The sequence below is a fragment of the Equus przewalskii genome, chromosome 10 (assembly GCF_037783145.1).
Source record: "Equus przewalskii isolate Varuska chromosome 10, EquPr2, whole genome shotgun sequence".
NCBI lineage: Eukaryota > Metazoa > Chordata > Mammalia > Perissodactyla > Equidae > Equus > Equus przewalskii.
The window spans coordinates 14,017,363-14,287,458 of NC_091840.1; the positions used below are offsets into that span (position 1 = coordinate 14,017,363).

At 38.9% G+C, this 270,096-nt stretch overlaps 2 protein-coding genes and 3 long non-coding RNA genes across 38 annotated transcripts; 2 read left to right on the forward strand and 3 right to left on the reverse strand.

The window, feature by feature from the left end:
• Positions 1–10,326: 10,326 nt before the first annotated feature.
• HELZ (helicase with zinc finger) lies at positions 10,327–187,386 on the reverse strand. 34 transcript variants are annotated; one of them, XM_070560217.1, is made up of 35 exons: positions 187,245–187,301; positions 185,902–185,952; positions 184,880–184,956; positions 181,446–181,502; positions 154,300–154,527; positions 151,900–151,936; positions 141,553–141,677; positions 139,837–139,893; positions 135,295–135,346; positions 133,588–133,663; positions 131,340–131,538; positions 130,776–130,883; positions 129,483–129,780; positions 120,771–121,038; positions 112,900–113,233; positions 111,919–112,049; positions 104,983–105,162; positions 104,340–104,441; positions 98,551–98,729; positions 95,383–95,501; positions 93,579–93,724; positions 92,146–92,293; positions 78,009–78,192; positions 76,007–76,235; positions 69,515–69,719; positions 59,705–59,756; positions 58,764–58,954; positions 56,835–57,042; positions 51,062–51,141; positions 49,591–49,659; positions 46,540–47,110; positions 45,894–46,134; positions 44,037–44,553; positions 21,801–22,053; positions 10,327–18,057 (listed from the first exon to the last, which is right to left on the reverse strand). In XM_070560217.1, the coding sequence occupies exons 5-35, from the start codon at positions 154,507–154,509 to the stop codon at positions 17,723–17,725; spliced, it is 5,904 nt and encodes a 1,967-aa protein (XP_070416318.1). In that variant the 5' UTR covers positions 154,510–154,527; positions 181,446–181,502; positions 184,880–184,956; positions 185,902–185,952; positions 187,245–187,301; the 3' UTR covers positions 10,327–17,722. The 34 variants fall into 34 exon arrangements, with proteins under 34 accessions (XP_070416318.1, XP_070416310.1, XP_070416315.1 ...); XM_070560209.1 differs by having other exon boundaries at positions 104,340–104,444; XM_070560214.1 differs by lacking the exon at positions 184,880–184,956 and having other exon boundaries at positions 187,245–187,386.
• Positions 186,837–197,550, forward strand: LOC139073862 (uncharacterized). Its single transcript, XR_011522960.1, has 3 exons — positions 186,837–187,305; positions 188,035–188,129; positions 195,226–197,550. It is a non-coding gene; the product is annotated as an uncharacterized lncRNA (long non-coding RNA).
• Positions 197,551–197,885: 335 nt separating this feature from the next.
• Positions 197,886–201,206, forward strand: LOC103548582 (uncharacterized). Its single transcript, XR_011522961.1, has 3 exons — positions 197,886–198,040; positions 199,977–200,082; positions 200,802–201,206. It is a non-coding gene; the product is annotated as an uncharacterized lncRNA (long non-coding RNA).
• Positions 201,207–217,404: 16,198 nt separating this feature from the next.
• LOC103548581 (uncharacterized) lies at positions 217,405–219,676 on the reverse strand. The gene is made up of 3 exons (XR_544299.2): positions 219,508–219,676; positions 218,217–218,297; positions 217,405–217,620 (listed from the first exon to the last, which is right to left on the reverse strand). It is a non-coding gene; the product is annotated as an uncharacterized lncRNA (long non-coding RNA).
• An 18,982-nt stretch (positions 219,677–238,658) lies between these two features.
• On the reverse strand, positions 238,659–263,609 carry PSMD12 (proteasome 26S subunit, non-ATPase 12). The gene is made up of 11 exons (XM_008516406.2): positions 263,285–263,609; positions 256,390–256,449; positions 256,175–256,303; positions 252,154–252,261; positions 250,452–250,556; positions 246,792–246,941; positions 246,569–246,703; positions 245,585–245,697; positions 244,740–244,914; positions 242,334–242,411; positions 238,659–241,161 (listed from the first exon to the last, which is right to left on the reverse strand). The coding sequence occupies exons 1-11, from the start codon at positions 263,390–263,392 to the stop codon at positions 240,952–240,954; spliced, it is 1,371 nt and encodes a 456-aa protein (XP_008514628.1). The 5' UTR covers positions 263,393–263,609; the 3' UTR covers positions 238,659–240,951.
• Positions 263,610–270,096: the final 6,487 nt, after the last annotated feature.

The following is a 270,096-nucleotide window of genomic DNA, read 5'->3' on the forward strand; positions in this document are numbered from 1 at the left end:
CCTTGAGTTTTCCCAGGCAGGCAATTTAAAGGGAGCTGGGGTCATCCTAGGGATGAGCTCTTAGAACCTGTGTTGATTCAAATCTTTATAGGGCAAGGTCTTGTCCAGAAGAGAGCTCCAAGGAGCCTGGCTAGAGTCTGGTCAAGGAGAGAGTCCGTCAGAGCACAGCCACATCCGTGCTGGGGCTAATTTCGTGCTACAACAGCGGAGTTAAGTAAGTGCGACAGAGACCTCTGGCCTGCAAAGTCGGCAGTATTTGCTCTCCGGCCCTTCGTGGAAAGGATTTGCTGCCCCCCATTCTGGAATAACTGTAGACTCATCAGCCAGCTTGTAACCCCCCTGCTGTTCCCATCTGTGAAGGGACGGGGAAAGAGACTTCTTCATTCTGCTTAGAACAATTTAAAAGAAAGAGCATGAGTCTGGGGCATCTGGAGAGTGATCATGGGGGCTTGTAAAGATTCTTCAGTGTCTCAGGGATCCAGCCTGGGTTTGGAGGGGCAGCTGAGGAGCCTGGGGGACAGACAGACAGCACAGCACAGCCTGCCTTTGAGTCAGGGACAGAGCAAATGTCTGGCCCTTGGTTGTGATACCAAAAAGGTCACAGAGAGCAGGGTGACATAAAATGTGATGAAGTCACAGCGTGGGTGACACTGAGAAGGGCGATGGCAGGTGAGGCTCGGAGGAGGCTGCCCAGCTCAACGTGGTCCCACAGCCAACGACAGGACACTGTCCCAAAGCTTAGCACTCAGCTGGGGGGTTGGAGCCACGGTTTATGAGTAAGAAGGAAGACAGATGACCTCGCCCCCAAACTCCGTTTTGAAGGTCAGCATTACTGTTTTATTGTTGGCCCTTTTAACAGAATTAGACTGGTGTGCATTTGGTATTTCTACATGGATGCCTGTGTTTTCAGTACCAGAAAAACACTTCTGAATGGAATATCCATTTTTTAATTTTATCCTGAACATCCACAAATCCATGTGGCTTCCCAGAGTTTTAGCTCTTTGGAGAGAGACGTAAGGTGGAGCAGGATCCACCATGCAGACAAAGGGTTGGAGGGTGGCTGCCGGACGGCCACGGAGCATCAAGTCTGCTCCAGCTTCTGCTGTGAAGAAAAAGGCGACGCAACAAAGCAAAATAGAGGCTGATGCTGAAAAACAAATAAATCAACCAGACTAATGAGAGAAAACGCCTTTTTCTCCCTGGTCCATGGACTGATGCTTGCCAGGAAGGATGTCCAGAGTGGGCGGTTGGTCACTCTTGCTCAGGTTGGGTCTGGCTCAGGATTCAAGGCCTCCACTGGACCACATTGCAGAGTTCAACCAGGCCATGCTCTGCGGGCCCAACAGCAAAACAACAGCGCAATCTGCTCTAAAGCGTGTAGCTAGCATCAGAAACCCTTGGCTTCTTATTCCTTGCTTGGCCACGTGTGAATTTAACGATCGTCAAATCCCTGAGGTTCCGTAAGACTTTCACCTTCTCAGCCTCTCTTTGGCTAACACATAGGGCCTGCCCAAGGGGGTTGGTTCTTACTAACCCCTCTTTGAGACTGAAAATTTCGAGGGTCTCTGTTTACCTCTGTTCCTGGCTGCCCCAAGAAAGGGGGCTTTGAATCACATCCTCTGCAGTATTTCCCCTGCCAGTGACGTGTCCCATTTTGATCAAATATTTTATTTACAAATTCATTTTGAATTTATAGCCAGTACCCTTTCAGAAAAGATCTGAGGTGGAGACAAGGTATGAATAAAGCCGTGATGTGGAACAGGTCTGTTAAAGCGATGGCTGGGGTTCAGGCTGGGATGCAGCTGCCCAGGGTTCGTCAGTCCCTCATTTCACGGTGTCACCCCGTTGCAGCCACCAAGGCCAAAAATTAATCCCCACACAGGGCATTGATCCTGCAGCGGGAAGAAAGTTCGTGAAGGTAATTACAAGGAGTGACACTTTCTCTTTTTTGACTTTGCTCCTGACAAGCAGTTTTGGCCTGAATGTGAAAGGCCTGACCTCCTGGAAATTGTTGTTGATTTGGGCTTGGATTTGCCTCTCTCCTCGCCCGCAAAGTGGTCCTGCTAACCCCACGGAGAAATGGAGTGTGAGGGACTTGTCTGCAACCACAACCTGCGTGTAAGGCCTGGGCTCTGAGCTCGAGAAGCACCAAAAAAAGTTCCAAGTCACTGATTTAAATCACTGACACCCTCCCCACCCCCACCAGGCTGATGGATTGGAGGCAAATTTATGCTGCGTTTAAGGAGAGTCTAGAGCAACCAAGCATGTGTTTCAAAGGCCTAATGAGGTTAATAAAAACAGGGATAGAGTTTACCTGGAAACGTCCAGGAGGCAGGGAGGTGACAGTGTATAATCTCCTCCGTCTGATGGGGAGCAAAATGAGAAAAAGGAAACATAGCAGCCCAGGCCGGCCCAGCTTCAGCGAGGGGCAACCAGCGAGCCCACGACAAATGAGAGAGCAGACAAGGTGAGAGGGCTGCCAGTAGTTATTAAGAAGACATGATGGGTGTGACTGAAGCTGAGAGGCTCACATGCCAGCTCCCAAATTCTAGGTATCGACCTTTTAGTGGAGGCATTCCGGGAATGCCAAAGAACCATGGTTGTGTAGGTTTCACAGAAGTGAAAGTTACCCCTGAAGGAAGATGTGTGAAATCTGGTGGAAAAAAGTTTCCCCTCCTCCTAGGCTTCTTCAAATAGTGAGAGGATGTCTCAGGACTGGAAATGGCAACCCAGGAAGTGTGTTAGGACCTGGCTCCGTCCCTTAGCCGGAGGGGTCCTCCTCTGGCCTTGGAATAGCAAAGGCTCTGCTGACACCACTCCATCATCTCCTCCTCCATCATCTCCCTGTTCAGGGTCGGTTCCAACTCAGGCCTGCGATCCAGGAGAGCAGAGGCTGGCAGCTTATCTACTGCCGCACTGGAGGCCTGGCGCACAGTAGGCACCTTAAAGAAGGTAGAAAGGAGGGCAGATGGAAGGGAGAAAAAATTGCTTTGAGAAAGTGATGTCGGTTTGTGAGTGGGGTAAAGAATGAATGGGGTTGCCAATCAACAGGGAATTCCATTTGAATTGCTGAGGATACTGACCAAAGAATTTCTTATGCTAAGGTATACCCTTCAATTACCCTCATCTCTGAGGCCCCACTATGTGCCAGGCCTGGTGGTATAGCAGACAGAGTTCTAGACTAGGACAGCTGTGAATCTTCTCTGGGTCCCAGTGTCCTCAGCTGTGGACGTCAGACCAGCTCCTGTTAGACTAACTCGTCGTTACGGTCCCTCCAGTTCTCCTGTTCTCTGGGTCTATTAATACCAGGAGATCGCGATATGGTCCCACACCTCGGGAAACATGACTTACACATATTTAAAGTCACCATAAAATATACTGGAAATAGTAATAACAATGGCATTTAACCTGGGCTGAGCACTTGACGTATGTTAAGCCTCACAACACTCCTGCATGTTAACTATTATCATCCCATTTAACAGATGAAGAAACTGAGACTCAGCAAGGTGAGTACCTAAGCTGGGTCACCCCGCTAGTAAGTGGCAGAGCAAAGAATCAGAATCGTGCTCTTTTCTGCTTCCCAAAGCTGAGCTGTGAGCCATCTCGCTGTGTAATGTGAGTTCAGTTTTGCTGGGTCCCAGTTTCTGGAGAGACTAGGGGTTCCCAAAGGTCCCTCGTGAGCTGTGCAGATACTGGACCCCAATTTATTCCAACTGGAACAAAAACCAACATGGACTTACGTATATTACGTGCAACATTTGGGTATATTGAAGACCACAGAAGCTTTAATTTGTGCTGTAACTTTCTTCTAAAAAGACCTTAAAACCAAGTTTCTCCAGCCACTTCTCTGCATGCATTTCACTTTCTGTCTGTGTTCCAAGGATGAGGATTTTCGTTCTGCATTGGTCTTAATAAAATTCAGGCCTGTGCCTGTCTGCTCACATAAAACAGGACAAGCAAATATACTCCTGTTTATCTTTAGGAATCACAGTGCTTGCTCATATTGTCTAGTGAAAACAAAATAAAGAAAATAAATTCCTAATGGATTTAGATATCAGACTGTATCTGTCTGTCATAAATTCCAATTTCAAATGTTGTCTTCTTCAGAATATTCTAATTGTTCTGGCAAAGTGATTTTACAAGAAGCTGTATCTACTCAATAAATTTATAAAAGTAAAATATATATTTTATATATTATATATTTAGGTCTAAATATTTAGGTTCTAACATGAGACTTTGTTAGAAAAAAGGGATTCTGTGGCTTAAAGTTTTTGGAAACCACTGGCAATTATCTGATCGTTGCGGGACCTGTAAGATTCCTTCTAGTCACGTTCACTGGAGCAAATCATGCAATCAAAACTTGTAAAAGTCCAAGAAAGAGCGACCTGGTTAAAATAAATTTACATTCCTTATCTGACAGATGGCCAGGGAAGATTTTTGAGGAAGGAAGTGGATGATAAAGATAAACAAATAGAGATGCAGGTGAGAGATGTCCGGAGGGGCAGAGGTGACAGGTGGAGAGGGCAGCTAGAAGCATTAGGGCAGTAAGTGTCCCCTCTTCTAGATCCACCACCTTCCCTTTCATCTCCATCAACTGAAATAATTCTCCACACCTCGTGTCGCCACTGGTTTACTTCACGTTCGCTTCTCAAGCCACGCGGTCTGTCTCCCAACCCACCCGCACCCCTGAAACGTCTCTCCTGAAGGTCACCGTGACATTTCAATGGCCAGCGACACCCTACTAGACCTTTCTGTAGCATTTTGTACTTTTGACCTTTGCTTCCTTCTTAAAATTCTCCAGATTTTCCCTTTGCTCTTTTCCTTTTTCCAATGTGCATATTTCTACCACTTGCCCCTTAAACTTTGGTTTTCCAAGGTTTCTGTCTTCGGCCTTCTCATCTCAAGTCACAATTTCTAAGAAATTTCGCTCCTTTCCAATGCATCAGCTCGCTGTGACTATGATCCCGCCTCCGCCTCCAGCCCATCTCTCTTTGCAGGTGTCAGTTCTGGGGCATTGCATTGCTTTCCACAGGGACCAGCTCCCCAGATGTTCCAGATGCGTAAGTCCAAACCCAACCTCTGCCTTTTCTAACCCAAACCTACTCCTCCTTTTTTGTCCCCTCATTTTGATGGCGCCATATCTACCCATTCCCGCAAGCCACAAGTCGCCGCAGTTTCTCTGACTGACTCCCAGCTCGCTCACCGAGCCAGCTCACAGATTCTACCTCTGAGATGACTAGCAAATCCATACCCTCACCTTGTTCCCCTTGCCATCACCTGAGGCCAGGCTCTCTTACCTTCTGTTTGCCACTTGTACCCTGAGCACTGGCCACCCTAGAGAAGGCTGTTTTCCAAACATGCTAAGCCCATTCATGTTTCTCACACTAAGGACGCCCTTCACTTAAGCAACTCCGTGCTTACTGAGTATATTTGGTTCCTCTTGATGCTGGAACAAGTCACAGAAACTTAGTGGCTAAAAATAACACAAATTTATTCTTTAACAGTTTTGGCGATCAGAAGTCTGAAATGAGTCTTATGAGGCTAAAATCAAGGTGTCAGGAGGGACGGTTCCCTCTGGAGTCTTCAAGGGAGAATCCATGTCCTTGCTTTTCCAGCTTCTCGAGACTGCCCACTTCCCTTGGTGTGTGGATGCACCACTCCCATCTCTGCTGCTATCAGCACATCTCCTACTTCTCTGACTGCGGTCCTCCTGCCTCACTCTCATAAGGACCTGTGTGATCATACTGGGCCTATCCAAATGATGCACGATGATCTCGCATCTCAGCATCCTTAACTCCACCACATCGGCAAAGCCCTTTCTACTCTATAAAAACAGGTCCCGGGGTTAGAACATGGACAAGTGTTCACAGGTTCTGAGGAGCCGGAGGTGGACGTCTTTGGGGGACTGTTACTCTATCTACCCTACTGAGTATCAACATCATGTGCCAGGCCCTGTGCTAAACTAGGACGGAACGAGGAGTAAATTATGATGTTGGCCTTCAGGAACTTAGAGTTCAGTGGCAGATGATTTTAAAATAAAGTATAAAAGTGCTATGAGATTTGGACGAGTTCCTTGGCAGCACAGAGGGGCATGTGGCCTGCCTCTCCTACTTATTCCACAGGGCTCAGCTCAGACATCACGAAGTGACGTGTTCTCCAGCCTCTCGGTGCAAAAGTCCTGTTTCTCTCCATCTTGTCCCCTTGATGCTGTGTTCATACTCCCAGCACTTACCCCATTACGTACAGCTCCTTGCGCCTGCACACCATGCTGGATTATAGACTCTTCAAAGGGAAGGGCTGTGTTTTCTTCAGAATTTTCCTAGCAGCTAGAACCTTGCCCACCCCAGTCATTTTTCCAGACCCTCCACACAGTGTATAGTATGCAGCGCCCTCAGGACATGCCGGTACATTGAACAAGTGCACGAACTAGAATGCTGTCCGGGAAGGAAACGGGCAGAAAGGAGTGCATGCAAAGATGCTTCAAGGAAGAATCGGGAAGCGTGGTAAGAAGGCCTCTAGGTGCCAGAGAGGAGCTCAAAAGAGCTTATTCGCGGTCTGGTTCCCTGGCCTCAGGTGTCTGCAGCCAGAATGGCTTGTCCCCATGCTTGGCCTGAGTCAGAGAAATGAGACCGAGCCAGCTGTCTTCGCTACAGCAGGGCACACGCTACTGCATCTCTCTCGGATGAGGTGATTTTCCGAACTGGAGCACATCAGCTGACAGCGTTTAAGAACAGACATTTCCAGAAGTGCTTTGCCAGAAGGCTCAAAACCACCTTTAATTACACTAGATCACAAATTGTTTTCAAAACAGTTTATCTTCCACCCTGTTAGTGGAACCAGCCCAGGAGGAATTATTTGGGCTCTAGAAGGCCTATGGGGTCACCCTGAGGAGGAGATTTGATTCCTCACATAGAGCCCATTTGCTTAATCACCTTCCAGTAATTTCCTCGTACTGTTGTCCCAGGTTATGCAACTTGCTGTGAGCCTGGTCACAAAGCTGAGAGGACCGGATCCTCAAAACCTTCCCTTAGAAGAACCTCAGCCTGGAGGGCCCACTTCTGCTTAGCTTCGTAAACACACGTACACGTCCGGATTCCCAGCCGGCAGGTGGGTTTGCAGAGCAGGCACAAAGATAAGCCGCCCGCTCTTGTAACTTCAGGCCCTTCCCTTTCAGCTCCCTCGTATCTTTTGTACCTAAAGGACACAAAACCTTAAAGACTAATTAGAACATTTCCGAGTTTCCTCTGCAAGGCTCCGACACTTCAGGCGCTACGCTCACATCAAGGGTGCCTGTCGTCAGATGCCTCAGATTACAGTTTCATTCAATTAGTGAGCAAACAGCATTAAACCACATTCTCCTCTGGTTTCCTTTGCCGGGGAGCCCAGAGTGTGAGCCAAGTGGCCAGCCAGCCATGCTCCCTTCCTGAGTCCTTTGCTGGCTCATCCGATCTTCCAACCAGTGCCACTTTCTTCTCAGGGATTAGCAGCTCAGCTTCCCGAAACAATGGTTCAAATCAATTTGCAGAACATCAGTTTTAACGAGCTAAGAGTGGGATAATACCATAGATTTTGCAAGCTGCAGCTCCTATTCAATTTAATTACCTCCCTCTGTGGATTTAAAATCAACCAGAGCTTCAGACAAAGGGGGATTTCATCACTTCCCAGAAATCTTCATGGCAGGATATGCCTACAGAGCAGGATATGCTAAAGTAGGCTGCACCCATCAAAACTGACGTAACCATGGAGAAGCTGTCAAACGAAGGGTTCTAACAATGAGACCTGGTAAGACGCAAAATACCCCTGAATGCTGATGCTTTGTCACTGCTCGGAGAGTAGGCGGGAACAGCACTGCACAGGACAGCTCGTTCCTCCGTCACCCCAGGCCATCACTCCTGCCAAGTGTCTTCTGGCCACACTGCATTGGCAAAGGACGTCAGTGGAGAGGGGAGAGTGTCTTTAAGTTCCTCTCGCAATCAAACCCCGTGAGCCAGTTCAGCAGGCGTTCGAGGGCCCGCTCTGGAGAAGGCACAGGGCTGGTGCTATACCTTTAGAGGTCTGAGGACACGGTCTCTGCCCCCGCGAAGCTCACAGACTGCTAACTCTAATACAAAAACTGTGGGAACAGGAGAAGCCTTCATTGCAGGCGCAGAGAAAAAGGGAGCGAATTCTAACTGGGGAGGATGGGAGGTGGAATTTACCTAGAGTCTGGAATATTAAGTAGACTTCCCCAAAGCACACCTGGGGGTTGGGGTATGAGTGCTGAAGGGCAAGCTCCAAATGAAGTAGAGAGGGAAGAAAGTCAAGGGCTGTCCGGGGAAAGAATGGCGAGGGCTCTGATTGTCTGCTGCGTGCAGTGCTCGGGAACAAGACTTGGAGGGTGACTCCGAAGTCCAGCCAAGAAATTTAGGATGCGATGGGAAGCCACTGAGGGCTTCTCAGAGAAAGAGTGGTACGATCAGATCCGTTTCAGAAAAGTAACCGGCTGCAGTTGGTAGGATGGACTGGCACTGAGGCAGTGCAATCAAGATGGGGTTCTTCAAATCTTGAGAAAAGGATCCCCATCCATTAGGGAAGTGGTTCGTTAGGACAATACTATGTAAGTCAAGCAGCAGTATCCGTTTCAGACCAAGGGCTCTTTGGCTGCTTAAAACCAACCACCGGGGCTTTTGGATGTTCCAGTTTAACCAAGTTAGGAGCAAACAGTTCTCCATTCTAGCACTCCCTACACTAAGCCAACTTTCCATTTTCATGCTTGACCTGCACTCTGTAATGTTCCCACCTTGGAGTTTTGATGAAATTACATTTTCCCACTTTTTTTTTTTGAGGAAGATTAGCCCCGAGCTAACATCTGCTGCCAATCCTCCTCTTTTTGCTGAGAAGACTGGCCCTGAGCTAACATCCATGCCCATCTTCCTCTACTTTATAGGTGGGACGCCTGCCACAGCATGGCTTGTCAAGCGGTGCCATGTCCTTACCCGGGATCCAATCCGGCAACCCCCGGGCCGCTGAAGCGGAATGTGCAAACTTATCTGTTGTGCCACCGGGCTGGCCCCCCAACTAATTTTCACACTGGTGTCATTCTGAGGAAAATGCTTCAGAGGGCACCACTATGGCATAGGAATTAACACCTAAGAGTCTTATTCGCATTTTCCTTCTGACAGCGGGGCCTTGGGTTACTTCATCTAGAGGCAGATAACAGCTCAAGGCGTCCTCCAAATCCATATGATTTATATGTAGTGTTTTTCTTTCTAAAATCCAAAGATGATTTATGTTGTATCATATCAATTCAGTTCAAAGAAAGCAAGATACCTAGCTTAAAAATTGATTGACTGCAACAAGAATTAGAAATTGTCCTTATGAAAAGCTGCCTGTACTACTTTGTTTTTTTTTAAATATTGGCACCTGAGCTGACAACTGTTGCCATTTTTTTTTTCTGCTTTTTCTCTCTAAATCCCCCCAGTACATAGTTGTATATTTTAGTTGTAGGTCCTTCCAGTTGTGGCATGTGGGACGCCGCCTCAGCATGGCCTGATGAGCAGTGCCATGTCTGCACCAAGGATCCGAACCAGTGAAGCCGTGGGCCGCCCCAGCGGAGCACGCAAACTCAACCACTTGGCCACAGGGCCGGCCCCCATATCTGCTTCTATTTACAAACCGTAAGTACAGTATATTCAATTAGATTTATGTGCTACATTAATAGGATGTTAAAAACAAAATAGCCAGAGCACACAGGGCATCCTGTGACCTGCTAATGCTTCTCAAACTCGCACCACGGCAGCTGCACTTTCCCCATCAGACACAAGACCCTGACCAAGGGCAGTTCTGCACACAGCCAGCGTTTGCGGGGGAGGGGTGCTGAATGAATGCTTGTCCCACCTCATTGTGAAGGGGATTACTGTACCCTTATAACATATTGATATAAACTAGGTTTATGAGTTCTGAAATAAATTCTGGGTGGCACAAGTTACTTATTAAGAGCAACTGAGGATAATTTTCTTAAATCCCTAAGATCCATGTTAAATGGCAATGTGAAAAGCGCTGATTCTCTCACTGGCCATGGATGATCTTTAAACCTTTAAGTAACACTTTAAGCCTTTAGGGCTTCACTACTGCTGAAGTTCAGAAATTTAACTGAAGTTGCAAATTTCTGGAAACCAGAGTTACGATTTTACAAATTAACACCGAGTTCTGTTACTCCAGCTACTTTCACCAGTTAACATTATGAATAAGATCAAAGTGCTGTGCTTAACTTCTGTCAGACCTTTGATCTTAAAAGTAAAAGGAAGCAGAGAATTGTGGTTCACACATAATAAACAAATCTCCAAATTATTAAAAAGGCATTTTATTATAAATACATTTTAGTTGTAGCAGTAAAATACATTTTGTGTTACCATGAATCTTTTAAAACAAAAGAACTTCACTGAGACAATGATCACAATGTAGGAACTGTAGACCCCAAAATTGAAAACTTGTTCTAAAGAACCAAAGTGGCTAAAGTAATTCCAAAACTAAGTTAAAAAATAAAAGAAATTGACAAAAAAGCTAGAAAACAAAACCCTAGAGAGTGGCTTTGGGGTTATTTTATGGTAGGAAGTCATTTTTACTTTATGGATAAACTCTTCAGGTATCAGAACCTCTGAGGTGAGGTACCATTAACTGCAAAGAAAAAATAATTTTGTTATTTTTTTGCCATAAATTATGATTATGAGATGGCTGCACCACTGGTACTTTTAGGAGATGGAAAGTAGCCACCTCGGTTTGGATACAGCCTCCCTTGGGAAGGCTTGCCAAAATAAGACCCAGTAGGAATTTGCTAAGTAATTGATGATATGAAGTTAGCTGAACAAGTTTAGGTAAGTATTTTTGAAGCATTCAAAAAAACCTGTGTCACTAATAACAGGACCCTTTAATAAAATGCAAAACCCATTACCTTTATAATTTAGAGGAGAGGTATTTTAATCACAATATTTACCTAGAATACAACTACTACATATAACCAGTACCTTCGTGGGTTTCAAAGAATCAGGTCAGATGACTGGCACAGAAAGCGGATACAGTACAATGTCACATACGTGGATTCATAGGAAGCAGGCATGGTCTGGATATATGAAAATCCAAGACCCTTCCTCTGTATGGGAGGGGGGCTGAGAAACATTCTCAGGTGTAACTGACGCGTTGGGACTTCAACCTGGACAGAAGAGCCCGCTGACCGACCGAAAGATAGAACGAGGTCTTCACGTACAAGGCATCGTGCAAGGCAAAACGCACATGAAGCGAAGCCTCCTATGAGCGGGAAGTGGATACAGTAACCCGTGCTGAACAAATGGACAATCCCCACCAAGGTTATCAAGCTTTCAAGGAGGAAGTGCTGTTTGAAGAATTCCAGAGCTGTGCATTCTAGGATGCTTCTCATGTACTTCTACATCTAAGTCGTCCTATAATCTATTACCTTAAAAATATTTTTTCTCTTTCTAGTAGCTCAGTAAATTCAAAGCCAAACTAAAAACCAGAGGCAGAGCGCGGTCCCCCTCGAGCAGCAGTCCAGGGGGAATATGACGATGACGACAAGAACACACGTTTTAAAATATCCAAAGACCTGTCAGGTTTATTATATTATAGGCAGTCTCTCTCTTAAAAATAACTTGCTCATACATGTGCACCTATGGTTTATGAATAACTCATGCTGTGTAGGTGGCAGATTCCCCTAGACTGTTTTGCAAACACATATAGATTTTTTTTTAAAGGTAGCAAAGTAATCAGAGACAATTATCAATTTTCTGCCATATACAACTCTTCAGGCTCCCCTAACACCTGCTGGCAAGGCAGAGAATCCAAAATAACTTGCTTAACCTGAGAAACACATAATTTGAAAACCAAATCCTTTGCCCTCACCGCCCCGCCCCCCATCACCCCCCAAAACATAAAACCTATGAACGTCATCTTTGGGGATTATCTATTGTTTTCGATGCTCCACATCACTGCCCTCTTAGGACAGGGCCTCCTGTACTAGCGCCACGATAAATGCAAGGTGCATTCTCGTGACATTCTGATGGCTTCCTTCCACAATTCTCGTCTCCGTGGGTACAGATCATCAAGATCGACTCTGAGCACACCAAACAAACACACAGCTCACAGACCACAGCCTAGGCTGCAGTGTACACAGAACCAAACTCACCCTAGAAATGAAAGAGCTCTTGCGCCCTGGTGTGGAAAAGCAGCACAAACTTAGAGGGGTGGGCAATGGGAGGGGGCGGCAGCCACCCAAAGGGCTTGTCACTCCAGAGAGATCTTTGCCCATGAATGTCCCACTCATGGCAACAGAATTGTAAGAATGTTTCAAGAGATCAGTTTTTTACACTAAGTAAATATATGCCTAGTTGAAAAGACAGTCAGACTTTCTCTTGACCAGTGGCTCTCAAGTGGTTCCCAGCATTGGCATCGCCTGGGAACTTGTTGGAAAAATGCAAATGATCAGGCTCCAGCCTGGAATCAGAACCTCTGGGGGTGGAGATAATTCTGGTGCTGACTAAAGTCTGAGAACCACTGTCCCATTCTGCTCAAAATTCAGAGATCTTAAAAGAGGACAGATTTGTAAACAGATACTATTGTGTGACTTCTACTCTGTGTTGAAACCTATGTAATTTGCCACCCTTTCCCCTTTACTGCGCAAACATCAAAAAAAGAATGAAAACTTTTATTTAAAAAAAATCAAATATTTTTTAAAAAGTACTATCAGTTTCCCCTCCTATACATAGTTCTAAGGCAGGCAGTCACATGCTAGTATGCAAAATAAAATACAGAAGAGACCTCATATATGAGGTGCAGAAATAGCTAAAAAGACTCCCCAAGAACATAATGAAAATTCCATAATATTGTTTAATGAACTCATAGAATTATATAAAACCTACTATGCTTTATGCTTAATATTTGTATCAAAATAAAATCTCTCTGTTGAACAAATTGCAAATAAAGTCTGGTCTAATACTCTGATTACTGAAACTATAGGTATATGAATGTCTCTGGGTTTTCTTAACACTCCAGTTTTAGAAGCTTAGACCACTACTGTACAACTGGGTTCAGGATTTAACCACAGTTCACGTTACAAAGTCTAGATTCTTCTATTAGGTACCTCCCTTCAAAAAAATTTAGCAACTCCTGTGACTGTTTCCTTAAAGTTTATTCCAAAGTAGATATTTTCAATCATTTCAAAAATTTTAAATGTTACATTAAAAAGTTTTAATTTTTAATCTGTTTAATCTGACATTCTAGTTTAAAGTAATAACCATGCCATTTTCTGAATGTGTTTTGTAAGAATGTTAAATGTTAGTGAGACTCACTCCTTGTAACAATGGTCTTGAAATTGCTAATTAAACAGGTGTGAGAGCACTAAGTGTGAATTCAGCAGCTTTACAGTAAAATCTCAGCAAACAAACATCCAACCCCAAGTAGATGGAAAATGCGGGAAGCCTAAGATAATGAGCACTTTGAAGACTAACGTGCCACTCACTCTTTCATGATACCTTTATAATATAATTTGATGGACATCACTAAGTGATATTTGGAACAAGAAATCATAGTTAGAACATTCTCTATTATTTCTAATTGCCAAGTAGTTTGTGGATCAGATGGCAAAGAGGGGAGAAAAATCAGATGCATCAAAACATTTACTTCAAGATTTAGGAAGACACAGGGTGGTGGTAGAAACTGAGGGTTTCCATATACCAAGGAGATGGTTAGCAAGAAACAATGTCCGGTAAGTCATTAAAGACAAATTACTACCTTTGTGGAGCCAGAAGAAAAAAATGGATGGTAGCCTAAATAACATTTTAAGGCAGCATTTTGTATCTTTCAATATATTTAAAGTTTAAATCTTGTATTTTTATAGATTGTTTTTTCTGGTATTCCCTTTTAAAAAACAACTCCAATATGAAACAAAGCTATCTAAGTTTAACAGGTGTCTCTTTTAAAACGACTATTTCAGTAAATCTAATTTTCTTAACAACAGTTGAAAAGTAAAATTTATCTTGAAATTTTTTCACACCCTGGCTCTTAGGCAAGGTGGCTCTCTCTAGCCAAGGCAGCTAGAGATACATTCTTCTATGTTTACAGCATTGCTCTTGAGATGAATCTACACGGAAAATATTAAACAGGTGAAATCAACTACACTAGAGCAAGATAATACTATATATTAATTATCTCAAAGTTAAGAGATTCAGTTAGCTTTCTCAGCAATTTCAATACCTCCATAAGCAAGGAGACTATGGGTCTTGGAGATTGCTATGTTTTATTAGGTAAAGCTTATTCAGTGGGAATTCTCCTTATTTTACTTATTCTGCGAGTCTCTGAACTGAGAAGACCAATTGGTGTTTACATCGAACTTGAACTTATTCTAGAATTTCTGATGAAAAAAACCACACAAAGCAGTTTGTTATTTCATATATACAAAATGACTTGGCTAGAAGCATACCTGTCTGAGGAAAGGAAAATTAAGGTCATGTTAGTTTAAATGGTCAATAATTAACTACTGATTAATCAAAAACAAAGCTCTGCTGTAACGATTTGGCAAAGCAGATGCCCAAATGGCAACCAAAACCTCTTTTACAAACGCACTAGAAAATATCCATGTTACACTGACTGAGGCTCTTCAAATCTTAACAAAAATTCATTTTTAGATCAGGAAAAAAAATTTAGCATGACTACAAATTCTATCACCCAAAAGAATTTCTTTAAGGTAAAAAAAGAAAATCTCAATAGCACTGAAATTAAAAAGTGAAATGAATAAAAAATAGTTCTGGCAAGAAGAAGGAAACTTCAGAGTGATATACAGAACAAAGAAGTAGAAAGACATCATGAGTACAATTAACCTCACTAAGAAGAAATCTGTTCTGGAAGAAAAGTAAGTTGGTAATACTTGGTATTATCCAAGAGCTAACATCAAGTTTTCTTAAAAAAAAAAAAAAAAAAAAAGAGTTCCATCTGAATTCTAAGGTTGAACTTAGTATACAAAATAAGTTATCAGTCTGATATGTGGGTACTTACTAATACTACCCAAGTAATATCCAAACAGCATGAAAGGTACTCAGAAGCCACGCCTCATTTCAACAGAAACTTGTAATGATTCCTGCAGTAAGACTTGCTCAACACCATTACGAGACATTACGCATAAATAACAGATTTAAAGCCCGGTTGGAAAGATGGCATTAAGCAATGCTGAGAAAGAATAAGCTTGTTAGAATTTGAAATATGCATTCAAAGCAGAATCTAAGAGTATCAGACGGAAACAACATTCAAAGCCTTGTCTGGCTGTAGAAACAATGAGGAAACGAACACTCAGAAGCTTATAGCAGAGCAGTGGACTTAAGTCGCCGTTATTTTTAGTTTTTTAAAAATAACTGCTTAGAACAGGGATGCCTCATCAACTTAACAGCTTCTTTATCCAAAGCTTCCATCATCAATATTTATATAAGGTGGTGGGGGTGTGTACATGACCTCTTTAAATATAAATATAAATAATTTAAAAACTGATATATTTTAAAGGTTCAAGTATGGAAAATAGAAAACTAGGCAATTACTTCACGACAAGGGTTAACTGCAAGCCCTGGCGTGACAGCTCTGTCTTCATATTATCAGCATGCTTTTGAGCATGCACCTGGCTCGTGTTCTAGTCCTGTCTATTTTGGGGGAGGAGACTCATCAGTGATGAGAAAATTATTTTTCATAGACATCCTCACATCGGGGAGATCTAATTTTCATTTGGGCTATGTCTTGAGTTTTGTCACAGAGTTGGAAATACATAGCTATACGGCAAAAATTTTTCTTATAACTAAAGTATGTTGAGTAAAACTGGGCATAGCTAAATGCAGTGATCTGACATCATACAGAGAAAACGTGGTGCTGTAACTTGCTGGCTCCGTTTTCCAGCTGTGACTTATGCTAACCGTTAACATGTCTGCAGTCTAAGGGCGACATGTGCCACCTCACCCGGAGACCCGCAGCCTGGAACATGAAGCCACATACAAATGAACCGCCCTCTGCGCGGGGAGACAGAACTGAGCCAGAGGCACCCTTCATTCGTCCTGCGGCTTGATAACCTTTACCTAAAGGCACTCTGCTCCTACACTGTCCGAGGATGAGAGGGGGCTGCAGCTGGCCAACACCAACTAACTCCAGTCATATAAGAGATGTACGTAGTTTTTTTTACACTTGCCACTTTTCAACCCCGTTTTAAAAATGTACTGTGAATACAGGAGGGCCTCTTCAAAAGGAGGCCTCCACAAAACTATTGTTAAATGGACCATGAGGATCCACTGGTTCATCTGCAATGTTTCCCAACCTCATCTTATTAAAAGAAAAAGGTTATATTGTCGTTTCAAGAGAGCTCTGAAGTATAAAAGTAGTACTACTAGGCCAGGAAAACAGTAAGGACATGCATCGCTTCCAAAGCGTTACGAGACCACAAGTTTTAACAGGGTAAATGTTTTCCTTTGGATTGTACCAAAGTTCATTCAAAACAAGTTTTAGACCGTAGAATATAAGAGAGCTATTTAAATTTTATATTTTTGTACAAGTTCAGTGGGGTTATTTTAGAAGAATCGAAAGACATGAAAAACAAGGGTAGTTTTTTGCCCCAGATTTTGATGAATTTTGATACATCTTTGACAAACATTCGATTGCTTCTTTAATGATGTTCCTCAAACCAGTTAGCAAAATATTTGAATTGTCATGTGTAATGTCACATTTTTATGGAAACATCAAATAAGGTACCAAAATCTTTACTGGAGGGAAAAAAAACCTTAAAGCGGCACAATTCTTTATACCACTGGAGAGGGAGGGAAAGCCAGATTACAAACATTTACACATGCATAGTGAGAAAAAAAGGATTTTACCAAATTCACGCATTTTTAAAATAGTTATCAAGTCTACTAAGCACCAACAATCCTAAAAATTTTTCAGCTTCATGATTTGTTTAAAAAAAAAAACACACTATCAAATTAACATTAAAAACAAGCTTGAAGTATAGCTTGTCCAAAAAATAACTAAGTATGCCAATGTTTTTTCATGTTACAAAAAACAGTGGCATACGAAATACACCTGCAAAGAATGCCTTTAACTCTATCCTACAGTGGATGGAGATTACAACAGCACATCATACATAGTCTAAAACTATAAAAGTTTTAGAATGCAGCATCTTGTCACAAAAAAAAGCTGATAAAACTTAAAGTATTTAGAAGATGCTGCCCCTTTATTTTAAAAAATTTTAAAGGAATTTAAGCAAAAATAACATACATTTGTACATCAACTGGCCATTTCTGGTACAGAAACCCAGCATATGGTAATATTATTGAATAAATGTAAATGCTACTTACAATTTTTTTTCTTTTTAAATACATTTTTAGACAAACTTTTTTTTCTCTTTTTTTATAGTTGCACAATTAACCTCTTAGCTGCTAGCTTGATGCAAACATATGTAACAATACACAAATTTAAAAATAGTTTTTATTCTACATAAAAGCTGTCAAAATTCTGACTCACATCAAAAATGCAAAATAATGGAATATACTTTTAAAAAATTAGTTGCAAGTCTAGCAGCAAAGCAATTAAGTGAGAACATATGTAATATTAAAACAAAGGGAACTGTGCATCTATAGATGAAGTCCAACTATCTTAATTCTATTGATACAAACAGAAATTAAAACATTCTCCCTTGAGGGGAAAAAAGTGATTATTTAAAATAGGAGTAAAAGCCATTGCTGCCCGATGAGCTCCCCAGGCTGAGTTCCTGGAACAGAGACAGAGGGTCGCTACTCTTCTTGGCCTGCTCAGGCGGGGGCCTGGGCTTGGGAGGGGCCCGCAGAGCGCTGGCATAGGACATGGCGGGCTTGCTGCCCCCAGAGCTCTGCTGGCTGCTGCTGTGGGCCGACTCCGCGATCTGCTTGTTGGGCATGAGGGGGGGAAACTGGCCAAGATGCTGCAGCACGCTGTAGTTGAAGGAACTGGACACCTCGAGGTTTTCGGACTTCAGCTCATCCTCAGGAGGTCTGACAGTCTTCGGCGGAGCTAAAAGCAGAGAAGAGTAACACTGATTTAAGAGCAAGCCCGTGACACTCATGCATCTCATTAACTCAGCGTGTCACAACTGCTCTCATCTCCAGGAACTCAGTGACAGTACAGCCACGAGGACAGACAGCTTCCGCCACAGAACGCTGAAATCACAACACAACTAAGCAATCTTCTCTATCTTAGAAACACTCCAAAAAGAATTAAATATGTGAACTGGAATAGGTAACATATAAAAACTAAAGGTCAGGTCTGAAGGTTTGCTTCAAAATACTAATTTGTACAATTGTACACTTTGATATTTATTGTATTAACTGCTCATAGTTTGAAAATGGGAACAAAGAGGTTCTTTCTTAAATAAAAATGAGCTGCATATACATACTTCTGGTCAAAAAGCTTTTACTAATTGACCTAAGTAACAGTGGCATTGGATTCTATCTTAAAAATGCTACCTTTCCTTGTAATACATATTCTAAGTAAACATGGAATAATGTGGGGGCAAAACAGCTATAAAATTTACTTCACATTTCCTATAATCTGCCTGAATTTCCAGGTCCTTTAAAATTTGACTCTATTCTTCCTAATTTTATTGCCCAATAAACCAGAACTTATTTTCAAACATTGCTTTTGTTTTCAATCTTTTAAAAATTTAACTAACATTATATTAGATCATAGTCATAATACATATTCATTGAGGATAACTTGGAAATTACACAGAAGGCCAAAGAAGAAAATAACTCATTCTATTCTCAAATACCAGAGATAAGCCTTAACCTGTTGGTGTATTTCTTCCTAAGGACATCATATAATGTGATATTTTATAACTTCTGTAAGTTATTATTTCTCATTTTTAGAAATTTGGATTATAGCCAATTTTCCACTTTTATACACTATGGTGCTATTTGAGATACGTGTTTCTAAATGTTCATGACTATTGCCTCAGGATGAATGCCTAGAAGTAAAACGGCTGGGTCATATGGTACGCACACAGTGAATGCTTTTGATAACTACAGCCAAACTTCCCTGCGGGAAGATCCTGCCCATTTATACTCAACCAACAAGGTTTACCCATCTCCGTACTTGATCACAATACTGGTATTATTGCTCTTTTTAACCTCAGCCTATTTTATAAATGAACAGTTATCTTATAGTTCTGATTTGCATGTTTTTAATTGCTGTTGTTTATGGACATTTTTTCCTATGTTTATTACCTATTTGTAGATTGGGAGGTTAAGGTGAAAATATTTCACTTTTTAGACTTAGTGTTTCATTGACCCAATATACTAAATTCATAGTACTATTTTAAAACTTTAAAAATTCACAAAATTGCTCAAAATTACTTTAAAACAATATCTTTTTAGAATATTTATCACTTTTCTGTCTAAATGTCATCATTTTGTGAATGAAACAATTGCTTTTCAGAGCATTAGTTTAACAACCATTTCAATATAAAAGTGGCCTATACTGCCTGATATAATTCACAAAATAAACATTTTACTGGCTCTTTAAGAACTTACTATCTTTATTTACTTTACTAAGATTTATTATTTAATCATGTTCTCATTTTCATGGCAACATAATTAGAGTTTAAATGTTTTCAATTAAATAATACTTATAAAATAATATTTTAGAGGCAGTTTAACCTAATGTCTATACTCTTATCTAACCATGAATGTAAGATCTCTATTAATTTGATTGACCAGATACATTCCAGGTAAGACAAACTCTTCTTTAAAACTATGAATTTTACTAACCTGACAATGAATGATTTTTTCCAAAATACATATCTCTATCTAATCTTCAATTTTCATCCATGCATTGAAAGAAAATGCCTGATAAAGTCTGTCTTGTCACTAAGATAAGTGAAAAGAATCCAAACCCATCCATGTTGGAGAGGTGAGCCCACCCGCACCATGGACACCAATGCACGTAAGGCCCAGCAGTGCAGCTGGGTCGCCCCTCAGTCGCGCAGGACCCATTTTCATTCTCTCCTTACTCAGCAGCATTTACCAAGAGCTGGAGTGTGATCAGTGCCCAGGGACGGGAAACCCAGAGTTCAGAAAGGTCAAACACAGGGTCTCTGCTCTCAAGCTTACAACCGTGGAAAAAACATGGCCATACCAGACACAATGACCTCCTTTAAATTCCAAACCAATGCACTATAAACAGTTTTCTTCAACTCAAAAAGTAACTCAAACTCTGGAAAGAAGTTTCCCATGTGGTGATTATGTTCCTTCTGACTCACCACTGACAACTCCTATCTTCCTCTAAAAAGAAACAAACACATAAACACTGATAGACAATAAGTTGTCCTTCAGGATATCAGTTTGAATTTACTTAACTAAGTTTTCCTTTCAACTAAAGAATACTACAATTTGTCTCCTAGCAATGAAGAAATAATTTTATATTTGTGGAAAAGATACCATAAATGATATGCACTTTGGGCATTTGTTCAGGAACTTTCTCCCTTATCAGCTCAGGTCAGATTTTTATTGATTTTGACCAAAAGCTATCCTAAAATTTAGGTGGAAAAAAGGAGAAATGATGTTGTCTTTAAAATAAATTATAATAAGCAAAACAACTAAAAAGTAACAAATTTTGGTCACTGATTTGTAATTTAGATGTTTCTCAGGAAATTCAAGTATGATAATATGTCTATTTATGTCAGCCCTTTAAAATTAAAAAGCAACCCCAGGCAGCTTATATATAATACAACAGCTTATACATAATAGGAACAAATGAATGTTTAAAGATTAAAATGGCAAAGTTTCTTGCCAGGAAACAAAACCAAAATCTTATTAATGTTTTTTTCCCTACCATGTCCATTGTTCTAAAAATATGATTTGTATGGCACATACTCAAAAATGGATCAGTTACAGAAACAATGGATTCACATTCTAAAGATGAACAAAATTAATTTCAAGTACAAAGGTTGATGCTACCAGGGCAGAAATTCACCAAACATCACAGACTTATTCACAAACATCAACATCTACAGCCTACAAAGGGAAGGCTATAGATTAGAGAACTCAAATAGCATCATTCTTTACATGTAACATTTCTTTATGTTCAACATAAAAAAGGGAAAAAGGGAAAGAGAAAAGCGCATTCCGGTTCAAGGCTAAAGAGGAAGACTCTGGACTTCACCATACAAGTTTAGAGCTCTGTCCAGTCCAATGTCTTTCTATGCCTTTTTTTTCTCTTTAGCTTAGGATTTCTCAGTTCATTAGAATACAAGGAATAAACACAGGATTTCTAAATCTCAAAATGTTAGACTTTACTAATTTCTCTCATGACCAAACTATTGTATAGCAAACTGTAAACAACTTTATTGACAATAATCCTTGACAATTGATATTGACTAACCAACACCCACCCCCAATCCTGGAAAACAAACAAACAAACAAAAAATCAGAAAACAAATATTTCCCAAGCAAAGCTGATTCTATTTAGAAATACGTTTTAAGTTCCATTACTTGTCTCACTCATTCACAGGTCAAAATGATCAAAATTATTAGTTCCTAAATATGGATAGATCTACTTACCTTCCAGACAATAAATATGGAATCAATATAGTCCTAAATTAATATGTATGCCCGAGGCACACCTGTGATCTATGAGCATTAAATATTTTTCAAAGATAATAATGCAAATGGAGGACGCAGGAGAAGAAAAATTCCATAAATATCCAGGAGCTGAGTAGTTACAATTGCAGTTTTAGCAGCCCACCAACTCCGTCTTACCTATCAACTCTCTGGGCTGAGCTGTCCTGCTGGATCCATTGCACGGAATGTTCTGATAGGGGGCAGATGAGGTGGTGTTGACCCAGGACTCCGGGGATGAAAAGTTGAAAGAAGATTGGTTATTATGGTCCTGAAGCTCTTTACACTGAGCAAGACTGTCTTGAGGAGTGCTTACTTCTTCAGAACAAGGCTGGACTGAGCTAGATGAGATTCTTCTTTGGTACAAGGGCCGACCAGGTCCTCTGGGTTCATACTACACAAAGAAAAACAACAGCTCATAAATCAGTGAAACTTACACCCGCCGCCCTTACGTACACAGCAATCTCACTGTGCTAAGTAGAAATTCTCAAAATTCTCCTCCATGACTATGAAAACCCCCCAAAAAGCAGCCTGAGCTCTGGACATGGTGTCAGGAGAACTGGGTTCAACACTCAGTTCTGGCCACTGGTAGGTAGTCCTATGACAACACACATATAATTTCTGATTCTGTTTTCTTGTCTGTAAAATACGGAGCTGAACTACCTGTCTTCTGTTCTAAAATTTTATTGACATTTTAGGTAACATGAGACTAAGGATGAAGAAGTATATCTGAGCAAAATTAAAGGGGAAAATTATAGTCATGATCAATTGAATCACAGCCATCGTGACAGAGTCATCCATTGTAGACTTATCTCTTGGGTCTGATCCTTCACAACCTCCCGATTTCTTAGACTGGATAGCAAAAAATGAATCCTCTTGCCCAACATAAGTACTCCTGATTGGACTCACTACACGTCTTTTAGACAGTCTTCAATTGACAGAACATTCACTACTTTCTTCAAAAAATCCTTTTTATGTTTGAAACCCAATTAACTTATTCCTTATATGTTCTCCTCCCTAAATGGCACACCCTGAATTCCTTTAACCCTGCCGACAAGATCTATTTGCCAGCCATTTCAAGATTTTTTCTTGTTCCCTAAGTTCTCTTCAGTTTTCCCTGCCTGACTGCTGTGACCACTATCTGGCCTCAGTTCTAGTGGCATGGCAGTATGGAGTAGTAACAGTTAGGTGTGCAGCCTCGGTCTTCAGCCAGACTGTCTGGGTTAGACTTCAGGCTGCTTTTTACCAACAGCGTCACCCTGAGCCATTGACTTAACCTCTTGGGAACTTCGTCTGTAGATGAGGCTTCATTATCCATAGTACCCACCTCTTAGGATTGCTGTGAGAATTAAAAGAGTTCAGCACATATGGCATTTAGAACTGTTCCTGGCACATAGGAAGGGTTTGTTGTTATATAATTGTTTTAATGTAACATATAAAGATTCCATGTTAGATCTTAAATGACAGAATGGGATTTCTTTTTATTGCCCTCTTCCCCTCCAATAATAGCAGGTTCGCTATTCATATTCAGTTTGCGGTTATTACGATTTTGAGGAATCTTTCTTTTACCACTGTTGTTAGCAACAGTTGAAATCAGGAACTGGAGGTTAGACTAGAAAGAGAGAAAGATGAATTGGCACAGTAACAGCAGGATTTTTTTGGAATATAAGCACAAGCAGATACTATCAGGTCAAGTAAATGGGGGAAATTGTGGGTCTAAGCACCGTGAGGGTAAAGCACTGCGAGTATCACAAATGGAACCACTGGGACATAAACCAGAGAAGGGAATGGGTCTAGACAGGCTGCCCTTGTGCAGAAAGGAAAAAAGGGTGGGAGGGGAGCAATTCTCTCACTACTAACCGATGAGTGTCCAAGTCGTTTCTGCATTTCCAAAGTTTTAGCTGCTGGATGAGGAGGGTAAGAGATCATACTTCCATCTAGTTAATTCCTTTTCTCATACTTTTATTATTCTGTCTCTTAGTATCTAAATTCATTTTTAATTTTACTCTGCTTTAAAGGCAATTTTTTCCACTGCTCAAGATCATTCTGAATTTGATTCTGGTTTTCTAGAATATTAACCTTCCTAACTAATTTAGTGTCAACTGTGAATTTAATCAGCGCATTTGAAATTTCTTTGTCTAAGGTCATCAAATTACCATATTGAGTAGAATCAACCTTTCTAAACGGCTTTATGTTCTCCATGGCTAGGCAATCCCTGAAGGATTGACCACAACAGCTGGGGCAGTGTGTCTTTTTTTTATCAAGGTTTGTTAGGAAGACGATTAGCTCTTACAAGCAAAATGAAGTGGATCTTTTTATTGCCGTCCCGAGTGTTTAGCCCAGTCACAGTCTGTAGGGGATTACCTTCTAAAGTCTTTATGTATGAACACTAAAGTACAAAACTAATGTCTGCTATGGCCTCAGAAAGAACAGCTTATAATAAGCAAATCCCTTGGTGATACAGAACACTACATATACTCATGAATTTCAGGCACTAACTTTATAAGCCGTTTTTCATTAAATACTGAACATACATACACTGGCAGTATAAACAAACACCTTTTCGCAATGAACAGATACATGAACCACAAAGCTTAAATGAGGAAAACTAAAAATCAGAAAGCAATAGAAGACTGATATAAAAGGAGACAATATTCAATTAAACTTTTTAGAAAATGTTTATCATTTGTATCTTCTAAACTGAAATTCAAAAAAAAAAAAAAAACCAACCCCAGAGTTACATGCATAGCAGGACTTGTGGAAGTACTCTGTAACTTATTTCTAACAGCTGCAAGCAGCTACTGACAAGATGCATGTGTGATAAAATATGAAATGCAATTTCAAATCACATTATGAATATGATCGATCCTTTACGTTAGAAAAAGAATCAAAACCTGAAATTGTCTTAATGTTCTTAAAATTAGATAAATATGTTGAAGATTTGAAATATGTTGAATATATATAAAAAGATTATATATATAAGTACATCTATTTCATGATGAAGGTAAATGCATGAAAATATGATTTCCCATTTTGGAATCTGTCCTCAAAGGTAATTTGAGTATAGGCAGAGAAATCTTGATGACAACTAAATAAAATGGTTTATATATCAAATAAATTACATTTTAGCAGTTCTGTGGTTTTCAGCATACAGATTCTGTACAGGTTTTGCTAGATTTACACCTAAGTATTTCATTTCTCTTTGAGCTATTCTACTGGTATTAGCTTTCACATTTTGGTTTCCAATTCTACATTGCTAATAGAAGTGAGATTGATTTGTATGTGTTGAGCTTCTATCATAAAACCTTGCTAAATTCACATTAGCCATAGGATTTTTGTTGGTTTGTTTCCTGGGTAGATTCTTGGGGTTTTTCTACATTGGCAATCATGTCATCTGTGACTAGAGACAGTTTTGTTTCTTCCTTTCCAATCTCTATGTCTTTTCTTTCTTTTTCTCCGTAATCTGCACTGGCTAAGACTTCCAGAACAATGTTGAATACGAGTGCTGAGAGTGGACATCTTACCTTGTCCCTAATCCTGGAAAGAAGGCATTCAGTCTCCACCAGTATGATGGTAGCTATAGGAATTTTATAGGTGCCCTTTAACAGGTTGAAGAATTTCCCTTCTAGTTTGCCAAGAGTTTTTATGAGTGGATATTGTGTTTTGCCAAACGTGTGTGAGTTTTTGTTATCTATTGATACAATTACGTGACTTTTCTCTTTAGACTGTCAGTATGGTGGATTACACTGATTTATTTCAAATACTGAACCAGCTTTGCATTCTGGGAACAAGCCCCAACATGGTCATAGCATATTCTTTTTTATATATTGCTGAATTCAATTTGCTAATGTTTTGTTGAGGATATTTGCATTGATGTTCACAGACACCGGTCTGTAGTTTTTTCTTTTTACACTGTCTTTGTCTCGTTTTGGTTATCAGAGTAATGCTGGCTATATACAATAAGTTGAGAAGTGTTCCCTTCTCTTCCATTCTCTGGAAGAGATTGTGTAAATTGGTGGTATTTCTTTTACATGTTTGGAGGAATTCAGTAGTGAGTCATCTGGGTCTGAAGATTTCTTCTTTGAAAGGTTTTTAACTAGAAATTCAATCTAACAGTTATTAAGACTATTCACCTGCCATCTATTTCATCTTCAGTGAGTTTTTGTAGTTTGTGGTGTTCAAAGAAGTGGTCCATTTTATCTAAGCTGCTGAATTTATGTGCACAGAGCTGTTCACAGTATTCTCTTATTACTATCCTTTTAATGTCTACTGGGTCTGTAGTGATATCTCTTCTTTTGATCCTGACGCTGGCAGTTGTGTCTTCTGTCCTTTTCTTTGTCAATCTTGCTAAAGGTTTATCAATTTTATTGATCTTTCCAAAGAATGGGCATTGGGTTTCATTTTTCTTATTTTTCTGTTTTCATTTTTATTGAATTCTGCTCTCATCTTTATTATTTCTTTCCTTCTGCTTGATTTTAATTTATTTTGTTCTTCCTTTTCTAAGTTCTTAGGATAGAAGCTTAGAAGAAAGAAGACCTTTCTTCTTTTCTAAAATAAGCATTTAATGCTATAAAATTCCCTCTGGCATTGCTTTAGCTGCATCACACAAATTTGGGCATATTATATTCTCGTTCAGTTCAAAATATTTTCTAATTTCCCTGAGACTTCCTCTTTAATCTATGAACTATTTAGATATGTGCTCTTTAATTTCCAAGTTTTGGAGATTTTCTTGTTATCCTTCAGTTATGCATTTCTTATTCCATTATGGCCAGATAACATTGTTTTGTTGGTGAATGTTACATGTGCCCTTGGAAAGACTGTGTATTCTGCTGTTATTGGATGGAGTGTTCTATAAAGGTCAACTAAATTCAGTTGGTTAATGATGTTGTTCAATTTTTTCTATATCCTGGCTGATTTTCTGTCTACCAGATCTATGAAACACTGAGGAGGAGTGTTGAAGTCTTAAACTAGAATTGTGCATTTGTCTATTACCCTTTTAGTTTCTGCTTCATGTTTTTTGAAGCTCTGTTGTTAGATGTATGCACATTTAGAATGGTTATGTCCTTATAATGAATCAACCCTTTTATCAATATCTAATGTCCCTCTTTGTCCCTGGTAATTTTCTTTGCTCTGAAGTCTACTTTGTCTGATACTAACACAGCCACTCTGGCTTTCTCTTGATTAGTCTTTGCATGGTATATCTTTCTCCATCCTTTTGCTTTTAACTACCTATATCATTATATTCAAAATGTTTCTTGTGGGTAGCACATAGTTAGGACTATTTTTAAAACCCATTATGACATTCTGACAATCTCTGACTTTTAATTGGTATGTTTAGATCAGGTATATAATGTATCCTGATACGTCTGGATTTAAGTCAACTTTCCTATGATTTGTTTTCTGTTCATTTCCTCTATTTTATGTTCTTTTGAGTTACTTGAACATGTTTTAGCATCATTTTAATAGAATTCCATTTTAATTTTTCTACTGTGATTCTGACTGTATCTTTTTGTATAATTCTTTTAGTAGTTGTTCTAGAGATAATGGAAGACATACTTAACTTCCCACAGTCTACTTAGAATCTACATTTTACCACTTCAGTTGGGATGCAGGAACCTGACCACCATCTTGGGTCCTTCACCTTTCCTGCTTTACGCTATAGCTGTTTTATATAGTACATCTATATACATTGAAAAACAATCGGACGTTATTTATGTATTTTGCTTTCACTGTCCATTTTTATGGAATCCAAGGAGATTAGTTTACTATATTTATCCAGATATTTACTGAATTTGTTGTTCAACCTTCATTGCTGACAGGTCAAGTTTCCTTCTGGTATCACTTCCCCTCTGTCTGAAGAACTGCCTTTAACAATTCTTTCAGAAGAGGTCTGCTGGCTACAAATTCTCTTAGTTTTCCTTCATCAGAGAATGTCTTTATTTTACCCTCACTCCTGAACAATGGTCTTATGGCATATATATTTCTGGGTTAACTTCTTTTCTTTCAGCACTTTAAAAATATTTTTGTCATTTCCTTCTGGTCTCCATGGTTTCTGAGGAGAAATCTTCATTTGCATCATTGTTCTCTAATGAGATGTGTTGTTTTTCTCTGGCTGCTTTCAAGATTATTTTCTTTGTTTTTAGTTTTCAGCCATTTGATTATATGTCTAGGTGTAGATTTCTCTGGGTTTATTCTGCTTGGGGATTCATTCTGCTCTTTAAATCTGTAGGCTTAATGTCTTTCACCAAATTTGGGAAGTTTTCATCTGTTAGTTTGTCAAAGTTTCTTTTCAGCATCACATCTTTTCTCTTCTTCTCCTTGAACTCTGAGGAAATGAATACTCAGTGTTTTGTTTTTGTCCCACAGGTCTCTGAGGCTCTGCTCTTTTTTTCTTTCCCCTTCAAACTTTGTTCTCATTATTGTCCATACTGGATAAGTTTTATTGATCTTCAAGTTCACTGATTCTTTCCTCTGTTATCTCCATCCTGTTATTGAGTCCACTGAGTGAGCTTTAATTTTTGGTTGTTGCATTTTTCAGTTTTAAAATGTTCACTTGGTTCTTTTTTTATACCTTTTCTTTCTTTGTTAAGACTTTTTATTTTAACGTTTGCTTCAAGAACATTTGTGATTGTTCTTTGGAGCATTTTAATAATAAGCTGCTTTGAAGTGTTTTAAATCTGTGTCGTCTCATCATTGGCATCTTTTGATTGTCTTTTCCTGCATGAGTTGAGATTTCCATAATTTCTTATATGCTGAGTAATTTTGGACTGTATCTTGGACATTTTAAATATTAAGTTATGAGACTCTGGGTTTAAATCCTACAGAGAATGTTGATATTTGTTTTAGCAGGCAACTGATCTGGTAAGGTTTAAGCCAGAAGTTCTAACCTGCCTTCTGTAGGCTATGGTTCCAAAGTCTTTTCAATTTTCAAAGCCTCTGTGGTGCTGTGTGGATCTGTATTGAGTGTGTGCCACACTGGATTCAGTTTGTGACCTGGGCAGAGGTCTACCCATTAGCTCAGTTCTCAATGACTTTGATATGCTAATTAGGATCTGATCCACACATGCATAAGTCAGAGTTGAGCCCATGAATTTATAAACAATTCTATAGGGTCAGCTTCTTAAGCTCTTCCTCTCTGTGATCTTCCTGGTAATTTCTAGTTCCTTGGGACTCTCCTTTAGAGTCCTCTGACATGAAACTACCCACTCTACAAGTGTGCAGTGTGCAGGGCCAAGGGGCAGAAGGACAGAGAGAATAAAAGGCAACGAGGTTTGGCACCACCCTCCTGGCACCACAGCTCCACCAAACAGAGATGGTTCCTGTCCCTCAGGGTTTTGGCTCCTGCAGGTTTTTGTTGTGACCAACCCCACTGCAGTGGAATTTTCCATTCCATATTGCAATTAATCTTTAAGAAACTACCAATCACTGAGTTGGATGTAGTATCAGAGGAAAATATCTAAAATTATCTGAAAAAAGCTATTAAAATTCCCTTTTTCAAGTACATATCTATGTGACAGAATTTTCTTCATATACTTCAACCAAAATGACATATTGCAATAGATTTGCAACACTGTGAAAAAATGGTACTCTCTTTGCTAAATATTTTTGTTTGGGAAAATATAGTTATTTTCATAAAAAATGTTATTTATGTTAATAAGCAATGGAGTTATTACTATAATTTCTAAATGAAATAATAATTATTTTAAAATTCTCAGTTTTAAACATTGATAGCTTGTATAGAAAACTACTGATAGATTTTTGAATACTGCATACACGAAAGTTCTTTGAGAGCCTCTTGACATATGCATAAAGCTACTCACTGAATAGCCTTTTGTAATAGCAAAAGACTGGAATCAATCCATGTGTCCACGAGCTAAATAAACTATGGTACAGCTGTATAATGAAAGTCCTATGGAGCTGTAAAAGGAATGAGGAAGATTTCTACATACTGCTATGGATGAGCTCCAGTCTTTCAAGGTACACAACAATATGTGTAATAGCTACCTTTTATCTAAGAAGGGGAGGAATATGTACATATATATAAGTATTTGCTTATATTTTCAAAAAGAAATAATGGAAATACAAACTATAAATTAATAATAATGGTTATCTATAGGGGGAAGGGATAAGCTAGGGGTAGAGAACAGAAATGGAAATTTAACCTTTGTGAATATTGCTTGTTGTATAATTTGGACTTTGGGACCATGTACTAATAAATTTCTTAAAATCAAAATTAGATGTCAACAAAGCAATCCTTAAAAATTAAAAACAAATAGAAATCAACTCAAATGTTTATCAAATGGGTACTATAATCACACATATAAGAGTTATTTCAAATGCCTTTAAAATCCATTATTTTAACTAAATATATCTATGGGATATAGCCTTAGGGCTAAATGAACAACAAAGATAGTTTCAACTGCTTTTAAAGCTAACTTTAGTATTGTTATTATAAAACTATTATATATACATATATACACATATACACATATACAACTATCTATCTGTGTGTATGTATACACATATAGATAAAACAAATAATTAGTTCTGTTAGTCATTCATTAAGAACCATAATTTTTAGTGTAAAAGAAAATATGCAAATATTAAAAACCCTATAACCCTTCATTTGACTTGGAAATAACAGTATGAACTCATGATTTCTTTTTCTTTTTCAAGGAACAAAGTATTTCCCAGCTCTGCCCAGTGAAAAGGCAGAGACAACCAGAGGAAGTGAGCATCTTCAGCGCTGGCCTGTACTCTCCCAGCAGAGCTTTCTGAGAAATAACTGATTCCTGGTCAGGTGGAGAAAGTGTACAAGATGAGTCAGAGACACCTTGTCATGTCTGAAAGCAAGGAAGCTACCGAAGATTACTGTCAATACGTCAAAAGAACACAGACACCAACATGAAGGGGCTCCCACTGGCCAAAGACAGAACAATGTGTCAAAAAGTAGAATGACTACAATGAATTGGAAACTCAAATATATAATGATACCTAATTCATGATGATATTCAAAAAGAAAAAAAGGGAGAGGGAGCCTCAGTGGTCATCTTTTGGGCCCGCTAAGGCACCAATTCCTTACTTTAAAAATTGACTAATAAAGGGCAATAATTAATCATTTATCCTGCCTTTTCTAGGTGGACTATATTTTAGGTAATCAAACATTCAATGAGAAAAAGTTCTCTTTTACAGAAGAAAAGTAAATAAAGAAGAAATTGAAAAAATTTTAAAATTGTCGTTTTGCCATCTCTAGCGAAACAATGGATCTAAGCTACAATCATCAATAACTGCTAAAATATGAAAAGTTGTTGGGAACTTTTAAAATTGATGAATCAGATGATATCATCTGATTACTGATATAAAGGGATCAAATTAACATCACTCGAAGTAGGAAAATCAGATATTATGTGCATCTTTCCCTATATGCATATAAACATACACATTTACTTAAAATGAGATAATATATATAGCTTGGTAATTTCTCACTAAAATACCACAGATACCTTTCTACGTCATGAAAGCTCTTATGACATCATATTTAATAGCTGCATTTTATTATTTCTTCACTTATTTAAACTTGGAGTAGCAAATTATAACACCTACAGGGCCAGGTCTATAACCTAAATGTGTAAATCAGACCAGGAGTTAGACAATGTGGAGTTATGCTGTGATAAACTAGAGAATACATGCCTGGCACTCAAACCAGTCACATTTAATTCTCTAAAAACCACTGAACAAGCAAACAAAACAAGTCTGAACCATCAGTCTGTACTTTCTTCAATTAAACCATATCTCATTTCGGGGGCATTTAGGTTTTTATAATTTTTCCCATTTATACAAGTTTAGTGGTCTAAACATCACTAAATTCCATAGCTTTACATCTTGTTCAACTATGAATTCTTATACAATATAAAAGTTAAATATAAAGGTTATTGGCTCATTAACAATATTGATTTTTTGGAGATGCTTGTCTTTCTCAATCTAAAAATATCTATTTTAGGCCTGAATTTGTTTAGGCCTGGATTTGTGTGATCCAAGGAAAGGCAATATAACCTTGACCTAAATTAAAATGTCAAGGATATGCAAAGATTCTGGAGTAGAAACTAGATCTTACTCACTTGTGTATTCCTAGCACCTAATACAATACAGTTCCTAGGACATAAAAGTCTTCAATAAATATTTGACAAAAGAATTAAAATGTTGAATGCTGAATATAAATGCCAAATTTTCTACTCAATTTTCCCAAGATTTGAAAAAGAAATTCTTAAATCGTGGGCTCTACTAACTTACTTCAATTTAGCTCCCCACATATCATGTTATGTTTAAAGCTATGTGCGATACGTAGTTTTGTAGAGAAGTACAGTTACCTAGAAAGAAAGAAATTAGAAAGGAGGGAGGCGAGAAGTATCACTGTAAGATTAAAAACAATCAGTATGAGCAAGCCAAGCAATGTGTGATGGAGAAACTAGTTTGTAACAGTAATGTCTATGGGTTCATGTGATGTAAGTTATTCAAAACTACATTATAAATTATAAAACAATATTTTTTAAAAAGGTATGATTCCCAGTTAATGGTGGAGATTGGCTCAAGACTCCTCTAAAATAACAACAAAGGAATATAAAAGATCTACAACAATCAAGACCGGATGACTGGCCATCAATAAAAGGCACATTTCTGGAATGTATGAAGACTCGATGGATGAATGGTGTCTGTGGAAGAAGGATGGAGATATAGCTCCCAACCAAGAAAGAAATCAATTTGCCCCACAGAATTCCAGAGGCTCAGGACTCAGAAACACCAGCTACAATGCAAAGTGAAAGGAAGATGAAGGGATAAAATTGGGGGGATTAACTGAAAGTCTGTACAGGGAAGAGCTGGTCGCACTCTGCACTCCTCCCCAACAACCAGAAAGATTCAAAGCAGTAAAAAGTCCCCAGGGAAGGGCCCGCCAGGCAGTAAGTCCTGAGACATACAGAAAACTCTCAAGTTGCTTTTGAATGACACAGATAATCAAGAGTTACCAGACATTTAAGGGGAGTCTCCAGCATCAAAGATGGTCACAGGTAAAGAGACAGGAAAAAAGGGAGGCCCAGGGAAAAAAAGTAACAATGATGTTTTAAAAATATTTTAAAATACTGTTTTAGTTCTTACTAAAAATCTGAAACAAAACAATAAACCCTCAACTGGTTTTGTCAGAAGAAGGAATGCATTTATAAAAACAAAAGGATGTTATGAAAAAGGAAAAAGCTGAGAATAAAGAACTCTTGGAAATTAAACAATTGAGGGCTCAAATATAAAATATAGATAAAATCAAGGAAGGCTACCAGAAAGTAGGAAAAACTACAAATATATCAAAATATGAGAGGGAGAAAGATTAGGAGAATCCAGGAAGTCTAACATCTTATTAACAGAAACTTCAGAAAGTGAGAAACAGAGGAAAGAGCTGGGAGGAGATTACCGAAGAAATCATCTAAGGCAGTTCAAAGAGCTGAAGGGCAGGAGTCTGTCTCTCGAGCAACGCTGTCCCAAAGACCTTCCTGCGATGATGGAGACGTTTGCTATCTGCCCCCAGCCACACGCGGCTGTTGAGGAATCAAAATGGGGCTAGTGGGAATAAGGACAGATTATTTTATTTTATTTCATTTACTTTCAAATCACATCTAATCCACCAGGAATACCTGTAGGTTTTGAATTTATTTACTTGTTGCCATTTCCACTGCTACATCACAGTCCAAGCCACCATCAGCTCTTGCCTGGACAATTATAACACTCTCCACTATTTGTTTTATACTATTTTAAAGTAACTATTTTAAAAATAAAGTGCATTATCTTAACAGAATTTTTTAAACAACTGTAATGTCACATTAGGTTCATAAGATTCAATCATAATAATAGAGGCAAAAATTTATCTTTATTTCCAAAACTAGAGCACATTTATTTCTGGGTTTTACTATTGCTTTTCTTTAAAGAAAGGTATACTGAAATGAATGTGATTTGTAGCAAAGTGGATTAAAATCAATTTAGGTCTAAATAAAGAAAAATACCATTTGAAGCATCTCAGAGGCAAAGGCACTTACAATTTGTAAATAATTTCCCACTAAGCAACATTAATTTCCTAGATCCAAACAAATGGTGATAGTGGAGACACTGGAAGGAATGCCATATTACATCTCAGAGAGAAATGTCCCAGAGTCACTGCTGTGACATCCTGAGCTACCTCAAATCTATCTGGCTCTTATTTAATCTTCTTGAATACGAAACAGTCAAGTTATCCGTCACAGACCACAACACCTCTTACAACGAGAAAGTCAGTTTGGGCAGGAAGTAAAATACTATACGGAACTTTACCTTCAACTCATAACTATTTGTGTTTTCTCTGAAGAATCATAATTATCATAACTAAATTTTTCAGCTTTAAAAAACAAGATAATGCTGGGGAATTTTCGTTTTATTTTTAAGGAGCATTGAGAAATGAAGTACATTCCTCCTAGTTAATTTTCTGGTATTTGAGATCTCTAATCTTTTGAGCAAACAGTTAGCAGCTAGAATCAGATGGCTTTTAAGAATCAAGAATTCTAAAATGAACCATCTGCCGCTTTCTCCACCACCATCCCTCCCCACTTCAAAAAAGGAAAACTTTATACAACTGAAGATTTAATTCTTTGGTCCCAAGAACATAATTTGGCTTTCCCCCACATCTGCTTCATGTAACTGCAATCATTTCTTGTTTTCCAGGAGTCAACTTTACTCATGGCATAAAGATCTGAAGAACAGTGTGATGCTCCAGAAATAGCAGAGGACTGCAAGTCAGGAGCCTCAGCTCCACTTTAATTAGTAACCGTTTAAGGTGCAAGTCCTTTAACATCTTGGTGCCTCAGTTTCCTTTAAAAAGGAGGAGTTAGGGGGCTGGCCCAGTGGCGCAGTGGTTAAGTTTGCATGCTCTGCTTTGGCGCCCTGGGGTTTGTGGGTTCAGATCTCAGCTTCAGACCTGCACACTGCTCATCAAGCCATGCTGTGCTGGCCACTCATATACAAAATAGAGGAGGATTGGCACAGATGTTAGCCCAGGGCTAATCATCCTACTCAAGCAAAAAAAGAGAAAGATCAGCAACAGATGTTAGCTCAGGGCCAATCTTCCTCTCCAAAAAAAAAAAAAAAAGGAAGAAGTTACAATAGATGATCTTCAAGGCTCAACTAGTTGCAAAGTTCTAAGTTTTATTTTAAAGTCTCCAATAAATCAAAGTCTTTATCAATGAGAATGTATTTTAACTTTTTATTATTAAAATGTCCAAACATAATCAATCACTAACTTTGACAATCACCAACAATTTGATGTATCTGCTAAAATAATTCAACTGTTATGACACATACGAGCCTACTTAAGTTATTTAAATTCAAAGAACTATAGAGCATGCTAAGTGACTACAATAAAAAGCATTCTGGGTAATGAGTTTAAACTCTCAGATTTTTTTCCCACAGAGGGAGTACCCTGAAAGTACCCTGAAAGGTTACTATGAAAGGTTACCTATGAAGTACCCTGAAAGACAAGGGCTCCCAAATAAACATTTTAGGGAAAGATCCCTTGCCTGCAAAAGAAAAACATTTCTGACAGAGAAATGCCCTTTCTATTTCCACCTACTCTTCAGTCTTGTGGGTCCCTAGGCTGTTTAAATATATGAACTATATTTTTCTTCCCTTCTTTTCTTAGTTCTTGACCATTTTTTGTCTTCTGTTGCTTTTGCCCAGTTCCCAGTTTTTTCATGAAGAGACTATTCCTTCCACATACATCTCATGCCAATCAGAATGTTCCTCTACTTCTAGATGGCAACCCTAGCAATGACTGACACTTAGGTTTAATTTTAGAGTCCTTGGGTCTTAAGTAACTTCATTATTTATTGCTTAAAGGCCGATTCTACTCTGTCAGAGATTCTTACTTCTGGATTCAGTATCAACTCCCAATATGTTTATGTGTTTATAAATATTCATGTTAAACTGTGAAATCATTATGTTGCTAAACATATGATCATTATTTTCTAAGGCTACTGTTGATATCTCTTTCTAAATATCAAAATATAACGCTAAAATTTCAAGGAAGAAAGGAAAACTAAATGACTGAATTCATATATAAATTTCTGTTGTTAAAGATCGCTGTCAGTTTAAGTAAAAATTCATAATTTGCTTACCACTGGTTTATAAGGTGTGTCTATCTCTAATGTATGAGATTAGCAAGCTATTTCACATGTATAATGTATAAATAAATAACTGGGGGAAAGGCCAGCAACTTAATTAACTAGGGCTCTATTTATAATTGTACTATCAAAGCTAATCACTAAGGAAGAGCTAAATGCTCTAGTGGAAATTCCAAGTCTCATTAACTATGGTGCAAGAAACTTTAATTAAAATGGAACATCTCATTTAAATGATTAGCTTTGATAATTTAAACATGAATAGAGGTCTAATTTATTAATTTGTTGATCACTGTCTCTGTTATGTGCATTAGATGGTTTGATACCATCCATTAATCTCTCTGAGAAGACACTTCTGAGAAGACAGCGACATTATCACCTGGTTATATGACGTAAGTCACGAGCTTTCATCATCTAAAGTCAGAATAGGCAGAATATGTCAATCAGCTAAGAACATCACCTTCAACGACATTTGTACGATACTTTGCTCCACAGAAGGCAACTTGGCACACGAGCGGGGGTGGGGGGTAGATGATTAGATAACAGTATTGAAATCAAAACTATCAAGTAACTTCAAAACTAGAGTAGTTTGAAGGAAAAAATGAAAATGGATAGATGGGTCAACAGTGTTGTTGTTCAAAAGCCAACATATAAGAAATATTTCAAAGCAGAAACATCACAGACGCATACATGTCATCTCTAAGATGGTAAAGTAAATGTTGATTTACTGAAAGCTGATCAAAATGAGTGACTTACAAGCATTTCATTTTCATTGGAAGGCCATTACAATAATACCACCACTGCAACACAAAAACATGCAACTTCATAAACAAATTCCGAGACTTATAGTGACGTTTTAAAAAAGAATTTTCCACTTATTACTTAAGCATTTTTAATCAAACTATTTCATGGCAAGCACGTTTTAAATGGCAAAAGCTTTGCTCTGCACAGTGTCAGCATTGCTGATTCCACGTTAAATGAAAAGTTTTTGGCGTAGTAAAACTACACCCACTTAAGAAGGAGGAGGATTTGTCTCTCAAGATAAAATGCCTGCAAAGTACAATGGGAAAAAAGTTGCTTTCATAAGAAAAAACAAGGAAAAATTAACCTAAAAGCAAATTTAACCGGAAATGAAGTTGCTACAGAATTTTACAGAGGAACCTTCAGAAAACAAAGAAAGGAGGAAGAGAAGAAGGGAGAAAAGGAGGGAAGAAAAAAAAATCAAAATATTGAAGATTGTACCAGTTCCTAAATGACAGGTTTAAAATATTTGCAAAGATAAAATTCCCCCAATTTAAGCTATATATTTGATGTAATTCAAATAAAAACTCAAGAAAGGTATTTTTGGGGAGAGGGGAGGGAAAGAGTTCACAAAGGTATTCTAAACTTCTAGCAGAAAAACCAGAGAATAACCTTCATACTCTCCCCTTGCCTCCCCACACACACATACACAGAAACTGGAAGGACAAAAAAGTAATAGGGGAGACTACACTATCAAATGAGAATAATGCAAAACCTTGAAAATGAAAACAGTGTATAATTCTGGTACAGAAACATATGGATGGATGAGGAGAAAAACAAAGTCCAGAAACAGATCTCAGGATATACTGAAGTACTCTATCTTACTCAGAGGTTAGATTATAAAGTTATCACGCAAAGTGAAAAAGCTCATACAGATAAAAATTACACTTGAAAACTCCTGAATCATGCCAAAATTACTAGAAACTGAATCCTTGGAAGCTCAGAAGCCAAGAATTAACTTCCACTGTTCCTCTTTGCATTTCATCTCCCCCTACCCCCACTTCAGTTAGTTGAAATGCAAGTATGATACAGTGCTATTAGAAAGAATTTAGTATTTGATAAGAAAGCCACCATTCTATCTAGTGAGAATGCAATAACTTAATAAAGAGTATGAAGACAACTGCTAAATATCTGGAGAAAAATTAAACCATAACCCCAAGCTTAAACTGAAATTTGAAATCAAATTGGAGCAATTTATCAATCTATTTCCAATCAGGAATGGTCTGTAATGTGGCCCAGGTAAGGACGGCATCTTTGCTCTTTGTTCTCCTTATCTCATCACACCAGTAGAGAACTAGAAGTGGGACAGGGTGCCGGGACTACTGCCAGACACAGCGCCCCAGCCCCATCCAAGCAGCTGAGGGCCGGGAATTCTGCTGCATTTGAGGGAGGTAAGGAAAATCCGTAGTCAAGCCTTGAGCATCTAAATGAGATACTCTAAAAATTGTAAATGTTATAGAATCAAGGTCCCCTTGAGGGTGCCTCAACCTGGTGGAAGGAAAGGTTCAATGGGGTGATACAGCTGAGCACAACAATTAGGAAAAAATTGTTTCAAGTCTCCCCAACAAGTAATCCCCTTCCATTAATCAGTCACTCTTTCATATCTGTGAACGCTATGAAAAGCTAGATGTTACAGTAGCTATCTCTGTATAATGAAACTAGAAATAATTTCTCTAACTGCTACATTTTCCATGTACTTCATTTGTCAAAAGAAAGTCAAAAATATTATGAAAAAGAAAGAACTAAGGAAACACAATATGAAAACCATCTCTGTTCAAGTTAACTGTTAAGCTAACATCTAAACATTTTTATCCCACAAAAGATTAATCTACCAAGGTTTCTAACAATAAAATAATTCACAGTAGGGAGGGAAATAAGACATTTTTCTGTATTGTTAACGCTAAAGAAATTATTTTAAAAGGTCGGAAATAAACAGCAAGCACATAAACCATTCATTCTGAGATGATTCATGCAAAACCATTTTGTACAATATAATACACAAATGTTATCCTAATGCACTGAAAACATCAAAATGTGCAATGTGGTAAGAATAATATTTTCCTTGTCAAGGTATTTTTTCAGTTTTGCAAGTTACTCATCATTTGTGAATCTCATGCATCAAAATAAAGGTGACCAAATGTTTTTGCAAAAGTAATTTCACTCTAAGAACCCATTGACAATTGAAGGTACTTATTCACACACTCATACCTAAACAGTAATAGCAAATGTTAAGAACTCAAGGGTACAAAGAACTTAAATTTCAAAACTAAGGAACATTTAAATAGATCAATGATTAAGTACAGTATTCAGTATTATTTAGTAAAGTACAAAACTTTATAAACCCTTACAAAAATTTGGGCATGCTGTTTTCCCCCACATCTTACGAATTCATTTGGCAGATTAAATCAAAACATCACAAGTGTCATCAGTAAAAATGGTGGAATAAGGAACTCCAAAGTCCATCCCTCCATAAAAGCAATGAAAAAACTGTCACAATCAACTTTCTTGGAATTGGAGAAACTAAAGCTGGCAGCAACTAGGGGAGCACTTAATCAAGAAAAATCAGGGAATTTCAGTAAGAATAATGAGCTCTGGTATCTGAACCTACTCTAGTGCTATGCCCCTGCTCTCCAGCTCCGTTGGTAGGCTTGACAATAAGACTCTGCATTTCTGGCATCAGTACTAGAGGAAGCAGAATGGGCCTCATTCTCAAAGAATTCTGATTATTTGTTTTGACCTGTCTGATGGCAATCTGGAAGGCTGGGTCAAAAAAAAATTAAATAAAATAAAAATAAACACTTGCCTTGTCTTGTCTAATTCAGAATTCAACCAGTGCTAAAGGGGCCTTATTGAAAACATTTACGGCAAATGTTTGATACTGCTTGAGGCAATGGATATCAGCTGGACCAAACCAAAAGCTTTAGAGGAAAGGCCTAGGAGTGAGATGTTTCAGGGATGAGGGGATTTGACTAGCTCTGCCATATTCCTGGGAATCTAGAAGACCCATCCATGCTGTGCACATTCTCAGGAAAGATCTGAAAAGTTCTGAGCTCTGGCTGATATGGAGGCTCTGCAGAAGCAGAAGTTAAGGCTAAAGCAGAGATGTGAACTGTCTGGCTGAGTATGGAAGTGTGTTCAAACACAGGTGCCTCTGGAAAAACTGGATGATGTTTTTGGTTCTCAGCATTTAAGAAAATTTGTGCAATGACTAGTTGACTATTAAGCTAACGGATAAAGACTTCAGAGGCCACACATGACAAATATAGATTTAAAAATATTTGTTCAGAATTTAAAAATTAAAATTAAAAGTTTTGGAAAAAATTAGTTCAGAAAAGACACTAAACAAATAAATGACAACTAAATCAAAAGGCCAAAGGATGAGAAAAGACATTCCATGCAAACTGTAACCAAAAGAGAGCTGATGTGGCTAGACAATATCAGAGGAAACATTTGAAGACAAAAACTGTTATGAGAGAGAAAGGACATTATATAATGATAAAAAAAGCTCAATCCAGGGGCCGGCCCTATGGTGTGATCATTGACTTCAGCACGCTCCACTTTGGTGGCCCGAGTTCACAAGTTTGGATCCCAGGCACGGACCTACACCACTCATCAGCCATGCTGTGGCAGTGACCCACATATAAAGAAGAGAATGATTGGCACAGATGTTAGCTCAGGGCTAATCTTCCTCAGCAAAAAAAAAGAAAAAAAAGAAAAAAAGAGTCAATCCATCAAGAAGATATAACAATTATAAATATATGTAAACTTACTGACACAGCCCCAAAATACATGAAGCATAAACTGACAGAATTGAAAGGAGAAATAGGTAATTCAACAATAATAGCTTGAGACTTCAATATCCTACTTTCAATAAAGGATACAAAACCTAGACAAAAGCTCCAAAGGAAATCGAAAACTTGAACAACAATATAAACCAAATAGACCTAACATATCTATAGATCACTCCACCCAACAAGAGCAAAATATGCATTCTTCTCCAGTGCACCTGAAACATTCTCCAGGATAGACCGTATGTTAGGCCACAAAACAAGTCTCAATAAATTTAAAAGATTAAAATTATACAAAGTATGTTCTCCAACCACAATGGAATGAATAGGACTCAATAACAAAAGGAAATTTGGAAAACTCACCCTAGACATACTTGCTTTTCTCTAATTTTGCCAAAATGTACTCTAAACATTATAGTGGAGATTCTGGCTAGGGTGATTAGGCAAGAAAAAAAAAAATAAAAGGCATTCAGATTGGAAAGGAAGAACAAAACTGTATTTGCAGATGACATTGTCTCCTATATAAAAAATCCTAAGGTATCCACAAAAAATCTATTAGAGCTAATAAAGAGTTCAGCAAGTTTGCAGATATACAATCAATATATAATCAATTGTATCTCTAAACAATAATGAGTAATCCACAAATGAAATTAAGAAAACAATTCTCTTTACAAAACCACAAAAAAGAATAAAATACTTCAAAATAAATTTAACAAAAGAAGTCTAAGACTTACACTTAGAAAATTACAAAATATTGTTGAAAGAAATTTCAAAAGACCTAAAGAAATGGGAAGACATCCCATGTTCAGGCACCAGAAGACTTAATATTGTTAAGATGGCCATACTCCCCAAATTAAGCTGCAGATTTAAAGCAATCTCTTTTAAAATCCCAACTGGCTTTCTTTGCAGAAATTGACAAACAAATCCTAAATTTCATAGGGAAATTCAAGGGACCCAGAATAGCCAAAACAGTCTTGAAAAAGAAGAACAAAGTACAAAGACTCATACTTCCAAATACAAAACTCACTATGAAGCTAGAGTATACAAGACAGTGTGGTAGGGCATAAGGACATAGATCAATGAACAGAATTAAGAGTCCAGAAGTAAACCCATATGTATTGTCAATTGATTTTTGACAAGGTTGCCAAGACCATTTAATGGAGAAATAATAGTCTTTTCAACAAATAGTACTGAGAAAACTGGATAACCACATGCAAAATAATGAATTTGACAACCACCTCATATAATACACAAAAATTCAAAATGGATCAAAGAACTAAAGTAAGAACTAAAACTATAAGACTAGGAAAGGTAGATATAAATCTCCGTGACCTTGGATTAGGCAACAGTTTCTTAGATATAACACCAAAAGCACAGTAACCAAAGAAAAGACAGATAAATTGGACTTTATCCAAATTAAAAACTTTTGTGCATCAAAAGATACGATCAGAAGGTAAAAAGAACCCACAGAATAGGAGAAAATACTGGAAATCATATATATGATAATAATCTAGTGTCCAGAATAAATTTTAAAACTCTTATGGCTCCACAACAAAAAGATAACCATTTTTTAAAATGGGCAAAGGATTTGAAAGCACATTTCTCCAAAGAAGATATACAAACTAGCCAATAAGCTCATGAAAAGATGCTCAACATCATTAGTCATTAGGGAAATGCAAATCAAAACCACAATGAGCTACCACTTCACACCCACTATGATGGCTATAATTTTAAAAAAAGGAGAAATTAGAACCCTCGCATACTGCTTGTGGGAATGTAAAATGGTGCAAGGCACTGTGAAAAACAGTTTGACAGCTCCTCAAAAAGTTAAACAGAGTTACCATACAATGCAGGAATTCTAAGTGCATACCCAAGAGAACAGAAAATATACTTTCACACAATAAATTGCTCATGAATGTTCACGGCAGCATTATTCCTAATAGTGAACAAATGGAAACAACCTAAATGTCCATCAATTGATTAAAAGATAAACAAATTGGGGCACGTCCATACAGTGGAATATTATTCAGCCATAAAAAGGAATGAAGTGCCAGTACTGCTACAAAGTAGGTAAGCTGAGAAAATTGCATGCTAAATGAAAGAAGCCAGGAACAAAAGGCCACATGTATGATTCCATTTACATGAAATGTCTCCACAGAGACAGAAAGTAGATTCATAGTTGCTAGAAACTGGGGGTAGGGGGAGTAACTGCTTAATGGTTACAGGGTTTCTTTTAGGGTGATGAAAATGTTCTGGAATTAGGTAGCGGTGATTGCTGCACAATATTGTGAATACACTAAAATCCACTAAATCGTACACCTTAAAATAGCTAAAATGGTACATTTTTTGTTAAATGAATTTATCACAAATAAATAGGTAGGTAGATACATAAACTGTTGCTTAACTGAAAATTACATTACTGCTAAATTGTAAAGCCATTCCATCATAATTTGAAATAATGTCAGATATGCATCTAATCTTCGTGAAGTATGGTTCCAAATTTCTAGGTCTTCACAAGACATATTTATAGATATCAATTCATCTTATGCTTACAGTTTACATTAGGAACAAGACAGCAATTAAGTTGTTTTAATGATAGTTATTATGCAGGATGAGCCAACTAGTGAATTCTGGAACAATTTGAACAAATTACCTCCAAAACCCTACAAATAAGATACAGACTTTTCCCTAGGAAACTTAACTTTTTAATCACATCTATAGCAGAAAATTTGCAAAACACGTGAATTATTTCTAAAGCCTTAGAAACCGTTCCAGAACTGCCAAAATGAAACTAATGTCAAAAAAAATATCAAAATTGGAAACGTTTATCCTGTTTCAAGATGTCTCTGACTGATAACAACCAAACCAGCTCTACACATTCTTATCTTTCATCACTGCAAGCTCAATGGGAACAGCTAGGTGACATTTTTATAGTCTGCACCAAATGACGATGTTTTACAAGGTTTATAACTTGGAACTACTAGAGTTTCATATCAATGAAGGTCCAAAAAGATGCTCTTGGGAAATAACTAAGTATTTTAAGATAAAAATTCCGTTTACCTTAAAATGCTTAGTTTAGCAGAGTCAATTCTATGTCAAACACCTGCAAATTTCTGACATCTGGGGATCAGAGTATCACTGTGTACCAACTGCTCGGTCTAAGAAAGCAGCAGGACGAGCCACAGAAGAGAGAGCACAGCACTTGGAACTGGCAACCGGCTGAGAAAGCCAGAATCTCTGGAAAGCTCTAATTAACAAATTTGTAATCAACCAATGTAACTTAAAGTAAAGAGATGAATCACTAAAAACCATGTCCCCAGACTAGACAGGACTAAGCTGCTTGAATGAACAGCTTCCTCAAGTCAGGCAGATGTTAAATGTTCCAAAACAGCAGGAAAAGACTCAACAATAATGACCATTCTGCAAAGTCTAAAATACCATAATAAGAGGGTGGAAATTAAAATAAGTTCCAAGAAAAGATTCTCTTTAAAAGACTATTAAATCAATAAGGTCTGTCCACTATTATTATCAAATCAGTAAACACTGATATTTTTCACAATCAATTAATCCCAAAAGGAAAAAAGGAAAAGAAAGATATTTACCTCTTCTAAGCTAGGGAGCGAAGAAGACGATACTGTTCGAGATGACAATGGGTGAAATGGCTCTTGACCAACAGCATGTTGATGATTCTGCATTTGTACAAAAGGGCTTTGCGGTGGCCTGTGAGGCAATGGAGGTAGGCCGTAGGGAAAACCTGGCCCCATTAGGTGATTCTGTTGTAAGTTAGCAAAAGTCCATGCTCCATCAGGTGCCAGGTATTTCAAGGGAGGAGGGGCAAGGTGTTCAGATGGCAATGAGAAAGGTGAGCTGAACATCTGGGGCGGTAGGCGCTGAGGAAATGCTGGGTTGTTGGCTACTTCAACGTCTCTGCTGTTGTCATTAAAGTTAGAAAAGTGGCTACTGTGGTCTGTACTGGATGGGGGAGATGGGACTGCTGGTGGGCTCCTAGTTTGAATTTGTCTATATTGCAAAAGTCTTGATTGAGGTGGTGGCATTTCAGCTAGTTCCCGTGTTTCACTTTGATCACGATTAGACAGTTCTCTGATTAAATCTTGAAACCTACATAAAGATGATAAAATATGAGAAGAAAATAAAAGAAAAGCTCCATTACCTTAAGGAGAGCTTAGTCAACTACATGTGTAATTTTTACAAACAAAATCATAATACTTAATTTAGAACTAACATTAATCTCAAAAGTAAGCATTAACACTCAATAGATACCGAATTGAGGGGCTGGCCCCGTGGCCGAGTGGTTGGGTTCGCGCGCTCCACTGCAGGCGGCCCAGTGTTTCGTTGGTTCGAATCCTGGGCGCGGACATGGCACTGCTCATCAGACCACGCTGAGGCAGCGTCCCACATACCACAACTAGAAGAACCCACAACGAAGAATGTACAACTATGTACCGGGGGGCTTTGGGGAGAAAAAGGAAATAATAAAAAATCTTAAAAAAAAAAAAAAAAAAAAATAGATACCGAATTGAAAACATTAAATAGGCCCAAGTACCTGACTTCTTTTTTTTCCCTTTGTATTAAAAACAACTGTCCTTGTTTCCACATGCCTTTGATAACTGGCAGTTATAAAAGGTCACCGTGATGATGGACCTTATTCAGAAGGGATTAGGAAACACTTCACTGCATTCACATGACACTGGCCATAAAAACAAGTTTAGAGTCAGGACTAAATACTCATAAATATCTGTAACTAAAAGAAGGTAGAGGCCAGCCCTGTGGCTGAGTGGTTAAGTTTGCATGCTCCGCTGCGGTGGCCCAGGGTTTTGCTGGTTCGGATCCTGGGAGCGGAAGTGGCACCACTCATCAGGCCATGCTGAGGTGGCGTCCCACATGCCACAACTAGAAGGACCCACAACTAAAATATACTACTATGTACTGGGGAGATTTGGGAGAAAAAGCAGAAAAAAAGAGAAAAGATTGGAAACAGTTGTTAGCGCAGGTGCCAATCTTTAAAAAAAAAAAAAAAGTAGGATTCTGTGCTACCAGGAAAAAAAAAATCAATGACAAATTTATAATTTTTAACTTTTAACCACTAATTTACTTCTCTCCTTATTCATTCTTTGTATCACTCCCGACTGTGAAAAAAAACCACTACTGAGTATGATGGTACATTTCCCCTTTTGAAGAGTCCACAAAGCCAGGGGCCTTAATTTACAGTCCACAGCAGATTGTCCATGCCTAGACTTGCACAAGAGTTACGTCTAAATGGATTCTCTATATTTTAGAGTCATTCAATAGAAGCGTATAGCATGTTCCCAGAAAGCCAGCATCCAATTTCTTTGGGAGACTATTCCAACTTGAGGCTAAAAGGACAACATTCAATTCAACAAAGAAAATAGTGTGTGGGGGGTCATGTTTCAGAAGCCATTTTTAGTCTGCTGAAATACCTTGAGTCTGTGGTTTCTGCTTCATCTTCAGCACTGCTGGGGAGCTTCCAGTCTGCCCTCACTGGTGGCTGATGTAATCCAATGGGCGGCTGAGGAAGATGCTGGAGGTGAGGATGAGGATGGTGATGGTGTGGGTAGGGAATAGTGCCCTGACTGAGATAGGCATGATGCTCGTTCCACTGCTGTAACCGCACTTGCTGCTGCCGTAATGTTTCCAGAGCTACACTCCCATGCAGACGATCTACAAAAACATTTGTGAAAAGTTTAAGTTCTCATGCATTTGGGGTTTCAAGTCAATTTTTCAAGAGGTTTTACAAGCAGACTTTCTCCACAAAGACCAAGACATGGCTACAATTTGGGTTTTGGAGAAAGCAAATGTTTTCTAAATTTGCCAGTAACTAAAGTTATGGTAATGATGATGATGATTTTTCCTTACCTACATAATGATGTAACCTGGCATCGACTGGATACCTAATATTACATAGCATTTGGAACTAGATTCTGATTATTACACTATGTGATTGATTTTCATTGGCATTATTTAAAGAGATGAATCAATCCTGACCCAAATTAATATTGCATAGTACATCATTTTAAGTAAATAATCTCTGAATTTGTTGCACTTAGCAGTGACAGGAGAACTTACCTAAAGCCTCCCCTATAGGCAGTCCTGGGGGATTCTCATCAGTGAAGTTATTCAGATGTGAAGGAAGAACGGGGCCGGGCTGCGCAACGGCTCGTAGAGGACTGTGGCCTTCCTGCAGCATGGGAGGGGGCTGCTGCTCAGGCATCACAGCCTCTGCATGAGGGGACTGCGGTCGATGAGAAACTGCATTACTGAAAAAAGCGCTGCTGGGGCCCGCCTGATAGGCAGGAGAAAGTTGAGGAGGTGGCTGCTGAGTCAGCTGATTCAACGGATTCTGCTGCTGGACTACCTGATTTGGTTGGGGTGGCATTTGATTTGGATGTTCAGGCAAATTATTCTGCTGCTGATTTAACAAGGCGTGTTGCTGCGGAATTGGAAACGGTGGTCTTGGTAGCTGGGGAAGGGGATGAAAATGACGACTAGGGATTGCATACTGTGCATGGGGAGCAGGAAGAGGAAGATTTATATGTCTTGGGTTGAGATTATCTTTGCGATGAAATTTGGTATTGGGATAAACAACACCAGGACGTGATTCAGGACTTCTGTTCTGTAGATTCGATTCCAAATCAATCTAGAAAAAAATAAGAAGACTTTTTAAACTGTGGATGATCTGAGTCCCATGGCTCTCCACCTTTTCCCACCCCTGGCATATCTAAGGGATATGATACATTCTTAACAGTAATAGCAAGAGTGCTGGGTGCCCGATCAATCACTTTCTGACAACCAAATAAGGGAATAACTATTTTTTTAAATTAGAAAAGATGAAACAAGAAAAAACAGCATATTAAATTTGAGTCATAAAAAGAGATACTGCCATTTTATTAGCATATCTACTTTAATTCCTTTAAAAACATTATTTTTAATTTCACACTCTCTTCCTTGGAAAGATAATCATTTATTTCCTTCTGATATAAATCATTAAAATGTGTTCTTTCCTTCTGATTTTATGGTTTTTATACATCTCTTTCCTCAAACATATCTATATTAATTTTAAAAAACCCCAAAAACCTGTCTCAATTTAAACAACTTTGAAGTGAACAAATATAATAAGTACTGTATCATCTCTGTATAACCAGTTGGTGGTCAATTTTTGCCATTAGGTATTGACATTTATTCCTTCAACAAACGTTTATTGAGAGCCTACCAAGGGCTAGAGATTAAAAAAGCAATAAGAAGACCTAGTCTGTACCCTTAAGAGCCCACAGTAGGGACTGGCAAACTGTGGGCCCCAGGCCATTTCCAGCCCACTAGATTTTTGTAGATAAAGTCTTACTGGAACACAGCCACACTTGTTGGTTTACGTTTTGTCTATTGCTGCTTTCTCACTACAGTGGCAGAGCTGAGTGGCTGCAACAGAAACCATATGGCCCACAAAGCCTGAAGATTTCCTATCTGGCCTTTTGCAGAAAAAGTTTGCTAAGCTCTAGCTTAGACTCCAGTAGAGGACACCAACGTGTAAACGCAAAATGAGAGGCGCTGTAAGAGGATGTGGTGTGAGATTCTCGTGCCTGTGAAAATTAAAGGCGGCAGAGGCTATGGCATTCACAAAAAGAGCTGGAATTTTCCAGTGAGGGAAGGACATTCTAGGTAAAGGTAAGAGCTTATACAAAGATGGAGAGAGGAGAAAAAGTATGGCAAATTTGAGGAGCATGAGAAGTTTTGTGCACATAGAGGTATAACTTCACTTGTGTATATGTTAGTTTTCCCCTTCTTGACATCAGATGAAACTGCAAGAGCCCAATTATGCAAGACTCTGAATGATTCAATACTGAGTATAAACATGTTTTTAATTCTGTAAACTGTGGCAAGCTACTCAAGGCGTGTAAACTAGGGAGTGCCGTCATCCTTCCAAATGCAAGTTTGATCATAAGTGGTGACAATATGAAAAATGAAACATAAGGTTGAAAGAGGCCATTTTTCTTTTCCATTTCTGTCAAAACATTCAATGAGCTGCTTTGGTATTTCTATCTCCTTATTAGTTTCAAAGTTGAAATGGTCACTGAGGAGTGCAGACTACTTGCCACCAAAGGCTCTCAAGTTATACATGGAACTGATCACTCCCAAGAACAAAGAACAATAGCTTGTTCCTAAACTGAAGTTGGGGTACACTCGGCAATAGAGCTATTGCAACAAATGGTTGCAATACGCCAATCATGCCCCAAATGTATTCTCAACTCTAATCACTAGCTCAAATGGACTGCCATTAAATTTAGTCAATAAGGTCCTTAAGACTACTAAGTGTAAAAAGATTGTCTAGAAAATGAAATGAGGAAGATGACAACTCTGTCCCAGTCTTGCCAAGCAGCTGCAATGCCTGCTCTTCAAATATCTCAGAACCTGATTAAAGTTCTTTATAAATAAATTATTTCCCCCATAAGTCTTCGTCTTTTGAATGACTAAAGCTACACTCAGCTAGGGTATACTTTTTTCCAGAAGACACTGTTGATATGCACACTCTGATCACATTAGGGAGACCATGATTAGATGTCAAGGTCGTTTGTGGATAAACTGCTGTTTTAATTGCCTCCTTCATTTCTGACTCTGACATGGACAGGAAACCAGGCCAGTGTCATAGAAATTTAGATCAAGACTGTGCTACTCCATGATACTACAGTGGGCCAAGCAGAATAGAGGATGGTAAGGTCTGAAGGAGTTTGAGTCTACTATCATCGGAATTAGATTATCCTCTATGACTTTCCTCACAACACTGATGTAGAGTCAAGGAAAGCTAGAATTTTTTTTCGCCCAGGGCCCCAGGACAAAGCATCAGAGTGGGAAAGAAAATGAAACATGTCTATCAGGCTGCCTCGCCCCCTGACTGGGAAAGATCATAATAGAAGTTTAAAAACAAGGACCTGAGAGACACTTAGCCCTCTCAGCTTCAGTTGTTCTGATAGCACTTGAGTCTCCTGCAGCGGGTTTTGGCCTGTGCTGCCTCTACCTACAGCTGCTGCTGTTGTTGCTGCCCCATCGTGACGGGCCATTTGTTCTCCCGCTGCACCCCTTCCCAAACATACAGGACTTCTACTTTCACTGCAGCTCCCCTCTTACTCTATCAAGAAGTTCCTTGGGCTGCCTCATTTCACCGCAGCTTCTCCAGTGGGTACTCAGTCCTTCCAGCTGTAAAAAGTGTGAATCAGTGCTACTTATAGGACATAAGTAACTGAATATAGAGAACAGTTACTTAAAGCAAGGCTGAGGTTGCACATACAAATTTGGAAGTCATTATCATGGAGAGGGCATTTAAAATCACGGATTGGACTAGTTTAAAGTAAGAAACAATAGAATGCAAAGACAGCTACAGGACAATGACAGAACCCTGGGAAATCCCAACGTAGGGACTACAGACGGATAGGAAATGGGTGAACAGGAACTTATAAAAGAGACAGAAGGTCATGTTAAAGAGAGTTGTGAAAAGTAGAAATGTGTGACAGAAAAACAAGATGGCCAAGAAGAAAGAAGCAGAAGATAGTGCCAAACACCAAAGCAAAGTCAAGTGAGACTGCAACTAAAACGTGTGCATAGTATTTGGTCCCTTGGAGCTGACTAGTTTCAGTGAAATGTTGAGGTCTAATACTAGACTGTGTTGGTTAAGGGGTAAATAAGAGATGAGCTGGAAAGGAGAAATTAAGCAGTAGCTATAAAGGAGACAAAGGTCAAAGAAAGTGTCTTTTTAAAAAACAGTCAAGGGCTGGCCTGGCGGCATAGTGGTTAAGTTCACACACTCTGCTTTAGCCACCCAGGGTTCATGGGTTAAGATCCCAAGTATGGACCTACACACCACTCATCAAGCCACCCTGTGGTGGCGTCCCATATACAAAATAGAGGAAGACTGGCAAGGATGTTAGTTCAGAGACAATCTTCCTCACAAAAACAAAGACAAAAATAATACAGTCTATCAATCAATTTACTTATAGTCTGAGAAGGAAGAATTAATAGCTACAAAGAATCTAAAGATAAATGAGGAGAAGGGACAAAGTCTGTGAGGTGACCAGAAGAGGAGAGATTAATCTTAATGGGCAAAAGGAGATAGGTACATGTAAAAGACATGCAGGGGAGCCCCACAGGTTTTCCCTGAGGTTAGAAAACCTGAATTTCCCAGTGGCACTAATTCAACCAATGATTTGATTTCCCCTAACTGGTTCACAAACACAGAAGCAGAGAGAGTAGATGAATGAATAGATAAAGAGTTAAGGATTTATACAGTGCGTGTGTGATGAGAGAATAAGGTGAGGGAACTGAGGAAGTTAATTCTACCTTCTTCAATATAACAGCTCTTCCCATTCTAATTTTCAACGACACATCTACAGCTGTGTCTCATGTACTACTTTATCATGGAAAGTCTCTAAAGTCACATCTATTATTGAGGAACACAATTTGAGTATACTTTTCTGAAAAAGTCTACTGATAAGTGATATACACAAAAAGGTAAATACTTTTCTTTAAAAACATCAAGATTCCAAGATGATCAATCAGATTAACTTCATTGGAACAATGCATTCACTAAATATAAGCAGCATACCTGTTTTGATTCTGTAGGCTTTTTCTCTGGTGTTCGAATCTTACTAATTTCCGGTCCAGGATTATTTGTATCACTTTTACCTAAGAAAATATTTAAAAATTCTTATAAATTGTCTCCAGTGTATGTTACATTTCCAGTGACTAACCAATATTAGACAAAGAAGTAGAATATTTTAAACATTTTTCACCCATTACTATTGATTTATATTACTGCTGGGGTTTTGTTCCTAGAATTTTCAGAGTTGCAGTTTCTCTGTAAGAAAGAAAATTTATAAATAAAGCAAACCTCATTGACAGGGCAAAAGCTTAATAAGGGAACAATTCCAGACATCAAATAATTCCAAAGATAACTGCCCAATCTCCAGGAATTTACAGTCTCATTTTCTTTTCTTTTTTTTAAAGATTGACACCTGAGCTCAATGCTTTGGCCATTTACAAATGCACTTAAGCATAAACCCAAATAATGTGTCAATCCAATTAAGTAAAGCAATCTAAACTAAATAAAGATATTCTGAAGGAAACATATACTGTTTATAGTAATAGATATCAAACTAAATATAAGTGGATGATATTAGAGAAATCAAAATTAAGTTAAAAAATCACAATTATAATAGACTTAAATAATGCTATTTCATGCATGCGAAAGGCTTTTAATCTATAAGAATTAATTGCTGGATATTTTAAATTCCTTGAAAGAATCCTTGATTTGGGTTCTTGTTGGAAAACAGTTTTTGTTTTTTTTTTAAAGATTGGCATCTGAGCTAACACATCTTTTGCCAATCTTCTTTTTCTTCTTCTTCTTCTTCTCCCCAAAGTCCTCCAGTACCTAGTTGTAGATTCTAGTTGCAGGTCCCTTTGGTTGTGCTATGTGGGACGCTGCCTCAGCATGACTTGATGAACGGTGCCATGTCCACGCCCAGGATCTGAACTGGTGAAACCCTGGGCCACCAAAGTGGAGCATGCGAACTTAACCACTCAGCCATGGGGCTGGCCCTGGAAAACACTTTTTTAAGAATGCCACTAGAACTTCACAAAATGAATTATCATGTAAAAATAGCCTTACTACTAAACTTCAGGAAATGAAAACCACAATGTCCGAGATGAAAAACACACTGGATGGAATTAGCAGCAGATCAGACACTGCAGAACAAAAACTTAGTGAACTTGAAAGCACAGAAATAGAAACTACACAAAACGAACACAAAAAGAAAAAGGAATTAAAAAATAAAATGAAAAGAGCATCCCTGAACTGTGGGGAAACTTTAAGCAACCTTATATATGGGTAATATGAATTCCTGAAGAAGAGAGGAGGAGGAAGACAGAAAAAATATCTGAAGAAAAGAAGGTCAAAAATTTCCAAACTTGATGAAAACTGTAAACCCACAAATCTAAGAAGCTCATCAAAACTCAAAGACAAGAAGCATGAAGAAAGCTACACCAAGAATATCATAATCAAATTACTAAAACCAGTATAAAAAGAAACTTTAAAAAGCAGTCAGAGAAAAAAAAGACGTTATATACAGGAAAACAAAGACAAGGATGACATCAGACTTCTCACTGGAAACAATACAAGCAAGAAAACAGAAGAGCAACATCACTACAGTACTAAAGGATAAAAACTATCAACTAAGAATTCTATACTCTGCAAATCTATCTTTCAAAAATGAAGATGAAATAAAGACATTTTCAGACATACAAATGCTAAAAGAATCCATCACCAGCAGACTTCTAATATTCTACAAGGAATATTAAAAGAAGTCCTTCAGACAGAAGGAAAATTATATCAGATGGAAACAAGAATACGCAAAAAGAAAGAAAGAATACCAGAAATGCTAACTACATGGACAGATACAAAAGATTATTTTTCTTATTATTTAAAACTCTTAGAAAGACATTTGGCCATTTAAACAAAAATACTAACAATATTTTGGGGACATAACATATGTAAAAGTAAAATGCATGATAACAATATCATAAGGGCCAGAAGAGGAAAAATTGAAATATCATAAAGTTCTTTTACTGTACATCAAGTGGTAAAATATAAATTGGAAAGAGACTGCGATAAATTAAAGTGTATACTATAAACCTAAAGCAAATATCAAAACAATAAAGAGTTATAGCTAATGAGTCAACAGAGGAGATAAAACAGAATCATAAAAAATACCCAATTAACCCAAAAGAAGGCCAACTAAAAGGAAAAGGGGAACAAAACACAGATTAGACAAATTAGAAACAAATAGCAAGATGATAAAACCAAATCTAACTATATCAACAATCACATTAAGTATAAATGGTCTAAACACCCCAACTAAAAGGCACAGATAGTCACATTGGATTAAAAAAAGAATCAAGAGCCAACCATTTGCTATCTAAAAGAAGTGCACTTTAAATATAAAGACACAAATAGATTAAAAGTAAAAGGTCAAAAAAGATATACCATGCTAACACTAGACAAAAGAAAGCTGAAGTGGCTACATTGATATTATGCAAAGTAGATCTCAGAGCAAAGAATATTACCAGGGATAAAGAAGGTCATTTCATAATGATAAATTTGTTAATTAATCAAGAGCACATAATCCTAAATGTTTACACACCTAATCACAGAACTCTAAAATCCATCAAGCAAAACTTAAGGGAAAAATAGACGAGTACCAGTTATATTTGGAGAGTACAATATTTCTCTATCAATATGTATTTTTAAAAAGTAAATAGAAAATCAGCAAGGATATAGCAAACTTGAATAATGCTATGAACCAACTTGACCTGATTAACATTTATAGAGCACTCATTCTTCTCAAGTGTACAAGGAACGCTTACAAAGACAGACCATATCCTGAACCACAAAACAAATCTTAATAAATTCAAAAAGATTCAAGTCATACAAAATATGTTCTCTTACCACAACGGAATTAAAGTAGAAATCAGTAACAGAAACATTCTGATAAAATCTTCCATAATTGGAAACTAAAGCCCACCTTTCTAAATAATCCATGAATCTAATTTCAAGAGAAATTAGAAACTGTGCTGAACAGAATGAAATGAAAATGCAACATTAGAATTTGTGGGATGCACTTCTGAGGAGGAAAATTTTAACACTAAATACCTATATTAATGTAAGCTTTCACCTTAACAAAATATGTGCAAGAGTTGTACACTGAAAACTTAAAAAAAAAAAAAGCTATAAGAAGTTAAAGACCTTAAAAAAGAGAGAGACAGATATACCCTATTCATAAATCAGAAGACTCAGTAGATCAGTATTGTTAAGATGTCAATTCTTGCCAAATTGACCTATAGATTCAATACAATTCCAATCAAATTCCCAGCAGGTGTTTTTGCAGAAACTGGTTCTAAAATGTATATGGAAATGCAAAGGATCTGAAATAGACAATTTTGAAAGAGGCTAACAAAATTGGAATTATACTACCTTATTTCAAGACTTTTATAAAGTTATAGTAATCAAGACAGCATATTTGGCATAAACATAAACATCTGCATCAGAAGAACAAAATAGAAACTTCACGTATCTGGTCAACTGATTTTCAACAAAGGCACCAAGTTAGTTTAATGGAGGAAAGACAGTGTTTTCAACAAATGGTGCTGAAAAAACTGAACATATATTTTTATATAAACATAACATATATATGCAAAACTAAAACAAAACAATAAAAAAACTCTTACCTCACAACATATACAAAAACTAACTCAAAACAGACTTAGCGTAAGAGTTAAAATTATGAAACTTCTAGAAAAAAAAGAAGATTTTTGTGACCCTGGATTAGGCAAAAATTTTTAGACATTATCAATAACACAACTCATAGAAGAAAACAAGGGACAAGCTGGACTTCATCAAAAACAGAACTTCTGGGGCCGGCCCCATGGCATAGTGGTTGGAAGTCCAGCGTACCCTGCTTCAGCAGCCTAGGTTCATGGGTTCAGATCTCGGGCGCAGACCCACACCACTAGTCAAGACAGCTTGTGGCAGCAAACCCACATACAAAGTAGAGGAAGACTGGCACAAATTTTTGCTCAGTGATCTTCCTCAGGCAAAAAAAGAGGAAGACTGCAAACAGATGTTAGCTCACAGCGAATCTTCCTCACCGAAAAAAAAAACCAAACTTCAGATCTTTGAAAGATATTATTAAGGCAATGAAAAGTCAAGCCATTATCTTGGGAGAAAATATTTTCAAAGCATATATCTAATTAAAGATTTGCATCTTGAATGTATAAAGAATCTTATAACTTAAGACAAACCAACCAATAAAAAAGTGGGCAAAAGATATGAATAGATGCTTCATCAAAGATATATAGATGGCAAATAAGCCCAATGAAAAACTACTCAATGACATTGGTAACTAGGAACATGTAAATTAATCCTACAATGAAATACTATCAGGTTCTCAATAGCAAGGGTAAAATTTAACAGACTGATAATATCAAGTGCTGATGAGAAATGTACAGCAACTGGAAATCTCATACATTACTAATAGAAATGAAAAATGGTTCAGCCACTTTGGAAAATAGTATGACAGTTTCTTAATACAGTTAAAAATGTATTTACAATATGCTCAGCAATCTCTCTCCTGGGTATTTACCCAAGAGAAATGTAACATATGTTCATATACATGTTCAAAGCATCTTTATTCCTAAGAGCCAAAGACTACAAATAACTGAGGTGTCCATCAATGGATGGATAGATAAAAACACTGCAGTGCATCCATATACTGGAATACTAATCAACAGTAAAAAGGAACAACTGACACAGACAACATGAATGAATCTCAAAAGCATTAAGCTAAGTGAACGAAGCCAGACACAAAAAACAACATACTCTATGATTCCATTTATATGACATATTAGAGTAAAGACAAAAGTACAGGGATAAAAGTCAGATGAATGGCTGTCAAGGGCTGGGGACTGGAGGAGACTGACTGCAAAGAGGTATGAGGGAACTTTTTGAGGTGATGTAAATATCCTGTATCTTGATTTTGGTGGTGATTAACAACTCCGTATATTTGTCAAAACACATCAAGCTATACATTTTAAAGGGTGAATTTTACTGTATATAAATTATACCTCAATAAATCTGACTTTAAAAAATAGAGTGGGTTGGTGCTGGCTCTGTGGCTGAGTGGTTAAGTGCGCGCATTCCGTTTTGGCAATCCAGGATTCACCAGTTTGGATCCCTGGCACGACCTACACATCACTCTTCAAGCCATGCTGCAGCAGTATCCAACACAGAACTACAATGACATACAACCAGGATATACAACTATGTGCTGGGGCTTTGGGGAGGAAAAAAAAATAGGGTGGGTCATTTTTCCTTATTTATAATTCTAATAGACAAGAGACTTGATTTGCATTAAAAAATTACTTTAAATCAACTACCATCACAGTAGCATTAATGTTTACTATACCCCTAAAATATTTTGGGTCAAGGAAAATGTTTAATGAGAGAAGGTTTTCTGTCTCAATTTTAAACAACTACCATTTAAATAAAATTTAATATTTTTCAGGAAATTTGGTAATAACAATCCTAAGTGGTAGGTTACATGCAAATTTTGTATCTGTGTACATATTGTATCATCTGGAGAGAGGATCCATAGTTTCTACACCAGATTCTTTCTCAAAGAATCTGTCTCAAAGAATCAAAGACCTCTCAAAGAGGTCTGTAATGCATGAACAAGTTAACAATCATACTGTTAAAGGAACTTTATATATTGAGATAACTTGGCATATTATCAACTTAAGAACAGGAGAACAGCAAAGTAACTCACCATTTCGACTTTGCTCATGCTGATCCTTCTCCTGATGCTGGTTTTGTGGCTGCCCTATGCTGACAGGTGGGTGATGCCCAAGGCCATAAGGTATAGGAGACCCCCGTCCATGTGTCTGTAAGAGGTTCATATTGTAGGCCATTGCTGCCTGATGCGTAATGATTCGAGGATCAACCGCAAACCTACCCTGGTATCCTGTCCATGGTACCTAGGTTATTACAAGGAATAAAATAATGCGCTAAGTACATTCTGGAAGGCAAACCGCTGTTGATTAGGAAAAAGCAAACACGCAGAGACGTTAATTTTATTAAAATGAATAACGACAAATTCGATGCTAACAGTAACAATTGGTAGAACTGCTGCTATATCTTAACTGGCAAAAAAAGGAGCCCTGAATCTTTAGTGTATAAGGGAGAAGTGATCATTCTTCAGGTTGGGAAGAAACTGAGGACTTAAAATTGGTGATTATTCCTTGAGGCATTAAATCATTTTATAGTCTTGAATCATTTTCCCTCAACATGAATGTATACATGTCACAGATTACCATGAAAATTCTCTTTAAAGTCCTATCTACATAGTTACATAGTTTAATAGACTGGATAAGAGAACAGGAAAACAATTAAGAAAGAATTTAGTCTAAGGAGTCTCAACTCAAAAAATAGACATTCCAACTTTATATGATTAATCACATCTTTTAATGTTCATTTATTGTGGGCAAATGTCAAACACGCCATTAGTTTAATTAATGCTTTTGATTAATTCAACTCTTTCCCTTAAATCTCAGAAACAGAAAATTTCTTTAGGTGTGTCTAAATATATAATCTCTGTATATTAACATAAAAGGAATAAATACAATGACATCCGAGCTACTGCCCCTATTATTTTACTATAATATAACTGTCAAATGCAGACTCTCAGAAATTTTATATATTAAAAGCCTCTTTGACCTAGTAAAACAAAATATAAATCCCAAGGGACTTACTATTTAAAGCAGATGATGTATAATGTTGCCGGGCTGTCTGGGAAGAAATAACTGAGCTAAAATCAAAAGTCTGTGGGGAGTGGGCATGAATTACATATTTCTTACTGACAGTTATTCTCATTGGCTGCTGTGATTGTGAGCTATCATGTCCAACATGGCTGAAAAATGTTTGCAGCCAGGCATTTTTCCACTTTTGGGGTGTGCCCAGGAGTGCCAAAGATCCTTGGAAATGATTACCTCTACCTGAAATTACAGTACTTGCCTTAAATGAAAGAAATATTTTCTAGGCTAAAATTCCTGAATTTGGAAATATCGGTATATCGGCAAATTAACAAAATTACAGAAATATTAAAAAATCTTAAAGGAAATAAAAATGGGTTTTATACAAGATGGAAGCCCTTTAGAAATCTACATTCTTAGAAAAGATTTAATAATGTTTTTAAGTATCAGTAAGATTTCATAGGTGTGGAATTTCTCAGATAAATTTAGATACAAGGGAGCTAGACTAATCCAAGCCTCTTTGTCTTCTCCTCTAAACTGTATTTCTTAGGGAGGGTTAGTGAATTACACAAGAGTAAAAAAAGCAAAAGATAAAACAAAAACACCACTTTACAAAACAAGAAACCAATTTACTAGCTGTTAACTTTTAGCCCAATTTTCCCCAGTAAACATACGCTAAAAGAATACAAAGGCTTCTCAATCAAAACATCTAATTTACAAATCTCTCCGTAGCCATTGACAATCTAGTACGAAATTGTAAGCAAGCAATTCACATTTCTTCGGTCATTTCAGAATTTGAAGGTGAAAGATAAGAGTTGCTTTAAAAGAAGCCTATAGGCATTGAAAAGTTAAAAAAAAAAGTTTGCTAGAACACTATTTGGGATAGTCACTACTTTAGCAAGGGCTGCTATTTTATCCAATAGAAAGTATCTCAGACGTCCACTTACAGGTAAAGGCACCGACATAACTACATTCCCTCCGTAGACAGCAGGTACATAAAGAATACTCGTCCCAGTGTGAGGATCTATTCTCTGAACAGGGCTTGGAGATTTCCCCAAATTAGGGTGAGGTCCAAGAGGAGGTGGAGGAGTGTATGCTCTAATAGGATTGCCAATAAGTACGGAAGGATTGGGCTGAACTGAAAAATAAACAGAAAATGGATGCACTCAATAGCTGTACATATTCACCCAGACAAAAATAATTTAAATCATCCAACAGCAAAATATATTTCCCAAGTTTGCCATGAGCTATCTTATAATTAAAAGATTATCAGTGTGGAAGAGTAAAGGATATTTAAAAAACAATTTTTATAATCTTCCCTAAAATCACCTTGAGATATACAAAGTATTCTCTTTAATAAACTAGCACAATTTTAAATGTCTTCAAAAGAGCCAGAGATGGGTCCTTCAAGAGAGAACACCATGCGCACACATATACTCTCAGTAAACATTCTTCTAAGACTGGGAAAATATATACAATTCTTCAGAAGAAAGTTCTAACTTGTAATTGTTACATAGTCCCGTACAAAACGAAGGTTAAGCAATTGTTATTTTAAAAGCATAATTCTGCAACATTTTAAATTATTTAAACAAATTTTATCTTGAAATTTGTACGACCCAACATTTGTAGGATTTAAGTATGTTCCAAAAACTCATGTTGCATAGCACGCTTAAATGTTCTTCCTCGAACTTCTAGATATGTACTTTGGTACCTACAAAATCACCCTTTTTCAGAAATGACACATCAAAGCATTCACAAGATTAGATGTGTTGACTAAAAGAGTTAAGTGAGTTCCAAAGTGGGGGGTGTGAGTGTGTGTGTGTGTGTATCCCTCTCCCCATCCTCCTCTTTCTAATGATGAAATTTTAGGGCTAATTTTTCCACTTACCAATTCCATCATTCTGGAAATGATCATTCTGGGTATGATGGAGGTTTTTCCCCTTTGGAGAAAAAAAGAAATGCATAGTAATTTAAACATTTAATATTAAAGAACAATAACCATTTTCCTAATCCAACGCAAATTACATACATACAACAATTAAAATTTAAAGACTGTGAGGCTGTAATTAATAACCATTAGACTGTTTTGAGCCAACTTTCTTTCTAAACACTAGGCCTCAAGTTGATTTCTCAGCTTCAAATTAAGGATATTTAAAATTCTTTTTTTTAACGATTTTTTTAAATAAAAAGAAATATAGAAGCAATGGGACTGAAACCCAAATTCTATTCCTTTATAGCTTTTCTATAAACTAAATGACAAAATGTAAGTTGTTTTTCAAGGGAAAAATATCAGTCTTCAATTCTTGAGGATAAGAACCCCTAAAATAATAACATGAATATAAACATGGTTTGGGATTTTTGATATTTTGAGTGTAACTCATGGGACTTTAAAGTTCATATAATGATATACTAGTCACCACTAAAAATGATGACTTTTAGGCAGAAACAATATTTGAAAAGACAATGGTTCTGAATTTCTGGTCTTTAAAAAATATTTTTCTCTTTCCATTGGCTAAATGTAACACGCAAAGCCATTATACAAGTAGCACATTATACAACTTACCCTTAGACACACACAAATTTGTTATTTGTACATTACATCTGAAAACTAAAGGAGAGATAACGTCTAGCAGGAAGAAAAATTCAATCTTGACCAAAGCAAAAGTACAGCAATGCTTCGTTTATCTATCTAACTGTCAGCAACATTAAATATTCAGATCAGCACTAAACACTGAAGACTTATGGTCATCAGTTAGTTATGGGTGGGAAAGAGCAGCTAAGCACTAATTCTTAAAAAGTAAGGGGCCAGGCCGGTGGCACAGCAGTTAAGTGAGCACGTTCTGCTTCTCGGTGGCCTGGGTTCGCTGGTTCCGATCCCAGGTGCAGACATGGCACTGCTTGGCAAGCCATGCCGTGGTGGGCATCCCACATATAAACTGGAGGAAGATGGGCATGGATATTAGCTCAGGGCCAGTCTTCCTCAGCAAGAAGAGGAGGATTGGCAGTAGTTAGCTCAGGGCTAATCTTCCTCAAAAAAAAAAAAAAAGAATTGTAGTTGGTCTACTAACCCAAAGAGAATGTTCAGTGTATGGTACTAGCTATAAAAAACAAACTTCTGAGGAGTAGAGAAGTGATAAGGAAAGCAGACAGAAGAAAGCAGAAAAAGTGAAAAGGAGAAAATAGCAGACAGCAGAGATGGCAGGAGCAGGTGAGAAGATCAGAAGCATAACCAATTAGAAGTGACAACTAGAGCAGCCAGGGGCACATACACTGACAGAAGAAAGGAGAGCTAGTGACAGAGGCAGAAGATAAGATAGTTCCAAGAGGGTAACAAACCCTTTAGATTTCTGAGCCTCTAACAACCCATCAACCCGGGGCAATTGTGTAGCACACGAGAAAACAGTGATTTAGTCAGTGCAGTAGGCAGAACAGCCCCACAAAGATGTCCACGCCCTCATTCCTGAAACCCATTGATATGTCACATTATGAGACAAAAGAGACTGCAGCTATAATTAAAGTTATGAACTTAAAATAAGGAGATTATCCTAGATTATCTGGGTAGACCCAATCTAGTCATATGAGCCCTAAAAGCAGAGAAATGTCTCCAGTTGGAGTCAGAAAGATGTGGCAGAAGAGGAAGTAAGGGACGTGGCAGAAGGGGACATCATAGAGATTCCAAGGGTAAGAAGGATTAAACGCACTGTTGATGGCTTTGAGATGCAGGGGCCACATTCAAGCACTGGAGAGAAGCCTCCAGAAGCTAAGGATGGCTCCACTCCCAGCTGACAGCCAGCAAGGAAAGAGGAACTGCAGTTCCTCAAACAAGGACCTGCATTCTGCCAACAACCTGCATGACCTTAGATGGAGATTCTTTCCAGAGCCTCCAGAAAAGAGCCCAGTTGGCCAACACCCTGATCCTGGCCTTGTGAGACCTGGAGCCAAGAAACCAACCAAGACCACCTGGACATCTGACCCAAAGAAACGTGAGATAATAAATTTGTGTTGTTGTAAATCGCGAGGTTTGCGTTAATTTGTTATAGCAGCACTAGGAAACCAATACAAAGAGTAACCAGTCTAGGGCAATCCTATACTGTAAAGCTGGAAGCATGCCAGACAATATACACGAGCACTCTGGGTGCTGTGTGACAGACTAAATTAGAAAGCAACTCTGGAGGCCAGTGCCTGTGGCCTAGTGGTTAAGTTAAGTGTGCTCCACTTCGGCAGCCCGGGTTCTGTTCCTGGGCGTGGGCCTACACCACTTGTCTATCAGTGGCCATACCGTGACGGCAGCTCACACGCAAAACAGAGGAAGACTGGCAGCAGACGTTAACTCAGGGCTAATCTTTTTCAGAAAAAAAAAGGTAACTTTGGGCCGATCACATAAAACGATAGTGGTATATCGACAAGTATAATTCAGCACTCTGTACAATTTTATATAGGAAAAACTCCTCTAGGACATTTCAACTTAGCATGCAACTGTGAAGCAGTAAGTGTACTAGGTCTATACAAAACATGCAATGTTTGGTTGCTTCTAAACAAAATAATAATGTAGCAGTAAGCTAGAGCTGACTCTGTATAAACTTCATTCCACGGTGATAATGCCAAACTTTTACTAATAAATCTTCGAAAGTATGTGTACCTTTGGTAGAATGCTAGTTAATGCCAGGATTTTTATAAGCAAATGTAGCCAAATCATCTATTTTTGATGACTTTTTACTCAACCATTTATTCATTCAAATATTTACTTTTTCATTCACTCATTTTTGCATTGTTTTCCACTTACTCATTTTAAAAATGTTTATGAGGACCCACCATATGTCCACCCCTGACTGGGCACTGAGGTTACTGAGGTACACGAAACTGACACATTTTCTGATGTCTGGACAGTGAGACACAACATAAGCAGCTAGAGATAGACAGTGAAAAACAACTCACAAATGAAAATCTATAAAATAATGCAATAGTCTTTTCAGAGGATCAATTTGTCAATATTTTCTATCCACTGAATACTTCTTACAGGGTGTGCAAATGAATCTGTTTCATTTTAGCAAAGCTTCCAAATACTGCTCCCCACATGTGCCCAGGAGTTTAAGCAAAATGAAGACAAGCACATTGTTCTTCTATGTGCTAATTCTGCAGGCACCCATGGAACAGACACTTTACTGTAAATGAGGCCTAAAGAGAGTGAGGCAATGAAGTGTTAGCTAGGACTACCTGTTCCTCCATCCCCTAACATTCTGTACCCTCGTGAAACCTAATCACAAAACTGTTGTCTTCGTGAGGAGAATAAAGTTACTCGGTTGCTAAACAGCTAGGGTATGTCTTTTGCCAAACATAGCCCTGAGGAAGTAGATCCTGGATCATTTTTAACCACCATCCAGCCTTCTAATGACTTCATCTACATGAAATCCTATTGGGAGTTTAAATCTTGGTCTAACATTAACCATACTAATTTTTAATATTCCTTACCTACAGAACTGTGTTTAAAAGTGTGTTAAACATTAAACAGATCCAGGATGGCAGTGTGAGTAGTCTTCTTTGTCTCTCCCCCTTTGAATCTACAACTAATTGGACATTCATCGCTTAACAAAGGATATCCATATAGCATCTCAGACGCCTGAGAGACCCACGCTGCTATACATCAGAAGGCGGACGGACTTCCCTCCGGGAGGAGGTGGAGATAGGTGAAAACTCTCCAACCCTGACCCCCGAACAGCCTAGTACCTGCAAGCGGCTTTCTTCCAGCAGACGCCCCCAGAACATCGCCACACACCAAGAGCTGGAGGGAGCGCACACCAGAGGAGCAACAGTGGAAACAGGTGACCAGAGCCCTACCTAAGCCCCCTGCAATTACACCTAAGCCCAGAGGGAAGCTCCAGTGTTACACACCAGAGGCGGCAGGGAAAACCCCTACCCGCCATTAGCAGAGAGGCCCCGCCTAGCATCCACAATGCCAGGAGGCTCCCAGAGAGAATCCCCAACAGGGCAGCAGCCCGCCAGCTGCCGCCGCCGGTCTCACGGACTGCAGCTGTTGCCCAATCCGGGCTCGGGACTACCGGAGATCTCCTGGGAGAGGACTGCGGCTGGGTGGAGCTTCAGCGGCCGGCTCCACAGCCCGGGGGGAAACTCCAGAGTTCCATCCGGGTAGCAGGCAAAGTCTCTACCTGCCATTAGCGGAGAGGCCCCTCCCAGCATCCATAACGCCAGGAGGCTCCCGGAGAGAATCCCAAACGGGGCGGTGGCCTGCCAGCTGCCACCGCTGGCCCCACTGACTGCGGCTATCGCCCGGTCAGGGCACGGGGCTACTGAAGATCTCCTGGGAGAGGTCTGGGGCTGGGTGGAGTTCTGGCAGCCAGCGGCCGGCGGCATGGCCCAGGGGGAAACTCTGGGCTTCCGTCCTGGCAGCAGGCATAGCCTCTACCCGCAAATAGCGGAGATGCCCCGCCCAGCACCCACAGTGCCGGGAGGGTCCTGAAGAGGAGAATCCCAGGCAGGGCAGCAGCCAGCCAGCTGCCACTGAACTCAAGGTCTCCGGCTATCCCCCAGACAGGGCAAGGGGCTCCCCGAGATCCTGGGGGAGAGGACTGGGGCTGGGTAGAGTTCCAGTGACCCAGCTCCATGGCCCAGGGGGAAACTCTACAGTCTCACAGCAGCCTCAGCGAAAGCCTCTGCACAGCACTAGTAGAGAGCACCCACCCGGCAACCACAAGGCTGGAAGACCCTGGGACAAAAGTAGCATAGCTAGGTGAGCTAACCACAGACTGCAGAAGATGCCCATAGCTCTGCTGTGACCCATAGTGGACAAGTGAGATTTTGTGGGTGCCGACAGTGACAGAGCTGCAAATATAAGTGATCCTGCCCCTGGCCACTGGGAAAGCCCATAACACCGCTGCAGACCCTAAGGAGGGAGCACGTCTAGGTGGTCTGCAACAGTAGGCACCAGCAGTCTGAAGTCCCCTTGTGATGGCCCCCATAGCTGAAGAGGGAACCCACAGGACCACTGTGACTACGAGGAGGGGCCCAGGCCCAGTTAGCAACAGCTGAGAGGGTTCCTGGTTGGTGCAGTATAAACAGCTGTTCCCCTACCACACCAGTAGAAACAAGTGGAAGCAGTAACTAAACTCTATCTCTATGTGGAGGCACAAATCTACACCATCAAGCAATAGGAAAAAATATATTAAATCTCCAGAACAGAAGGAAAATGACAAATACACAGAAAACAATCCCAAAGACAATGAAATATATAACCTAAATGATGTTGACTTCAAAACAGCCATCATTAAAAAACTCAATGAGTTAAAAGAGAATTCAGATAGACAACTCAACGAGTTCAGGAGCTATGTCACAAAAGAGTTCGATACTATAAAGAAGAACCAAACAGAAATACTGGAAATGAAGAACACAATAGAGGAGATTAAGAAAAATCTAAATGCACTGAACAGTAGGGCCGATAATATGGAGGAAAGAATTAGCAATTTGGAAGATAGGAATACAGAAATGCTGCAGGCAGAGGAGGAGAGAGAACTAAGACTAAAAAGAAATGAAAAAACTCTCCAACAATTATCTGACGCAATCTACAGATTCAAGGCTATCCCAATCAGAATCCCAAGGACATTCTTTACAGAAATTGAACAAAGAATCCTAAAATTCATATTGGGCAACAAAAGACCGCAAATTGCTAAAGCAATCCTGAGTAAGAAAAACAAAGCCAGAGGCATCACAATCCCCAATTTCAAAACATACTACAAAGCTACAGGGATCAAAACAGCATGGTACTGGTACAAAAACAGGTGCACAGATCAGTGGAACAGAATTGAAAGCCCAGAGATAAAACCACACATCTATGGACAGCTAATCTTTGACAAAAGAGCTGAGGGCCTACAATGGAAAAAAGAAAGTCTCTTCAACAAATGGTGCTGGGAAAACTGAACAGCCACATGCAAAAGATTGAAAATTGACCATTCTTTTTCACCATTCACAAAAATAAACTCAAAATGGATCAAAGACCTAAAGATTAGGCCTGAAACAATAAGTCTTCTAGAAGAGAATATAGGCAGTACACTCTTTGACATCAGTTTCAAAAGAATCTTTTCGGACACTATAACGCCTCAGATGAGGGAAACAATAGAAAGAATAAACAAATGGGACTTCATCAGACTAAAGAGCTTCTTCAAGGCAAGGGAAAACAGGATTGAACAAAAAAAAGCCCACTAATTGGGAAAAAATATTTACAAGCTACTTATCCGACAAAGGGTTAACCTCCATAATACACAAAGCACTCACACAGCTTAACAACAAAAGAACAAACAACCCGATCAAAAAATGGGCAGAGGACATGAACAGACAGTTCTCCAAAGAAGATATAAGTATGGCCAATAGACACATGAAAAGATGTTCATCATCACTAATCATTAGGGAAATGCAAATCAAAACTACACTGAGATATAACCTTACACCCATCAGAATGGCTATGATTAACCAGACAGGAAATAATAAGTGTTGGAGAGGATGTGGAGAGAAGGGAACTGTTACACATTGCTGGTAGGAGTGCAAACTGGTGCAGCTACTATGTAAAACAGTATGGAGATTCCTCAAAAAATTAAGAGTAGACCTACCCTTTGATCCAGCTATTCCACTGCTGGGTATTTATCCAAATAAGTTGAAGACACAAGTGCATAAAGATACCTGCATCCCTATGTTCATCACAGCATTATTCACAATAGCCAAGACTTGGAAGCTTCCTAGGTGCCCATCAAGGGATGAGCGGATAAAGAAGATGTGGTATTTATACACAATGGAATACTATTCAGCCATAAGAAAGGATGAAATCTGGCCATTTGTGACAACGTGGATAGAACTTGAGAGTATTTTGCTAAGTGAAATAAGTCAGAGGGAGAAAATCAAATACTGTATGATCTCACTTATAAGTAGAAGATAAAAATAACAAACGAACACATAAGAGACAGAGATTGGTTTGGTGGTTACCAGAGAGGAAGGGGGAGGGAGGAGGGTGAAGGGGGTGACTAAGCACACGTGTGGTTAATGGATCGTAATTAGTCTTTGGGTGGTGAACATGATGTAGTCTACACACAAATGGAAATATAATGATGTATACCTGAAATTTATATAATCCTATAAACAATGTTACCACAAAACAAACAAACAAACAAACAAAAAAGTGTGTTAAACATTAAGAAAACCTGGGGGAAAACTGTATGGCTTAGTATCACATTTTCAGAAATATCAGCTTTTCTAGCAATGAAGTAAATTCCCCTTCATCAAAATATTCCAGGACATAAAATAAAATATCTGGGATTTGTTTCAAAATCCTCCAGTGTGTATATGGGGGGTGGGGGACTGTAGATGAAAAAGAGTAAGACTAAGTTGATAATTAATGAAGCTGGATGACAGGGAATTCATTATACTATTCTCTCTGCTTATGCATATGCTTAAAGTTTTCTACAATAGAAAGTTAAGTAAAAGAGGACTCGTACAAATTCAAACCTCAAAACAATTTAAGGGAAGTAAAAGAAAATAGTGGAGAGAGGAGGGAGATAAGGTGACAAAAACAACCTTTGGCTCCCTATACATCAGTTATTTAAAATTATTGATTATTACAAACGATATAAATAATCAATAATTTTAAATAACCAGCTATATAAATAACTTGGTGAACCACTATGTTACTGACATAGAAACATAAGAGATGATATTCATTAGATTAGTAAACAAGATTTTTTTTAAAAACTAAAAAAGAAAGAAAGATGGCTGCTTCGGCCTTTAATTGCACAATCTTCTCATTGAAAAAAAAAAGCCACACTACACTCTACCGGATGCATTATAACCACTATTCACTTATTAGATACTTACTCAGCACCCACTATGTACAATGAGGGGGGCTAAGAACTAGGGGTCATCAAAAGTATATAGAATAAGATTTTTGTCTTCAGGGAGTTTATGGTTTTGGAAAAGCAAGTGGATTCAACATATAATTTCTTTACCCTTAAGCAAAAACAAAAAGCAAATTGCAGGATCTTGCTTAGGGTCAGTACATATTTGGTAGCATGGCTTGAATCTAGCTGCATGTAGAGTACATTAATTGATGCTTACATTGCTCAGTTAAGAAAGTATGAAGAGTTTACTGTATTTAAGAATGTGCAAAGGATATAATGATTTTGCAACTTTTTAAATAAAAGAATAAAATTTAAAAGCTTCTAACTGGGTTCCCTACTTTTCACATATCCTAAGCTACCTGCTGTTCCCCATAAGCTTGTTCTCTTATACCTCTCGCCTTTTGTATAAGCCCTTTTTAAGCTTCTTCACTCATTCATCTAAAAAATGCTTCTAAGCAGTTATGATGAGCCAGATGTTGTTCTCGGCACAGAACTAGAACAGGCTAGAGCAGTAAATAACAGAGGCAAAAATCTCTGTCCTACTGGAGCTTACATTCTAATTTTTGAGATGTCTCCCCAGTCTCCCACTATCTCCATCCACTCAAGTGGACTTCTAGACAAGAGCTCCATAGTGGAAACTGCCTTGAATCCACCTCTTCCTCTCACCATCACCTCTCCAAGATTTGCCACAAAGTGACTTGGGGGCGAACTTGCTTATCTCTGCTTCTCTAGCACCTACCATAACAGCTGGCACATGGAAGAAACTTAACTGTTTGATAGATAAGTTCATTATTCATTTCTTAATAGTTTAAGCTTTAGAAATCTAGAAGACACATTTATGCAAAATGCTTAACCCTCTAGTAATCTCAAATCACTAAAGCATAATTGCACATTAGGTCCATTTTTATTAAACTAAGAATATACAATAGCATATTAACACAGAAAGAAGCTCTCTTTTCAGCTTATTATCTATTTAGCTAAAAGATTTTCAAGATATTAAACCATTAATTATTGCTTACACAATAGGTTTTACACTTTTAAAATGAAGCCCAAAACTGATATACTCTCTTAATTCATGTCAGTAAGTTTAATACCATGCTGATGACTATAAATACACCAACAAAACACCAGAACAAACACTAAACGTGCCATTCTCATAACTTTCTTTTCTAGATAGTTAAGCGCAAGCATTTTTTTCAGGCACTTTAGCATATAAACCAGCTGTCTCTGCCCAAAATAACGATGGTTCACAAGTAGCAATGGCCTTGACTCCCCCACCTCCACTCCCAATGACTGGACTACTACTCATACAACAAATACTGGTCAAAATCAACTAAAAGTAATCTTCAAGAAGTTCACCAAATTTCCTTACTCATCAACAAAGGATTAGAACAATTTTCTTTATACAAATATTATTATTATAATATTACTCCTTATAAAAAATACGCTATAAGGGCATGCTTTTAATAAGTGTGATACTCTTTTAAACTGCTTTGTTTTATTCACTTCTCGCTAAAACAAGTGTATCAGTAGAGAGGACTGGGAGGTTATATTATACAAAGGACACCAGAAGTAATCAGGTACTTGAAAACTTTTTAAGGATGACTATGACATTCAGCATGGCTAGACATCACACTGTATTTTCACTTACATGTCCAGACTAGACAAGCTCCTTGCAGAAACTGCTTGCCGCCAAATGTAACCTTCAATTCCAACACTTAAAGAAACTTGCAGCCCAATAAACCTTTGACACTTCTGTGCAGTTCTCTCCCTTTAACCTCTTCAATTTCATTAACAGGCTTTACCTTGGGGGGTGATTGCTGCAGCTTGTTGGTATTTCCTGAATGCTGCAGTCTTAGAGCCCGGGGGATAAATTCAGGTGCCAGTGGATTCAATACATATGTCTTCTTTAGTTCTAAAGCCTCTAGCTGAGCTTTGATCTGTTCAAACGTGATTCCATGTAGGCTATTATTTTCATGACACAGGGCAATAAATCGCTCCCAAAATTTCCTACAAAAAAGATTTAGAAGATCAGTTTACAATTTCAGTGGATGAGATCACAGAAATGAACATAAGCAACTAAAGATAATTTCAAATTTCCTCCCCCCAACCCAAATCCTTAGATCCAATATTCATCTGACTATGATTTGGGTACAATCTTTCCATCAGATTACAAGACTCCAGAAGTTTGATTCTGAAACTATAGTCGTGTCTAGTACTGCGGAACATACAAATTATGCTCTCAGTTAATTTTAGCTGATCAATGCAAGTAACATGGTCAATGCTCAACTATGGACACTAATTCAAAGCGATGGTTTTTGTTATCCACATAGCAAGTAAAGATTTCAAAACTGATAACTCATTTTACAGAAGATTTGTACTTCTGGGCATACTCATGTACAGTATACAATATCCACACATGCACATATATAAATTAAACTAATTTGAATTATGGGCTCAAAATAGCCTGGTGCTAGACGACTAAGAAAGCCGACTCAGGACATAAAGCTGAGCCACAAAGTAGATAATCCTTATGAGGATTCTTAAAAAATAACTAGCTACTCCTATATTTTTCTCTTACTTAACAAATGCTTGTCACAAGCACAACTTTTAACATTGACTAAGTTAAAAGAGTTAAATTAATTATGAAAAATACAGGAAGTTGGAATGTTAATTTTAACGTTGATTATTCATCTCCTAATCAAATTAATAAATACTAAAGGAGAAAACTACTTTCATAACTTGTTGCAGTGGTATACTGTTATTTCTAAAGTTCTGAAAATTGATCTCCAAATATTAAAAATATTAAATACATATTACAAAAGACAACATATAAAAAGTTTTAAATTTTTAAATGACTGTTATAAACATGCATACCTATCTTTAACAGAGGTTCAAATAATGTTTTATTATGCTATAAAAGATATGTAAAATGATTTCTTCCCAAGTTGGTATCCTTGTGTCCAGGTGGACAGCAGATAATCAAGATGGCTTTAAGAAGCATAAATGAAAAGGTTTTAATATAAAGTACATGAATGGGAAATGAGTTATTAATATATTCATAAAACTTTGCAGAGTTTAATTTCAAACTATATTTCTCTTACATAGGCCTTCTACCATCTTTCCTAATTTTTTAAAGATGAGTTTAAGAAATGGATTCAGAAAAAATTTCAGGCCTATTTGTCAACAAGAGGAAAAGTAAAAAATGATACAAAATATTAAATATGCATTTCTGACAGATGTAAAGGCTAACAGGACAGTCACTCAGTTACAGAAAGTATGTGTTGCTAAGAAATGCACACTAAAAGTTGCCCTTTATTTTTACTCTTAAGAACCCTTTTGAAGGAATTGAGTTCTTTTCTCATAGTCTGACAGGTAAAGGAGGATTATTTTTTTAAAAACTGGTTTTTAAAAAATTTATTTTATTTTTTTATTTTTTGAGGAAGATTAGCCCTGAGCTAACATTTGCCACCAATCCTCCTCTTTTTGCTGAGGAAGACTGGCCCAGAGCTAACATCCGTGCCCATCTTCCTCTACTTTATAAGTGGGACACCTGCCACAGCATGGCTTGCCAAGAAGTGCATAAGTCCGCACCCGGGATCCGAACCAGTGAACCCCACCCAGGCCGCCAAAGCGGAGCATGCCAACTTAACTGCTGCGCCATAGGGCCGGCCCCTGGATTATCTTTAATATAGCACTCAGGATCTAAAATCCACAAACTTTCCCACCCTTTTGATTAAAAAAAAAAGCTGCAATATTCAACTGTATTCTACATGCTGTATCAAAAGGAAGTTTCTTTTGGTCTAACTGATAAGGTATCAGTTTCAGAGAGTGGTATTTCATATTTGCATTGAACTTCAAGAAAGGGCAAAACAAGGAGAGAATGGATTGGCCTTTACTCTAGATTAGTTTTTAATATCAATTTCTTATAACATATTTTCATTTCCAGCTTACACAGCCAAAATGTTAGCACTTGCTCTATTTTCAATCTCTTTTTTAAACTCCACACACCTGATCCAACACTGTCCTCAGTGATCTCAACAGCACTGAACAGGAGTTAAAGTAACATGGAGTTCAGCAGGACCTTCAAACAACTTCCCATTTCACAAGAAGCTAGTAGCTCAGTGACAGTCTTTGTCTGTAAGATCCCAGGGATCTCAAAGAAACAGCCTTTGAGCTAAAGGACACCATTTCAGAAGTAACACTAAAACACTTAACATAAATTAATCAAATTAAACTAGTTCCAAAAGTAACCTGAAATTTCCATTTTAAATCTCACTTGTCTCGATTGCCCCACGGATAGAGCAAAATGGTCAAGCGCATGGATTCCAGACTACACAGCCTGGTTTCAGTCGTGGCTCTGTCACTCAGCAGTGGCGTAATTTCAGGCAAATTACTTAAAGTCCCTTTGTACCTCAGTGTCCTCACATGTAAAATAGGGCAGCAACAGTCTTATTATCACACCTTATTACTGAAAAGAGTTTTATTTCTCAGTTTTAAACTTCCAGAGAAATGTACTTTTTCTTCAAAAATTCTTAGTTTTAAAGTTAAAAACTTCCCTTTTTTCTCTCTTTGTGAAGGCTTTCAAAGACCATTCAGACTGCCCTTGAACTCCCCAACACTTCAATGAAATACTATGCACGGCACTAGAAGGCATTTCTGAACACGTAACTGGAAGATCCTTGAGAACCCGAGCACACTCAGAAGGAAGACAAGAATTCACCACTGTGGTTCTGTAAAGGCTTCGCCCACTCTCAGCCCTCTCCCTAGAATGGTAACATATTATTATGTCAACAATTTGTTTAGTAATGTTGGTTAGTGAACTCAAGTGTGTCTCTACATTGTAACCTTACTTTTAATCACTGCATGAACACAAACTGTGCTTTTGTTTTTATGCTAACCTTGCTTCTAGGATCACTGATAAATCACTGAAAAATCACTTGGGGTCCTTAGGTCATAGAGAGAGAGTGTGAGTGTATACATACACATATACACACATCTATACACATATGTGAAACATGTTTCTCTCTCACTGAGTAAATGGAATTTGCTAATGAGGAAATTCACTCAAAGGAAGACCTTCTCCAAACACAATGGCTTGGAGAAATGCATCACTCCCCTCTATGCCTCTCCCCACCCAGTGCAGATTTTCATCACTTCCTGGGAAAGGTATGGGAACCAACCCAATGAGAAGAGCTCGGATCTGGAAGTCAACCTGATATCTGCTGGACTGAACCACTTAACGGCTGTGTGACCTCGGGCAGTAACTTAAACTCTCTGAGTCAGGCTGCCCATTCAAAATACAAACAAAACACCCACATTGCAGGGTTGTTGGGATGACTGAACTAGACAAAGTGTGCAAAGCCCTTGACCAAGCACCTGGCACAGAGAAAGCTGTTGATAAACAGCAGCTACTATATTAATATTTGTTGGTTTAGTAAGCGGGGGGGGGGGGAGAAGTTCACTACATTCATTTCAAGTTAATGAAAATTTCTATTTAAAAATACTTTACAGCAAAAAACATATAACTGGTTTCCCTCTAAACAGTTACAGTATACACAGTAATTATTCCTTGAAACTTTGATCAATATTTGGAAATATCATCTTACTTTTTAGTAAATATTGAATGAGGGGGGAAGTCCTGATTAACTTAAACTACAAAGAATTCATTCTTCCATTATCATAGTACCTAAGATTCACATTGTGTCCTCCAGGTTTACTTGTATTGTGAGATTAAATTAATTTCTAATAAAACTAGAAAAATTAAAGCATAAATATCCATATGCCTCAACTACCAGCTCTTAGGTCGCAGCCATGACTAAACTAGCCCACATAACAGAGAACATTCCTGTTTAGTTACAGATCACAGGATTTTTCTCTCCCTACACAATATATTCACCTCTCTGAAAATATTTTGCTCAGCTTATAAACTAATTTGCAGTCCTTGACACATCCCAGCTGCGTAGCAAGAAATAAGCAACCAGTAGACCTGACTTCCAGTTAAAAATTAGCCCTGGATAATTCTGACAGCATGACTTTAGGAAGAATTATTCACCTATTTGCTCTGAGACAGTAATGATTTATGTCAGAGAAGGGGTGAAAAATGCTGATCTCATGCAATTCACAGTATAATATGACTCTATAGAAAGGTGTAATGGTTTAAAAAAAATAGTCATGTTGGTAAATGCTTGAAATTATTTATAAGGAGAATTCAAAATGAATGTGGCTCAAGACTATTGTATACCTATTTACTCCCCCAACAGTTTCTGGTTGTTTTTAATACATGTCCTATTTTATACATGTGTTTTAATGTATTAAATTCTAATCAAACTGTATGCATTTTCACATTTATCAAATGACAAATATAAACAAAAATGGTAAAACATCACAGCAATATTCGAACCAAATACACTTTCAATGAATAATAAAGTAACTAAAGTCAAATTCTCAGAAGAGAAGCCAAATTAATATACTTAATTTTATTCATTTGTATCTTGGAATTAATATATTCACTTCCCTAATTTTTTGTCATTAGTGGCTAAAAATGAATGGAACTCTATTTTAAAAATATGAAATAAAGATATTTTACAACAGAATTGTTTAGCTAGACATGAATAAGTCACAGACCATTCAAATTCTGGGGTTTTCTTTAAATAAAAGGTTATTTTTCATAATGTAATCATAAATTAAAACTCTACTTGATTCCTTTGTTAATGGCTTTCCCCATAAAGGATATTAACTTCTTTTGAAGTCTTAAACTCTACTACATGCAGCTTATTCTTAGAGATCCCAAATCATCTTCCTTCCCATAGAATACTTTTTTTACTGCTAAAACAGGAAAATAGACAATATAATGCTGCCACATCTATATTGCAACAGAAAACCTGGTTTAAAGAAGGCCACTCCTGGGGCCAGCCCAGTGGCATAGTGGTTAATTCGTGCACTCGGCTTCAGCAGCCCAGGGTTTGCAGATTCAGATCCTGGGTGCAGACCTAGCAGCACTCATCAGGCCACGCTGTGCTGGTATCCCACATAAAACAGACGAAGATTGGCACAGATGTTAGCTCGGGGCCAATCTTCCTCACAAAAAAAACAAGGAGGAGGAGGAGGAGGAGGAGGAAGGAGGCCACTCTTAACCGCTTTGTCTACGTTAAGTCTAACATCCAAAAGAAATTAAAACCTAAGGCATATTTGAGACTGTCTACATCTCTTTCTACTATTCTAAACTCACTTTGACAGGTACTAGAATATTCATAAAATTTTAGGTAATCCCTAGTGTATTTCTTTTTCATAAAAGGATATTATAAATTTTTGTTAATTTTTTTTGTTAATGCTAACATAGTTTTTCAATACTGCAAAGGCCAAGTCTTATATTACTGCCTTCATAGTTAAAAATACTATTAACTGGTATAAATCAGAATTATATAAAGAGAAATTTTTTATGTTGATATTTTAACATTTTAGTAGAAATAGTTCCTTATCATTACAATCTAAGGAATATTAACAATACTATCCAACGACAAGTAACAACCACATCCAATCCCCCTCATTTTAAGATCCTCTGGATTAACAAGACACAAAGAATTATTTACATTGAGAAGCCTTGAGAGAAAATGAGCAGAGAAAGAAATTCATCAAAAATGAGCTAAAACAATAGTGAAGGAAAAAAGCGAAACATCAATGTAAAATTTAGTCTCCATCAAGGATCCGTACACATGCAAAGCCCCCTCCAGGATCCCTGCACTAGCTGTTCCCTCTTCCTGGAGTACTTTTTCCCCAGGTGTCGGCCTGCCTCACTCCCTCACCTCCAAAGTCAGCTTCTCAGCGAGGCCTACTCTGACCACATTACGTCCAACCACAAACCAGCCCCCCCCATCACTCCTAATTCCCCTTAATGTTCATTTCTTTTTCATTGAACTTACCACATAACATACTACACAGTACTTTTATTTTGTTGATTCTCAGTCTTCCTCTCCTCCCCAATAAACTGTGAGCCCCACAAAGGCAGAGACTGCTGTCTATTTTGTTCACTGATGTATCCTCAGTGGCTAGAAGAGTGCTTAGAACATTGTGGGCACTCAGGAAATATCTGTTGAATGATGACTGAATGAATGAATATACAATTATGTATAGGCTGAATAGACACAAAGCAACATATTTTTACGTTTCCACTGGATATCAGGGAAGAGTACACCTGATTTTAATCAGCCAAGAGGTCATGTAAATAAACGTATACACAGGGATGCAAATTACTCTATATTTTCCCCTCAATGTCTCAATCAGTAACACATAATTACCTGCATCTTCCAATAGAGCACAGAGCAATGGGATCACCCACCACAGCAACCAGAGATTGTGCTCTTGTGATGGCAGTATTGAGAAGTTTGTAGTTAGATAAAAAACCATAATCTAAGTCCTCTGTGGAATCTTCCAGCAGTTGCTCTTTCTTTTTAATTGGTGTCTGTTTATGTTTACAAGTATGCCTTGTACGTACTGTGCTAAGAAACAAAACTCTGAATTGCTTTCCTATAAAAAATAAAAGACGATTATTATTCTGAACCACTGATATAATAAAAGCATTTCATTTTTTTAAATGTTATTGCTAAATAACAGATGTTGGTGAGGATGTGCTGAAATTGGAACTCTTGTGCACTGCAGGTGGGAATATAAAATGGTATGTAAAACACTATGGAAAATAGTATGGCTGTTCCTCAAAAAATTCAGCATAGAATTAACACATGATGCAGCAATTCCACTTTTGGGTAAGAAACTTCCCAATTTCCCCAAAGAAATGAAAGCAAGAACTCAAACAGATATTTGTACACTCAAAAGAGCATTATTCACAATGGCCAAAAGGTAGAAGCATCCCAAGGGTCCATCAACAGATGAACAGATAAACAAAACGTGGTATATACATACAATGGAGTGTTATACAGTCTTAAAAAAGGAAAGAAATTCTGACACATGCTACAACATGGACGAACCTTGAAGACATTATGCTAAGTGAAACAAGTCAGTCAAAAAAGGACAAATACTGTATGACTGAAGTTATATGAGGTCCCTAAAATAGAATGGTGGTTGCCATGGGCTGTGGGGAGAGAAGAGGTGGAATGCAAACTTAGTGTTTGATGGGTACAGAGTTTCAGTTTTATAAGATGAAAAGAGCTCTGGAGACAGACAGTGGTGATGGTTACACAACAATGTAAACGCACATAAAGACACTGAACTGTGGAATTTTATGTGTTTGTAAACTAAAACGGTAAATTTTATTAAAATTTTTAAAAAATATTACTGCTGGAACCAACCTTAGTAATTATCTATTCCAACGTCCCACTCAATACAAGGCCACTTCCTGGAAACAGGGTCATCTAGCTTCTCACCGAACAAGGCAGACACGGCTGACCTTACAGAGCCTAGTTTGCGCATTTTTTTAAATGCTCTTTCTTATAGTAACACATCTACTCCCTCATTCTATGACAAGTCTCCAAATATGTGAATACAGTTTTAATGTCAATATTTAGTCGTCTGTTCTCTAGGCCAAACAACCCCAGTTCTCTCAACCATTCCTGGCTCCCATGTGGCAGTTTCCAGACTGCCAACTATCCTAGGTCTCCTCTGGGGCTTTTTAGTTTACTAATATTCCAACATACACACCCAAATACTGCATGACCTGAACCACCCATTGGCTGGCGGAGCTATTTTTGTCCCATGATCTAGAGATTGTATTACTCTTACTGTTGTTTATGACTATGAAACCTAAGACTGTAGTGGGCGTTTTTTTAGCACTCATATCATTCTGTTGCTTCATATATTTAAAAGCACAAATTTTATAGCAACTAATTACATGAAGACAATTTAAAAGACTCGATAACTATTCACTTAAGAAAATCTATACATAAAATACAAGCTATCCCTTTAAAAATGCATTTAAACAAAATTTGCTTGACAGGTACAAGTTTTTAAAAATCCCTATGAAAAAATTAGTCCTCGGATACAGTATAACAACAGTAGGAGCTCTATCTACTGTGACTGTAACTATAGCATACAGATAGTGTGTATGGCATTTACACAATTACGGTCACTGAGAAGTCCATTTGTTCATACTTCTTTTATTTGGATATAAAAATTTAATAAACATGTAAATGAGCCTAACCTTTAATTGCCTAATTTGGCATTAAAAAATTTCATATGAAATGAATACATAATTAATTGTCCAGAAAAGAGATCTTGAGAATTAAAAATCAAATGAGCACATGCTTAAAACATCTGAACAACTTATTCATTTCAATTAATACTCACCTTGAACGTTCAGCACCCTTTCTACATTAACATCAGATAATCTCTTTTTTCGAAGTTCAGCACGTATCCTAAACACTTGATCAGCATACGGAGTCACCACACCAATACTGCCATCATCTAACTTCCCCCACGCTACTGGCCACTTCCTTCTTAACTCTTCCACACGTTCTACCACTTCAAATACCTTTAATCAAACACAGATACATATTAAAGTTATACATTGTTTGGAGAAAAGAATATGGTAACTGAAAAAGATGTATAAAGGATTCTATTTCAGCAAATGTCATTTAAAAATTACCTCTAAATAGGAATAACGCTTTGCTAATATGAACACAGTGAGAAAAAATTATTTACATTTCAAACAGTAAAATTCTACAATAACACACACAGTGAAAACTTGAAATTCAGAGACAATGTAACTGGCCATTGGCTCTGACCCTTCACCCAGCCACCATTCTTAAAGGGGACAGGTTCAGTGAAGTTCAGGTGTGGGGAGAAGGACAGGGCTGGGGCCATGAAACTGGTAGCCCCACCTAGGGAACAGAGACACAAGTCCCCACATTCCCAGCATTTCTCAGTTCACTCTCTCAGGATCAGGTCAATGAAACTAACCAATCAACTAGAAGATTCCTAGAGTCAGTGCCACCATTAAGCTTCAGCAGTACAAGGTCTAGCACTCCTCCCTGCCCCTACTCAGATAACCAAGCAGAGCAGCCAACAGCTGGTATTGAACCATAGCTGCAACTAGGACAAATGTGAATCAGAGAAACAGACTTTCAGAACTCACTGCCTTCTAGTTGTACAAGTTTGCCCAAGCCATTTCATCAACCTTGGAATAAAGTAACACCATATTTTACCCAACTGAATTTTTTGGACCACACTTACTGGATTATAGTAGGGCTTTTAGTGTAGTTCGATCTATTTTAATTCAATCAATTGATCAAATAGTTTCAACACTTGGCATAGTGGAGGATACGATGATTAATAAAACAGGTTCCTTGCCTGCTAAGAGATTACTGTATATTTAGAAAACAGATTCCTAATAAGAAATCGTTTTATATATATATATATATATATATATATATTATATACAAGACAAGCTCAATAGAGGGTCAGGAAAGAATCAAGGGGCATAGAAAGGAAGGAGAAATTTTTTTTAAATTCTTCAAATACATTATTTATTTATTTACCACTTATTAATAATATCTACTTAAATTTACATTAAATATACTTAATAAAATTTGCCAGTGTTTATTCCTTTAAAGCATTTGAGGATTATTGGCTAGGATGCAGTTCCCACTTACAGATACAAATTCAATAAATGATAGAGGTATAGACTACAGTCACCCTATTGTTATAATAATATAATAGGAAGTGCACCAAATATATAGACTGTTCAAGGATTCTGAAGAGCCAACTGGACTGAAAACATGGTGCTCTCACTATAAGGAACAAGCAAGGTGGGTGGGAGTCTACTGCAAGAAGGAATAAGAAAAAAGCTGTCTTTATCCATTTAGTTCGTTACGGGGTAGATGAAAGTTGGGGAGACACTTCTGCTGCCTACCCCACACACACAGACCTCCTACCACTAAGCAACACCTAACCATTTTTCCACTTCATCCCTCCGTTTACACCCTTGTATTCTAGGCAGCATAAAACTGTAGTCAAAATACACAGACTTGGAATGGTGGTATAAGGAGCTTGGGGAAACCTCTCTCCCAGACAGACATCTATTAAGCTGGTCAAAATTAGCAAACAGTCCCTCAAAGTCTCTGGAGATTGATCAATGAGCTTACAAGAAACTGAGAAGTATTTCTTCAATAAAATCTTCAGAAACTCAATAAGAAGAGTGAGAGGCTAGGGCAATTAATCTAGAGACAGCACCCATCACCCCACAGCTCTGTCTTATGGGACTATTTTAGCAACTGAGAGGCAGTTCCCATACCCCCAGCTCCAGGGGTGAAAGAGCTATTCCAGGTGGTTGTGGCAGCTGGTGAACATCAGAGATCCCATTTTCCACAGCAACATGCTGCAGAAGGCCTACACTGAGCAGTTAGCAGCAGCTGGGTGGTGCCTGTTCCCCTACGCTCATCTCCTGCTACATAGGGAGGATCTGAGTGGGTCAGTGGGTAAAGAGCATAGTCTCCTTTTCCCACACAGAAGGTATTACAGGAGAGCTGATCCAGTGGGATTGGCAGCTGACAATCGCCATGTTCCCCAGCTTCCCAGCAGAGTCAGCAGACAACGAATATCAGCAGATCCCACCCTCCCCAGCTCTGAACTGCAAAAGATCCACACTGGGTGGTGTAGCAGCTGGATGGCAGCATAGATTCTACACATATATATGACACACACAGAGCTCTTGCTCCATAGGGGTGAGGCGGGTGGGACAGCTGGTGAAGAGCCAGTTCCACATCCTCCCACAGCAACTGCTCCGTAATTTCTGTCCCAAGAGGGTCAGAGTAAGCTCTACAAACTGGCAACACCCTGCCTGTGCTAAGGGGCCCAACTTCATTTGGATCATACCATAGACCAGTTTATGCTTCAGGGAGAGGAAAAGTAAAGTAACTGAAATGAAAAATTCACTATAGGATCTCAAAAGCAGATTTGAGCTGGGGCTGGCCCCATGGCCCAGTGGTTAAGTTCAGTGCATTCCACTTCAGTGGCCCAGGTTCGGTTCCCGGGCATGGACATACAGCACTCATTGGTGGTCATGCTGCGGCAGCAACCCACATACAAAACAGAGGAAGACTGGCACAGATGTTAGCTCAAGGTGAATCCTCCTCAAGCAAAAGGGGGAAGATTGGCAACAGATGTTAGCTCAGGGCAAATCTTCCTCAGCAAAAAAAAGGAGATTTGAGCTGGCAGAAGAACAAATAAGCAAACATGAAGATAGAGATCATGCACCCTAAAGAACAGAGGAAAAAAAAAGAACAGTCTCAAAGAAATGTGAAACTTAAGCTCACCAACATACATATAATGGGAGAACCTGAAGAAGAGACAGGAGCAGAAAAAAATTCAAAGAAACAAAGGCTAAAAATTTTCCAAATTTGATCAAAAACATTAATCTACACACAGCAAGCTCAGTAAGCTCAGTGAACTTCAAGTAAAATAAATGCAAGGAGATTCACACCCAGACACATCAGAGTCAATATGCTGGAAGTCAAAGACAAAAATAAAATCTTGAAAACAGCAAGATAAAAACTCGTCACTTACAAAGGTCCTCCAGTAAGATTAGCAGATAACTTCTCGTCAGAAACAATGAAGGCAACAAAGCAGTAAGAAAGCATATTTCAACATGCTGAAAGAAGTACCTCAACCAAAAATCTAATGACCAGCAAAACTACCTTTCAAAACTGAACGCAAAATAAAGACATTCCCAGATAAATGAAAACTGAAAGAATTCCTTACTAGCAGACCTGTCCTAAAGTACCTACTAAAGGAAGCTCTTCAGGCTGAAAGCAAGTGACACCACATAGTAATTCAAATCCACACAAAGCACATTACTAAAGGTAATTATGTGATTAATTATAAAAGACAGTATAACAGCATATTTCTTCTCTTTTCCCCTCAACTGATTTAAAGAGCAATTGTATGAAACAACACGGAGTATATAACTATTGTTAGGCTACAACATACAGATGTAATATGTTTGACAATAGCAGCACAAAGGAAACTGACACCAGATGGTAACTCGAATCCACAGAAAGAAGTGAAGAGGATCAGAAATCGTAAATAAGATGGTTAATATAGCAAACTCTATAAATATGTAGTTGCCTGCCCTTTCTTCTCTCAGAATCCTTAAAGGGCATAAAATTACATATAGTAATAATTATAGCAATGTACTGTTGAGTTGTTATACATATAGGTATAACATGAGTGACAATAATAGCACACGGAGAGAGGGAACAGAGATATGCAGGAGTAAAGTTTCTATATTTCATTGGAATTAAGTCAGTATAAATCTGATGTAGATTCTCATAAGATAAGATAGATACTTCAGGGGCTGGCCCCGTGGCAGAGTGGTTAAGTTCGTGCGCTCTGCTTTGGTGGCCCAGTGTTTGGCTAGTTCGAATCCTGAGCGCGGACATGGCACCACTCATCAAGTTATGCTGAGGTGGCATCCCACAGGCCACAAGTGGAAGGACTCACAACTAAAAATACACAACTATGTACCAGGGGGTTTGGGGAGAAAAAAGAAAAATAAAATCTTAAAAAAAAAAAAAGATACATACTATAAGCCCTAGAGAAACCACTAAGAAAACAACTGAAAAATATACAGTTGATAAACAATTAAAGAAATTGAAATGTGACACTAGAAAAGACGCACTGAAGGCAAACAGAGGCAGTAAAGGAGAAACAAAGGTTCAAAAAACACCAGAGAGGAGCCAGCCCCATGGCCGACTGCTTAAAGTTCCACACACTCCACTTCGGCGGCCCAGGTTCAGATCCTGGGCGCAGACTGGTTCTACTCGTCGGCCATGCTGTGGAGGTAACCCATGTACAAAACGGATGAGGACTAGCAATGGATGCTAGCTCAGGGCAAATCTTCCTCACCAAAAAAGAAAACAAAACACACAAGAATCAAAAAGCAAAGGGCAGAGGGAAATGCAACCATATCAATAATAACATTAAATGTGAATGAACTAAACAATCCAATCAAAAGGCAGTTATTTTCAGACTAGATTTAAAATTAAAAAACATAACAAACAGGATGTAACGATCTAGTCTACTATATAACTATATAGGAGATAGTTTACATTCAAAGATACAAATAGAACGAAAGTAAAAGGACAGAAAAAGATACACCCTGCAGATAGCAACCATAAGTTAGCTGGAGTGGCTATACTAACACCAGACAAATCCACTTAAAATCAAAAAGATGTTACCAGAGATAAACAAGGACATTTTACAATGATAAAAAGGTCAATCCCCTAGGAAGACCTAACAATACAAACATACAGGAAACTAACTAGACAGTCCCATTATATATGAGACAAAAACCATGTTCTCCTCTATGCCATAGGCTCCATCGAGCCTGGCGGACTCATTTTCCATGTCCGTACAACTCTGTCTACCTCTCACTTATCTTATTTTCTTATGATCATTTGTTTCCCTAGCTCCTCCCCTCAGACTGAATTTCTTAAGGTTAAGAATCATGTCTTGGTGCTTAGTATTTAAATTCTGCTTTTTTTCCCCAACTTGGCATTATATTGAGACCACTTCATTACTGTGGGATACGAATTCAGTCAGAATCAAGGAAAAAAAGGATGATCTGCGATCACTCTCTTTCATTCTACCATTTCAAGTATGTGAAAGAAGACTCAAGTCAGGTGATACACAAACACATGATATAAAATTTTTAAAATGTGAGGAAGATCCAAGATGGCGCCGTGAGTAGTCCTCTTTGCTTCTCCCCCTTCGAGTCTACAATTATTTGGACACTTATCGCTTGACAAAGGATATCCAGACAGCATCTCAGGACGTCTGAGATACCCACGCAACTATGCATCGGAAGGCGGACAGACTTTCCTCCGGGAGGATGTGGAAATAGGTGAAAACTCTCCGACCCCGACCGAGCAGCCTAGTACCCGCAAGTGGCTTTCTTCCAACGGACACCCCCAGAGGATCTACACACATCTAGGGCAGGAGCGAGCACACAACAGAGGAGCGACGGTGGAAACAGGTGACCAGAACCCTACCTAAACCCCCCGCAATTACTCCTAAACGCAGAGGGAAACTTTGGAGTTGCACACCTGAGCCCGCGGGGAGAGTCTCCCCCCGCCATTGGTGGGGAGACCCCGCCTGGTGTTCGCGGTGCCCGGAGGGTCCCAGAGAGAGTTGCTGAGGGTACGGAGGTCTCCCAGCTGCCGTTGCCCGCCCCGTGGAAGTAGTGATTGCCGGAGATCTCGGAGAGGACCGGGGCTGGGGGAAGTTTCAAAGGCCGGCTCTGCAACCCGGAGGGGAAGCTCCGGAGTTCTGCCCGGGCAGCAGACAAAACTCTCTGTCTGCCATTAGCAGAGGGGCCACGCCCAGCATTCACGGCTCCGGGAGAGGCCCGGAGAGAATCCCAGAGGGCGGGGTGACCCCCAGCTGCCATTGCCCGCCCCGTGGGACTAGGGATTGCTGGAGATCTCAGAGAGGACTGGGGCTGGGGGACGTTTCAAAGGCTGGCTCTGCAACCCGGAGGGGACATTACAGAATTCTGCCCGGGCAGCAGACAAAACTCTCTGTCTGCCATTAGCGAAGGGGCCACGCCTAGCACTCAACTCCGGGAAAGCCCCGGAGAGAATCCCACAGGGCGGGGCGACCCCCAGCTGCCGTTGCCCACCCCGTGGGACTACGGATTGCCGGAGATCTCGGAGAGGACTGGGGCTGGGGGAAGTTTCAAAGGCCGGCTCTGCGACCTGGAGGGGAAGCTCCGGAGTTCCGCCCGGGCAGCAGACAAAACTCTCCATCTGCCATTAGAAGAGGGGCCACGCCCAGCATTCAGGGCTCCCGGGAGAGGCCCGGAGAGAAGCCCAGAGGGCGGGGCGACCCCCAGCTGCCGTTGCCCGCCCCGCGGGACTAGGGATTGCCGGAGATCTCGGAGAGGACTGGGGCTGGAGAGAGTTCCAGAGACCCAGCTTAGTAGCCTAGGGGGAAACCCTACAGGCTCACAGCAGCCTTAGGGAAAGCCTCTGCACAGCACCAGTAGAAGGCACCCAGCCACCAGCCACAAGGCTGGAAGACCCCAGGGCAAAAGCAGCATAGCTAGGTGAACTAACCACAGACTGTAGAAGATGCCAACAGCTCTCCTGCGACCCATAGAGGACAAGTGAGATTTGGTGGGTGCCGACAGCAACGGAGCGACAAATATAAGTGATCCCACCCCTGGCCACTGGAAAAGCCCATAACACCGTTGCAGACCCCAAGGAAGGAGGACATCTAGGTGGGCTGCAACAGTAGGCACCAGCAGCCTGAAGCCCCCTGTGACGGCCCCCACGGCAGAGGAGGGAATCCAAAGGGCCACTGTGGCTACGAGGAGGGGCCCAGGCCCAGTTAGCAAATGCGGACAGGGTTCCTGGTTGGTGCAGTATAAACAGCTGCTCCCCCACAGCAGCAGCTGAAACAAGTGAAAGGAGCAACTAAACTCTATCTCCATGAGGAGGCACAAATCAACAACATCAAGCAATATGAAAAAATACATTAAATCTCCAGAACAGAAAGAAAGTAACAAATACACAGAAAACAATCCCAAAGAAAATGAGATATATAACCTAAATGATGATGACTTCAAAACAGCCATCATTAAAATTCTCAATGAGTTAAGAGAGAATTCTGACCGACAACTCAACGAGTTCAGGAGCTATGTCACAAAAGAGTTTGATACGATAAAGAAGAACCAAACAGAAATATTGGAAATGAAGAAAACAATAGAGGAGATTAAGAAAAATCTAGATGCTCTGAACAGTAGGGCTGACAATATGGAGGAAAGAATTAGCAATTTGGAAGATGGCAATATAGAATTGCTGCAGGCAGAGGAGGAGAGAGAAGCAAGACTAAAAAGAAATGAAGAAACTCTCCGAGAATTATCAGACACAATTAGGAGATGCAACGTAAGGATTATAGGTATACCAGAGGGAGAAGAGAAGGAGAAAGGGGCAGAAAGCCTATTCAAAGAAATAATGGCTGAGAACTTCCCAAATCTGGTGAGAGAGATGGATCTTCAGGTGACAGAAGCCAATAGATCTCCAAACTTTATCAATGCAAGAAGACCAACTCCACGGCATATAGTAGTGAAGCTAGCAAAAGTCAACGAAAAGGAGAAAATACTAAGGGCAGCCAGGCAAAAGAAACTAACCTACAAAGGAACCCCCATCAGGCTATCAGCAGATTTCTCAGCAGAAACTTTACAGGCTAGAAGAGAGTGGAATGATATATTCAAAAATCTGAAGGACAAAAATCTACAGCCGAGAATTCTCTACCCAGCGAAAATATCCTTCAAATACGATGGAGAAATAAAAACTTTCCCAGATAAACAAAAATTAAGGGAGTTCATTGCCACAAAACCTCCTCTTCAGGAAATCCTCAGGAAAACCCTCATTCCTGAAAAATCCAAAAAAGGAAAGTGGCTACAAAACCAAGAGCAGAGGAGATAAGTAGAACGACAACAACAGAGAGTAGCAGCTCTACATCAGAACAGATTAAACCACGGGACGAGAAACAAAGGAAATTGAAGAAAACCGGAAAACAAGACACAAAATGGTAGTGGTAGGCCCCCACATCTCAATAATCACTCTAAATGTAAATGGATTGAACGCCCCAATCAAAAGACACAGAGTGGCAGGATGGATCAAAGAACAAGATCCAACAATATGCTGCCTCCAGGAAACACACCTCAGCTCCAAAGACAAACACAGACTCAGAGTGAAGGGATGGAGAACAATACTCCAAGCTAATAATGAACAAAAGAAAGCAGGTGTCACTATACTAATATCAGACAAGGTAGATTTCAAAACAAAACAGATAAAGAAAGATAAAGAGGGACAATATATAATGATAAAAGGGACTCTCCACCAAGAAGACATAACACTTATAAATATATACGCACCCAACACAGGAGCACCAAAATTTGTAAAGCAACTCCTAATAGAACTAAAAGAAGACATCAACAACAATACAATAATAGTAGGGGACCTCAACACACCATTAACACCAATGGACAGAACATCCAGACAGAAAATCAACAAGGAAATAATAGAATTAAATGAAAAATTAGACCAGATGGATTTAATAGATATATATAGAACACTTCATCCAAAAACAGCAGGTTACACATTCTTCTCAAGTGCACATGGAACATTCTCAAGGATTGACCATATTTTGGGAAACAAAGCAAGCATCAACAAATACAAGAGAGTTGAAATAATATCAAGCATCTTTTCTGATCATAATGCTATTAAACTAGAAATCAACTACAAGAAAAAAGCAGAGAAAGGTGCAAAAATGTGGAGACTAAACAACACGCTTCTCAACAAACAATGGATCATTGAAGAAATTAAAGAAGAAATCAAATTTTATCTGGAGACTAATGAAAATGAGAACACGACATACCAAATCATTTGGGATGCAGCAAAAGCAGTCCTAAGAGGGAAATTCATCGCAATACAGGCTCACCTCACTAAACAAGAAAAAGCTCACATAAGCAACCTCAAACGACACCTAACAGAACTAGAAAAAGAAGAACAAACAAAGCCCAGAGTCAGTAGAAGGAGGGAAATAATAAAAATAAGAGCAGAAATAAACGATATTGAAACAAAAAAGACAATAGAAAGGATCAATGAAACAAAGAGTTGGTTCTTCGAAAGAATTAACAAAATTGACAAACCCCTAGCCAGACTCACCAAGAAAAGAAGAGAGAAATCGCAAATTAATAAAATCAGGAATGACAGAGGAGAAATCACAACAGATACCAATGAAATACAAGAGATCATAAGAGAATACTATGAAAAACTATATGCCAACAAATTGAACAACCTGGAAGAAATGGACAAATTCCTAGACTCCTACAATCTCCCCAAACTGAATCAGGAAGAAATGGAGAATCTGAATAGGCCAATCACAAGTAAGGAAATAGAAACGGTAATCAAAAACCTCCCCAAAAATAAGAGTCCAGGACCAGACGGCTTCTCTGGAGAATTCTACCAAACATTCAAAGAAGACTTAATACCTATTCTCCTCACTAACACATTCTATGAAGCCAACATCACCCTGATCCCCAAACCTGACAAGGACAACACAAAGAAGAACTACAGGCCGATATCACTGATGAACATAGATGCAAAAATCCTCAACAAAATTTTGGCAAACCGAATACAGCAATACATCAAAAAGATTATACACCATGATCAAGTGGGATTTATACCAGGGACACAGGGATGGTTCAACATCCGCAAGTCAATCAACGTGATACACTACATCAACAAAATGAAAAACAAAAATCACATGATCATCTCAATAGATGCAGAGAAAGCATTCGACAAGATCCAACACCCCTTTATGATAAAAACCCTCAGTAAAATGGGTATAGAAGGAAAGTCCCTCAACATAATAAAGGCCATATATGATAGACCCACAGCCAACATCATACTCAATGGACAAAAACTGAAAGCCATCCCTCTGAGGACAGGAACAAGACAAGGGTGCCCACTTTCACCACTCCTATTCAACATAGTACTGGAGGTGCTGGCCAGAGCAATTCAGCAGGAAAAAGAAATAAAAGGAATCCAAATAGGTAACGAAGAAGTAAAACTCTCGCTGTTTGCAGACGACACGATCTTATATATAGAAAACCCCAAAGAATCCATAGAAAAACTATTAGAAATAATCAACAACTACAGCAAAGTAGCAGGGTATAAAATTAACGTACATAAATCAGTAGCATTTCTATACACTAACAATGAACTAACAGAAAAAGAACTCAAGAACTCAATCCCATTCACAATCGCAACGAAAAGAATAAAATACCTTGGGATAAACTTAACCAAGGAAGTGAAGGATCTATACAATGAAAACTACAAGACTTTCTTGAAAGAAATTGACGACGACATAAAGAGATGGAAAGACATTCCTTGCACATGGATTGGAAGAATAAACATAGTTAAAATGTCCATACTACCTAAAGCAATATACAGATTCAATGCTATCCCAATCAGAATCCCAAGAACATTCTTCACAGAAATTGAACAAACAATCCTAAAATTCATATGGGGCAACAAAAGACCGCGAATTGCTAAAGCAATCCTGAGCAAAAACAAAGCCGGCGGAATCACAATCCCCGATTTCAAAACATACTACAAAGCTACAGTGATCAAAACAGCATGGTACTGGTACAAAAACAGGTGCACAGATCAATGGAACAGAATTGAAAGCCCAGAGATAAAACCACACATCTATGGACAGCTAATCTTCGACAAAGGAGCAGAAGGCCTACAATGGAGAAAAGAAAGTCTCTTCAACAAATGGTGCTGGGAAAACTGGACAGCCACATGCAAAAGATTGAAAATTGACCATTCTTTTTCACCACACACCAAAATAAACTCAAAATGGATCAAAGACCTAAAGATTAGGCCTGAGACAATAAGTCTTTTGGAAGAGAATATAGGCAGTACACTCTTTGACATCAGTTTCAAAAGAATCTTTTCGGACACTGTAACTCCTCAGTTGAGGGAAACAATAGAAAGAATAAACAAATGGGACTTCATCAGACTAAAGAGCTTCTTCAAGGCAAGGGAAAACAGGATTGAAACAAAAAAACAGCTCACTAATTGGGAAAAAATATTTACAAGCCACTTATCTGACAAAGGGTTAATCTCCATAATATACAAAGAACTCACACTGATTAGCAACAAAAAAACAAACAACCCGATCAAAAAATGGGCAGAGGACATGAACAGACATTTCTCAAAAGAAGATATGAATATGGCCAATAGACACATGAAAAAATGTTCATCATCGCTAATCACCAGGGAAATGCAAATCAAAACTACACTAAGATATCACCTTACACCCGTTAGATTGGCAAAAACATCCAAAACCAAGAGTGACAAATGTTGGAGAGGATGTGGAGAAAAAGGAACCCTCATACACTGTTGGTGGGAATGCAAACTGGTACAGCCACTATGGAAAACAGTATGGAGATTTCTCAAAAAGTTAAAAATAGAAATACCCTATGACCCAGCCATCCCATTACTGGGTATCTATCCTAAGAACCTGATATCAGAAATCTCAAGAGTCCGTTGCACCCCTATGTTCATCGCAGCATTATTTACAATAGCCAAGACGTGGAACCAGCCTACATGCCCAGAAACTGATGATTGGATAAAGAAGATGTGGTATATATACACAATGGAATACTACTCAGCCATAAAAAAAGACAAAATTGGCCCATTCACAACAACGTGGATGGACCTCGAGGGTATTATGTTAAGCAAAATAAGCCAGTCAGAGAAAGACGAACTCTATATGACTCCACTCATAGGTGGAAGTTAGTATATTGACAAGGAGATCTGATCGGTGGTTACCAGGGAAAAGGGGGGGTGGGGGGAGGGCACAGAGGGGGAGATGGTGTACCCACAACATGACTAACAAAAATGTACAACTGAAATCTCACAAGGTTGTAATCTATCATAACATTAATAAAAAGAAAAAAATTTTTTAAATGTTCCCTCAACAAAGGACAATTATACACAGCAAAAATGCTATGAGCATGCAGCTCCAGGTTCTTTAATTTAACTTTTAATTTCATCCTCTGTTTGAAGTTCCTTGTGACTGTAACTCTGTGTGAGACTATATTATTTTCATAATAATGTAATCTAAACCATTCTTAAATCTCACAATGTCCTCCCTAAATTTTAGTCAGAACCTTTATAAAAGAAGAAATCTCACTTCCCCCTTTGATGTAACTGGTGCCACTTGCTCTGCTTGCTTTAGAACACAAAACAGCTCTGTGTTTCACTTTCAAATGACATACCCTCAAGAAAATCCCAAGACTTCTAAAAACATTTTACTGTCCAAACATGCCCACACTGGTATTCAAAACTTGGAAAATCCTGCCTACAAACCCAAGAGCTCTACTCCCAGCCCAGAGGACATCCATACCCCTGGATCAGCCGCAGTGAACCATGGATCAGTGTTTGACCCTTGCAGAAAGAGCCCCTGGGGCAATGTGTCTCTCAATTTTGACCGCAGTAACTCATGGGGCTGAAAAAAGTAAATGAACAACCATGCTCTGGGGGTGAAGTTCAAAGTGGCCTGAAATTCCTCTAGAGTTACATGTTTAATATTTAAAGGTCATAAAAATTTTATCTTTGTGGGTTTCTTTAATATGAAAAATATTTTTCCCAAAAAATAATTTTGAGTAAAACTGACAATCCAGGAAGGTGCACCCTATTTATCCTATAGCTTGTAGGTTTCCTAGAACATACGTCACGTCACTACGAAGGAATTAAGTAGCCCAAGGTAAGAAGCTGAGCCTCTGGCAAACATCAACCCTGCTCAGGATCAAAGTGAGGGCTCAGCTCTGACCCCTGGTGTCACAGCAGGACCACCAAGCCTTCTGGAGTTCAGGCTCGCCCTCCCTGTCAGCACTCTAGTCTCTACCATGGCTGGTTTCCTCGTCTCCAAGCCAGATGTTTCCAATCTGAGTGCACAAGTAATAAAGGAGACCCTAGAATTATTTATCAATATTTCAACCATTTAAAGAAAAATTTACCTTTTCCTAAAATTAAATGCAGACGAACTAAAATGCCAAGTTTCTTTAGATTTTCTAGGATTTTATCAAATGGGTACTGGTGATTTTCTTGTACTGACTTCTAACTACAGCCCTCTGGTCAATTTTTAAAAGGAAAGATGAATTACTGTTACATAATAAAAGCCATTTCTTTGTAAATAAATGAGTACGGCATGGGACTGAAGGGAAGGAAGAGAGATGAAGATCACAGATCAAGAACCAGTCCCCTAATGAGCAGCCCTCTGGGTTTCCTGAGGACCAGAAAGAACTCCACTCCACTGTGATGGCCAGAACCTAAGCCCAAGATCTCTGGCCTGCTGGTCCCTAAAGACTTCATCAGGATTTTGTCTGCTGCCTGAGTTGACCCCTCATACTACCCACACTCTCTCTGAACTTAAAAAGTCAGAAACTGTACAACCACCATACAAGTTGTAGCACATAATGGCTTAGTAACATCATCATCTGGGTCTATGTGATCTCTCTGGAGCACAGGAGTCTGCAATTCAAGTCTTACTCGTTTAAAATGATATTCATTTGAGTATGCACTATAAAATGTAATCATAGTCCATTTTAGACGGCTAACAACAATAATCTATATGAAAATAATACTGAGCTATCTTTTAAATGAAATCATGTATTTTGTATTTTATCATAAGATAAAATATAAATCAGTTTTTGTTTCCCATGGGAGATTCATCTTAACAAATCAATGTTATACAAGAAAGAATAAATTCTACATACTATTTTCATGTAAACGAGGCCAACACACAATAAAATGTCAACCCAAAATTTTAAATAAATGCTCAACAAGATCAGCCTACATGACTGCAAAAATGTTAACAATTTGCAAAAGAACTAAGATACCTCTGCATTATTATAAAAAGCTGTGCTATTTTTCTCTTGTACATCTTCCCCTCGTGCTGTAAAGAAAGTTAATGGGTAGAAATCTTTGTGTGCTGGTTGCTTTCCACTGGCCATCAGTTTGCCCTCATAGAAGAGCTCAGAGGTGTAACTGCAGAAAAAGACCAAAATAAGTAATTAAAGAGTAATCTATCATCAAAAATATTTTGATCTATAAGGAAAAAAATTATCAGTCAATTCTAATAGTGTTGCTTAATGTCCATGACTAATTTTAATCCAAACATCTAATGCCTAAAGGGCCAAGATTTTCTTCAAAGGTAACCACAGCAATAAAAACAGAGTAGGCTCTTGGTATACCATTGCTAAATGGATTGATTTTGTTAAGGTATGAAGCCAGAATATACAAAGAAAAGGAAGAAACCATGATAGGTCAATATTAGATGAGAATCTTGGTCTACAAGGAAATGTGCTAGCTAGTATATTTTCTTGGTTAACACATATTTTGATCTATGTGGATCACATACTTATATATGCAAATACAAAGATATATAGACATTGAAACAATACACACAATAGAAGGACATTCAAGTCTTCAACTGTAAAGTGGACATTCTTTACTGATGAAGATGCTATCTAGTACTTGATTCATCATTGACTGCAGCAAATGACTAGCAATAAGAAAACAGAAATCACATTTTGACATATTGATAAAAAGCCATAGATAAATCTAAATTTATTTTTATATCTATCCTATTGCTTTCACAGAAACCTAAAAATGGTTTTCACATGACCAACATAATCAATATTACTAAATTATACTAAACTTGAAGAAAACTTTTTGGTGGGGGCAGTGACTGGAAAGGAGCACAGGGGGCTTTCCAGAGTGCTGCTCATGCTCTGTTTCTCGGTCTGCATGCCAGTTCCATGGGTGTGTTTGCTTTGTGACTGTTCATTGAGCTGTCACTTATGATATTTTTACTTTTATAGATGCATACTATATTTAATGGAAACTTTAAAAAACTTTACTACTAAGTTTCATGTTTTTCCTTCTTTCCTCCCTCTCTTCCTTTCTTTTAAAACAGATTGCTTGCAGAACAGAGCCAGACACATATAAGCAAACCATTATGTGGTTTGTTAATATATTTGCTTATTACACCATGTAGTTTTACATATATATTATATATTTAGTCACTGGAAAATATGTCATAGCTAGTAGAACCTAAAGTTTTAGTTCCCAGAATTGCCCTATTTGTGAAAAATTACAGCTCTGACTTTTGAAGTGTTCTTTTACAGACATAAAATTAAACATGATTTACAACACTAGGGACACCATATAAGTCCGTTGGGAGCAATCTGTCCCTAGTAACAGTGCCGTGCTGAGTTCCCTCCCCCCAGACCACAGGCAGTGTGACACAGAGAGGGCAGTTCATGCCTACTTGATGATAGCTTCATGGGAGCGGTAGTTCTCACAGAGGAGGATCCTACATGGAAACTCGGCAGGGTAATGCTCATAAAGTCGATCAAGTAATGAAACGTGAAGGTTTCTCTCCCTGGCAAACTCGCTGTAAACAAAAGGACTGAGCTGTAACAGACAAACATACAGAGAAAATTTAACTAAAAATATACAAATTGTATTTTTTTAACCTACTTATAAAAAAATCCACTATGTTGAAACTTCTGATTGTACTAAACCTTGACAAGCTGAATGCTGGAACAAGCAGAATCAAAAACATTTTCTATGAACAATTCTACTACTTATAAAGATCCAGGCTAAAATTTCAAAGTTTTCATTTCAGTATACCAACACTAACCTACAGTTTCTACACAGAGGTTAGTAAAGGACTCCTCCAACATGATAGCTACTACTTCAGAAACCCATTGCACCACTGAGGAGCCAATCAGTTATTTCCAAAATTTATCAATTATTTAAAATGATGAGCCAGTAGGATATAGTCTATGACTAAAAAATTTACTTTTTTATTTTTATTTATTTTTTCTTTTTTTGGTGAGGAAGACTGGCCCTGAGCTAACATCTGTTGCCAATCCTCTCCTTTTTGCTTGAGGAAGACTGTTGCTGAGCCAATATCTCTGAAAATCTTTCTCCATCCTGTATGTGGGACGCCGCTAAAGCATGGCGTGATAAGCGGTGTGTAGGTCCACGCCTAGGATCCAAACCCACAAACCCTGGGCCACCAAAGCAAAATGTGTGAACCCAACCACCATGCCACCGGGCCAGACACAAGATTTATTTTTAATAATTAGCAAAATAATCCCTTTATTTCATAAAATATAAGGAGCCATTCTGATTATAAGTTGATTGCAAAAGAACAAAATTAAACTCTTTTTGGAAATGAAACAAAAACAGAATTTATTCTTCTACATTCAACTCTTTCCTGGATATCGTGACAACTACAGTACTACAGGTTCAATCTTAATCAACTGTGGCAGAAGAGAAAGAACCTCAAATTGCAACTTTCTAAAATAGATATTTTAATAGAAAAACTGTATTTCTCTTTCATATGTAGGTATTCAAATACATAAAATCAGACATGTTGAGATTTTTGACTGTTAGTTTTAATTAAGCACTTTATTTCCTATGACAGTGAAAAACTAACTCTCTTCAGGAAAACAAACATTGGGGACAGGAATTGGGGAACTGTAGGAAGGATAACAAATTTATTTTATAAAGAAAAGTAAGAATCAGGGCTGGCCTAATGGTTAAGTTCAGCGCACTCCACTTTGGCGGCCCGGGTTTGGTTCCCAGGTGGGGATCTACATTGCTCATCAGCAGCCATGCTGTGGTGATAACCCACATACAAAACAGAGGAAGACTGGCATAGATGTTAGCTCAGGACAAATCTTCCTCAAGCAAAAAGAGGAAGATTGGCAATGGATGTTAGTTCAGGCCAAATCTTCTTCAGTACAAAAAAAAGAAAAGTAAGAATCAAATATTCATACTATAGAGAACTGAACTTCAAAATTAACAAAACGAAAATTATAACACTGATAGACTCATTGATTCTACTCTCCATCCAAAGAAAAAAAAAGTGGCGGGATAGTAATTTTCCTTCAGAAACACCAATATTTTTCACTATTAGTACAGAAATACTTAAAGTACTTAAACTGTAATACATGGGGTTTTTTTTTTAAGATTTCATAGGATGTTTCAGAAAATAGAATATTAAACATCAAGACAGAATTAAAAGTTCCTTTCAATATGATGACTCAGAGGGCACTTACCTGCATGTGGTCACCAGCCAAGACAATCCGAGTGCTTTTAGTTGCTAATGCTAGAGGCATAATGGTTTCACACTCCATGGCCTGGGCAGCTTCATCCAATAAAATGTGTGTAAAAAACCCTGCAAAGTACAGTGGAAACACAGTCATGCATATTACAGCAGCAATAAAGCTAAGAGTAGACGTTTTCTTTTCAAAGAGTTAGTGTGCTAATTAAGAGTTGTGAATATTTGTAATGCCAATCCTCAAATGAGAAAATTGTCAATTTAAATCATTATTTAAAAAATAGAAGTTAACTTGTCAGTGGCCATGCTGCAGCAGCAAACCACATACAAAATAGAGGAAGACGGGCACAGATGTTAGCTCAGGGTGAATCTTCCTCAGCAAAAAATAAATTAAATAAATAAAAAATAGAGGTTAAAAGGAATAACTATTTTACTCAATAATCAATATATAAATGACATCTGGTACTAAGGGCCCGAAGATTAACAGTTGGATCAGCATATATAAAAAAGATTTTAAAAGTACAAGATAGTGGCTTTTCACCAAAAAAAAGGGCTGGCAACTAAACATTGGGTAGGCCAAAAGTCCTTTCATTATTTATTTGGTGAAACACCAAAAATAAAACAATGGCAGTTTATAAGTATCTTTAGCCTAAACATGCATATTAGACATTAAAATTTTTTTAAATCATACCCAACATCTGATATAAAGGAGAAAGTTATAATCCAGCTTTGACTGAAAACAAAGGTTATCTCTTAGCAAATTCACTAATTTGAATATTTACGTTTATTATGTGTGGGGGGTGTGTGTGTGTGGTGGGGTGTGTACAGACAGACAATTTTTTAATCTAAGATCCCACGCTGGCTGAAAAAAAATCACCAGTCTGCAAAAAAAGTGATAACAAATGTCAAAAATGTACATTATCAAATGTCCCCAGATGCAAACACCTACAGTAGGAGGCAGCCAACGTCTTGGTTGCTGCTGCCACTCACACTGGGGCACAGGAATTTGTGTACAGAAGGGAGGAAAAAGTTCCTCTGCCCCTAAAAGGTGGGACAGAGGCAAACCTCTTCTTGCTATCTCAATGTGGAGCAGGAAAAAGCTGCCCCCTACTGCCAGCTCACCATGGACGGAAGAAGTGGGCCCTCTTGTTACCAGCATAGCAAAGAACACAAAGTCCTTTCTCAACAGAGAGACAAGTTATAAAACTCTCTGGATTAATCAGCTTCCTGCGAGTTGGCCCAATTTCTAAATAGGACCAAACTTCTAATTCCTATGAATATCAACAAGTTCCACACAATCTGTTTTTACAGATTTTACTTTCTAATGCTACTTGTTTTTAGGTTGGGAACTTTCTAAATCTTACTGACTTGCACTAATAACCATCATCATCATCACTATCCATTCAAACAAATGGCTACGGTTGACAGTATAAGTATCAGTAACTGTTACCTGTTTACCAACAGTGGTCCAAGCATAATATAGACACATGCATTTTTCTCTCTGTTGGAGAGAATTTGTGCTTTTTGTCCTATAAGACTAATTAAGGAAGATGACTATATAAACACAGAATCAAATTGGAAAAAACTGAGACTACTGAAAAACTATTACTTTCATTAGATAACATTCTAATTAAATAGAGCTAGGCTTGAATCAGGAACTGGATAAGTTGTAAAATTGTTATAGTTATTGCTTACTAGTAAAGGGAACCTGAATTAACCGAACTGATTTAGCCTGAGCCCTGGTTTTCTTATCTGCAAACTAACCCTCCAAAGGGCTGATAGGAGAATTAAACGAAATAAAGTATAAAAAACACCCAGAACAAAATAGACAGTTGACTTCCAACAAGTATTCTTCTACACTCTTGCTCTTCAAAGCCATTCTTTACTCTTTCTCACAAAACCACACTGTTTAGAATGTTTGGGTATTTAATCTGTGTGGCACATAGGCAGAGTATAATCATAAAGTAATGAGACTGACTGTTAAATAAACATACCAAAATTTACATTTCAAATAAGTGTTGTTCCATTCAAAGAAGTCAGTTGGGAGGAAATATAACTCATTCCAATGATGCAGCCACTGTTCAAAACATTTTTGAAATTCTGCTTTTGTAACTGCCCTCACCAGCCAGCTATGAGCTGCACGCACAAGAAAATAAGTCTCATTACATGAGAGGCATATCTCTCTTTTTTTCTCCCCCTAATGGTATTGCTGAGTTTGGTCGCCTACCTTATTTACCAGACATGCCTCTGAAAGATTTTGAAGCTTTTCTAAAATTAAATCTACCCTCAAAAAAGAAAGTTTGGCCACCATTCATTCATTTTAAGACAGAGGTTTATCAAGGGCCTCCAGGTGTCTATAATCTGGGCCAGGTGCCAGAAATGCGTGGTGAAGAGAACAGTCTCTATCTTCCAGGGACTCAAAAGAATCTGTCACTGGCTCAGAAAGCAATTCCAAAAGGAGAAAGCAAAAAAGTTTTGAGCAATGTCAACAAGCATAATATGGCAGTAATAAATGAATATTCTTCCAAAGAAACTACCTTAAAGTGTTACCACTTTTTGATGGTTAAGTTCTGCCATATTTATCAGAACTTCTTGTCAACTTCTATCTGTATTTCATATAATATTGGTTTCATTTTACATAGTACCTCTACTTAAATGTAATAATCTTAATACTATGTTATTAAAAAAACCTATCATAATTGTTGTCTCTGAACTATATAACACAAAAGTATTTTAAAACAAAAACTTGAGAAAACTGTAAAAAACAAGTGTCCAAATTTGCATTTTTCATAGGCTCAACAGTAAGTAATTAGCATCTGATCAATTACAGAACAAACAGAATAGCAGTCAGTAAAATGTCTAAACTAGGCATTGACAGATTGTTTTCTATAAAGGGCCAAACAGTACATATTTTAGGATTTGTTGGCGATACAATCTCTGTTGCAGCTACTTAACTCAGCTGCTGTGGCACGGAAGCATCCACAGATAATAAACAGGTACGTAAGTGGGCATGGCTGTCTTCATTCAACAAAACTGTACTTACAAAAACAGAGACAGTAAGTCAGATTTGGCCCCCAGGCTGTGTAGCTTGTCAAGCCCTGGTCTAATTGAATGGAGAAACCCTACACATACAGAGACACCCAATCTGTGTCTTGAATCAGCATACCAGGTTCAAGGTCCAACTGACAGAGGTACTGGGAAGTATTCAATGTAACAACAACCACTCGATGTTTAAGAATATCTTCTTTCTGTGGCATCTGAAAGGTGGAATGTGCGCTTGAGATCAAACAGTACTGATGCACAACTGGGTGGACAGTCTTTACCCAGCGATTTCTGAAATATACCCTAGAAAAAGAAGACAATATTTCCTATTTATATTTATTAACATCTTACCAGTTATCTGATTATCAAAATACTGACATTATTATTTTAAGACTACAATATCTGGAAATTAACAAACAAATCTGATAACTGTTAACTCTTCTGGATTTAGAATTTAACACAAAACTGTGACTTCCCCCGACCAAAAGAAGATTCAAGCAGAAAGCACATGTTCTACCATAAAATAAATATCTAATTATTTTTAAGTATTCAGATTAATCTTACAACAGAATTACATACAAACAGTTTCATAAGCATTACAGTTTTTTAAGTTCCAAACATTCCCATTTGGGAATTTTCTTTTCTAGAATATTCTTACAAAAATATACTTAACTCATATTTAATTTTCTATGCTAATAAAAAAATAGTGAATTGTATACTTACAACATAAATTTAAAAGTTACTTGCATTTCACTTATAACTATATTTAAATAGACCTCTATCTAAAGTTCTGGAAATTTAAAAATAAATTTAAATTTTGGACAATCAGAAAATCTTAAGAAAGAGCATTCTTCCACCAGCTGCAAAAGTAAAATACTAATAGGCCTCATACAATAGATTACTAAGATGGTACAGAAACAACTCATCTATCCATCCACCCACCCACCCACCATCTCTAATGGACCCACCTAACAAAGATCTATTGGGTGTCTACTATGATCCAGCACAGAGGCAAATCACATGGCTTGCAAGCTTTCATAAAGGCTTTAGATTTACTCTGATTTTAATGGAAAGCTATTAGAGTTCTGACCGGGCAGTCACATGACTGACTTAAGTTGTTAAAGGGCCCCTCTGTTTCTCTGCACAGGATACACAGTTTAGGGGGAAGAGGGTTTGGACAGTGGTGTGCTGGTAAATGCTGAACAACTAGCTTTTGGGGGGCGGGGGTGGCTGATTTGTAGTATGTGCTGATGTCTGTGGTATAAAACCTACCACTGCCATGGCCAATTTCAAGCTACCAACATGATGTCACTGAACATGAACTTGGGAAGACATTCACATGATTGGCTCTCACAAACCAGTACAAGCCGGCTCCAACACATCACTGACTAGGACAGAGGCAGGTAACAGAAGCAGCGAGACCAGTAAGGAGGTTGTGGTAAGGGTCTGGACAAGGAAAGATGATAGCTTGGACTAGGGTGGTTAACAGCAGAGATGTGAAAATGGTCAGATTCACTATAATTTTGAGAGTAATCCTAACCGGATTTACTGATGAACTAGATAGGTGTGGAGTTTAAGAGAAAAGATGATTCCACGCCTTTCAAACGGAATGAACGGCAGTGGTTGGTGTTTACAAAGGTGGTGAAAGGAAGGAACAGATTTGGGGTAGGAACTGAGAAATTCAGTTTTGGACATATTCAGTAGGAGATGTGCAGTAAGCAGGGGGATATATAAGTTTGGAGTTCAGGAGGATGCCTGGGACAAGAAATATACAATTGGGATAACACTTAAGCTTTGAGACCACATGAGATCACCTGGAAACTAAGTGGAGATAAAAAAGAAAATGGTTGGAAGAATGATCAATGGACCACTCCGAAGTTTAAAGCCTGGGAAAAGGAGACGGATACAGTAAAGGAGACTGGGAAGCAACAGTCAACAAAATATGAACTCAGGAGAGTGTGGTGGGGGGTGCAATCAAGGGACATAAACTGCCTTGTCACTACATTGTTTGGACATTCTCCAGGCCTATCAAGTTACTTGACTCATAAGCAGCAACAATTCTATGGTGGCTCCCTCCTTGAAACACTCTCTTCCCTCAGCTTCCATGACTCAACCTTTCCCTGACTCAACCTTTCCCTGATTTCCTTTCACCTCTCAAAGTTAGGGTTCCTCAAGGCTTAATCTTCAGCTCTCTCCTCTTTTCAAGCTCTGTTCTCTCGCCTGACAATCTCATCCAGGCTCATGGCTTCAATTACCCCACTACCCTAATGACTCATATGTTTTTCTCTCCCCAGCCAAGACCTCACCTCTGAGCTCCAGGATACATAACCAACTGTTTATTTGACATCTGTCTCCTCCAGAATGTTTCAAAGGCAGCTCAAATGTAATATAGACAAAAACTAATCTCATGATCTTCTAAAATGTGTTCTAGCCCTCCAGGAAACACTTAAAATGGTTATTGTCTTTTTTTAAGCAAAGAAAAAAAACATATTTAATAAATGTCCCTAAATATAAACTATAACAGAGGAAACTAAAGAAATGCATCTTTAAAACATCACTATGATAGGAAGGACAATAAACTTGGTGAAAGTAACCAATATCACTTCTCAAAGATGTAAAAATCTTAAACAACACATTTTAATTCAGCAAAGCAGAATTTACTTTTAAATATATGGAAAATCTCATCTTACAAACTATCTGAAACAAAACATTTCCAAATTATGATTCCACTAATATTAACTAAAGTATGTGTATTTAAGCATATAAATTACTAGAAATTAAACTTTAAAATGTTAGCCATGTTTATCTCTGGCTGGTGAGATTATAGAAAATTCTTATTTTCTTCTTTGTGCTTCTCTATATTCTCCAGATTTTCTTAAATGAACATTTCACTGTAAAATTGAAAAAATGGTTTTTCAAATTACTCATCAAATCTAACTTTGAGCACTGCTTCTTCCTCAAAGAAAAAATAGAAATTGAGGTTCTAAGTCTCACTGCTGACTTTTTTGTAGTTACCTAGTTGAAGCTAGTTAAATACAGTCTGATCATTAGACCTATTTCCTTAAAAGTATAATATTCTAGTGCTGACTTCAAAAAGATTTCAATATTTTCTCCGTATTTTCATTCTGTGCAACATTTAAGGTAGACATTGTCTATAAAATTACTTAAAACACACCCAACAATATTTTTCAAAATTGGAAAATTGATACTGACAAGCGACACTTTCAAGCTCATTGTATAAACTGTATGTGACACCAACTAATTTACGCATTTCTAGAAACAAACCATTCATATATCCCACACAAATTATGATGACACTTAAAATAGGACTTTATCTGGTAGTATACCATTTTAATTCACTGAAATTTTATTCATGTATTGAATTCACATGCAATAAACACCCCCTCAAAATGTTATTACTTAAGATACTACAGAATCAGAAAGATCTGATCCCAGAAGAAAATTTGTTTCTTTAAAGGCCTATATAAAACAATAAATACCTTCTCTTTGCCCAGAAAGCAGTAAAGGCACACTTTCTCCATAGATAACCTCTATCTGCTAAGAGATAACTTTGCCAGAGGCAGAAACTGATCTTCAGAACTATACACAGAAAGAAACTATTTTCTTCCCTACTCCATTTTAAAATCTTCTGATTCTAATGGAGTAAAAGGTAAAAACTAAAACTAAATATAATCTAAAATGGTTTCTCAAACCTCCATCTCCAAATATTTTAAGATCAACTCCTGGCAACTAATTGAATTTTAAACATTTTAACCACAAGTGTGCATACTTACTGTAATAACTATTTAATGTTTAGTGACTATTTTCACACTTCATCACATTTACCAGGGCCCACTCTAAACTATACTGTGAAGAAGTAAAAGTCTTCATCACTCTTACTCCACAGAGACATCACATCTTCATGGTCATATATGGACACTTAGTGCCCTCTTGTGTTCTTTCCCCTGCATCCTGGGACAATCCAGATAAAACTGATCTCCCCAGAGTATTCAGCCATTCTAATTTGCTCTATTCTATTTCCCATACCTCTCATGTTTGTTGTCCTTTAGGAAAATTATAAATTCATCTGAGCTAATGCAATAATAAATGGTGCTAATAAATCCTGGCATATCAATGCATTAATCCTCCTAGAAAACATATTCGCAAGTTAACACTTTTCCCAAAGAGAAAAACTGTGGTGAAAATGCAGGGCCACATAAAGAAAATATTTGGGGAAGTCAAAGCTTTTCTTATTTTATTCCATTTACTAAGTGAAATAACATGAAATTTGTATTTAAACATATTTAAATATTTTTCCATCTTTGACTGAACCACTCTTGAGACTGGCAGAGAGGTGAGATTTTCTGCTAGAGGGCAAATTTTTATATCTGGGACACTACAACTACAGAGATAACTTCTTATTCCACATATTTAGATGTACTATATGTTGGGTTATAACCCCCAAAACAAAATTTTACATGGGAAAAGCTAAACATAATGCTAGCCAAATTATGGGTTTTAATGTTTATCAGCAATGGCTTTACTGCCCCAAATGTCAAATGACCTATGCTAGTCTGACCAGGATTTGAGGGGCCTTTACTCCACTGTTTCCAAGTCACGTACACCGTGAGGACTGAGACTGACACGGTTCCTACACAACACTCAGCCACATGAACACAAACACTCATACACACGCTCTACCAACAACAAAAGCAAACACAACAAACATCTCCATGAAAGTAAGAATACTCAAAAGCAAAAATGCTACTAGCCTCTCAATTTGCACTACTGAGCTAAAAAAGATTAGAATCTGAAGCAAACCAGTTATAGATGAATTTATCCATTGGTAAACACGTTTTTCATTTATAGTGATTGCATACATGTCATATTTTCTTATTAAACACAACTGGATGCTACTTAAAATAATTATTTCTGTTCTAATTTGCCTTCCAGAGTGAAAACAAAGTATGGCATAAAAACCTGTGTCAACAGGTCATGCCACTTTTTTCTCTTTTGTCCTTTTTAATGCAATTGTAAAATCACTCAAATGGCTTGGGTTATGGTTATTAAACAATTAAACAGAATAATCTCATTTTTCCATGCCTAGGCTTAACCAGAAATAAAAAGTTAGCGAACTGTGATTCAAAACTGTGGTTAGAAATTAATTTGTAAATAATAATTGTATTTGAACAACATAGGGTATGGCATATTAGTTGTAAAATGGCAAAACTAAACACTAATTCATATAACAATGAAAGCAAATGGTATAACCATTTAATGATTCTTTATTGTTTTCTGAAGAAAAGGATTTTATTCCCCCACAATCCTGTATTTAAATACATTTCATATATACTCAGAGGATCTTTCGATATCAATCTAAAATTTTCTTTAACACTGTTTCTTAAATGATAGCAAAAAGTTGTAAATACCAGTCAATTACATTTTGTTGCAGAAATCACTTGACTATTTCCTGCTTCTCTAATGTGTAACTTCTATGAAATCACCTGCATGATCACAGTCAAATTTTACTTCCATAAAGAACTATCTCTGCATGACTATTCTGCCATGCAAAATATGCTAGAATTTGAATTGTTTGATTTAACAATATTTATATTATTTCATCATAGTAGCTTTTAGGGGTACACATCAAAATCGACTCAGGTTGTAACAACATTTTTACATACAAAACTTAAAAAAGGATGTCTTTCTTTTTACTTAATGTTTAAGAAATGAATGGTCAAACATTTTAAAATTTTTCCTTAATTTAAATGGTTTCTTCAAAAGGTATAACCTCCAAAAGCCAATGCACAGTTAAAGATTTTGGTTTTCTCAAAGTTACTAAAATCTTTACAGACACCTTTTCTTAAGAATAATAAAGTATGATACAGATACATAATAAGCCTTAAAAAATACCTGAGAGGTCTTGCCTGGGGATTGCCTGCTTCTACATATGGATGTAAATAATCCTTTATGTAGAGATCAGCAGCACTATTAGAATGGGTGCAAATGAGAATCCTGCTGAAATAAATGGTGCAAATAAAAAGAATGATAAAACACAAAACTATTCAAGCAATATAATACCAAAAAAAAGCAGTGGCCATCTTAATATTACACATTTTCCTCAACCTACTCAGTAACCTCTAACATATTATTCAATGATGCTTTTAGAAAATCATATTACTATTTAAGCTGTAAAGGAAATAACTTCCCCAAAATTATTTTTAAATCTAACATAGAAAATAATTTTTAAAAACCCAACTCTTGGCTCTAACATATACCACAATTCCTTAGCTGACCTGGAGTTTTGGTGGCTAGTTAAAAGCTATCATTCTCTACATTGCCAATTTTTAAAAACACTGTTTTAACAGAATCCAAATTTCAGTGCTTTGGGGTTTGAGTGTGGGTCTTTTTCTTTCTTTTCTAATTTTGTTTTTTAATCAAATTAATTTTAATTTTCTGGACAAAAATGGTCTTGCTAGCCCTCATTTTGTATTCACAATAAGGACAGAGGTTGTGCCCTACCAATGAGATCAGAGCGCACACATCACCATCTCACCTGGTCTCCTGTTGCTGGAGTATGTGCTTGACGGCCTGAGCTAGAGTGAATGTTTTGCCCGTCCCATAGGGTCCGATGATGAGAACAGGAGGCAGCTGTATTGAAAGTGGCGTTGTAATGGCCAGAACAGCCTCTTTCTGTTTTGCATTTAGCCGAGGATCCAACTGTTCATCCCACTGTCTATAGAAAATAAAAATTTAAGTTATTTCAAACACATGCATCTTATTAATAAACAGAACATGACACAGTATCCTGAATTTCACTGAACCATTAAAACTACTGAAATAGCATAGCATCTATAAAAACAAATGCTTATTCTAAAACCACTCTTCAGAAAATTACCCAACAGAGTTGGTGTAGAGTGTTTTTCTGTTGATCTAAAGTCACTTTAGTTATCTTGTCCTATTCCAACTGCAAAAAGATTTTGATAAATAACCTAAAGACATCACACACTTCTAGTATAGTTGCTGCCAAGCCTATAAATAGTAATGGCAATGTCTCAAAAATGTAATTTCCCTCGGTTACATAAAAGCATTAGAAAAGTTTTTTCTGGTAATAATGAAGTAGCAGTTTCTTTGCATAGCAAATAAATGCAAAAGGGAAACAAACTGATTTTCAAATTCTAATCCACTGAAAGATCTCTTAGTAAAGTTTAAAACAAAGGAAAAAGAAAAAACCTGTATGTCCCTGGTTAAGAAATATCAAACTTTTACAAAGTTCTTAATTCAGAATAGCAGGTTATTTTTAAAGGCCAAACGATATGAAGCGTTTTCTGATATTTTCACATACACAAATAATATACATGTGTCCTATCTGTTAGGGTAGAGAACACCTGTCACGGCAGCACAAATGGCTGCTGTAAGGAGATCTTACTAGCCTCCCTTCTATGACTTGGCTATGTTTCCAAGATTTAAATGGATGGCAGATGCTGAAAAGGATCAAACCAAATGGAGAATCAACAGCATTCTTTCTTACAACTACAATTAAAACACTAAATATCACAACAACTATGTTAAAAATGATAGGGATGTGAACCAAAATAAGACGGGAGTGTAAAGAGACTCAGAAAATTTGCAAAGTGCCTAGAAAATAATCCTGAACTAGGACACAGTTTACACGGTAAAATCCCCACTCTGGGAGGCTACACTCGACTTAAAGCAGAAGCCAGTTATTTATGGAAACCTTCTTACTACTTTCAGTTTTAAAAAATTACAACTAATGCTATATTATGATAATTTCAAACAAACAAAATTCTCCCAAAAAATGTAAAACCTTAGAACACAAACTTTGGCCATACAAACATGCCATTACTTCTTTTCCTGAAAGCCATTCAGTAAAGCTCAAGTATTTTACTCCAAAGAGTCCCTCAGTATTAATCAGCATATTTACTCACAATTCTGCCAGCACTTCGCCAATGTTCCATCTTCTATAAATGAGGAAATTGCTTTCAGTGATGTAAGTCCAGATCTATTATATGTGGCCAACACTGTGGAATGGTTACCCCAAAAGCATCCACAGCACCCTTCTCTGCCTTCCTCTATTTTTGAGCCTAGACAGCTGTAATACTCCATTTCTCAGCCTCCTCAGCTGGAGATACAATTCTAGTCAATGAGATGCAGGAAGAAGTCCCTCAGAAGGGCTTCTATATCCAATAAAACAAAAACAAACCCTCCCTAGAAGAAAGCCCTTCTTGCTCCTTGACCTTTGTCCTTCGTCTGGCTGGAATGAGCTTGTAGTAAATAAAGCTGCAACAGCTATCTTATAATCATGAGACAACAGGCCATCAAGAAGAAAACCAATATGGGGCTGGCCCCATGGCCGACTGGTTAAGTTCACACGCTCCACTCCAGCAGCCCAGGGTTCCACCGGTTCGGATCCTGGGTACGGACCTAACACCACTCATCAAGCCATGCTGAGATGGCGTCCCACGTAGCACAGCCAGAAGGACCTACAACTAGAATATATAACTATGTACTGAGGGGCGTTAGGGAGAAGAGGGGATTAAAAAACAAAAAAAGGGGGAGGCCAGCCTGGTGGCGCAGCGGTTAAGTTCACATGTTCCACTGTGGCGCCCCAGGGTTCACCGGTTCAGATCCCGGGTGCAGACCTACACACCGCTTGTCAAGCCATGCTGTGGGAGGCGTCCCACATATGGGCACGGATGTTAGCTCAGGGCCAGTCTTCCTCCACAAAAAAGAGGAGGATTGGTGGCAGACATTAGCTCAGGGCTAATCTTCCTAAAAAAAAAAAAAGTAAAAGAAAACAGAAAACCAATATGCTCTACAAAGCAGAGAGGATAGGGAGATGTTGGTACTTGACGGCACTGCTGAGCCCCTGCACCAGCCCTGGACCACCTACTTCTGGGTTACCTCTACTTATTTAAGCCACAGCAAACTGTTATTTGCATCTATACCTGACCACTATGATTCTACGCTACCTGACCCCAACGATTCCTTTATCTGTACATGGAGATAATGATACTTGCATTAAATGGTTATTCTAAAATCAAATGAGATAATGCATGCAAGCTGTTTACAAAAATAATTGAGCACTAAGTGCTCAATTAATGTTGGGTTCTAGACTATTTTCTGAGGGTTTCAGAAAAATGGGCTATTACTTGATCAGTACACATTTTCAAAAAACAAAAAAAATGTTTTAAAAACACCCTCTAATCTTTCAAATTTGGAGACTTTAATGAACTTATGAATGAGACAGATATTAGATTATATATATAAGTATAAATCTAAGAGATTAATGACAGATTTACATGCATAATTCTAAAATATGTCAATATCTCTATTTTATTTACATAGCCCATTTTACTTATCATTTGTTTCAGTATAAATAAATGCTTCAGAGCAGATCAGAAACTTATCCGTCTCGGTCATCTCTACAGTTCCTGGTCACGAATAACGAACATTTATAGAAAGCCAACGAGTAAAAACGAATTGTCTTTATTTATTGTACCACCTGCTTAACAAAGGGAAGAATATTTACAATATACATGCTGATAAGACTCATCTCTGATTTTCACAATTTAAAACAATATAGGGGCCAGCCCCATAGCCGAGTGGTTAAGTTCTTGCGCTCTGCTTCGGCAGCCCAGGGTTTGGCCAGTTCGAATCCTGGGCGCAGACATGGCACGGCTCATCAAGCCATGCTGAGGCAGCATCCCACATGCCACAACTAGAAGGATCCACAACTAAAAATACACAATTATGTACCAGGGGTCTTTGGGAGAAAAAGGAAAAATTTAAAAATCATTAAAAAAATTAAAAAAAATAAAAAATAAATAAAGTCTCCTCAAGTTTACTCTGAATAAGTTATTTTATTCCCTGAACCAAATTAATTGAAAGTTCTTTTTTTCCCATGGTCTGATGCATTATTATAATTAATTTATAAGCTACATACTCAAGAATAATTTTTCAACTGCATTTATCTATCTATATTCCACCTTAGTCCAGAAAGGATTTTAAATGGCTAACAGTTTCTCACTATGTTCGTAGACCCAGGTACATTTTAATTACTGTTTAAATTATAGTGCTAAGAAATCTCCTCCTGTTTCAAAGTTTTCTGCTACTTGACATTTTCTTAGTTACTTTTGCAGTTAACACTTGCAATCAGTAGTATCTGAATATACTGTCATATATAATATAATTTTCTGAAGTGAGCATATCAAGTAAATGCCTAAAAGTTTACTGGTATGGCCTCATATTTGAAACCCTAATTTTCTTCTTTAAACTTGAAATTCTTACTAATTTAAATGTCATATATTAATAATGTGCAAGGCCCTGTTGGAGAGTCAAAGATAAACAAGACAAGGTGATTTACTTTAAAAAGCTGAGGGTCTAATGAGAATAGTAGAAATGTATAGAACTGACAAAAATTAATCTGAAAGACATTATGCTTGAAAGCACAAAACTGACAGAACCTGGCACATAGGCATCAATAAATATTTGTTGAAATAATGAAATGGAAGGGTTAGGTTCATCTGCTTGAAGCAGAGAGTACTCGAGCTAGACTAAATCTTAAAGGACAGGTAGATCTTCAATAGATCAATACTGGGCAAAGATTATCTCGGGGTTGAGAAAATCACAGATACGAAGACAGGGCTGAGGGAGCGGGAAATGTGGAGTTTAATGGGTATAAAGTTTCAGTTTTGCAAGATGAAAAAGTTCTGGAGATTAACTGCACAACAATGTGAACACATTTCACACTACTAAACTGTACACTTAAAAATGTTTAAGACAGTAAGTTTCACATTATGTAAATTTTACCACAATTTTAAGAATTTTTTAGAAGACAAGGAAGCAAATAAGTGTAGAGCAAATGAAGCAAACTTCAAGGTAATTCAATATGACTAGAGCATGGGGATTTAGAGAATATCAGCAGTACACTCTTTGACATCAGCTTCAAAAGAATCTTTTCAGACACCATAACCCCTCACATGAGGGAAACAACAGAAAGAATAAACAAATGGGACTTCATCAGACTAAAGAGCTTCTTCAAGGCAAGGGAAACCAGGATTGAAACAAAAAAACAACCCACTAATTGGGAAAAAATATTTACAAGCTACTTATCCGATAAAGGGTTAATCTCCATAATACACAAAGAACTCACACAGCTTAACAACAAAAAAACAAACAACCCGATCAAAAAATGGGCAGAGGACATGAACAGACACTTCTCCAAAGAAGATATAAGTATGGCCAATAGACACAGGAAAAGATGCTCATCATCACTAATCATCCGGGAAATGCAAATCAAAACTACACTAAGATATCACCTTACACCTGTTAGAATGGCAAAAATATCCAAAACCAAGAGTGACAAATGTTGGAGAGGCTGTGGAGAAAAAGGAACCCTCATACAGGGTTGGTGGGAATGCAAACTGGTGCAGCCACTATGGAAACACTATGGAGATTCCTCAAAAAGTTAAGAATAGAAATACCTTATGACCCAGCCATCCTAAGAACCTGAAATCAGCAATTCCAAAAGTCCCATGCACCCCTATGTTCATCCCAGCATTATTCACAACAGCCAAGTCATGGAACCAACCTAAGTGCCCAGCAACTGATGATTGGATAAAGAAGATATGGTATATATATAACAATGGAATACTACTCAGCCATAAAAGAGGACAAAGTCGTCCCATTCACAACAACATGGATAGACCTTGAGGGTATTATGTTGAGTGAAATAAGCCAGACAGAGAAAGACGAACTCTGTATGACTCCACTCATATGTGGTAGTTAACCTATGGACAAAGAGAACTGATCGGTGGTTGCCAGGGGAAAGGGGGCTGGGGGGAGGGCACTAGGGGTGAAGTGGTGTACCTACAACATGGCTAATATTTCACAAGGTTGTTAACTATCATAACCTTAACAAAAAAAAAAAAGACAAGGAAGCAAATAAGTGTAGAGCAAATGAAGCAAACTTCAAGGTAATTCAATATAACTAGACCATGGGGATTTAGAGGGAGAAAGGGGGTGTCGAGTTGAAAAAAGTCAAAGAAACATAAAAAGGTACTATTGGAAAGCACTGTAAATGAGACCAGGTAATAAACAGTTTTGTGTTACGCTGCTCAGACTCTATCTGCATATCAGTGAGAAGCATTCTGAGATTTGTAAGCAGTGAAGTGAAAGGATTATTTTAGCAAATTAACTCTGGAACAACTATGTGGGATGGACCACAGAACAGAGACACAGACAGCAGGATGGAAGACCAACTAGAGGGCTACTGAAATAGTCCAGCTCTAAATTAAGCATTGGCAGTAAGAATGGAAAAAAAGGGAAAGATGCAGAGAAGCTGGATCAAAAGGAACTGAGAAGATGTCACTGGATGTCTACAATTAGTAGATCACTGATTACTTTCAGGAGACCAAAGAGGAAAACAGAGATTACAGGATGAGTAAATAAGAATACTGGAAATATGCAGACTATTTCTACGCAAGAATTTTGGCAGTAAAAAGAAGAATGGGGAAAGGCTAGTAAAGGTAAGCAAGCACGCGAAAATTTATTTGGTTTTTGTGTTGTAAGGCATATTTTGCTTTGTTCCGTTTTTAGAACCAGAAGAAATGGAATTTGAGGGGAAGAGATATATGCCACTTCTAGGCCTGGCATAAAAATTTCCCACATGATCCTCTGTATTCACTCTTCCCCTGTCTGCCAGCTGGATGTCAATATCCAGGGTGACCTTGGAAACCACTTACTGAAGATACCAGAGCAGTGATGGAACAGGGCCACCCTACCATGATTGGATTGACACAAGTGATAAACAAATAAACTGTTATGTAGAGCTGTGAGATTTAAAAAAAAAAAAAAAAAAAGGTGGAGTAAGCTGAGCACCGGCAGGCACCAAGAGGATAAAACCCAGTGAAAAGGATGAAAAGAAAGATGCAGTCATAGAGCTATCACTGCTGTTAGTCTGGAAACAAAATAGAAGTATCATATTTAATTCAATGTAAAGATGCGCCAAACAGAATTTAAGTAGAAAAATATTTACACAACCATTAACTTAAAAACAGTTTCTGAAGTAGTATCTTCTATGATACTTTCTCCATTTTCCTAAATTACAAAAATGTCTTCTATATTCAAAAATTATTTTAAATTAACTATTTGAACCACTTTAGAAAGGCCCTAATTTTCCTATTCAACTTACACTCAGAAATATTTCTAAATTGCTTGGCATCCTATCAAATTAAGGCTGTTGAGAAAAGCAACTGTACTCATGTAGACTGAGGAAAAGCAAAGAAAATACATGATGAACCTCAAATGTTTCATTCAAAGGGTTCTTTTACTCTCCTTTCCCAACTAATAACATGCCTCCTCAAGAATACAGGCAAACATGCTAATAAAAGTACGCTTGAGTTATCTGATACAGATATTCAATTTAACATTAACATAACGTCCTTTAATGAGATATCTCCCTTCTTACCTATTGGGACTCCAAGGTATAGTTGGAGTCATAGTGATGTCTGGAAATAAAACCCCATTGTCCTTGATCCTGTCTAGCGCATAATGCATTTCACAGAGGGGTAATCGATTTAACTGAAACTGAAGTTCAACCTAAAACATAAAATAAAAAATTTTTTTAAAAAGCATTAAAGCAAACATCGATGCTTACAGCTCGCTAGAAAACTCGGTAGAGATAACCTTTTAAGGAGGCCACGTTTAGAGATTCTTTTAAAGTGTAATCGTATTCTAATAATAATTATTATGGCTAATATTTGCTTTGTTTATTACTATCAGGCACTGTAATATGCACTTTACATAGGTTATTTCGTTTAATAGTACCAATGTTGTATATACTATTATTAACTTTGTCTTACCTCTAAAGAAACTAAACCACTCACAAATTACTTAATCTCTAAATCAAGGTTATCTGATTCCACCATTGCTATGAAGCACAGATTTGATAAAATCAACAGAACACCTGTGAAATATCATCTCTCAAGTGCTAAAAACCAGGCCTATGACACTGTATCAATTTACTATGAATGAATAATATTCACCAAATTTTATGTTAAAAAAAAAAAAGACTAGCTTCCCAGTTAAATATGGCAGACTGAACACACAGTTCACCTAAAAATCCATAAAGATAAACAGAATAGGAGCAAACACAACTTCAGATGAGAACTGTCCCAGGATATAGCTTAGTTTCTTTTAAGCTGTTCTTCCTTTGCTTATTTATAACTCTAATCAGAAAGCTCAACCCTGTATAAAACTAGAACATTTTAGATGTTACTTAAAGAGAATCAATTTTCTCTGAGAATTACCAGAGGTCCAATTCTCCACCCAGGAGTACAACACTTCAAAGTCAGCTGCACTTCTGGTATGGCAGAAAAGGAAAACCAAACCAGAAGAAGAGTGTCGGCTGACAAGTAGACTACAGACAACCCTAGTTAAGTTGACCCACCTGTGTGTCATAATCAGGTCGAAGATTAAGTTCTTCACAGCATTCCCTGGATATCCTTAAAAATATATATTCTTTTGTTTTTTCTTCAATAGTAGCTTCATAAACCTTCTCTTTGGTTCCCTGGGTCTGTACTAACTTCTCTTTAGGGACTGGTAATAAATAAACAGCATTGACTTTGGTCATCACCAGCCGTCCAGCCAAAGTATCTTCAGAAAGTGTTTTAGTAAGCTTAAAGCGACCAAAAAGTTGTCCATTCTGAGCATACTTTGCACCTCCAGAAACTCCAGTGAGCATGAAGCTTGCTAGAATCTGCAATTGCACTTTAAGGTTGAACCTAAATCAGAAGTAGAAAACAAATTTGAATATTTTACATCAAAAACACAAAATCTAGAAGAGTAAAACAAATCAAATACAAACATACAAAAAGTTAAAATTTCACTGTCAATTTCACTCCATTGAGCTATAAAGTATATACTATCTTTCTGCCTTTAATCCAAGCTGGAAACTACAAAACTTTTTTAGGTGAATAAACTCTCATGCAAGTTACATAAAGATGCATACCTAGTTGTGTTGAAGAATGCACATATTTTTAAAAGACTGAGCACTTAAACTGAAGCGAAGTATGATGTTTTTAATAAAATGAAATATTATGTGTTAATTAATATGAAAATATGTTTGAACATATCACTGGGACAATCAAGACTTTAAAATCACTTAAAACCAGAAGGAAATGCACTGCATTTAAACTACAATAGACTTTTATTAAACTGACGCTTTCCAAGTAAGATCTTACCAAAAGATTCTAACCATAAAATATCTCTTTCAATACTGTTAATGAACAACATTCAGAACAAATTTCTTCATGGCTCCATCGACAGATCTCATGCAGGAGTTATGGAAAGAGACATCAAAGGCTATCTTACTAGACGATGGTTGGTGCAATCACTCACACTTCCATGTGTACAGTGAGCATGAGAGAGAAATGTGTGTGAAAGCAGCACAGAGAACCAAGATTAATTTATACAGTCAAGAAACATGAAGTGAAAGAAAAATTTAAACTAACTGACAGCTCTTCTCCTTTGCTATTCTGAAATGGTGCTATATGAGAGAAGACAAAAGAGTAAGAATGGGAACATTTTCTACTTTTTCTTAAAAGGTTTACAAAATTTGAATGAAAAAATTAAGTTGTTTTAAAATCTATATATCCATTTGTGGAAAAGGCTATTTTTTAATGGTACTACTGAACTGTTTTCTTTTCAGATCTTCTTTTGTATACATGATGTCAAGAATGTCTGATAAATTCTTTAGGAAAAAGAAAAAAAACTTATTTTAAAATATTATAAATTTCTTTAATGGAAACATTTGTATTGCTTACCATATTAGGAAACCAAATCTAAATAAATACTATATTAAAATTTTAAATGTCCATTTATATACTTTAAATACCGAAAATTATAAGGATAGAGGAAGATTTTTAACAGAAATAAGAAAATATTTAAGGAAAATACATCTGAATGGCTATTTATGGATGTAATGTCATAAGAGTTTACAAGCTCTATTAGTAATTCAAAAGTATATTTACAATAGATCACTTGAGGATCCAAAAAGATGTGTAAATACATACGAAAGTTAATATTTAATAATGTGACTTTATATGAGGATCAAATGAACTCTAGCAGTATTTGCCATATATGTGTGTGTATATGTATATATATGTGATACATGTGTGTATATATATATATATATACATGGAATTATTAAAAATCACATTTTATTTCTCTCATTCTCTATGCACATTTCACTAGATCCAAACTGCAAAAGTAGGATGATAATTCAAAGAAATACAGATTGTATGTCATCTAGTTATGTTTGACTCTTTAAAGACTAAAATGTGCACTATGGATTCTTAAAAGTAAGTCTTAAATGAAAATGAAACAAAAGTATACTACACTCCCCAGTTTACATATAGTCTATGTTCACCTGCTTTTTCTTTTTTAAACAAAATATGTTTTTAAAAAAGAACGGGAACCCTTAGGTTATTCATGATTTTCCAAATGAAGTTAAATTTTCACCTTCCTTTTACTATGCATATAGGTGAGATTCGGGGTCATTAAAAACTTTCTGAGAAAAGAGATTTCTAATAGTGCGCTCTTCATTCACAAATGACCTCTTTGTTAGTAAATTTGACATACAGTTTTCTGATCTTTTTTTCTTTTTTACTTTGCAACCACTTTCCACTTGCTTTAAACTCCCTCTTCCACTGACTTCTGTACAATCATACTCCTAGTTTTCTTCCTACCTTTCTAGCTGCTCCTCCATCTTCCATCTAAGCACCACCCATCTTCTAGAAGTCCACCCTGCCCTCGGCTTACTCTGTATGTTCTCCTTGGGTAAGGTCACCCTCTCCTACATCTCTCAGCTCAGGGCTGTAAACCCAACTGCCAAATAGACACCTTGGCTTATACGCTCTTCAAATTCAGTACAAGCACAACAGAATCACCATCTGAACTCCCCACACAGCACCCAAAGCAATACTCCAGTGTACTATACAACTTAGGTAATGGTACTATCATCCAGCTAGGTGTCTAAGCCAGAAATTAAATTATCCTTGATCTCGTCTCTCTCAGCAACCTTCATTGCCCCATCATACAATCACCAAACCCCATGAGCTTTTCTTCCTCCTGATTCAACTGTATCTCAACATTTTTAACTTGGATTACTATTCCAAACTCCCAACATGACTTCTGGCTTCAAATCTATTCTCCAAATCACCACCAGAGGATCTATGTAAAACGTAACTCTGATGACAAGCAGCTTCCTAAGCTCTGACAGTAAGGTTTAAATAGCTTTCTCTCTCACCATCTCACCACAACACACACGCACCCTGAATTACAACCGTGATAACCAACTTGCAGCTTCCTCCAAAACTCTATGCTCTTATTCTCATACCCTGTTTCTTCTAACTAAATACCTTTGTCCTATTTCTTCACCTGACTATTTTACCCATTTTTCTTTTTTTTTAAGATTTATTTTTTTATTTTTCCTTCTCCCCAAAGCCCCCCAGTACATAGTTGTATATTTTAATTGTGAGTCCTTCTAGTTGTGGCATGTGAGATGCCTGATGAGCAGTGCCATGTCCATGCCTAGGATCAAAACCGGCGAAACCCTGGGCCACCAAAGCAGAGTGAGTGAACTTAACCACTCAGCCATGGGGCCAGCCCCTTTTACCCATTTTTCAAAATTCAGCTTAAATACCATCTGGTCCCCAAAGCAGACTTGATTCCCTCCTTGACTTGACTATCCTCCTCCCTACTAATGTGGGGTAGGTGCCTCTCCTGTGGGGCCCTGGACATCCTAATCACACAGTCTCATAGCCCTATATTTATAGGTCTGTCTCCCCTACTGGATTACAAACTTTTGGGGAACAAGGAAACATATCTTGTTTGCCTTAGAATCAGCAGTGACTAGGCTAGAACTTAACACTGTGAATACACAAATTTTGTTCACTGAATTAAAAATTAATTTTACATTTTTGTAATAATCTGATTTTTTTCAGGTACCTTATTCCCATTTCAATATTTTATATTACTCCCTAACAAATTCTTGAAATTCTATAATATTTTCTCAATAAGTTGAGCAATATATTAAAGTTTTACTGTTATATCTATTTTAGAACCTGCCATCTGAAAACACTTGATCACAATTTAGCAGCATGAAAAATTAATCTCACAGTTTTAAAGCAATAAGAGAATCCTCTTGTGACATTTAGTTGCGCCTTGCAACAAAACTCTTGGTAAAAGCACTAGAAAATAAAAGTACTAAGAAATACAGCTTTTCCCACAGCAGATTCACCACATGTTCAAGATGCAGACATTACAGACCTTCTACAGAAGTTCCAGCTACTACTATTTAATTTTCCTAAAAGATTAACAGGCTAAAACTAAAATGACATTAGTAAGCTTTCTTAGGTATTTAAAATAATATGCATGGGCCAGCCCCGGTGGCCTGATGGTTAAGTTCAGCATGCTCTGCTTCGGCAACCTGGGTTCGGTTCCCAGGTGTGCTCTGTTAGCAGTCATGCTATGCTGGTGGCCCACATACTAAAAAGAAAATAGAGGGAAGACTGACATGGATGTTAGCTCAGGGCAAATCTCCCTCAGCAAAAAAAATAAAAATAAAATAATGCACATTTTTGAGATTTAATAACTCAAATATGTAAAATACAAAATATATACTACAACTAACAAAGATATTTCTTAATAAAAAGAAAAACCATCTTTCAATTGTTGCATGCCACATTTTGAAATCAACCTTAAAGCTTATAAAATTCCTACTCTTTTGGGAAATGGCAGAATAGTAGCCAACCAAATTTTCAACCAATTTAAAACCACACTTCTAGCTAAAAGAAATACAGCTCTATCAATCTTAGCAACAAGTTATATCTCTTGAGTGTAACTTTAAAACATTTCAAAGTTATATAGTGAATTTCACTTCATGCAATTTCTAACTAAATGAGCAACAAAAATCAACCAAGATACTAAGCCAATACCTGGACTTATTGAGCAGAGCAACAGAACCGAGGTATAACCAAGAGAGGCCTCACTCATCTCATTGATGAAGTGAGCCTCCACACACTGGGCCTGTCATGCCAGGTGTTCATGTTGAGAAGCCACCACAACCCGATTCGGCACGCCACTACACAGTTTAATGGACATAATAGCTTCAGTCAAAGTCAATTTCTTTTGAAGATGTGTATCTTAGAATCAAATAGATTTCACTTCAAGACAGAATCATTACTGAATGCATATCAACATGTAGCTGAGTACAAGAAGTTTAAAAGAAAAATCTTGAAAGAACTCAGAAGCATAGTCTAAAACTTAAATGAAATGCAATATTCTCCTTACCACCTCCACACATCTCAAACTAAAACTTAACATAAAAAGAAATCTTAATTTCTAGACTGCTTTAAAAAATCATCTCTTCATTTTAAAAAAAAGATAAACTTGATTACTAAATCCAGCCTCAAGCCAAAATATATTTTGTCTAATCCTGAAAGGCTTCATTCAACCTATTTTCAAGGAAGGAATGCTGAGGTGACCATGTAAAAATACAGCCTAATCCTTACAATTAAAACGTAAGAAACCAGTGTGGATTCCCTTGAAACTACTTTAACATTAATTAATTACTATTTGAATAGTCTGCCTAAATTGTCAATGTTCACAAATGACCAACACATTCTCTGGACCTTGGGAAATAGCCTATCAATGATGTGGTAGGTCTGACTACGATGTCTCAAAGAGGCACATTTCAGTGCATACAGAATACATTATTACTGTCAATACACATCCAAGTCATTTAGAGGGATGAGTCCATTTACCCACACCGTTGTCTTCTGGCTTTAAACGGGTCTCAAGCCACAACGAAACATTCTTCACCATTCTAATGGTAACTAGGGTTTGCTTTGATGACTGGTACTGACTGAACAGACAAACAAAATGACCCAATCAGACAAACCAGAGTACGGCCCAAGGACCAAATCCAACCTTCAGGCCTGTTTCTGTATAGCCCTTGACTAAGAGTGGTTTCTACAAAAATAAAAAAACAAAACAAAGAAAATACACAACAAAGAGCCTATGGAGTCCACAAAACCTCAAATATTTACTTGCTGGCTCTTTACAGAAGTTTGCTGATCCTTACCCTAGAGGACAGTCTAGGAGCTGCATACAAACCTCCCCCAAATCCATTTTTTAAAACATATCTGTTACGTTATTTTTGTGCTTAAGGAATTAACAATCAAATGTGAACTAAATTCAAAGCAACAATAAAATGTATTATAAATATTACGGTTAAAGAGTAAAGGAGAAAACAGAAAATAAACTGCTTTTTAAGCAATGTATGAAACTTTGTCAAAGACGTTTGAAAATCCTTACGATTTATGTCCATTATTTGTCCCTTGTCTACCCGCTTACAGATACCCTCTGAAAAAACTATCTAATAAATAATAGGATTTGCTTCTTTAAGTATGTGCACCAGTTCTATATTGTTCTTCACCAAATTTTACAAGCCTGGCAAATTCAGAAGTATAATTTACCAGCCTTCACATCCAGGGTTACCTTTGGGCGAGAGAATCACTGGAAATTTTCCAGAATACTCTGACACAGTAACTATCTGCTGTCATCTTAGACACATGGCAATAAATTCTCATTTCTATCTTTAAGATCCTTCAAAACTCTTGTGCAGTTGGCACATATAACACATCAAAAGTGATCCCACAGATTGATATTCAATTAGTAAATATACCTATTTGAGTCAATAACTATGATCTAATTTTAATTTAAAAAATAGAGAAAGCTCAGATGTTCCTATGAAAAGACTATACACTATTTTACCACTGTCTTACCATAATCTTTCTTTTCATATCTAAGGGCAATTTGATACCATGATCATCAAGTATTGCAACTGATAATGTGTTAGTTTCCTTTCTATTTCTTTGTTTGCTTTTTCTTACTATAATAGTAATAATAAGTAGTCATTGTAGGACATTTTGAAAATAGAGAAAACTATTGGAACATAAAAATCACCTGTAATTCCAATCAAAACTTTGTTTTAACTCTGATATTTTTATATACAAATACATACATCTGTGCATATATACATATACACAAAACTAGAATTGCAGTGGATAAGGTTTCATAACGAGCATATTTCCCGTTAATATTATATCATGACCATCTGCACTGTATTAAAAATTCTTGCATAGTGGTCTTTCCTAAGGGAAAGGAATCTATGATAATGTAAATAATATATATGAATACTAATAATGTGAACAACATAAATGACACAAGCCATTGTCCTAGTTATTTAATAACTGGCCATTTCATTAGAACTGTCTATAGACACACTTAAAAAGTCTTTTTAAGAAACCATCAATGGGCCAGGATTTAAAGTCTCAGAGTAATGAAAAATGAATTATACAGTGACTTTGTAAATTTTACATATATTTAATTAGAAATTAGATACTTCCCAAAAGTTAGATGATATTTAATCTATAAATAGAGTAACACAAGGTGTTTCTAAGTTTTCACTTTTTCTTTAGTAACATCCCTTAATGAGTATTCAGTGTCTACTAATAATACTGATGATATGGTACCAATAAGGCAGCCTGGAAAAGAAAAATCTGTCAGTTAGGCTGTATTTAAAGGGAAAACTGCCTATAAAAATGTTTTCATGTCTCATAACTGTGGTTCAATTTTTAAGGCTTGCTCCTATTTTATCTAAAAAGTAGAATTTTACTACCAAATACAACAACTATTTCATTAACATTTCCTTCACTCGAACTTTCATTTCTAAGATCACTTTTCCTATAACGACTCAAATAAACATTTGGTCTTAACCTATGGCACATGGAAAAAATGTAAAATATGTTAAAGCTTTTTATAAACTGCTATAAAGGTATTTTATTATTATCAAATAGTTTTCCTAAATATTTAAATAGTTTCATTCTTAAAATTACTTTTCAAAATATGTGGCCTTTTTCAGTTTTTGTACCTTTTCACAGTAAATATTCATTGAATGCTTGCTCTGACTAACATTAACAGAAACCTTCTGAAGAGCAGGAACCACATGTTACACTCCCAGCACGTGGCAGCCTCGTGGAAATGAAGTAGGTACTGAACACCAGGGTCGCCAAGATAAGTGAGACACAGTTCTTGCCTTAAGAAGCTCATATACAGCTACTGAATTTAACAGCTATTGAATAACACTCATTTTACTACCTGTCTGTATTTAGGCACACCTCCATTTTAAAAATGAAAAATACCACCCCAAGAGGAGATTAAAAAAAGAAGAAAAGTATTTCTAAAGTAACTTACTTGCTGACTTCTTTATACTGGGCTATCTCCTCAATATAAAGAAGGTCATGCAACCGCGACTGATAGTTGGTCTTGGTCAATGATTTGTCTAAAACGGACTGAGTAAACAGCTGGTCAGCAGAGAGAGGAATTTGGTATCTGATAAGAAGGCTCTTCTCCAAATCAGTAGTTTCATTAGGTTCAAAATCTATAATAGTCTTAGAAGAAGCATCCCAGCGCTTAGCTGTGGTTACTAGCTGTTGTTTTGCGTGCATCAGGTATTCAAGATCTAAATGGGAAGAAAAAACACATTTATAAAGGAACACAACATTAAAATTTTCAATAATACATTATACATTTTGGTAAGAGAATTTTACCTGCTAGAGCAAAAATTCTTAAAAACAAAACAATCCAAGAACCTATTTGACAGACTATTTTTCCCAAATCAGAAATATTTTTTAGTCTAGCTCAACAAAATAACATAAATAGGAATCCATGTAAAAAACATCTTATTTTTACATCAGCCTAGGACATAATAGCAACACTTATTAACATTTTAAAAATACAGATTAACATTTAGAACTTAACTCTTCACTCAAGAGAAATCTGATCTGCAAGGAGATGTGATAAATTCCTCATAAGACAAAATCTACCAGGTTATAATCATTTTTCTCTTCCTACTAGCAATACCCGCCCCATTACAGAAAGAGAAGATCAGAAACTGTGAAAGGTTAAATCTTTTCTTGTACAGTAAAGCACAGTGAAACCCTCTGAAAGTCAACTTAAGACAAACAAAAATTTTTTCAAAAATATTCATGTAAAACACTGCTAATTCCACATTAAAATGGAATACGATGTACCAAACGTCATTTGTACAGAAAAATTTCTATATGCCATTGTACAGAAAAATCCAGTTTAGCCTCAGTTAAATTATACTGTAAGTAGGACACAATATCAAAATGAATGACTGTTCAAGTTCTGACATCTCTGAAAAAAATGTAGTATGATGCCAGCACAGGGTGAAATACATCGAACATAATCTGAGCACTAGTAGGCTCACTCTATCTGCAGTGCATGTTACTTTTCTATTGGGTCTAAGACACATACACCTACAAATATGAAACTTAACCAAAAGGAAAAGAAGTTGTTTAACCGACTCATTAGGCCAAAGATCCAGTGTTAATACAACATAATTGGAAAGATGGTTTCACAACACAAGCTAAAATTTTAGGAAGAAATAATAAAAAATTTAAAGAAAGACCAGTTAATCTCCAAAGTACAAGACAGATGATTCTGTATTATCTTTGAAATGAGAGTCTAATGCATAATTGCCATGTCTTGCTTAGTGAGAGATTTTGCTATATTTAAATGTTACATACAAATTATAAACATATATGTATAGTTACCCACCAAGACAAACTTCTTGATAGTAGAAAATAGCTTATTCTAATATCTTAATAAAGGTTAAAACATAAAGGCCCTAATTTAAATGTAAAAACGTACAGAAATAAAGTCCCTAATTTCTAACCCTTGCTCCTTGAAAACGCATTTTTACACGCCTGTTTTATTATTTCTCAAATGGCAACACAAATGTAACTATAATCATCATGATATAAAGATGGTCTGCTTATTAAAAATTTGCATTTTTAAAATACTCTGGATAAGACAATGATGGTCTGTTTTTGCAATGGCCTCACAAGCAGAAGTTTCATAAAGTAAACTACATTTTCTTTCTAAATCACTCTAAAAATTGAGTCCTGCCTACTCATCATTAGATCATGCCTACAAAAAATATTTAAATTATACAAATTCCAACATTCCCAAAACAGACTGTACCATCCTAAAAGATCAGACACTAATTATTATCAAAACACCAAGGAGGCACATAATTATCTTCCTTAATTCAAAAGTCAAAAAGAGAAATAGCAATGGTACAGTGACAAACCAAATAACCAGCTCTTTAAAAACAATAAATAAATATATAAACTCTACATAATAATGAAGAATCTACTAATGTTATAAAATGATGTCTAACTACTCTTTGGGGATGGGAGAATTATATTTCATAATTTTATTTTAAATAAGAAATTGATTCAGACTATGCCTAGATCAATATTATGTTTACATTCTTTAAAAACTCACTAGTTGGGGACGGCCTGGTGGCATAGCAAGTTAAGTTCACACGCTCCACTTCGGTGGCCTGGGGTTCCTGGGTTTGGATCCCAGGCGTGGACCTACACACCACTCACCAAACCATGCTGAGGCAGCATGCCACACACAAAAAATAGAGGAAGATTGGCACAGGTGTTAGCTCAGGGCCAATATTCCTCTCTCACACACAAAACATCACTAGTTATTCCTAACTGATGTTTAAGTAACTGGGATAATAACAAGCCTAAAACTATAGTTTTTCCTTGAAAATGCTTTTTCTATCACCTATTTAATATGCAAAGCAAATTATACAGAAAGTCTTTCTACTCTGGGCTAGAAGTATTCAGGCTTTTTGCATGAGAAGTTGCATGAGAAATAGTATTTGTTTTTCTCATTTCATCTATGTAGTACCATGATTCCCATCCTAATTTTATTAAATTCTCAAAATTAGTGTCTTCAGCAGGTAGCACAATAATTTCAAAACAATTCCAAAACAATGTTAAATTGTACTCCATTTATTTTTGTAAATGACCATAAACACAGTACAGGGGAGGAGAGATCTAGGGGAGCAGAAAGAAGAACTTTGAAAAAACTCCGTTATGTGCCAGCATCAAAGTTTACAAACTACTGATCTCAGTCATTACATTAGATGTCAAAAATGAACTGTGGCCAGTGACAACTAAGGATATTTTTTGCAAAAACCACTTCTCTTTCTCTACTTCATCTGACTGAACTTAAGACAAACTTCTGCCTCCAATCCTCTCACTTGTGAGAAGAAGCTTATTAAACCCGTTTGATTACCCACCTAACGTACAGTGCTTAAAGGTCATCAGGTTTTGAGAGTTCCTCTTTAAATAGAGGAGGGAGACAAGGTTCCCCCACAGGGACACTGGACTTTACTACTGGGGCTCATTTCACCCCCACCTGCAGCGCATGCATACCTGCTAACATCTAAACCAGACATACGTACTACTCAGGGTAGCCTGAGCCACTTCATCCTTGGTAAGCACTTTTCTTCAACCTAGATTCGGCTAAAATGAAAAACACTATGGAAAGATGAAAAGTGAACCAGTTAGGATCAATCCTCATAAAATCATGTAGGAAGAGTTTAATACTGACTTGTTAACCAATTCTTACAATAATAAATCTCAAAGCAAACCTGACATAAATTATGAACCTATGGAATTTGTTACCCTGAGACGAGGTAGGCAGAAGCTATAAATATATTCCAGAGAAATTCATAAGAGAAATTTAAAGATAATTAGAATACATCCAATTTTTTGAAGATAACATAAAGGAAGAGCTGCTACTGCCAAAAATAGAATTCAAGGTCGGAGTAACTGCTCTGACACAAGACACCCTTCCCAACTTCCCTTGCCCTTCTGATCACTGAGAACAGCAGTGCTCTCCTTTCAGCCACATAGTTACTACTCTAATAGAGCATCCAAAGGGTTAGTTTGTTTTGTCTTGAAGTATGTAGCACAGCAGACTTGAAAATTATTCTTAACAGGACCTGAGGAGTGGGTAAGAAGAAAGTAAGGAGAAAAAAAACCCCAATGTTCTATGTACCCAGAACAAGGGCAGACACAGAAGAGGTACGCAATAAATTACATGTTAAACATGGAATTTATTAAAAACACCTATATTTAGGCCTTAAAGAGAATGAGATGAAGTGATTCCTAATTCCAAAATCAGATGCCACACTGTTCCCTAGGAAACAAATCTTGACTGCCCAAATTAATAATAAAATAAACTCCAAAAGTAATCCCAAACTACCATTTCAGCGCTCCATTTCGACATCGTTCCTGTCACCAAAACTGCTACAGAGAAGCAAGATGAACATCTCTTAGCTTATCCCTGTTGTCTGTCCCTATTCTTCATCTCTTAACAAGGCTAATAAAAAGTTAAAACAGTACAGGCATACCTCATACTTTTTATATTCTTCTCAGTTGCACTTATCTTTTATTGACAAATATACTATTTTTAAAATCTATTTTTCTATTACTTTTCTATCACATAACATAAAATGTTATATATTTAATATATAGGACATGTCCTTAATTTATCAATGAGTTTGGCAACTGGAGATCAGTTTTAAGCCATACTAAATGTTAATGTTAATGTTAACATATACTGCTAGAGTATACAAAGTAGAGAAAAGATGTTTTCAAATTTAAATATAAGAACTAATTTTCAACATGCAGCTTCCAGATACTCAAAGGAGAATTCCAAACCAACTTGGCCAAGCAAAAGTTTTCCATTACTCAAAGTTGTGGTATAAAGTATATAATGCAGTCTATTTTCTAAGCAAAGGGAAACCTCACTACCTTTCCTGAGAGGCTTATCTTCAATTAAAACAAAAAATGATTAGTACATATAGTGTCTTTCTCTGAACTTCAATCTCACCAACAAGGGAAAAACACTGAAAAAAGCAAAGTTAAAATTATACACATTTCCTAAACAGTTTGCAAGATTGCCATATAACGATTAGAGAAAAAGAAATTCATTCACAGCTCACAAATAGAAAAGGTTTGGATGCGTTAGAGATCATGACAATAAGGTCAAAAAACCCCACACGACTGAGGGGGTTTTTTTCTCAGTTCAAACTTAAATTAAAGAAAGGAGGATTTTTAGTTCAATACTGAACAATGAATTAGAAAAAGAAATGTCTACTATGTAACTTGATTTTACATTTCAAGGAGTAATGCACTAATGTAACTAAGTTCCATGATCAAATCAGTTTGACAGACACTGAGCCTTTAATTACTGAGGTGCACTGTGTGAGTTTCTAAGAGGAAAATAAAGCATTCACCATTTCCAAACGTTATTTGTACATGGAACTCTTTACCTATTATTATTATTAATAACACCTATTCATTTCAGTGGAACAGTTTTGGAAACAGTGAGCTAATAGATGGTTCAGCATGGTCCAAATTTATAACTTTACTGAAGAGAAATATGTTTCTAGCATTAATTGAAGGACAAAAACTTGCTTGAACAATGAACAGCCAATCAAGTGGAAGAAGTGATAAATATAAAGATATTTCCTATTCAAATTCTAGTTTCACACCATCACTACATTTCTTTGTGTGCAGAAACCAAATTATATTATGATATAATTTATAATATTACCAAAACTGTATGGAAACATGATAAAGCCTAGACCTAATTCAACTCCCCAATTCCCAACGGCATTTGGCCAACTTGTACTTGGAATGACACTTTTCTCCCAATTCTAGGCCACGGAAGCTCAAATAATGAATTTGCTGAGGCTGGAGGTGAAATTAGCCAATTTAACAAAGATTTTAAAAATTAAATTGTTAAAAACTTAACAATTTAGATGTTACCAATTTAACAAAGAAGTTCTCTAGCTCTCCACGTCTCTGAACGTTATCCACACAAGTATTCCAGGAAAAGATACAAATAGGAGACAGATATTTTACATTTTTATTGTTTCAGAATGTTTTACAAAATTGTGATTTCACATAAACAAATCTTTTGCCCTCAATTTTTTTGCTGACAAGCACTCTGCTGTAATAATCAAAAACTAACTAACACTAACATGGAAGCAGGAAGCAAATACTATACTGTTTATATCCTGCTTTCATTTCTCCAAAATTCTTTTGGGACTCTGTACATAGTCACACTGAAATAAATATAGTCACACAAGAAAAATCTTAAGAACTTAACAAAAACATCAAGATATTCAATGACAATGATTTTAAGAGTAGGGAAAATATCAAAGAGAGAACTAAAAATTAACAAAACAGATCAGCTAATTTACATTGCAAAAAAAAGTCAACCAAATAACATGTAGCCTGTCTAATCCTAGATTTAACTTTTCCTTTTTATGATGTTCAAAATTTCATACCAGAAAACACATTTTGTACATTTTATACTGTTCTCTTGTAATATTTATTTTTCCTCTGCCCTTGAAAAAAAAATTTCACTATGTGAAATTGTTTTAATGTTTCCACATTAGTTCAAGAAAATGCTTGTTTTCTTTCAATTATTTTCCATAACATAACTACTTAGAAGTAAAACCTGTATAAAGGAAAATAGGCAAAGATATCAAACCATAAAGAGATCACTAAAAAAAAAAGAGTATTATAAAAAAAGAGGGAAGGTATAATATTGGTTCCAAATGAGAGGAAATCCTGGTCTGTATTAATTTTCTCTATAATATCTGAATGAAATATAAAATTGATTATATTTAAAACTGATATATTAGAAACATCAGAAATGAGACTATTTATTTCCTCCAGTTACCATTCTCAAAACATCAGTTATCTTGGACAACTTCTCTTCCACCCCCTCTACTGCATTCTCTTGCCAAGATCTGTAGGTGCTGTGGCCTTAATGACTCAGTTCTTTATCTCTGCTTTTTAGTCCCTCTGTTAGGCCCCTAAGGATCTCAGTTCTCCTTTAAAAAAAACAAAAAAAGTTCTTCTCTCTTCCTACTTTCTTCATTCTGTTTGTAAGCCAGAAGTTATCCTAATCATGACTAATGATAAAAAATAGTAGCTACTATTTACCTAAATGCCTACTATGAGCCAGGTATTGTACAAGGCTTATTTCTAGTTCTCATGATAATCCTCTAAGACAGAAATTACTAGGCCCATTTTACAGATGTTTCCACACAAAGCTCAGAGATGTTAAATACTCTGCCCAGTGTCACACAGGCACATAATTAGAAAATCAGGACTCAAATCCAATCCTATTTGACTCTGAAGTCTGTCCACTGCTCTTTTTTCCAAGTAGAAAAATAGCACATATCTGAGGCGAAAGTACCCTCAATTTCTCAAGCCCATGAGGGTGCCCTGAAATCATCTTCATCAACCTTCCCTCATTATCATCTGTTTAGTAGTAGCATTTTCTCCTACTTTTTATTGCAGACATTTAATATTTTACATTATTAATTTAAAAGATTTTTATTAACCAGTATAGATTCTTGACAACACTTACAAACTATTTCTATGGGAAATGAGTCATGAGTTACACACCACCAACCTAAAAAGCAAACTTTTAAAATACAACCCACAGGTAAGCCAAGAACATCTTTTCAGACTTCTCTTTGAGAGCAGGGGAAGCATGTCGGTCTTTCTTTATGATTCAAATCTCCTTATGATTTAAAAAGAGTGCTTCCTAGTAAGTATCAAGTTCAAGCCTCTAAGAGCAACTTACTAGTAGGGTAGGCAAACCATGGCAGGCAAGACGAACACAGCCCGCTCTTGTTTTTGAAAATAAAGTTTTATTGGAACACAGTCAGGCCCATTCCTTTACAGATTATCCATGGCTGCTTTCTCACTACAATGCAGAGCTGAGTAATTGCAACAGTGACCATCTGCCCTGCACCATCTAAAATATTTACTACCTGGCTCTTTACAGAAGAAATCTGCCAACTAAGTCCTTTACTAGTAAATATAAACTAAATATTTTTATTTTGTCAACTACCATATCCATTTAGCCACAGGAATTAACATATTTTGATTCCAAAGAGTACTAAGAAGATGACAAAAACAGAATACAACAGAATAAAAACAGGTAAAAGAGATAAAAGTGAAAAATAAGGGTAAAATGAAGTCTGAGTAATATCAGCACATATACAAGAAGGTAAAGCCTAACTGTTCAATTTAGGCACAAATGTTGCTTTAACCTTACTAGTAGCTAAAGTAAAAAAGGAGACAGAACCAGTTCCACCTGGTTCACTGCCTACAAAAAATAAAATCCTAGCATTTGTTCATGAAAAAAACAGCTTCCAGGTTCTCATAAATAGGACCCTGGTACATAGTGAAAAACATCTTCCACAAAATGGTTAGCCACAGTCAATGCAATAGCAAGTTTCATACAGCTCTGCTACATGAAGTGTGTGTTAAATAAAATAAAGCACCTATAAATCTGACCAAGAGCCAAAGAAATGTAGTCTAACGTGCCCTTTCTTTGTCCTGCTGGATCTTGGCATAAAATTTAGGTATAGGCAGTAATATGACAACATACAAAGTAATTCATCATCTTCTGTAGATGCTTACACGTTGAAACCAGGGATCTCTTCCCAAGAATACAGAACAGATCCTACTAAAGGCACCTTGGTCTCCTTCGCACTAGTGAATGTACAAAACCAACTTATGAAAGTGTGTATTTAGGACTTTCATTCAGAGACAAGGTACTAATGTCAGCAAAGTTAACTGGACAGTCAGGCAGACACAGACTGACACTGTAGGTGCATTCACAATTACCATTAAAATGATACTCTACGCAAACTGATATTGAAAGCTTTTACTGTGCTAAAATCATCTTACTTTAAAAATGAAGTTGATAGAACAAAACAGACCTGATCATCTACTCATACAACTTTGGAGAACCTCAAAGCAAGCTTTGACTGATGACTGTATAAAGAGAACAGGGCATAACATGAACCGTTCTAATCCCATTACACAGTAAATGAGTCAATTAACTTGGGATTTTTTCCTTATTCTTCCCCCTCTATCCATGAAACATTTAGGGGGCCAATACATTTCTTTTAACATTGCTATTACAGTGTCTTTTAATACATTGTAGCAGGGGAAAAAAGTCTAATATTACCTTCTGTAGAAGCTGCATCAATCATTACTCTTTGCATGAGTACTGGTTCCAATCCAAAGTCGAAAACTATGGTTTGGCGAAAAGTTCCAAATATTTCTGTGTTAAATGCTATCCCGACTTTATACACGTAATGATCTAATCCATTTTGGGCCATCTTTCCTCCTATCCATTCTTGACAGTTTTCTGGGACTTCTTGTGATACCTGGGTAGTACTATCTCCGGCAGATATGGCAATGATACTAAAATGAGGACGATGAGCATCATAAAGCAATGCTACACGATACAGCATTCTTGCAGGCTACAAGGAAGTTAAAATAGTTCATTGAGTACAATGGGGTGAAAAATCCAATTGTAAGTGGGCTCTTCAATGAAAATATTTCCATAAAGGATTTTTACTTTCCCATGCTTAAGATACTATGTTAAAAACACAAATTGTGCTCATAAGCCATTTAAGAAAAAAAAAATCAGCTGTTAAAATGATATACTTATGATGCCCCAATAAAGCTGAAATTTTCAAAAATGATATCTTTATGCTACATCACTAGCTTCCCTGCTCTTTCCATGCTCATCTTTCATTGTGGCAAAAGCTATCACCCTATATCACCACCAACCTCCAACTTTCCATACCTTTGGCCTAAAAAGTTTTATCTAGCCTCAAATAGGAAGTCTTCATAGGAGGGTAGTTACCTCTGAAGGCACTGGATTGGGTTCAAGGCCAACGCTAAATGTTCCCACATTTTTCATCCCAAGATGCAGATGGTACAGTGGAAGAAACACCACCAAAAAGTACACAAAACTTGTCCAAATTTTTGACTTTGCTTCACTCTTAAACTTTGAACATGATAATTCAAGATGGGAAGCACTGCAGAAAATGTCTCATATTAAAAACCCATTATTACAGAATTTGTGATTTCATAAGATCAAACACAAAAATAAGGTGTCATAGTGTAAATATCTTAGAACCACCAAATTAAATAATTCAAGTTTTAAATGGTTAATTATAAGCCATGAACCCCATCCTGTGTTCCAAGTTTGGAGGACAATATGTTGAAGACCTCTTTACCAAATAAATAAAATAAGCAAGCATCTAAACGTCTGCAAAGACTTATCTCAAAGTCTAAAAAAAGCCGTACCTTTAGTGATCAAAATACAGAAATACTCTTTAGCACAATATAGAACATATATAAAATGTACTTAGATTAAAACATTTTCAGCGCTCTTTTAACATGAGATTTAAAGGTCTAAAAAAGCTTTAAGAAACTTTACATTCTTTAATTAGCACAAAATTCGTACCTTACACGTGAGAGCAAAAGTCCACGTCTGGTGAGATTTTTTGGTGTTGACAGTAACCGACAGATCAGGATTATGCTCTACCTTAATTCCTTCTATACATTCACTAAGCTGAAAACAGAGAGCAGTTAATGTTACATTTTTATTCCTAAAAGCACAAAAACTTTTGGCATGGCAAATAAATGTCAACAGTAAAGATGTTGATGGAACTGTTTACAAAGCAAGGTATTTCATACATTAATTTTCAGTTATTTTTATAAGAACAAAATATAATATAGCTAAAACAAGAGACAGAAGAAAATTAACAACCCAAAAAATGGCAGTAAAAACTCCCTGAATAAAGATAAATTAATGTAATACCTGCAAGTCTCCAAACAAACAGCTTAGTTCTGCTTTTATTTTAGCAAATGGGTCTACTTTTGCTACTAAAAATACTTTATCAAGAATCAAGGTTTTCATATAGAGGATAAGGAAATAAACCAAAACATAGCACAAAATAAAGTCAAGACTGAAACAAGGTCATTGTTTAAAACAAACAAACAAAAAAATGCAGTTTATTTTCCTCACCACTTTCTCAGGAGATAATGAATTCATCCACTTTTCTATCAAGGTTTCCATGTAACTGCCTGAGAGCTGTTTATTCTCATTTTGCTGTTTCAATTTTATCAACCGTGAAGCATATCTTTTCTGCCATTCTGCTAGTTCTTCCTGGGAATGTGCTGAAGTACACTGGGCACCATACCTACAGATTCCTTGCTCTAAAAATCTAAGTAGAATAGGAAAGACTGTTTTATCATATACTTTGTTGGACCACTTAAAAGATAAACTTCCAGCATTTGCCCTCCAACTCTTCAACAACAAAAACAAAACTTCATCTCCTGAAAAGCCATATTTTTCACACTGTCTTGCACAGAAGAGGAAGAAGAGGTTTAGAGAACATTTACAACAGTTAAAACAGCGCCTCCCCATATTCACTCACCTCTGTCTCTGGAATACCGGGATGCTGAAGCCGAACATCATCATAACCTGTCCCCCTCCCCCAAGCAAAAGCCAGCATTGAAAAGGTAGCTTCCTTCGTAATACAACAACTCCACTAGAAAATTCTTCTAAAGCAACACTGACATCAAGTGGATTAGTTCATCAAACACAGGTATGCCCTACTTCCCACAATGAAAGGACCTAAAGAAAATTTTCCACATACTGGGAATTTCATTCTGAAAAAATTTAACATACTATTAAATTATCATTTTAGGGCTTTTACTTTCCAACTTCAAATGTAATGCCTTTATTCTTTTCTGCCTTACTATTTCCTGTATTTCACTGAAAATATTGGACTATATTAATTTGCTTGAAGTTTTAAATAAATTAAGAATAAAAGTTTTATGTTAGAATCACAATTCAATAATTAGATTAAATTCTTCAATGGGTAAATTCATAAATGTTCATTTTAAAGGATAAAGAGTTAATGATTTCTCAATGTTTATGACTCATAAAATTCAGTTGACAATTCAGTGGTCAAAAACAGATAAAAACGCAAAACTTTGACCATTAATTTTTTTAAGTTTTAAATACCCAGCAAAATTATGGGTCCAGCTATTATTTAACAATTCAAAAATTAAAAAATTAATATAAGATCTTTTGAGAGAATAAACAAAAATTAAACCATAAGCGGCAAAACAGAGGCAAGAGAGATATTATACCATAAGTTATCTAGAAAAATATGGATAGTAAGAAATGCAAAAGGAATGACAGCACAATGTAAATTATCAAATGGTTCACCTTATTTGAAAAGATGAGAGTATTTAAAGCTTTTTTGATGATACAAAGCACCTGAACTTAAATTACACTATTTATTAAGATCTCTTATGCTTCATAAGACTCATTGAAAAACCATGCATTTGTTTCTCTTAAGTATGTCTTAATGAGTCAAATATTTGTTTTTCTATTGCTTTCAGTTATTTCCCTAAAAATGGAAGGTCTGATGTTCTCATCCGGACTATAAACTTCCTCACATTTCCTCTGCATGGGACTGTATTCTGCCTCTCCTATAGCACAAGGCCCCCAGGATTTTCAATATTTACTAATTAGTTTCTTTATTTCTACTACAAAATCAAATCTGATGTCTTCACTATTCCAGCTTCAAAACTATGTACCAAATTTCCTTCATTATCAAAACCAATCTAGAGTAATGAGACTTTATATCTAAAATCCCACTAGTTACTAGTTCTTATAAAAAGAACTGAAGAGTTCACCTTTCTAAATGTGACTTTAGTAATTCTTTCCACTTTACTATATAATTAGTACATTTTGAAAGGTTAGCCCTTCAAATATAAATTACTCATAAATTCTATATATGGATTATATGACGATAATAGATTTTGGTTTTTACAAAAGTTATTAAAATAATTTAACACTTCTTCATCTATTTTATGCTCTATTTCAATTTATATAAAGTAATTTCAATTTCGATCACCATAGCTTAGATAAATTTCACATAAACAAGAGATCAGCAATTAAATTCAGTCATAGTAATACAGCTATTATAAAAGACTGAAACAAAGTCTTAACATCTCCATCTAGATTACTGTTGTAATTAAAAGGAAGCTCATAAATATGGTTTTGACTTTTATTATTTAATGATAATGACCATTATGGCATCTGTTTCAAATGGAAAATAAACTATTTTACTCAGTCATTATACTTCTTCCTTCACATATTATCTTCTTTAAATTTGAATTACTACTTTTCCAAAAGTGAAGGAAATTATCCTTTGAATAAAGACATGTCATTGGTTTAAAAAAAAAATTCACGTTACCTTTTACACAAAGTATATTCCTCGCTGCTTGTGATTCCCCTAGGTGGTGGGCGGAAATGCCAACCATTACAAGATCCTAGAGAGTAATCAGGATATAGTCTTATCATTTGAGGCTTGCTAATAATTCTAAAATTTTAATGTGTAAAAATACTACAAACCCTCCACACACATCATCCCAGATGATGTAGAAAGGATATGACATATTTGCCTCTACCAAAAAAGTAATCTACCAATCAAATGAGTTAAATCAATTAACCACAAGAAACTTAGAAATCACTGAAGAAGCAGTTGCCCAGTAGCTAAATCAAGTCGATGACCCTGACTCTATCCTAGCAAGTGGTGGACACATTTCCAGTGCAGTCTCTTTGCTAACAACTAAAGGAGGGATGTTGGCATGCTTGCCATTTCCTAAGTATGGGATGTGTCTCTATTAGGAATTATTTCAGGAATGACAAAATTACTGTATCCTGGAAGAAAAGTTTGTACAAGAAATTCCAGTACTATATCCTCAGTGAGAAGCAGCTCCACATCACCACTCACGTTCTGCACAATTTGTCTGAGACAAATCACTGTATAAAGTCATCCTTTTGTACAATTAAAATAAAGCACAAAAAGTTGAATTCTGAGGTAGGAGCTAAAAAATAACATTTGTTTACTTCTAAATACAATGATCTTTGATTCACTTAGCTAAAAGTTTCCAAATAAACCAAGGAAAATAAAGCTTAGGAGAGAAAAAGCTAGACCTATAGAGGCTGAGCAGTGACAAGTTTTCAAGGACCTTAACAGCCATTTTTCTATTTCCTCACAAGTCACTGTGCCCACCCCCCAAAATAAAGATATTCAGCCAGGTTAAGTTAAAAGCTGTGCGACTGAGAAAATTACTGAACTTTAATAAATATCAGTTTCATCACCTATGGAAAAGAGGGAGAAGGGCTCTAAGTCAGCACAGGCTTTTGTGAAAGCCACTACCCAGTACACAGCATTTAGCAAGCATTCAAAGAATGCTGTATTTCTTCCCTTTCCTCTGGCAAGAAAAAAGGAGATCATGGATTTCAACTGTGTAAGGAACAACCCAGCTTACAGATCAGAACTTCCAAAAAGCAATCATTGTACTAGCCTGCAATAGAGGGGAGAAAAGCACTCCCTCCGCAGATCACTAAGAATGAGTTTTAAATTTAGAACTGCACGGAGGCAAGAGGATGAAGTAGATGACCTCCGGAGTCACCTCCTACCTCCTTACTCCATTATTCTATGAAACGAGGCCAATGAAAAACTTGCTTTCATCCACACTTACTTCTTAACATTAAATTTTTTTTTTTTCTTAAAGACTGGCACCTGAGCTAACAACTGTTGCCAAGCTTCTTTTTTTTTGCTTCCTGCTTTTTTCTCCCCAAATCCCCCCAGTACATAGTTGTATATATTTTAGTCGTGGGTCCTTCTAGCTGTGGCATGTGGGACGCCGCCTCAACATGGCCTAATGAGCGGTGCCATGTCCGCACCCAGGATCCGAACCCTGGGCCGCCGAAGCAGAACACGCGGACTTAACCACTCGGCCACAGGGCCGGCCCCTTAACATTAAATTTTTATATTGTCTCCTACACCTCCACTTACATACACTGTAACTCAGAAAACCTCCTCCCAATAATTAACAAAAAAGCAATGCCCAGATTCACAGCTACCAAAAGTTATACAGAGTTTGGTACTTACCCCCTTCTAAGTCTTCCACATGATATCCAGAGAGGACATTACTAGTTGCTGTCTGCAATTTTTCAAATGAAAGACATTTTTGTAATAAGAAGTAACCAGTTGATGTTGAATTAAACTTGGACATTTTCAACATTTTTCTAAAACAGTGGAATTTGAATACTTAGAAATTTTTAATAAAAACTCATGTTGCAAACCATTTTTTTTTTGCTCTTTGCCCTATGTTAAACTTTACATTTAAATATGGAAAAGAAATCCTTGTGTGGCCCACATTAAGGAAACTGACAGAGATTCCCTACATAAAAATTACCTGGTAGCAAAAGAAGAGAAGTCTAAATCTTCAGTCCTGAACCCCACAGAGTATCACCTTCCATCCATTTACTCATTTCACCCTTCTCTTCCTAACACCTAGAGAATGACCAGCTAGTGAGGTGCCTTTTCTCCTGCGGCAAGTGCAGCACGACCACTTCAGGACCTGAGAGAACGTCCTGCCGAGTTCCCCTCACTCCAGCATGAGCCCTTCTCGGATAATGGAGCCCACAGCTGGGGATCCACTCACTCTGACATCCTGGTTTGCTTGACTCCCTCGGTGCAGAAGAAACCCCAATCTGCCCCTTTGGCTCTAACTTTACTCTAAGCTCCACACTCCCAATCTCAACCGAGTGTCAGCCATGGCATTTTTCTTAACTATTCTATAGCACTTTACATGCTGGATCGTCAGCTATGAACAGATCCATTATCAACAGCCTACAACTGCCCTTCTGCATTCCTGCACCTCACAGCGGATCTGGCACATAATAGGTGCTCAGTAAATGTTGGATGGCTAGGTGAACGGATGGATGATCATCCAAGCACTTCAAATACAATATGGCCAAAAGAAAATTCATCAACTTTACCGCAAATCTTATCCTCCTTCAGTGCGCCTTATCTCAAGTTCATGGATTCATCATCCCCAAGAAGCCACACTGAAATTCTGAAAACCATCTTGAATTCTCCCTTTTCTATCCTGCTCTGAGTATTCTGCAAATATTGCCCAACTAGGTCTAGAATGTCTCTCTTATCTGTCTCATACTCTCTACTCCCACTGCCACTATCCTAGGGAAGGCCCCTGAACCAAATGACTGCCAATCTTAACCTGTACCAAGTCACCTCTGGATGTTTACCTAGCTGCCCCCAACCTTTAACCTCAGTTCCCACACTCCTGCCTCCGTGGCTTCCCCACAGAGTGTTAATCTCCCTTTCTGCTTGCACTTCCATTACAGCACTTACTGACCACAGGCTGCCCTGTGGGTACATTAGCTACGTGCATCTCAGACTAGCCCACCAGATTGTTTTTCATGGGTATCTCAGCTTTCCAAAACCCACAAAACTTGAACACCCCAGGTGCTCAGTAAATGCTGAAATGAATCAGAAGGAAGAAAGGTTATCCCAAGACGAAATTTGGAATGTCTTGTACCATAAAAGAATGTCATAAATGCTAACTGGGTATAACTGACACATAATATCATTGTAATTTCTATATGGTTGATTAAACTGGACTTTTTAGGTTAGGCTGGAACTAAATCACTATAACACTGTTTCTGCAGGAAAATGACTTCTGATTCTCAAACTACTTACAACTAAGTTTTTAAAGACAAACCATGTTTTTTATAAAATGAAGACTGAATATAAGAATACATAAGCTAACAAATCAAGAGTAAATGTTCACATTACAAGGATTCTATGTTCACAAAAAAGATACATTAAAAGATCTCTTTAAATTCTATAAGGCAAAGTCTAAATGCCATAGTTCCACACTAGCCCTCAAAATATGATTCCATCTACACAGAATTTATAAATATAAAAGCTAAAAATTCACTTTAAGTATAAATGTAAAACATCTCCTCTAAAAAATTTATCAAAATAAATTTACCAAACATGCAAGAAAAAATAGGAATAAAATGTTTGGGTCATGAAATGAAGCCTAAAGCATTTATAATTGTCGGAAGACAAAAACACATGTTGTGTTTCACAAGTCAGCATCTGCTATGATCTGCAAATGGGCAGAGGATGCCTGTGCTGACACTGCAGTTCTCAGTCTAGTGGGGTCTGGCAAACAGCACATCCTCATCAGAAGAGCTGGTAAAAATGAGAAGCTCTGCCTAGGCTGAGTATTTGGCGACTGTGGCTTTTAGGTTCCAAGGCATTGTTTTTGGTTTGTTTTTTTTTTTTAAAGATTTTATTTTTTCCTTTTTCTCCCCAAAGCCCCCCCGGTACATAGTTGTATATTCTTCGTTGTGCGTCCTTCTAGTTGTGGCATGTGGGACGCCACCCCAGCATGGCCTGATGAGCAGTGCCATGTGTGTGCCCAGGATTCGAACCAATGAAACACTGGGCCGCCTGCAGTGGAGCGCGCGAACTTAACCACTCGGCCACGGGGCCAGCCCCTGCTTTTGGTTTTTTTTTAAACACCCTTTTTATATGCTCAGACCCCAAAGACAGAAGGGCAATACCAATTATCTTATGATCTTCAGTCCTTACTGACACCTTCAGGGAAAGCAGCCAAATTTCATATTGCTAGAATTCCTATAAATTTACCATCAAATCTATTAATTTGATATTTTAAATTTTACTAAAGAATATGTATTGTTTTCGTTTTCACTAGTCAGGCTTTAGTTCCACATCTTTATCCTCAACTACTAGCATTTACAAGTTAAATACCAACTCAGCCTAATCTTTAAATTTGTTGTTTTTAAATACGTCATGTACAATAATAAATAAGGGTAGCATTGTTAGCTTTTTCTAGATGCATTTTTTTTAATAGTATCGGTTCACTAACCAAAAACAATAACACTTTGGTTACATAGAAATTATAAATGAGACTTAAGTCACTTCTTTCAAAAGTACAATCACAAAATAAGAGTCAAGTGATATGTGTACCCTTACATGTAACAGGATTAAAAATATTAAAAATAAAATTTTACATATATTTGTGTGATTATTCAATATATAGCTGATAATTCAATTAAGGCGATAAAACAGAATAAAGCCAAAAATCTTAATAAAATGAAAAGTCATATTACATTCTCATTTTTAAAGTCTAAAGAATTTATAATTTTCTTCTTTTACTCCTTAGAAATTAAAAAGACTACATATATACAAAAAAGGAAATGGCTTTGAGATTAGAGCTACCTGATTCTAGGTTAATTCACAAGAAGATAACATAGACATAAAACAAAGAAAATGACATTTTTTGTAAAGGCCTATATAATTGTAGCAAAACAAAAAGCATCTTTATCCAGCTTATGTAATTCATGATGACTGTTTTCTTTGCTTAATTGTTTGTTGGTATGAACTGTGATTAGATTTGGAATGGGAAAGTAATCTATAAGAGGTCAAGGTTTACACCTGGGGTCTCTGTTCACCCTCTCCACCTGTCTGGCGAGCACCCCCTCTCACTCTCCATGGGATCTATACACTCTCCATGAGGTCTTATGCTTGTAGTTGTTTAATTAATTTATGTGTTGTCTATCTCTTCCCTGAGACTTTAACCATCAAGGACCATGGGTGCCTTGGTCAGTGCTGTATCCCCAGCACCAAGCCTAGTACCTAGCACGTAGCAGGTGTCAATTCTTAAATAAACAAGCCAATCAATCAATCACTTTACATGGGCTTCCATTTACAACAAAAGCTGACAAAAATGGCTATTTTTTTTTTGATGGATTCACCCTGAGCTAACACCTGTTGCCAGTCTTCCTCTTTTTTTTCCCCCCCAAAGCCCCAGTACATGGTTGTATATCCTAGTTGTAAGTCCTTCTAGTTCTTCTATATGGGCCGCTACCACCACATGGCAACTGACAGATGGGTGGCGTGGTTCCGAGACCGGGAAGCCAACCCAGGCTGCCAAAGCAGTGAGTACCAAACTTTAAGCACTAGACCATCAGTGCTGGCCCCAAAATGACTATTTTTAAAACGAGTTATCTAAATAAAAATACTTGTATAGTATGCCTGTATGAGGAATAGAAATCTGAGACTTACAAAGCTATGGGTCTCATACATGCCATTGCTGTCCCTGGCCTTCCATGTGTCATTCACGTGCTTCACCAGAGCACATTTCTGTTCACCATTTACCCTGATACACATTATTTCCATCTCCTAAACCCACTCCCTAAAAATAGTCCTTAAATCACAGACTTTTTTTATTTGCTTAAAAAAACACAAAAGGCTTGAAAAGCATCTCATTTTTAATGACAGTATCTTCTAACAACCAGATGTAGTTAAAAACTAAAATTTCCCAACTATCTTTCCATTTGTTGGCCAGAGACAGCTAAGAAGAATTAGGGACAGAACAGAAGACATGGGATGCAGACGAGACACGAGAAGAAGCTAAGTTCCTAGGATGGGACACGCTGGGTTACAGCAGAACGTTGGAAGGTTCCACTCCCCGACCTTTACAGCCTTGCGTGGCTGGCCAATGCCCACTGATTTTCCACAGCTTAATACAGAACACTTACTAGCCAGATTGAGTTAAACTCTTTCCAAAGAGATCCACTGAAATAGTCTTACCTCTGTTTCTGTGAGAAGTGTTTTTAGTCTTGTCAAATCTTTTGTTACCATCCCATTCTGAAAGTGTGAATGAAAAAGGGAAAAATGGATTAGTATATTCGCTCTTTACTATGGGGACTTAAGTCAATTTCTCAGCTGTTTCTAAGCTTTATCTGTCAAAAAAAAAAAAAATGCTATCCTCATCTCCCATCCTCACTACCATTAATGGTGATAAAAAAGCTAACCATCCACAAGGAAAGTTAAAACAGTTAACAGAACAAAACACGCAGTGTGCCCTAAAACACTGTATTCACGTTGCATAAGAGTTTGAAATCAATTCAATAAAATATTCACAAAGGGTATCACTGAAGAGCAAGACAGGATAAGTGAAGAGAAAAATAAACTTTTTTCCCCTAAAACTAAAGGGCCTATATTTGTAAAACGGTTAACTCAATCAGTTACCCATGACTCAGATTTACATAAAATGATAATACCACCTTAAAGATGGCTCAATTAATAAAACTGTTAAAGGAAAATATGCAAACTATTCACTCTTCTGAAATTCAAATTTCACTTGAGATTTAAAAGTAAATTACTCTTCCTAGTTTAAAAACCCAACAGGTAAAATTGTGTAATATGCTTAACTTATAGAGAAAAGTTCCTTAAGGATAGAATTATCTTAATAATAAAGAAAAAATAATATTCTTTATCATCTATTTAGAACTAAACAGCTCTAGAATTTTGCTATATTAATACCCTTTAGATTTTATATTCATTGGTGAATTTGGTGAAATCAAAAAACATTGTTAAACCAATTAAACAATTCACTACACAGTAATTCCTTAGAAAAACTAAATTACCCTCTGAGATGGGTCACTACATTACACTCAGCAATATACCAAGTACTTTCCTAATTTCTTTTTTTTAACCATAAATATTTATTTGCAATGAAAACACAACTTTGCTCAGATTTTCAAAATGGCTATGAACTCAGAAGAACAAATAAGGTATAGGGAATGCATGCTGTAGAGCAAGTATACATATATTTTCTTGCTTTGACTATTTTTCATCATGATTCCTGAAAAAGGTCAGCAAATTTTGTAACAATTACCAACAGTAAAAAAACGTTATAATACCTCTTTTCTTCCAATTTGTATAGATCGCCAACTCTAAGTTCCAAAAAGTAGTCTTTTAATTATCTCAACCAAAAAGAAACACAAAAAATTCTAGAAAATTAAATGCTACATTAAAAAATTTATCCCAAAGTCTGAATAGAATTAGATAGTTCCTCCATCAGAGTGGTCATGAATATTAATTTACACACATACCATCTTCAGAAATAAAAGTAATTATTACTTAGTTTAGATAAACTTAAATATTTTATAAAATAAATGGTTGAATTTAAGAATCCTGTAAGATCATATGCCCAAAGGAGTATTTTAAAACCTGAAAATATTTCGGCTTTGTTAAATTATCTTTAAAGAAAATCATCTAATTATCCTACACTTTCAAAGCTTTAAAAAGTACCTGCAATTCTTATATCTATTATCACACTACAAGAATCCAATGACTAAACATCAGTTTGTTCAAGAGAAATGAGTATCTCAAGATACTCGTGAACTTTGAAAGGAGGAGGTCAGAGGAAAAATGCACACTAATTTTTCTTCTCACAATATGCCTAAGGAATGAATGAATGAATCTGTTTTCGGACATTCAAAATCAGAGCTAACAACGTACCAGGGACTCCCCTGTCAGTGACTTGGCAAGAATGTTGGATACGGTCTGGAGCTTTCCTTTCAGCTGCATGCAGCAAAGCACTGCCTGAAAGGCACCATCTCCCTTCGCCAGTCCTTCTCCCAGCACTGTCATGAAAGAGCAGCCATCATTAACCATGTGACATGCAACACACATTTTTCTTGATTATAATATTAGCACATATCACAAGCATGACTTCTATGCTAAAAGAATAACTTCAAATACTAGAGGAAAGCAGTGACCTTTCAGTTCTGTCTAACACACACATAAAGACAAGAAAAAACACAGGGCAATCCACACAGCTAACCCACTGCAGCCGAGAGCAGGCTGGATCACACCACAACCACAAGAAAAAGAAGTCATCTCAAAGCTCTCCAGTACAAAATACTGCTCAACCTATGATTTCGGAGTAAATGAGGGCTTTTAAACTGCAGAGATAATCGGTGAGTAAAGTTCTCACATTTTTGACAGTGACACAAGAGACCCAGTGCCATTAAAATGTATAAGAATAGAAACCGCAAATCTCAACACTTGATATTCCTAAACAATTAAGAATTAACCTTTATCAAAACCAGCAAGATTAACCAAGAACTTAACTGTCAAGTGGCCATAGAAAATGCTACTCAAATTATTTGCAAGTGTTTACAGATTTAATTTAATTCAATCACAGGGAGCACAGATTTCTAACAATACAAAATATAATCATTTTTATGCCATGTCATTTGAGATGATTTCTCACAGCAACTGCTAATGGTTCAACTAGTAAAACAAGCTGTATCCTTCTCTTTACTGTTATGTCCAAAATTCTACTTTTAGTTTATACACACTTTAGCTTCCTTTGTAAGAAAATAATTTGGTGAAAGAAAATATTTTGGAAATTGCACTTTTTTCTAATTATTCCCAAGGAAATGTTCTGCTTAACTATAACATACTACATATGTAAAGTCCATTGGATCTATTGTTCATAATTAATTAATTTTGCTTGTACTGAATATATCCTTTTGTTATAATGTTCAATTTTATTACACAAATTACACTATAAAAACTAATAAACTTCTACATGAGAGTTCACCATAAGCTCACCTCTCAAACAGTTTTCACTTATTCACATTCTCTTCCAATTTTTATGAATATTTACAAAATTGTTACATGATTGTAACTGATGTAAATATAACAGTTTGTATTCTGCTTTATTTCCCCTCAGCACATTCAATATTTTCCACGTTATTCCAGCGTTTATATTTATCATATCATTGCCTACATAATGTTCCATCAAGTAGACATATCAATTTATTTAACTATTCCCTTGCTCCAGAACAATTCCAATTTTTAACGACCAAAAGTACCACTGCAATAAACATCTTTATGTATATTCCCTTTATTGAATCAGATTACTTAACTGAAAGTTGCAATCACTCTATATTTAAAAAGGTTTTATTCAATTACTTTTAGTTCGGGCCAATCTGTTGTCTCACCCCATCCATGTTACGTATCATTCATTACTCAACTGTCACTGGATAATTCCAGTAACTAAATAACTCCAATAGAGCATTGTTAAGAATGTCTTGAGCATCTTATAAAATTCCACAGTAAGCCCACATCTCCTTTGGATCTTACTATTCCTAAAACTATTCAAATACGACCTTTGGCAAGTCACTTTATCTGTCTGGCCCTCAGTGTGATCATCTGCAAAATAGAGACGTAAAAATATGTTGTAAGGATCAAATGATATAATGCAGAGGAAAAGCTCTGAAAAAAACGACAGTCCTACTAATGTCTGGACTACTTACATTCACTAATCCTCCTGCCTCCCCTGTAAAAGGCTACCTAATGAGGTGGCAGTAAAGATTAATCATGATAATTATATAAAGTATCTAGCACACTCTCCTCATAAGAGTTCCCTAGATGTTACCTTCCCCTTATAAAAATTATAAAGCAATACTGACAACTGCAAAGGAAATATCCCAGTTCATTTTCAGTAACTGGGATATTAAGAAACTAGTTATCAGGAAATACAGAATGTTTTGGGGAAATGAAAAAAATCTAAGAATATTTCAACCTCAGGTGATTATATCATGTTTAAAGAGTATTAAACTACATCATATTTTACAAATGCTTTTCAAAGATCTTTGGTTTTATATAAGGTATCTGGTGAATTTTACTTTGTAAAAGTTCTTCCATTATATTGATGTTTGAATGTCAAACATATTTATCAAAATGTTTCCCTCTCCTCTCTCTTTTTTAGACAAAAAAGCAGTACTGATGTACTTTCTTCCAACTGTTGCCTTTAAATACAATTCAGTTTATCTCTTAGAGGATTCCTATGAAGAACTATGACAAAGAAACAGTCAACAATTAGAGATAAAAAGGTCTCACGGGGCAACCTGGTGGCATAGTGGTTAAGTTCAGGCACTCCATTTCAGTGGCCTGGGGTTCGTGAGTTCGAATCCTGGGCACAGACCTAGCACCCCTTGTCAAGCTATGCTGTGGTGGCATCCCACATAAAATAAAGGAAGACTGGCACAGATGTTAGCTCAGTGACAATCTTCCCCACATACACACACATAAAAGTCTCCTACTATTGTATCATATAACAAAATTAAACAGCAATGCTGCCAATCTGGTCCCTTATTATATTTAACATCCTGAAAAAGCTTGAAAGAAAACAAAGTATGGCCTAGTGTATTACTAAACTCGCCTCAACTATAATAATTAAACTTGCCAAAAGAGATCACATTAAAAATATAATCTAATCTTGTGCATTTGTAGAAAAGTTACAATTCCTTGCAAGTAAATCTTCCCACCAACGATCTGCAAAATTATACTGTGGGCACATAACTGTTCCCAAACGGAACTGCTCCTTCCCGTCCACTGCGAGTCACAAAGGAGGAAATCTGAACACCTTAGCTTAAGTTGCTGTATTCAAGTCTCTAGCCCTTCCCATTCTTAAGTTTTTGTAATATTTTCTAATACTTGAAATACTTGGAATGTTTTGGACCAGAAACTGAACAATATTAAAGGAGTTTCAACCAAATAGTCAACCATTTCAACTAAACAGCCTCAGCTAGGGTTTGATAGCCTCTTGCTATCAAAAGGAGAGGATCAACAATTAAAATGTAATTCCCCTTGCTCGTAAAGAATTATCTGCAATGAGAAAGGTAATTTAAAGCAAGCTGAAAGTATAGTAAATGTTGAGTATTATTCTATATTTTTTCAGCAATATGATCATATTAGGTTATTTCTTTTATCAATTCCTTAGTTATTCCCAAAATCTTTTATTGAAGATCTTAGACTAATCAAGGTATTCTTCCAAAATTTTCAAAAGAAATCTTTTAGTGACCATAAAAACTAAATCTTTTAGTCATTAATAAAGTGAAATTATTCACTGCTTGGATATAATTATACTCGCAGAACCAATACTTCAGGAACTGAATCAAAAATAAAAATAGATTCCTTTTATAAATATATAAAATAAATTCCCTTCCTAAATAATAGCCATTTAATTCTTGGCAATAAACTTATTTGCCAAATAGTATATACTTTGGGGAGAGAGGGTCTATAAGCAGACTCTGAACAGTGGAAGGCCTAACTCAAGTTACTAATCAGAAGTTAAAATGTCCATTTGTTACCAGCAACAAAAAGTCTAACATAAACCAGAGTAAGAACACTGTGGTAAAACACTCCAGTGTCCATTTTGCTAAAGTGGAGTTTTTTCCCACCATTCTTCTCCTCTGCCTCAACCCTTTTCCTTTGCTCTCTTTCCTTCCAATCGTAATAAATGCACACTTTCGGCCATGTGGGCTGCAGCTTTTGTGACATCTTAGGCCCTTCCTACCAAAGTCTTTTGTAGATAAAATGTTTCCTTTACAAAATGCTTTTGGAAAATGAAAAGCCCTAACAGTATTCAATGTTAGGGATCACCTAGACCTCTTCTGAATATTTCATCTCCAGCTTTAAACACTGCAATATACTTTTTTTTTTTATCACTACTACCTTGCTCCTTTCAATATTTGGTCTAAATCTGGTCACAAAAGTCTTAGTGATCTCCCTTACAGCCTCCCTGGGTATGCACTGAGCTTTTAAGTTACGATCTTACTGTTTATTTCTGGAAGTGCTCTTTCCTTCAACTGAAATTCATTGTAAAGACTCTCGGACTCCTTCCTTCTGGATATTTTCACACTACAAGAACACAGGTCATTTCTCCAGATTTACTTTCAGTATTCCAGTTTAAATTTTACAGCTGACTCATTAAATGTTCCTCAACTTCCTCATTACTATAAAAATATAAAATAATTATACACAGTAAAAAGCTGACAACACAATTAAGCATAAAAACAAAACTGAAACCTGGTTCCCAGGTCATCGTAAAAGGTTTTTATTTCATCTACATGCTTGAATACTTTTTACTTAAAAAGTTAAAATATTTGCAAAAGTAGCCTGTCCTACACCGTGTATGCATTAGAGAAAGAGAGAGAGAAAATTTGCTGTATTAAGTGCCTTCAACTTCCTCTTTATAAAGAATCCTAATTTCCAAGAGGCATTTGCTATATAGTAGCTACAGTAAAGTTACTCTCTGTTAACTGTTCAATAACTGGATTAAGAGGCTTTTTTATAAAAGCAATCAATCTAACTGTACTTTTTAATCTTAAAAATCTTCCCCCACCACCATTTCAATTTCGAAGTCAACCTCTTGCCATGTCCGTTGTAGTCCTAATAGTGGAAAAAGCAAAATTTTTCCCAGATCCTCTAAGGCACTCCTTTACTTCATTGTTTCCATGGTTAATTTGCCTACTTTTTTTTTTTTTTTTAATAATTTGCTTACTGAGAAAAACTGATATTTTGCCTCTGACTATTCTCTTTGCCCTATGGGAGAGAGTTGTATTTTTAGATGTTCACAATAATCTTAATTTTGAGTCTCCCTTTGGTACAGTATTTACTGAGATTTTGTAGAGTACCATTCATTTTAAATTCTTTTAAAATTCTCCTTTTGTGTATAATTTCAGTTAATAAAAAATTAATGCTAACAAATATTTATGCCATGAGTGAAAAAAAACATGAAATACATTTTAAGATGTCACACCTGACTACAGTTGATACCTTGCAGAAATTAGAAAATGCCTAGAACAGACAGTCACACAACTATGCTGAGGCTCTTGCACTTGACTTCACATAAGTTCAAAGACTATTGCTTACTTAAACTTCTATTCATACAAAAAAAAGAGTACGATATTTAGAGAATAACAGTCCTCAAACTTAACTCATATCTTATATTAAATATACACTCACTTCCCTGACTTTATTCTCTTCCGAAATTAGTATTCTATAATTTAACTTTTTATTCCTATCGATTTAAATGTAAGAACTTTATTTAAAACTGTTAATAGGAATTATGGGGAAAGGAATAGTGAAACTCAATACCCCATTCCATAAAGCCTCGGAGAACAAACTGTGGTACAGCCATAGCATGGAATACTACTCAACCACAAAAAGGAATGAAACATTGATACACAAAACTTGGATGGATCTCAGAGGCATGAGGGTGAGGGGAAAAAAGCCATCTTAAAAAGTCACATTGAGCATGATTCCACTATGTAGCATTTTCAAAATGAGAGAATTATGGAGAAGGAGAACAGATGAGTGGTTGTCAGGGATTAGGAATGGGGGGTGGGAGGGTGGTGAGAGTGACCATAAAGGGTTGTGTAAGTGAGGTACTCATGGTGATGGAATAATTCTGCATCAGCTATGTTGGTGGTCACACGAATCTACACATGATACAATGACACAGAATTATGCATTCCTGGTTTTTATATTGTACTATGGTTATGTAAGATGTAACCAGTGGGGTAAACATACATGGGACCTCTTAGTACTCTCTTTGTAATTTCCTGTGAATCTATAATTATTTCAAAACAAAAACGTTTTTAAAATTCCTGTTGGAAAAATAAGGCTTGTATACATGAAATTAAAAAAAAGTTACTGTAACTGGATCTAAAGAACAATGAATTCATACATATTATTGGAATGCATCCCTATTTTAAAAGTCTGGCGAATAGAAAACACTGGATGGACTAGGGGCTTGAAGACCCAAATTCTTGTCCCCATCCCACCAAGGATTAAGTGATCCTGAGCCTCAGTTTTTTCATTTCTATAATACAAAACACCCTTTGCCTTTTTGTTCCAAGTTTATTGTGCCAAAAAAGAATATCATCTGCAAAATCCTAAAGAATACACAGTCAGCGGTATAGGATAAAGAAAAGGCGTACAGCCTTCCAGATCAGAAAGACCTCACTTCAAAACCACGGTTCACTCTGGATTGGCCCTGTGCTCTTAAGCAAGTTACTTAATCTCACAAGGCCTGTTTCCTCACCTGCAAAACTAGAATGATATTACAATGTGATTAAATAAAATAACACATTTCAGCGGGTCTGACCCAGAGATAATTCTGAGCATATATATTCCTACCTGTTAACCAAATATTTTTCAAAAAAAATTTTTTAATTACTATAAAATCTACTTAACCAAAACTTTTCTGAAAAGAAGGGTGGGTAAAGATGTCACATTTTCCCCCAGGGAAAGTGTACAAGGTTCAATCAATCACATATCAATTCACCTTTTTTAATACCATCAGCCTCTATTCAACAGGGGAAGCCAGTTACTCAATCATTTACTTCACAGGGCAAGTTCTCATTACAATAAACGTCAACGGATGCCCCAAACTCCTTTGTTTGTAATGATGATTTCTTAAATTAATGACACTCTCAATAGGGTTTAAAAGTCTTGCAGCCTTATGAAAAACAGTCATTGATTTTATGCCAACTGAGTTAGACCTACACATTACATGTAATACAATACTCTTTTAGTTGATAAGATTTTCTTTTGATTTCACTTTCTCCATTTACCTCATTCCATTTTGTTACTGTAAAAAAAGTAGGTTTCCTATAGAATGAATATTTCAAAGGCAGAAAAAAAATCATTATTTAATGAAAGTTTTCCTGTTATGCCAAATACAACTTATTTCCAGATAATGAAAACAGACTTGACCCCCTCACTTATCCAGTGGTCACCAGCTTGGCAACCTTTACTATCCAAAACTCAACACTAAACTCAAAACTAAAATCCATGAACTTCAAGCCTATGAAATTTATTTTCAAGATGTCCTTGAGTCCTTACTCAGAGTCTATTTACTCTTACTGAAGTACAATTCCAACTTTAAAATTTTATGACTCTGATTAGTTCCTGCTTTGAATAAATCAGCCATAAAAAACATTTTGGAGACAACCAGGTAAATCTGATTATGGACAGAGTTTTAGATAATATTAGAGAATTACTGTCAATTTTATTAGGTTAATAATAATATTGTGGTTATGTAGTTATGGTCTATTTTTAGATGCATACTGAAGTATTTAGGGATAAATATGGTATCTGTAATTATTTTTAAATATTTCAGAAAAAATAAATGAAGTAAATATGGTAAAATGTTATAATCTAAGTTTTAAGAATATGAATGTTTATTTTACTATTTCTTCTACTTTCCTGTATGTTTTAAATATTTCACAATAAAACTTTTTAATGGTTTTTAATTCCATGACAAAGATTGCCTGATTTCCTAACCCTGCCTGAGTGAAATCAGAAAGTCAGACGCAGCAAGTGGAGAAGAGGGGTAGGGCAGTAGCAATGAGGCATGTTTAGAGCTGCAAGGAATGCAAACTGATAGTCTGACAGTGAGGGAACAGACATCAAGACAATGCTGTACATAAAATGCAAACATAAAGTCTGGGGCCATCAAGATAGGAGCTATTTCACGGCTCTCCGGCACTACAAAGCAGCATAACAATTAACAGAGATGGAGAGTCTCGTCTTGCCTTTTATTACTAATTGACTGCTTACCCATGGTATTTTATCTTACATAAAAATAATGTTACCAAAAGTTGAAAAGAAAATAAATTACACAAAACAGCACAACTCTACAACTAAGAATATATATGTATAAACAGAGCCAATATTCCCAAATGTCTATTTCAAATGAACAACTTTATACACACTGATTTTGCACTTAAACAAGCATTTTTCATGTCCTTACTTATCACATGAATCGTAACAAGGAATGCACAGAATTTAATTAATGAACTCCTCCCTTACCGGAAGCTAACCGATCTTTTACTTTTACACACAGCACTGCAATGAGTACCATTTCGCAAATAATTTTTTCCTTCTTGTGGATTATTTATTTGGGATAGTATCACAGAAATGAGATTAGTGGGTCAAAGGGTATAAACATATTACCAAACTGAATTCCACTTCACACTCCACCAACACCACAAGAGTACACTCATTTCATTACAACTTTATCCCAGACATTGGTTAACCCTTTTTCCCCAACATCATAGAGGTATAAGTGGCATACAAAAAACTGCATATAATTAATGTACACAATTTAGTGAGTTTGGACATATGTATACATTCATGTTACTATCATCTCAATCCAAGTAATAAACATACCCATCACCTCCAAAAGTTTCCTGGCTAAACTTTTATTTTGGTAATTCAGTAGTTCTAAAACAGTATTTAACTTTAATATGCTAAATAAAAGAACAGAAAAATGCAACATTTTTCCATATGCTCCTTCACCAACAGCATTTACTCTTCTGTGACTTTTCACAAGTCATTTAACCCTCTGGGACTTTGCACATCTCCAAAATAAGAAGACTGTATCAACCTCACTAGTACTCAAAGAAGTAAAAATTAAAGAAAGAAGGGCCATTTCTTATACATGAGACTGGCAAATGTCAAGACTGATAGGTCCCATATAAACCAACGTGACCTCAATTAAAAAAAAAGACCAAGAGGTTCCAGTGTTAATGAGATTACAGGGAACGGGCATTCTCACATGTGACTGGTGGGTGTATTTAAAACTAATCTGACTGTTCACTAAAATTATAAGTATATATTTTAACCCAGACATCCAACTTTTAAATCTATCCTTCAGAAACAAAGGCAACAGTAAGAATGAATATATGTTTATTACAGGATGGACTATAATGACAAACTAAAAAACGAGAACCACCTGAATGCCCATCAATATGGGAATGGCTGAATAAAGGCACATCTATACCATGGAACATTAAGCAGGAATTGGAGCTGGCGTGTTAACTTAGTACAGATCCATGATCTATTGGTATGTAAGAAAGAAAGCTGCTTTGTAATGATCACATAATTATTTTCTAACTTTTAAAGGAAAAACCCTATCTATGTATTATAAGCATTTGTGTTTATCACTATAGAGAAAGGTACAGAAGATACAGCAAACTAGTAACAATGATTGAGTAAAAAGGAGAAATGATTCTCTTTTATTCCTCTACATTATTTGACTTTTTATTATTTGGCTTGCTGGTAATTTTTAAATGTCCACAGATACTAAGGATTTTGTTAAAGGAAGATTGTACTAGATACATCTCAAATTCCATTAACTCCCAAAGCGTACAATTCTATGAAGCGAGGTTCACAAAGAGGTCATTGGATCCTTAATGAATGGTTAAATTATGTCCAATATGCCACAGGAGTTATGTGAGATCGTTTTGCAAGGTTTACAACAAAAATAGTTAATACTTTTAAAAGTTTTGACACAAAGGAATAAACAGAAAAAATTAACTTATGTTAAACACCTCAGCCCCTCTCCCCAACTCTGGATAAATGAAACATTATATTATCCAAATCACTGAGCTGTGCAAAAAATCCCACCAAGAGTGTGTGAGAACGTACAGGGAGCCCTTCTCCCACTCACTCCTAGATTCACTCTAGTGAACTGGCAGCAATCACGAAGAAAAGGATTTCTATTCTTTGAATATCCAAAGAGCAAGAATCTTATTAACCAACTTCCGGCCCAAAAGAAAACAGGAAGAAGCACTAAAGAGCATTGTAGTCAGTATCTTCTCTCTAAGGGAAATCTTCTAATGAAGGAGAAAAAAACATTTTAGGAGGAATAGGCCCAGCCTTTCCATTTATCCAAGCTTAACGTTTTAATCAATATGTGTAACAGTTCTTAAAATTTGGCTCTTATCAACTGAAAATACTCACACAAACTATAAAAGGACACTATCAATGTTCCCAAGGGAGTGAAAGGAATGTCAACACTGGTGACTAGAAACAACATTCACATGTACACCCATCGCAGCAGAAACTCGTCATCCAAATTGGTCACTAGTCACCACAGTAAAGTGAGGGGTTTTAAGTATTATAATCACTTCTGAAATTAGCATATGAAAAAAATCAAATCTTAAACATTGCTCAATTAAATAATTCAAAAGGGAAAAGGGATATTTTTAAACATACCATGCCTACAATCTTCATCAGCTTGCCCATAGTTTTTCTGCAAAATAAAAGATACAAGATGAAATTAAGTAGTTCAAGGGCTGCTTAAAATAGAGGTTTTATCAAAAAGCAGCTCAGCTTTGTTTCAAAGTTTAATCATTTTAATATTCACAGCGCAAAGCTAACTCATGTGCTCTGAGGATTACATGGTACTCTACAAATAAACACCATAATATACTTCCCTAGTCCATTTACTCACACTCTTGCTTCTCACCGTCTCTAACCCCAAATCACCAGAACCTCCTCCCTATCCTCATTCTCAGCTAATGACCGTACTCAGAAAACTGAAGCCATGAGAAGAGAATTTCCATAGAGTGTCACCACCAGGTCCACCCACTTCCCAGCGCATTCTCTGCCTTCCACCTGTCACCAGGTGAACCATCCACACTCCTTTCTAAAGTGCATCTTACCACTTGTGCAGATCTGCTCTGTGGCCTACTCAAGAACATTACTCCAGCAAGCCTCCTCTACTGCTCCTACATCATGAAAATTTTGCTTCCTATTGGTTCAGTCCTATAAACAGACATGCTTTTATCTCTCCCATCTTAAAAAATCCCTCTCTTGACTTCACTTCTCCCACCAGCTACCATGTCCATTTTTTTGTGTCTCTTTGGGTCAGAACTCCTCAAGAATTGTGTGTATTCGTGTAATTCGATTCCTTCCAATTCTTTCTTAAACTCTCTTTAATCAGACGTTCACCCAACGCTCCATGGAAGATGTTTTCATGGAGGTCTCTCCAGTGACTCCCACTGTATCCAGTTAGACACACAGTCTATATTTACATGTACCCATTCAGATACCTTCTCACAGCTTAGTCAATCCTCACTTCTCCAGTCACAGCAGTTGACATTGCTGAACACTCCCTCATTGAGATACACCTTCTTCACCTGGCTACTAGGACACCTTGCTCTCAATTTTCCTTTACCTCACAGGTTGCTCTTCGGGTTGCTTTGCCTCTTCTCCCCAACCTCTTAATACCATAGCACCACAAGACTACTGGAGATAGAAAGCATCTATCTTCTCTTCTTCTCTATGTACACTCTTCTTCTCTATGTACACTCATTCCCTTGGTGATTTGACCCAGGCTCAAGAATTTATATATCATCTAGAGGCTACCGGTTCTTAAATTACTATCTTTAGCCCAGATCTCTCTCCCAAACTCCATTCTTGCATATCTGACTGTTTACTTAACATCTCTAGCTGGATATCTAAATGACGTGTTAAACTCAATAAGCCCAAAACTGAACTCCCATCTTCCCCACAAAAACCTGCTCCCCACCTACAGTCTTTTCATCCCACTTGAAGGAAACTCCATTTTCCAAATGCTCAGACGAGAAAATGTCAAAATAATCTAGGACTGCTCTCTATTTCTCATTTCTTGCATTTAACACATTAGGAAAATTTACTGGTTCTGCCTTCAAATTATAACCAGAACCAAACCACTTCTCACTATCGCCACTGCTACCATTTTGTCTGATCTACTGTCATCTCTGGCCTGGATTATTCCAATAACCTCCAAACTAGTCTCCCTGCATCTCCTCTTACCCCTTCACAGTCTATTCTCAACACAAAAGCCAAGAATTCCTTTAAATCACATCACACCACTCCTCTGCTCAAAACCTCACAACAGCTCCCCAGTTCAAACAGAATAAAAACCAGTCCTTACAGCAACCTGATGGGCCCCACAGGATCTACCCCTCTTACCCTCTCCCCCTTATGCACTTTACTCCAGCACTCTGACTTCCTAACTGCTTCTGGAATGTGGCAGGCATTCTTCTGCCTGAGGGTCTTTGTTCCCTCTACCTCTAACGCTCTTCCTCCAGGTTTGACATGGCTCACTCACCTCCTTGATATCACTCTATCAATGAGACCTATCTTGAGCACCTGATTTAAAAATGCAAACTCACCCCTAACCCTAATACCCCCAATCTCCCTTGCCTTATTCTACTTCTTTCATGCATATTGCTACCTTCTAATAATCGAAAGTGTTTATTTATTTATAGTGTCTATTGTTTACTGTCTGTTCCCCTACTAGAAAAAGTACCATGAAGAAATGATCTTTGTTTCTTTTTTGCCAACGTATACCAAGTACCTACAACGTAGTATACACACAGTATGCACTCAATAAATATTTGCCAAATGAGTGAAGAATCTAAAACGCTATATACAGTAGTACGATTTTTAAGGCTTAAAAACACAGTTGCTTGCCAACAAAGATGTTAGCGATGATGAGCCTCTTCACTCATCTCTTCAGGCCAGAATTAGGTGATTTGTAAAGGGAATGACCAGCAGTGGTCCCCACTCAATGGAAGAGGTCACTTTACATGGTTCAGCATTGGCTTATTGATATTGTTGACTCACCAGTTGCAAAAATGAGGCAATTCTATAAAGAAGACTCTCAATTTTGATGCTTTCTATCTCCAGTGGACATGGCCCTGTGAAGTCGGCCATGGAGTACTGGCCAAGAGAAAGGAGGGCCTCTGTGCAGTGCTTGAGGGCCATTTCATAGTCCTGCCTCTTAAGTGATTCACATGCTTGTTCACATGACTTCTCAGCTCTTCTGTCTTCCATGACTCAGGGACAAAAATCCTAAAGAGAAGGAAAAAGAACAAGTAAAACAAGGTTTCAAAACTTATTAATCATAAAGTCTAACCTCATTCCTATCTCAGCTGGCTTAATTATCTATCTGAATGGTTACTCTCAACCAGCCTTTTGATCAAGGTCGCAGCTGAGCAGCAGCTATGATGCTACCAAATCTATACTTCTCTTTTATATTTTACCAAGTCTTTACTAAGATCTAAGCAAAATGTCAACAATAAGTCAGGATTATACGAACAATACATCAAATTTATAGTTGAAACAAATTTATAAATGAAACATGACTTTGACTGCAAAGTACAACAAACCATGAAGGCTTCTTTTTTTTTTTAACGAGAAGGTGCAGAAATGATTCACATCCAAACCTCCCAATTTCAGTCAAATTCTGTGACTATGTTTGCAGAGGATCAAAATCCATACCATACCGGATTTTTGCCACCAATATAAAAAACTGACAAAAATGCAAGTTTGAACTGCCTATTAATTCAATTCAGCAAATACTTCCTGAGGCCAGGCCCTGTGCTAGCAGCACTGAATTCAAAGATGGAGCATGTCACCAGTGCTTTCAAGAAACTCAGCTTCTAGCAAGAGAGGCAAAGCACAAGTGAACAATTACAAGAAAGACTTATTCCATCTGCCGAAAGGCATGAGCTGGCCTTGAAAGGTGAACAGAAGTTCAGCACACAGAGATGACAGGGGGAGCACACGCAAGCTTTTCAGAGAGAAGAGTTCAAGAGAAATCACCAAGAGGAGACAGTATACAACTTAAACTCCAGGTGTGTCAGAGGAGGAGGAGGAGCTATGAATGACCTCAAATGCCACAAGAAGTGAGCTCTTTATTCCATAAGCAATGGAGTACAATGGAAAGTTTTTAAATAAAGAAGGAATGTATCATATGTAAGTCCTGTGAAGAACTGGTGAGAAGCAGGCGTTGCCATTAATAAGAGACCACTATAATACTCCAAGCAAGAGACATTGAGAATTTAAGAGTGGCCTCTCCCTAGTTATATCACTTCTGTAGCAGGGAACAGAAAACCTGGGCAGAGAAGACCTAAACTGCTTTGACCTGCCAATCACAATCCTGCTTCAGAGGATCAGGCTTGCTGCCCTCCAGCTCCGTCAGGCCTGGAGGTGGCTTTTCTCGCCTGCTCTCACCTTACTCACTCCTGTTCTTCCCTACCTTCCACCTCACCAATTGGCCCCAAGGTACTTATTTGTCCTTCCCGTCTCTCTCCAGCCTACACATATACTCTGTGCCTGGCCTCTCCAGCTTTGATAATGACAACCTGGCTCCACCCTCTCCTAGCTGTTCTGTAGCCATCTGCTGCCTATATACCACAGTGAAAGATAAGGGGAGAAAGTTGTTGATGGGCAGCCAAAAGACAGCAGTGAGTAAAGCACAATGATGGACATCAGAAGAAGTCCAGGTCCCTTCAACTTTTGAGATTCTTGGTCTATCCAAAAATGTACAAGTATCTAAGGAATGGGATGAGGAAGAGTTCAAAAAGGACTTCAATATTTGTTAGCATTTGTTAAATATGGGTGGTATATATATGGGGTACAGTATAATATGCTCTACTTTTCTCAGTTTGAAATTTTTAATTAAAAAATACCAAAACAGGGGGGGCTGGCCCCGTGGCCGAGTGGTTAAGTTCGCACGCTCTGCTTCAGTGGCCCAGGGTTTCGCTGGTTCGGATCCTGGGCACGGACATGGCACCGCTCATCAGGCCATGCTGAGGCAGCGTCCCACATGCCGCAACTAGAAGGACCCACAACTAAAAGTATACAACTATGTACCTGGGGGCTTCGGGGAGAAAAAGGAAAAATAAAATCTTAAAAAAAAACAATCTTTAAAAAAAAAAAAAATACCAAAACAGGGGCCAGCCCAGTGGCACAGTAGTTAAGTGCGAATGTTCTGCTTCGCCGGCCCGGGGTTCACCGGTTCAGATCCCAGGTGCGGACATGGCACCGCTTGGCAAGCCATGCTGTGGCAGGCGTCCCAGATATAAAGTAGAGGAAGATGGGCATGGATGTGAGCTCAGGGCCAGTCTTCCTCAGCAAAAAGAGGAGGATTGGCAGATGTTAGCTCAGGGCTAATCTTCCTCAGGAAAAAAAAAAAACCCAGCTTTTAAAATTACAGGATATTTTAAATGTTTACACTTAACAAATTAACGCTTTTAATACAAAAAATGAAATCTAACTGCTATTCACAAGATAATCCAACAAATATTTAAAGTACTGTATCCTCATTCTTTATGTGGCCTCCCTTTAAATTTCCTCAGCTTTCCTTCAGTGAGCTATAATTCCCAGATTGGCTTAAGGGAACTTAAATATTTAAGTTATAGTTGTTATTTATGCCCCTTATACAAACATGCATTAATCTGGGTGAAATTAATTATCAAAAAAATTCAAAAATAATGATTTCTATATTTCTACAGTGACTTTGTCCATTAGACATAAGAATGGCAATACAAGTTAACCACTAACTAATTATATAGACCAGAGTTGATGCTACTGACATTTTGGTCTGAATAACTCTTAGTTGTAGGGGGCTGTCCTGTGCATTATAAGATGTTTAGGCGCAACCCTGGCCTCTACCCACTAGAAACCAGCAGCACATCCCCTGACTTGTAACAACTAAAAATGTCTCCAGAGAGGCAGAGCAAAATGGCAGGGTGAGCTGACCTGGGACTCTCTCCCCTCCAAAGTACAACAAAGGACTGAAAAAAAAACCCTGAATTTCAGCTAATGAACCTAATGCCAGGACTCAGAGACCTACAGTATCAAAAGACAGATGACGGAGCCCCTGCTGCCCGCCTCGGAGGAGCTGGAACGGGGTAGGAGAGAACGTGGCTCCCTCCCCTAGAAACCAGGATTGCCGCGCGGGTCCGGGAAGGAGCGGGGGTGGGGCTGCGCGACCAGGGGATGTCTAGGACTCCCGCTGCTGGTACAGTGGAAACCCGCTGACGGGGAAAAGCTTCCGTGCACAGGGACCCCATAAACCCAGGGCCCCGGGAGACCAGAGAACAGAACTGATCTGAATCCAGATCAGTGCATTAGAGAAACCGCTCCCACCCCGGCAAACCGTGCTGGGCGCCGCCATCTTGCCCAAAGGTGGACAGCTCAGAACGCACGGTGCTCAACCCCCATCTAGTGGCAACAGGCTGTAACTGCAACCGAATTCTACCACCATGCAAAAAAACCGCTCCTCTACCATCCAGCAATTTATAAAAGACCCAGACCAGAAGGAAAACAATAAAAACACAGAATTAAGTCCTGAGGACTTGGAAATAGGTAAACTAACTGAAAATGAGTTCAGAGCAGCTATAATCAAAAAACTCAATGAGGTAGAGAGAAAGATAGAGAAACAAGCCGAGTTCTGGAGTTACTTCACAAAAGAGATTGAAATTATAAAGAAGAATCAAACAGAATTACTAGAGATGGAAAACACAATGGACCAGATAAAACAGAACACGGATTCCCTGAATGCCCGGGTAGACTCCACAGAAGAGCAAATTAGCATAATTGAAGATAGACAGGCTGAATGGCTCTAGACAGAGGAAGAAAGAGAACTAAAGATTAAAAGGAATGAGGAAAGTATTAGAGAGATAGCAGATTCAATGAGGAGAAAGAATTTAAGGATCACGGGAATTCCCGAGAACGTGGAAAAGGAAAATGGAGCAGAAAGTGTGCTTAGTGAAATTATAGAAGAGAACTTCCCAAATCTAGGGATTGAGGGAGAAATGTGTGTAGAGGAAGCTTTCAGACCTCCTAGATTTGTCAATGTAAAAAGACCTACTGCAAGGCATATAGTAGTACAAATGGCAAAAATGAATGACAAAGAAAGAATACTCAGGGCTGCAAGACAAAAGAGAATAACCTACAAAGGAGCTCCTATCAGACTTTCAGCAGATTTCTCTGCAGAAACCTTACAAGCTAGGAGAGAATGGAGTGACATATTCAAAAGCTTTAAAAGGTAAAAATCCTCAGCCAAGAATACTCTATCCAGCAAGAATATCCTTCAGATATGAGGGAGAAATTAAATCTTTTCCAGGCAAACAAAAGTTAAGGGAATTTGTAACCAAAAGTCCTTCACTACAAGAAATCCTCAAGAAGGCTCTCATACCTGAAAAAAGAAAAAAGGGAGAAAGGGGTCACAAACCACAGAGTAGGGAGACAGATAAATAGAACCAGAATAGGATAGCAAATATTCAACCATAGCATTAGGATAAAGGGGAGGAAACTACCAAAGCAAAGACGATTTTATCACTCTAACTACAAACTCATAACACAAGTTGGAATAAGAAATGAAAATAATAATTTAGGAGGGGAAGAGCAAAGGGACTAAATTAGTCTAGGCCAAGTACGTAAGAGACCACCAGAGAATAGACTATATTATACACGAGATTCTAAATACAAACGTCAGAGTAGTCACTAAACTAAAAAACAGAACAGAGCCACAAAACATAAATAAGGAAAAATCTAAGAAACCCAGCATATGAAATTGCAGTATCAAATGGGTAGGATAAAGCACACGGGAGGAGAAAAGCAGGAGAGCCAGATAATGAGCAACAGATTGACAGCTTTAAGTCCACATGCATCAATAATCACTCTCAATGTAAATGGACTGAACTCTCCAATAAAAAGACACAGAGTGGCAAAATGGATTAAAGAACAAGATCCAACAATTTGCTGCCTCCAGGAAACACACCTCAGCTCCAAGGACAAACACAGGCTCAGAGTGAAGGGGTGGAGGACAATACTTCAAGCTAATAGCAAGGAAAAAAAAGCAGGTGTTGCAATTCTTATATCAGACAAAGTGGATTTCAAAATAAGACAGGTGAAGAGAGACACACAGGGACAATATATAACGATCAAAGGGACACTTCATCAAGAAGAAATAACGCTTATAAATATCTATGCACCCAACACAGGAGCACCAAGGTTCATAAAGCAACTATTAACAGACCTAAAGGAAGATGTTAAAAACAACACAATAACAGTAGGGGACCTCAACACCCCACTCACATCAACGGACAGATCATCCAGACAGAAAATCAACAAAGAAATAGTGGAGCTAAACGAAAAACTAAAAGAATTGGACTTAATAGACGTATATAGATCACTTCTTCCTAAAAAGGCAGAATACACATTCTTCTCAAGTGCACATGGAACATTCTCAAGGATAGACCATATGTTGGGAAACAAGGCAAGCCTCTACAAATTTAAAAAAATTGAAATAATAACAAGCATCTTCTCTGATCATAATGCTGTAAAGCTTGAAATTAATTACAAGAAAAAAGCTGAGAAAGGCACAAAGATGTGGAGACTAAACAATACACTACTGAACAAGCAATGGATCATTGAAGAAATTAAAGAAGAAATCAAAGAATACGTGGAAACAAATGAAAATGATAACATGCCATACCAACTCATATGGGATACAGCAAAAGCTGTATTAAGAGTACAATTCATCGCAATACAGGCACATCTTAACAAACAAGAAAAATCCGAAAGAAGCAATCATAAACTACACCTAACTGAACTAGAGAAAGAAGAACAAATAAAGCCCAAAGTCAGCAGAAGGAGAGAAATAATAAAAATCAGAGCAGAAATAAACACTATTGAAACGAAAAAGGTGGTAGAAAGGATCAATGAAACAAAGAGCTGGTTCTTTGAGAAGATAAATACAATTGACAAACCCCTGGCCAGACTTACAAAGAAAAAAAGGGAGAAAGCTCAAATAAACAACATCAGAAATGAAAGAGGAGAAATAACAACAGACTCTGCAGAAATACAACAGATTATAAGAGAATACTACGAAAAACTCTATGCTAACAGAATGGATAACCTAGAGGAAATGGATAAATTCTTGGACTCCTACAATCTCCCAAAGCTCACTCAAGAAGAAGCAGACAATTTGAACAGACCAATCACAAGGAAAGAGATTGAAACAGCAATCAAAAACATCCCAAAGAATAAAACCCCAGGACCAGATGGCTTCCCTGGGGAATTCTACCAAACTTTCAGAGAGGTTTAATACCTATCCTTCTCAAGCTATTCCAAAAAATTAGGGAGGATGGAACACTTCCTAACACATTCTATGAGGCCAACATCACGCTGATACCAAAGCCTAACAAGGACACCACGAAAAAAGAGAACTACAGGCCAATATCACTGATGAACATAGATGCAAAAATTCTAAACAAAACTTTGGCCACCAGAATTCAGCAATTCATCAGAAGGATCATACATCATGATCAAGTGGGATTCATACCAGGGACACAGGGATGGTTCAACATCTGCAAATCAATCAACGTGATACACCACATCAAGAAACTGAGGAATAAAAACCACATGATCATCTCAATAGATGCAGAGAAAGCATTCGACAAGATCCAACAGCCATTTATGATAAAAACTCTGAACAAAATGGGCATAGAAGGGAACTACCTCAACATAATAAAGGTCATATATGACAAACCCATAGCCAACATCATACTCAATGGGCAAAAACTGAACGCCATCCCTCCTGAGAACAGGAACGAGACAAGGATGCCCTCTATCACCACTCTTATTTAACATAGTACTGGAGGTCCTGGCCAGAGCAATCAGGCAAGAAAAAGGAATAAAAGGAATCCAAATAGGGAGGGAAGAAGTGAAACTCTCGCTGTTTGCAGACGACATGATCTTATATATAGAAAACCCCAAAGAATCCATTGGAAAACTCTTAGAAGTAATCAACAACTACAGCAAAGTTGCAGGGTATAAAATCAATTTGCATAAATCAGTAGCATTTGTATATTCTAATAACGAACTAACAGAAAAAGAACTCAAGAACACAATACTATTCACAATCGCAACATAAAGAATAAAATACCTCGCGGTAAATTTAACCAAGGAAGTGAAGGACCTATATAATGAAAATTACAAGGCCTTTCTGAGAGAATTGGATGACGACATAAGGAGATGGAAAGACATTCCATGTACATGGATTGGAAGAATAAACATAGTTAAAATGTATGTTCTACCTAAAGCAATCTACAGATTCAGTGCTATCCCAATCAGAATCCCAAGGACATTCTTTACAGAATTAGAACAAAGAATCCTAAAATTCATATGGGGCAACAAAAGACCCCGAATTGCTAAAGCAATCCAGAGAAAAGAACAAAGCTGGAGGCATCACAATCCCTGACTTCAAAACTTACTACAAAGCTACAGTAAGCAAAACAGCATGGTACAAAAACAGGTGCACAGATCAATGGAACAGAATTGAAAGCCCAGAAATAAAACCACACATCTATGGACAGCTTATCTTTGACAAAGGAGCTGAGGGCATACAATGCAGAAAAGAAAATCTTTTCAACAAATGGTGCTGGGAAAACTGGAAAGCCATATGTAAAAGAATGAAAATTGACCATTCTTTTTCACCATTCACCAAAATAAACTCAAAATGGATCAAAGACCTAAAGGTGAGACCTGAAACCATAAGGCTTCTAGAAGAAAACGTAGGCAGTACACTCTTTGACATGAGTATTAAAAGGACCTTTTCCGACACCATGTCTTCTCAGGGAAGGGAAACAACAGAAAGAATAAACAAATGGGACTTCATCAGACTAAAGAGCTTCTTCAAGGCAAATGAAAACAGGATTGAAACAAAAAAACAACCCACTAACTGGGAAAAAATATTTGCCAGTCATATATCTGACAAAGGCTTAATATCCATAATATATAAAGAACTCTCACAACTCAACAACAAAAAATCAAACAACCCAATCAAAAAATGGGCTGGAGACATGAACACACATTTCTCCAAAGAAGATATACGGATGGCCAATAGGCACATGAAAAGATGCTCATCATCGCTGATCATCAAGGAAATGCAAATCAAAACTACACTAAGATATCACCTTACACCCATTAGAATGACAAAAATATCTAAATCTAATAGTAACAAATGTTGGAGAGGTTGTGGAGAGAATGGAACCCTCATACACTGCTGGTGGGAATGCAAACTGGTGCAGCCACTATGGAAAACAGTATGGCGATTTCTCAAAAAGTTAAAAATAGAACTACCATACGATCCAGCCATTCCACTACGGGGTATCTATCCAAAGAGCTTGAAGTCAGCAATTCCAAAAGTCCTATGCACCCCAATGTTCATTGCAGCATTATTTACAATAGCCAAGACACGGAAGCAACCTAAGTGCCCATCAACAGATGAATGGATAAAGAAGTTGTGGTATATATATACAATGGAATACTACTCAGCTGCAAAAGAGAACAAAATCATCCCATTTGCAACAACATGGATGGACCTTGAGGGAATTATGTTAAGTGAAATATGCCAGTTAGAGACGGATAATCTCTGTATGACTCCACTCATATGAGGAATTTAAAAATGTGGACAAAGAGAACAGATTACTGGCTACCAGGGGAAAGGTGGGGTGGGGGGTGGGCACAAAGGGTGAAGTGGTGCACCTACAACACGAACGACAAACATTAATGTACAACTGAAATCACACAAGATTGTAACCTATCATTAACTCAATAAAAAAATAAAAAATTAAAAATAAATTTAAAAATTAAAAAAATAAAAATGTCTCCAGACATTAGCAAATATCCCCTGTGGGGTAAGACTGCTCCTGGTTGAGAACCACTGATAGAGACAAGCATACAGTGTTTGCTTGCCAGAGCACAGCCAACAGTAGATGGATAAACTCATGGATACCAAAAGCCCTAGAATTAGCAAATTGTTCCTATAAAACTCCCAGCTCACATCTATAAAATATTACAAAAAGAAGCAAAAAGAAAAGAAAAACTCGTAACGTACAAGCTAAAATATTTCCCAGGGAGAGAATGCACCATAGTGATCCAGAGCACAGGCTCGGAGCCAGAGGACTTGCACTCAAAACTCACCAGCTCTGGCACTCACATGGCCTGGGGCAAGTGACTTAACCTGAGTATCCCAACTCGCTCACCTCTAAAAGGGCAAGAGGACAACTAATTCCTACCCCCTATGGTTACTGTAAGGATTAAGTGAAAGAGTATGCGTAAAGCACTTAAAAGAAAGCTTGGCACACGGTAAGTGTTTGAAAGTGTTAGCTATTATTATGTCCCTAAAATGTCAAATTTTCCATTTTTATAAAGTGGAAATTGCTTTACTGGTTTCAACATACAATACTGTATTTAGAGAAAATAAAATATCACTCTATGTAACTACTCTACCTGCTTGACAGAGGAATTATTTTCACCATCTCAGTAAACTGATAATGATTATGTAAGAATAGCCATTGGAGAAATAATGCATTTGTATGTCACTGATAAAGACAAGCTAACCTCTAAAACTGACTACACAGGGAGATCACAAAGACCAGTGTCAATGTCAGTCACCAAAAATGTTTGCTAGGGAGATCTCAACAACATTAATATATAAGTAAAGATTAAGGGCAGAACTATCAACTTCAGGAGCTTTGGGGGGAAATGATTGAATTTAGAGAGTTAACAGCTCTGATACATTGGGCTCAGGTGCCTACCTCAGAAGTGGATGTGAAGGTTTCTACCAAAATTACCTTTGTTAATCAGATCCTGATAATTAGTTTCTAACTAAGACCTACCTGAACCTCATTAGAGGGGTACTTTGCTGTAGTGTGGATCTCAGTACAAGGCAGGTCCCTGTTCAACTGTTTTCTTTGGGTTTTCAGAAAACAGCGTGACCTTGCTATACATATTCCTGCTGAAGATAAAGTGGTTTCTCAAACATAAAACAAAAACTGCCAAAGTCAAAGTGAGACAATGTTTCAGGCCATGCTAAAATGGACTGTAGAAAAAACAGCAAGAAATCTAAAACAACTTCTCCTCTAAGAGGCCAGTTCCCAGATACACCTCACCGGGCAGCTGCCACTATTGTCTGGATACACAGATACATCTATAGCTATGATCCTGCTGCCTGGCCAGAAGAGCCTGATCCAAGGGTAGACACTGACCAAGCTGAGTCTCTAAGAGCCTCTCCCACAGGACAGAAAGGCCCAGGGAATGGAAGTCACTGGAGCTGAGTCACATGACTAACACCAGCGTAGCAAGAAGCACCACATCTGCCCATGGTGAGGTCCACCCTTATCTGCCTTGATTCTTTCTCTTCTCGTTAAAAATTATCCAAATTTCACCAAAAGAATATAAAACACTGTAACTTTCTGCAAACTCCCACCCCTGTGGGGAACATGGACTTGGAGAATGTAATTTTATAGGCAAAAAACTTGGAATCAGAAACCAAGATTCTAATCCAAATCCATCAACTCCAGTGATCTGTTGCTGACCTATAAAAAGAAACTAATATCTCATAGGTTGTTTGGCCACTGGGTGTCTATTCCTTTTCCTGGTAATAAAGGCCCAGTTTCCTTTTGAGAATTCACCTCACCCACACCTTCAGTCCGCGTGCTTCCTGAAGAGCCGACCCCACCAGGGATCCAAAGGTGTCATGTGACCAGAACTGGCCAATCCAGTCGCAGAGCCTCAAACACACTGATTGGTTCAGGGTAAGACATGCGACCTCTTAAGAGCCAATGAGACATCACTGGACATCATGAGACTTTTGCTGAGGCTTCTGGGAAAAAGACAGGGACTCGTTCCTGCTGAATCCAAAATCTGAGGGCTATGGGGGTTGAATATGCTGCAGCCATTTTTCTAATATGTAGTGCCTACAACTGAAGTCTATACAAGAAAAGGCAGAGTTGATTCACAGGGAGAAACTGAGTCCTGATGACATCACTTGAGCCCCCGAATCCAGAGCCTGCCTAGACTTTGCAGTTAGGTGAGTCAAGAATTTCTTTCTAGCTTAAGCTAGTTTAGCTATATTCAAGGCAGTTGCAGCTAATTTAGATATAGATGCAGACATATCTGATTAGTACCTCACAAGATGTGAAAAGCCAAATGAGCTGATGATTGTCTTATAAAACAGTGTATATACACATGATTATTGATAACATTGGTTGCAGTTACTGATTACTAATAACAATAAGTATAAAGAGAAATGGCATGTGAGAGAAATGGCTTAGTGTAATATTTGGTTATTATGCCTCTTGAAAATATAATTCTAAAACCATGGTTTAAACAACTTTATCATAAAGCTACTTCAGCAATAATAACAAGAACTATTTATTGAATGCTTACTGTGTGCCAGATAATGAATCCTCATAATGATCTCATAAGATGGATATTATTATTATCATTATCATTTACAGATAAGGAAATGGAAGCACAGAAGTGAAGTTACTTATGCACAGTTAGACTGTAAATAACAGAGGCAGGATTCAAATCCAGTCAGTCTGATGCAGCTCATGGTTTTAGCCATGACACTGATCCTGAACCCAGAAACAATCCCAGTTCTAATGCTGTACCAGTGGAGTAGAAACTCAAACTCAGGCACTACCAAAATCATCTAATGTGAATGTAAAATATTACCATTTTAACTCTGGAACAGTCCTTTTTTTGTTTTGGCAGGGGAAGATTGGCCCTAAGCTAACATCTGTTGCCAGTCTCCCTCCTTTTTTTCCCTTCTTTCCCAGCCCCACCTCCCCCCACCCAAAGCCCCAGTACATAGTTGTGTATAGTTGGAAGTTCTTCTGGTTCTTCTATGTGAGCCAGTGCCACAGCATGGCTACTGACAGACGAGTCATGGGGTTCCAAGCCTGGGAATCAAACCTGCACCACCAAAGCAGAGTGCATAACCACTAGGCCATCAGGGCTGGCTCTGGAACAGTCTTAAAGACTAATTTCCTACAAAGTCCTGCATTATAAAAGTATACATGTTAACCACATTAGCGATTATCATGAAACAAAAGTGTGAAAAACCTCACAAACCTAAGCCAGTCATCTCCTTTGGTTAAACAAAAGTCCAATGTCCTAAGACTAAGGAGTATATTAATTAGCACCACCTTTTTATAAAATAACATTTGTACCTTCCACAAAAGTCAACTTTATGAGAACATTCCTATCACTAAGTTACCTTTCATCACTTTTTTGAACATAACTTTTTTAAAATCTATCCATGTTAGTACAATCCAAAAACAGAAAAAAATTTGATAAATTGGACTTTATTAAAATTAAATGTTTTTGCTCTTTGAAAGATACTGTTAAAAGAATGAAAAAGCAACCTAAAGGCTGAGAGAAAACTATCTGCAAATCAAATATCTGAAAAAAAGATTTGTATCTGAATATATAAAGATATCTCAAAACTCAACAATAAGACAACAATCCAATTAAAAGCTGGGCAAAAGATTTCAATAGACACTCCACAAAGAGAACATAATGATGGTTATAAAGTAGAGGAAGATGGGCATGGATGTTAGCTCAGGGCCAGTCTTCCTCGGCAAAAAAGAGGAGGATTGGCGGCAGATGTTAGCTCAGGGCTAACCTTTCTCAAAAAAAACAAAAGAATATAATGATGGCAAATAAGCACATGAAAAGATGTTCAATGGCATTAGTCACCAGAGAAATACAAATTAAAGCCATCATTAGATACTATTACACTATCACATGGTTAAACTTAAAATATTGGTAATATCAGTGATGTGGAGTAACTGGAACTCTCATATAATACTAGTAGGAATGTAAAATGGTACAGCCACTCCGGAAAAAGGATTGACAGTTTCTCATAAAGTTAAAAATATACTCATAATATGAACCAGCAGTTCCCTCTCCCCGCAGACAGCTACCCCAGAGAAATGAAAACTTATGGTCACACAAAACTCTGTACACAAATGTTTACAGCAGCTCTATTCATAACTGCTAAAAACTGGAAATAACTGAAATGTCCTTTAACAAGTGACAATGGAAAACTACTCAGCAATAAAAATGAATAAACTTTCAATACACGCAATAACTTAGATGAATTTCAAAGACAGAGTAAAAGAAGCCAGTTTCAAAAGTTTACAGACTGTAAGATTCCATTTGTGTGATATTCTCAAAAAGACAAACTATAGGGATGGAGAAAAGGTCGATGGTTGCAGGGGTTACGAAATAGGAAGGGGTACTACGAAAGGACAGCAGAAGGGCATTTTCTGGGGTGATGATACTGTTCTGTCATGATACTGTATCCTGATTGTGGTGACGGCTGCACAAACTATTCATGTGTTAAATTAATAGAACTATATACCAAAAGAAAAAAGTCAGTTTTACTATGTGATCATTTTAATAAGTTGTTTAAATTATTGTTAAAATATGAACCTCAATGTCACAATGCACATGGTTTTTAAAAACTGAAAATAGATACAGAAGGGTAAATTTGTTAATAAATGAAACACCTACACATTTCCCTTCCCCTGCACGTAGGTTTTAGAAGCAAGAATGGAGCCTCAGAAAGAATGTCTCAAATAGGACAATCACTGAGTTCACTAGGCACAAAATGTGGGATACTTCTGAAGAATTCCATAGTAGCTAAATAACTGATCCAAGACCAAAAGTAAAGATTGGAAGAAAAATGAAATCAACAGTGTACCACAGAGGTAGTAGGCACACTGGCCTGGACTAAAACACTTTCAGCAAGAAATGCTAAGAACGGAGGTGATTCATAAGCATCGTTATCTTCCCACTGTAGACTTCTTTCTGTAACAGTGTGAGAATAACCACCAGGCCACCACGAAATCGAGTCATGAAATGTATTCTCATTTTTAAAAAATCAGTTATCTTCCTTAAATTAACTTCTCTTCTTAATGTAGTCATAGTCCTCCTTTATTTCAAAAGGCCTAAATATTGATTAGAGACAGACTTCAAAGAACAAAAATAAACTGTGATCAAATAGCAGGAGCCAATAGTAGTAACTAAAATTTCTTCAAACTAAACAGAAGATGATTTCTGTACCTCTGTCTTATAAAATTTGTCTTCATTAGAAAAAAAAAATTATCTACCTCATAATTAACTTGGGTAGAATGAATCAGATTGCATTTCTAGAGGTTTCAGAAGACTGATGAGTGGAGCTAAACATTACTGCTATCTACTTTCACAGAAATTACTCACGTCCATAATCGGTTCTTGATTAGATCCAAAATTATCTCTAATTATTAAACTATATAAACCATAAAACCACATGAAAACCTTAAAGACAAATAAAATACCTAAGTTTCTTTACATAACTAACAAAAATTTAAACAGAAAAAGAACTGACAGAAAAAAATCGGAAACAATATTTTTTTTTAAGATTGGCACCTGAGCTACCATCTGTTGCCAATCTTTTTTTTTCTCCTCTTCTCCCCAAAGCCCCCCAGTACATAGTTGTATATTCCAGTTGTAGGTCCTTCCAGCTGTGCTATGTGGGATGCCACCTCAGCATGGCCTGATGAGCGGTGCCGTGTCCGCACCCAGGATCCAAACGGGTGAAACCCTGGGCCGCCAAAGCGGAGTATGCAAACGTTATTAACCACTTGGCCACGGGGCTGGCCCCAAGACTTACATTTTTTAAAAAGTCAGTAATTTACCTTTAATATGCCTCATACATGATTATTTTCCCTGTGGAAACCCAATTATTATCCTGAAAACAAGACTATACTAAAAAGTAAATGGATTGTGACAAAAGAAAGAAAAGCCAGATTGACACATTATTCAAATAACCCATATGGCCTAGCCCGGTGGAGTAAGGAAAGCCTATCAGAACACGCCCCCTTCTCCCCACTGGGCAGCACGGCTGAGGTGAGACACTGCAGCTAGTAAAAGTGTGTCATGCTTCCTCAGGGAGGAAAAAAGTTAAGAACCGTTATTCTGGAGATAGCACAGTGGTTCTGAAATGCCTGTAAAATAAGGTCCCAGCTCATTACTAGATACCCAGACCACCCACAGTCTAGCTACAACCTAACTTTCCCACCAGTCCCCATACAGGCCCCAAAGACAGTCGGCCTCTGAGTCTCTGACAATGCCCCTCTCTCAGCCTGAATGTCCTTTCCCTCCTCTCTCTGGACCTAAATCCTACCCAGCTTTGAATGAACACTTCAAGGCCTACTTCCCTATGACACTCTCCCAACCAGCATTACTTCCTGTAGGATGATTTGGCTTCTTAATCATTTATTATCTTGGATTAAATATATCATGCAAGATGCCTTATCTGCCCAACACAATTATCTTATAAATAGGAGTCATATTTTATATCATTTATATCCCCATGACAACCTTTCAATTCACTAAAACCATTCAATAAATATTTTAATTGAATTTCCCAAAGAGATGACCTAACATAACTGAAATGCCAAGCATTCCAAAAACTATCCTGTACCAAATTCAGTTCTCATTAGAATGTGAATTCATAAAGAAGAATGTCACGTTATCTTTAAATATATCTGCTTTTATCCAAAATTGGAATCTGTGATGGTTCTAGAGGAGGTACAGACAAAATATTCTACAAAGTAAAAAAGTTTTATTTATTGTACTATGCTTAATATTCAGTCCCACTTGCATTTTTCTCTAAAACGCTTATAAAATCACTAAATATGCAAGAAGCATTAGAAGAGAGAATAAGCCTACTGAGAAGAAAACTACAAACTAAGATCATCAATCATATTCTGCTTTGAATAATCTCGTTCATAAAGACGTAAATTCTCCTAAATTCCAGAATGAATGGAATTCAATATAGCAAAGTAAGATGTTTTAAATACATTTTTAAAAAATCCTAGTGTACTTTCTACTATCTGTTTATTTACTAAAATGATAAAAACAAGAAAAATTAAATTTTAAAAAAAGTTATATCAACAGCTAAAATTGAGAATTTTTTTTTCCATCTACTACTTTGATTTTTCCTGACCCATTTTTCAGAACTGTCAGCAATTCTGGAGATAGCCTTCTTAGTTTTCAATAATGCTAAATTATTTCTTGAAGAGTTTGAGCCTACTCCCAAATCATTTAACATGCTTACTAATCAATAATGACATGAAGAAACAAAAAACCCATATTTACGAAGCAAGCAAATTATATTAAAAGACTGACATCTAGAAAAGGTTGCTGTTTGCCAAGAAAATGTTATTATAAAACATTTTCTATTCTTTGTATTTCTTCATTTTCCCTTCCAGATTATCTGTGGAGACTTGAAAACACATCATAATCCAAAACAGTTGAGCTTTTAAAATAAAACATAAATCAATCTAAAAGAGCCAACTGCATAGTTAAAACAAAAGGGTTGTACCACCACTACTACCATCATCATCCTCTTAAAGTCCGTCTTCAATTTACCAACAGTCTATGTTCTAAAACTACATTTTCAAATCAGCTGTTTAAAACTCAGAACATGGAAGAACAAAAGACCCCAAACAGCCAAAGCAATCCTGAGAAAAGTGAATCAAGCTGAAGGCATCACAATCCCCAGCTTCAAGATATACTACAATGGTATAGTAATCAAAACAATATGGTACTGGGGGCGGCCAAGCCGCCAGGTGGTTAAATTCGCGAGCTCTGCTTTGGTGGCCCGGGGTTTCGCCAGTTCAGATCCTGGGTGTGGACCTAGCACCACTCATCAAGCCATGCTGAGGCGGCATCCCACATGCCACAACTAGAAGGACCCACAGATAAAATATACAACTATATACTGGGGGGCTTTGGGGAGGAGAAGCAAAAATAAAAAATAATAAAATAAAATCTTTAGGGGCCAGCTCTGTGGCCAAGTGGTTAAGTTCGCACGCTCCGCTTTGGCGGCCCGGGTTTTTGCTGGTTCAGATCCTGGGCGCAGACATGGTACCACTCATTAGGCCAAGCTGAGGCAGCATCCCACATGCCACAGCTAGAAGGACCCACAACTAAAACATACAACTATGTACTGGGGGGATTTGGGGAGAAAAAGCAGAAAAAATAAATAAATAAATCCTTCTTTAAAAAAAAAGATCACTGATCACAGATCACTATAACAAATATAATAATAATGAAAAAGTTTGAAATATTCTGAGAATTACCAAAATGTGACACAGAGACATGAAGTGAGCAGATCCTGTTGGAAAAATGGTGCCCAGAGACTTGCTCGATGCAGGGTTGCCACAAACCTTTAATTGGTAAAAAATGCAGTATCTGCGAAGCACAATAAAATCAGATATGCCTGTAAACATATTTATTTTAAAAAACTAGATAAATTAGAAATTAATGAGCCCAAGATCAGTATAAACTACTCAGCTGATTAAAAATACTATATTCAATATCAGTTTGAAGGAAACCTAAGTATTACTCCTGAATGTTAGCTATAATTTCTTATGTGAAATAAGTCACTCCTTTTTGATTATTTTTTTTCATTTGGAAAAGATAAGTAGTACATAAAATTAGAATATATTTTATATTTAAGAGAAAATTATAATTTCTGGATTAGTTTGGGTTTTGAATTACTTTTTTAAGTTAAATTAAACTATTAGTTTAATTTATACAGTGGTCCCCCACTCTTATCTGTGGTGGATATGTTCCAAGACCCCCAGTGGATGCCTGAAATCACAGACAGTACTGAACTCTTTATATTATTGTTTTTTCCTATACATACATACCTATGATGAAGTTTAATTTATAAATTAGGCACAGTAAGAGATTAACAATAATAACAAAAAAAGTTGGCTTTGGGACCATTATTAAGTAAAGTAAGAGTTACTTGAACACAAGCACTGTGATTCTGCGACAGTCATCTGATAACCCAGACGGGAACTAAGTGACTAATGGGCGGGTAGTGTATACAACGTGCATCCACTGGACAAAGGGATGATTCACGTCCCGGTGGGAAGGAGCGGGAAGGTTTGAGATTTCATCATCCTACTTAGAATGGTGTGCAATTTAAAACTTATGAATTGTTTATTTCTGGAATTTCCATTTAATATTGTCAAACCATGGTTGACAGTGGGTAACTGAAACCGCAGAAAGCAAAACTGCAGATAAGGGGGACTGTATTATGAAAATCTTTAGACCTGTAGCAAAGTTGAAAGAATAGTATGATCAACACCCAGGTGTTAGCATCTTGCCATAATTTGCCTCCTTTCTGTCTAAATAGATAGAGTTTTTTTTCTGAGCCAAGTGAAAGTAAGTGGTAGACATCTTGGATGGCACTTCATCCATACTTCAACATTTATCTCCTAAGAATGACAACATTTTTCTTCATGAGCATAATATCATTATCACACCTAAGAAAATAATTCAATAATACTAATGGTTATATTATCAAATATCAAGTCCATTTATAAATTTCCCCATTTGTCTGCAAAATGTGTTTTATTTCTTTATGTTATTATATTTCTTTAGTTTCTTTTAATCTAGAATAGTTACCCCCTCCACTCTTTGTTTTTCATGACAATGAAGCATATTGCTTGTTGAAAAATTAGAAAATGCAGATGAATAAAAACCACATCTGTAGTCTACCACTCAGGGATATACACTGTTAATTTTTTAATGGACTTTTAATTTTGGAATAATTTTAGGTTTAGAGAAAGTTGTAAATGTAGGTCAGAGTTCCCATATACTCGTCACCCAGTTTCCCCTGTTGTTAATATCTTACATTTCTGTGGTACATTTGTCAAATTTAAGAAACCATCATTGGAATATTAGTATTAAGTAATTTCCAGGTTTTATTTGGATTTCCCGTTTTTCCACTAAAGCCCTTTTTCTCTTCAAAGATCTGTTTACGATCCACATTGAATCTAGTTGTCATGTCCTCTGGGCTATGACAGTGTTTTAGAATTTGCTTGTTTTTATGACAATTTTGAAGAGTCCTGGTCCCTCAGTTTGAGTTTGTCTGATCTCAGTGCTTTAGCACAGTAAGAGTTTATTTCTTGATTATATCACAGCTTGCTGGGGGTGGGATGGGGAGGCTCTCCTATAGGCAGAAACTCAGAGATACGAGCTCCTTCCTTTTAGTGTCTTCAGCGTTCTCTAGGGCCTCTTCAGAGCCCTTCCTTAGACCTGTGCATGCATCTACCATTGATGAGCGGAGAGCACGGAAGATGAGGGGAGGGGGAACATTTCAGGAGCCAGTTCAGAAGTTGTATGCTTCTCTTCTGCCACATTTCATTGGCCAAATTAGTCACATGCTTCCACAAGATGTGAGGGCACCTGGGAAATGTAGCAAATGCTGACACAGAAGCTGCAGCAAGTTATCCAGAAGATCAAGGTAAGGTATTTAATGAAGGTGGCCACACTAAACAAGAGATTTTCAGTGTAGATGAAACAGTCTTATATTGGAAGAAGATGCCATCTAGGACTTTCATAGCTAGAAAGGAGAAGTCAATGCCTGGCTTCCAAGCTTCAAAGGAGCGACTGACTCTTGTTTTAGGGACTAATGCAGCTGGTAACTTTAAGTTGAAGCCAATGCTCATTTACCATTCTGAAAATCCCAGGGCCCTTAAAAATTATGCTAAATCTACTCTGCCTGTGCTCTATAAATGGAACAAGAAAGCCTGGATGACAGCACATCTGTTTACAACATGGTTTACTGAATATTTCAAGCCCACTGTTGAGACCTACTGCTCAGAAAAAAAGATTCCTTTCAAAATACGACTGCTCATTGACAATGCACTTGGTCACCCAAGAGCTCGGATGGAGACGCACAACAAGATTAATGTTGTTTTCATGCCTGCTAACACGATATCCATTATGAAGCCCATGGATCAAGGAGTCATTTCAACTTTCAAGTCTTCTTATTGAAGACATGCATCTTCTAAGGCTGTCGCTGCGACAGACAGCGGTTCCTCCGATGGGTCTGAGCCAAGTAAACTGAAAACCTTCTGGAAAGGATTCACCATTCCAGATGCCATTAAGAACATTCATGGGAAGAGGTCAAAAGATCAACATAAACAGGAGTCGGGAAGAAGCTGATTCCAACCCTTATGGATAACTGTGAGGGGTTCAAGACACTTCAGTGGAGGAAGTAACCACAGATGTGGTAGAAATAGCAAGAGAACCAGAATTAGAAGTGGAGTCTGAAGAGGTGACGGAACTGTCGCAATCTCATGATAAAACTTTAACAGATGCAGGGTTGCTTCTGATGGATGAGCAAAGAAAGTGGTTTCTTGAGATGGAATCTACTCCTGATGAAGATGCTGTGAAGACTGTGGAAATGCCAACAAAGGATTCAGAGTATTACATAAACTTAGCTGATAACTGATAAAGCAGCAGCAGGGTTTGAGAGGATTGACTCAGCTTTTGAAGGAAGTTCTCCCATGGGTAAAATGCCATCAAACAGCATCACGTGCTACAGAGAAATCGCTCTGGAAAGGAAGAGGTAACCAATGCAGCAAACTTCATTGTTGTCTTATTTCAAGAGACAGCCACAGCCACCCCAACCTTCAGCAACCACCACCCTCATCAAACAGCAACCATCAACACCAAGACAAGACCCTACACCAGCAAAAAGATTACCATTTGCTAAAGGCTCAGATGATGGTTAGCATTTTTTAGCAATAAAGTATTTTTTAATTAAGGTATATACATTGTTTTTTTTCAGACATAATGCTATTGCACACTTAAGAGACTACAGTATAGTGTAAACATAACTTTTATATGCACTAGGAAACAAAATAATTCATGTGACCCACTTTACTGCGATATTCACTTTGTTGTGGCAGTCTGGAACTGAACCTGCAATATCTCCCAGGTATGCCTGTGTTCGAATACAATTATCTTATCCCTTAAAGAAGCTGGAAAGAAGACTAAATAACCCAGAAGACACAGTTGGAGGTTGTAAAGCAGTGTGAGAAATAGGGTCACTGGCAGAATAGAAGAGCAGATCTCTCCATAAAGCTGTATTTCATGTACTTTAGCGCAGGCCTAGCTCATCCTGAGCCTAAGATCCAGCATAGATACATCTGCCCAAAATACCTTTCACCAGTTGAGAAAGAAGTCAAAATGCTAAAGCATAGGAGAACACTCTTTGCTATCTACTGCTAATTGAATTAGAAATCTTTAATATCATTTCTAGTCCTGAAATTCTATTATTCTACATAAAACGCCTTTAAAATGAGTATATGTTATTACTTCACACCCATTAGGATAGCTACTATCAAAAATCAGAAAATAAGTGTTGGCAAGGGTGTGGAGAAAATGGCTCCCTTGTGTATCGCTGGTGGGACATAAAATGGTGCTACTGCTGTAGAAAACAGTATGGTGATTCCTAAAAAAAATTAAACAGAATTACCATATGATCCAACAATTCCAATTCTGGGTATTTCCCAAAAGAACTGAATGCGGGGACTCAAACATATTTGTACACCTACATTCATAGCAACATTATTCACAATAGCCAAAAGATGGAAGCAACCCAAGTGTCTATCAACAGATGAATGGATTAAAAAGAATGTAGTATTTACATACAATGGCACATTATTTAGCCTTAAAAAGGAGGAAATTCTGACACACGTTATGACACAGATAAACCTTGAAGACATTATGTTAAATAAGCCAGACACAAAAGGACAAACACTGTGTGACTGCACTTACACGAAGGTACCTAGAGGAGTCAAATTCATGAAGACAGCAAGTCAAATGGTGACTGCCGGCGCTTGAGGGAGTGGGGAATGGAAAGTCAGTGTTCAATGGGTACAGAGTTTCAGTTTGGGAAGATGAAAACGCTCTGGAGATGGCTGGCAGTGACAGTTTCACAACATGAATGACACTGAACTGTAAATGCCAAATTTACATTTCCATAAAATGGAAATTTTTATGTTATATATGTTTCACCAAAATTTTAATAAAATAACAAGTTTACAAGCCATCATACCCTAATTATAAGCAGTAAGGCCCATGTCCTAATCCAGATGCAAACTTAAGGAATGCTCATTGCCCATTTCCCAATATGCCCTGCCATGAAGGAGGACCGAGAGCTGGCAGAGCAGAGCCAGAGCCAGAGCCAGAGGTGGGAAACTGGTCCTGAAATTAGTCCCACTAAACAAACTTAGAAAAGCCAAGGCACAGGGTAAGGTCCAAAATGGCCGGCAAAGGCAGGCTAGGGAAGAGAAAGCAAAGGCAGAAGGAAGGGAATCCTCAGGACATGGGCAGTAGATGAGACTGGAAAAGGATAGCGCAGCTGTGAGAAAAAGAAAGAACAAAGAGTAGGAGAGGTCAGAGAAGGAAATTCTCCCAAGATAAGGAAAGAGGGGAGTAGGGAAAAGGAAAAGCAGAATTATAAGCAAGAAGGAGATTCATTCAATAAGAGATCCTGCCCAAGTGCCAGCAGAAAAATAACTTCCTTCCACTGAGGAGGCCATTTGTATCTAAAGAAACCAAGAAGTTGGTGAAGCCTACAGAAAGTTAAGAGCAAAAGTAGTTTTCTGTTAAGTAATACTAATATGCCTCCATCCACAGAGAACTACTGCCATTTTTGTCATTTGTTTTTGGTGTTTTTTTTATGAGAACATTTATTTGTTTAGAAATCATTTTAACCTGGGCCTGACTTTTTTACTTGTATCAAACACTAGTATGCCAGGAACAAGTTAAAGATGTTCTATGGCACTGGGGTTAGGAGTATAGGCTTGAAGTCACATCTGCCTGAATTTGAATCCTGGTATTTCTGACCTGAGACAATCTGCATAAAAATTTGCCTTGATCTCCAAATCTGCAAAATGGAGATAACAACACTATCTACCTCACAGGACTGTTGCAAGAATGAATAGAATGAAATAGATTAAATGTGAATGCACTTAGAACGGTGCCTGGCTCACACTAATCACTATAAAAGTAGTAGCTTACTATTATCCTCCTTATCTAAAACATGAGCTCCACAGAGCTGCGATCTTGTCTGTTTTGTTCAGTATTGAAGACCCAGGTTACTGAATAATATAGACTTCATGCCAGCAACACAGAAGCCCAAAGGAACAGCACTACCTTTCTGTTATTACTGACAACTAAAATCTGCATAATACTTTAGCTGCAAAGTTTAGAGTTCATAGAAGGTTTTTACATACCTCATCTCAAGTGATTCTGTGAAGCTGATATTATCATCTCCATGTCATGGACAAACACAAACTCAGAAGACTTAAGGGATTTGCCCAAAAACACACAGTCTGAGGCAGCACAAGAATTCTGAAGTTAATCCCACTTCTGTTCACTCTAGACCCCACCCAGAAAGCACGGAACATACCCTAAACTGTTCAATTCTCCTTACCTGCAAATACACAAAGTTTAAGGCCACCAAAATACTTTATCCCATTTGTTTCAATATAATTGATGGGAAGAGAGGAAACAGATGAAACAACATTAACAGTAACTGTTGAAGTTGGACAATGGGTACAGTGGGATTGATTATACTCTCCTTTCCACTTCTGTATACCTGAAAGTTTCCATAATAAAAATTTTAATTAAAAAACAAAGTCCTCACTCCCAACATAAACTCTGCCATGGCCAACTTTCTATTGAGCACACCTGGGTATGAGGAAAACACCACAGCTGAGAACCTTCAGCACTTCTCAGTTTGAGGCAGGAAAGAGAGTGCTAGACTGGGATTCAGGAAGCTTCAGTCTTTGCTTTAACTAATTGTGAGACCTCACTGATTCTTCTAACTCCTCTGGGCGCCAAACTTCCTCATCTGTTCCTTCTAGGATTAAAATTCTGATTTCAGCTTTCTACTAGCTCCTTAAACTCAAGAGACAAAACCAAATTCCTCTTTTCTCTATTCTAAACCCCTAAGACATGTTCTTCCTCCAGACTGCCCTATTCCTCATGTCCCATTCCGCCAGCCACCCAACCATAAAAACCTCAACAACATCTCTGACTTGAGACATAAAACTGACTGTTCCCTTCCCTTCCTACGTAATCAGTCACCACATCTCTCTGTTCAGCCTCCAAAATATCTCTTGAATCCATCACTTCCTTTCATTCCCAAGGCCAAGGATTCAATTCAGGCCCTCACCATCCCTCACGTGGACTATTACCAAGAATCCAACTGAAATCCCTGCCTCTAGTTTTTCGTCACTGCCAATCCCTCATACACATTCTTAGTCTACATTTAAGACCAAAAAACCCAGTCCTGACCTCCTGGCAATGGAACATAGCCTTCCACTATGTTCCTTTATGTATCCCAGGGTCCAACAATTTGGATATGCAGTTTCCTGACACCCACCTCATTTCCAACACGACCCCTTAGTCTTTGTTCAAGCTATCCTTCCCTCCAAAATGCTCTCTTCTTTCCATTGCTTCTCATCTTCACGTTGGTGCAATTTCAATGCCACCTCTTCAGTTGAAGTCTTCCTTGATATCCCCAAGGGGTCAGTTACTGCTTCCTCTACTTAACACCTAAGCACCTTGTCCAATCCCCTTTTACAGCGCCTATCAAATTCCTATCCATCCTTTTATTTTCTAGTGCCCCTATTCTACCTACTAGATGCTTCGCTCCTTGTCAGTAGGAATGATGTTTTATTTACCTTTGTACCCCTCAGAACAGAGCTTCCCAAAGAGTGTGCCACAGCACAGTGGTATGCCATGAATGAGTTAAAGATGTTCTAGACAGCGATCCCCTCCAAGCATCCACAAAGGGACTTCTGCAGCCAGAATCCCCAACTGGTCAAACCTCAAGCAGTTGCAAGCAGCCTCCTCCTTCAACCAGGTAGGCACCATCATGATAACTTAAAAAGCACTCAGACACAGCAGATGGTACACAGTGTTTGCCAATAAATATTTGCTGAATTGAGTACTGGAATAATCCACCCCTTCCCCTTCAACCTCTGTCCCCAAGATCAACTAACACCCAGATTAGACTCTCTTTGAACAGTTTTACTGAATGGATTCTAATTATCTTTTTAATAGTCACCTGTTTATTAGCCAGTTATACTTCCCTTACCTTCCAAAGCCCACATCAATAGTTTATTGCATAAAATAGTAAAGGATATGAACAAACGATTCACCATGAAGAGATTCAAAGAGTAAAATTCAACATTGTAGAAAAAGAAATCCAAGTGCCACTTGACATTATTAAATGAGCAAAAACTTTTAAGGAAAAATGTATTTCTATCCAGTTATGCTGAAACAGGTACATCCACATATCTGTTAGTAATACGAACTGGTATAACATTCTCGAAAAACAGTATGGCAATATGTATCAAAAGCCATAAAAACATTCGTACCATTTAACACTCAGAAATTTATCCTAGAGATATAATCAGAAAAAAAGTCTATAATATCTACAATAATGAAAGTTAAAGTATTAACCAAAAACCAGCCAACAACATAAACACCTAACAAAAAGATTTATGTAAACTATGGAAGTATGACTTGATGAAATATTTTCCAGCCTTTCAAAATATAATCATATAAATTAAAATTGTGACACCTATAACATGGAAATGTTTCATGATCTAATAAGCAGAAAAAAATTCAAATTATATGCATCATAATTAAAAATGAGTAAAATATATATATTTTTTGAAATGGAATGCCAAAAAGAAAATCAACTATTTTAGGGTAAAAACCCAAATATGTAACAACTTATTTAATATCAATTCTTAAATGACTTTATAATTTAAGAAAGTTCCACCACACTGAGGAAACAGAGGGGTTCCAGGATACATGTTTGATATAGTCTCAAGAAGAGGTCCACCCCTCCCTTCTACTGCTCACTTTGGCCTTAACTAAGAACTCTCATGCACTCCTTGTTACAATGACTTATGAGAACCCCGGAGCCCAGCTTTCCAAACACCAACAAACCACATCAACTGGTCTTCTGATCACCCCCATGAACCTGCAGAGGATGAATCCTGCAAAACAAGCATATGCTCAAGAAACAAAGAACCCCTTCAACCATGTACTACTTTAGCAATCAGCAAGCAGCCAAGTCCAAGTTCAATTACAAACCCTAAAGGTACATAGTCTTGTCACATTAAAGTCTCTGGGATTCTCAAGGCCAACTTACTGACTCAGTGGTGGGCTGTATCAAAGCTAAAAAGCAGCATGGACTCAGGACACATCAAAGAACTAGAGGCAGGGAGACCCGGGTACAGTTAAAAGGGATGTTTTTCAAAAAGTTACTTTAACTACAAAGAACAGAAAACTCCAGGTTAAAACAGATGGGTAAAAAGTAGGTGGCAGTGTCTTGTAAATCTTACCCAGCCAGAGTCCAAAAGGCAGGATGGCAAGTCATTTCATTAACAGCTAAAACTTTCTGGAGCTGGTGATTTCTAACAAAAGACTAGTATTGGAAATATATCAAAAAATAATTTTAGCACCAATGCCCCACAAGGACAATGTTAAAACAGTCTTCTAATTGTTTTTCTGTACTACCACCATTTTCTAAGTTTAATACTGAAAGACCAAGACATTATAATGGACCAAGAAGATTAATCACTGTGAAATGATAAATACTCAAGATTAAACTGTCTCTCTTAGCAGGGCATTTCAGCAAAAGACAAATAATTTGAAGGATTAATACAACCATTGTACTGAGGGAGTACAACCATTAGGAAAAAAGTTGAACCTTTTGTTGCTATTGATATGTTCTCAGTATCCAGAACCTCAAAGATGCAGATATACCCAGCCATTCATGACAATACAGACATAGCAGATAACAGCAAAAACAAACACTTCAATATGAAACCAAGTTCCTCAGAGCACAGGGTCAACATACTCAAGCATGTTGACACGAGAACTGAAGGACCTCTCCAGTTCCAGTCACATGCAGATGGTTGAGCCCCTGTGCAGTTACTCATTCAGAGCAGAAGTGGAAGATTAACCTACCCTCACTTCTCTTCAAACAAACTCTGACAAAGCGCAGGCAGTCTCTTCAGAGTATGTTCATCATCATAAAGTCTGTTCTGGAAGTAGCCAATTCAGTCAGCACCCGCATCTTCAAGTTACCACTGTTTCACTACTGCCCTCATCAGCCCACCTCATCCTTTCTGGCCAGAAAGACTCTCATCTAGATTAAGGCCCTCTCGTCTCCTTCTCAGGCATTACCAAGTTGTTTTCTAAATAAGGCTCTCCTACACCTTACTCACCTGCAGTTCACTGCACTGGGTATCACCCAAATAGCCCATCAGAGCTCTTTATAATTTCTGAAAGAGAGAGAAGGAAGCTTTTAAATACATAGTAGAAAATGCCATTGCTGATATATCAGTTCTGAAGCATTTGGACCCAGTATTCACAGCACATGGTCTTTTGGTCCACAGCAGTTCAACAAAATGCAGCATAACCAGCCAGGACCAAGAGTCCTGAGATAAGAGTCCAGAGATAAAAGCTTGGTTTAATGTTGCTACTACTGAGCAGTGTGACCTTGAGTAAGTCACTTGACTTCTCCACGCCTAAATTTCCTCATCTGGAAAATAAGACACTTAGACTAGACAGAAGTAGCAGAGAACCCTACAATGGAAAGAGCACAGGCTTTCCAAGACAGAATGCCAGCACCACTACTTACTAGTCTTGTGACGTTATGTTAGTCCACATTTAGCCTAAATTTCCTCCTTTGCAAAACAGAAATAACAATAACCATCTCAGAGTTGTTACGAGAAATAAAGGAGAGATAATGAGTTATAAAAAGCCTATTGTAAATATACTGTGCAGCTGATCATAAAATTCCACAGATGGTAATTATTATCATTACCCCCTGCGCTAAAGTTATATGAATTCAATTCACAAATATTTATTTCCTTAAAAGATCAACAAATCAAAACTTTACCAACCTGACAATGGAATTAACTCTTTGAGTGTTTCACTAACAGTTCAATTACAGTTATCTTAAATTGACGGTAGTTTAAGACTATCAGTATTACTGAATATCACAGTGCATAAGAACAGACTAGTCCCTGTGTAACATCTAAACTGGTTCCACGGCCATGCGTTCCCTGACCTCTCTGCTTTCACTATCGCCGCTAGATCTCAGCAAAAGAGGGCTCCCAAAAGCCAAATTACACTGTTTGCTCTGGTCAGCTCAGGGGAGCACAACTAAAGACAGAGGAAGGAGAACAGAGGCTTTTTTTCTTTTTTAATCTTTTTTACTTTATACACTTAAGTACTGCTCAAATTTGTTTACCATAGCACACATCAGTTTTGCATAAAAATAAATACTTTTTTAACTATATTAGTTACACAAATTGCCTACTGAAAGGAAGCTTGCCTTACAGGAATATTTTCACCACAAGGAGCATTTCCACAAAAAAAAGCAAAAAGGCAAATTCAGATGTGCCGAGAACACCTAAAATACAGCACAGAAATAACAAAAATCACAAGCATTCACACTTTAGAATGGTTCAGTCAAAAAATATGCCATGAGCTCTTTAAGAACCTAATGATGGAGGCCGGCCCGGTGTTTAAGTTCACATCTTCCACTTTGCCAGCCTACAGTTCACCGGTTCAGATCCCGGGTGAGGATATGGCACTGCTTGGCAAGCCATGCTGTGGTAGGCGTCCCAGATATAAAGTAGAGGAAGATGGGCATGGCTGTTAGCTCAGGGCCAGTCTTCTCAGCAAAAAGAGGAGGATTGGCAGCAGATGTTAGCTCAGGGCTAATCTTCCTCAAAAAAAAAAAAAACCTAATGATGAATCAGGGGCTTTTCGGTTCAAAAGCAAGAAGAATATACAAACTCTGGTTTTACCAACCACTTCCTGCTCTTAGAGAAACTGACCCAGTACAATTTACACGAGTAATCAAGTTGGTATGACTATTTGATAGTATGTTGAAAAACTTTCAATTTGTTTTAGACAATCAATAGCTTAAAAAAAGTATTACATATATATAAATTAAAAGTCTTCATTAAGGGGCCAGCCCCATGGCCGAGTGGTTAAGTTCGCGCACTCCACTTCAGTGGCCCACGGCTTTGCCGGTTCAGATCCTAGGTGCAGACATGGTACCGCTCATCAGGCCATGCTGAGACGGCATCCCACATGCCACAACTAGAAGGACACACAACTAAAATATACAACTATGTACTGGGGGTAGTCAAGGAGGAAAAAAGCAGGAAAAAAAAAGAAGATTGGCAACAGTTGTTAGCCCAGGTGCCAATCTTTAAAAAAAAAATTTTTTTAAGAAGTCTTCACATTACATCTACAATATTATTTTTAAAAGAGTAATATTAACTCTATTAAATTCAGGATTATTCAAAAGTATTATCCAGGCACCCATGAAGTGACAGACCACTACCTTTTACGCTGCTTTAGCCAATGCTACAGAAATAACCCTGACTACACCCATCAATTTAAATGAACTGTAAGCTGGTATGGCCACAGTCTCCACAGTATCACAGTTCTCTCCTAGAAAAGATTTCAAGATATTACTTAGAAATCAAATGATGTTTGCATGTGCACGTATGTAAGCTTATGAAAATAAACAACCATAATAATTTGCTTCTAATTTTTTAAGTAGCCCCTCCCCCTCTCTTGTTTATCAATAAATTGAATAAACTTGACCCAAAATCTATGCATTTGAAACAACAGGCAAAGGACCTTATTTCTTGTCCTGGGCTTGTATTTGGATCTTAAATATAGTCTGACAGACAGTTATAGACTAATTTGCATTTAATATTAATACCAAGCCTACTTCTTAAACAGAAAACAAAAATGCATATATAAGATCTGGTCTGCTTATTTGTAGGTCGCTCTGCAATATTCTTAGCCTTTCGTAAATATGCTGTATATTTTTAAACTACACAAGGCCTTTTGCAAGCAGGAATGATTTCTCCTGCTGTTTTGGCACCACTCCCCTCTCCGGTAAAACAATGGACAGTCCATAAATGTATACAGATTTTAAAACAACGTAGGTTGAATATTTATGGTATTAGAAAATGAAACTTCTTGCTAACAACTGCAAAAATCAAGTTTACCAGCTGATAGAGAGGTACTGACTCCCAAAAACTACAGCCTTACCTAAAAATAGTGTCCTAGCTTCCCAGCCAAAAGGACAGACTAAAAAAGCTACGTCTTTATTCAGCTCAAAGACATAGACTCCTACTTCACCACAACCTTCAATACTATGGTATTTCCCAATTTAGAATACTTTGTGTAACAGCTTGTTTGGTGGCCAACCACTAACTTCACTTTCAAGTGAATACTAACACTTCACATGGTCTAATGTGTGAAAATTGTGGAAAATGTCCTGACACAATTCAGGCCAAACAACACTAGCCACACAAGATTACCTATTTCTAAATATTCAATTTTAGACTACAAACAAACATCTCCATAGGCCAAAAAGCAGATCATTGCTTGCTTTCCACAGAGTAATCTGTAAATTTAAAAAACAACAACAATAACAACAAAAAACAAGATAAAAGGTTCAGATTGGGAAGTCTAAGGCATGAATATGCCTCCATCTGTAAACTGAAAACAAATAAATTTAAAAGTCCACATGTGCTCTGCCAAGAATAAAAATAAAAATCTATGTAATATATACAAGTACTGCTGAGTTTGAAACACAAGCAAATGTGGTGTGTGCACTTACAAAAGGATCTTGGTTTATGTCCACCTTCCTTTCCCAGGTTTTTTTTTAAGGGCAAAATGTCAATTTTATGCCTCAATCTGAAAAAAATAAAGCACAGCTTATTCTTCTTAAACAGATGTTGTGATAGATATGAAAAGTTTGTGGGAGGATTTCAAAATCCAAAGCCTACCCAGATGTGTTAAAGAAAAACAAAAAAACAATCCACCATAATAACTTACATTTTCTCAATAAACCGTAGTAAAATATTTTTAAAGTTGGAAAATTGCTTGTAAATAATGTAAAATTAGCAAAGTTCTCTCCTTCTCGCCAGTACAGAATATTAACTGTTCACTAACACTGTATCAATAATGTCCTTTAAATCCAAAGCATTATAAATTAGAATAGAGCGACACTTTGAACTCACACACCACGTGACCAGAGAATAAGGACAAACCAATCTTATCCCTAATAAGCTAAACAAAACTCAACACTACCATTTTTATTTCAAAATAACTATGAGAGAGAGAAACACTACTCTATTTTTCAGAAAATGAAAGCAGGAATGGCTGACTCACCTAAAACAATTATTTCCAATGGAAAGGGTGTACTTTACAAGAGTCCCACAAACTGTGGACACACAGAATCCACATACGCAATCACTAACACTCAATGTAGAGTAAGTGATGGACACGAAAACACAGATAAAGTTAAGACATCCAATTAAAGTTACACAAGGAAATTTAAATAGGCAAACTATAATTACCCCTGGTGAAGATACTGATCAAGGATAGCTGCAAATAACATTTGGCTCTGCATAAGCTCCACTACCGCTGAGTATGTTGCAGCCAATGAAAAGTTGGGTACATCTGACACATTTTTCCTTTCTAAATCTAGCCCTGCCTATACACCCATTTGACTAAGAGAGATATTTGGAAAATAAAGATGGCCCCATCAAACTACTTAGTTTCAGCCTCACCCTTATGAATTAATTAAAATAAAGAAGGAAAAAAGGTAAATCATTTTTAACTGCAGTCTCAACTTACACATCTCACCAGCACTGTAGTTCTTTAGTGATCAATTACTTCATCCAATTCCTGAGGCAAATAGAAAAGTAAAATGTGTCTACACAACCCAGTAATAGACATGATCAGCAGCAAACATTTTATCAGCCAGAAGTGTAGGGGCATCTAAATTTCAAGTGGAAAAAGTTACCAAAATGGTACAGTATGAAGCTTTGTAAATGAGTGTGTTTGTTTTACTTTAAAATAAAAACACTTCCTTTCTGTGTGACAAAAGAATAGATTGTAAAATCTTCTTAAAATACAAAATACAAAAAAGTCCTCTCTTTAGCAGTGACTGACCTTAGTTTCAAAAAAGAAAGGAAGAAATGAAGGAGAAGAAATCTCATTAATATGAGTTTAAGAGAGGGCAAAATTAAGAACTAGGCAGGACAACTTCTCCCCTCCCCCCCCCGCCCAGAAATCCACTGTCTCTGGAGTTATACAAATTATATTAATGACCTGCCTGAAAAGTCTGAGTATTGAGGGAGAAGGAACAATTATTTTGAGTTTCAAACAAAACCTGAGGATCCTAAACCAAAACGAATCCCAAAACCCTGGCTTTCAGCCCTGCCTAAGGGATTCTCAGCAAAGGGGAGGGTGCAGAAGGCTCAAATAATCTGGGGGGAGAGCAATCAAAGTTCCCTAGATAAAAATACAGTCCCTTAGCCCCAGAAAAGGAGTCTTAAAGGAATCTCCAGGAAAGGAGAGTCTGTTTTTATTTTTGTTGATGTGCTTATGGGCCAATGAGCATTTCCGAGGAGGGGGCGGAGAAAGGGGGAAAGAAAGTGAAGCTGAGGCAACAGCCCCAGGCGGGGGAGGGAGGGGGCGCACCCTGACCCACTTTTCCCGACGCCCACCCTCCGGCCCCCGCCCCCCGGGTGAAGTCCGAGCGCCCAGGGGGCCATCGGGCCGGGCGTGGGAGGCCCGCCCGCTCCCCACCCCCAGCCGCGACCCGGAGGAGGGGAGCGTGCAAGGAGGCTCGTCTCCCCCGCCCGGAGCACCCGCGGCGGGAGGAACCTCCCGCAGGCTCGCGGCTCGGGTCCGCAAGGCCCCCTCCACGCCCGGGGCCGAGGGCGCCGCGGCCCCCAGCGGAGGGGAAGGGGACTGAGGAGGGGAAGAAGCTGTAAACAGCCCCAGCGTCCGGGCCTCGCCTCGAAGAGCCCCGCTTCCCGGGCCCCGCCGCGGGCCGCCCGGGCTCCTACCCCGCCCCAGGCCGCCTCTCCCGGGGCCCCGGGGACCGGAGGGGAGTCCAGTCCCCTCCCTGGAGGGCTCCGGCAGGTCGCGGAGCGGTCCCAGCAGCGGAGAAGGGGGAAGTCAGGACTTACCTGTCATTACTTTCTACGCCATCTTGGATCCACTTGTCAACGTCCCCACAAAGCATTATGGGTAAGAAAGAGCCTTTAAAGTGACTCCCCCCCTTGGCCCCCGACTCCCGCCTCCCGCCGCCGGCGCCGCCCCTCCGGCCGCACCTCCCGCCTGAAAGTTGACCCGGTGGCGGGCTGGCCCAGGCGCCCGCAGCCCGGCCCCCTCCCCTCCTGCGGGCTGCTGGCATTTAAAACTCACCCCCATTTTTTAAATGTGGCTTTGGGTTTTCCCCTTGCTCCTGCCCTGGCCTCCCTTCCCCCCATCTCTCGCCTCCACGCCTGTTCCCTTTGCCCCGCCGCCCTCCTGCCCTGGCAGACACCGCACGTCTGCATTTAATCAGCCCGAGGTTTGCCTGCTGCTGGCGGCAAAAAGCTGCTCATTGATTTATTTATGCGCATTTATGCGTCTGTTACTGCTCTAGATCCTTGGTGCACGGCGGCGGGCTCCTGCAGCCGGCTTCCCGCCCCCGGGCAGCCGGGGGTCGCCCTCAGGGCCCAGGAGTCCGGCGGCCCCGCAAACCAGCCGGCGCTCTGACTCCCGCATCCGCGGACCTGCTTCGGTCCTGACAAACCACTGCGGGGCCGTTGGGCTCTGGGCTCTGGGTGACACTGTGTCCCCGAACCAACCAGCGTCGAAGCGCGCTTGAGGGGGTAGAGAGGAAGTAATAAGCTAAATGCAACTTTTACCCGTGTTTACTCGCCCTCCCGTTGTCTCCTCCCTCGGCCGGTAACGTGATCTGCGACCCTCTAGGTGGGAACCCCTCCCCTAGGAATGTGGCTTTGGGCTCTGCCGAATCCTCCCCTTTCCAGTCCCGGCTGCGTGCGCACTGTGACTTCCTGAGGCAGGTAACTTGGGGGGCGCGTGCTTCGGGCTCCCGCCCGGACGTGCTTCCCGCGTCCCCACGTCAGGGCTCGGGGGAGGGTCCCCGGGAGGGTCGGGGGCTGGAAGGGGAGTGCACCCGCCCTGGTCTACCTGCCGGGTCCCAGCGGGGCGGCGAGGGGAAGACGGCGGGCGCCACTCCCGCCAGGGGTTGTGGGGGGACGTCCGGAGTCGCCCGGCTGTCACGGGGTAGTCGCCCAGCTAGAAGTAGGGGGCGCCGAGACGCCACCCGGGGACCCGAGCGAGCGACCCTGCAGCCATCGGCCGCCGCTCGGGCTGGCGGGCTCTTTGCAGGGGAGCCGAGCTCTCCCCGACTTTCGCCGCCGGCGTTCGGTGGCGCGGAGCTAGCCGAGCACTCGCCCGCGCCCTCGCGCAGTGGTCCCCTTGCCCCCAGGAGTCCCTTGGTGAGTTCCCCCGCTCTCTCACTTCCCAGTACCTCTGCTGTCTGCTTTGCAGACTTTGCAGGCCTGCTGTGGATGCTTCCGCCCCCCCCCCCCCCCCCGCCCCAGCAAGTTTTTACAAGGATGTGTCCAAGGGAAAATCCTCCAGGACATCAGTGCTTGCGAAACTGCATTCAGTACAAAATGCTGTTCAGTGGCTCTAAAATTCGAAGAATGCACGGGCATTAAACCCTCCCTTCGGTGCACGGGGAGGGCCTGGTGTCTCCCCAACGGTTTTGGGCTCCTCCAGACCCGACGTGAAGCCTCTCTCGAGGAACCTGGACGGTTGCTGACACGAGCCCTGCCCCAGGGGAGCTAAAAACTCCACCGGGCAATTGTCCCGGCCTGATGCGGAGAGTGAGGTGTAGACTCATTAAGGGATTGGCCCGGGGTCAGCCGTGAGGAGGGAGCGAGGTAATGAGTCACTCTCGGCCAGCCGAGAACGCGGTGTGCCTGGGAGGGACCTCCCCTGAGTCACTCGCTTCTGAGCTCCCAAAGAGTTGGGAAATTGGAGCCTGGAGCCAGGTTCTTAGACGGTCCGGCGCAGGCAGCCCCGCGGGGCCGTGGGCTAGGGGGCGGGACGCAGCACGCTCGCGGCCTTCTGCGGCTGCCCCTGGAAAATGCGTGCCTCTCCCTTCTAAAGAAGGCTCCAGAATCTCCTCTTTGCGGGGTACCCCAGTTGCTCCTCTTCCAATTCCCCTCAGGACTTAGAGACTCCAATGCACTTATTAAGTGGATATTTATATTTACAAAGCACCTTTGGGTGTGTGGTCTGAGTTTCCTATAATTAAACACTGTTTAAACAAGCTGAGGGCAAAGACTGCCTCCCGAACGTTTCTTTAGTAGGTACCTTTCTTTGCCATTTTTAGGCCTGAGAAGCACTCAATTTATGTGACTATCTGACCCATTCCTCCACGCTGGGGAGCATCCTGGTCCATCCTTGCCCAAGACACCACACCACCTGTTGCCTGAACTAGATAGCCTCCTAATGCTTCTCCTTGCCTCCACTCTGCCCCCTACAGTCAGTTCTTCATCTGACCAACCCAGTGACGTTTGCAAAATGGCGTCACGTGACTCCTTTGCTTAACCCCCTCAAAGGCGCCGCCATCATTCTTGGAATAAATTCCTAACCATGGCCTACAAGATCCCGTGTGAGGTGGCTCCTGCCCCTACTCCCTCACTGTGATAAACCACAGTGAATTTTTCCTCTGTAGCACCCGAGCTTCCTTCCAGCCAGAACCTCGTTCCGCCAGATCTCATGATCCTCTTTTCAGCACTCACGTCTCAGCTCAAATGTCACCCCCTCGCACAGGACTTTTGAGATCCCCTTAACCAAAACAGGTCACTATTCTCTTACCCTGGGTTAGAAATGTTCTTGTTTGTCTATTTGTTGGGTGTTAATTATCTGCCCTAGTCCCATTGGAGCGTATGCCCCATAAGGACACAGGCCTTGTCTGGCTTGTTCACTTAGTGCCTAGATTAGGGCCTGGCACATAAAGATATGTGTGTATGTATTTGTTGAATGAATGACCAAACTTTTATTGAGAGAGGGGGTGGTGGTGAAAGAGAGTGAAGCATGGCATGAGCTGCTGAGGCGCTGCCCTTCTCTTTAGACCACTCCCACTGTGCACAGCTAGAGGTGGGCAGCTAAGAAGGGACATGGGGAAAACAGCCTCCTCCGCCAAGGTTAATGGAGGTCCATCCTGATTCTGATCTCATAAACACACAGCCCTAAATAATTCCCCATTCACTCCCACCACATCCTTCCTAGTGTTTTCCTGCTTAACCCCCACTGGCCATGCTCTCTTCTTTCCAGTCCCAAGGCTCAGTCCTTGGGTCTCTTATTCATCTACAACCCCCCCCCCCGCCCCCCCGCCAGGTTTCTTTCAGTCTCAAGGCTTTACGTAACCATCTTACCCTGAGGAAGAACTCCAAACCTATGGCTTCAGCCCACAGCTTTCTCCTGAGCTTCAGATTCCTGGCATCTCCACTTAGATCTCTCATAGACATCTCAAACTCAGCATGTCCGGAACTGAATTCCTTTGTTTTTTTAAAGATTGGCACCTGAGCTAACATCTGTTGCCAATCTGCTTTGTTTTGTTTCTTCTCCCCAAAGCCCCCTAGTACATAGTTGTAGGTCTTTCTGGCTCTGCTGTGTGGGACGCTGCCTCAGCACGGCTTGATGAGCAGTGCTAGGTCCACACCCAGGATCCGAACTGGGGAAACCCTGGGCCACCGAAGGGGAGTCTGCGAACTTAACCACTCTGCCACAGGGTGGGCACCCAGGACTGAATTCTTGATCTCCCCCAACAAATATGCTCACCACAGTATTCCCCACCTCCATTACTGCCAGCTCAATCCTTAAAATTGTTCAGGCCACAATCCTTGCTGTCATTCTCTCGAACTCCACCTTCAGTCCATCTGCAAATCCTGTTTTGCCTTCGAAATGTATCCAGAATCTTACTGTTTCTCATCACCTCCATCATTGCCACGCTGGTCCAATCCACTGTAATCTCCTCTCCTTTGCCCCCATCCAGCCTGTTCTCAACATAGCGGCCACATTAGTCTAGATAAAATGCAAATCAAATCCTATCTCTCCTCTGCACTCAACCCTCTGATTTCTACTCATCTCCTTCAGGGGAGAAACCAAAGTTCCACCCAGTCTGCCTCCTCTCATCTCTGATCTCATCACGCACCTCTGGTGCCCTTGCTCTGCTTCAGCCATAATGGCCTCCCTTTTGAGTATTCTCTCCTGCAGTAGCATATCCACATGGCTCACTCCTTCGCATCCTTCAAGCTTTTGCTCGCCCCAGTGACTCTCTTTCTCATCATTCTACTTAAAATTTCATTATTCCTCGACACACACACGCTCTATTTCTCTCTGTTCTTTTTTCCCATAGCATTTATCACCCTCTAACATAATAAGTAATTTGTTTAGTTATTCATTCTCTTGTCTGTCTCTTTCCATGTGAAGAGTCAGCTTGCTGATGAACAAAGACTTCTAATTGTTGCTGAGAACTACATTTCCCAGCTATGCCCTTGCATCTAGCTGGGCCTATGTGACTAGTTCTTACAAATGGACTTAGAGCAAAAGTGTGACTGTGGAAATCTGCCTGACCAAAATTACATGCATTGGACTCTATGTTGAGCAGACAGTAGACCTTTGTTATGTTAATCCACTGAGAACTTGTGATCTATTTCTTGTAGCGTCTAGCACCCTTATTACTACACCCTGGTCGTTACAGCCCTCTAGAATGGAAGCTCACTGAAGACAGGGACATATGTAGGTTTTGTCCATTAATGTGTCAATCCTCAGTGCCAGAGCTTAGCACATAGTACGGACTTAATAAATATTTGTAAGTGAATGAATGAATTCCCTTTTCCATGACCAATCATGAAAATTAGTGAATAGCTGGCAAGGAGAGGACCATGTAAAACGATTTTTTTGTTTTAGTTAAAGAAGTAGAAACTCTGGATTTCTAGAGAATCGTTGGCTGGAGGCTTTGGTAAAACTAAAGGGAATTTCCTTTAATTTTGTTCTTCCCCATTTTCACCTCTTTCTTCTTCTTTTCTCCCTTCTGCTTTTCCACCTCCTCCATTTCTGTTCCACTCAAGTTTTCCTTCACTTTCCCCTCTCCTTTTTCTTTCATAGATTTTGTTCTCATTTTCTTCCCACTTAATCTAACAAGAATTCACTAACTATTAATTTGAGCCCCTGTGAGTGCTTAGCCAGGATATCTACTCTAAATCACTTAAAATGTAGTAGTGGGAGATAACATGGGTGAAAAAAATGAAGGCATATTAAATCCTGGGAATCTTACACTCCTTTTATTTTTTTAATTTTTATTTATTTATTTTTAATTTTTTTGAGGAAGATTAGCTCTGACCTAATATCTGTTGCCAATCTTGCTCTTTTTTTGCTTGAGGACGATTAGCCCTGAGCTAACATCTGTGCCAATCTTCTTCTATTTTGTATGTGGGTCTCCACCACAGCACGGCCTCACAAGTTGTGTAGGCCTGCTCCTGGGATCTGAACCCATGAGCCCAGGCTGCTGAAGCAGAACGCACAGCACTTTAACCACCCAGCCACAGGGCTGGCCCCCTTAAACTCCCCTTTTAGACCCGCTTCACTTCTCCCTGAGATATAGAAAAGAAGTGATGAGCCAGCCCTGGTGGCCTAGTGATTAAAGTTTGGCACATTCTGCTCTGGTGGCCCAGGTTCAGTTCCAAGGCACAGGACCACACCACTCATCTGTCAGTAGCCATGCTGTGGCCACAGCTCACATAGAAGAACTAGGAAGACTTACAACCAGAATATACAACTATGTACTGGGGTTTTGGGGAAGAAAAAAAAGAGAGAGAGAGAGGAAGATTGGCAACAGGTGTTAGCTCAGGGTGAATCTTTCCCAGCAAAAAAAAAAAAAAGAAAAAGAAAAGAAGTGATGGTAGACAAGATAATTCAGACTAATCTCCCCACTGAGGACAACTAAAACAAAACAGACAATATATTCTTCAGAACATCTGCTTGAACACATCTGGAAGGTTAACACAAGTGGAAAACTACCAAGGATAGACAGAACAGGGAGGAGATTCTGAAATTTGGGGTACTTGTGCCCTAAGGACCTTTGCTTTTGACAGCAACTTGAGTCAAGAGTAAGTATCACCGCACACTCATTAGGGTAGCTATTATCAAAGGAGGGGGCAGGGCACCCAGCCCCAGTGGCGGAGTGGTTAAGTTCAATGTACTCTACTTCAGTGGCGTGAGTTAGGTTCTCAGGTGCAGACCTACACCACTCTGTTAGCTGCCATGCTGTGCTAGTGGCCCACATACTAAAAAATACAGGAAGGTTGGCACAGATGTTAGTTCAGGGTGAATCTTCCTCAGAAAAAAAAGAAAGAAAGAAAACAGAAAATAGCAAGTGTTGACAAGGATGTGGAGAAATTAGAATCCTTGTGCATTGTTAGTGACAATGTAAAATGGTGCAGCCACTATGGAACACTATAGCAGTTTCTCAAAAACTTAAACAATTACCATATGACCCAACAATTCCACTTCTGGGTATATACAAAAAAAAATTGAAAGCAAGAGCTCAAATAGATATTTGTACACCCATGTTCAAAGCATCATTATTCACAATAGCAAAAAAGTGGAAGCAACCTAAGTGTACATCAACAGATGAATCAATGAAAAATGTGGTATGTACAGGGGCCAGCCCTGTGGCCTAGTGGTTAAGTTCAGCGCACTCTGCTTAGGTGTCCCAGGTTCGGTTCCGGGTGCCGACCTACACCACTTGTTGGCAGCCATGCTGTGGCCGCATCCCACATACAAAATAGAGGAAGATTGACACAGATGTTTGCTCAGGGAGAATATTCCTCAGCAAAAAAAAATAAATAAAGTGGTATATACATACAATGGAATATTATTCAGCCTTAAAAAGGAAGGAAATGCTGACACATGCTACAACATGGATGAACCTGGAGGACATTATGCTAAGTGAAATAAACAAGTCATGAAAAACAAATGACTATGATTCTATTTATGAGGTGCCTAAAGTAGTCAGATTCATAGACAGAAAGCAGAAGGATGGTTGTTGGGGCTTGGGGGAGGGGAGTCTGGGGAATTGTTAAATGAGTGTAGAGTTTTCAATTTTGCAAGACAAAAAGTTCTGGAGACCAATTGCAAAGCAATGTGAATGTACCTAACACTGCTGAACTGTACACTTAAAAATGGTTAAACTGGTAAATTTTATATTATGTGTCAAGAAGAAGAAAAAAAATTTAATGGTTAAGGTGGTAAGTTGTATGTTATGTGTATTTTACCACAATTTTTTAAATTAAAAAAGACAAACCATGCAAAAACTAACCAAAAGAAAGTAGACTTTATGGCAAAAAGCATTACCAGAACTAAAGAGGGACACTTCATAATGATAATGTGCTTAATTCACCAAGAAGATAGAGCAATTCTAAATTTGTTTGTGCCTAATACACATAGCCTCAAAAGATATAAAGCGGAAATGTGGGCAGAATTGCAAGGAGATAGAAACAAATCTACAATTATAGTGGGAGATATCTATATCAGTAACTGTTGGAACAAGCAGATGAAAAACTAGTAAGAAATGGATTTGAGCAACTGGATAAGCAAACTTTACCTAATAGAAATATATAAAGAACACTGTACCAAAATTGCAGATCACAAATTCTGTTCAAGGGTACATGGAATGTTTATGAAAACGCTAGGCAATATAGCAAGTCTCAACAAATTTCAAATGATCTAAATCATACAGAGCACATTCTCAGACAATGATGTAATTAAGCTAGAAAATAAGAAAAAAGTAAGCAGAAAATATCTACATATTTGAAAAATATATAAACTGCTAAATAACTCATGGATTGAAAAGTCACAATGGGAATTAGAAAATATTTTAAGCTGAAAGTTTTTGAAAATACTACATCCCAAATTAAGATGTAGCTAAAGCCATGCTAACATGGAAAGTTAAATTTTTAGATACATGTAATAGAAAATAAGCCTGAAATAAGAATAAACAAAGTATTCTTTTTTTTTTTTAAGATTGGCACCTGTGCTAACATCTGTCGCCTATTTTTTTTTCTTCTTCTCTCCAAGCCCTCAGGACATAGTTGTATATTCTAGTTGTGAGTGCCTCTGATTGTGCTATGCGGGACGCCACCTCAGCATGATCTGATGAGCGGTGCCATGTCCACGCCCAGGATCTGAACTGGCAAAACCCTGGGCCATAGAAGCAGAGCGCATGAACTTAACCACTCGGCCACAAGGCCGGCCCCTAAAGAAAGTATTCTTCATGGGAAATTAGAAAAAGAACAACTAATTAAGCACAAAGGAAGTGCAAATAAAAGGAAACATAGTCAAAAGTTAATTCTTTGAAATGACTAATAAAATTAATAAGCTCTTGGTGAGACTAATTTTTAAAAGCACAAATAATGCCAAAAAATGAAAAAAGGAACATTTCTACAGATTTTTCGATCATTAGAAAGATAATGAGACAATATTATGAACAGTTTAACGCCAAGAAGTCTGAAAATTTGGTTGAAATAGACAAATTCCTTGAGAATGCAATTTACCAAACTGGCACAATAGGAAACATAACGCCTGAATAGTCCTGTATCTACTTTTTAAAATTAAGCCTATAATTTAAAATCTTCCTACAAAGAAAACTCCAGGCTAGAGAGCTGCACCAATAAGTTATATTTAAGGAAGAAATAGCACAAATCTTAGACAAACTCCTACAGAAAATAGAAAAAGGAAATAACCCCTGACTCATTCTACAAGGCCAACATAACCTTGATACCAAAACCTAACAAAAGACATTACAAGAAAGGAAAATGACAGACTAATCTCACTCATAAACCTTGATATAAAGCTTATAAACAAACGACTAGCAAAGTGAATCCAGCAATACATAAAGAAGATAATATATCACGACCATGGTGGGCTTATTCTAGGAATTTTAACTTGGTTTAACATTCAAAAATCAGTCAGTGTAATTCGCCATATTAATGGAATAAAAAAGAGGAATCATGATCATTTTAATAGATACTTTAGGAAAAGCATTGAATAAAATTCAGCATCAGTTATGATTTTTAAAAAAAATATATATGTGCCAGCAAAGTAGGAATAGAAAAGGATTTTCTTAGCTTTGTAAAGGGTGTACAAAACCTTCAACAAACATGCCAAATAGTATAGATGGACAAAAACCTACAAGCATCATACCAAATAGTGAAATATTAAAAGCTCTCCCTTTGGATGTCTGCTTTGACCACTTCTATTCAACGTCATAATGGAGGACCAAGCCAGTGCAGTAAATAGTACAAGAGAAAAGTGAAAGATATAAGTTTGAAAAGGAAGAACTATCATTGTTTACAAGATGACCTGATTTTGTAGAAAAATCCACAAGTATATCGTTAGAATTAATCAGTGAGTTTCGTAAGGTTGCTAGTATTGATATTAAAATGTATTTCTACATACTAGTATAAACTATAGCCAGCCCCAGTGGTCTAGTGGTTAAAATTTGGGACTCACTGTCACAGCCTGGGTTCGTTTCCTGGTCAGAGAACCACACCACCTGTCTGTCGCTTGTCATATTGTGGCCACATTTGCTGTGATGTGGAAAGCTATGCAACCGGTATTTCAAATACCAGCAGGGTCACCCGTGGTGGACACGTTTCAACAGAGCTTCCAGACTATGACAGACTAGGAAGAAGGACCTGGCCACCCCTTCCGAAAAAACTGGCCACGAAACCCGTGTGAACAGCAGGAGGACACTGTCTGATACAGCACCAGAAGATGAGAGGATGGTGCACAAGACGGGGCTGGGTTCAGGTCTGCTGTACACACATCCCTAGGATTCGGAATTGACTTGATGACATTAACAACAAAAAAAGTATCTACTATATAAAGCAAATACTCAGGTAGAATATAAAAAGTTTAAGACGATACCTTACAACAGTGTCAAAATATTGAATACATAGGAATTAATCTAATGAAATGTGTGCCAGACCTCTATGCAAAACTAAACATTATTGAAAGAAAGAAAGGAAAATCTAAGTAAATGGGAGTACACCATGTGTGGCAGACATAGAAATGTCAGCTAGCAGCCCTTCAAGAAATAACTTTCTGCTCAGCCATGCAGACGTGGTCTGCACACAGCCAGCTCCTTCAGGATCTGCCTTAGCCGTGATCTGCCTTGCCTGAGGCTCCCAGAACAGCATACATACAGTGACTGAGGGATACAGGGACATAAAAGCCTGGCCATTCTGACCCAATGCAGGACACTTCAAAACCCTTGAGACTGAGGGCAACTCCCTGCCACGTTGACCGAAGCTTGTAGGGCTGGTACTCCCTCTGCCCAGTCTTGCTGCCTCCCTTTCCTTCCACAAATGTGGATCCCTAATAAACATCTTGCGACTTAAACTCTGTCTCTGCCTCTGCTTCTGAAGAACCTAACCTATGAGAGCTGATACCAGGAGTGGTCTGAGAAAGCAGGTGATAAGATGGAGTTTAGAATCAGCTGGTGAGGATGTCCCATCACTGGTGGTAGGTTGGTGGGTCTCAGCCAGCCCTTGGCACAAGGTGTTGGTTCACTTGTTCACACTCATTGTTGGTACATGAGGAGGGTGTCCAGGTCAAAATAAAAGCACTAGCAGATGTAGTCTACCAGGCACTTGAGACTTTTGGGGGAAATGGTTGCTATAGTGATAATGGAATTTGATGGCCATTGATAAGCATCATTAATGCTCTACAGAAAGATGATAAACAGCTGAAGGTATTAGGCAATTGAAAGCCAGGTGTGAAAACCAGAGCCCTCCTGCACTGCATCTAATGAAGCTCTCATCTCCTCCAGTGGCAAGGCAGAGAAAACTAAGCACCAAGCTGAAGAAGATGAAACACCCAGCAAAGGCAGGTCGGTTCTGCCAAGGGCAGGGCCCTGGATGGGATAGAGACATATGGGCAATGACTGGAGATTCTGACTCCCCAGAATCCTGTGAACCTCCTGAGCTTGCAGAATCCCCATACCCCCCAGTAAGAGTTAGCACTTCCACTTGCTAGACCACCATCCAGAAGCCTCTCCCTGAGAAGAGTATAGGTTCTTCTCACAATTCCGTCTCCTCAGCCACTATGCCTATAACTGGGTTAAGTCACAGCATACACCTGCCAGGTACATGCTAAGGGACTATACCCCACAAAAGAGCTGCGAGGCCTAGCCAGGATGCACCTGCAGCAACCAGGGACTAGATTCTAATGGTGCTTGATCCAGGGAGCCAGAATATAAAATTGGGTAAGAAGAGTCTGTTGACTTGGGAGTGCTCTCCTGAGATATAGCCTGGTAAGGATCCCAGGTGCAAACTCACCAGAACTGTGGAAAATGGGATGGTCTGTGCTAAGCAAAGTTGAAATTCCAGAATTGCCATGATAGAAGGTGGGGAAGTAAATTAACAGGCTCAGGGTATCGTGGGAACACTGAACGGCCAGAAGACCCACCAGATATTGGTTATGTTCCACAGAAAGGCCCAAAAGACACACTGTTTACCAGGCCATAAAGAATGTGCTGGTTTCAGGGGCACCAGCTCCACCAAGAAGTTCAGTGGTGACTCTGCTAGGTAGGCCAGGGCTGACAGCAGGGCAGGCTGTTACAGAACTTGGCTGGTCAATAGCAATCGGGATGATAGGATCCTGAAACAAAAGAAGCCAGGTGGTAGTGCTTAATCACCAGGAACGGGGGGGAGGGGGGTGGTCCCAAGTACCATAATTACAGTCGGGGTCAGAATGGCAGCCAAGGGAGCTTAATGCCCAAAGAATTAGGGTGATGGTTACTAGAGTCAGGCATCCCCAGGGACAAAATGGATAGGCAGCCAACAAGGGTATCACTCAGCTTATATGAGCAGAGGAAATCAAGGATGGTTGGCTGGGAGGCGGAGGATGGTCATCACAACAAAAAGTGATATTTTCTTGCTCTGTTTCTGGAGTTAAGTCACTGACTAAAGAGGTGGCCATGTCACTAGGAAGGATATTGTAACACCATGCAAGTGGACTTGGTAGTAATTCCCCCCAGCCCAGCCCTCCCCAAAGAGACCTATGGCCATCTACTTGGGTAACTGTGCACAGGGGAAAGAGAAGTACCCAGGCATTTAGAGGACTAGTGGACACAGGTCTGAGTTGACATTGATACCCAGAGATCTAAGGCATCATCATGAGCCCCCAGTTAGAGTTACAGTAAATAGGGACCAGATAATGAATGGAATCCTAGACATTGTCCAGCTTACAGGGGCCCACTGTGTCCACAAACCCCTCAGTGGTCGTTTCCCTGGGCCCTGAATGTGCAATCGAGATTGACATAGTTGATATTGGCACATTCCCCACGGTTGGGCCTTGGTCTATGGGATAAGAGCTATCATAACAGAGAATGTCAAGTGGAAGTCTCTGAACTATCTCCCTTCCCTGGCCACATTTGTAACTCAAAAGCAATATCATATCCAAAGAGGATGGGAGAAATTTGTGTGACCCATAAGGATCTAAGGAATACAAATGCGATGGTCCCCACTCTGGCCCCTGCAAAAACTGAAAAGATCCTTGAGGATAAATGTAGACTATCACAGATTCACCAGAGCCAAGTAGTAGCCCTAGCTGCAACCACCATGCCAGGTATGGTATCTTTGCTAAATCAGATGAAAATAGACTCCAGTGCATGGTATGGGGTCATTGATTTGCCAAATGTGATCTTTTCTATCCCATTCAGTAAAGATCAAAAACAGTTCACATTCATGTGAAATGGACAGAAATATACATTTATAGTTTTGCCCTGGGCTAGCTTAACATTCCCACTCTCTATCATATTATAGTCCAAAGAGATCTTGACCATCCTGACATCCAGCAAAACATCACATTGACCCATTACATTGAAAACATCGTGTTGATCAGGCTGGATGACTGAAAGGTGGCTGGAAGGTTGGTACGACACATGCACTTTAGAGGATTGGAGATAAACCTTGAGAAGATTCAGGGGCCTACCACATTCATAAAATGTTTAGGGGACAGTGGTCAGGGGCATACCAGGACATCCCTCCAGAGGAAAAGATAAAGTGTTGCATCTCGTACTTATGTTGTTGGAGGTGTTAATGGTGGGGAAAGATGCCATATGGAATTGTTAGTGGTCCTGGTCCCCAAAGAGGTTACACTTCTGCCAGAGGACACAGTAAGAGTCCCACTGAATTATAAACTATGGCTGCTACCTGTATACTTCGGGTTCCTCATGTCCAGGGCCAGGAGGAGAGAAAAGTCACCATCTCGGCAGGGTAATTGACCCTGATCATTACAAACAGGTAGGGATGATGTTACAAAATGGGAGCAAGGAGGAATATCATAGAACCCAGGTGGTCCTCATGGGCATCTCTTGGTACTCCTTTGTCCAAATGTAACTATAAATGGACAGGAACAGCAACCCAGCTTGAGAAGGGTATGATGATGACCAGGGACTTGTGCCCCTTGGAAGAGGATCTGAGTTTTTCCACTAAGTCAGCCATGGAGGCCAGCAGACGTAAAGCTGAGGGTGGGGCAATCTAGAATTAGTAAAGGATATCGACCAAGACCATTGGCCCCAAGACCAACTGTAGTGAAGGAAGCTGTAGTCCATCCCACTAACCTCTGTCTTTTAAGTTTCCCTTCAGGAAGAGAAGCCCACTGGAATCTGGGAGCTGCTCCTGGAATGCATATAGAGAAGTGGATCCCAGTGGTGCAAGGAATGAACTGTGTAGACCTGGAAATACCAGATACACCCAGATCTTCCTTCATGAAAAGACATGCTGCCTAGCTACGAGGAGTGCACAGCCTCCAGCTGGCAGCTCTTCAGGGCCTGCCTCACTTGCTGAGAGCTTCTCTGCCTGGGGTCACCCTTCCTGCCCTTCCATGGCTCAGCGTGGACATTTCAACCCAATACAAGATGCTGCCACAGCAATAATTGCTCCAAAGCTCCCCACCAGGGGGGCCAAAGCTTTGTCAGGTCTGATTTTGATTTTTTCCATTGTCCAGTTTTGCTTCTTTCCCCTTCTTCTCATAAACACTCGTGCTCCAAATTCCATCTCAGCATCTGTTTCTGAACACCCTGACTCAAATACAATGTAGAAGGCTTTAAAGACTCAAAAGTATCAAGAAGTAGGTTCACCCCTAAATGGTCTATAGATTAAATATAACCATATCAAAATCTCTAAATATTGATTCTTATGCAACAATTGGTGATAAACCAATTCTAAAATTTATTAGGGGGGCTGGTCCAGTGGCTCAGCGGTTAAGTGCGCACGTTCCGCTTTGGTGGCCCAGGGTTCGCCAGTTCAGATCCCAGGTGTGGACATGGCACTGCTTGGCAAGCCATGCTGTGGTAGGCATCCCACATATAAATCAGAGGAATATGGGCATGGATGTGAGCTCAGGGCCAGTCTTCCTCAGCAAAAAGAGGAGGATTGGTGGCAGATGTTAGCTCAGGGCTAATCTTCCTCAAAAAAAAAAAAATTTATTAGGAAATGTAGATGGCCAAGCATGATCATGACACTTTTCTTTTTTTCTTTTAAGGTATGCTTTTTGGTAAAGCAGATTGGCCCTGAGCTAACATCTGTTGCCAATCTTCCTGGGGTTTTTTTCTCCCCAAAGCCCCAGTACATAGTTGTGTATCCTAATTGTAAGTCATTCTAGTTCTTCTATGTGGGATGCCTCCACAGCATGGCTTGATGAGAGTTGCTAGGTCCGTGCCAAGAATCTGAACTGGTGAAGCCTGGGGCTGCCAAAGCAGAGCTGGTGAACTTAACCACTATGCCTTGGGCCAGCCCCTGATCATGACACTTTGAAAGAAACACTAAGTAACAGGACTTGCTCTACCAGATATCGAAACTTATTAAAAAGCTACAGAAATTAAGACAATGTGGTTTGGGTGCAAATATATAGAAAGAAGAGAGTTGAGAGCACAGAGACAAACACTTCCTGTTTGAATGCTGGATTTACATCAAAGGTGAAACTGCAGACCAGAGAAGGAAAGACAGGTTTTTCATTCCATGGTGCTACGACAGTTGGATATCCATGCAAAAGAAATGAAAGCTGACCCCCACCCCACCCCCTAAAAAAATTAACTCCAGGTGAATCGGAGATCTAACTGTGAAAGACAAAACAAGAAAGCTTCTAGAATAATATAGACCAAGATAAAATGGAAATATTCTATGATCTGTGCTGTTCAGTACAAGCAACTGAATTTTTTTTGTTTTATTCCATTTCAATTAATTTTCATTTAAATAACCATAAACGGCTACCATAATGGACAGTTCTGAACTAGAAGATAATATTGAAGACTATCTTTACAACCTGAGGATAGGAAAGACTTCTTAAACAGGACACAAAAAACACTAACCAAAAAGAAAAAAAATTAATAAATTTAATTGCATTAAGAATTTCTGTACATTTAAAGATATCATTAAAAGAGTGCAAAGACAAGTCACAAGTGGGAAGGGATATTTGCAACACGTATTACAAATGGTTCATAGCCAGAATAAATAAACAACTCCTACAGATCAATAAGAAAAAAAACAAACAGGGCTGGCCCCATGGCCGAGTGGTGAAGTTCACATGCTCTGCTTCAGCAGCCCAGGGTTTTGCCTGTTCAGATCCTGGGCATGGACCTAGCACTGCTAATCAAACCATGCTGAGGTGGCGTCCCACATGGCACAACCAGAGGCACTCGTAACTAGAATATACAACTAGGTACTGGGGGGCTTTGGGGAGAAGAAGAAGTAAAAAGAAAAGAAAAAAACAAACAACCCAAAAGAAAAGAAGGTAAAAGACTTCAACAGGCGATTCACTGGAAAGGATATCCAAAAAACCAACAAACAAGTTTTAAAGTGTTCAGCCTCACTAATAATCAGGGATATACAAATTAAAATCATAATGAGATATCACCACACACCCAGCAGAACGGCTATACTCCAAAAGATCAACAAGGCAGACTGCTGGTGAGAATGTGGAACAATGGAATCTCTCAAGTCAATTTGGGTGGGAGTTTAAACTAGTTTTGAAAAACCATTTTGAAAAACTGTTTGGTGGTATCTGCTAAAGTTGAACATACTCTATAACCCAGCAATCTCACTTTAGGAATATGTCCAACAGAAATATGTGAACTATACATCAAAAGACATGTACAAGATGTCCATAGCCGCATTATTATTTTTTTTTCCTGAGGAAGACTAGCCCTGAGCTAACATCTGCTGCCAATCTTCCTCTTTTTTTTTTGCTGAGGAAGGCTGGCCCTGAGCGAACATCCGTGTCCATCTTCCTCTCTATGTGGAGTGCCTGCCACAGCATGGCTTGACAAGCGGTGCATAGGTCCTCACCTGGGGTCCGAACCAGTAAACCCCAGGACGCTGAAGTGGAATGTGTGAACTTAACCACTGCACCACCAGGCCAGCCCCCAGCAGCATTATTTGTAATACCCAAAAGTTGGGTAAAACCTGTTAGCCATAGACCATTAGCAGTACAATATGTAGATAATCAAATCATCATGTTGGACAACTTAAATATATACGATTTTATTTGTCAGTTATACCTCAATAAAGCTAGAAAAAATAAAATATGTAAGAATGTGCCCATAAAAAAAAATAAGTAAATCAACGGCTATATTCGTACAATGGCATACTACATAACAATGAGAAAGAATGAACTACAACATGAATGAATCTCACAAACTAGGCCCAACCAAACATGCCAATTACAGGGGCCAGCCGGTGGCACCGGTTAAGTGCATACATTCCAATTTGGTGGCCCGGAGTTTGCTGGTTCAGATCCCGGGTGGGGACATGGTACGGCTTGGCACGCCATGCTGTGGTAGGCATCCCACGTATAAAGTAGAAGAAGATGGGCACCAATGTTAGCTCAGGGCCAGTCTGCCTCAGCAAAAAGAGGAGGATTGGCAGCGGATGTTAGCTCAGGGCTAATCTTTCTCAAAAAAAAAAACAGGGGCCAGCCCTTGGCCGAGTAGTTAAGTTCACACTCTCCGCTTCGGCGGCCCAGGGTTTCGCCAGTTGGAATCCTGGACGCAGACATGACACAGCTCATCAGGCCATGCAGCCATGCTGAGGCGGCGTCCCACGTGCCGCAACTAGAAGGACACACAACTGAAAATACACAACTATGTACCGGGGGGCTTGGGGGAGAAAAAGGAAAACACAAATAAAACAAAAAACAAAACAAAACGGACAAACAAAAATGCCAATTACGAAAGAGTCCATACCGTGTAAGTCCATTTACACAAAGTGCAAAGTGCAAGCAAAATGAAACGATAGCGTTGAAGGATACACGCTTAGGAAGAAGGTGATTGACATAAAATTCAGGATTGTGGTCACCTCCAAAGGGAGGTAGGAGGTGTGGGTGGGGGTTCTGAGTTGCTTGACCTAATGTTTTGTAACATGGCTCTTTGCTTTGTGATAAAACAGTGAGCTGTATAGCTCTGTTTCATATGCTTTTCTGTAAGTATGTTCTATTTCACAGTTAAAAAGGTTAAAAGAAAACAGAAAAGAAGGTTGTAAAATATTAGGCTGAATATTAGGCTGAATGTTTGCAAACCCTATATGTTATATGTTTGATTTTCTGGCTTTTTTTGTGTGTGTGTGTTATCTTCATTTATTTAAGCCTCAGTGATACTCTGTGGAGGGTCCTAACTCTTATTGACTGGTCCCTGGCCAGACTGTTTGGTGTTGGGGAAATAATCTGGGGACAAGAGGTGTGGATTGTGGCAAGAGACCGTGTGAGTGGGCAGAGGATTTCAGTCTGGCCTGAGGAAGCAGCATCTTTGCAACAAGGCCACCCCTGGCCGTGAGTGCTCTCCCTTCCAGCCCCAGGGAAGGCAGCAAGGGAGAAGTAGTCTTTACACTACTGTGTGATCCTGTCACCCACGCTTCCCAGTGCCTATGAGGGCTAAAGGAATGACAGGACTTTCCCCCAATTCAATCAGCAGCATTTTAAAAGTTTCTACTGTTGCCAGGGGCTGGGTGCAGGAAAGAAAGGGGACCAACTGTTTCACGGGTGTGGGGTTTTCTTTTGGAGTGATGAAAATGTTTTGGGACTAGAGGTAGTGGTTACACAACGTCTCAAATGTGTCCTAAATACCACTGAATTGTGCACTTTAAAATGATTAATTTTATGTTATGTGAATTTCATCCCGATTTAAAAATAAATAAATAAAATTTTAAAAGTCAAATGACATATTTAACAAATAAACAAAAGACTATATTTTTCTCCTTCCTAATAAAGGCTAAGACATTTCTTTCTAAAAGGCAATAAATAGACCTTTAAAGAATTTCTGGTGTCCCCAAACCTCTCTAGTTGCTGTTTCTTGCTTTTTTTTTTTCAGGTTGTACAAAGTGATTTTTTTTAAGGTGTACGATGTGGTGATTTAATATACATATACATTGTGCAATGATCACCACAATCAAGTTAATTAATACATCCATCACCTTACATAGTTACCTTTCTCGGGCGGTGAGGGCTGGTGAGAAGACTTAAGATCTGCTCTCTTAGCAAATTTCCAGTCTACAATACAGTATGGTTAACTATAGTCCCCATGCTGTACCTGAGCTCTCCAGAGCTTAGTCATCTCATAACTGACGGCTCCTACCCTTTGACCAACATCTCCCCATTTGCTCCGCCCTCCAGCCCTGGCACCCACCATTCCACTCTCTGGTTCTAGGAGTTGACTTTTTTCAGATTCTACATATAAGTGAGATCATACAGTATTTGTCTTTCTGTGTCTGGCTTATTTCACTTCGCATCACGTCCTCCGGGTTCATCCATGTTGTTTTTGCTTTTCAGTTCTTTCCCATATCCACTGCTTTTTCTTCTCTCTCCGGTCAGATTGTTCAGTGCGTGTGAGAGCTCGCAGGCACCTCCGTGGCTCCGCCTTTGCCTCTGCTTCTCTGACCTTTTGCAGGCTCTCCTGTGGTGAGCACCGCTTTGCTGAGTCTGTATTTCTGCAGGCGGTCCTCAAACTGTCTGTGACAGGAAGCTAAGCTTCCTGGGGTCCTGAATCAGCAGAGCAGGAAGGAAATAAAGGCCACAGAAGCGTCGAAGAGGAAGAAGCCAATAGGAAGGCAGAATCCATACGTCTAAGGACAGGTCTGGAGAAGAATAACATATGTTGTGCCTGGAGTCACATCATCTGAGAATAGAAGCAGAAACTCTGCAGCGAGCTATTTCCTACAACCGAATGACCCTGGGCAAGTCCTTTGCCTCTCTCTGCGGTAGTTTCCCACCTGTAAGAGGAGAATAATCAAATAGCCTCTCCACTGGTGTGAGAATTACAGGCTTCTCCAGACGTGGCTTGGATAGAGTAAGTCTAAAACAAAGTTAGCTCGTACTACTTTTAAACATTTTGGTTTTAAAGTAGCGAATTTAAAAATACCCATTTATTTCCTTCCTGCCTTTCATCTCCCGTTTTCCAGTTTGTAACTAATATCAAATGAGCAAAGAAAACAAACCAGAAGGGGCCAGCCCAGTGGCGCATGGTTGAGTTCATGCTCTCTGCTTCAGCGGCCCAGGGTTCACTGGTTCAGATCCCGGGTGTGGACATGGCACTGCTTGGCAAGCAAGCCATGCTGTGGCAGGCATCCCACATATAAAATAGAGTAAGATGGGCACGGATGTTAGCTCAGGGCCAATCTTCCTCAGCAAAAAAGAGGAGGATTGGCAGCAGATGTTAGCTCAGAGCTAATCTTCCTCAAAAAACAACAACAACAACCAAAACAAACCAGAAACTCCCTGGTAGCCTATTTTAGGCATTTGCAATAGAACCAAGATTTCTTCCACAGGGAAATGGCACTCAAAGAAGATAACGTGTCTGAGGACATTTTCATCCTAGATCCTATTGCAGCTGGAAATGGCATTTAAGGCCCAGGAGCCCAACTCCAGTATTTCTAGGTAGTTGAAGGTTCAGAGTGAGGTTTTTCATTCAGCAGAGACAGTAGGAAGTATACCGTTCAGTGATGAATCCTGGATGGTAAGGTAAGCCTGGTTCTTAGAAGCCTCAGGCTGTCCAGCGAACAGCGCGGACTTGGAGATGGGTGAGCCAGGCCTGGGTTTGCCATGAGACCTTGAGCTATTACTTCATTTCCCTGGGCCCTCCTGCCCATCAAATTGGGGTGTTGAACTACGTGGTCTTTAAAGTTCCTTCGATTCAATGATTAAGGATTCCACTCTCCTAATATCACCAAAAAAAAAAAAAAAGTAGTTTTGAGGGGTTTTGGCTAAGAACCAGCTAGAAAAAAACAGACTCCTAAGATCCTTCTTTCAAAAAAACAAAGTGTGTTTTAATTACAAGTCAAATTTCACTTGAAGGGAAAAAAAACAACCTTTAGGCATTTTCTGTTCAGTTTAATTTTAATCCTTCTCCCCAGCAGGTAACTCTTCAGCAGAAAGGTTCCGGAAGGTTCCTCACACTTCCTACCTACAGGCCAGTCACATATAGAAGAGGACTCCCCAGATGCTGAAGAAAGAAAGCTCCCCATTCGGATGACTTGGGTAAATCTCTTGTTCCATTTCTGATGCTATAGAGTTAATCCACTGTGAAGAGAGAGACAAAGCACAGGGATTGTGTGTGTGTGTGTGTGTGTGTGTGTGTGTGTGTGTGTGTGATTCCACATTCAAACCAAGCACTTGGCAACCTTCCCTCTCGTATGTTGCAAAACAAGGACATATTGCCTCCAGTGTGATTTTAATAGGCAAGCAGTTTCTTTGGTCCCAGTGCTCGGGTCTAGACTCAGAGACACCAGCACTTTCCCACTGCATTGTCCCCGCTTGGATTAGGATATTGGTTTCCCCCCGTCTTTCTAAAGAACAGTGTGGGGACTCAGGGAGCAGCTACTGGCCCTCGACCACGGCCTAAACTCTTTAAAGGGATTCACATCCAGATTTACAAACTGTTTTGCAAAACTTGCAGAAATTCACCAGATTCAGATTTTGAAATTATTGGCACGCGGAAGTGTGTACAATCGTGAAATTCTCATGAGTGGGGTGGGGCAGACTTCTATAAACAGAGTGAACTCCCGTCTCTGCAGTTTCTGTAGAAATATTTATACCCAGAGAGAAGGGTCCCTTCCAGCTCTAGGATGCTATAAAGTAAACGTTTTACTATAAATGAAGTGCTTTGTGAACAAATTTGCCCATTCCCTCAGAAACTTCAGGTGTATAATTTACCTAAACACGTCGTTTTGTCCCATTGGCTTGCCTTGGTAAATGTCCATTACGAGTCTCCTCATGAGAAAAGAGCCAAGTGTTTATTGAGTGTAAGGCAATTTTTTTTAAAGGGACTAAAAAAAATCTATTGACTCAAGTCTTATGACCAGCTTTCACAGTAGTCAGCAGCCCTCCTCAGAGCCACAACAATGAGCCCTCCAATAATAGTCTGCCGGGCTGTCCCAGAAGACGGCAGCAAAGCCCTGGGTTGATGTATCAGTAGTTTCTGAAATTCCTACTTGCACACAGTTGGGTTTCTTTTTTTTTTCTTTCTTTCCTTTTTTTTTTTTTTTTTGAGGAAGATTAGCCCTGAGCTAACTACTGCCAGTCCTCCTCTTTTTGCTGAGGAAGACTGGCCCTGAGCCAGCATCTGTGCCCATCTTCCTCTACTTTATATGTGGGACACCTGCCACAGCATGGCTTTTTGCCAAGTGGTGCCATGTCCACACCCAGGATGTGAACCGGCGAACCCCAGGCCACTGAGAAGCAGAATGTGTGAACTTAACCTGTGTGCCACCAGACCGGCCCCCTGGGTTTCTTTTCAGTGTAGCCTAATTTTTTCTTCTGGCCCTTGTACCCTGTTGCTCACCTGATTTAGTTATATAAAAGCTTTATTTGAAGCCAGGAGAGTCTCTGACACTACAAATGACGACTGGAAGTGGATGATGGTTCCTTACACCAAGCAAAGCTCTCCTTCCCAGAATTCTCCTTACAGATAAGAGGCCACAGCCCCAGGGACCAAAGAGTCAGCCTCGAGCAGGCTAGAACAGCTGACCTTCACACTCCTGTGATTCCTGACCTCTGCCTTGCTTGGCCACTCCGATCCTTTCTTCCTTTTCCTGTTTTCCTTGTCTTTTCTTCCTCCCTCTGCAGCTGGAGTCTTACTCACATACACCACAGCTCTTAACCAGAGGTCTTAGCTGTATTTCATCCAGCTTTCCAGAGCATCCTTGGGGTTGTTCCCATTTTCTTCTCCTCTTTCCAAACATCTCCTGTCTCCTCGGCCACCCACCCCCAAATCTAATATCCTTTATGCCACCAGGAAGCCCCAATACTGTCACTTGCGTCATAGATGCAAGATAGTCCTTATGGATTACTTTTGTCTTGCTTTGGAATGTGGGCTTTTTACACACCCCAATATCCATTCTCTCCCTCCTTGGTTTTTGGATGGAACATGGCTGCCCAGACCACAATTCACAGCCTCTCTTGAAGCTAGGAGTTGCCCTGGAACCTAGAGATGTAACCAAAGCTGCTATGTACAAGGTCAAGAAAATGTCCTTAAAAGGGAGCATGGGGTCACCCTTCTTTGCTCCATCCTGGTTCCTACTGACTGGAAGGTGGATCTGCTCTCTGGAGCCTGAGTGGCCCTCTTAGATCGTGAGGCTACACACTATCCACCTGAGAGCAGTAGGACAGGAGACGTCTTGGGTCTCTGTCAATGAGGGCCTCCCTACCAGCTCTGGACTGGCTGCCAAGTTTTGTTACTTGAGAGAGAAACTAAACTTCCATCACCTTTAAGCCACTATTATTTTTGAAAGATATGTAGCCAAAAAGACATACTAACATTTGGAATTTATAAAGTCATATTGCATGTAAGTCAAGATTACCTAGACCTATGCGAAAGGATGGACTTCGCAGAGAGAACAAATACAAAGGTAAGAAATTCTAATGACTCAAAGTCCTTTCCACCAGTTTTCACATGTTTACCAGACTCCCTCAGTGCCACAAATGACATCCAATAATAGCTTTAATATCCAGAGGCAGAAGATATTTTAACATTTTGTAACTTTTTTTGGGCATTATTTCAGACTTACCAACAAATTGCAAGAATAGTACAAGGAATTCCCATATAATCTTTGCCCACATTCCTCAAATGTTAACATTTTACCACATTCGCTTTATCATTCTCTATATATCAATTTTGTTTTCCTGAAACATTTGCAAATAAGTTGCAGACATACTGCCCCTTTACCCATAAACGCTTTGTGCGTATTTCCTAAAAACAAAGACTTACGTGGCAACAAGACTACAGTAAGATGATCAAAATCAGCAGATTAACCCTCGTACGCTGCTGTTAGCTAACCTATAGACTTTGTTCAGATTTTGCCAGTTGCCCCAATTATGTCCTTTACGACAAAAGAAAATCCCAAATCATGTGTTCCATTCTATTGCCGTGTATTTGTAGTTCTCTTCAATCTGGAAACATTTCTGTCTTGCCCTGTCTTTCATAGCCTTGGCATTTTTGAGTTGGTTGTTTTGTAAAATGTCCCTCAGCTCAGGCATATCTGATGCTTTTCTCATGATTAGATTGAGTTTGTGTCTTTGGGACTGAAATACACCAGAACTAATGCCGTGTTATTTTCAGCGCATCGCGTCGGGAGGCATATGGTGGCAATTTGTCTCATTATTGGTGACGTTAATTTTGATCGTAGGTTAGGATGGTGTCTGCCAGGTTTCTCCACTGCAAAGTTGTTATTCTCTCTTTGTAAAACTAGTAAGTATCTTGTGGAGAGATATTGTGAGACTGTGTGAATATCCTGTCAATCTTCCAAATTTTACTTACTAATTTTAGCATCCATTGATGATTCTCACATGAATCAATTATTACTATAACGATTACCCAATCGTGACATTGTAAGACTTTTTCATTTATTTTCTTTTCCAAAGAGGATTGAAATTTACTTTTTAAATTTTTGTTTATGTACTTTTTGAACCACTTTATTGATGTGTGAGGATTGAAATTTAGAACGTGAAAACAAAAACCCAAGCACATGGTGATCGTCTCCATGAACACTATAAATAAAAGTAATTTACCTGTTAAGAAATCTCTTTTTGAGCCCAGAGCATGTGGCTGGCGCTGTGCTGGGCCCTGGGATTCAGAAGTAAATGAAACACCTCCAAGTCCTCAGGAAGCGCACTCTTTCTAATTGGGGGGACACAAGTGTGAACAGATACCCACTATACAACATGGTGAGGTCATTCCAGGGTAGTTTAGAACCCGGTGCCTTGTATGGCACAAGCTGGGGTTCCTCTGATGAGTGGCATGAGAGGACCAGCCTTGCTCTCTCTTAAAACTATTTGCATACACTGATTTCTATGTAGGACAAGGAGCTTTCTGGGAGGCAAAAACTTGAACCCTGTCTGTCATTGATATGTCTGAGGAACTTGGGTGTCCAGAAAGGGGTAAGACTACAGGAAAGGACTACAGAAGCCTTAAGAATGATCTCACTAAGGGCCGGCACCGTGGCCAAGTGGTTGGGTTCACGCACTCTGCTTTGGCAGCCCAGGGTTTTGCAGGTTTGAATCTTGGGCGTGGACATGGTACCGCTCATCCAGCTATGCTGGGGCAGTGTCCCACATGCCACAACTAAAAATACACAACTATGTACCAGGGGACTTTGGGAGAAAAAGGAAAAATAAAATAAAATCGTAAAAATAAAAAAAGGGGGCCGACCTGGTGTCGTAGCAGTTAAGTTCACACGTTCTGCTTCGCTGGCCCTGGGTTCACGGGTTTGGATCCCAGGTGAGGACACGGCACTGCTTGGCACACCATGTTGTGGCAGGCGTCCCACATATAAAGTAGAGGAAGATGGGCATGGATGTTAGCTCAGGGCCAGTCTTCCTCAGCAAAAAGAGGAGGATTGGCAACAGATGTTAGCTCAGGGCTAATCTTCCTCTTCTTCAAAAAAGAAAGAATGATCTCACTCTAAGGAAAGACACAATTAGCTGAGTGAGACAGCCTCCCCTGCCCAATAGGCCCAGCACTCAATTTATGGAGGTCTTGCCCAACATCGTGTCACACATGAAATATACTCACAGTCCACATTACATGAATTTGTATGTATTTATGTTCATTTTATATGAGTTGGGTTTTCATTGATTAGTTGACATATTATTGTATTTTGTCAGCATTTTGTTAATTTTGAAGAAATTTTTACAGTTTAAAGCCAGTACATTTTTTTTAGGTCTCAAATCTTTTTTTAGGCTGTTACAAAGCTCATAAGCCCTAGGAATCGCACCTGAAGTACTCAGTAAATTTTTTTTCTTAAGTTGAAAGAAGTTTTATCTACTCTATCTCGGAGACAAACGTCCCCGAACTAATCAAACCTTCTTCTTAAAAAAAAAAAAAGCAAGCAGGGGCCGGCCCGGAGGCTGAGTGGTGAAGTTCACATGCTCTGTGTCAGTGGCCCAGGGTTTTGCAGGTTCGGCTCCTGGGTGTGGACCTGGCACCGCTCATCAGGCCATGCTGAGACGGCATCCCACATGCCACAACTAGAAGGACCTGCAACTGGAATATACAGCTATGTACTGGGGGGCTGTGGGGAGAATAAGAAGAAAAAAAAAGGAAGAAGATTGGCAACAGATGTTAGTTCAGGTGCTAATCTTTAATTAAAAAACAAAAGGCAAAACCTCCAGCTTTATTCAGATATAATTTACATAGCATAAAATTCACCCATGTAAAGTGTACAATTCTCTGGTCTTTAGTGCATTTACAGAGTTGTGCAACCATCATCACTATCTAATTTTAGAACATTTCATAACGTCAAAAAGAAACCTTGTACCCAGTGCAAGTGACTCCCCGTCCTTGCCCTGGTCCCTGGCAACCAGTAAGCTCGTTTTTGTCTCTATAGATTTGCCTTTTACGGACATTTCCTATAAATGGAATCATATAATATGTGGTCTTTTGTGACTGGCTTCTTTCAACTTAGCCTAATGTTTCTGAGGTTCGTCCGTGCTGTAGCGGATATCAGTACTCCATTTTTATCGCTGACTGGTATTACATTGTATGGGTAAAACACATTTATTTATCCGTTCACCAGTTGATGGGCAGTTGGATTGTTTCTACTTTTTGGCTATTGTGAGCAATGCCGCTATGAACATTTTGTGAAAGTCTTTGTGTGGACTTCTATTTCCATTTCTCGAGGAGTGGAATTTCTGGGTTATGTGGGAACATTTTGAGAATTGCCAAACTGTAGTCCACAGTGATTGCACCATTTTACATTCCCGCCAGCAGTGAAAGAGGGTTCCACTTTCTCCACATCCCCACCAACACTTGTTCTTGTCTTTTTTATTCCAGCCATCCTAGTGGTTAGAAAGTGATGTCTCATTGTGGTTTGGATTTACGTTTCTGCAATGACTAATGATGTTGAGCATCTTTTCATGTGCTTATTGGCCATATTTATATCTTCTCTGAGAAATGTTTATTCAAATTTTTTGCCCATTTTTTAATTGGATGATTTGTCTTCTTATTATTAAGTTGTAAGAGTTCTTTCTTTATATTTTCCAGATACAAGTCCCTTATCAGTTATATAATAAGCTAAGCTAATTTTTTTCCCATTCTGTGGATTGTCTTTCCACTTTTTTGGTGATGTCATGTGAAGTGTAAAAGTTCTTAATTTTGATAATGTCCAAGTTATGAATTCTTCCTTTTATTGTTTGTGCTTTTGGTGTCGTGTCTAAGAAATCACTGCCTAACCCAAGATTAGGAAGATTTATTCCTATGTTCTCTTCTAAGAGTTTTATAATTTTAGCTCTCACATTTAGGTCTATGATCCATTTTGAGTTAATTTTTGTGCATGGTGTAAGATACGCGTTCACCTTAGTTCTTTTGCCTGTGGATATTTGGCTGTCCTAGCACCATTTGTTGAAAAGACTATTCTTTCCCCATCGACGTGTCTTGGAATCTGAATTTACAATGGTTCTGAAACAGATCCAGTGAAAGGGTCTGAGAATTAGGGAAAGGTGGTTATTTCCAGGTATGATGTGATTGCTGACACTTGAACCTGTCCTGCAGACCTCCCAGACAGTAAGCCTGCATCTTGCGAGCAAAGTAGCAGCCTTCTGCTTCCTGTGGAGTTCCAGTTTGACTGGCATTGTGCTTGGTGGGTTTCCAGTTCCATCAGCACCTAGGTGGTGGTCCTAGCAATGGAATCGAAGTCTTACCCACAGAGCAGCACTATATGTAACTGTCAAGACGTGGATTCATTAGCTCCAAGTTCAGGTAGCTACAATGGCAACCAATGACCAATGGTTTGTGAATATGTCTAAGTACTCTGGCATTTCCTGAAGCGATTTTGTGGAAGTAGAAGAAGCTATTATAAAGGATTGGAAGGAGGAGAGCTCAGAGCACCTGAGATTTGGGCATTCATTTAAACGAGGTCCTGCCTGTATTCATTGATTGGTAAAGTCTGAGACACCAATGTATGTGCACAATGTACAACGGGGCCCCCATGTGCTCTTCCCGGTGTTGCAAAGTGTCAAGACCGAGCAAAGGCCTAGGAATGTGGGAAGAAATCAGTTGGGGACACCAAAACCAGGAATTTGAGGCCAAAGAGCATAGATGGACCAAAGCCAAAACCAGGAGTGAAACAGGGAGATGTGCCAGGAGCCAAATGTCAGGATCCGGGAAGACAGGCTACAACACAGACATTAAAACCAGGAGTGTAGGTAGTAACAGTGAGACACTGGAGACAGAAACCAAGGATAACATTGTGACTGGGAGCCTAGGTGATCTCGTAGTGGGGTTTAGTGGCAAATTGAGTGATTTACCCACTGGTCAGCCTTAAGAAACTCCAGGCGTTCTCCTCAGAGACACTCATTTCTGCATCCCAGAGAGGTGAGTTCATGGTACAGCTGGCCTCAAAGTTGGTGCTTGTGACAGCTCCTGACACAAGGCACACGTGTGTTGAATGCCTTCTACGTGCCTTGTGTGGCAACATGTATCCTTGGAGGTAGAAGCTACTGTCATAGTGTAAGACAAATCCTGCTCTCAGGAAGCTGAAAAGACAGCTGGCTTAGAATGTTCCCAGGGTTGCCACAGGTCTTGGGGCTGTGTAGTCTCCACTCAGTTTAAACACAATGGTGATCAATGACCAGCCCTATAATTCGTAGACGCATGTCCAGGTCAACACAGCTAATAACTGGAAGAGCCAGGATTAAAATTCAAGTTTCTTTACTCACATGCGGAGCTTTATCTTCTACACCGTGGAAGACTCAGAAGCACAGTGAAAGGGAGAAAGAAAAGAACTGAAACTTGACTATTTCTGTAGGGAAGAATGATAAGAAGAAAGAGCAGGGAAGGGACACTGGAGGGGAAGGGGTTAAAGAGGAGGGCGAGCAGTGAGAGTCGAGGGAGGACTTAGGGAATGTGTTAGTCACGGTCCCCTAGAGAAACAGAACCAATAGGAGCTATATGTCTCCCCTATTTTCTCTGTGTGTATGTGTATATGTATATGTATACACACACAACAAAAACACACACACACAGACACACGTATATACATATCTTTATATATAAAAAGATTTACTATAAAGAACTGGATTACACGATTATGGAGGCTGAGAAGTCCCAAGATCTGTAGTCTGTAAGCTGGAGACCCAAGAAAGCCAAGGGGATAGTTCCAGTCTGAGTCCAATGGTGTACGTTCCGGTCTGAAGACAGGAGACCGATGTCCCAGCTCAGCGGTAAGGCGGGGAAATCTCCCTCTGACTCAGCCCTTTGTTCTGTTGATGTCTTCACTTGATCAGGTGAGGCCCACCTCCATGAGAGAGGGCAATCTTCTGTACTCAGTCCACTGATTCAAATGCTAACTTCATCCAGAAACACCTTCTCAGACACACCCAAAATAACGTTTGACCAAATGTCTGGGCACCAGCAGCCCACTCAAGTTGACATATAAAATTAACCAGCACATGGTAACAAGGAAGAGTCAAGGCATCACTTTCCAAAGGGTCCCAAAGACCCCAGCAACCGGCTCTGCCCCAAGTTGGGAAGCTTTGTAGGTAAATCAGGGATTCTCTAAGAAGGTGGTACTGCTCCCTACGAGAATTTTGAAATCTGTAGGGATATTTTTGATTTTGATAATCAATGGGGAATGCTACCATTTAATACTTGGAGACCAAAGATGCTAGACATCCTACAACACATGTGGCAGCACAGGACTTTCAACCAGATATTCGTGGAGGCAAAAATTATCAGGTCGGTGTTAGTTATCATGTAGGTTTTATCTCGGCCTAGATCCTAACTCCACTTTACTTATAACCACAGAGTATCTTAGCACATTTTTATTAAACCTGAAAGTTTCAGGGATCCAACTGTCACATAAATTCAGGGACAATTGTGCTTGGTTTTGTACGTGTCGTAGTCCGTTTGGGCTGCTATAACAAAATACTATAAACTGGGTGGTTTATAAACGGAAATTTATTTCTCACAGTTCTGGAGGCTGGAAGTCCAAGATCAAGATGCCCTCACAGTCGGGTGCTGGTGAAGACTCTCTTCCAGGTTGCAGACTAGACTTCTCATTGCATCCTCATGCGGTAGAAGGCGCAAGCCAGCTCTCTGGGGTCTCTTTTATAAGGGCACCAGCCCCATTCATGAGGGCTCCACCCTAAAGACCTAATCCCCTCCCAAAGGCCCCAGCTCTTGACGCCATCACCTTGGGCCTTAGGTTTTCGACTTACGAATTTTGGGGAGACAAAAACATTCAAACCATAGCAACAGGAGTCTCCCAAAAGTTATTTATTCCTTTGGAAAGGATGTCACTAAGGGCCACACTGCTTGTGGTATTTGAGCCAATAACGCCATCCACCCACACCAGTCTGCCTTTACAGTGTCTATTCATGGCGCTTCTAAGTATAGGTACGAGCATCCACTTATTTCCTTATATCTTCCAGTGTAGTCAAACCCAAGCATTCACACATTAAATATTTTATTTATATTATTTTTTTATAAATTACTTTCCATTTGTTCCTCCTTTATATTGGGGCTTTATATTGTGGGGTTTTATTTTGGTTTTGGAATTACATATGTAGATTACTTTATGTATGAATGTCATTTCAGGAGAACAGAGAGGGCATTACGAAATATTTGGTTAAAAGGAAGGCATTGGGTCTGATCCAGTTGAAAACAACTGAGCCAGACAAGGGTATGCTTCCCAACCACCATCCCCTTCCCATTCCATGTGGCTTTGGGTCTACTTTTAAACCCTTCACAAAGAGCCGCTTACACACTAATTAGTATTCAATGTTTATTTAGTTTAGGGAAAGGCCAGCAAAGAGTTATCCAGAGCAGAGTGTAGCTCCTTTGTCCAAGATCCCCTTCAGGCATCAGCAACCCCCTCTTCATGGATCATTAGCAGCAAAGAGTACCCTCCAAAGGGTGACCGTACAACCGGGCAGGCTTGCCCAGTCCCTTGCTCCACGAAGGCCAGCTGGAGACTCTGTATGGAACTGAGAAGGACAGGGCCTCGTCAGGCAGATCGGCGAAGGCAAACAGACTTTGCCCTCCCCCTTGTCCCTGGGACTGTCTCAGAGGATGCCCTCGCTCTCTTCTGCAGCCGTTCTGGTTTTCCAAGGGCCACAGCAGGTCCCAGTTTCCGCAGTCCTCATCTCATTCCTAACAGTTCTGTCCATTCCACTCCATAAAAGTTCTTGCCTGTGTAGATTTTCCTCTGAGATTTTTCTGAGCTCATTCTCCCAGCCTCATCTTCTTGCCAGTTCAGGACTGCCAACCCACCCTTTCAAATCCTGGCTATGGACTTGATGTTTCAAGCCCAAACTTGCTTCCTAGTTTGCCCTTTCTCAAGACTCCACACCAGTTCCCCTTTGCACCACCACCCAGAACACAGACCTGACCCACCCTTGCTGGGGCCCCAGTTTCACTCTCGTTCTGTTGCCTCATAACAGCTGACCTAGCACACTCTCTCCCAAGCCCAGCCCCGACTCCAAGCTCCTGGCCTGAGCTAGAATCCAAGGCTAGATTGGTCAGGGAGAGAAGGTTGGACAGTTGCCTCAACTTTGCCTTTGTGGAAGTCGGAACCACTTACCCTGACTGTGTGTGTCTCATAGCTGCTATTGCTCTTCTCTTGGAGGCGAGGATGGCCTCTCCCACCACCGATGTGATGTGTCTTTTTCACATTTGAGAAAGAAATTAAGAGCAACCAGTGCCCAATGTCTTTACCTAAGAGCAGCCCTGTCGGGGAGGCCTAAATCAGCTATTTGGGCAGGTTCAACTGTTCATCCTGCAGTCTCCTCACCATTTCTCTTAGGGCATTTCTGGGGCTTGTGCTGAACCAAGTATTTCTGATGCTTGCTAGAGGATACAAGATTATATCCAACATATATTCAGATTATCACTCCTTTCTTTTCTTTTCATTTCATTTCTTTTTGAGGACGATTAGCCCTGAGCTAGCATTTGCTGCCAATCCTCCTCTTTTTGCTGAGGAAGACTGGCCCTGAGCTAGCATCCATGCCCATCTTCCTCTACTCTATATGTGGGACGCCTGCCACAGCATGGCAGGCCAAGCAGTGCCATGTCCACACCCGGGATCCGAACCCGCGAACCCCGGGCCACCGAAGCAGAACGTGTGAACTTAACCACTATGCCACCGGGCCGGCCCCATATCACTCCTTTCTTACACCTCCAACCCCTAACCACAAACACCTAGCTGTTTGCTACATGTAAAATAAACGAAATCTATTAGAATCCTGAATATAGTTCAATCTTTTTTCTTTGGATAATTTAGAAATAGCCTCTAGAGTATTCTGCGATGTAGTAGAAAGAGAATTCTTACAAATCTCTCCCTTCTCTCCCCTCAGGCAGCCCTTGTCCTTAAACCCCCACCCCTTCCTAATCCTTCCCCCACTCTCTCCCCCATCCATCACCCTTCCGCACAGAAATGATCGAGCCCCAACTCCCCTCATTCTCCCTCTCTGTGTCTTGCAAATTTCACAGGCCTTTGGTGTCAAGAGGATATTGATGGCCTTTCTCCTCTACCCAGCTACTGCTGCTTCTGCAGAGCAGCCGGTGGGCTCCAGAAACTCAATACCTCCCAGCTTTCCCGGGGAGATGGGAAGAGTGAGTCTGGTTTCAAAGACGGGGGGAGGTTCCCCTTGGAGCTGCTGCTGGTTTCTCCTAGTGTATTTAAAATCAAACGTCTCTTGCCTTGATGAGGATTAATTTTCTTCCAAAACTCTCTCCTGTCTGGACTACATAAGAAATTTGTATTCCTTCTATTAGCACAGCTTTGACTGGTTCCCATAAACTAATCTCTTAAGCCCGAGCCTCGTGAGCATGCGCATTTTCCTTGCCTATAGTTGCATGACAAAGCATCCTACCTCGGCTCACAATGATTGCTGGCAGGCCCAAATCGCCAGGAAGTTTCTCCCTCGACCACAGGTCTGGTGCCTTGGGGATGGCAGCAAGATAAAAGTTCAGTTCACGCAGCCTCATCACAATTACAATTATTATTCATGTCTCTGTGCCCTACCCCCAGGCTGGGAGAGCCAGAGGAAGTGATGTTTGCAAATTCTTTAAAAATTGAGTCAGCAAATGTCTGACCTAAATAGTAAATCTCTAATAAGTAGAACTTCAGTTACAAAACAACATCAATAACAACAACGAATCTCTATTTCCTGGCCAGGTTTTACTATCGAGGTTAGGCCAGATAACCAAACTTACTGTACACACTTTATGGTGTTGCTCCTGGAATACATACACATCAGGAATACCCTAACGTTCCTATTTCCAGGTCATCATTTTCAAGTCAAAATCAGAACTCCTGTCATGAAAGCCAGTGACTGCCCTTTTGAGTGTTTTTGTAAAACTGAGCAAAGAATATCCGAACAGAAATGTTTAGATACGGGGCCGCCAGGCCATTTCGGCTGAAGGAAATTATAGAAAACTGTATCTAAAAACCCAATTTTTAAGGCCATGAAATTTTTCCATTTGGTAATTTCTTTAGCTCATGACTCTTGATCAATTCTATTTTTATGTCAGGTGTTAATTAAGCAGCCCTACTCCTGGATTTAGAAGATAATTAGTAAACATTCGATCAATCATTAGTTAAAAAAACAAAGACAGGGGCCGGCCCCGTTGCCGAGTGGTTAAGTTCTTCGCGCACTCTGCTTCTGCAGCCCAGGGTTTCGCTGGTTTGGATCCTGAGCGCGGACATGGCACCGCTCATCAAGCCACGCTGAGGCGGCGTCCCACATGCCACAACTAGAAGGACCCACAACTAAGAATATACAACTATGTACTGGGGGGCTTTGAGGAGAATAAGGAAAACAAAAAACAAAAAACAAAAACCAAAGACCATTGCAGGGAATTGATAGTACAAAGGGCAAGCAGAATTGTGATCCATCTGGCTTGGGTTTGTTTGGGGTTTTTTCAGAGTCCAGTCCCAATCACAGTGTGCATACAGTCCGCAGGAAAACTGTCTTTAGGGGTCACCTGCACGTCTGCCCTTTGCCTTGGAAGGTGCAGCCCGAGTCCATGACGCAAGGAACTGTCTGTCAGCCCAGGCTTCCCAGATCAAAAGCCTGGGACTCGTGCCTTAATTACAAAATGCCTCATCCATTCTTCCCATCGTCCTTTACTGCTCCCCCTCCTTTGATCAGATAACCCTTTAATTAAAAGGCTGGTGAAGAAATGAAAACACGTCACAAAAAGTCAAATGTTTCACTTTCTGAGTTTACGGCTTAAGTTTTGGGGAACTTTGGATAATGAGTTCCAAATTTGTATCAAGTTTTCATCCAGCAAAACAGCTGGACCTCATTCTTGCTGTTGACTGAACTTGGTCAAAAAATACATAGGACTCAGGTCAGCCTAGGACCCAGACGTAAGAATATTTCTAAGCTAGAGCAGTGGGTCCCAATCTTCTCCCTACTTCTCTCCCCCCATGTAACCGACGGTATCCCCATGATGCCATCCCGCCTGCTGGCTGCTTCTCCAACAGGCCAAACTGCCCCAGTGCTCCAGCCCAAAGCACCCTCCCCCGCGCCTTTCCTGCTGCAGGACCCCCCTTCCAGAGATGCTGAAAATGCCAAGATTTGCCTCTCAGCCTCCTTGGGGCTGGAGTGTGGGCATGTGGCCTGATCCTGGCCAACAAGACCTATAGGAAAGCTTTTGGGAAAGATTTTCCCCTAACGCAGAGACTCATGGGAGGAAATGCCTTTCTTGGCTAGATGTGTGCATGTCTGTGATGCCTGGAACTGCTCCACCATCTGTCTTTTGACCATGAGGAAGGGATGACGCTGACAAGCTGAGCACGGCCAAATGGAAAGAGGGAAAGTTAGAAAGCACCCTGGTTCTCAATGTCATGGTTGAACCACTGCATCTACCCCAGAGCCCACCCCTCTGCCTTTGAACCTCCCATCATGTGAGGTAATAAATATTGTTATTGCTTAAGCTAGTGGTTCTCAAACTTCTGATCTCAGGAAACCCTTTCAGCTCTTAAAAGTTATTGAGGACCCCAGAGATCTTTTGTCTGTGTGTTATATCTCAGTATTTACCACCTTAGACACTGAAACAGAGAAAAAGTTTAAATATTTATGCATTAATTATTTTCAAATAAAAATAATAAATCCAGGGGCCAGCCCAGTGGCGCAGCAGTTAAGTTTGCACTTTCCGCTTCAGCGGCCCAGGGTTTGCCAGTTCGGATCCCAGGAGCGGACATGGCACCACTTGTCAAGCCACACTGTGTCAGACGTCCCACATATAAAAAAAAAGAGAGGAAGACGGGCAAGGATGTTAGCTCAGGGCTAATCTTCCTCAAAAAAAAAAAAAACAGAGTGAAATAAAAATAATAAACCCATTTCATGTTAATATAAACCACACTGTTTTATGAAAAATAATTGTATGGCTTGCCAAGCAGCACCATGTCCGCACCTGGGATCCGAACCTGAGAACCCTGGGCCGCCAAAACAGAATGTGTGAACTTAACCATTGCACCACAGGGCTGGCACAAAATAATTGTATTTTGCAAAAGAAAAAAATAGAAGAATGGTTGTTTTACCTTTTCACAAGCATCTTTAATGTCTGAGTTAATGGGAGACAGCTGGATTGCCAGACCTGCTCCTGCCCTTGATCTGTGGTGGTATCACACATTGTACAGCCACTGGAACACTCCTACTTTACACTTACAAAAGAATGACAGTGGTCTTGGGATTATTATGAAAATACTTTAACCTCTTGGGTGCCTTGAAAGGGTTCCTAGGAACCCACCCAGGGGTTCCACAGATCTCACTTTGAGAAAGGGTTGTCTAAGTCATTCTTCATTGGATATTCTACTACCTGGAGCAAAAATTCTGTAACTGATACACCTCCTCCGGGTGGGTGAGCCTGCCGTGTCATATGTCATGCCTTCCCATTCTCCATCCACCCCCCCCCCCATCACCAATGCTCCTTCCTTAGATTTTTACATGTGTCTCTCACTTCATTGAAGTCTCCATTAAAAATTTCACCTCCTCAGAGGAACCATCTTGAACCACCTGGTAACTGTTTCCTCATGTAGCATTTATTGCTACTCTACGCTTACGTATATATTTTTTACCAGTTTATTGTTTAAGAATGTAAGTTCATGTGGGCAGGTTTTTTGTTCTGTTCACCAGTGTGGGCACTCAGTAAATGCTTGTTAAACGAATAAGTGAATAAATGAATGTGAGTGATGATGTAAGGATAACTTAGAATACACTCAATTTATATTCAAAATAAGTCATTTTCAGGGCCGGCCCCGTGGCCGAGTGGTTAAGTTCGCACGCTCCACTCTGGCGGCCCAGGATTTCATCAGTTTGGATCCTGGGCACGGACATGGCACCACTCATCAGGCCATGCTGAGGCGGCATCCCACATAGCACAACCAGAGACATTCACAACTAGGATCTACAACGATGTACTGGGGGGCTTTGGGGAGAAGAAGAAAAAAAATAAAAACTAAAATAAAAAAAGAAGATTGGCAACAGTTGTTAGCTCAGGTGCCAATCTTTAAAAAAAAAAAAATAAGTCATTTTCCAGAAAGTAGAATGGTGGTTGCCAGAGGCTGGCTGGAGGGGGAATGGGAAGTTAATGTTTAATAAATATTGAGTTTCAGTTGGGGAAAATGAAAAAGTTCTGGAGATGGATGGTGGTGATGGCTGCACAACAATGTGAATGTACTTAATGCCATAGAACCGTACACTTAAAAATGGTTAAATTGGTAAATTTTATGGTATGTGTATTTTATGACAATAAAAAATGAGTTATTTGCAGACATTGGTACTTTAACCATTACAAGGAACAAACGACTATGACGTGGCTCACATCGGAGGAAGCTATCCATCTACTGAAACATTGATTATTTTCATCATAACAAAGCTCTGGTCCAGCTGATGGTTGGATTCATTTGCAAAAGTTTTTATTCACAGTCACTTATTCTTCTTGACAACTGAGTCAGCCACAGAGCGATGGATCATTTATTTGCACGAGAGCAGGAGGAAAACAGTGTGGACTATGCACTGGGCTGTTTCATAGTATCACAGAAACAGACTTGCAGGTCAGGACTCACTTCACGCACACACACTCGCGCACACGCACACACACACACGGGGTATCAGGAAACAGCCTGTCCATTTTGGCTACAGAGGCGAGGATTTCAGTTTCCTTGGCTTCTGAGCTGTTCTTGGAGCGGGGCCATCTGGGGAAACTGAACAGGTCCATGGGTCCTTCGAACTTGGGCTGGGTCCACCAAGGACACAAAAAACAGAGCCTCCATCCCTCTCCCCCAAGTGGGCAGACAAAAGTGCCGTTGATGTTGAAGCTGTGGAAAGCTTCGGAAGGCCCCGTGGGAGGAAGCTTGGCATGAGCAGGCCATCAGCTCTGACCCTGGAAGGGAACACCAGGCTGGGGTAAGATCCAGGCTTCTGCTCAGCCCGGACTGCTGACACCCTGAGCTTTCTCAGCGTGTGAGCAAGCGAGAGAGGCAGCCTGTCCCGGGCTCCGCCTGGTCGGCTGCCCTGATGTCTGAGGAATTCTCTCAAAAGAACACTACCAGTGGAAAAATGCTCTGGATAGAATGTTAAATGAAAAAGTCAAGATAAAAAGAGTATATGTATATATATAACATACATGTGTATATATATATAAATATATATAAAACAATATAAACATATATCTCATCTACGTTTAAAAAAATTTTTTTTAAAGCATGCATTGAAACACAGGACCAGGAGGAAATACATCACAATATTATGACTGATGTCCTCTGGGTGGTTGGATAACAGGCAATTGTTTATCTCTTATTTGCATTTCTCTGTGGTTTTAAATTTTCCTACAGCTAGAACGTGTTATTTGATACTCATAAACACATTCTGAACTCCACCAACCCAGTAGCCCCTCGGGGTAGGGGAAGGTGTGGGCTACGGAAAAACTGGCTGGGGAAGGCTCTTGGAAATATCTGGCAGTTGCAATAAGCTTGCTGCCAAGGGAAAGAGGGGAAGCGTCTGGAAGGCCAGAGCCAGAGGACACCCCTTGCCTTAGAGTTTCTCAAAGTTACTCCGATTTCCCTGATTGTGGGCCTACTTAGCAAGAAACATCTGCAAGTAGCAGATGTTATTTTTCCCAGGAAAATGTAGTCCAAACTCCCAAAGTAGAATCAGCTTCTCGCCTCTGCTCCCTGCCCCACATCCCTCACCTGCCATTCCAGGACGACCGTCCACAAAGGGCTTCCTAGTGGCCGAGATCTCAGCTCTCCATCTTCAGACACTTCTGAGCGTGTGACCCAAGTTGCAGGGGGACCTAGCTGTTTCCCAGCCCCACCCTGCCTCTGCTTTGAGGTCCCCCCAACCCCCGCCTCCTCGGCCGTGTTGGGACCACGTCGCTAACACCAGCTGCCACTGTGGAAAATGACTTAGACAGTTTGTCCTTCGGAAACATTTGGCACGTTCCTTGGAAGGAAAAACTTAGCTCATCCCAAGAAACAGGAGAGAGTTGGGGATGGCACAGTAATCTCTGGATTCTGCAGAAATCTATTTCTTGGCCTTTTTATTTTTTTTTTTTTTTTACTATTATTATATTTTTGTAGCCCCCAGTTTCCCGAAGAATGGATTTTCTTCACATAAACGCTATGGCGAAGCCATAGCCACCTCGGAATAGTAGACTCATGCCCTCTGCATAACTTAGTTTCAAGTTGCTTTCTTAGAATTCTCATCTGGTGGCGGGGCCGGCTGGATGGAGCCTTAGAAAGCAGCACTGAGAACGTCCCAGTTGCTTCGGGAGATGGTCTAATAGTTAGAACACAGTGAGCGGATGCAGGGCAGTTGGACCGGGTGAGTGCTGCCGTTTGTCTCTGTGGGGCTGCCCCACCCCAGCTACGGCCACCAACAGCACGGCGCCGACCACGTGAAGCTGGGCAGTTCTTCCCGCCCTCCTCACACCACCAGCACCTCCACCATTCTCCCTGGCCTCCCCGCCGGCCACCACAAGATGGTCACTCTGTCCTCATGGGGGTTCCCTACTCCCATCTCCCCTCCTTTCCTCTGTCATCCCAGTGGGGGCATGTGAAATCGCTGGTGGTCTTTTTAGCTGTCTTTCACATTGAAGTGACATGAACCCAGTGAGTCACAGTCTACTGTTGCCTGAATTCTGTCCCCAAAATTCATAGGACCAAGGCCTAACCTCCAGTGCCTCAGAATGTAACCATATTTGGAGATAGGCTCTTTAAAGAAGTGATTAAGTTAAAATGAAGCCTTTAGGGTGGGACCCTGATCCAACAGCCTGGTGTCCTTAGAAGAAGACGAAGAGACTCGGGGGGCACACGCGTGGCAGGACCATGTGAAGAAGAAGCCAGAGGGCCACTGTCTCCAAGCCGAGGAGAGACGCCTGAGAGGAACCCAACCCTGTCAGCGCCTGGCTGTTGGACTTCCAGCTTCCAGAACTGTGGGAAAATAAATTTCTGTTGTTTAAGCCTCCCAGTCTGTGGGATTTTGTTACGGCAGCCCCAGCTAACGCACAATCCTTCGCAGGCCCAGTCATCCCTGGACTCCGTCTTGGGACAGCACACACACACACACACACACGCACGCACAAACACACACACACACACACACACACACACACACACACAACCACGACAGTCCGGCGTCACAATCTCAACTGGGTGGTCTGTTGAGGTGGAGGGGCTGACTAAAGACCCATGGAGGGAAAGCCCCTTCCAGCCCAGGAGAAGTTCAGGCCCTCTCTGATTCCCTGCTTGGGACAGGGCGAGAGGGACAACCACCCCAACCCTGTCCTCGGGTCTCCCCTCAGAGATGAACCCAACCATGTGGGTGCGAGGAAGGAGGGAGAGAAGGTTCCTCTGCCTCCTTTCATCCCCCTCTCCCACTCGGCTCCTTCCAGCCCTGTCCCTCCAGGTCACAAAGGAAAATTCCCAGGGGCTCAGCCCCTGTGCTTCCTGCAGGCCCCATTCATTCCGGGGGCTGCAGTTCATGCCGTTGGCACCAAGGCCCTGGGCGACTCAACACACTGATCACCTGGGCCCCTGGCGACCGCCAAACGGAGACGGCAGCTGTTTCCTGCCGCCGTTTGAGAGATCAGGGTGCGTGCCCGGCACATACGTGGAGGAGAATGGGAGCGGGGAGCGGAAGGGGTTTCACATCTTTTCTCACAGCATCTTTATGACCCTGAGATGGGAGAGCTGCCTGGGGCCCGTGAGCAGAGCTGCCCCCTAGTGGCTTCTAGGGGCCATGCAGGCTTCTCCAGGAAGTCACTATAGGAATTCAAGTTTCTTAAAAAACAAAACAAAAACAAAACTTTTTTAGAATATTAAATGTTGGAGGGACCGCTTATTTTCCTCTTTTATTCCTCTTTTCCTCTACCTCTGAGAAGGAGAGGAAGGAGACAGGAAAGGAGAGAAAGAAGCAAGATGGGAAGGACGCGGGAGAGACGGAGGGACTTTTAAACCTATTTAGTAAACGTGAGACAAAGTTAAACGTTCCCTTCAAAGGACCATAAAGCCATTTGCTCTTTGCAACCTCAAGCCTGGCCCGTTTTAGCAAACTAGCTAGGAATCCAGCCTGGTAACTGTGCCAAATATTTTACCAGGATAGATAAATTTATTTAATCCGTATATAAACTCTAAGCAGAGGTACTTTATTATTATTGTTGTTGTTAATTATTACTATTATTATCATCTCCATACAAATGGGGAAACTGGAGTACAGAGAGGTTAAGTGACTCACCCAGGGGTCACAGAGCTATCGATAAGGAAGTCTGAAGTCTGGCTCTGTGTCCGGATCCAGCAGTAGGACCACATGTTAACCCCTGTGCTGAGCCAGCCAACACAGAGCTTAAAGGTTCTTGGGATACTCCTGTCTGCTGGCTTCACCATAGGTTCAGTCCTTTTTTTTTTTTTTTCAGGATGATCAGCCCTGAGGTAACATCTGCTGCCAATACTCCTCTTTCTTTGCTGAGGAAGACTGGCCCTGAGCTAACATCCATGCCCATCCTCCTCTACTTTATATGTGGGACGCCTGCCACAGCATGGCTTGACAAATGGTGCCATGTCCGCACCTAGGATCCAAACCAGTGAACCCAGGGCCACAGAAGCCGGACATGCACACTTAACTGCTGCGCCACCAGGCCGGCCCCAGTTCAGTCAGTCCTTTCTGTCTCAGGTCCCTCCTCCAGCTCTGACACTGTCCAGCCCATGACATACAGAGGGGAGGCATGGGATGATTTTTACTTCTCACAGCCCAATAAGCTCTTTAGTGACCCTGACGCTTTGGGCAAAAGAAGAATAGTTGTAAATGTAATGAAAGAAAGGTCAGGGAAATTTATCTCTTAATGGTCAGAAAAGCCAGTTATTTCCAAAGATTGCAAACCACCCTCTGAGCTCCTTTGTCCCAAGTCATTTAAAAGAGCCCGCCAAAAAAATCCCCACAAAATTCATTAATTCAACAAATGTACAGTCATGCACTACATAACGAGGTTTCAGTCAATGACGGGTTGTATATATGCTAGTGGTCCCATAAGATTAGTCCCATATAGCCCAGATGTGTAGTAGGCTATCCCATCTAGGTTTGTGTAGGTACTGTAGGGGAGGACGAAATTTTCCTCTACCCTTCTAGGTTCTTCTGGCTGGTCTGAGAACTAAATTGACAAGAGATGGATTAAGAAGAGAAAAACAAAAGTTTAATAACACGTATAGAGGGCCGGCCCGCTGGTGCAGTGGTTAAGTTTGCACATTCCACTTCTCATCAGCCCAGGGTTTGCCAGTTCAGATCCTGGGTGCAGACATGACGCCACTTGGCAAAAGCCATGCTGTGGTAGGCGTCCCATGTATAAAGTAGAGGATGATGGGTGTGGATGTTAGCTCAGGGCCAGTCTTCCTCAGCAAAAAGAGGAGGATTGGCAGTAGTTGGCTCAGGGCTAATCTTCCTCAAAAAAATAAAATAAAATAACACGTATACATGGGAGAAACCCAGGAAACCAAGTAACTTGCTAAAATGGCTGAAGCTCTCACCTTAAGTATCTTCCTCAGCTAAAGACAAAAGAAGATGCTGGGGGTGGGGAGAGTCAGCGACGTCAAGGCAAGGAAGGCAATTCACAGGTAGGTGAAAAGGAGCAAAAGTTTGGCAAACAAGTGTTCATTTGGCTACACAGAAACAGAAGAACACAGAGAGGAGCCCAACACACAGGCTTTTCTCGGTTCCTCCCTGGGTACCACCTGGTCCATGTGATGCTAAGGTGATAGCTCGCTTCCTGAGACAGGTTTTTTATTAATGTGAATTCTTTTAGGCAGTTTACTGGGGAAGTAATAAGAAAAACTTTCTGAGTCTTTTATTTCTTAAAAACGATCAGTCTAAACTAATCTTCATGTTAAAGAGACACATTTTGGGGTGGAAAATTTTGTTCCCCTTCAGCACACTCTGTGATGTTTGAACAACGATGAAATCACCTAAGAACGTATTTCTCAGAACGGATCCCTGTCATTAAGCGACGCATGACTGTATTTTCTATCTAACAAACATGAGTTCCTGCTGTGTTCCAGGCACTATTCTAAACTCCAGGGATACAGCAGGCAACAGACAAAGGTCTACCCTCCTGGGTCAAGCATCCAAGAGGAGACAGCCAGGATTTAGATAAAGAAATAAAGAAAGAGGAAAATAAATAATGAGATAATTTCAGACAGTGATGAGTAACACGGCTGAAATAGAGCCGGGTCACGGGATGGAGAGGATCTCAGGGCCAGGACCACCCTAACCAGAGAGGTCAGGGAAATCCTCTTGGAGAAATAACATTTGAGCTGAGGCCCAGGTGATAAGAAAGAGCTTGAGAAGAGCCGACCGTGTCAAGATCTGGGAAAATATTTTGGGAAGAGAGAGATTAGCGTGTGAAGATGTTGACCCCAAATGAGCTCACGTGTTCCAGTGTCAGAGAGAAGAGGGAGAGGTGGAGCTGGACGAGAGAGCAGGCAGGTCAGCAGGGCCAGAGCGAGCGAGGGCTTAGGGGGTTTGTTCTCCTGGCAGGGGATGCTGTTGGAAGATTTCTTTAGCAGGAATGAGACGTAATCAGACTTAAGTTTTACAAAAATCACTCTGGTTGCATCTGGAGGGCACAAGAGGCTCAGAGAAGCCAGTTAGGTAGCTCTTGTGGTCCAGGCAAGATACGACAGCGGCTTGGGTCAGGGTGGTGTCAGTGGAGGTGGCGAGAAGTGGTCGGATTCAGGATGAATCGTGGAGGTAACTCAGCAGGACTGGCTAATGAATCAGATGAGGAGAGAGAAGAAAAGAATGTTCTCTGTGTTTTCGACCTGAGCAGCTGTGTGAATGGCGGTGTCATTTCCTGAAATGCAGAAGGCTGAAGAGAAGCAGCTTGATGAGGAAGTCAAGAGTTCTGTTTTGGACATGTTTAGTTGCCCTTTAGATATCCAAGTAGAAATGAGTTGCCAGTGGAGTCTGAGTTTCAAGAGAAAGGCAAGTAGTGACTTGGAAGTCATCGGCCTGGAGATATATCTAGAGCCATGAGACTGAATGAGATTATCTGGGGAGAGAGCATGGATGGAAAAGAGAAGAAGGCTGAGGAGAGACCCTGGCATCCTTCATCAATAGCCAGTGGTCTGGTGGCATTGGAGGAGCAGCCCCTCAGGTCGGGTGTGATCATAACTCAGGCATAGAAGCCTAGAGAAGAAAACGTTTTAATCAGGTGATGATTAACTGAGCCAGATGCTGCTGAGAGACCAAGTAAGACGGGAGTAGGACACTCGACCATTGGATGTGACATGATGGAGGGCATTGCTGTCCTTGAAAGAGCCGTTCCAGAAGAATGGAGCTGGAGGCCAGATTGCAGTGTGCTGAAAAGAGAAGGAGAGGGGAGGAAGCGGGCACAGTGAGAAAGGCTATAGGAAATGTTGTGTCAAAGTCTCTGCCACTTCTTGGACTCCCTAGACGCTGACACCTCTCTCATGCAGAAGCGAAGGGAGCGGGTCTGCATTTGCTATTTACCATACTTTACAATCCCAGGAACTCAGTTTTCTATTACAACACTGATCACTAGGAAGATTTACAGATGGCTTAATTTAAGTTCAGTATAATCACGGGGAAAATACCAACGGTCTTAGCCTGGATTCCCCAGAAAGCACAGCCTGAGGCAAACGCTTATGTGCTACCAACTTATCAGAGAATGCAATTGCAGGGAGCAGGAGCGAGGGGCCACGGCAGGGAGGCTGGGAAGGAGGGAGAGGCGCTACCAGGAGGAAGATGCCTTATTAAACCAGCCGCAGCTAAATCGTTCGAGTCTACACAGAAATGATCACTGCGTTGGTGGCTGGAAAAGTGACAGATGAGATCTCAAGTAGTGCATAAGAGGTTTCTGATATGTCATCTGAATAATAATCTCAACTGTCATTTTAAAGAATATAATAAGCAGAAATGTCAGTAAGACCTTATGTCTTTAAGAGAACAGCTGAACCAAGAGAAGTGTTCATGGATGTTTACAGCAGCACTGTTTGTAAGAGGGGGGAAAAATAACAGAAAATCAAGAAGAAAAACTGGGAAAAATCTCATTCAAACAAAATAGGTACTGGTGGGGCCTGCCGGTGGCATAGTGGTTAAGTTCATGTGCTCTGCTTCAGTGGCCCGGGATTCATGGGTTTGGATCCTGGGCCCAGACTTACACCACTCATCAAGCCATGCTGTGGTGGCATCCCACATACAAAGTGGAGGATAGACTGGCTCAGATGTTAGCTCAGGGCCAATCTTCCTCAAGCAAAATGAGGAAGATTGGCAACAGATGTTAGCTCAGGGCTAATCTTCCTCACAAAAAACCCTCCCCCAAAAACCTGAGTACTGTTATTAAATGATGATATTTAATACAATAAAAATCTGTGCTTTCATTAAAAGGGATGATGGGGGACAGTGGGGAAGGACAAGAAGGAAGGATTACAAAGAGACAGCAGGAAAGTTTTGGAGGTGACAGATATGTTCACTATTTGATATTGGAGAGTTTCATGGGTGTATACATATCTAAAAACTGATCAAAGTATACACTTCAAATATGTGAAGTTTACTATATGTCAATTATACTTCAACAAAGCTGTCAACAATGGGGGGATGGGGAGATGGTTAAAGGGTATAAAGTTTCAGTTATAAGATAAATAAGTTCTGGAGCTCTAGTGTATGGCGTGGTGACTATAGTTAACAATGATGGCTATACATTTGAAGTTTCTTAGGAGAGTAGACAGTAAACGTTTTCACCACACACGCAAGGGGACTACATAAGGTGATGGATACGTTAATTAGCTTGATTGTGGTAATCATTTCACAATGTATACATATATCAAAGCATCATGTTGTTTTTACTTGTCATTATACCTCAATAAACCTGGAGAAAAAGAAAAAATAATAAAAATCGTAAAAAATTTAGAAACCTGGAAACAACCAATCAGTGGGGGAATGGTTAATAAACGATGGTGTTTAATACATTGCAAATCCATGCATCCATTAAAAAGAAGTAAGTAGACCTGTACAAGGAGATGTGGAGACATCCCGAAGGCATTAAATGAAAAAAGCAAAGTGCAGATCAGTGTGGCCCATCCGGTCTCTTTAGCACACATTTTGGGACAGATTTACATATGTAGGCATGTTAGGATGTTTTGGGATGCAAAATAACAGAAAACTAAGACTCTAAATGGCTTAAACAATAGAATCTTCTTACCTAATCTCTTATAAGACCAAAAGTGGAGTGGGTTTCAGGCGAGGTGTAATCATTCCAGGTGTAATCAACTCTCTTCCCCAGGGCAGTTCCACCTCTTCTTCCCAGCTCCCCACAACATCCACCTTCCTCAATAAACTGCTCATTCCTCAGGCAAATCCAGGGGTAGAGGAGAGAGCATCCCCATAACTTCTCTTCTCAGCCCATACCAGGTAACCCTTTAGAAAAGGGAGTCATGCCACAGAAACACAAAGTCTTCTTGGAATGAAAGAGGAAAAAAATACCTCTCTTTGTTTTTGAGTCTCCCACAGCAGTGAGAACCCCACAGAAACAGCTCGATAGGTTATGTCCACATTAGTAGACGGCAGAGAGCATCCAGAGTCCTGGTTCTCTGTACAGGTTCTTTCCTGGGTGGATCGATGCAGTTACCTCACCCGTTTGCCTGTGTATGGCTCCAAGCGTTCTCTTGCCCACAGTGATGGGAAACACTATAGGACATAAATTTGGAAAACAACCAGGTGACTCAGAGCTTCCAGGTGCATTTGAAAGAAGGAAACGAGAACAGTTCTCAGCGGTTCTCCTAGTTTAAATTCACCTTGAGTAGCAGAGCTGGATGATGTTATAAACCCCAGGATTCCCAGGAAATCATTTTGACAGTTTACCAATTCTAGGAGAAGCAGAGAATTTATAAACATGCACACTTCATCATGATACCATTCCCAAAGACATGGCATCTAACGCAACTCTACCAAGTTGTGCTGTGACGACTACGACAAGGAGTTTGAAAATGCTTTTGACAGAAAGAGCACTTGAATGTAGTGTCGGCCACTGTTTTCCTCAACGTAAAATCCGGCCATAAACATTCACAAATAGCATGGGAACTTAAAATCCAGGAAGGAAAGGAGTGAGCGTTATCCCATGGGAAGGAACATGACTTTCTTACAAAGACACGTGTTCTCTGTTCACGCGTATCCCATCCAGCTCCTACCTGGCAACGGAGTGTACTCAGAACGACTTCAAGTAGGGAATGACTTGCCTGAATAGATCAGCAAACATTCCATAGTAATTGGGGTTTAGCAAACTTATTTCAACAGGATGATGCATCTCAAAAACCAGAGAAGCACAGAAATGATTAAATGTTCCATTTCAAGATCTGAGGGGAAAAAATGGTCCAGGCCAAAAATGGGCTGTAAAGTTCAAAATAAGAAAAGGACTCTCTTCTCTCTTTGGGGAGAGGACAAAAAGTTGTCTCTCAAGAAGGACTTGACCAGATCACATTTGTTACTTGGCGAATTTTCTACAGGCCAAGTCTGACCTCTAGCCTTGGAGGCTCAGAAACCCAGTGTTCCCAGCTCAAAGAGCTTTCATCACAACGCTAGTGTATATAACCAGAATGCCCATTTATTCGTCACTAATGAGAAATCTGTCACCCAAGAAACGACGTGATCAACCCTTCCTCCTGGTAGGCAGACATACGTGATGTAAGAAAAACTATTGAAAACTTGAAAATAGGTAAAAGAAATTACTGGGTTTTCTCTCAGTGCAGTGCTGAACTTGACTTTCCACTCTCTGGGCTGTTTCAAAATTCTCTAGGAGCAGAGATCATTTTATCGTTTTTTGTCCACTAGTGATGCAAATAACACCTCTCTGGCAAAACAGATAACCTCAAGACATTACGGTCCGTGGCCCTGGTGAATGTTAACCAATTTTGTATCTAGCTAGCAATTTTATTCTTGTATAAATCCCTTTGAACTAGTTCTAACATCTTATTGGTTCCCTTATTAATTATAAGTTGAATAAATTCTTTTGTACGTGTATTTTTTGTACACAAGAGAGTCATCTTTAAAAAATTAAGGTGAAATTCACATAACATAAAATTAACTATTTTAAGGTGAAAAATTCAGTGGAATTTAGTGCATTCACCATATTGTACAACCACTATATGTATCTAGTTCCAAAATATTTTTATCACCCCAAAATAAAACCTGTTATCCATTGAATAGTTACCTTCATTCCCTCCTCTCCCCAGTGTCTGGTAACCACCAATCTGCTTTCTTTCTCTCAGATTCACCTATTCTGGATATTTCATAAAGGGGAATCATACCATACGCCATCTTTTGTGTCTGACTTCTTTTCATTTGGCATGTTTCAAGGTTCATCCTCATTGTAGCATATAATGGCATTCCTCGTTTTCCTTTTCATGGCTAAATACTATTCTATTCTGTGGATATACCACAATTTATGTATCCATTCATCCTCTGATGGCCATTTGGGTAGTTTCCACCTTTTGGCTATTTCGGAAAGTGCTGCTACGAACATTTGTGTACAAGTATTGGCTTGAACACTGTTTTCAGTTCCTTGGGCATACAGCTAGGAGCGGAATTGCTGGGTTATATGTTTGTGTTTAAGTTTTTGAGGATCCGCTAAGCTGTTTTCCATGTGACTGAACCATTTCACATTCAATTTTACCTCTTTGAAAATAATACTTAGTAAGTTACCAATTAATACTTGGCAAATTATCGTGAACTTAATGGTAAGTGAAATGATCATCAGAAGTTTGCATGGGGTCCTATTGAGGTGAGCTCATTCTATGATTTTAGGCTACTTTTGCATGCGGCCTCCATTTTATGAGAGAAGTATTTCCATGAAGGAGATCCTAGGTTTGGGCTGTACTCCCTGTATGCATTTCCATGGTAGGATGGCCGTGCCTCAAAGGCCAAAACACTTGGATTCCATTAGCTAAGGATCCCACCACACCAGTACTGCACGTTTCTGTGACCCTCATTTTTCTAGCTTTCATGGCTAACTCCTTGATTGACATGTTCTTTCTTTAGTTATATATCTTAGAGCTTGTCAAGTTAAAGTTATCTGGTTAATCTTCAAAGTCCATACATCACATAACTATGTGCCAGGCACTATTCCAGATGTTGGGAATTTAGTTGTCAACTAGTCATAAAAGTTGCCCTCTGGAAGCTTACCTTCTTGTAGTCAGATTTTGCCAGCCAGGGAGCTGTTCCATATCTGCTTATCCACTCGGATCCAGAATATGCTGCTATTATAGCCTAAATCTTAGAGGAAGAACTTATTTCCAAACTCTTACTGTAATCTTTAAGTACTAACAGCAGAAGAAAATCACATTATCCTTCTCTTTCAAGATTTGCATTCTAAGAGGTGGAGGAAATGTGGCTTATACAGCATTTGCATTAAGTGGGAACACTGCATGAAATATCTGCCCCGCATTCCACACACGGCGGAAATTGACGTGGCAGCATCAGGAAGCCAGCTGGTTAGTATGCTGTCGGGAGGCCTTACGTTGTGCGTTCAGCAGTAGCAGACATGAGGAGCATTTTAAGAATGTGTTATTCCTTCCCAGCATTATCTTTGCTCTTTCTTGAAGGTTAGTTCTTTTAAACTTATCTAATTCTTCAAATCCTCAAAAATTTTAAATGAAGATAATACTAAAATCTCGATCAAGAGGCCAGCCCTGTGGCCGAGTGGTTAAGTTCTCACACTCTGCTCCGGCGGCCCATGGTTTTGCCGGTTAGAATCCTGGGCACGGACATGGCACCGCTCATCAGGCCATGCTCTGGCGGTGTCCCACATACCACAACTAGAAGGACACACAACTAAAATATACAGCTATGTACTGGGGGGCTTTGGGAGAAAAATGAAAAATAAAATTGTTATTAAAAAAAATCTTGATCAAGTAAAATTAGTTTATATCATATTGCTTTAACCTTTTTATTTTCTGCACTTGCCAGTGACATTTAACCACTTAAAAAAGGCATTATGAAACCAGAAAGTTTTCTTTCACAGTTCAGAAAAACGTCCAAAGTCCAAATTAATATATGAAATTGAACAGGGTACTAAATTTAGAAATATTAGACTTTTCTTTTTTTGTGAGGAAGATTGGCCCTGTGTTGACATCTGTTGCCAATCTTCCTCTTTTTGCTTGAGGAAGACTGTTGCTGAGCTATCATCTGTGCCAATCTTCCTCTAGTTTATGTGGGATGCCACCACAGTGTGGCTTAATGAGCAGTGCTAGGTGGGTGTCCAGGATCCGAATCTGTGAAGCCCAGGCCACCAAAACGGAGTGCACGAACTTAACCACTACACCACAGGGCTGGCCCCCATAGACTTCTTAAAGACAAAGATGACTTTTTTACTGCAGAGTTGGTACTCATTACATAGTAAATAATGCTGTATAGACGGTAACACAGAATTAAGAAAAGGTGTATCCGTGACACCCACATTCTTCCTTGTAGATAAAGCTATTCCTCTAGAGAACATTATTTCTTCAGCCTAAAGTTTCTGAAAACTTGGCTCAGACGTTTTTTGTGGATGTATAAATAATATGCATTTATCTAGCTACTTTTATGATTCATATGAATAATTCTATTTGTTCCAGTAATGCCAAATCAAATGCTATAGATTTTTTGGTTCTAAAATCCTAAGAAGTCCTTAATGGGTTTCAGATACAAGACCACCTATTAGGAAGATAGGAGTGCCTTATTTAATGCTAATTGCTCTCCTTGGGCTCATGCACATGCTATACGCTCCACATGGTCTGATAACCGATCACAATTAGTCCCTATTCCATGACTCTGGTCCCTCAGACGTAGGTGCAAGAGAACAGAAGTTCTGGTGGAACTTGTCATCATGGTTGCTGGGATGAGATTTAAGACATTAATAGCTTTGGCAGAAATCGGTCCCTCTTTGCTCTACAGCACTCCTTTGTACATAAATATCCTTTTGGTTTTAAAGATTTTATTTTTCCTTTTTCTCCCCAAAGCACCCCCAGTACCCAGCTGTGTATTTTTAGTTGTAGGTCCTTCTAATTGTGGATCCTTTCGATTTTAAAAACCAATGTATAAACTGAGCAAAGAGTACCAAGAACCTCTCTGCACAATCTTTACAATTTTCTTGGAATCTATTTTTTTTAAAGCCAATATGCAGATATACGTCAAAGAATTGAAAACAGGACTTCAGACACTTGTACACCCACGTTCATGGCAGCACTAGTCAAAACATCCAAAAGGTGGAAACAAGCCAAGTGACCATCAACAGATGAATAAACAAAATGTCGTGTAGCCATACAACGGAATGCTATTCAGCCATAAAAAGGAATGAAATTCTGACACAGGCTACAACACAGATGAATCTTGAAAACATTATGCAAGTGACATAAGCCAGATGCAAAAGGACAAATACTGTGTGATTCCATTTATGAAATATCTAGAGTAGGCAAATTCATAGAAAGTAGATTAGAAGTTACGAGGGGCTGGGAAAAGGGAGGATGGGGAATTACTGCTTAATGGTCACAAAGCTTCTGCTTGGGGCGATGAAAGTTTTGGAAATAGTGGTGATGGTTGTACAACATTGTGAGTGTAATTAACACCACTGAATGGTATGCTTACAGGGTAATATAAAGTTGGAAGTGAGGATCAAAGCAAAATTCCAGCGAGGTATGATAATGAAGGGTTAAAAAGATTAATTGGTTAAGAAACAATTTCATTCAACAAGGATTTAAGTTTCAACTATGTAACAGAAATGATGGATACAAAGATAAACATGGTTCCCAATCTTAGAGAGAGAAAATAGCATGATGAAATTTTTGCAATCTTCAAAGAGATGTCATTCAATTTTTCCAACATAGTAAATATTAAGCTCCAAGTGAGGGACATTGTTTTACAGCCACTCAAAAATCAAGACCGTTTCTCAACATCTCAGGAGGCAGGATAAAACCAGACTTTCAAATCAGTGGACTCGAAAACAATTGGCACTGGATAAGCATCATGCAGTACAATCCTAACCTTACTGATGTCCATGTTCCCAATTTTTTTCTCACAAAAACGTCTTTAAAAAACTCAACGTAGTTTTTAGCGTTTACTGCAAGTGTCAAGAGGAGTGGTTCTCAAAACGTCGTCCACGGATCAGCAGCACCCTCAGTCCCTGAGAACTTCTCGGAAATGCAAATTCTTGGGTCCCACCCTAGACCTACTGGATCAGAAACTCTGGGGGTGGGGCCCAGCACCCTTGTGTTGTAACAAGCCCTGCAGGTGATTCTGATGTGAAATAAGTTGGAGAACCAAAAGTCAAGCATGCAATAAGGCACGGCCTGTCACTAACCCCAAATCAGAAAGAACTCAGGGGAAAAGGGCCAATCAGTTGGCTTTTGAAACAAATATGCAAAATGTCTTCCCATTGCTTAAAAATAGGTTTAGAGAGAGAACATGATTTTGAAAGAAAAATGAAAATTATCTATGGCTTTTTGTTTTAAATAGTAAGAGATTAAAAAGAGAAGTGATCTTTTAAAGTATGAGTTTATTCTCCAGGTTTTCTTCAACACCCACAAATTAGTGCTTTTTATTGCAGCTATATCCAGGAGCTGAAAACAACTTAAAATATGTACTTTTATCATACATTTAACACTTATAAGAGATAGAATGGAACGGTATGAATTTTAAAGATGAGTTTTTCAATAATTCAATAATAAGCATATGGAAATTGAGGATAACTACAGAAATAGCTATTGAACTCTAAAATAAAAAGAAATTATATAGAAATAAAAGGGTAAAAGGTGTTTCATAAAAAAAAAAAACGAAGAAACAGTGGCTCATCACCTCTCGTGCTGGTTAGTAATCTAATAAAAATGATAATGAGTCAAGTATTATCTCCTTCATACTTCAAAGTAGTTCTTTTCATGAACGCCAGCTTTAGGTCTGAAATGTGAGAGAGGATCTGGGGTTCTGAACATCTCAAATATTTTACTGCCCTAGGCTAATGGATTCTTCTTTGTCACACTAAGAAATTGGTACTAACTCTTGTTTGCTTGGATAGAAAAAAAAAGAAATGGATGAGCAATTAATCAAGTGGGATTTGGTCACTGGGACAGTCACAAATGGCCCCAAATCAGAACACACACACAGTTTAGTTTGAGGGTGAACATGTTAAATAAAGACCAAAGAAGGGGAGCATCTGAAATCTTTACAACAGCATCATATTGGGCCAAAGAGACTAGGTTTGGCCAGTACAAGGGGAATGAGTCTCGAGAGAGATGAAGTTAATGAGAAGCTAGATTCAAATTAGCCCCAACTTGATTTACAACTTAACAATGCAAAAATGATTTTATTTTCTATCCTTCTCATTCAAAAGAAAATTAAAACCATATTCCTATTGCTAGTACGAACTTCTCATGTTTCAGAACTTGCCATACCTTTGGTTAGTTTTTAAAGATAAGTGATAGCAGATGTTGACGTTATTAATTGTGACCAATACATTAAATTTCCAAAGAATAAAATTAGATTAGTACCATCTTATTATTCACAATGATTCGGCATAAACAGGAGAGGTCCCACAATTGTCCTCAGCCCTGGGATCATGAAATAGGGCAATTTAGTGACCATTACATGGAAAATGAATTATGAGAAATGCTGTCTCCAGAACGCTTTTCTCCCCTCTCTTCATTTGTATTTTTTAAAAAGCAGACCTCATACTTTCCTCACTTAAACATCATTTAAAATAACCTCCTAACATTTCATTTTTCCATTTTCTCTGAAATAAATCAAATTAAAAACTTCCAAAATTTGTTAATATTAATTGATCACAAACGTTTGACAGTAAAACTACTTTTGTTTAACTCTGTGAAAAAATGTTAATATTACACCATTTGTTAAGAGGCCAGACGTCTTTTTTTCGGGGGGGGGGGGTCACTGTTACAGCATTTTCGGTTGTTAGCCAGTGTTGCTATAATGGAACGAAAGTTCCTATAAAGAGATAATGAATTGGAAGCATTAATGATGTAATTACACCTACGAGTTAAAGCCACAAAGAAGTCTTATAAAAACGACTTTGTGTGTTAAACTGTGTCAACACGATGTCAGATGATTTTGTTCAACAACTGGTCAAGTCAGGGAAAGGGGGGAAAATAAGGCTACTGGGATTGAAACCAGTTTGACTCAAAGAAAACAAAAATTAAGCCTACAGCCTACTGGATAGGCCTGTACACACTCAACCTGGAGACTTTCTGCCACAATACTAAAATGCAAATTCTCCACAAATCACAACTTTATCCCAAATGTCCTTATATGTTCTATTTTTCTTTTTAAATTCTACTAAATAATTGATAGCTTTACAACAGAATTTATTTTATTTAAAAAACACTTAAATCATTACCCCACAAAATGTTCACAAACACAGGTAACCATAGAAAGTAAACATGCATATCCTGCTTTTATCATAATTATGGTTGTTAGCTGAATGAAACAAATAACTCAAAAGGTTTCAAATGATAGAAAAACATATTTGGGTAAGTTATGACACAATTTTTTGAGTACTGAGACAACAGAAACGTATTATATTTTTGCACCAATTGCAAATGCAAAGTTAACAATGAAATCAGGGGACTGAAGGGCTGAAAGGAGCTGGATATCCATATTCTCAATCTACATATCCACTATCTTTTAAATTTTAGACAAAGAAGCTGAAAATAGACAACAAAACAAAACAAAAACCCCAACATATACACCATAACAGTCTTTTTTTTTAAAGACTTCCAATTTGAACTCTTTTCTAAAAGCACTAAGGCACCGGGACGCTTATTGTAGATTATGGATCATCTCCTCTTTGGCTATGAGGTGTGTAGTTTTGTTGACTAGAGACATCAATGAGTTCAGTTTCTGAGACCAGTCATTTAATAAATTATTTGGATCCTTGGGCCTCTGGAAGTTGATAATTCCTGCCAACCTGTCTACTTTAGCAAAGATGGTCTTGTTAACTACTAGATTTGAGAGGAAAGCCTCTGACTCCTGCAAGAGAGAAAGACAAATTAGATTAAAATAGGATAATTATAGACAGTAAAACTTGAAAGCAGTTTTAAATTCTTCATTCAAGGGCTAAAGTTCGTTATTAACAGTTAGCAACTGATTTCCTCTCATTATGGACTTATTTTACTGAGAGTCTAGGGACTGAACAGAATGAGCCCCCTCGCAGTCAGGGCTGAGTGTGAAGCTGCCTGCCTGCGGATTCAATCCTGCTGGCACTGGCAAGATCGTGTTGCCAACTGCAAGCTGGCGTCCTCTCTTCTCTGTAATGTTTTCCCCTAAAAGGCAGTGCTATACAGTGTTTCCAGAAATGCTTGGTTAGAATATACGCTCTGCCACTTCGCAACTATGTAGCCACAGATGAGGCAGTTTATTTCTAAGGCCGCTGGTATCCTCATCCAGAAATGAGAAGAGCTAACGAACTAATCAAGGATCAAGCCTTCTAACCCTAACACTCCGTGATTCTTCTCTTTCAGCTAAACTGTCACAACTCCTGGCGAAAGAAACGGCTTTTCACTTGACTCCCATCTCTTTGGTGTCATATATTTTATCAACATGGACCCAGACCTGACTACAATCCTCCTTTAACATGTCCTGTCACCTTTTCAGGGGAACTGCAGTCAGGTTTCCTTCACATCTTTTATTTCTACAGTTCACTTTTGGGAACCTAGATATATTTACTATAGAAATAAAGACCTTGGACTTCAAATTAATCCATCTTTTTTTCACTTTTTTCTTTTTGCGGAGGACTAGCCCTGAACTAACATCCGTGCCCATCTTTCTCTATTTCATATATGGGATGCCTACCACAGCATGGCTTGCCAAGCGGTGCCACATCTGCACCCGGGATTCGAACCGGTGAACTCCGGGCTGCCGAAGCGGAAAGTGCGCACTTAACTGCTGAGCCACCAGGCCAGCCCCTAATCCATCATTTTAAGTGAAGACTTTAACCAGTTATAAATAACATCAATGTAACTATAAAACTTGATATGTAGGCTATTTTTTGGTATTCAGGATAGCTTGGGGAAACTTTCTACCACCCAAACTTAAAATTAAATAATAAAACAAAATTGATTTTCTCACTCAATTTTTACAAGTCAACCGATAATCAAAATAAATGACTGCAAGTAACTCAAACAATGATGCTTACTACTTACATCAACAGACAGATCCAGAAGCTGTGCCATCCTCTTCATTGTTATCCTTGTATAATACTTTGCCATTATTCTAATATTCTGGGGAGGGGAGAGAGGGCAGGGAGGACAGAGAACAGCTGTCAGTAAGTCTAAAAGTCCATCTGTTTCCATATCCAAATAGGTTGAGTTAAGGCTCAGAGCTTTTATTTTATTTATTTTTTGAGGAAGATTAGCCCTGAGCTAACTGCTGCCAACCTCCTCTTTTTGCTGAGGAAGACTGGCCCTGAGCTAACATCCATGCCCATCTTCCTCTACTTTTTATGTGGGACACGGGCCACAGCATGGCTTGCCAAGGGGTGCCATGTCCACACCTGGGATCTGATCCGGCGATCCCCAGGCTGCCGAAGAGGAAGGTGCGAACCTAACCGCTGAGCCACCGGCTGGCCCCCAGAGCTTTTATTTTTTTATAGCCCATCAATGGAATGAAGCTGGCTCTAAACTTCAATAACAAAACTAAATATTTAGAAATTTTGGTTTCTGCAGTTATTTGTAAGTTATTCTGAGGACTCTCTACAACCTTTTTAAATATGTATAGTCAAAATATAAGGCTTATCTTAACTAAATTAGTGGTTAAAAATTATAACTGTACTAAAATATTTTTGCTAAATGCAAGAACCTAAGTTAAGATTTTATAATTATATACAAATATTCAAAGGCTAAAATTCAAAAAATGATCAAAATCATCTCAAAACACCAGTTAATCATCATTATAACTACTTAAAGATAACTTGCAATTGAACTTCCTAATCCTCACTGGAAATGGTGATAAGTTAGACAGAGGGACTCCCCTTTACTATTCTTTTTTTTTAATGATTTTATTTTTCCTTCTTCTCCCCAAAGCCTCCCAGTACATAGTTGGTATATTTTAGTTGTGGCATGTGGGAAGCCGCCTCAGCATGGCTTGATGAATGGTGCTAGGTCGGTGCCCAGGATCTGAACTGGCAAAACCCTGGGCCACCGAAGTGGAGCGCATGAACTTAACCACTCAGCCACGGGGCCCCGCCCACCCCCCCCTTTATTATTCTTAATGTTAACATAACTGACAACATAGCAGCGCTCTCAGAGTTGGATGGGGGAGTGGGGCAGGGCCAAATGAACTCATCTTTGAAGAAGCTGCACCTCCTGCCATCTCCATCAGGGTGGATGGCAACACCAACCTCTCAGGAAGCATGAGAATCACCCTAGACCCCACTTTTTCCTTCATCCTTTAAATTTAATCAACGATCAAATTCTATTGATTTTCTTCCTTAAAATAATTCCATTCCATTCATTCCTCTTCAACACCTCAGCTACGGCCTTAATTCAAGCCCCCAGAGCCCATCATTTAACTATTCTCATCTCCAGTCTTTTCTCTCTCCAAATCCACTCTACACTTTCTCCCTGAGGAATCTTTGTAAAATACAAGCCTGGTCATTATCCTCTCAGTTAAAAGTTTTCACTAGTGGGGTGTACAATCTTTATAATAATCCAGACCGTTTCTACATCTCCAACTTCCTTTCTCACTAAGCCCTCTTCTTGGAGGCCCCAAGCACCCCTGCTGGGTTAAGCGTCCACGCCCTTGCTCAGACTATCTTGTCTGCCTAAAGGGACTGCCCTCCCTTGTCTGCTAACTACCTATTCCTGATAAATCTTACCTCCCATGTCAATTCCTACATAGCTAGCCAGACCATTCTTCCAGGTGGAACGAATCACTCTCTCCTTATACTCTATATATACTTGTACCGTAATATCTGTAACACTTTCATTTGCAAATGGATCTTCCCCTATGATTTATTTTTAAGCTTTGTGAAGGCAGGGACCATGTCTTATCCTCCCAAGTGTCCTAGAACTTGGTACAGCATCTGACACACAGAAGGCTCACAGTAAATGTTTGTTATGTGAACAAATGTTAACTAATTCAATTTCTAGTGACACCAAGATCAAGGGTCAGGTTTAAGACATGTTACCCATTTCCAAAACTACCAAGTGAGTATCAGACAGAAAACAGTCCCCTCATCCCCATCCACCCCTCACATTCTTAAGGAATTTCTTCTTGTTTATAAAATATTTTGAATTCTTAAGAGGTCCTCTCAAGAAGAAGCATGCTAACACCTAGTTATCTTTTCTGAAATGCCAAAAATAGGAGGGAAAAAAGACAAAAGGAATTAGATAAATTCTGATATGCTTTGGGAAATATATACTAAACATATGAGCAACAAATTTACATCACTACTACACTGGGCATAGGAAAAAAATCCTAAAGTGATGAATTAAAGAAATAACATCCAAAAGAAACATCTGATTATCAAACTTGAGAAACAAGAATTTATGCTCAGATTTGCCAAAGTTTACTTCTAAATTGTCATCTCCATTATGCTAGATTCTTACATGTTCAACAACTCTGTTCTTCAAGTCTTTCCACCTCTTTTCACCTTCCTCTGTGTAAGCGAATACATCAGTTGCAGGACTCTCAAGAGAACCTTTTCTTAATTCCATTCCATAGTCGTCAACAAGTGTGGACCAACGCATCAACTCCATTGTGGTAAAAAGCTTTAAAAGATCCCTGTAAATTGCATAAAACTTAATATTCCAAATATGTAAAACTTAAGTTTCATCCAACTTAATAGCAAATATTTAAACATCAACAAAGACTGTTTTTATAAATTTTTATTTGTAGAACGAGACATGAGTTGATAATATTTTACCAACTTTACTACCATTTTTTCCCACAGTAATTCTGAATAGAGCATTCCCCTACTTAACATTCTGCCCTCTCCTATATCATATTTGCCAATCTCTGGACTAATTCACTGTAAACTTACTAATGACACGGATAAAAGAAAAACAGCTTTAAAAAAATAAAAGCCCACTGTGCTTATGATGAAGCGTAAATCTGTTTTATTTAACAGATTTCCAGAAGTACTTACTTCGAAAAATCACGAAGCCCTAAACTACTGATAAAACTTTATCAAATGGTTAATGAACCAAAAGCTGTTAAAGTGAGCTTGAAATATTCTACTTGATCGGTGGTTTAGAACGAGGTATGTTACAATCTCATTATATTAATTTCTACTGCAGTGCTGAAAAACATTCTGCCACTTTATTATCTCTAGTTTTATTCTCTAATACCATCTATCTGCAACCAATTAAGAAGTGTACACTTAGGTTAACCAGTTTTCTTTCAAACTGGTGCTTCTATTGAGATATACTATACTAATTATAAAAGTACTTACTTGTATTTAGGAATTTCTTCTAACTTCTTGTCACCACTTATTCGGTGAACTAAATCTGACTGTTCATTGTCAAAAGGAGCCAAGATTACATAGAGGACAACACTTTTCAGAGCCTAAAAAAGTTGCACAACACAAGAGATTATATGCAAGATTAGAAACAAAATGGAAACTTTGGAAGAGCTGAAAAACCATGGAATAATTGTATATATTCGTTTTCAATACTGTATCCAAAAGTCTTATGGGGAAAAAATCATAACAGGCTGCTCTTTTTTTTTTTGAGGAAGATTAGCCCTGAGCTAACTATTGCCAATCCTTCTCTTTTTGCTGAGGAAGACTGGCCCTGAACTAACATCTGTGCCCATCTTCCTTTACTTTATATATGGGACGCCTACCATAGCATGGCTTTTGCCAAGCAGTACCATGTCCACATTGGATCCGAACCAGCAAACCCCAGGCCGCCGAGAAGAAGAATGTGCGAACTTAACCGCTGTGCCACCAGGCTGCTCTGTTCATAGTGTCTTTCTGTAACATTTAGTTTTCATAAAACCACTACAGTAAATCTTTGCTAATTTGAATTACTATCTGGGCTGACATTTTTTTTTTTAAACAAATGTATAAAAGAAAAAGTTCTTATAATAAGTTGGCAGCACAAATGTGGAATATCATATAAACTATTTATAATAGTTTTTGTAAAATAATTTTCCAAAGTAGTGCTAGGTCTTTATCTGCAACTTTTGTTAGCAGGTGCCCTGCTGTACATATTTTATATAGTAAGCCTACAGTCCTTCAAAGAGAATAAATAATTTAGAGTATTATCACAATTCGTCTGAATCAGTAAGGATAAACTGAATTATCAACATACTGAATAGAAAGCAGCACCATACAATTGCATATAATTACTGAAATTAAAATTATTTCAAATAAATAAAAAATGCAAATTCTTCCAAATAAGTATCACTGTCAAGTATAAGAATATATTCTTACCTGTTGCCACTTTTCACTTTCTGCCTGTATACAGGGAGTATCATATATTGCTCTGTAGTGCTTACAAATAGACAAATAGGATCCCTCATGTTGATCCAGCTGAATCATTAAGTTATAGTATTTCAACTTTAATTTCTGAAAAAAAGTTGACAAAATATATTGGAGTTTATAAGTTTTTTCCCAAACACTTTCAAAGCAAACTTATAATAAGACATATGCTTACCTCTGTATTTTCTTCCTGGAAAAATTTGGTATTAATTTTCTTACTGATGATTTGTGTACGAATGTAATCCTTTACAGCTAGGCAGAGCCTCATTTGCTCTAAAATAAACTCCACTCGCTCTTTCTTTTCCATTGACCCGTAGGTTTCCACCTAGCAAAGTAAGTCCCCAAATAAGTTTATAATAGTCAGTAATTCTTAAAATTGCAACAAAATTAAAGATATGAAAATATTCACCCTTGATAAATAATAAGAACCTTCATGCATATTGGAAGAGCACTGACAATGATAAAAAGCTACTTTCTTCCAGGAAATTACAACTAAAAAATTATTATACAGTAAAATGGATTTTTCTTTCTTTTGGTGTAAAGTTCTATAAATTTTAACATATATATAGCTTTGTGTAACTACCACCACAATCAAGATACAGAACAAATGATGTACACTTGAAATTTGTATAATGTAATAAAACCAATTTTACCGCAATAGAAAATAAAAAAAGATATAGAACAGTTCTACCACCCCAAAAAACCCCCTCACACTACCCCTTTATATCACGCTTCCCTCACTCACAACCCCTGACAACCAATGATGTGTTCTCCATCACTACAGCTATCTTTTTGAAGAGCATCAAATATAGCAGCAACCTTTTGAGACTGTCTGCTCGCTCAGCACAATGCTTTGAATACCAAGATTCATTCGAATTGTGTATATCAATAGTTCATTCCTTTTTATTGCTGAGTAGTATTCCATCGCACGGATGAATTACAATTTATCCAGTCACCTGTGAAGAACATCTGGGCTGATTCCACTTTTGGCCTATCATAAGCAAAGCTACTTTGAACATTAGTGGATAGGTTTTGTGTGAACATAAGCTTTCACCTCCCTTGGGTACCCAGGAATGCAATTTCTGGGTCACACGGCAAGTGTATGTTTAATTTGATAAGTCGCTTAACTGTTTCCAGAGTGGCTGCACCATCCATGTTGCATTCCATCAGCAATCTATGAGAGTTCCAGTTGCTTTGCATCCCTGCCAGGTCTTGGTATTGTCAATATTATTTAAATTTTAGCTATTCTAATAGGTATGTAGTGGTATCTCATTGTGGTTTTAATTTGTATTTTCCTAAGGGCTAATGAGGAAATTACAATTCCAAATACAAAAAAAGGATGACACCAGTTGCAAGCTTTCTATTTATATACTGATTAAAACCATTATATGAAAGAGGCACTGGTCTTTTTCAATTCAGCTATCAAGGCTGATGTGACTCCTAATGGATGCAGAATACAGAGTCACAGCAGATGCACACACATACCATGCAGAGAATCAATTCTATCAAATGCCACGAAAAAGTTCCTAATATAATATTTGGTATACATATATTGTAAGCGAACTTACAAAATCCAGAATGACACATTTGAAAGTAGAATGAAGTAAGACTATTATTGTTATAATTTGGTCTGAAAATGTTTTTATTTCACTGTCTTCTTCTATGTAATTTTTTAAGGAAAATAAAAACACACACAATGAACTATCAATGTTCCATTTATACATCTTTACCCACTCTCCATGTATCAATTACTTTGAAGCAAAACTCAGACAACATACATACAAATATTTCAGTATGTATCTCTAAAAGATAAACTGAAAAAAAATTATCATACCTAACAATTCCTCATCTTACCAAATAGCCAGTTAATCTCCAATAGTCTCACTTACTTTTTTTAATCAAATCGGAATCCAAATAAGGCTCATACTTTGCAATTGGCAGATATGTTTCTTATGTTTTTTTTTCCTTGTCATTTATTTGTTGGCGAAATCAAGTCAATCGTCCTATAGTTTCCCAGAATCTGAGTTTTGCTAGCTTTGTCCCTGTGGTGTCATTTAACAGGCCCCTCTGCCTCTGGTGCATCCTGCAAACTGGCAGTTACCCCCAAAAGCTTTATATAATCAAGGTTAATCTTCTTGGCAAGAATATCTCACAGGAGATGTTGAATCATAAGGCACATAATCCTGGTTAAAAAACAGTTTGGGGGCGGGCCCCATGACCTAGTGGTGAAGTTTGGCACTCTCCACTTCGAGGGCCCAGGTTTGGCTGTCAGGCACAGACCTACACCACTTGTTGGAGACTATGTTGTGGTGGCAACTCACATATAAAATAGAGGAAGACTAGCATAGATGTTAGCTCAGGGTGAATCTTCTTCAGCAAAAAAAAAAAAAAAAAAAAAGTGTTAAAGGCAAAACTACAGACAGTAAAAAGATCAATGGTCACCAGGGAGAGAGAGAGATGAATAGGCAGAGCACAGAGGATTTTTACGAGCAGTGAAACCACTCTGCACAATACCACAATGGTAGATACATGTCATTACACATTTGGCCAAACCCACAGAATGTATGAACACTAAGAGTGAGAACCTAATGTAAACTATGGACTTCAGGCAATAATGAGGTGTTAATGTAGGTTCGCCAATTATAAGCAAGACACCACTCTGGCGCAGGATGTTGAGAGCAGGGGTGATTGTGTGGGTGGGGGGCAGGCAGCATATGAGGAATCTCTGTACTTCCACTCAGTTTTGCTTTGAACCTAAAGCTGCTCTAAAAAATAAAGTCTTTAAACTAAAAAGAAAAAAAAAAGTTTGAAGTCAAACAGAACTAGTGTGAATCCAAACTTCTAGGCTATGAATATAGGCAAGTTACTGAACTCCTTTGAGTCTCAGTTTCCATGGCTGAAAAATGGGGATAGAAATAGTGTTGTGTGTGACTGCTAAATGAGATAAAGTATATAGAGAACATAGGACATGTTTAAAAAAAAGAACGAAGAAAACGCATAGCAAACAAAATCCTTCCAGTATTACTGATGGGCTAAACTTATGAGAAAAATTTTGAGCTAGTTCATGTACATTTTTCTAGTGAGAGAATCTATGGTTTTCCTTGCACTTCTTGGCTCTTTGCTTTCTCATTTTAAGTTCTCTCTTAAAAATTGTCCTGGGGCTGACCCTGTGGCCGAGTGGTTAAGTTTGTATGCTCCACTTCAGCAGCCCAGGGTTTCACTGGTTTGGATCCTGGGCGTGGACATGGCACCGCTCATCAGGCCATGCTGAGGCAGCATCCCACATAGCACAACTGAGGCACTCACAACTAGAATCTACAACTATGTACCAGGGCCTTTGGGGAGAAGAAGAAGGAGGGGAAAAAAAAATTGGCAACAGACGTTAGCTCAGGTGCCAATCTTTAAAAAAAAATGTCCTGAACATGGTAAATTATGAGGCAATTTTTCTTTGTTAAATCAATTGACCACCAATCAAATATTCAGTAAGAATTAAGCCAATGATTAACAGCAAATTCCTAATGTACAAGTAAATAGTACATGATTACTAATTTTATTTAAATTTCAAAGAGAAATAAAATGTTCAAATAGCACAAAATCAAGACTGATTTGCTGATCATAACTTTTCTTCAAACCTTTTTTAGCAGTTATATTTAGTTGGGACCATAATAACATAATTCTCAAGCTACATGAATAACTTCATCATCTACTGTACTTGCTCTTAATCTTGGTGGTTTGGAAAAAAGTGATTTGGTGCCAAAATAAGCTATTTTCACGAGAAAATATTGCTGACTAAATACAAATAGAGTTTTACGCACTATACAACGCAGCAGCTTACCTGCAACTCTTGTAAAATGGAGGCTGCCTCTTTCACGTCACCGTTTTGCTCTTTTATAGTTGCTAATGTTTTAGTCAGTCGAGCACGCTCAATTTCAACATAAATCTGCAAATGCAAGAAATTGATATTATCAAAATTCCTACAGAAATGTGTTAACATTTAAAAGGTAGAACTGAAACATTATTCAAACTAGGTGTAAGGGTATTCATCTTGCAGCTATTGTACACTTTATCCTCCGTGTACAAAGAGAGCCACGTGACATTTTACATTTCACAATCACCTAATTTTTAAGAAAATGTGTCTATAAAACATTAACCATATTTTGCAGCTTTGCTTTGAGAACCAAAATATGAAATCGCTGTTTAACAAATAACAGCACCACAAGCTACTAAATGGCACAGAAAATGGAAAGTGCCTTTAAAAGAACGGATTATTAGAAAAATAACACACTTTACAAAGACCATAAGCAGTCTGGTATCTATAATTCAACCAATATCCTAATTGTGACTTACCTTTAAATACAAGGTTACTTTCTTTAAAAATATCCGATCTTGCTAAGGAATAAAACTATCAGCATTTTTTGCAGCTATACGTAATGTTAGTGGATTTATAATTTCCAACAAATTAAACATTAAAAATATGACTACAGCCTAACAGTGTCTCGAGAACTAATTTTCATGCTCAGGCTTGCCTACCCCTTTAGCTGTTGCTCTGCAGCAACCACTTTTCTCCACTCCACCCCAAAAACCTAATCTCCAATAATAACTACTTCCAGTTTCCTAAACGTACTAATGTGTTTCTTACTTCGATATCTTTGTATATAATTTCCCCAATGTCTAAAACACCCTTCTCCCTATCCATGGGCCCTGTAGAATTTCTACTCATTCTTAAAAAGGCAGCTCAGCAGTCATCAACTCTTTGAGGCTTTCCTGGGTACCCCAGCCAGTCACCCCGTCCCTCTGTGCTATGGCGAACTGTAGCACACTGATACCGTCACAACACGGCACAGTAACTATTTCTACGATTGATCTCTTTGAGCTAAAGAAGACTGTCTTGTTCACTTTGGACTTAGCACAACACAGGTGCTCACTAAACATTTACTGAACTGAACTAACAGTCAAAGAGGCAATAAGTTAAATATAAGCGAAGTTTTTGTCCTCCAACCACAAAAATCTATCTAGAAAGAAGAAACATCTACCACAGTCACCATTTTACACTTGCTCTTTTTAGAGAAACATGAGATTAGGGAGAAAAAAAATAGGCATCAAAAGAAATACAAACAGAGTCTGGTAAGACAGTGAGATTTTGAAAAGTAACCTTATATGTACATACTCTACTAATTTAAATATTAGAGTGAAACCTTAGCTATCCCATAGATTTTTGAAACAAATCTAGGCCAGAGAATTAACCTTATCTTTAATTCATTATTACCACATGTAAATTTTGGATAAGATCATTAATTCCTAGAAAAATCTAGATATACCAAGACCGTCACTATTTAAATAAATTCATTTGCATATGGAAAAATATTAGAAGGAGATGCACAAAGATACTGGTTGAATTAAGGTGATGACATTTTGTGTATTTCATCTTAAAAGAAATATACATACATACTTATATAAAATGTCTAAATATATAAGTATCTCTGAATACAGATAAGACAGTACTTATCACTGTTGAGTTACACCAATAGAAAACTCACCTTTCCTTCTGTAACCATTCGTAGAGTATCTATTAATCGAAGTTTGATTGGAAGGTCCGTGATTTCCTCAACATAGGTACAGCACTGCTGAACCATTTTTGCAACAGCCTAAAATAATAAAAACCATTCCTCAGTAAAATTCATTCCTCACACAAGGAAAGTATTTTATTGATGGAAGTGCTATTGTCAAATGTGGTCTTCCCAAGCAATTCTAGACAGTGAAATGCTTATAAAAGAATGTCAAAATCTTCCCCCATAGCTAAGACATACTGAATACCCATTAATAAACCAATAAAGGTTAGGAAAACCTCAGATGCAAAGACTTGACCCCTCCTCACTACATGGTGATCTGATTACACAAAAGGAAAGCTGGAAGAGGTGTGTCTGGCAACATCTTGCTAGCTAGCTTTTTTGCAGCCAAGTAGAAAAGCATGGAAGAAGTGGTAGCAGACTAAAGGGGAAAAAAAGGGAAGAGAAAAGCAGAGTTCAATAGTAGCTGTGACAGTAGTGAAGCCATGACCAGCAGATACTGTGATGGAGAAAAAAGAGCTGGCGGCAGAGGCAGGAGGTGAAACAGCTCTATTGTCTGGGTGAGGAGGGGGGGGCACAGTTACCCCTACACCTCAGTAAAATATGACAATGGAAGCCACAGCATCTCTTGCCCACAGTTTCCTCACAGATAATATAAGTGGATTGGACCACATTTCTTCTAGCTCTAACATTCTATGATCTAGGCCCAGTTTTCTGTAAATTTCTGTAAATATTTACCTAGTAAATATTTTAGACTTTGTGGGCTATACGGTCTCTGTGGCAACTAATTCAACTGTGCCTTTGTAACTCCAAAGCTGCCATAGAAAACATAAAATAAAAAGGCGTAGCTGTGTTTCAAAAACTGTCTACAAAGGTGGCAGGTAGGATTCGATCGATGGTCCACAGTTTGCCAAACGCTAATCTAGATTCCAAACAGTATATCATAATCACTGATAATAATATTAGGACTCTCTGTCATCAAGAAAATGTTAAGATATATTAAGCATATTTTAAGATAGCAGAAAAGTAAACAGAACATCTTGCTGTCAATTATACCTCAATAAAGCTGGAAAAAAACAAAACCCACAGTACATCTTGCAAAGGTTTCCTTGAAAAACACTTAATGTGTAGCTCAGGTTAGACTTTTAATTATTGGAAAAACTGGCTGTTCAGAGACCCAGGCATTCCAAAGTGCAGGTTTTATTGTAAAATATAACTCTTTCAATAAATGCAAGGCTCTGGGACACCTAGTATCTCACAAATCATATGATCCCTCTAAAACTAATTATAGCAATGATTTCTAGAAGGGCATATAACTTGATAATTCTAAGAGCTGTGCAAAAAAACAAATTACCAGAAATCAGATGAGGTAAAAGAAAAACAACTACATCAATATTATAATGATAAGTGAACATCCTGCTGCTCTCTGAAAAAAATGCAGGTAAGTCACTGGGGAGGTTTTGGCTGAGGTGAGGCTTTCCCTTGGGCTCAAGTGAATTAGAAACCACTAATTTTAAGCAATCTAGCAAAGGTTACTTTAAAAAGAAATCACTACTTTCTGAGTCTGATAAAGCAAAAAGCAAAAGTTTTAGGTAAAAGGTGGTTACAGGAAAAGGAAAGAGCCATTTTGAGTCCCGAAGCACTTTCCACATTTATGAAGACACAGTATGTTATAGTGAAGAGCAGTAGCCTGGGTTCCAGTCCAGCGGTGAGACTGGCCCAAACTCCTCTTTCTCTAAGAAGCCTTCCCTTATAAACCTCATCAAAAACTTTCTCTTGCACCTTTCATCTCTCCTAGCACTTTTCACTATTCTTAGGTTACCTACTAGGTATTACCTAGTGTCTCTGCGTGTGTGTATGTGTATAATTTTTTTATTTTAAAAAAATCAATCTTAGAATACTTGTTAAAGACATATATTGATGACTTATGCTTTATATTCCATACTAAACTATAGGTTACTTGAGGGCAGAGCTATAGACTGCACGTTCCTTCACATTCCAAGAGCCTTACGTATAAATCTCAGTTTCTCCATCAGAAGAGTAAAAGAGTAGTATAATGCTAAGAGAAACAAGTCAGATGGAGAAAGTCAAATACTGTATGATCTCACTCATAAGTAGAAGATAAAAACAACAAAAAACACACACAAAGATATAGACATTAGATTGGTGGTTACCGAAAGGGGAAGGGGAAGGGGATGGGAGGAGGGCAAAAGAGGTGCCAGGGCACATGTGTGTGGTGATGGATAGTAATTAGTCTTCGGGTGGTGAACATGGTATAGTCTACACAGAAATCAAAATATAATGACATACGCCTGAACATTTATATAATGTTAAAAACCAATGTTACCATAATTAAAAAAAATAAAAAAAGAAAGAAGAGAGTAAACAGTTGCTTCTACTAGATCTGAAATTTTATGACTCTATGAAATTAAATCTGTATTTTCGGATACATACTTTGAATTTACTAATACTACATAAAATACAAGTTTCTATTTATTTTAACCCAGGTTGCTCCAAGACTTCTAATTAAATAGCCCTTTCAAAACTGTCCCAAAAGCAAATGTCTTGGAAAATCAGAAGATGATGATGATTTGTCTTTTGGTCTCTCAACCACAGAACTGAGTACCACAATGCATATTTAAATGAATTTCACATTCACATGTACTAGCTTGCCTCAATTAAATCTATGCTAATTCTTCTCTTTTTTGTTTTGAGGAAGATTAGCCCTGAGCTAACTACTGCCAATCCTCCTCTTTTTGCTGAGGAAGACTGGCCCTGAGCTAACATCTGTGCCCATCTTCCTCTACTTTATATGTGGGATGCCTACCACAGCATGGCTTGACAAGTGGTGCCAGGTCTGCACCCGGGATCAGAACCGGCAAACCCCGGGCTGCCGAAACGGAACATGCACACTTAACCGCTGCACCACCGGGCCGGCCCCTCTATGCTAATTCTTAACAACGAATTTTATATGCATGTAAAATTATCTAAAAAAAAAAAAAAGAAACAATTACAGTAACTTTGTTTTTTGCAAAAAATAATTTAACACAGTCTAATACTAAACTCTCTAGCAGTAGACTAATCAATAAAATAAGAGATTTGGACAAGAACCCTATATTTCTGGTTTTGGTTCCACTACTACCCTGTTTTACAATGTTGTTATCTTTACTACTTGAAAACAAAAAATAAAAACCCAGAAGCTACTCAGGGAACAGCATTTTATTTTATTTATTTATTTATTTTGAAGATGATTTGCCCTGAACTAACATGTGTTGCCAATCTTCCTCTTTTCACATGTGAGCAGCCACCACATCATGGCCACTGACAGACGAGTGGTGTAGGTCCACACCTGGGAACCGAACCTGGGCTGCTGAAGCAGAGCATGCTGAACGTAATCATTAGGCCACCGGCCCTGGCCCAGGGAACAGCATTTTAAAGATGAGATATAAATGTATAAAAATACTTCTACAGAGAATCACTGAAATATATCTCAAGTGGAAGAACAGGGAAACAAAAAATCCAGCTTCAAAAAACACCATAAGAGAATATATATAATATTTAAACAAAATGAGCAGTTGAAATAATCTGTCTGAAAATGGCCTCACAAATAAGTTCAATATTAAATGTTTAATAAAGGACATATGATTAAAGTAAATTATAGATTATCAACTTGATGGGTTATAATACAACCATTTAAAACAATAAACATTAAGCTATGAAGCAACATAAAAATAGAACAAAGCTGCATTGAAACTCAGTATAATTTTGTACAAATATGCAAATATATGAAGACTAAAAGAAAAAACAGAAATAAAAGCAGTTGTTATGAGAACATGGATAGAATTTTTAAAAACTCTCTAAAACGTTGTAATGTTGATTTCCCAGATCTTAAACAGATTCAGAATCTGTTTTCTAAAAGTCCTTATTTAAATGTAAATTTAAACAATTAAAAAATTAATTAAATTTGTTTTTTGAGCCATCAAGAACTTACTTGTTTTAACTGACTCCGTCTTTTTGACAAAAGCATAATATTTTCATTCAGTAAATCCCATTCTTTAGCCTCATAGCACATCTTCACTACCGCAACTAAGATACGGGATGTAGACACCATATCAGAAGCCTAGAAGAGTGAAAATATATGGAAGTTAATGGAACAATGTTAAATGAAATGAATGGTAATTGAGGTTTTTACTATAATCTACTCACAGTACGAGTCTGTTTTTCCAGAGAGAGAAGGGTTTCAATGACTTCTTGAAGTCTTCCTTCCTAAAACAAAAGATACAAATGAACAATGAAAATACCACCAACACAAAATCAAATAACTAGTCTTCAATGAGATGTTTCTGACACAGAAAAGGAAAAATCAATGGGCTATTCTTGAGGAAAAGGACCACCTCATAGCTACTTTTGTTGTGTTTTTCTCCTTTTCTTGTGAATGCTTGCTTGCTTCTCTAGTGGATTCCATAAGTTAGTGGTTCCCAACTTGGAGCCCACAAACTGTTTTTAACATTTCAAAATGCCTGAAAGAAACTGAACATAGAACAACAATGACTTAACACCTGAGGAAAACATCAAGTCTTTGTTTTGGATTCTAATTTATCAACTCAGCGTAACATCTGTTTATCTTGTTCTGAATAGAGACTTTAAACATGTGTCTTTGACAAATAAAAACGGGAGAATGATTTCCTTATAAATTCACCATAACAAATACTTTAGAATATGAAGTTTTGAGGAGAAATCAAAGGACATTTGGTGCTAAAAAGATAGAAAACTCTGGTGTAATTTTTCAACGACTTTAAAAATAAATCAGTAATTGTGCTTAAAGGAAATGAAGACCATCTGAGAATTCCCATGCATGCTATACCAAAAGTCATGCTCTTAGCAGATACTGTTCTAACTGAAATACACTCCTTTTGACAACTGATAATATCTTCTATCTCATATGCACAAACAAAACATTCTCCCCGGGGCATACTTTAAGAAACGGGAATAACAAAATTCAGATAATATAAACTTAAATGATAATACACCAGGACTAAAATAAGCCATCCTATTAGGAACCACACATTTTGATAAAAACAAAATCAATCCACAGCACAAAAATTGTACGTATTTAAGATACTAATATTAATAACTGTAAATGAATTGGAAGAGATGAGAAAGGGTTTATTTAGAAATGTTTTTTCTACCATAAATGAAAAAATGTTTTATCTTAATGCATTCATGGACAGTACATGAGAACTACTCTTTTACTGATTAAAGAAACTAATTAAACAACTTTTGAATTAGGGGCACAAATAATGTTTGGACTTTTCAAAATATCATTTCCATATTTTCCAACATAACTCTTAAAAATATGAATTTTCTATGCATCATAGAATATGTACTGTATAGCCATTGTTTGAACTTATTTTAATTAAATACGAAACATATATTACTATTGTATTTTAACGTTTCCTATACAAAAGGGGAGCACCAGCTCTGAAAGCTCTATAAATTCATGAGTACAATAAATGCTGGCTAAATGTCCATTAGGGGAGAAGAACAAAGAACAAATCTATAAATACTCCAAAGTTAAAGGCTAATAAATCAGAAAAGATCAAACGAATCTTTGAACTGGGAAAACTGCTAGAGACGATTTAATCCAATCTCCTCATTTTAGAGATTAAAGAATGAGGACCCAACAGTTCAGCCACAAACTAATCAGGAGAAGCAGAAGCCAGGGCTCTTGTCTCCGGGTCCAACGTTCCCTCCGATACACTAAACCATATTAGTTTAAATCACACCTTTGCTTTGATCAAAATAATTTCCCTAGGAAAAAGATTACTATCTGGCAACAAAATCTAGTGAAAAAAAGAGTTAAAATGCAAAATACTGTTTATTGATGGTCACTCCCTGTCACTTTTGCCATTACTGTTAGTCATGTGACTGTGATCAACAGAGCGTAGGTTACTATGTGGTACTTTAATTCAGAAGTATGAGTTTTAAAGAACTGCATCCTACATGTAATAGAATCACACACCACTCTAGAGCCATGGTCTGCAGGCATCAAACACTAAATGTCAGTTCAGAAACGCAGTAGTCACTTGGCATCTCCTTCTTCAACACTGAAGCCCACTGACTGCTTTGCACCGATCCCAAACTCTTTTCTATTTTAATATTTATTGTTTTTCTAATCTCACTAGAATGTAAACTTTGTAAGAGCAGGGACCATGTCTATACTGTTCACCACACAGCTCAATGCTCTGTACCTAGCCAAGCACATAACGTTTTTCTGAAGGTATTATGACATATTCCTTTATACCTTGTACCATAGTTATTAATGTCATGTCTTGCCTCCTACGTGGTCTGTAAGTTCCTTTAGGGCTGGGACCTTGTTTGACTGTTGTTTCCCTTGCACCAACTTGTACACAGTATGCGCTGAGGAGATCGACACTGACCTGAACTATTCAGTTGATCTTAATGGCTTACAATTTCTGATTCTTACTGTTACAGTAAACAGGATGTGACAAGTTATATGGCTTTCAATTCAGCGCTATTTGAGGGACACTACCATTAACTTCATTAAATACAACTCCCAATTCTCTAATCATCCCACTTTTTTCTCCCAATCTTGCGTGTTCAATCCTATAGCTAAACATCCTCCTCCTTCCCTTCCTATCTATTGACATAGTTCTTGAAATTCCACCTCTTCAATGCTGCCTTTCAACTCAAAGAAACAAGATGGGCAGAGCTATCAAAACCAACTTGTCAGAACATGTGAATTTTGCAACTCATTTTTCTCATTAAAATAATCTTTGCAAATGAGATAAATGACTAAAGAGTTTGTTCAACATCAACATATGTTGAGTATCTGTAAGTTCTGTATGTTCGTGTCCTTTAACTCGTAAATGGATCCAATCACTTAAGGATTTGTTAAACAACCTAAACAAGAAAAAGGCCAAGAAAAAGTTAACCACAAATAGTTGAAATTTAATGCCAATCCAATAATTTTAAATAATCTATTTCTTAAAGGAGTCTTTTGCCTATGCTGCTAACAACCAATAAACTGTTTTACTTTTCATCTCCTCTTTATTTTTAATATTAACCCTGAGAAGAAGCTGCAGGTGACCAAATGAAATGAAAACACATTTAGAGGAAGGAGAACCAAAGGATATATTCAATTTAAGAATGTTAGTAGGCCCCAAATAACTACGGGCCAAATATATTGTAATCAAAAAGTGAGGCTGAGTGGGGGTGCAGGGAATATAACCCTCTGTGTACTAAAAAGTGCTAAATGCCACATCTTCACAGTTCAGAAAAGGCCCTCTTTAGATTAATTTTTAACTCCCTAATTCAAGGGTGAAGCAATAATCATTATCAAGAACTAATATCACTTTTATTATCTCACCAACCTGATGCAGGGTCCTCAAATACCAATCACAGAGGCAGTAGAATGTAACGGTTAAGAACACGGGCTCTGCAGCCAGACTGCTGGGGTCTAAACCCCAGCTCTACCTGGGCAAGACGCTTCCCCTCTCTGACCCTCAATTTTCTCTTCAGTGAAATGAGCGTAAGAGTTCCGACCCCACAGGGTTGGTGTAAGGATTGAAGCAACACCTATGAAGGTATGCCTGGAACAAAGTGTGTACGTTATCATCATCATAATAGCTAACATTATAGAGAAATCACACAGCAGTAAATATTAGTGTCTGCTGTTATTTGCTAAGTGACTTTTAGGACACAGAAACAGAATTACACTAGGTCACAACTGTAGGAGATTCAAACGGCCTAGATTTAGCAATTTTACCACCCAGGTCCAGACTTCAGTTTTACTTGTGAAGGCTTCTGCTATATGTAATTTTCTCACCTGATACATTCTTATGAAGTCTCTATACACATATAATTTTTATCTTTAAATGTCTTTCACATTAAAAATTTAAAAAGTCTTGGGGCCAGCCCAGTTGCACAGTAGTTAAGTTCACGTGCTCTGCTTCAGCGGCCCGGGGTTCACTGGTTCAGATCCCGGGCGTGGTCACACTGCACCGCTTGTCAAGCCATCCTATGGCAGGCGACCCATGTATAAAATGGAGGAAGATGGGCACAGACGTTAGCTCAGGGCCAAGCTTCCTCAGCAAAAAGAGGAGGGTTTGGGGTAGATGTTAGCTCAGGGCAAACCTTCCTCAAAAAAAATAAAAATAAAAAAATAAAAAGTCTTAAGGAAAGTAAGCACAAAAGTGCTATTCCTTTAGAGAGGTTCTGGACGTAGCCAAAGGACACTATACCAAGTGCCAGGAGACAGGACTTGATCTGGTTCTTCTCTGGACCTTCGATAAAGCACTTAAGCTGCCTGAACCTTAGTTTTCTCACAAGTAGAGTAAACGTAACAAAACTTTCTTCAGTTTTATTGGTGGGCTCGAAATAAAAAAACAAAAGAATGTATGCTAAAGTGTTCCATACATTCCAATGTAGAAATGCAATGCTTTAAGTAAGTATTTTCTTATGTTTGGCAGAATGGTTAGAAAATAATATATTACGATGAATAAAAAGCAAAATAGAGAAACATATCTAAAAAAATTAACTAGGACTATAAGACAACCACCTAATCCAAAAGTTGAAAACTGTGGGTCTGTATAAACAAATAAACACCTTACAGCATCCCATCCCCAGCACCCTTGCCCCGACCTCCCTCCCCACAAAAACAATCCAACCACACCCTGTTTTGTTCAACAGGCACGCTAGCCTAAAAAACCCAAACGGCTTTACTTATACATAGTTTAACAGGCCCCCATACTCCGTTTTAAACATTTCCATTACTCATTTAACACCTACAAAGGTATTTGGCATCTGAGTTTTCAAGTCCCTTCAACTGTCCTGAACATGACGACAATATCCTAAATAAACGCATGTGATCTCTAGAACAGGTGTAGCAGGTGAACTATTGTTTTCTTGCTGGCTGTAAGCTCTTGAGGGCAGGAGCTTCTGTAATCATCTTTCTACCTCCCACAAGGTCTAGCACTGACTAGGTCTAGCACACAGCAGACTATCAGAAGAAATTGGTAAAGGGGAGGTTTTTCCTCCCAGGTCTCAGCACTAGGAATAGCTGTGCTTCTTTAAAGCAAATGGTTTCTTCCTTACAGACACTGTCAATCTATTAATTTCAAAGTGGTGGTTCAGGGGCTGACTTTGGCCTGTAGGTTGTTTTGTTTGATCTACATGCTACGGGCTCAAATAGTGTTTTAAAACAGGTTAACGTCCACCTTCTAAATATTGAGGCAATTATATAAAAATCCATTCCTGCTTTCTCTCTCAAATTAGAAGAGTTGACAAGGCTAGGCCTTCATTCCCAATTGGCAAAGACAAACTGGAGGTGAGGTGTTACTGCCCTCCTTCCCCGGGCAGGTGCTCAGAGGTTCAGGTTTTCATTACCCTTGGCTCACTAGGCAGGACAGCACGGTCAGAGCACAAGCTCTAGAATCAGTCAGGGGTTTGGGTTTGCATCCTGGCTCCACCACTTTACTAGAGGTAAGACCTTGGAGCATGTGACTCAACTTCTCAGACTGTTTTCTTGTCTGTAAAATAAGAATAATAATAATACCTATCACATGTCGTTAAGCTGAGGATTAAATGACTAAATGCACGTTAGTACTTAGAAGAGTGCCTGGCACCATAGAAAGTTCTCAATAAATGTCAGCTGTCGTTATCTGCCTGGCACTGGAGGTGTTTGAGTTTCCCAACCCTTATGTAACTGATGGCGTTTCTTTACAGTAGCTGCTAGAAAGCTCAGAAGCGAATTTATGGCTCCCCTGTAACAAGTGTACGGAACCTAAGAAACACAGGTGTATCAACTTTATTATCTTTTCCTATCTTCGTCTTTTGCAAAGCCCCACTAAATTCTTTCTTGGAAAAAAGGGAAGTATTAAAAAGCTTTCTTTCTAAGAGCTAAATGTGAAGTATTACTGACACTCCTCCTGCCACTGAATTTATTACACTTTGATGTACTTATGTAGTAAGCTCCTTAAGGGACAAAAACAACCCTACTAGTGAATGCATCCCAGGTGAATAGCAATAAATGTTTGTGGCTGGATTGATCAAGGAATTTAATGAGGCCTCAGCATAATCCTTAGCAACAGCTCATGATGGAACTGATTCAAGAACCACCCAAACCCTAGTCAGGCAAACTTAGCTTTGGATCCCTGGTTCTACCTATCACTACTGGAATGTTGGACAAATAACTCTGAGCCTTAGTTTCTTTGTATGTAAAATGATGCACAAAATTGCCTGCACATAGCAGGGGGCATGATAAATGTTTGGATCAAGCTAAGTTTCTATTCCATGGAGATAAGCAGTTGGGAACTACTGTTCATGGGCTCCCCTGATTAGGTTACTCTGCACTTTAATGCCTATTTGTGTTGACTTCTGTAGTTCCTGCTCCAGGGATGACTTCTCCTCACCCCAATCTTATTCATTCTTCAAGGCCCAACACAAACGTCAGCTTCTCTGTAAAACCTTCCCTTATCCCACCCGTAAGAAAGAAGAGATTTCTTCTCTGTGTTCCAGTAACACTTGAATACTATATGGCACTCACCACCACGCGTGACTTGCCTAAAGCCTTACGTATACAAACTCCTTAAGGACAGGGGTCCTGTGTTAATCACCTTCGGACTATCACTTTCCTGCCCCTTCTCCTGGCCAAAGGCTAGGCACATCGCCGTGATCCATGAACAGCTTAACGACATAAACTGATTCAGCAAGAGCAATAGAACTAAACTCTCTGATGTAGCATGAATGCTGAAGAGGCCTTAACCCAGGGGAAACTACTAAACTAAACGTTAAGGAGAATCCAAGAAAAGGCAAAGAGTACTATGGGGCCCCAACTCCTAAGGGGACGAAGTGACCACCTGTCCTGGGGAGCGTTCAGGAAGCTGTATGCGCTATCGTACGCCGGCTGCGGAGTCTCCCTTCGGGCAGACCTGGGATCTCCTATTCATGCAGGCCCAAACTGGGCTGGGCAGGCAGTGCAGGGTGTGCGCTCCAGCCTGCCGGCCCCCGAGGCCTAGGGAAGCTCCGCGCCGTGACTCAGCCCCTGGCGCCCGCCAACAGCGGGCCGGCCTCCCCTCACCTTGGCCAGCTTCTCGCACTCGGGCAGTCGTTGATCCACCGTGGCGCTGTAGTCCACCTCCATCTTGACGATGCGCCCATCAGCCCGCTCCGAGCCGCCGTCCGCCATGGTCCCTGCCTGAGCGTCCCTTGATGTCCCTCTACTTCGGCCACCACTCGTCACCCACACCGGAAGCCGCCTGCGCACCCTCTCAGGCAGTGCGTCGGGAGCCCGCACGAAGGACCCCACGAGGTCCCCTGCGCTGGCCGCCAGTCAGGCACTGCCGCGGACAGCCCTGGGGGGCGGAGCGGGGAGGCGGAGTTGCCCCTTCAGTCTATTTCCGGTCTGGTCTTTGATAGAATTTCATCTGAAGTTTGCGGTGAGAAAAGCTAGTGTGATGAAGTAGGCCATCCCGTATATTCCTACACCCTTCCTGTGAAATATTATGATTTCTCAGAACCGTGGGCCAGTCGCTTAACTTTTCTTGGCTCTCGGTTTTCTCATCTTTCTGTGAGCGGGCTGAAATACACCCTAAAGAAAAAAGGTCTAAGGTTTCACCTGGTTGAGAATCTTGGTGGCTTAATCTGTGACATCTCTGAAATCTCAAAAGAGATTATGCTTCTCAGTAATATAACAAAGTATTTTTTGTTTGTTTTCGTTTTTACTATAATCCACTGCGTTGATAAGAATCTTTAGAAAGATATTTCATTCTTTCCCTAGAGGACTCTTGTGAGCATTGAAGGGGATCGCGTATGCGAGACTTTCGATTCTTAAGGACGTTACAGATTTTCTTTATTATCATCCACACCATCTGGGTTCCTAAAAAAAAAGCTTAGAATCCTTGAAAGTGAGAATGAGGTTGTGTGTGGTGTGTTCCAAGTGTCAACAGTAGCAGGGGAAGCAAATGGGAAAACTTGGAGTGGTCTACCTGTTATGTTAGTGATTCTCAATTTAATCAGCACCAACATCCTTTTATATATGCTGAGTAGACTTTTTTTTTTTTTGGTGTTCTGTAATGAAAATCATGGATAATGAAACCCATCTATACACATAATTTAAAAAAAGAAAACATTTTAGCTGTAACATAAAGGAGAAACATTGCAAAATAGCAAAATAAATATTTCAGAATAGAAAGGCTAAAACATGTCTACAGTAGACAATGCATAGAAGTAGTCGTTTGCGTGTACGTATACACAATAACTGTAAATGCAAAAGGGACAACTGTAATAGATGTGTTCCATTGCTTCCTCAAACGTCATAAGGGCTTACTGTTGGTGGCGTGATTTTTCCAAAATGGTGTACAACTTCCTAGTAAAGTTCTGACAATATCAAAGTATAATCTTCCATTGTTTTTCACATAGAAGAATTCTTAGAAATTTTAGTGCATCTTAAAATTTCCAAAAAAAAAGATTGCTTGGCATATGTAAAATGGAGTTAGAGTCGAGGCCTAAGATACATAAGTAGGTGTCTCGCAGGACACTGAAAAGTCACATAGACTGTGGGACAATATTTTATTGTGTAGGTTTGTTGCCTTGCAGGTGTCTAGCATCCCAGTTACGTGCTGATATCTCCCTCTCTCCCCAGTGATTGTGACAACCCAAAATTCCCTTATAGATTTCTAAAACACACTCTAGAAGCTAGCATTGTTGAGACACACTAGGCTAAGATGTTTTCTGGCTCTATATTCGGTGTGCAATTGAGCAGACAAAAGGATTTGGAAGTCTATTTTGTGTGAAGAGTTTGAAAAGACAAAAAGTAACAAAGGTGTGATGCAGTAAACAGATTTACGGTTTCTAGAACTCAAAAAATAAGAGTATGAGGGGCTCTAAGAAGGAGGCAAGCAGGTGGAGCAAGTGCTAGTGGGCTCCCACACCAAACTGAAGGCCTTCCTCGCTAGGCTTGGAGGTAACGGAAAATGAAAGCAAGTTGAAATCTGAGGAAAAGCTTGCAAAGGAAACAAAAAATTAAAGTGAAGTAAATAAAGAAGGCACTCAGTAAAAGTCTGAGCAATGGTCAGAGAAAATAGTTAGGAGTACTGTATTATAGACAGACTCTTTATAAATCCTTTATTTGGGTGAGTCTGAGATTGAATTTGTGGCTTTGTAAGAAAGAATTTGATTTCTGAAGAGAAAAATTGGCAGTGGAGGAATAAGGAATCTAAAAGGCAGGGAAAAATACTGATTGGAAAAAGTTTATTCAGAAAGAACAGTGATAATGTATATTATGAAACTAATTATTGAACGTGTGCCTATATATTAATTACTATGTTTTGTATATTTTTTCATATTTGGCATTTCTAGCATGTTCATCTTATTGGCTGTGCACATATCTGACCCAAAATTCCTGCCTTTGTGAAGTCAACATTCTAATGGGGGAAAGACAGAAATAAACACGTAAATATGGGTCAGGGGAGATAGTGTTTGGGAGGTGGTCACGGAACGCATCGATCATGAGCTGAGACTTGAGGTAAGTAAGAAAGTCTTGCAGATAGCTAGGGGATGAAGATTCCAGGCAGAGGCAGGAGCAAGAACTCCTAGGTGAGAGCAATCAGGTCATGCCTGGCCTGTTTTAAGGCCAGATGAGTGAGGGCAAGAGTTGTAAGAGATGAGATGTAGGGCAATCTCGCCATTATAAGGACTTGGTTTTTAATCTGAGTCTGATGGGAAGCCAATGGGGGTTTTGGGCAAAGGAGTAGCATGAGCTGACTTACCTAGTAAATGAATCTCTCTGGCTGCTGTGTGGTGACTAGGTTGGCAGAAGCTGGGAGACTAGTTGGGAGGTTAGTGCAATAATCCGGGAGGAAAATGATGGTGTCTTGGACTAGGGTGGGGGCAGTAGAAGTGGTAAGATCCTGGATATAATCTGCAGGTAGAGCCAAGCTAGGATTTCCTGTTGGATGCGAAGGGAGAAGAGTCAAACATGTCTGCAAGATTTCGGCCACAGTGTCTGGAAGGATGGAGTTGCCATTTACCACAGTGGAGCAGATTAGGGACAAGCAGGTCAGGGAGGAAAGGACAGGAGCCCCGTTTTGGTTATAAGTTTGAGGTGCCTATTGGATATCCAGGTGACGATATTGAGAAGGCAAGTGGACATACAGGTGTCAAATGAAGGGGAGTCATTTGGGCTAGAGATTTGAAGTTAGGTGTCACTAGCATATTGATGGTATCTACAGCCATGAATCTTACATTACAGAGATGTTTCTGAAATGTGTGTAAAATACCTGTTTATATATTTTAAAGGCAATGGGAGAACTTGGTGTTTTCAAGTCTGTTGTGAATCATTTTGTAAGGAAAGTCATACTGTATTTTACCTTCTGAGTAGATCTCTAGGTTCTTTGTTAGAATTACTTCATGTCAAGTGCAGTTATATGAGGTAAATAAAGTCATACCTACATCATTGTATTTGTTTACTCTTGCTGCTATAACAAATAACCACGAACTTAGTGGCTTAAAACAACGGAAATTGATTCTTTCACAATCTGGAGTCCAGAAATGTGAAACTAGTATCACAGGGTGGAAGTCAAGGTATGCTGGGGCCATGCTCCCTCTGGAGGTTCTAGGGGACAATCCATTCACTGCCTCTTCTAGTTTCTGGTGGCTGTGGGCATTCCTTGGCTTGTGGCCTCATGAGTCCAGTGTCTGGCTTCATGGTCACATTGGCTTCTCTTCTGTGTGTGTGTCAAATCTCCCTCTGCCTTTCTCTTAGACAGTTCGGACACTTGTGGTTGTATTTAGGGCCTACCCAAATAATCCAGGATAATTGCTTCCACTCAGATTTCTTAATCACATCTGCAAAGACCCTTTTTCCAATAAAGTAATATTTTCAGATTCCAGGGCTTAGGGCCAGATATCCTTGGGGGCCATTATTCAGCCTAACTAGTGTCACCTAGGCAATTTTTAAACTGATGTTTTGGTACTGGCCCCGTGGCCTAGTGGTTAAGTTTACACACTCCACTTCAGCAGCCCAGGGTTTCACCAATTCAGATCCTGGGTGCTGACATGGCACTGCTCGTCAGGCCAGGCTGAGGTGGCGTCCCACGTAACACAACCAGAGGCACTCACAACTAGAATATACAACTATGTACTGGGGGAGCTTTGGGGAGAAGAAGGAAAAAAAAAAGATGGGCAACAGATGGTAGCTCAGGTGAGAAAATAAATAAACTGATGGTTTTTTTACTTTTTTATTGCGGTAACAGGATTATATAAATTTCAGGTGTACATCGTTATGTATTTCGACTTTTGTGTAGACTACATCATGTTCACTACACAAAGACCAATTACAAATCCATCACCACACACTTGTGCCTACTCACCGCTTTCGTCCTCCTCCCTCCCCTCTTACCCTCTGGTAACCACCAATCCAATCTCTGTTTCTCTGTTTGTTTGTTGTTTTTATCTTCTACTGATGAGTGAGATCATATGGTATCTGACTTTCTCCCTCTGACTTATTTCACTTAGCATAATTCCCTCAAGGTCTATCCATGTTGTCACAAATGGCCGGATTTCATCATTTCTTATGGCTGAGTAGTACTCCATTGTGTATATATACCGTATCTTCTTTATCTATTCGTCCCTTGATGGGCACCTAGGTTGCTTCCAAGTCTTGGCTATTGTGAATAATGCTGCGATGAACATAGGGGTGCATGTATTTTTACTTACTCGTGTTTTCATGATCTTTGGATAAATACCCAGCAGTGGAATAGCTGGATCATATGGTATTTCTATTCCTAATTTTTTGAGGAATCTCCATACTGTTTTCCATAGTGGCTGCACCAGTTTGCACTCCCACCAGCAGTGTACGAGGGTTCCCTTCTTTCCACATCCTCTCCAACACTTGTTGTTTCCTGTCTTGTTAATGATAGCCCTTCTGACTGGAGTGAGGTGATACCTCATTGTAGTTTTGATTTGCATTTCCCTGATAGCTAACGATGTTGAACTTCTTTTCATGTACCTGTTGGCCATCTGTATATCTTCTTTGGAGAAATGTCTGTTCAGATCTTTTACCCATTTTTAAACTGGGTTGTTAGATTTTTTGTTGTTGAGATGTATGAGTTCTTTGTATATTTTGGATATTAACCCCTTATCAGATATATGGTTTGCAAATATCTTCTCCCCATTTAAACTGAGGTTTTGATATGAATGATTACATACTCTTAGTAGCAAACATAATTTCCTCTTTTTCTGTCTGGTAACATTTAAAATGTTCTACAAAAAGTTGAATTACATGGGGCTGGCCCGGGGGCAGAGCGGTTAAGTTTGCACGTTCCACTTCTCGGCGGCCAGGGGTTTGCCGGTTCGGATCCCAGGTGTGGACATGGCACCACTTTGCAAAAGCCATGCTGTGGTAGGAGTCCCACGTATAAAGTAGAAGAAGATGGGCATGGATGTTAGCTCAGGGCCATTCTTCCTCAGCAAAAAGAGGAGGATTGGCAGTACTTAGCTCAGGGCTAATCTTCCTCAAAACAAAACAAAACAAAAGTTGAATTATATGACATCTCAATGGCACCACATAGCTAAGAAACAGTATTTCCAGATCTGTGTGATACTAGGTCACATATGCTTTGGCATTAAAGAATTACAATAAGTTATGGTTACACAATTGCCTGCTCTTAAAGGACACTCAGGATGAAGAGCAATGTCTTCTTTCATCACTAAAATTTCTCTCCAGTGCAAATAGGTTACATATAGTCTCATAGTTCCTCTCAAAATATTCCAAAGTTTTGCCAATTTCTGTAAAAACAGGTAATGCAATAAAAAGTAAAACTTTGATTGCTAGCTTATTAAGAAAAAAGACAAAACTATACCTTTGGCCACAGAACCTCCACATTTTTTCCTATGTGAAGCAATTTGTACCACATCATTGTCAATTAATTTTTATTTTATGAGCATTTACCACACAGCTACAAGCAATTACACATCAAAGGGATTCTCTGTATTTAACAGAGGCCTGAGAAATGGGTCTACACATCAGAATTGCCTTGGGACTTACTTTGTGTAGTTTTACTGGGAATGAATTTAACTTTACTTAGTACCTAACAACATCAGACATAGGGGTGTTTAACACACACATACCGGAGCCGGCCCCGTGGCCAAGTGGTTAAGTTCCTGCACTCGGTGGCCCAGGGTTTCACAGGTTCGGATCCTGGATGCAGACATGGCATCACTCATCAGGCCATTCTGAGGCGGCATCCCACATGCCACAACTAGAAGGACCCACAACTAGAATCTACAACTATGTAGTGGGGGGCTTTGGGGAGAAGAAGGAGGAGGAAAAAAAATTGGCAACAGATGTTAACTCAGGTGCCAATCTTGAAAAAAACACACACACACACACAAAGGCATACATAGACATAGACTTTGCTGGAATTAAACAATATTTAATAACCAAAAATTAATTGCAAAGGATAACACTTGATTTTCAAAAATCGCCCTTATAAAGGGGGGCATGTCAAAGGACACGGGAACCAATGTGCGAGAGCTACCAATGGTCAAAGCTGGAATAATATGAGCAACAAAATTAACACAGTAGTGAGCTATAACTCAAAGTATAGAATAAATATACATGAGTCCACACGATATAAAGAAATAATTGAATGAATAAATAAATGAGGGAGAAGGGGCAAGTCTTGCAGAATTCGGTATTATATATGCAGATACTCACCCCTCAAGGAGGTGGGGCTTAATTCTGCTCCCTTGAATGTGGGCTGCACTTAATGACTCACTTCCGAAGAAGAGCATATGGAAAAAGGAAAATAGTCACTTTACAATGGGAAAACTTGGCAGACATTACCTTAACCAGGTGATCAATGTTAAGGTCAAGCCCTTTATCAAGGG

Coding starts and splice junctions, on each gene's coding strand:
- HELZ (XM_070560207.1), bottom strand. CDS start 154,509: ATGGAAGACAGAAGAGCTGAGAAGTCATGTGAACAAGCATGTGAATCA. Junction 112,050..112,899: donor GACCTGATTATGACACACAG/GTGGGTCAACTT, acceptor TTTATGTTTTAG/GTTGAACTTCAGTTTCAGTT. Junction 57,043..58,763: donor TTATGTCGGTGCCTTTACCT/GTAAGTGGACGT, acceptor GTAATAACCTAG/GTACCATGGACAGGATACCA.
- PSMD12 (XM_008516406.2), bottom strand. CDS start 263,392: ATGGCGGACGGCGGCTCGGAGCGGGCTGATGGGCGCATCGTCAAGATG. Junction 256,304..256,389: donor TGGAAAAACAGACTCGTACT/GTGAGTAGATTA, acceptor TCACTCTTCTAG/GCTTCTGATATGGTGTCTAC. Junction 250,557..252,153: donor GAATGGTTACAGAAGGAAAG/GTGAGTTTTCTA, acceptor TTGCATTTGCAG/ATTTATGTTGAAATTGAGCG.